General features: G+C 35.4%; 2 protein-coding genes across 13 annotated transcripts; both read left to right on the forward strand.

Moving 5' to 3' along the window:
• Window positions 1–111,388: 111,388 nt before the first annotated feature.
• On the forward strand, window positions 111,389–242,281 carry LOC127106299 (uncharacterized). 12 transcript variants are annotated; one of them, XM_051043604.1, is made up of 20 exons: window positions 132,946–133,046; window positions 158,484–158,621; window positions 186,982–187,395; window positions 188,897–188,983; window positions 189,075–189,279; window positions 189,388–189,520; window positions 189,639–189,731; window positions 189,868–189,943; window positions 190,028–190,093; window positions 190,200–190,252; window positions 190,396–190,562; window positions 190,646–190,859; window positions 190,944–191,001; window positions 191,084–191,140; window positions 191,226–191,474; window positions 191,559–191,623; window positions 191,721–191,777; window positions 191,869–191,962; window positions 192,050–192,190; window positions 192,276–192,716. In XM_051043604.1, exons 2-20 carry the CDS (start codon window positions 158,589–158,591, stop codon window positions 192,420–192,422), a joined length of 2,409 nt encoding a protein of 802 aa, XP_050899561.1. In that variant the 5' UTR covers window positions 132,946–133,046; window positions 158,484–158,588; the 3' UTR covers window positions 192,423–192,716. The 12 variants fall into 12 exon arrangements, with proteins under 12 accessions (XP_050899562.1, XP_050899561.1, XP_050899563.1 ...); XM_051043605.1 differs by lacking the exons at window positions 132,946–133,046; window positions 158,484–158,621 and adding an exon at window positions 111,389–111,468; XM_051043606.1 differs by lacking the exons at window positions 132,946–133,046; window positions 158,484–158,621 and adding an exon at window positions 165,130–165,209.
• LOC127106301 (uncharacterized) lies at window positions 133,035–138,897 on the forward strand. Its single transcript, XM_051043615.1, has 18 exons — window positions 133,035–133,595; window positions 135,079–135,165; window positions 135,257–135,461; window positions 135,570–135,702; window positions 135,821–135,913; window positions 136,050–136,125; window positions 136,210–136,275; window positions 136,382–136,434; window positions 136,578–136,744; window positions 136,827–137,040; window positions 137,125–137,182; window positions 137,265–137,321; window positions 137,407–137,655; window positions 137,740–137,804; window positions 137,902–137,958; window positions 138,050–138,143; window positions 138,231–138,371; window positions 138,457–138,897. Exons 1-18 carry the CDS (start codon window positions 133,149–133,151, stop codon window positions 138,601–138,603), a joined length of 2,409 nt encoding a protein of 802 aa, XP_050899572.1. The 5' UTR covers window positions 133,035–133,148; the 3' UTR covers window positions 138,604–138,897.
• Window positions 242,282–252,757: the final 10,476 nt, after the last annotated feature.

Below are 252,757 nucleotides of genomic sequence, written 5' to 3' on the forward strand. Positions count from 1 at the left end.
TCTGTCATCCATAGACTTCATCCTTTCGTCCATTTCTTTCTGTTTGTCATTCAAAGCTTGTTGAGACGCATCAATCGAAGTAAGATTCTTCTCCAAAAGACCTTGCTTAGGACACGAGGATGTAAGGGAATTTGAAGTGACATACTTCAGATTCTGAATAACTAATGTAATCGATGTATAGAGAGAATCCCACCTAGCAGCATCTGCTATTGGGTCAGAGGAAAAATGCCTCTCATCGATCAGACTCTACATTTTATCTAAGAGAATATTTTTTATTACACCCATGTTGGTTTGGGAAGTTTCTGAAAGGGATGAGGTATTTGAAAGAGAGGGTCCTGGTTCAGAAGCAGAACATGTTTGGTTAAAGGGTTGCGCTGAAAGAGAGAAGACTTGTATGGGAATAACAATGATAAGGTTGATGTCAGGTGAAAATTTTGAGGACTTAAGGTCAAGATGAGATTCAAATCCAGCTGCATCATATTTTGACTCACAATTGGAAGATGTAGCTTTTCCACTAGAAACATCTATGGGCGATTCAAGCATTGTGTTTAGGGGAGATGGTTGTTCAGAAGGCGAGAATTCAACTAGCTGATTTTGAACATCAGAGGGTTCGTGTCGCATCCGCGAAAAACAACCGGCGGGCTAAAACAAAACAACACAGAGCCGCCACCGTGCGTTATTTATCCCAAAAGAGGGAAAGGAAACGCTCGAAGTAAACCTGGGAAAAGCATGGTCTCGCGACCAAAGAGAATGGGATCGGGAGTCGGTTATGCGAAGGGAAGGTATTAGCACCCCTACGCATCCGTCGTACTCGACGGGATCCACGCTCAAAAGATAGGAAAAGGTTGCTAAAACAAACATCACACACACACACTGAAGACAACACAGGTGGAGGAAGAAGGAAAGGGCTCGCTAGGACATCGCGTCCTATGCCTACGTATCTCATCTGGAATGAGAATCAGAGCTACCGTAGTTCGGCTCACGCACGCCGAAACAAAACACACGCAAACAGGCAAACATGGAAACCGAATGCCAATCGCTGGACTTACATCAGACTCCGAACCAAACAAACCCACACTGGAAACCAAATGCCACTTGCTGGACTTATATCGGACTCCAGGCACACAACAAGAGGATACGGAATGCCAATCGCTGGGCTTACATCCATCTCCTAACACACAGGAAGGATAACACACAACAACAAGTTACTAAGGAGTCAGGCACTCGAGCCTAGCAACTGTCAAGCAAACACACACAAAAAGAAAAAAGGTGCCCGGAGAGATCTCGTACGACCTCCTGCCTACGTACCTCATCTGGTATGAGGATCAGGGCAACATAGTTCCCCTTAACAGGGGAGAAACTTTCTCCTAACCAGAGACTGGGAAATGACCAACTAGAAGGGAGACTGACTCGAGCCTAATAGTTATCATGTATTCCACAATGGTCCTAGGTTGAGTTTTCTATCTAACTTGCACAAGTAGCAAGCTAATCCTAAACAGGCAAAGCAAAGCATGCAAGCATAATTAAAACAAAGCAAACATACACAATTAGCACACACTATATACGGACAAAGTGGGCTCACACAAGGGTTAGGCTGCAAAAGCAAACCAACTGTATCAGGTGATGTCAGCTCTTAACCCTAACATTGAGAGTTAGGGTGAAGCAAATGAAATGGGAAGTGAGGGGTGTGCCTCACAGCTCTTATCCCTGGCCAAGGAGAGCTTTAGACAAAGGAAGTGTGGGTTCAGAAAGTGGGAACCCTTCTACACTTATGACTGACTCAACATGGATCTTGGGTTAATATCCACAATGCATCAACACCAGTTGTGTGAGCAAAGGGATGACTCAACTGAATAGCAGGAGATGGATTGCACATCTCTTGTGTCTGCCAATTGCCTTATCCAAGGTCTTTTCCTGCTTGGCACAAAGATAAACATTCACAAGCATTGCCTCTTAAGGAGAACTTCAGACAGGTGCCTGACCAAATAACAGGCCAGGTCTTCCAGACTACATGAAGTTAGTGAGCTCTACCTCAATTGGTTAAGCAACCAAGCAACAGCAAAAGCAAGTTCACAATGAACTATAACAACTAATGCACCTGAAAACAATCTAACTCAGTCAGTACACAGCTCAAACAGTCAAACAGATAGTTACAAGTCAACAGTTAACTGTACACAAGCAATGCATCAAGCAAAGCACAAGCTCAACTCAAATGACTTAGAAGCCACCTACAAAACAAACTCAATGTTAATCAACATCAATCAAATAAGCAACTCAAGCCATGTGAATCAATTCCTTCATAGTCATATGCTTCTTAACCTGCAAACCAAGCTCAAACATGAGAAGCAAACCCCTAGGACCAGGCCTAAGGTCAAAGAGGGAGAAATAATTCCAAACAGAACATGAAAATTGGCAATAATCAAGTTCAATCAATTAAGAACATCATCCAATTGGTCCCATGTTCATATCATACACCAATTTCATTTCACAAAGCATCTAAGGCAAAGTGTGCAATTTCAAAGCTCATTGAACCAAACAGAATGAATCAATCCAAATCCAACCAAAAATAATTCAATAAATCCCAAGAAAAATCATGACTAAACAGCACTTATCACATGATCATCATACCAAATTTCAAGTCATTTGGATAAATGGAAGCATGTCAAATAAAATCCATAAGGCAAGGCAAGGCAAAATAAGCTCAAAGGAAGCACAATTCCATACATCATCTTCACACAAGCCTAAAACAGAGTCCACACATGATAAATGAATCAAACCAAAGCCATGGCAAACTTTAAAGTGTCTATAATCAATCCACAAAATTTCAAGTTCATGTGATACATATCAAGAATTTCACAAATCATCTAAGATCATGACTATCAAAAAGTCCACAAATGGTCAAACAGCAAAGAAAATCTCAAACAAATTGGAAATGCATCCAAAAATTCCATAAACAATCACAACCAATCCTAACATCCAGAAGTATCATCATGAAAAAAATCAGGTTAATTGGCATAGAATTGGCATGGCAAATAAATTCCTCAAGTCAGGCAAGCAATGGTGTGACACAAATTGTCACACCTATATTCAACAGAGCATATCTCATCAACCAAGCATGCTAAAAATACAAACTCAAACCCAAAAGATCAATAAAAGTGTCCAGATTAAGCATGTAAAGTTTCAACTTCATTGGATCAACCATCATCATTTCACAATCAAAATGGCAAGCAAGGTGCAATATATGACATGCAAACATAAACCCTAGCCAAAATAAAAATTCAACCGTGCACAAATTCTGGAAAAATCGTCATTAAGTAGTAGACATCAAGAGGATCATCATGCAAAAAACCTCATGCAATTTGGATTAATAACCATTGACTTATGAAATTTTGAATGGAAGAAAAAAATAAAAAAAATGATGAAAAGGCATGCATGAACATGGTAGCATAACATGAAATAAAATGGAACAAGGCAATTTGGAATGTCCACGCCAGGATTCGAAGGGAGTATGCGTTTGAAATTAAGCGCGCTCACTAATGGCCAGGACACGTGGTCCAATTGCATGGCCAGAAACATGGAATCACATGCAAAGCGCGAAAGCATGGATCAAAGACACTTTCTGGACGCGAAAATTAGGGTTCATACATTGTTCATCATCATTCATACGCTCATGAACAAATCATCACCAAAATTAACAAACCTTATATCATTGAAATCCTCTTCCAACGTACATCACGAATCTAAACTTATTTTAACCTAATTCATCCTAGATTCATAGATTCGAAGCAAAACATATTCACATATGAAACTTCTAATCAATGTAACTTTCTCATTTCTCAACGAAATTCAATGGAACAAAGTGCAAATTGCTCTACATTCCAAGATCTACTAAAAGCACCTAATTATTTCATGAATCATCAAAGTTGAAAACTGACCTCAATTGAATGGCAGAAGTGGAATCGTGCGAATTAAGCCTTGGCAAGGTGAAACAGATGTTCCTCAACTCTCATATGCATGAATGAAGAAAGGTTTGGCTGTTAATCGTGCTTGAGAAGTCCAGAAAATCAAGCTGCCATGGATGATGGTGTGCTTCAACAGTCCTCGAATTAGCTTGAGAATCAATGGATCTTGCTTCAAATAGCTTCAATTGTGCTCGTAGATGAAGATTGGATCAAGAGTGATGCAAGGTTTATGCAGAAAAATGGAGAAAAGTTGAGAGAAAAAGTTGAAGAACTTTTGGATCTAGATCTCAATTTCCAAATTCTGTTATGCTTAGCCCAAAAGCAGTTAGGATTATGGTTATATATGTGTTGTTAAACATGTTCACTAATCATGATTAGGCTAATGCAAAGGTTTAAGTGAAATGCAAGTTTTGGTGCATATTAGCAAATGGCCTTGTACATGTAGTAACCAATGGAACAGTGCAGGGTTTTTGTTCCAATTCAATTGGAAATGTGGTGCAGAGGCAAATGCAAGTGGAATTGAATGAATACAAAGCATAATTTTCAAACTTAACTTTTCCCTCCAATTTTCAAATGGAAAGTCCAATTTTTTTGTGAGCAAAATTCATGGTTTTTGATGCTTGAATTAGATAGCACATGATAAGAGAAGAATGTTGCAAAAAACCCCACTTCATTTGGCCTTTTGGTTCAAAAGTTATGCACTTTTGAAGTTCAAATTTCTTAACCAAGATTGATCCATAACTTGCCAACCACACATGAGAAATTCATGTTCTTGGACTTTTTGGAAAGGTGAGAGCAAGATCTACAACTTTCATGTTGGACAAAATTTCATTTGAAGCATTTTTGGACATGTAATTTTGAGGAGAAAACCTTTCCATTTTTGGCAATTTTGAATTACAAGTCACTTTCTATTTTTGGAAAGTTTTCATCTGACTTTATTTTCTTCAATGTTGATGTTTGAAATGTCAAATGAAACTTGTTTGGACATGAATGAAGTGTCTCTAACCCTCTCCCACCTCCAAATCCATCAGTTGACTTGTGGTTGACTTTTGTTGACTGATAGATGAATTGGCTATGCACAGATGAAATTGAGCCTCAAACTCCTGATGAAATGGCCCAAACATGAAACCCTAGCTTCCACAAGCTCATTATAACCATAGAATGATCCCCATCTCCATGAAGACCTCATCTCCTTTGACAAGCCCTGATTGGCCCAATACAAATGATTAGGGTTGACCAGAGGTCAAAACCCTAATCTCAAGGAAACATGATCAAGAATAACAAAGCTCTTGGTGATGACAAGACCATGATGATGATGATGTGCCATTGCAACCAAGATAATGGTCAATCTCCTTGAGGAACCAATAAAGCCTAATTCGAAGCACAAAACCCTCAGATGATTAGTGATCAATTCAATGAGACCCTCAAGCTTGCATCTTAACCTCTTTATCTTCTGACCAAGACCTAGGAGGATGACTTGCTTAATGTAGCCACATGATATGCAAAGATGCAATGTCTAATGTCCTAAAAAATGATATGCAATATGTTAAGCTAGTCCCAAGAGGGGAGGGCAAATTTTGAGGTGTTACAGCTGCCCCTATTCAATCCACTGTGAACCTGTCGATATGAATAGCCTCGGCTTTCAGATGGTCAGGGTGAAGAGTGATTGAATACCAAGAACAGACGAACAATTTGCACTCTGACGGGAAAATAATTAACCATGTCTGTCAGAATCGGCAAAGAAGCAATCTTAAAAGAAGAACCCGTCTGGTACGGAGAAAGTCGGCCTGAATACCGGAACAAAAATATATGAATACCAAAAGAATGGCCTGAACGCCGAAACAAAGCTGGCATGAACACCACTTGTCAGTCTGAATACTGAGCATCAGAGTATGAGAGTATTGATGTCGGTCTGAACACCGAGAGATTGGCCTGAACACCACCTTGGTCTGAACACCACTTTGGTCTGGATACCATTTCGGTCTGGATACCGGGAAACTGGCCTGAGTGCCACAAGCTGCATCGATCTGAACCTCGGAAGCTCCTTCGATCTAATTATCGGAAAATTGGCCTGACTGCCGCGTCGGTCTGAATACCCGCCTCGGTCTGAACACCGGAAGATTGGCCTGGATGCCATAAGTACTTCAACATGATTTGTTGGAAACTTCTTCGATCTGGAAATCGGAAACTGGCCTGAGCGCCACAAGTTCTTCGTCCTGATTGTTGAGAACTTCTTCGATCTGAAAATCGGTAACTGGCCTGAGCGCCACAAGTTCTTCGTCCTGATTGTTGAGAACTTCTTCGATCTGGAAATCGGAAACTTGGTCTGAGCCCCCATCAACTGGCCTGAGCGCCACTTCGGTCTGGATACCGTCAACTGGCCCGAACGCCAATTCGGTCTGGATACCGGGAAACTCGTTTTGCCCGTCAGCATCGGCAAAGATAACAGTGATACATGAGACGGCACGCGTGCCAATGACCCATGTTGGGATAACAAGCCACGAACCGGCTATTCTCTATTCAATCCTAACCAACGAACGCTTCGCGTTTAGCTGGGGATTATCTCTTTCTCGTTTTTTCTCTTTTTTGAACCCCGAAACTTTTCTGATTATCATTTCCATCTCCGCCTGACAGAAACTCTTCCTCCAATATCGCACTACTGGGGAATACCTTTGGTCCGCAATCATGATGCTAAACTCCTTGGAGTAACACCTTCACCTCTGGACAAAACCACCTCTCAAACAATAACCACGGTCTGAGACTAGCTTATGCTTGCAATAATGATGCATGATATTTTTTCAGCGTAATGCTCCATAACCATGGAAATGCTACGCGATTTATGCAATATGCTATGCTTATCTATATGACGAATGTATAAAAGGTATCCCCCTCAGGGGACTCTCCTGGGGAGCTCGAAGCCCTCTGCTGAGGAACTCGCCAACACTCCGATTCCACCCTGCTGGGGAATAGCGCTGCTGCTGGGAAGAAGGTAACCCCTGCTGGGGAAACCTCCTCTGCACTTGATCCGCTTGGGGCATTGCTGGGGAAAGAACCACCAACGCACTCTGTGGGGAAACAACGGTCTTTGACTTGCTGGGGATATAACTATACCGACCCTGCTAGGGAAACCACCACCCACAGATACCACCGCTGGGAAATAGCAACCTTCGGGCCTGGCTGCTGAGGAAACAACGATCTTTGACTTGCTGGGGATATAACCATACCGACCCTGCTAGGGAAGCCACATACCTGGAATCTGCTGGGGAATTCTAGTCCTCACAACTCTGCTTGGGGAGATGAGGAAACTTTGGTACTGAACACCCGTCAACTCGTCGATCCTGGTATTCACCGTCCAAATCCACTATCAGCTTTCCAATTTTGAGAACTCCCAGACTCGTCTGGACTTTTCTGATTCATCACCTTGTATTCCCAACTGCTCCGTACTCGACGAAGATCGAACTCCTGGGAATTATACAGTCTTTTCAATCTTCCGACTTTGAAGAGTCTTCTTGATTATTATCCAGGATCGTCGTACGTCTTGCCGTCTTCTTTTCACCATTCTTCAATTCATTCGCCCCTGACCGGACTCCGTGGGGATTGTTTTGTCAAAAGCTTCCATATCACAACCTGCAAGTGAGGGAAAAAATATCTAACAGCACCTGCAAAAGAGATCGTTAGATAAAACCGTGCCCCAGGCGTGTCAAGATTTCAACACTTGGGTCACTCAACCTTCTGAATAAGATTTCAAGCCTTCAATCTTATAAGCATGCATTGGAAGGGACCTGTATGTCTTAAAATGCAAAGATTCTTTATCATAATAATTGGATGTTTTTGCAATCAAAGCGGTAATGAAAAACAAAAACAAAATTATTTGACTGAATATGCATTTTATTGATTGAAAAAGTGTGGCTCAAATTGAGCAATACAAAGGAAGCAATTCCTGAAAAGAGGTAATTGCGCATAAAAGAAAAATCTATCCTAATGGCAATGTGAAACCCGTGATCTCATCGAGTTCCAACTCGGTTACACCCCATATGTCCTCAGACTCTCCGTGCTTTCTGCCTTCTGAACAAGACGTTTCCGACTGATCCCCACCGGGTATTATCCACGTGCCTTAACCACAGCGCAAACGATCATGCTAGACGCAGTTGTTCGTTTCAATCCCTCTTTTGCCTGGACCGCCCTTTCGGGTTTTCAGTCCACCGGGATACCCCTTTTTTTTTTTTTTATCCCTAATTTTTGCCCGAACCTTTTCCTTCTGTTTTTTGGTTCGCCGGGATGCCCTTTTTTGCCTGGACTATTTTATTCTTTTCGTCCAGCGGGTCTTTTTATACGAAGTATTTTTTAACTGCGTCCGCATTCACAGGGGATGGAAAATCCTCGCCATCCATGGTTGTCAACAACAAGGCTCCGCCAGAGAAAACCTTCTTGACCACGAATGGACCTTCATAATTAGGTGTCCATTTGCCCCTACGATCGTTTTGAGGAGGAAGGATCCTTTTCAGCACCATATCACCTACGTGATACACACGAGGTCGTACCTTTCGGTCAAAAGCACGCTTCATCCGCTGTTGGTATAACTGCCCATGACAAATGGCTGCCAGCCTCTTTTCTTCAATCAGGCTCAACTCTTCGTACCGGGTCCTTACCCATTCCGCCTCTTGCAATTTGACGTCCATCAGGACTCTCAAAGAGGGAATCTGAACCTCAATCGGTAGCACGACTTCCATTCCATATACCAACGAGAAAGGCGTTGCCCCAGTAGATGTACGCACCGAAGTACGATACCCATGCAATGCAAACGGCAACCTCTCATGCCAATCCTTATAGGTCACAACCATCTTTTGCACAATCTTCTTTATATTCTTATTGGCTGCCTCAACCGCCCCATTCATCTTCGGACGATAAGGAGAAGAATTGTGATGCTCGATCTTGAATTCCCGGCACAGCTCTGCCATCATCTTGTTGTTGAGATTAGAACCATTATCAGTAATGATTCTCTCAGGAACCCCATATCTGCAAATGATGTCTCTCTTGAGAAACCTGGCGACGACTTGCTTTGTCACATTCGTATAAGAGGCTGCTTCCACCCACTTGGTGAAGTAATCAATAGCCACTAATATGAATCTGTGCCCATTCGAAGCCGTAGGCTCAATCTTTCCGATCATATCAATGCCCCACATAGCAAACGGCCATGGAGACGACATTAAACTCAACGGATTTGGAGGCACGTGCACCTTGTCAGCATAAATCTGGCATTTATGACACTTCCGCACGAAATTGAAATATTGGGCCTCCATTGTCATCCAATAATAACCTGCCCTCAGCAGCTTCTTCACCATTGCATTCCCACTGGCATGGGTACCGAACGATCCCTCGTGAACCTCTATCATCAATTGGCTTGCTTCTTTGTCATCAACACATCTGAGCAAAACCCAATCGAAATTCCTCTTGTACAAAACCCCATCCTTATTCAGGTAGAACACCATGGCCAACCTCCGCAGAGTCTTTCGGTCCTTCTTGGATGCTCCCTCAGGATACTCTTGAGTTTCCAGATAGCGCTTGATATCGTAATACCACGGCTTCTCATCATCAGGCGCTGTGTCAACAGCAAACACATAAGCCGGTCTATCCAGACGTCCTACCTCAACACTAGGGAACTGATTCCACCACTGCACCTTAATCAAGGCGGCCAGAGTAGCCAAAGCATCTGCCAAAGGATTCTCTTCTCTCGGCACATGATGCATCTTCACTTTGGTGAAAAACATCAACAATCTCCTCGTATAATCCCGGTATGGAACTAAATGAGATTGATGCGTATACCATTTTCCGTTAACCTGATTCACAACCAAAGCTGAATCTCCATATATGACAAGGTTCTTGATCCTCAAATCAATCGCCTCTTCAATCCCCAATATGCAAGCTTCATATTCAGCCATGTTGTTGGTGCACTCAAATGTTAGTCGGGCAGCAAAAGGAATGTGGGATCCTTTCGGCGTAACCAAAACAGCACCAACACCGCTACCATTCACGTTAACGGCCCCATCAAACATCATAATCCATTCGGATTCAGGGTCAGGCCCCTCCTCCGGGATTGGTTCCTCGCAATCTTTCGATTTGAGAAACATGATGTCCTCATCAGGGAATTCAAACTTCATCGGTTGATAATCCTCAATGGGTTGTTGGGCGAGGTAATCAGACAATACACTCCCCTTGATCGCTTTCTGAGAGGTATACTGTATATCATATTCAGTCAAAATCATTTGCCACCTCGCAACCCGTCCGATCAATGCTGGCTTCTCAAAAATGTACTTGATTGGATCCATCTTGGAAATCAATAAAGTGGTATGAACCAGCATATACTGTCTCAGTCGACGAGCAGCCCAGACCAAAGCACAACAAGTTTTCTCGAGCAGTGAATATCTTGTTTCACAGTCGGTAAACTTTTTGCTAAGGTAGTATATGGCATGCTCTTTTCGACCAGACTCGTCATGCTGCCCCAATACACACCCCATAGACCCCTCGAGGACTGTCAGGTACATAATTAACGGTCGTCCCTCCACAGGAGGCATCAGAATCGGAGGCTCCTGCAAATACTCTTTTATCTTTTCAAATGCCGCTTGGCAATCATCATTCCACCTGACCGTTTGATCCTTTCTTAACAATTTGAATATCGGTTCACACGTGGCTGTTAGATGAGATATGAACCGTGAAATGTAGTTCAATCTACCTAAGAAACCACGAACCTCCTTCTCTGTTCTCGGTTCAGGCATGTCTCTTATTGCTTTTACTTTAGCAGGATCAACCTCGATTCCTTTCTCACTTACAATAAACCCCAGCAATTTACCGGACCGCACCCCGAAAGTGCACTTGTTCGGATTCAACCTCAATCTGAACTGTCTCAGCCGGTCGAACAACTTGGCCAGATCTGCCAAATGCCCCTCTTCTGTTTGGGACTTTGCTATCATGTCATCAACATAACATTCAATTTCATGATGAATCATGTCATGAAACAAAGTCACCATGGCCCTCTGATAAGTAGCGCCGGCGTTCTTGAGACGGAATGGCATCACTTTGTAACAAAAAGTGCCCCACGGTGTAACAAACGTTGTTTTCTCCATATCATCTGGCGACATTTTGATTTGATTATAGCCAGAAAAGCCATCCATGAAGGAAAATACCGAGAATTGAGCTGTATTATCTACCAACACATCAATATGAGGTAATGGAAAATCATCCTTCGGACTAGCTCTGTTCAGATCCCGGTAGTCCACGCACATTCTTACCTTCCCATCTTTCTTCGGCACCGGCACGATGTTTGCGACCCAAGGCGGATAATTAGTGACAGCAAGGAAACCAGCATCCCACTGCTTCTGCACTTCCTCTTTAATTTTCATTGCCATATCAGGTCGAGTTCTGCGCAACTTCTGCTTTACTGGAGGACAATCTGCTCTCAACGGTAGCTTGTGCACAACCATATTGGTATCCAACCCTGGCATATCTTGATAAGACCAGGCAAAGATGTCGACATACTCTCTCAACAAGGCTACCATTCTACTCTTGACACTTCCCTCCAAAGCAGCCCCGATTTTCACCTCTTTCTTGACCTCATCGGTACCCAGATTCACAATTTCAATCTGCTCTTCGTGCGGCTGAATCACCTTCTCCTCTTGTTTCAACAACCTGGCTAATTCCCCTGGCAGTTCACAATCTTCTTCGCCTTCCTCTTCGGCATGATAGATCGGATTATCGAAGTCATATGAGGGTGTAACAGGATTGTTATCAATGAGATCCGGAGAATGATCACATCTGCATGAATGTGGATTCATGCATTGCTTTAGAACCGGAACGAGACAAATTGGAAAGAAAAATGAAAACATTGCCATTTTTATTTTGTTTTATTTTTAAACTTGCAAAAATAAACGAAAAACAGGGAACACCGCTTTTAATTGAAAAACATCCTTTTATTGATGATGCGAATTTGCAAAATTTGAACATGAGGTGGCCCTTACAATGAACCATTACGTGTCGGGCAACACGTATGGCTTCCATGCAAATAAAATTGAAAACAGGAATTATTACTCTTCGAGCAGAGTGACCGTGATGATCTTTTCAGCCTTCCAGTTCTGGATTCCCATCCCTGGTGCGCACGGCTTTATCCACTGATCAAATTCGCAGTCGCTATCAGTTTCATCACCCACCATACAGATGTGATCGGGATCCAGCATTCCAGCACTGGTGAATGTGACGGTCGGACGACGTCCTCTACCTCGTCCAGATGAACCTCTGCCCGGCTGATATCCCACTCCAAAGCGGTCTTTCTAAGCGGAGATGTCCATCATCTTCCCCCAACCAGGAGCCTCTCCATTCTTCACCACCTCAGCGGCCTGCTTGTACGAAGAAATGGACGGTTTCTCCTCTTCTTTTGCAAAAAGAGCATTCTCCACCTTAACGGTTTCAAATGCTTGACTCGGGGTCTCCCATATCTCACCGTCCATCTCCACGTATTTGAATGAGGAAAGGTGGCTGACAAAGATGTCTTCTTCTCCACAGACGGTGACGACCTGTCCTTCCTAGATATATTTCAACTTCTGGTGCAAAGTCGAAGTCACTGCCCCAGCAGCATGGATCCATGGTCGACCCAACAGGCAACTGTATGCCGGCTGAATATCCATGACATAGAAAACAGACTTAAACACCTCAGGGCCTATCTTCACCGGAAGCTCAACCTCTCCGAACACAGCCCGTTTCGAACCATCAAAAGCCCGCACTATCAGGTCAGTAGGCGTCAGGATCAACCCTTCACAATTCAGCTTCGCCAAGGCTTTCTTTGGCAACACATTCAAAGAGGAGCCGGTATCAACCAGCACATGCGAAAGCACAGCCCCTTTACATTCCATTGCAATGTGTAAAGCCCGGTTATGATTTCTTCCATCTACAGTTAGATCCATGTCGGTGAAACCCAGCCCATGGCTGGCATGAACATTAGACACCACCGTCTCCAACTGATTGATAGTTATCTCTTGAGGAACATAGGCTTTCTTCAGGATCTTCATCAAAGCCTCTCTATGCCCCTCAGAGCTTAACAACAACGACAGAATTGAGATTTTGGAAGGAGTCTGCTGCAGATGGTCCACAAGCTTGTACTCAGACTTCTTGATGATTCTTAAGAATTCTTCTGCATCATCATCAAGTTCTTTTTCCGACCCACCAGGCGCCGGTGTCACTACGGGAGTACCCTCATTAATCACTGCTTGTTTTCCTTTTGCCCTGGCTAAAGCCTCGACCTTATCTTTTCTCTTTTTCCCCTTCTCCACCCCTCAAGGCATCAGGAGCAAACAGTCTTCCACTGCGAGTGAAACCACTAGGTCCGGCATTATCCACCTTTGAAATGGTGGTTTCACTTGCAGTCTGATCCTCTACTTTCTCTCCATTGCAGTAAACCTCTCCACCATAATGCCACGGCACGACATCATCTTTGTCATAAGGAATTGGTCCAGGTACCGTGATGGTAACTGGAGCCGCCTCAGCCAGAGTTGACAAATCAACCGGGTCGAAGTAAATCGTTATGGTGGAGACTTCATCTTTCCCCATATCAGCCTTCTCAACCCTAATACTTCCTTCGTCCATCAGCCTCTAGACAGCCTCTCTCAAGAGTATACACCCATCGACAGCAATAGTGCACGCAGCACAACCATCATCATAGCCCGGATAGACCCCATTCAACAACAACTGTCTCTTAACCTCAGCCAGCGGAGTCTTCAACTGATCAACCCTTAACAGCCCAATTCTGTTCTCCTCAGAGATATCATTCACCCCCCTTTGACCATGCGCAGGCATGGGATTAGCATTCACATTGGGAGACGGTGCAAAGTTGATTGCTTTTGAATCCACCAAGTCTTGGACCACATGCTTAAAAGCTTTGCAGTCATCTACAGTATGCCCGGGAGCACCTGAATGGAATTAACATTTTGCATTCTCATCGAAACTGGCTGGCCTCTGATCAGGTCTCAAAGGTGCCAGAGTTCTCAGCTGTACCAACCCCAGATCTTTCAGCTTTTTCAACAAGAAGGAATAAGTCACTGGTGGCCTATCGAACTGTCGGTCATTCATCCTCCCCCTGACTTGATATCCAACCCTCTGTGGCCTCTGCTGAAATGGTTGTCTTTGTTGTTGCGGTTGTTGCTGTTGCTGTTGTTGTTGTGCAGGCTGATTATCAGCAGGAATAGTTACCGCAGCAGTGTGCTGAAAGTAACGATCCCTACTCGGTCCTCTTTGAGTGTATACTGCACTTGTATCACCCTCTTTCTTCCTCTGGCCATTTCCGAAAGGCTTCTTCGATCCTGACGACGAAGCATTACCACCCTGTATCTTTCCGAGCTTCAGCCAACTCTCAATCCTTTCACCAGCCACAACTATGTCTGCGAAGTTGGTGACTGGACAACCGACCATTCTCTCAGCAAAGGCCCCCTGCAGGGTACCCATGAACAAATCAAACATCTCTCTATCCACCAGTGGAGGTTGCACTCTGGCAGCCAGTTCCCTCCATCTTTGCGCGTACTCTTTAAACCCCTCATTTGACTTCTGAGACATACCCTGCAGCTGGGTACGACTGGGAGCCATATCAGCATTGAACTGATACTGTTTAAAGAAGGCATCGCCAAGATCCTGCCAACTCTTGATGTCAGAAGATTTCAGCTTGGTGTACCATTCCAAGGATCCTCCGGACAGACTGTCCTGGAAGAAGTACATCCACAACTTTTGGTCCATAGTGTATGCAGAGATCTTGCGGACAAAGGCCTGAAGGTGAGTCTCCGGGCAGGAACTCCCATTGTATTTATCAAACGCAGGCGCCTTGAACTTCTGTGGGATCACAATCCCCTCAACCAGCCCCATGTTTGACATATTCACGACCCCGGGAGTGGCATAGCTTTCGAGAGCTCTGATCTTTTCCGCCAACAATTGAATTTCTTTATTCGGTGGTTGGGCACCGTATTGCCCAAACGGCTCATTATGCATAGAGAACTGATCAGCTTCCCTGTCTTCCTCTCTGTCATCATCAGCCCCGAAGAATGGCGGGAACAGACTACCTTTCATGTTATGGCCCATCGGACCGGGTTGACCCCCTGTGGCAACACCAAAACCACCAGCATTATTCACCACGCCTACAGTCGTTCTTTTCCCACCTTCCCTCGAACCACCAAGCCCCTGGTTGGAGACACCATCCAGGTTAACACCGCTGTTAGCAGCTGAAGCCCGCTCGAGCTTCTCAACTTTATCAGCCAGTGCTTTCTGACCAACTGCAAACCCTTGCATGATGTTGATCAGCTCATTCATCTTTTCTTTCAGCTCAAGAACATCTGTGTTAGGGAGATCCATCAGTCTGGGAGTGTTGCGTCTGGTAAAATATCTGTGAGGGCGTGTTGAGTGCAAAGGTACAACTCTACGAGCACGAGCAATGATTCCTGAAACAATCAAGCACGTTAGAACTGATACCTGCAAAATAAAAAACAAGTTATTATGATTATGCATGAATGCAGTGTCTATCCACATGAGGAACACTCTGTCTTTCAATCCTGGCTTCATCGAGACATATAATAATCCGGTAGCATTATTCTGATATTCATCACTTGACTTCATCATACAGATCAAAGATATATGATTTAGCAAAATACTACCCCACCATGTGTGTGCTGTGTGAGTGCATACGGGAAAGCAAATAAAGCTTGAAGATAGATAACTGAATGAAAACAACCATGCATATCACAAGTGCACAATAAGCGCCATAGTCATACATCAAAGCTGATACAAATCAAATACAATTCTCCAGAATCAGGAAGGAAATACAAGCAAATGAATTCCGTCAACAGGCCTGACGGTAATCCACACAAATAAGAAAGGTCTAGCCTGATGAAGGTCCCACCGAAGGCCCTATATCATCAACCATCTTCGCAAACTCTGCGGCGAACCTGAGCTCGATGTTCTCTTGCTGTAATCTCCCCACCTCCTACTGGTGAATCTTCATCTGCCTGAAGTAATGATCTCTCTCAGCAATGTAATGATCTCTCTCGGTGGTGATCTTCACATTCTCTATTTCCTTAATCTTCAGCTTCGCCTCCCACTCAGCGATAAGGACTCTGACTCTGGCATCTCTCTGATCTCTCACGATGATTTGCCTCCTCTTCTCATCTTCAATGACCTTTGAGGCTCTGGCTAGCTTCTCTTTAGTGATGTCGTGCTCCCTTGTCGACGACGCTAGGGCTTGGCCGATCTTCCCATAGTAGGCAGTATCCATCTCAAAGCGCTTTGCTTCCATGGCATGTCGCTTATCCTGATCTTCCATCCTTACTTTGATCTCTTGATTAGCCATCTGAATCCGAGCAACACTCATCTCCAATTCAGTCTTCTCCGCTTGTAACTGATCTCTGGCTCTCTTCATCTCGAGGAATTCTTCCATACTGACAGAAGAACACGGACCCTCAATCATAGGACACCAAGGATCACCTCCAGGAAATGGTAGATGTGTGATCTCAATCCTCTTTCGAAGCCAATCATCAAATGGGGGGAAAGACCGACTGTTAACCTTGCCAAAAGGAACTTTGCCCTTCCTCTGAATGTCACGCCACTCATCCAACACTTGCCTCAGCTTGGCCTGATTGCCCTCAATCGGGAAGTAGAAGGACTCATGAATCTCTCGTCCGAGAGGAGGACCCTCCACAGCAAACCCCATCTGTCTCCTGAGAAGCACCGGGTTGTAATTAATGCAACCCTGAACTCCTATAAGAGGTACATTGGGAAGACTCCTACAACTGCACATGAAATCTCGTCCAGCCATACCGTTATGAGTCCAAGCTATATCAGTGGCTCACAAACCCATCAACCTGAGTGACCACTTGACCGTAGGATCAAGAGAAGCAAAAGAACCTCGGGAAGGCAAATACCCCATAAACCACTTGTATAGCAACTGGGCACAACACCGGATCAAACCACCACGCCGCTTCTCGTTCCTGTTATGAACCGAGTAGTAGACATCTCCAATCAGAGTAGGAATGGGATTCCTCTGTATGAACAATCTGATGGCATTATGATCCACAAAGCTCTTCTGATTAGGAAACAGAATGGTCCCATAAATGCTCACAGCAATCAAGGCACAAACGGTCTTCCAATTACCCACAGCAGCATGTTCCTTGGCTTTAGCTTCCAAGAAACTCAAATGAAAACCGGGTAACTTTCCTTTCTCCTTCACACCCCCTTTGGTCGCCTCCGGGCTCAAATAAAGAGCACGAGAAATCTCAAGGATGTCAGGCTCTCCCCTAATGGCACAGAAAGGAATCTGATCTCGGATCTGAATACCCAAGATGCTAGCATAGTCCTCCATCAGAGATCCCAACAAATAGTCCGGGAACACGAAACATCTCAAACCCGGGTCATAGAACTGGAGAAGTGTATGAATGGCGCTCCTGTCACTGTCTGTGAGCCTGAAAACCATCTTCAGAATACCACCGTATGCCTCTCTGAACATCCCCACGTGGTCGGGCGTAATCAACGCTATCATATCCTTCAGCACACTGATCTCTGGATCGAAGAAGCTATAGACAACATCATCTTTCAAACCGGTCCTTATATCTGAGCAAAGAAGTCTCTCAACCAGGATCTCAATCAAAATGTCCCTGCATATGGATAAACATGTGTTAGATGCAGGTAAATGCAAAATGTGATGATGCTGATGAATGAATGCAATGCATAGTCATCTGAACATTTGTTGCTCTGAAACCCCGATCTCTGAACTGATCATAACCATCTGAAGGAATATGTAACCACAAATCCAACTCGGGAGTTCCGAAATAAACAACACTGAAAGATACATCACCATCATCATCAGACAATCTCTGAGTAGATAACCACAACAACCTCTGAATCGGCCCGGGGAATCCTGAAATAAACGGATCCCCCCTGATAAATAACACGGACAGCACTCCGGCGTTTCAGAAATAAATGTCCATAAATCCGACTTATAAATAGAACTCTAATCAACGGAACCAAAAGTCACCATCAAAGTCACCATCCGAACATGCATCTGTAAGAATCACCCTCCCCTCACAGGTGAATTCTAATCAGGTCATCCTAAGGCGGATAATAGTCTCGACAATCGGGCAAAGATACTCAACGGGTTTGCCCTTTCGGGTGTGCCGTTGTAGCTCCCTTAAGATCGTCTAAACCAAAGATCTGGGAATGATCGGTCACCGATGTCAATAGCTCAGATGAAGTAACTCAACCAAAGTGGATACTCCACAAAGGAAAAGCTCCCTCAAAAGAACCTCGTCCGGCTTGTGGTATGTCAAGTCGCCAAGATCATGTTGACCTAACATGAGAGGCAACCTGAGACCACACTAATCCTAGGTGTATACTCGGGCCTGGGTTTTAGCCCCACTCAGAACACCCACCCCAAAACAGAGGAACCACCTGTACAGAGGACAACAACATGATAGTATGATGCATGCAGACATATATGCAAATATATACACAACAGAATAATAAATGCAATAAATAGAGCAACATAAGCAACCTAACCTATCCTAGAACGCTAGGAGAGACTCGCTTAGGGAAGATGGACCAACAATAGGTCGACTTCTAGTCCCCAGCAGAGTCGCCAGCTGTTGCATCCGCGAAAAACAACCAGCGGGCTAAAACAAAACAACACAGAGCCGCCACCGTGCGTTATTTATCCCAAAAGAGGGAAAGGAAACGCTCGAAGTAAACCTGGGAAAAGCATGGTCTCGCGACCAAAGAGAATGGGATCGGGAGTCGGTTATGCGAAGGGAAGGTATTAGCACCCCTACGCATCCGTCGTACTCGATGGGATCCATGCTCAAAAGATAGGAAAAGGTTGCTAAAACAAACATCACACACACAAACACTGAAGACAACACAGGTGGAGGAAGAAGGAAAGGGCTCGCTAGGACATCGCATCCTATGCCTACGTATCTCATCTGGAATGAGAATCAGAGCTACCGTAGTTCGGCTCACGCACGCCGAAACAAAACACACGCAAACAGGCAAACATGGAAACCGAATGCCAATCGCTGGACTTACATCAGACTCCGAACCAAACAAACCCACACTGGAAACCAAATGCCACTTGCTGGACTTATATCGGACCCCAGGCACACAACAAGAGGATACGGAATGCCAATCGCTGGGCTTACATCCATCTCCTAACACACAGGAAGGATAACACACAACAGCAAGTTACTAAGGAGTCAGGCACTCGAGCCTAGCAACTGTCAAGCAAACACACACAAAAAGAAAAAAGGTGCCCGGAGAGATCTCGTACGACCTCCTGCCTACGTACCTCATCTGGTATGAGGATCAGGGCAACGTAGTTCCCCTTAACAGGGGAGAAACTTTCTCCTAACCAGAGACTGGGAAATGACCAACTAGAAGGGAGACTGACTCGAGCCTAATAGTTATCATGTATTCCACAATGGTCCTAGGTTGAGTTTTCTATCTAACTTGCACAAGCAGCAAGCTAATCCTAAACAGGCAAAGCAAAGCATGCAAGCATAATCAAAACAAAGCAAACATACACAATTAGCACACACTATATACGGACAAAGTGGGCTCACACAAGGGTTAGGCTGCAAAAGCAAACCAACTGTATCAGGTGATGTCAGCTCTTAACCCTAACATTGAGAGTTAGGGTGAAGCAGATGAAATGGGAAGTGAGGGGTGTGCCTCACAGCTCTTATCCCTGGCCAAGGAGAGCTTTAGACAAAGGAAGTGTGGGTTCAGAAAGTGGGAACCCTTCTACACTTATGACTGACTCAACATGGATCTTGGGTTAATATCCACAATGCATCAACACTAGTTGTGTGAGCAAAGGGATGACTCAACTGAATAGCAGAAGATGGATTGCACATCTCTTGTGTCTGCCAATTGCCTTATCCAAGGTCTTTTCCTGCTTGGCACAAAGATAAACATTCACAAGCATTGCCTCTTAAGGAGGACTTCAGACAGGTGCCTGACCAAATAACAGGCCAGGTCTTCCAGACTACATGAAGTTAGTGAGCTCTACCTCAATTGGTTAAGCAACCAAGCAACAGCAAAAGCAAGTTCATAATGAACTATAGCAACTAATGTACCTGAAAACAATCTAACTCAGTCAGTACACAGCTCAAACAGTCAAACAGATAGTTACAAGTCAACAGTTAACTGTACACAAGCAATGCATCAAGCAAAGCACAAGCTCAACTCAAATGACTTAGAAGCCACCTACAAAACAAACTCAATGTTAATCAACATCAATCAAATAAGCAACTCAAGCCATGTGAATCAATTCCTTCATAGTCATATGCTTCTTAACCTGCAAACCAAGCTCAAACATGAGAAGCAAACCCCTAGGACCAGGCCTAGGGTCAAAGAGGGAGAAATAATTCCAAACAGAACATGAAAATTGGCAATAATCAAGTTCAATCAATTAAGAACATCATACAATTGGTCCCATGTTCATATCATACACCAATTTCATTTCACAAAGCATCTAAGGCAAAGTGTGCAATTTCAAAGCTCATTGAACCAAACAGAATGAATCAATCCAAATCCAACCAAAAATAATTCAATAAATCCCAAGAAAAATCATGACTAAACCGAACTCATCACATGATCATCATACCAAATTTCAAGTCATTTGGATAAGTGGAAGCATGTCAAATAAAATCCATAAGGCAAGGAAAGGCAAAATAAGCTCAAAGGAAGCACAATTCCATACATCAACTTCACACAAGCCTAAAACAGAGTCCACACATGATAAATGAATCAAACCAAAGCCATGGCAAACTTTAAAGTGTCTAGAATCAATCCACAAAATTTCAAGTTCATGTGATACATATCAAGAATTTCACAAATCATCTAAGATCATGACTATCAAAAAGTCCACAAATGGTCAAACAACAAAGAAAATCTCAAACAAATTGGAAATGCATCCAAAAATTCCATAAAAAATCACAAGCAATACTAACATCATGTTAATTGGCATAGAATTGGCATGGAAAATAAATTCCTCAAGTCAGGCAAGCAATGGTGTGACACAAATTGTCACACCTATATTCAACAGAGCATATCTCATCAACCAAGCATGCTAAAAATACAAACTCAAAGCCAAAAGATCAATAAAAGTGTCCAGATTAAGCATGTAAAGTTTCAACTTCATTGGATCAACCATCATCATTTCACAATCAAAATGGCAAGCAAGGTGCAATATATGACATGCAAACATAAACCCTAGCCAAAATAAAAATTCAACCGTGCACAAATTCTGGAAAAATCGTCATTAAGTAGTAGACATCAAGAGGATCATCATGCAAAAAACCTCATGCAATTTGGATTAATAATCATTGACTTATGAAATTTTGAATGGAAGAAAAAAATAAAAAAAATGATGAAAAGGCATGCATGAACATGGTAGCATAACATGAAATAAAATGGAACAAGGCAATTTGGAATGTCCACGCCAGGATTCGAAGGGAGTATGCGTTTGAAATTAAGCGCGCTCACTAATGGCCAGGACACGTGGTCCAATTGCATGGCCAGAAACATGGAATCACATGCAAAGCGCGAAAACATGGATCAAAGACACTTTCTGGACGCGAAAATTAGGGTTCATACATTGTTCATCATCATTCATACGCTCATGAACAAATCATCACCAAAATTAACAAACCTTATATCATTGAAATCCTCTTCCAACATACATCACGAATCTAAACTTATTTTAAACTAATTCATCCTAGATTCATAGATTCGAAGCAAAACATATTCACATATGAAACTTCTAATCAATGTAACTTTCTCATTTCTCAACGAAATTCAATGGAACAAAGTGCAGATTGCTCTACATTCCAAGATCTACTAAAAGCACCTAATTATTTCATGAATCATCAAAGTCGAAAACTGACCTCAATTGAATGGCAGAAGTGGAATCGTGCGAATTAAGCCTTGGCAAGGTGAAACAGATGTTCCTCAACTCTCATATGCATGAATGAAGAAAGGTTTGGCTGTTAATCGTGCTTGAGAAGTCCAGAAAATCAAGCTGCCATGGATGATGGTGTGCTTCAACAGTCCTCGAATTAGCTTGAGAATCAATGGATCTTGCTTCAAATAGCTTCAATTGTGCTCGTAGATGAAGATTGGATCAAGAGTGATGCAAGGTTTATGCAGAAAAATGGAGAAAAGTTGAGAGAAAAAGTTGAAGAACTTTTGGATCTAGATCTCAATTTCCAAATTCTGTTATGCTTAGCCCAAAAGCAGTTAGGATTATGGTTATATATGTGTTGTTAAACATGTTCACTAATCATGATTAGGCTAATGCAAAGGTTTAAGTGAAATGCAAGTTTTGGTGCATATTAGCAAATGGCCTTGTACATGTAGTAACCAATGGAACAGTGCAGGGTTTTTGTTCCAATTCAATTGGAAATGTGGTGCAGAGGCAAATGCAAGTGGAATTGAATGAATACAAAGCATAATTTTCAAACTTAACTTTTCCCTCCAATTTTCAAATGGAAAGTCCAATTTTTTTGTGAGCAAAATTCATGGTTTTTGATGCTTGAATTGGATAGCACATGATAAGAGAAGAATGTTGCAAAAAACCCCACTTCATTTGGCCTTTTGGTTCAAAAGTTATGCACTTTTGAAGTTCAAATTTCTTGACCAAGATTGATCCATAACTTGCCAACCACACATGAGAAATTCATGTTCTTGGACTTTTTGGAAAGGTGAGAGCAAGATATACAACTTTCATGTTGGACAAAATTTCATTTGAAGCATTTTTGGACATGTAATTTTGAGGAGAAAACCTTTCCATTTTTGGCAATTTTGAATTACAAGTCACTTTCTATTTTTGGAAAGTTTTCATCTGACTTTATTTTCTTCAATGTTGATGTTTGAAATGTCAAATGAAACTTGTTTGGACATGAATGCAGTGTCTCTAACCCTCTCCCACCTCCAAATCCATCAGTTGACTTGTGGTTGACTTTTGTTGACTGATAGATGAATTGGCTATACACAAATGAAATTGAGCCTCAAACTCCTGATGAAATGGCCCAAACATGAAACCCTAGCTTCCACAAGCTCATTATAACCATAGAATGATCCCCATCTCCATGAAGACCTCATCTCCTTTGACAAGCCCTGATTGGCCCAATACAAATGATTAGGGTTGACCAGAGGTCAAAACCCTAATCTCAAGGAAACATGATCAAGCATAACAAAGCTCTTGGTGATGACAAGACCATGATGATGATGATGTGCCATTGCAACCAAGATAATGGTCAATCTCCTTGAGGAACCAATAAACCCTAATTTGAAGCACAAAACCCTCAGATGATTAGTGATCAATTCAATGAGACCCTCAAGCTTGCATCTTAACCTCTTTATCTTCTGACCAAGACCTAGGAGGATGACTTGCTTAATGTAGCAACATGATATGCAAAGATGCAATGTCTAATGTCCTAAAAAATGATATGCAATATGTTAAGCTAGTCCTAAGAGGGGAGGGCAAATTTTGAGGTGTTACAGTTCATTATCAGGGAGTGAAGTGTGTTTAGGTGAGGGTATTGGTGAGTGGGTTGGTGATATGTGGTTAAGGGTGGTTCAATAAAAAACATCTTTAAAGACTAAATTCAGATTAGTACCTATTACACCAGTATTCAGAACCTCTGAAGGAGAAACAATTTCTGAGACACATTCTTAAGGTCAAGATGAGATTCAAATCCAGCTGCATCATATTTTGACTCACAATTGGAAGATGTAGCTTTTCCACTAGAAACATCTATGGGCGGTTCAAGAATTGTGTTTAGGGGAGATGGTTGTTCAGAAGGAGAGAATTCAACTAGCTGATTTTGAACATCAGAGGGTTCATTATCAGGGAGTGAAGTGTGTTTAGGTGAGGGTATTGGTGATATGTGGTTAAGGGTAAGAAACATCTTTAGAGACTAAATTCAGATTAGTACCTATTACACCAATATTCAGAACCTCTGGAGGAGAAACAGTTTCTGAGACACATTCTTCAAAAACAACATACGCTTCAACTCTATTCAAACTAACTATTACCTCAGCAAACCAACTCTTTTCAGCAACAAAGGTTTCTTGATGATTTTCTGACTGATCTAAGATGATAGTGAGAATGACCAAGAGGTGTATCTCAATAGAAAATGGTGTCAAAACCAAGAAAGGGGAATGACCATGAAGGTGTATCCCAAATTGTGGTGTCATAACCAAGAAAGAGGAATGACCATAAAGGTGTATCCCAAATTGTGGTGTCATAACCAAGAAATTGAGAATGACCAAGTGGTGTATTTCAAATGAAAATGATATTGCAATGGTCTTTAAACCAAAAGGATCTGAAAGTTGATCCATAAAAGGGCTAGTTGCAGACTTGACAATGAGTTGACTGAAATTGCAATAAAGTCTAGGAATAAAGGCAAATACTCTGAGCAACTGGGTCATTTGTCCCATACCCAGAGATATTCGAGACAGGTGTAGGGAAGATCCCATCTCATCATTATCTATTGCTTATGGATCATGGCATGCAAGCCTAGTCAAAGACGGATAAGTTGTTGAAACAGGTTACCAAAGATGCTTGTGTGGGGATGAGTCAGATGATTAATTGTTGAGGAAAGATGTAATCCACTGAAGGTCTTGAACTTGTTGGAGGCTAAATGCTCCAAGGTGACAGAGGCAAGTTCCATCAAGTGACCAAGGGACTTATGATTACTTGACAAAGACAAGAGGGAGATGTAATAGATGAAGGAATTTAGTAGATCCAATGTGAATTGGATCAAACCAAATTAGAGGAAAGAATTGATGAACAAACAAAGATGCATGATCATATAAAACTAGCCTAGGGTCTCATTGTTATATAGCCCAAGAGAAATCCATATGGGTGCAAAGTGTATTGTCCTATGTCTCATTGTTAGGTAGCCCAAGATAAAGCCATATGTGCGTAAGAGTGTACTAAACCTAATCAAATGCATGCAAGAGGAGATTAAATCCTAAGTCAAAGTCCAAAGTCCAAAAGGTATTCAATATTCCAGATCAAGCATAGGATTAGGATTAGGTCCAAATTACTTTATCATGTTTTGATTCATCAAGTTTTAACAAGCCAAAAGTCAAACAAGATAAGAGAAACAGATGAATATATATAGATAGAGTATGGAATGATGTGATGATTAATAAGACATAAAATAAAAGAGCATTAAGTAAATGACATAAAATTAAATGACATAAACTTAAATGACTTGAATTAAAGGAAATAATGTAAAGAGCGATGATTAATTTTAGGAGTTAATGGTTAGTCAGTAATGTTGGGATAATTTAGCGCTATGTTAAGCAAACATAAGTAGGCTTATGTAAAAGCCATAGCTATTTGAGATCGGTCAATAACAATGTATGTATCAGACATGTTAAAAAATTAACACTAATTTAATCTCCTACGACATGTAATACAATGATTAAAACAAGAGAGAGAGAGAGAGAGAGAGAGAGAGAGAGATGAATGTAGAGAGAGTGAAAGAGGGAATCAAGTCAATCACATAGGGATCATTTTATCCTCAAATAAGAGGACTCAAAATATGGCGCATCGATGGTTAACCTATCATTGATGCAAATTATTGAAGATGATTCACAATCATCTATCAACAATTTTGGATCAAAGAAGATTGATCAACCTCAAGTCCATCTATCAATGATTTGAGATGAGGAAGAAATCATCAACCAAGCAATCAAACTCAATTCAAAAGATCAAAAATCATCAAAAGAAAATAAAATTCAATTAATAATCATTTAATATTGATTAAATAAAGAAAATAAAAGGGAAAATAGCAGGGGGGTGTCAAAGTATCAAACAAAAGTCCAACAAAAATGTGGAAGGTCAATAAAATTAAGAGTGAATGGACCTCAAAAGTTGGGGTTTAAAATATTTGAAAATGATTAAGATGAAAATGCAAAAAGAAAACTAAATGGAAAGTAAAAGAAAATATGCATTATTTACTCAGAAACTTGAAGAACCCTAGTTCTTCAAAGTAAAATTAAATGGTTAATATTGAAAATAAATGACCTGTATGTTAGGACTTTTGATCAGTGGAACAAGGCAAAGAGTGCGGTAACTTATTTGCTCAAGGTTGTAACTCGTATCTACCTATTTGAATGAAGCTTCAGAAGTCAACAATGGTGGATCTGGTAGCTAGGTTCCAGAAGGATTCAGACCAAAGCAAAGCTTCAAACACCTTCATAGGATGTCGATGAAGGATTATGGGTAAAGAAATGGAAGGAAAAGAGCTTTAAACGAAAAAGAGCTTGACTGGTTATTTGAGGTATCAGGCTTCAATGGTGGCTGGGTTTATTTGGCTTTAAAAGCTTGCAAATGAAGGAAACAACTTCCATTATTTATAGGGAATGTTTTGGGATTAAAATACATGTGAAATTGTCTTGAATTCGTATGAATTGAGTGGGAAATTTTCATATCCAGATCGTGTGAAATTTTGGTACCAAACTCGTGAATTTGGAACTTCTCAAGTTGTTTCAAGTTATGCTCAGATGCGTTTGGTCATGGGTAATTGGTTTGCACGCATGAGAAGTGGTCCTAAGTTGATTTGTGCAAGTTTCAACATTATAGGTCACAAGCCAAAACACAGTTAGGTCACCATGTTCAAGCTTTGGCCAAATCTAATCCACTCGTGTGTTTTGTGTTTTTTTGAGCCAAATGATCACTTCATGGAGTAGAACAAGATGCAAAAATAATAAATCTAAAGGGATCTTTGAGGTTAAAGTCGTGGTCTTGTGAAGTTGAGGTCGTGACCTGGTTTTGTGGGCTAGGCAATTGGTCAAACACTTTGCAGTATGTTTGGTCATTTTGAGGTCCTATGTTCATGATGCCATAACTTTTGATTCCCTTGTGCATTTTGAGCCAAACTTGTCCCAAATTATCTTTGATATAAGATTTAAACAATGCAAAAATAATGGGATCAAAATAATGCTTGGACTGAAAATGGCAAAGGTGGAAAGTAAGGGTCATGGTTAGGTTTTGACCCATTTTGGCAACTTGGTCATTGGTACAAATGAGGTCCTAAATGGATGAATTGATGTTTGACCATTGAATGAAAGTTGTAGAGGATCCCAAAAGGAACACTTGGCTTAAAATATCTTGGAATTTAGATAAAAATTGAAGGAGTTTTAGAGTTTGGACTAAAGGCATGTCATATTTGCAAATTAGGTCAATCCATCTTGCACCCATTTGTGCAAACTTGATATTTTATTGCATTTTAACCCATGATGATGATGATGGAATGAGTATCCCTTGATGAAACCTTGATTAAGGCTTGAATGATATGGAGCATGGCTTGAAGATTGAGGGTTATGGCATGGAGATGTACACATGAAACACCTTTGAATCAACTTGAACCAAACTTGCATTTCCCTTTATCAAAGACACTGGCTTTGCCTTGCTTTCAAACATGATTACCTACTTGAGTAACAAGAGAAAAAAATACCATTTATTCATGAAGTTAGGGTTAGTTTCTCAATTAAAACAAAGTAAAACCCTAGGGTTAAGATATAATACACAAAGTGACCATGCTTGTGATTCCATGACCAAATGCAATGGTCATGCATGATATGACTTGATGTATACAAATGAGGTATGTTAAAATAAAGAAAAAGGGAGGGTAAATTTTGGGGTTTGACACTCATACACTTTTTTTTTTCTGACCTTCTATTAGTTTTACTAAAGTGTTCCTTCGAAATCTTCACAAAATCTTCTAAACTCTCCTCGAGAGAAGGATACCTCTTATACTCGTAAAAAAATTGATTTTGTTGTTTGCTCCTAAATGTATTACTGTAAGTATTTCAGATATAATCACTTCTTTGATAATTTCTCATATAATTCAATTCTTCTCAAAGAAGTTCTTCAAAATTACACTAATTATTTATATGACCACTACTGTAGAAATCACACATAAGATCTTGACATACATTCTGATACAACGCTTGCATTCAATCAAATTTATTTTACATCTTACAACATTTTTTTACGAAGAATCAAACCATAGATTCGCACAATAGTATCTAGTAATGTAAACAATAAAAGCTAAAAATTTAAATGAAAAAAAAAATAAAAATTAACTGAATTCAAATACACCTAATTTAAAATATTTTTGCATATTATTTCCTAGTTGAAGTGATCAACAATCCTTGACAATGACACCATTTTGTTGATGGTAAAAAATGTTTGTTCATCTCAGTATAATGAGAGCATATTGTAATCATATCCATGGGGATTATCGTTAAATTGACAAGATTGAGGTGAGTGTACTTGTTATCAGAAGTATAGTGAAACATATATGTAATAGGGGATGTGCATAGCATAATTCATTAATTTTTTCTAAAAATTGCAAAATACTTATATAAATAAGTTATTTGAATATTTATGAGCAAAACTATTAAGTTCCCTTTGGAATCATTTGTCCCTTTCCTGCGGTCTATCAGTGCTTGACCATTTAATAACTCTCCTTAGTCATGATTGTTTTAAAGTATCTATCAACGATTTAATCTTTGAGTAACCCTTTTCGTTAATGTCATTATTCTAGTGACGCTAATATAACCTCAAAGGTCACTTGGGTAATACTTTTACGATAAACAATGATTAAAATTAAATCACTAAAACAAAAAAAATGATTACATATTAAATTGATAAATTAAATAAATTAGAAAAATAGAAATCAATAAAAATGTTTATAAAGAATTGTAGACAGATAATGCATATCTGGCAATCAGCAAAAGATACAGAGAATAATGCGTCTTTTTTAATTTGAATTATTTAATTCTATTTAAGTCATTCTTTGAATATACAAGTTTGACCGAGATATATTTAGAGGATAAGATTGATATTTAAATATAAATATTTATCATATCATGTCTATCGTATCCTAATCAAAAAACTTTAAAATAAAAAATATTTTATCTAGAAGATAAATTAGAAGATAAATTATACGATAAAACAAGCTAGTTCATAATTCATGACTACCGACTAATATCTGATATCTTATAATCTATAGTTAAAGGGTGATGATTGATAGTTGATAAGTTAATTGAAGTGTTTGATAAAATCAGTGATTCCACTAACGGATTAATATAAATCGACATAATTGTTTGATGTTCTTTATATTTAATATATAATTATTTTATTTTAAATTAAAATAAATCATAAAGGGTAAAAATGTGTTTTAATTAAAATAATAAAGGTAAAAATGGAAGAAAAATAATAAATTATAAACTATAAATTAAAATACTATTTAAAATAGCATTTGGAAAATAAATTATAACCTAATAAAATAAGTGTTCGTAACGAAAAAATCGTTACTAAACAAATTTTTTATTGTCATAAGATATAAAGTATATGTTTATAAGACAAAATTTAATTTAAATTTAAATTTATTTAAAATAAATTATTTATAAAAAAAAAGACATGGCATTCCATGAATAAATGATAGATACGCACCTTACCATACTTCAGGGACAGGGGAATGTTCACCAACAAAATTAAGAAAATTGTTTCAGAATAATGAAAATAAATTATAAAAAATATTACTTATTAAATATAGTAAATGTATTAAAGTTTTCTTATATATTAAACAATTATACCTTTATTATTTTTATAAATATTTATATATTTTGGACCTCTATATATACTTGTGATTCTTGTCAAAAAATATACAAACAAAAACATATTTGTAATAGTTTGGTCAGTTCTGTAATTCAATAGAAGGAATATCTTCTCCTTTTTCAAAGAAACATGTTTGTCCCATTCAGTTCAATTCTTTTGTTCAACCCAATTCTCAATCCCACCCATTTCTTCTCAAACCCTAACTCTTCATCACCATTCATCTAATTTTCCCATCCATAGTGCATGCACTTTGCCAAAAAATAATTCCTGAGCTACTCAGCTTTTGAAACCCCTCATTTTTCATTGATTGAACCATTTCTCACGTATCAATGGCAAAGAGCACTGATTCTGAGAAGTATGTGGTTGTGTCTAAGATCCGTCCGGGTTTTTGGAGTATAGTAATGGAAAACCCTTGATGTAAAAAAGGGTTAAAAAAAGTTCATTTCTCGGATTTAAACATGAAATGGTTTACATCTTTAAAACAAAAATATTTTTGAATGCATCTTGAAGTAGAAAAGAAGATGGAAATTAGATTTAGGGGGTTTGAAATATAGGATAGAGATGAATCAATTAATTAGATATAAAAAAAGACTTTAAAATAAATCTAAAAAATATATTTTTTAAAATATTTTGACAGAATTTAAGTCGTATAATCAACCTCATTTGGTGGAACTTGACTATTATTGTTGTTTGTTTGATTTTTCCATTATGTATCACAATTTTCCATGCATTTTTCATTTTGGAATATAAAAGAAAAACATAGTTCTATTGGATGTGAGCTTTTATGAATTGTTGTACTTATCCATAAGACATAAAGTTCAAATCTCACATAATACAAAATTTCAGAAAATTTACTTGATATTATAAATGAGATAAAATATTTAAATGTGTGAATTATCATTGACGAAAATGTCACGGGGGGATTCATTCTCCTTAATAAATGAGATGCAAAGTTTTGAATTTTATCATTTATTTTATATTATATGAATTTTTAGAATGCTCTATTATTAGTAGTGATTAGAGGTGGTAAAAGAGACTTGCCCGTCTGGCAAGTTTGTTTTGCTCGCACTTTTTTTTAGGACAAGTTAAAATTTTAAACATACATTCTCTAATATTTCTGTTTCATCTTGCTTTTTGTATGCTTTTGCAGACATGATCATTTATATTTTTAGAGTTTAAAGATGCAGTGTTAGTGAGTCTTTTCCGCCCCATCCTCATTTATTTGTAGAGCGGATCAAGATTTTAAGCATGTACCTTCAACTATTTTCGCTCAGTCATATCTCTTTTTTTGCTGCTAATTTTTACATGGTATGCCAAAATGACACGGACATGATCATTTACCATCCCTAATGGTGACTAAAATTTATAGAAATTGGTTGATCATCACACAAGATGGATTATCCCTCTACATTATAACGTTTTTATACCCATAAATTAAAAATTAAACTCTTACCCACTTACTTAAAATATTCAAATATCTTATCACATGAACCAACTCATTGTTAATAATATTGCTTTGACTTATTTTATCTTATTACATGAACCAACTCATTGTTAATAATATTTCTTTGACTTATTTTGATAAAATTTTATTGATCAATATTATTCAATTTATATCCCATAAAGCAATGATATTCAAATATTAAAACGTGATAATGTAACGACCCATACATATATTTCTAGAATAATATGTATGTAGCATTGATTTTTGATAGTGAAAAAAAAAACATAAGCGTCTAGATGATACCATGTCCCATGTATGATACACGCATAGATACTAGTATATGAATAATACATGTGATATTTCAACCTAACTAATGTTTTTGACCAAAGTGCCACATTCCTTAAATGAATTTTCCAAAATGTCATCTACTAAAAAAAATTCCCAAATTCCACTTTTTTTTTTCATCTAGGGGATTTTTTAATTAATTTTTCTGCACCCTCCATCTTGGATGGCAGACGTCGCAAAAGTCTAATTGAGGTCCAACATCTATGATGAAGTCCTTTTTCTTCGATTTTTAATTTCTGAATTTAATTTTAAATAATTAAAATTAATTTTTTAATATTACATATTAAGTAACAAATAATTAATATAATATTAATTTAAATAAATAAATAAATAAAATATATTGTTCTATATTATTTTTAAAAAATTATAAATATTAATTATTAAAGAATATTAAATAATATATATATATTACTATATAATATTTTTTTGTTTGTTCATACTTAAATATATAATATTTTTTTGTCCCATCCAAACAAATTTTAGTCTAGTTTTTTCCCATCTAAATAATTTTATAATATTATTTTTTTCATTCTATTATGTCTTTTATAAATAGAGGTGGCTAAATATAATATAATTATATTTTTCTAGCCACCTCTATTTATAGAAGACCTAATGGAATAAAAAAAATAATATTATAAAATTTTTTAGGCGGTAAAAAACTGTACTAAAAAATTGTTTGGACAGAAAAAAAATTATATATTTAAGTATGAACAAACAAACAATATTATGTAGTAATATATATTCATAATTAATTTTTAATTGATATTTAATATTTTTTTTAAATATTATGTAGCAATATATTTATTAATATTATACTAATTATTATTTGTAATTAATATTTAATATTAAAAAATTAATTTTAATTATTTAAAACTAATTCAGAAATTAAAAATCAAAGAAAAAAAAAGGACTCCATCTTAGATGGCGGATCCCAACTGGGCTTCTAGGGCATCCGCCATCCAAGATGGAGGGTGCAAAAAAATTAATTAAAAAGCCCACTAGATGACAAAAAAATGGCATTTGGGAAAAAAAATTCAGCATATGGCATTTTGGGAAATTCATTTAAGTAATGTGACACTTTGGTCAAAAACTCACCTAACTACATGATCTCAAAATACAGTGAAAACTACAAAACGGAAACATCTTCAATCCTGCATTCAACCATCTTACCCTTGTTTTTCATCTGCCTCAAGCTACCTGCAAATATTTAACAAGAGTGGGATGAGATTACTAAATCTCATTTAGTCTTAAAATGAATCCATTAAGTTCACTCGACTTTACATAGTATATATCACTACTACAAATAAAACATACAACGACGCTCATCTTACCACGAGTCTATAAAGGACCGTGATGACATCTCTCAAATCAGGCGCCCCCATTTTATTTATATATTCATTAAAATCACTTTACATGTTATCACGGTTAGATAGAGCAGCCGTGGTGAAAGGTCATAAAGTTCTTGGTTCGAATCTCAGCGCCAACAAAATTGTGATTTGTTTAGTATTTTAGTGACGCCTTTATTTTATATTTTTAAAATTAAATATAAATGTGATTTCACTATATTTGGTTCTTTCAGCCATGGTTATATATTTTATCATTTTACTTTTTATTTTTACAGTGCCTATTTTTATAAAATTTAATTAATTAAAATCATATAGCATCATCGTTCATTTAAACAACCGTGGTGGAATGTTTTATTCAGAAACAAGAAACACAACTTAGTTTGTCTATTCATATGCCATTTTTTATCGTTAAACCATTGGAAGCCTAACACACAGTGAAACCATTTGACCCCTAACACACTGTCTCCATTAACTAAACGAAACACACGACCATTAGAATCATTCTTGGCTTAACATACAAACCCATCACAATCGTTCTTGGCATAACGTGGAAAAAACATCATCACAAGCGTCTTGGCTTATCTCTATTAACGATACAAAAAACACAAGAAACACACGAAATGAAGATGGAGAATCTTACACGAAATGAAGCATTGTTGGATTTTACGTATTCACCACGTTAACGGTACGTAAACTTTTCACGTTGCATGTAAAGTACAAAACTCATAATTTTAGCTTCTTGTTGTTGTTTTTCTTATTGTTAATGTTGTTTATGTTGTTGATGTTGAATGCTTATATTCTTGTTGTTGACATTTATGTTTATGTTGTTGATATTGAGTGTTTATGTTCTTGTTGTTAATATTTATGTTTATGTTGTTGAAGTTGAATGTTTATGGTTGTTATTATTCTTGAATGCTTGTGTTGTTGTTATTGTTGTTGTTTATGTTGTTGCTACTGAATGTGTATTAGACACATGATTTTTGTTGTTGTTGTTTGTATGTTGTTATTGATGAATGTGTATTACACACATTGTTGTTGCTGTTGTTTATGTTCTTGTTGATGAATATGTATGAGACACCTTTGTTATGTTGTTGTTTATGTGTTGTTGATTTTGGTGAATATGTATGAGGCACATTTGTTATGTTGTTGTTGATGAATGTGTATTAGACATATTATTGTTGTTGTTGTTTATGTTGTTGCTATTCATGAATGTGTATGAGACACCCTTGTTATGGTGTTGATGTTTATATGTTATTATTGATGAATATGTATTACACACATTGTTATTGTTGTTGTTTAAATGTTGTTGATGAATGTGTATTGGACACATTGTTATTGTTGTTTGATGATGGAATTAGTATCCCTTGATGAAACCTTGATTAGGGTTTAAATGATATGGAGCATGGCTTGAAGATTGAGGGTTGTAGCATGGAAATCAACACATGAAACACCTTTGAATCGACTTGAACCAAACATGCATTTCCCTTGATCAAAGACCTTGACTTTGCCTTGCTTCGAAGCATGATTACCTACTTTAGTAATAAGATAAAAACAAGTACCATCTCTTCATGAAGTTAGGTTAGTTTCTTAAGTAAAACAAAGTAAAACCCTAGGGTTAAGATATAATACACAAAGTGGCCATGCTTGTGATTCCATGACCAACTGTAATGGTCATGCATGATATGATTTAGTGTATACAAATGAGATATGTTAAAATCAAATAAAAATGGAGGGTGAATTTTGGGGTTTGACACTCATACACTTTTTCTTTTTTCTGACCTTCTCTTAGTTTTACTAAAATGTTCCTTCGAAATCTTCACAAAATCTTCTAAACTCTCCTCGAGAGAAGGATACCTCTTATACTCGTAAAAAAATTGATTTTGTTGTTTGCTCCTAAATGTATTACTGTAAGTATTTTAGAAATAATCACTTCTTTAATAATTTCTCATATAATTCAATTCTTCTCCAAGAAGTCCTTCAAAATTACACTAATTGTTTATATGACCATTACTGTAGAAATCACACATAAGATCTTGACATACATTCTGATACAGCGCTTGCATTCAATCAAATTTATTTTACATCTTACAACATTTTTTTACGAAGAATCAAACCATAGATTCGCACAATAGTATCTAGTAATGTAAAAAATAAAAGCTAAAAATTAAAATTAAAAAAAAATAAAAATTAACTAAATTCAAATACTCCTAATTTAAAATATTTTTGCATATTATTTCCTAGTTGAAGTGATCAACAATCCTTGACAATGACACCATTTTGTTGATGGTAAAAAATGTTTGTTCATCTCAGTATAATGAGAGCATATTGTAATCATATCCATGGGGATTATCGTTAAATTGACAAGATTGAGGTGAGTGTACTTGTTATCAGAAGTATAGTGAAACATAAATGTAATAGGGGATGTGCATAGCACAATTCATTAATTTTTTCTAAAATTTGCAAAATACTTATATAAATAAGTTATTTGAATATTTATGAGCAAAACTATTAAGTTCCCTTTGGAATCATTTATCCCTTTCCTGCGGTCTATCAGTGCTTGACCATTTAATAACTCTCCTTAGTCATGACTGTTTTAATGTAGTCTTTTCACACACCTTGAGTGGAACAAAAATATTTGGAAACTCATGTTATGTATGATTTTCTATGTTAATTTGATTACTTGTGCTTTAAGTCTTTTGTCAACAAAGATTTGACTTTTCAATTACTCTTGTGTGTTTAGTGTATAATATTTGGAAAACAAATTAAGTGTATTTTATAAAAATGAAAATGGAAAACCCTTGATGTAAAAAAGGGTAGGAAAAAAAGTTCATTTCTTGGATTTAAACATGAAATGGTTTACATCTTTAGAAAAAAAAATTTAATGCATCTTGAAGTAGAAAAGAAGTGGAAATTAGATTTAGGGGGTTTGAAAATTTAAATGCATCTTGAAGTATAAAAAAAAGGCTTTAAAATAAATTTATAAAAAGTTATTTAAAAAATACTTTGACAGAATTTAACTCTTATAATCAACCTCATTTGGTGGAATACAACTTTTATTGTTGTTGTATGTTTGATTTTTCCATTATATATATTTTGGAATATCAAAGAAAAACATAGTTGTATTGGATTGTTGTACTTATCCATAAAATATAAAGTTCAAATCTCACATAATACAAAAATTTAGAAAATTTACTTATATTATAAATGAGATAAAACATTTAAATGTGTGAATTATCATCGACAAAAATGTCATGGGGGGGATTCATTCTCCTTAATAAATGAGATGCAAAGTTTTGATTTTTATCATTTATTTTATATTATATGAATTTTTAGAATGCCCTATTAGTAGTAGTAGTGATTAGAAGTGGCAAAATAGACTTGCCCGGTCAAAAGTTTGTTTTGCTCACACTTTTTTTTGCAGGACGAGTTAAAATTTTAAACATACATCCTCTAATATGTTTGTTTCATCTCGTTTTTTATATGCTTTTGCGGACACGACCATTTATATTTTTAGAGTTTAAAGATGCAGTGCTAATGAGTCTTCTCCGCCCCACACTTATTTGCAGAGCGGACCAAGATTTTAAACATGTACCTTCAACTATTTTCGCTCAATTATATCCCTTTTTTGCTAATTTTTACATGGCATGTCAAAATGAGGCGGACATGTTCATTTACCATCCTTAACAATGACTAAAATTTATAGAGAAATTGGTTGATCATCACACAAGATGGATTATCCCTTTACACTATAACTTTTTCATACCCATAAAACAAAAATTAAATTCTTACCCACTTACTTACAAGATTCAAATATCTTATCACTTGAACCAATTCATTGTTAATAATATTGCTTTGACTTATTTTGATTTATTTTGATAAAATGTTGTTTATCAATATTATTCAATTTATATCACATAAAGCAACCATATTCAAATATTAAAACATGATAATGTAACAACCCATACATATATTTCTAGAATAATATGTATGCAGCATTGATTTTTGATACTGAAAAAAAAAACATAAGCGTCTAGAAGATATCATGTTCCATGTACGATACACGCATAGATACTAGTATATAAATAATACAAGTGATATCTCAACCTAACTAGAGTTTTTGACCAAAGTGCCACATTCCTTAAATGAATTTTCTAAAATGTCATCTAAAAAAAATTCCCAAATTCCACTTTTTTTATCATCTAGGGGATTTTTTAATTAATTTTTCTGCACCCTCCATCTTGGATGGCGGACGTCCCAGAAGTCTAATTGGGGTCCGCCATCTATGATGAAGCCCCTTTTTTTTTTAATTTCTGAATTTAATTTTAAATAATTAAAATTATTTTTTTAATATTAAATATTAAATAAAAATAGTTAATATAATATTAATTTAAATAAATAAATAAAATAAATATATTTTTCTATAATATTTTTAAAAAATATTAAATATTAATTAAAAAGGGTAAAAAAAAAGTTCATTTCTTGGATTTAAACATGAAATGGTTTACATCTTTATAACAAAAATGTTTTTGAATGCATCTTGAAGTAGAAAAGAAGATGGAAATTAGATTTAGGGAGTTTGAAATATAGGATAGAGAGGAATCAAGTAATTAGATATATAAAAAAGACTTTAAAATAAATCTAAAAAATATTTTTATAAAAATATTTTGACAGAATTTAAGTCGTATAATCAACCTCATTTGGTGGAACTTGACTATTATTGTTGTTGTATGTTTGATTTTTCCATTATGTATCACAATTTTCCATGCATTTTTCATTTTGGAATATAAAAGAAAAACATAGTTCTATTGGATGTGAGCTTTTATGAATTGTTGTACTTACCCATAAGACATAAAGTTCAAATCTCACATAATACAAAATTTCAGAAAATTACTTGCACTACGCCAAAAACTGGAATAGACAGCGCACCTTAGAGGGCGCTTTATTACAAAAGCGCTCTCTAAAGTGAAGCGAAAAAATAAGGAGCAATAGACAGCGCACTTTAGAGGGCGCTTTTGTAATAAAGCGCCCTCTAAGGTGAAGCGAAAAAATAAGGAGGAGATAGAGGGACAACAATACATGGCGCTTTTTAGAAAGCGCCCTCTAAGGTTACCCTTAGAGGGCGCTTTTAATAAAGCGCTGTTATAAGTCCATGTGCATTTCCAGTTTATAAAGCGCTTCTAGAAAGCCTTAGAGAGCGCTTCCATAAGCGCCCTCTTAGGCCCCCTTTAGAGGGCGCTTTTTTTCCACAAGCGCCCTCTAAGGTCCCCTTTAGTAAACATTAAAATTATAACATACTGCGCGTTTTGTTATTTCACTCTCTGTTATTTTCGTTCTTTTTCACGTTAGGGTTCTAAGGCGTTCTCCTTCCACCTCTGTTAGATCTACGACGTTTCCTCCTTCTACCAATCAAAGGTACACGATGCATACATTATTACTTGCACTATTGCTTTGTTTTAGCTTTGCCCCATTTCAGTTTTATGTTATTGTTGTCTATGCTACGTTTGTTTCGACCTGTAATGTAACACCCTTCTAAATACCCCAAATTATTTAATTAAAATATTAACATATTAATCAGAGTAATTATGCCCCGAAGGGTGTCACACAATCATTTCACAAAAATCATCAAATTATCCTGTCATGCTCATTTATTTAATCAAAATAAGATTCTTTGCATAATTCGCAGCGGATACAAAATATCAACATTCAAATCATGTATTACATTACATGTAAAGTTAATCAACAACTCAATTCAAACATAGTCAAACATCCCCTCCCGATGTTACATCTACCAGAGCATGACCCACTAAGGACGACACTAGACTCCATAGTACTAGCTTCTACTCAACATCACTGCTCGTTACCTGAAAAAGAGTTGTAAGGGTGAGTTCCTCAATCAATATAATAAGCATTATAGAACAACATGTAATGCCAAGTAATTAACACATTAATTCACCCTAATCAGACTACGCATTCAGCAACAATTCAACATCATACTCAACAGGAGATTCTCAACCATAATCAACATCAACAACACGTCACACAACAATACAACACACAACACACATATGATACTGGAATACATCCATTCATATCATATGCCATACATTCATTATGCAATGAGACTCTATGCATGCGGTACCGACTATGTTGTGAACATATAGTTCAACCTCACCGTCCAAATCCAGGCACGGCTACCAAGCTCACTAGTCCCACTCATTTGAGACATAGTGACTCACTCACTAATTCCTCACCATGGGAATTAGCTACCACCCCAAATGGGCCATGAAATGCACGCTACTCACCTAGCATGCAACAATCAACAACAGTCCAATAATGACTAAACTCACTAATTCCTCACCATGGGAATTAGCTACCACCCGAAGGCCACAATATGCATGCTAATCACCTAGCAATGCAACATCAACAATAATCAAGAATAGACACATGCTCACACTCTAAGCCATAAGATAGTCTATTCACAAATGCATACATTCACAACATCATGTATACCATCACACATTGTCAACACAATTTATCACAAAAGCACATTATATCATGCCACATAATCAAACACAGTATTAGCACACTCTACTAATACCTATGCTACTCAAAACAACGGGAAATGATCCCTATCACATCATACCTCAGCTAAGTCGCATCACTCAGCCTAAACAACCAAAACTGCACAACAACAGTTCAGGAAAATCCCAACTCTGCCCATACGCGTACTGCCCATGCCATACGCGTATTGCCCAAACCTGGCCAACTCCATACGCGTAATGCCCACTCTCTTACGCGTATTGCGCATTTCCTCGCCCAACTCATACGCGTATCACCTGTCTCATACGCGTATGCTACGCGTAACAATCTCCCATTACGCGTACCAACAGAGACCAATTTACGTTCAAAATGTCATCTTTTTCTCCCATACGCGTAAGGCTTCCCCCCATACGCGTACCAACATCTCATACGCGTATTGCCTAGTGCCGTACGCGTATGACCAGAAGCCAGAACTCTCAGATCTGCAATGGCTTTCTCTGCTACGAGATCTATCCAATCCCACCTTCCACAGTCCAATTTTCACACAAAAATCACTCATATCATCTAACACGAATCATTCCCTGTTCTATTTCACAAATCCTAACATCATTACTTACAATTTCTACGAATTCCTTCGATTAAAATCCCAATTTCGTTCATCCCAAAAATTCAGATTTCCAGCATACAACAATCTAATCAGAGGTAAAACAATGGTCTATCACTACCCATGACATATTATCATATAATACCCGTTAACCGATGATAAACCCCCCTTACCTGAGTTAATCCGGCAGCTTCCGAGCTCCAAGCTTCTCCTCTTCTCTTGCTCTGCCTTTTGCCCTTTTCCTCTTTCAGCAGCTTCTCTGAGTTTCCTTTTCACGTGAAACCCTTTTTACCAAAAATGGGACTTTTTATTATTCCAACTTATTTTATTCCAATAAATAATAACCCAATAATTATTATTTCAAAATAATAATAATAATCCAAACTCCCAATTATTCGATTAAATTAATAAATAAAATATTAATTTAAATTAAATAATTATCTTATTTTAATTGGGGTGTTACATGTAAAGTTTCAATATTCATAGTCATTTAAATAGTTTGGGTTTATTAGGCAATTGACGGTTGGTTTTTAAATTGCTGAATTTGATATCGCTATGAATCACATTCAAAGACTGTTGTTAGGGTTCGGTTATGGTTGCATTATAGAGACATTAGAAACCTTTGATTCTAGTAACTTAGCGTACATAGCATAGCTAGTAACTTAAGAAGTTTAGGTATGGATGTTATTTGATAGAGTAAATGGAGACATGAATGCCCTGCACAGAGACTAACTCAATAAAGCGAAATTGTTTTGTCTCATCCCATTTTTGGTTTCTCTTCTGAAATTGTTTTTTGTTTATTCTAATTAGTAATGGATAATACATGGATGTCTTCCAATCGATTGTCGAGAGAGTACGAGAATGGGGTATCAGAATTCGTTAAGTTTGCCGTTGCGCACGCCGAAGACCCCAGTAGAATGATATGTCCTTGCTTGGGTTGTTGTTATGGGAAACAGGTTGACGCAGTTCAGTTGACATCGCATCTAATGAGGCATGGAATTGATCGAAGTTATACATGTTGGAATTTGCATGGTGAGAAAATTAACGAGAATGTTGAACCGGGGGATAGTACTGTAAGAACAAAAATTGTTCTACAACAGATTCCATGATTTTGATGATAACAAAGGATGAAACCAAAAATGGCACCCTAACGAAAAGTTTCTAAGTGTGCAGGGTTCTAAAGAAAGAAGAAACAAATCTGATGATGTCATCAGATGCAAAACAAGATCAGATGCAAAATCTCAAGTATCAGAAGCATCTAAAGTGGAATCTCATTCAAGAAGCTCTGACTCTGGACAAAACTACAAAGTATCAGAAGCATCTGAATATGAAGTAAAGTCTAGAAGCTCTGACTCTGAATTAATGCCTTCTGTAAACTCTGGAAGTTATCAGCGCCATCTGAACTTTCAAGAAATAACATCAGAAGCAAGATTCTCCAGATACACGAAGACTCTAATCAGAATTGTTAATCATGATGAAGTAACGTTTAAGCCAAGTTAAAGTTCTGCAAATGAATTTCCTCAATTAGAAAGAGACGTTAATCTCCACTTCCAAGAGAGAAGATACTAATTGTGGTAAGTAGTCACTTCTAAAAGAAAAAGTCTACTGCAGAAGCTATTAATGGAATGGCGTAACTACATCTCAATATCCAACAGATTCAACGCTACTTCAACTCTACTTCAACTCCTATAAATAGAGAAGAAATCTCATTCAGTAAAAACAAGAAATCACTAGCCAAAACTATACTGAAATCATATCACGCTCAAGAAAAACATCCTTGTTCTTCAAAGATTTTCACTAAGCTTTTGCTTATCAAGTGAAAAATTTGTTCTTAAGTTTGTAATATTTGCTTTCTTAGAAGCACTCTAGATTACACATCTTGTATCTAATTTTTATTTGATTTCCTCAAGTGACTCTTTGCAGTCTGTAGACTTGAGAGGACTAAGAGATTTTCTTCTCTCTTAGGGGTTGTTTGTAATCTTTCAAGATTAGTGGATTAAGTCCTTGTTGAAGGCGAAATCACCTTGGCCGGGTGGACTGGAGTAGCTTTGTGTTATAAGCGAACCAGTATAAAATCATTGTGTGATTTCATTTTGCAAAAAGCGCTTATTTTTCAAACAATTCAAACCCCCCTTTCTTGTTTTTCTCACCTTCAATTGGTATCAGAGCTCCGGCTCTGTTATTGATTTTCTAATCAAACACTTAACCGCGTAGAGACATCCAGTACGAGAAAAACAATGGCCCACTCAAATGAGAAAGATTCTTACAATGCCAAGCCTCCTGTTTTTGATGGAGAAAAGTTTGATTACTGGAAAGATAGAATCGAAAGTTTTTTTCTGGGTTATGATGCTGACCTCTGGGACATTGTCACAGATGGATACAAACCTCCAATCTTAAATGGAGTTGAAGTTCCCAGAAGCAAAATGTTAGAAGATCAGAAACGTGTTTTCAAGAATCACCACAAGGCCAGAACAATACTTCTAAATGCTATATCATACAACGAATACGAAAAGATCACCAACAGAGAGACGGCTAAAGATATACTTGACTCTCTGAAGATGACCCATGAAGGAAACTCCCAAGTCAAGGAGACGAAGGCTCTGGCGCTGATCCAGAAATATGAAGCTTTCAAGATGGAAGATGACGAAGCTATAGAAGCTATGTTTTCCAGATTCCAAACTCTTATTGCAGGTCTTAAAGTGCTAGACAAAGGATACACGACTGCAGATCATGTTAAGAAGATTGTCAGAAGTCTGCCAAAGAAATGGAGACCAATGGTTACTGCTCTGAAGTTATCAAAGGATCTGAACAATATCAGCCTTGAAGAACTTGTTAGTTCTCTCAGAAGCCATGAGATAGAACTAGAGGAGGATGAGCCTCAGAAAAGGAACAAGTCAGTGGCGCTGAAGTCCAGACCTGAAAGACGGAAGTCAGACAGAACCAAAGCCCTTCAAGCAGAAACTGCAGACACTGATGACTCTGAATCTGAAGACTCTGATGATGAAGAAGAACTGTCCTTACTAACCAGAAGAGTTAAGCAACTCTGGAAAAGAAGGAACAACAACAACTTCAGAAGATCAAGACCCAGAGGGGATCGATCAGAGTCAACTTCAAAAGGTAAACCTAATAAAGATATTACCTGTTTTGAATGTAAAGAAACAGGTCATTACAGAAATGAATGCCCCAAGCTGAAGAAAGATAACCCTAGAAAAGAAAGCTTCAAGAAGAATACCTTCAGAACAAAGAAAGGATTAATGGCCACCTGGGACGATAGTGAATCAGGATCATCAGAATCTGACTCTGATGAACAAGCCAACGTAGCATTTATGGCTACCACATCCAGCAGCTCAGATGAAGAATCTGAAGAGGTATTTTCTGAACTTTCTAGATCTGACTTAGAATCATGTTTATCAGAAACTCTTACCTCTCTTCAGAAATTAAAACAAAAATTAAAGACATTAAAGGCCTTCTTAAAGCAAAATCTGAAGTATGTAGTAGACTTGAGACAACAATTCTAGCAAGAGATGATACTATCAGATATCTAATGATAGAAAGAGATGGAGCTAAAACAAAAAGCTTAGAATTGGAAGAAACGTTGTCTCAAGCACCACAAACTTCAAATGAAATTATTTATAAATATGAAGAAGCCTTTCAAAAATTTCTGAAGAATGGGATAGATAGGAGTATTATGGCATCCATGATTTATGGAGTAAGTCAGAATAATAAAAGGGGAATTGGTTATGATTCTGAGAAAGATAAACCCTCTACAAGTGATCAAATTAAATCTCCTTTTTCATACCACTACACACACACACAAGAACACAAATTTAAAAATGCTAGAAGACCCAAAGTTGTGAGAAACTCTGGGAAAACTAATCTAAAAGGACCCAAGAGATTCTGGATACCGAAAGATAAGATTATCTATGTTGCAGATATCCTATGCAGCAAAGTTCAAACACCAGTCATGGTACCTGGACTCTGGATGCTCGCGACATATGACGGGAAGAAAGTCTATGTTCCAAAGCCTGGAACTTAAAGACGCTGGATTTGTAGGCTTCGGAGGAGATCAGAAAGGAAGGATCAGAGGCTCCGGAACTATTGGTAACGGTACTCTTCCCTCTATATCTGATGTTCTTTATGTAGAAGGATTAATGCATAACTTGTTATCCATAAGTCAATTAAGTGATAATGGTTATGATGTAATCTTTAATCAAAAAACGTGTAAAGCCATTAGTCAGAACGATGGCTCTGTCCTTTTCACAGGCAAGAGGAAAAACAACATTTATAAAATAAATCTTTCTGATTTAAAAGATCAAAATGTTAAATGTTTAATGTCAGTTCACGAAGAGCAATGGGTATGGCATAGACGCTTAGGCCACATTAGCATGAGAAAACTTTCTCAGCTAACTAAACTTGAGTTAGTCAGAGGCTTACCTAAACTGAAGTTTTCTTCAGATGCTCTGTGTGAAGCTTGTCAAAAAGGAAAGTTTTCAAAAACATCTTTTAAAAAGAAAAATGTTGTTTCTACCTCTAAGCCTCTGGAGCTTCTTCACATTGACTTATTTGGTCCTGTGAAAACAGCATCAGTCAATGGAAAGAAGTATGGACTAGTAATCGTTGATGATTACAGCCGCTGGACATGGGTAAAATTCCTAAAGCACAAGAGTGAGTCTCACTCTGTATTCACCAGTTTCTGTTCTAAAGTGCAAAAAGAATTTGACTCTAAAATTGTTAGAGTCAGAAGTGATCATGGTGGAGAATTTGAAAATAAAGATTTTGAAGAATTATTTGATTCTAATGGAATATCCCATGATTTCTCCTGCCCTAGAACTCCACAACAAAATGGAGTTGTAGAGAGGAAGAATAGGACACTCCAAGAAATGGCCAGAACCATGATCAATGAAACAAATGTAGCAAAGCACTTTTGGGCAGAAGCTGTAAATACAGCGTGTTACATTCAGAATAGAATCTCTATTAGACCTATTCTGGATAAGACTCCCTATGAACTGTGTAAGGGAAGAAAACCCAACATTTCCTATTTTCATCCTTTTGGATGCATTTGTTTTATATTAAATACTAAAGAACATCTGAACAAGTTTGATTCCAAAGCACAGAAAGGTATTATGTTAGGATACTCAGAACGCTCTAAAGGCTATAGAGTATACAACACAGAAACCAAAATTGTGGAGGAATCAATTCATGTTAGATTTGATGATAAGCTTGACCCTGAAAAGTCAAAGCTAGTTGAAAAGTTTGCAGATTTAGAGATCACTCTGGTAGAATCTGAGAAAACTCCAGAAGCAACTGTCACTCCAGACTCTGAAGAAATTAAATCTCCAGAAATTCCAAGGAAAGTTAAAAGTCGCGTTAACGTATCTGAAGATTTGATCTTGGGAAACAAAGATGAACCTGTTAGAACCAGATCTACCTTCAGAACTTCTGAAGATATTCCTCTGGGACTAGTGTCTCTGATTGAGCCTACGTCCTGTGATGAAGCTCTTCAAGATAACGATTGGGTGGCAGCTATGCAAGAAGAGTTAGATCAATTCTCCAAGAATGATGTCTGGGATCTCGTTCCAAAACCCAGAGGCACTCATATCATTGGAACCAGATGGGTTTTCAGAAACAAACTGAACGAGAAAGGAGAAGTTGTCAGAAACAAAGCACGACTGGTAGCTCAAGGTTATAGTCAACAAGAAGGTATTGATTATAATGAAACTTTTGCTCCAGTCGCGAGGTTAGAATCTATTCGTCTTCTTGTATCTTTTGCTATTAATCATTCTATCAAATTATACCAAATGGATGTCAAGAGTGCATTTCTTAATGGTTATATTTCAGAAGAAGTGTATGTTAATCAACCTCCAGGCTTTGAAAATTCAAACTTTCCAGAACATGTTTTCAAACTTAAGAAATCTTTATATGGACTTAAACAAGCTCCCAGAGCTTGGTATGAACGTCTGAGCAATTTTCTTCTGGAACAAAATTTTATCAGAGGGAAAGTTGATTCTACACTCTTCTGTAAAAACCTTAATAATGATCTCATGATATGCCAAATTTATGTTGATGATATTATTTTTGGTTCTGCTAATATCTCTGTTTGCCAAGAATTTTCTAAGTTAATGCAGGCAGAATTTGAAATGAGTTTAATGCAAGAACTAAAGTTCTTTCTGGGAATTCAAATCAATCAAACCCAGAAGTCACGTACATTTATCAAAGCAAGTACATTAAAGACGTTCTGAAGAAGTTTGATATGACTGAATGCAAATCTGCAAAAACTCCTATGCATCCAACTTGCATTCTGGAGAAGGAAGAGGTAAGCAACAAGGTTTGTCAGAAGCTCTATCGAGGTATGATAGGCTCTCTTCTCTATCTGACTGCTACTCGTCCTGATATTCTCTTCAGCGTCTGTCTTTGTGCCAGATTCCAATCAGATCCTAGAGAATCTCATTTAACAGCTGTTAAGAGAATTCTTAAGTATCTGAAAGGAACTCCTAACCTGGGCCTGATGTATGAGAAAACATCAGAGTATAGGCTTTCTGGTTATTGTGATGCAGATTATGCAGGAGATAGAATAGAACGAAAAAGTACTTCTGGAAATTGCCAGCTTCTGGGAAACAACTTAATCTCCTGGGCTAGCAAAAGACAGTCAACAATTGCTCTATCAACTGCAGAAGCAGAATACATCTCAGCATCACTGTGCACAACTCAGATGCTCTGGATGAAGCATCAGCTAGAAGATCTTCAGATATTTGAGAGTAACATTCCTATCTTTTGTGATAATGCTGCTGCTATTTGTTTAAGTAAGAATCCCATTCTACATTCCAGAGCCAAACACATAGAAATAAAACATCATTTTATTAGAGACTATGTTCAGAAAGGGATAGTAACGCTGAAGTTCATTGATACAGAACATCAATGGGCAGATATCTTTACTAAGCCTCTAGCTGAAGATAGATTTCTTTTTATCTTAGAAAATCTGAACATTAAAAATTGCCCTGAGTAAAATTTGGCTCTGAACATGTAAAATGAGACTCTGATAAAAACAAATACACTTCTGCCTCTGACTCTGATACTTCTACCAAGTTAAGAAGATATCTGAGTTAGAAATCTTCAGAAATCCTTTGGTATTCCTGAAGATCAGATACATCAACACGTGGAGAACATGCGTCTAACCCTGGAACTTCTAGACAGCTGTCAAAAGAAATCAAAGGTCAGAACGCTTGAAATCTCCTCGAGCAGTGTGCTTACTGTTGGGATTAGACATTCATTAATGAGCTGTAATCATTTTTCCCCAAACGTGCTATTTTGGTTTTTGTGCTAACGCTGGTATGTGTGTCGTTTTGCATGTGTTTTTACCCTTAGTATATAAACACTTTCTCTCACTTTTCACACTTATCACTCTCACTCACTCTAAAACCCTAAACCCTTCTCTGAAAGTTCTCTGCAAGTTCTTCATCTTCTTCAATCTCCATCATCTTCATCAACATGGACGCTCAACAACAAGAACTCTTCAACCATTCTCAACAAGTGGAATCTAGTTCCAATCCCCAAACCTCAAACACTCAAACACCCACGGTTATAAGCGTCACCACAACCCCAGTTTATAAAGAACCTCACATTCTTGACCGTGAACAACACATTCATCTTTCAACTCCCTTTGAAGGTTTGGATGTACTGTGTGAATCGCTGGTAGATTTTGAGAACTTGAGAAGAAACGGTGTTGATCTTACTGAAGATCTTCGCAAGCAAGGTTGGGAAAACTACTTCGACAGGCTTTATGGTCCAATCTACCCTCTTCTGGTGAAGGAGTTCTGGAGATGTGCAGATGCTGATGACCAGTTCATTGTTTCTTTTGTTCTGGGAGTGAAGATAGTGATCACAGAAGGATCCATTGCCTCTCTGTTGAATATGGAAAGTAGTGGAGGTAAAAGGATTTACAACATTCCTCCAAGGTCAAAGCGCATCACTGAAGTCATCAACCCTACAATCTTCAAACCTAATGTTGAAGGAAACCCCTCTAAGAACAAGGAGCTTCATCAGAACCTCCGAGTTTGGCTGAAGATCATTCTGGGAACAAGCCATCATCGTCCAGCCTCCAACTCTTCAGATTACATAAATGCAGATCAGAAATGCATTTTGTACTGCATCCAGAAAGGTATCAAGATCAACCTCCCTACTCTTCTCTTCAGATATCTGAGAGATTCAGTCAGAGAAACGAGGAATAATATGAAGCCCAGATCCTACATTCCTCTGGGAAGATTGCTCTCTGATGTCTTCATTGAGCATGGCTTGGTAGATGATCTGGAGAAGACCAGATGTATGGATGATCTGGCAATTGACGTGGGAAAGCCTCTGAATGCCAGAAACCTGAAGAGTATGGGAATCATCAAAGACATTAGAGTCAAGCCCACTATGGATGTGTCCTGGGAATGTCTAAAAGATCAGAGGAAGATGCCTCATGGCCTGGTCAGATTCTTCAAGGATGAGCCCAGAGACGCTGTTGCCCTCTATCTTCATCGTATGCTGGAAGAAGGTGTTGATGTTTCTGATTTCCGCCTTGAAGACTGTCTGGACTCTGTAGAAGATCTTGTCAGATACAAGAGAGGTGTCTCTGAGAAACAGATAGCTGCTGAGGCAAGGAGAGCAAAGAAAGCCAGACTTGGAGAAACTTCTGGCAGCAAAACTTCAGCACCTCTGAATGTCTCTTCTGGTAAGTCTATTCCTCCTGTCTCCTCTGCATCTATAATGGCTTCCTCTAACCCTCTCTCTTCACAACCAATATATACCACCTCTGAAATACCACCCTCAATCACCAGAACCTCCCAACCAACACCAGTTCTAAACATTGCTAGAACCTTCATTCCTCCCTCTCAACCTATACAAACCCACCAAAGCACTTCTTCTTCCTCATCTTCTGAATATGAATCACCCCCTTACCTTTCCCCTTCTTCTGACCAAGAGTTATCTGATCATGAGTCCTCTGATCAAGAACACTCTGACCCTAAGTCCCCAACAATAGCTGAAATTTATGCTAAAAATTTCGCTCCACAACCCACAAGACAATCTGAAGTAACCTCACCACTCCAAACTTCACTTCCACCACAACAAACAACAACTCTCCCCTCTGAAACTCAACCATCTGATCCCATCACCTCTGATATCACCCCACCAAAAATTCCCGCTGTACCTGGACCAGACTCTGACCCATTAGACCTAAACCCACTCTATGCTTCATCCCCCAGTCTTCAACCAGAACCAGATTCTGAATTTCAAGCAGAATCTGAACCTCAACCAGAATCAGAAACTGAACCTCACTCTCTAAATCTCAGCCCTCAAAACTCTCCACCTCATTCACCTGAACCTGAACCTGAACTTACCATACCTACCCTTGAGGAGGCCATTATACAGGTTGCAGAAGCTTCAGTCCAGAAGATCAAGTCTCTGGCTAGAAACTCTGAAGTTAGTGATGATCCTAAATCTGTTAGGACACACTGGAACAGAGTCATTAGTTGGATGACCTCTGAGTCTTATAGGCTGAAGAGTATCTCTGAACAAGTCAGAAATGGCTACATCAGAGACTCTGAGGAAAGACTCCAAGAGAGACTGGCTAGAGAAGCTGAGGCCAGAAGATTAGAGGAGGAAAGATTGGCTAGGGAAGCTGAAGAAGAAGCAAAGAGGTTGGAAGAAGAACGACTGGCAAAGGAAGCAGAACTTCTAAGGATTCGGGAAGCTGAAGCCAAGGCTCAGGCAGATGCAGAAGCCCAAGCTGCTGCTGAAGCTGAAGCTCAGCAGGCTCTGATTCAGGGGGAGTCTTCCTCTGCGATCCCTCTGATTCTTAACACTCTGAAAGAGATAAATCAAGATCAGCAAGAGATAAAAAAAGATCAGAATGAGCTTCGTGCCAGGATGGACAAGCAAGATGCCTTGAATGAAAACATCCAGAACATGTTTGCCATGTTGCTTCAGAGACTTCCTCAACCTCCGAACCCTTAGGCACTTAGGATTTATTTTGTTTGCTTGCCTAGTGTTTTTGCTTCTGTCTTCTTTTTAGCTCTGACATTTTCTTGGATCTGATGTTTTGCATGCTTTTGTGCCTTTGTGCTTCTGTTTAATGAAATGTTTTTCTCTTTATTATTCTTTTTATTTTTTTTTATGCCTTTTTGATTATGCCAAAAAGGGGGAGAAATTATTAAATAGCTCTGATGAAAATTATGTCTAAAACCTTAAGCATTCTGCAACAATTATAGAAATAGTTCTGATAAAAATAGCTCTGATTAATTAATAGCTCTGATTAAATAACTCTAACATTAAATTTAAGAATTTGCAGAAAGTTTCAGAAATCTCATTACTTGAAAAGCTCTGGTAAGAACTTCTGAACTCCCTAGTACTAACTCAGGGGGAGCTTTTGTCTATCTGATCTAATATTTTTCATGTTTCTTCTGATAATTTTATCTGTTTCGTCATCATCAAAAAGGGGGAGATTGTAAGAACAAAAATTGTTCTACAACAGATTCCATGATTTTGATGATAACAAAGGATGAAACCAAAAATGGCACCCTAACGAAAAGTTTCTAAGTGTGCAGGGTTCTAAAGAAAGAAGAAACAAATCTGATGATGTCATCAGATGCAAAACAAGATCAGATGCAAAATCTCAAGTATCAGAAGCATCTAAAGTGGAATCTCATTCAAGAAGCTCTGACTCTGGACAAAACTACAAAGTATCAGAAGCATCTGAATATGAAGTAAAGTCTAGAAGCTCTGACTCTGAATTAATGCCTTCTGTAAACTCTGGAAGTTATCAGCGCCATCTGAACTTTCAAGAAATAACATCAGAAGCAAGATTCTCCAGATACACGAAGACTCTAATCAGAATTGTTAATCATGATGAAGTAACGTTTAAGCCAAGTTAAAGTTCTGCAAATGAATTTCCTCAATTAGAAAGAGACGTTAATCTCCACTTCCAAGAGAGAAGATACTAATTGTGGTAAGTAGTCACTTCTAAAAGAAAAAGTCTACTGCAGAAGCTATTAATGGAATGGCGTAACTACATCTCAATATCCAACAGATTCAACGCTACTTCAACTCTACTTCAACTCCTATAAATAGAGAAGAAATCTCATTCAGTAAAAACAAGAAATCACTAGCCAAAACTATACTGAAATCATATCACGCTCAAGAAAAACATCCTTGTTCTTCAAAGATTTTCACTAAGCTTTTGCTTATCAAGTGAAAAATTTGTTCTTAAGTTTGTAATATTTGCTTTCTTAGAAGCACTCTAGATTACACATCTTGTATCTAATTTTTATTTGATTTCCTCAAGTGACTCTTTGCAGTATGTAGACTTGAGAGGACTAAGAGATTTTCTTCTCTCTTAGGGGTTGTTTGTAATCTTTCAAGATTAGTGGATTAAGTCCTTGTTGAAGGCGAAATCACCTTGGCCGGGTGGACTGGAGTAGCTTTGTGTTATAAGCGAACCAGTATAAAATCATTGTGTGATTTCATTTTGCAAAAAGCGCTTATTTTTCAAACAATTCAAACCCCCCTTTCTTGTTTTTCTCACCTTCAAGTACGACCTATGCCTCAAACTATAGTGGCGCAGATACATACGATTGTGATCGAGTTGAAGAGATTGCAGAAGCACTTGAAGGAGATCTTAAGGATTGTCCCGAAATGTTTGAGAGGTTGGTAAGTGATGCAGAGAAACCTTTGTATGATGGTTGCACTAAATTTACAAGATTGTCTGCGGTATTAAAGTTGTACAACTTAAAGGCGGGCAATGGATGGTAGGATAAAAGTTTCACAGAGTTATTAGCCCTTTTGAAAGATATGCTTCCTGAGGATAATGTTCTTCCCAATCGAACATATGAGACCAAAAAGATGTTGTGCTCTATTGGCATGAGCTATGATAAGATACATGCATGTCCAAACGATTGCGTTTTGTTTCGAAATGAGTATGCATCGTTAAATGAGTGTCCTAAATGCGGTGTCTCGCGATATAAGAACAAGTTGTCTCCAGCAAAAGTCTTGTGGTATTTTCCTGTTATTCCGAGATTTAGACGCATGTTTCATAGTGAAACCGATTCAAGACACTTGACCTGGCATGCAGATGAAAGAATTATAGATGGAAAGTATCGACATCCGGCAGATTCACCACAGTGGTTGAAAATTGATAATGATTATCCTGAATTTGGAGAAGAATCAAGAAACCTTCGCTTGGCATTATCTACTGATGGAATGAACCCACACGGTATCCAGAGTATCTCACACAGTACATGGCCTGTGATTATTATGATTTATAACCTACCTCCATGGCTATGTATGAAGCGTAAGTACATGATGTTGTCTATGTTGATTTCTGGACCTAAACAACCAGGGAATGACATAGACGTGTACTTGAAGCCCTTAATCGAAGATTTAAAGATTTTGTGGGAGACCGGTGTGGAGGTTTATGATGGATATAGGAAAGAAAGTTTCAACTTGAGGGCGATGTTATTTGGCACAATTAATGATTTTCCAGCATACGGAAATCTATCAGGGTATAGCATAAAAGGTCAATGTGCGTGTCCTATTTGTGAAGATAAAACAGATTGGAAGCGCTTGGAGTTTGGTCAGAAGAATGTCTTTCTCGGTCATCGGATTCTTAAATTCAAATCATCACTACCGTGGATGGAGAAAGGCGTTCAATGGAGAGACAGAACAAGGCAGAGCTCCACCTATATTGACGGGTGATCAAATTTTTGAAAAGGTGAAAGATTTGGATACTCAGTTTGGCAAGCCTTTTGCCCAGACACTTGTCAAAAGTGGGTGGAAGAAGAGGTCAGTTTTTTTTGAATTGCCGTATTGGAAGTCCTTGTATGTGAGACATTTTCTTGATGTTATGCATATTGAAAAAAATGTATTTGAAAGTGTTATTGGCACGTTACTCAATATACAAGGAAAGTCTAAGGATGGCCTTAAGGCAAGAAAGGACTTGATAGCGATGGGAATAAGAACTGAATTAGGACCCTTGAAGAAAGGAAAACGAACATATCTACCGCCTGCTGCTTATACTCTATCTAGAAAGGAGAAAAAAACATTGTGTAAGTTTCTAAGTGAAGTTAAAGTTCCAGAAGGGTACTCTTCAAATATTAGAAGACTTGTGTCTATGAAAGACCTCAAGTTAAAGAGTTTAAAGACCCATGATTGCCATGTTATAATGGAACATTTTCTCCCAATAGGTATACGTTCTATTCTTCCAGAAAAAGTAAGAAGCTCTATAACTAAGTTGTGTTCTTTCTTCAAGTCAATTTGCAGTAAGGTGATCAATCCTGCGATCTTACCAATGTTGCAAAAAGAAATCATTATTACTTTGTGTGAGCTTGAAATGTTTTTTCCTCCATCATTTTTTGACATAATGGTACATCTAGTTGTTCATCTTGTGAAAGAGACACAATTGTGTGGACCAGCTTATATGAGATGGATGTACCTTGTTGAACGTTATATGAAAATATTAAAAGGGTACGTGAAGAACCAAAGTCGACCAGAAGGTTGTATGGTTGAAAGATACATTGTTGAAGAAGCGATTGAGTTTTGTACTAAATATTTGTCTAATGTTCAGTCAATCAGACTCCCCAAGTCTCAGCTTGTCGAAAAGAAAGAAGGAAAAAAATATAATTGGAAATAAAATCGTGGCAGTACCAAGGGTCGAACGGGATCAAGTGCATTTGTATGTTCTGCACAATGAGAATGAGGTTGAGCCGTATGTTGAAATTCACAAGGATGTTCTCCGAGGTTTAAATCCCAATAGAAATGAAAATTGGATAGCACGAGAGCACAATCGATGTTTTATACCTTGGTTTAAGGATCATATTTATTCAAAGTATTATTCAGATCTCGCTTCAATAACAGAAAGGTTGAGATGCTTAGCATATGGTCCAAGTTTCCATGTTTTTTCTTATAGCGCATACGCGATTAATGGATACACATTTTATACCAAAGAACAAGATGATAAAAGTACTATGCAGAATAGTGGTGTCACCGTGGTAGCTGAAGCAATGCACATATCAAGTGTGAAGGACTTAAACCCCAAATTTGCAAATCTGTCGTATTTTGGTGTTATCGAGCGCATTTGGGTGTTTGATTATGAGAAGTTTCAGATTCCTATATTTGGTTGCAAGTGGGTTGAAAATAATAACGACATTCGAATGGATAAGTCAGGATTTTTGCAAGTGGATCTTAATAGGGTGGGATACAAAGATGAGTCTTTTATTCTAGCCTCTCAAGCTAGACAAGTGTTCTATGTCAATGATCCGAAAAGTACGAAATGGTCTATAGGTCTTTTTTCCAACAAAGTAATTGATGAAAACACTGGAGATCAAGGTGATATTGATGTTGAGATTGAATCATTTACCAGAAATGATCAAGATGAGAATATTATATCAAATGATTCATATATTAGAAATGATCATAATGAGGGTATTTGGATCAATCCAACCGTCCGTGTTGTTAAGAGACATGTAGAACATATTCCAACCAAGAAAAGAAAGAGAACTTAGTGAAAAAGGTACAGGTCAAATGATTTTAATTGTTTTCTTTATTACAGGTAAAATGACTTTTATGATTTTAATTGTTTTTACATTTGTCATCTGATTTTAATTGTTTTCTTTATTACAGGTAAAATGGCTATTATGAAGTCAATCATTCGTGCAAGGGGCAAGGGATACTTGAAAGTATCAATTGATATTTGTTTAGATGGAGATGTTCCATTGTCGTCAAGCCTCATTCGCGTAGATGATGATGCTGGATATTTGAAAGTATCCCTCTACGACAATGGAACATGTCCATCTAAACAAATATCAATTCTATCTTCAAAAGATAAGGGACCAAAAATATAAGGGGATTATGCAGCAAATCGAGTCAGTTGCATAAAAAAAAAAGGTATAAACACAATTATATGATATTTATGCATAGAAAATGTTAATTCTTGATCTTATACATCACCTAACTAATTTTATGATATTTTAGGTTCATGCTATTGATATTGAACAAAAAGAGGTTGTTGATAAGAAGACTGCTGCTAGCAAAAAAAACATACATCTCAGAGATGCTTTTGCTACTTAGTTTTATTTCTTTTTAAGTTATGAATTGGTTGTATATTTAGAATCTTTAGAAGTTAAACGATTATATATCAGTGGATTGTTGTATATGTATGGATTGTTGTATATAAGGCTTGTTGAATGCAATGTGTGAAAAAGGGCTTCAAATTATACAGTTTTGGGTGTACTGCTTCAATATACAGGTTGTCTAAAATAAATAAAAAAATATAGCGCTTTTTAAAAAAAATAATTTAAATAACCACTCACTTTAGAGGGCGCTTCCCAAAATAAGCGCCCTCTAAACCCTTTAAATTTCCACTTTAGAGGGCGCTTTCCAGTAAAAGCGCCCTCTAAACCCTTAAAAGTTTCCACTTTATAGGGCGCTTTCCAGTAAAAGCGCCCTCTAAACCCTTAAATGTTTCCACTTTAGAGGGCGCTTTCTTTAAAAAGCGCCCTCTAAAGTGGCCCTTAAAGGGCTTAAAGAGCCACTTTAGACAGCGCTTTCACCAGGAAAAAAAACGCTGTCTTTACCTATGCCAGCGCCAGATTAGAGGGCGCTTTAAAGCGCTGTTATAGGCCAAAAAAAGCGCCCTCTTTTCCCTTATTTGGCGTAGTGTTGATATTATAAATGAGATAAAATATTTAAATGTGTGAATTATCATTGACTAAAATGTTACGGGGGAATTCATTCTCCTTAATAAATGAGATGCAAAGTTTTGATTTTTATCATTTATTTTATATTATATGAATTTTTAGAATGCTCTATTATTAGTAGTGATTAGAGGTGGTAAAAGAGACTTGCCTGTTAGGCAAGTTTGTTTTGCTCGCACTTTTTTTAGGACAAGTTAAAATTTTAAACATACATTCTCTAATATGTTTGTTTCATCTTTTTTTTTATGCTTTTGCGGACACGACCATTTATATTTTTAGGGTTTAAAGATGCAGTGTTAGTGAGTCTTTTCCGCCCCATCCTCATTTATTTGTAGAGCAGATCAAGATTTTAAGCATGTACCTTCAACTACTTTCGCTCAATTATATCTCTTTTTTTGCTGCTAATTTTTACATGGTATGCCAAAATGAGGTGGACATGTTCATTTACCTTCCCTAATGATGACTAAAATTTATAGAAATTGGTTGATCATCACGCAAGATGGATTATCCCTCTACATTATAACTTTTTCATACCCATTAATTAAAAATTAAAGTCTTACCCACTTACTTAAAATATTCAAATATCTTATTACATGAACCAACTCATTGTTAATAATATTGCTTTGACTTATTTTATCTTATTACATCAACAAACTCATTGTTAATAATATTGTTTTAACTTATTTTGATAAAAATTTATTTATCAATATTATTCAATTTATATCCCATAAAGCAATGATATTCAAATATTAAAACGTAATAATGTAACAACCCACACATATATTTCTAGATGATACCATGTTCCATGTACGATACACGCATATATACTAGTATATGAATAATACAAGTGATATCTCTACCTAACTAGAGTTTTTGACCAAACTGCCACATTCCTTAAATGAATTTTCCAAAATGTCATCTACTAAAAAAAATCTCAAATCCCACTTTTATTATCATCTAGGGGATTTTTTAATTAATTTTTCTGCACCCTCCATCTTGGATGGCGGACGACCCAGAAGTCCAATTGGGGTCCACTATCTATGATGAAGTCCCTTTTTTTTATTTTTAATTTTTGAATTTAATTTTAAATAATTAAAATTATTTATTTAATATTAAATATTAAATAAAAATAATTAATATAATATTAATTTAAATAAATAAAAAAATATGTATTGTTCTATAATATTTTTTTGTTTGTTCATACTTACATATATAATTTTTTTTCCGTCCAAACAAATTTTTAGTATAGGATTTTCCCGTCTAAATAATTTTATAATATTATTTTTTTATTCTATTAGGTCTTCTATAAATAGAGGTGGCTAAATATAATATAATTATATTTTTCTAGCCACCTCTATTTATAGAAGATGCTAAATATAATATAATTATATTTTTCTAGCCACCTCTATTTATAGAAGACCTAATGGAATAAAAATATAATATTATAAAAATATTTAGACGGTAAAAAACTGTACTAAAAAATTGTTTGGACAAGAAAAAAATGATATATTTAAGTACGAACAAACAAAAAATATTTTGTAGTAATATATATTCAATATTATTTTTTAATTAATATTTAATATTTTTTAAAATATTATGTAGAAATATATTTATTAATATTGTATTAATTATTATTTGTAATTAATATTTAATACTAAAAAATTAATTTTAATTATTTAAAACTAATTCAGAAATTAAAAATCGAAAAAAAAAAAGAACTCCATCTTAGATGGCGGACCCCAACTGGGCTTCTGGGGCATCCGTCATCCAAGATGGAGGGTGCAAAAAAATTAATTAAAAAGCCCACTAGATGACAAAAAAATGGCATTTGGGAAAAAAATTCAGCATATGGCGTTTTACCCTTGTTCAAAAACTCACCTAACTACATGATCTCAAAATACAGTGAAAACTACAAAATGGAAACATCTTCAATCTTGTATTCAACCATCTTACCCTTGTTTTTCGTCTGCCTCAAGCTACCTGAGAATGTTTAACAAGAGTGGGATGAGATTACTAAATCTCATTTAGTCTTAAAATGGATCCATTAAGTTCACTCGACTTTACATAGTATATATCACTACTACAAATAAAGCATACAACGACGCTCATTTTACCACGAGTCTATAAAGGACCGTGATGACACCTCTCAAATCAGGCGCCACCATTTTATTTATTTATTCATTAAAATCAGTTTACATGTTATCATGGTTGGATAGAGCAGTCGTGGTGAAAGCTCCTAAAGTTCTTGGTTCGAATCTCAGCGCCAACAAAATTGTGAATTATTTAATATTTTAGTGACGCCTTTATTCTATATTTTTAAAATTAAATATAAATGTGATTTCACTATAGTTGGTTCTTTCAGCCATGGTGATATATTTTATCATTTTATTTTTTATTTTTACAGTGGCTCTTTTTATAAAATTTAATTAAATAAATCATATGGCATCATCGTTCATTTAAACAACTGTGGTGAAATGTTTTATTCAGAAACAAGAAACACAACTTAGTTTCTCTATTCAGTTGCCATTTTTTATCGTAGAACCATTGGAAGCCTAACATAGAGCGAAACCATTTGAACCCTAACACACTGTCTCCATTAACTAAATGAAACACACGACCATCAAAATCGTTCTTGGCTTAACGTACAAACCCATCACAATCGTTCTTGGCTTAACGTGGAAAAAACGTCATCACAAGCGTTCTTGGCTTAACGTGGAAAAAACGTCATCACAAGCGTTCTTGGCTTATCTCCATTAACGAAACAAAAAACACAAGAAACACACGAAATAAAGATGGAGAATCTTACACGAAATGAAGCATTGTTGGATTTTACGTATTCACCACGTTAACGGTACGTAAACTTTTCACGTTGCATGTACAGTACAAAACTCATAATTTTAGCTTCTTGTTGTTGTTTTTCTTATTGTTAATGTTGTTTATGTTGTTGATGTTGAATGTTTATATTCTTGTTGTTGACATTTATGTATGTTGTAAATGCGCCTAAGAGGGGGGGGGTGAATTAGGTGGTATAAAATTTCTTCGATCTTGTTTCCGGTTCTTGGTTATTTTTCGTTTAAGTGCTGAAAAATAAATTGCGGAAAGTAAAAGGACACCGGAAATTATAGTGGTTCCCTTCACACCCCGAAGGTACTCCACTCCCCTTTCGAATCGAAAGAGATTTCACTATAGTTAGAATTATTGTACAGCCTACTCACACCAATGGTGATGCTTACTATCTAACCTATAGGTAATCAAGTGTATGAAGAACAATCATCTTCAACACTTCACTTGTTTCCAACAATCCTGGACAACAAGGTATGATACAAAAATCTGAACTTAATTAAAAAGTTGATGATGAATCTTGAATATATTAATCACTTGGATTAATCTTCCCCTTTGGATATCAATCACTCAATGTAGTATACAAGTGTTCAAACCAAATGATATGTATTCTTAGCAAGGTATATGAAGGTTTAATGCAAAGAATACTTTTTAAGAAAGTTTTTGGACACTTGATAAAAATCTGAGTTTTTATAAGAATGATTAATTGAAAGTGTTTGCAAGAAAGGAGGTGGTCATAAAAAATGAGTAATGATGTTTATATATTGCTACAAACACCTTTTTGAAAGAGTATGATGAATGAAAGGATGCCATGATTTAAAGGAATGCAAAGAAAACATTTGAATGAAGAAATGCACCAATCTGCCAAAATTCGTCAGTGGTAATCGGTTACTGCTCGGTGGGTAACCGGTTACTTGCTTCCAACGTCCAAAAAAATATTTGAAAAACAACAGTGGTAACCGGTTACTGCTCGGTGGGTAACCGGTTACTGAAGCCCAGTTTTGAAAAATAGAATTTGGCAGAATGTGAAAAATGAAATGCAATACATCCTAATTTTCTATATCAACCAAGATATCATGGAATAAATATTTAAACACTTGTATATCATATTAGTGAAAGTTTTAGATATACCAATGATGATACTTGATCCTTTGAAATGATATACTTCACTTGAATCTTTACTCCACTTCAATTCACTTCAAGTCTTTGACAACTTTTTGATCTTTTCACATGAGAATTGTTGAGAGATGTTGTAATCATCAAAATCATCAAGAAGCCATGACTTCACAATCTCCCCCTTTTTGATGATGACAACTCACTACTTGAAAGTTGATTCTAAACTTGTTTCTCTAATCCAAGGATATCCCCCCCTATGCAAGTGCTCCCCCTTTCTTTTGGAATATGAGCAAAGCTTTGGAAATGTGTATCTTTCCTACAAAATGTTAGAGAAACAAAAACAACAAGCAATTATTCTCCCCCTTTGTCATTAGCAAAAAGTTTGGGAAAAGACTTGATAAAAAACAGTCATACATTCACAAACATAATAAGCATTCATTCACAAAAATGATAACCAAGGTTGTCTTTGTCGTTGTTGAGGACAAAGCACTTACACCCGAAAATATGAAAGAAAGAAATATTTGGTTTTCATCCTTTGAAAAGTTCATAAGGGGTTTTCTTGAGAATAGGCCGAATATTAACACGGTTACTTACAAAACATGTCGTGCTCACCGCATCCGCCCAAAAATACTTAGGAAGATTTGAATCACTTAGCATTGTCCTTGCAAGTTCTATTAATGACCTATTCTTCCTTTCTACGGCACCATTTTGTTGTGGAGTTCTTGGTGCGGAGAAGTGTAACACCCCAAAATTTGCCCTCCTCATTCATGCATTCACTTTTTAGGTCATTTAGCATTTCATGCCATATTGCATCGCGTCAATCAGAATTAGCTCCAAGAAGCTCGGACATCATCCAGGACACTCTGTGAGTTTTATTCAAATGATCAGTCAACGCAAGGAATAGACTTGAGGTACTACCAACAGGGCCAGATAGGGCCTATTCACCGTACAAAACGCCAAGCTGGAAGAAGCGAGAATCTGCTGATGAGCTGTCATGCTCGCTAGGCGAGCAGATGCTTCGCCTAGCGAAGAGCACTGTCATGCTCGCTAGGCGAGTAGATCCTTCGCTAGGCGAAGGGCGCGCATTTCAGAAATATCAGAAAAGTTTTGGGCCTGAGCTGTCCTCATTCAAAGCCCACAAGCTGCGAAATTTGGCCTATAAATACCGGAGTAGTCAATGAAATAAAGCTGAACACTGGCTGAACAGAAAAGACCAGAGACTGGAGAAGGAGACCTAGGAACTACTCTGCAGCAACCTTCAGGCAGCTCTGAGAAGTTCACTCCGCCTCACACGAACCCTAGTACTACTTTGCAGATCCGACCGTACCATTCAATCCTAATCAGTCTCTCTCATCAGGTATGCCTTTGTTCCTACTACTTTACGCCTCGAATTTGAATATTATGAATGTATGAGGTAACATCTGGTTTTACCCATGGGTTTATATTTGTGTATGAATATATGTAACAATACCTTGAATGTTTTAATCATTTTCGTTTATGAGATGGATACCACAGGGTTTCGGATCATAGAGATCGAATTGTTATCAACGAAAAATCCAAAACCCAGAGGCCCTCGCTAGCCGCTTCGCTAGGCGAGCCTGTAGCGAAGCTTCGCTAAGCCTTCGCTAGGCAAAGCAGTCGCGAACGTGACAGTATTCGTTTTTTTTTGTTCTCTTTATTCTAACCTGTCTTGTGTTTCCATGGCACTGTTTTCTCTTGATTTCATCCTACTGCTCTAACCCTTTGTCGAGTTTTGTGAGGGCTCATATGGCTTTTGCAGAGACACTCGTGTGGTTTCCCACTTTATTTGTGGGATACCCCCTGGAGTTTTATTCTGATTATTCGTGTTGACTGATTTCCTTTGACGGTCCAGCTGGAGAGATTTCAGGGTTTCTTGCTCCTTTAACTGCTATAGCTTCGGATCTTTATCCGTGTGGTAATTTTTTCCCTTTCTCGTACTTTATCGCTTTCTTAGCTGGAAGACCTCGATAGGAGGCAATGTTTGAGCCCCTTGGTGGCACTTTACTTTAAGATACATGTTTTGTATGGTGTGATCGTTTCCCCATAGGACGCGAGGCTTCGGATAGTCTCCCGTCTGCGTGCCAATTAAGGTAGCACTGTTCCTTCGCTTAGGACTTCCTTTTTGCATGCGAGTTCCTACAACGCAAACAAACCCTAAAACCCAAAGCAACACGTTTACTCCTTCTACTACAGGCGAGTAAGTCTCCAAAGGTCGAGCATCCGGTAGATTGCGTAGTGACGTTGTTCGCCCAAAACCCAATCCATAAACCCGTAGTTAGCCGAACTACGGCTTGCTCTGATTCTCATTCCAGATGAGATACGTAGGCATAAGACGCGATGTCTTAGCGAGCACAATTACCCCCAACCCATAGGCCAGCCGAGCTACGAAGACTCTGATTCTCATATTTAGATGAGATACGTATGCAGTGGATGCGACATCCACGCGAGTCATTTCTCTTAACCTTTTTAGTAAATAAACACATTAGGTAAACCCACACCCTTTAGACGAAAACCACAAAAGTGGATCCCGTAGAGTACTATGGATGCGTAGGGGTGCTAGTACCTTCCCTTCGCATAACCGACTCCCGAACCCAAGATTTGGTTGCGAGACCCCGTCTTGTCCTTTCCTTTTTCAGGTTTACTTCGAGCGTTTCCTTTCCCTCCTTTGGGATGAATAACGCACGGTGGCGACTCTTCTGTCTTTTTCTTTCGCCGGTTGTTTTTTTCGCGCACTGTATTTTTCAGGTTGCGTCAGCTGGCGACTCTGCTAGGGAAGCTAAGAAGTTGACCTCTTGCTGGTCCACCTTCCCTAAGCGAGTCCCTCCTAGCTTTTGTAGTTTGTTTGTTTATTGGGTGTTCATGCTTTTGTACAGTTATTTATTTACCTGCTTTACCTTATTGCATGGTGTACATATCATTGTTGTATCTGTTGGCTGGCTATGGCTGCTTGGTGATCTTTGTGAGATGAGTTCTATACCCGAACTCGAGTGCACTTAAGATAGGAGAATGGCATAGTCCTGTCAACTTGTGTGGAGTTATTCCTTAGCGAGTTGACTTGCAAGCCCATTCACTTGGTGGAGGTCATGTTGAGATCAATAATGTCACATAAGTAAGTTGTGGTTAGACATTACTTGTTCCAATATAGACCTAAGAAGCCAAGGACCTTAGTTTACCAAACCCATCTTGGCCTATTTGTAGGACGTAGTGCGAAAGTCGTTCAAGTGTAAGATTTGATACGATTGTTACGCGATACTACACTCATAAGAGTCTCCCTTGAGAATATTGTTGGAATACGAGTAGTCGTTCCTCTGATAATATCTGAAAGATGGGATTATGACTATGGGAACCTTTTATAGAACATGTTTGGCAGGTTTAAACCTTAGTACACTCCTTTTGGGTGGTTCTTAACCTAAACTCCATGCTCGTGACTTGCGACAAACCCTTGATTCATGGTTGATCCGATCAGGCATCCTTAATATCAATGAAACTCGGGTGTTGATAAGGTGTAAACCATAATCCACCAAAATGGGTGGTTGATATTAAGGATAACATGACCCATCCCATGACCTTTGTTTGGTGTGCTCTTGATTTCTCTCCAGACAGTGCAACCTGACAGATGTTCAAGCAGATACAGCAATCCTGATTGACATGCCACTGCATTGCATTCACATCATCACATCATTTGCATTCACACCACTTAATACATGTTTACCCTTTTCAAGGGGGTTTAAATCTTCTTCTTGATTCTAGTCGGGGTTTTCTTCTTACACTATTTATCAAATGTGAGACTGGAATCAAGGGGGTAGAATACTTTTGGAATTGATAAACATGTCGTTGCATTTGCATAGTCATCCGCATGTCTTGCATAACAGGTACCGCCACAGTGTACTCAGTTTGTTTGGTGTCCCACTAGCAGGATAGCTGACTCAGGCATTCACCGATACGGTACCCGAAGGAATCAACAAAGAGCGAGGGAGAGCCTACAAGCAGAGCTTCCCGAGATGAAGATTCGCATGAATCAATTCATGGATTTGGTTCAAGGGGTGGCTCAAGGACAGCAGGAGCTTAGATTGTTGGTGCAGAGGGATCCTCCTATTACTCAACCGGAGACGTTGGCTGATCCTCCAGCTGGAGAGGCTAATGGTCCCAATGGACCGGGGCCTATCCCAATCCTACATGTCAACCTAGATCAACAACCCATTCAGGATGGTCAGGATGATCAGTTCCCCTTGCTTCAGGAAGACTTTGGCATGGACCCCATGTTTAGAAGATTGGAAGAGAGGTTGAAAGCAGTGGAAGGACAGAATCTTCTGGGAGTAGATGTTGCTGTCTTAGGGCTGGTCCCAGGTGTGAGAGTGCCACCGAAATTCAAGGTCCCGATATTTGACAAATACCATGGCAGCTCTTGCCCCAAAACTCACGTGCAAGCCTATTTCCGTAAAATGGTTGCATACTCTGATGACGAGAAGCTACTTATGTACTTCTTCCAGGATAGCCTAGCTGGGGCATCCTTGGAATGGTATATGAGGCCGGACAGAGCCCACATCCGTTGCTGGAGGGATTTGGCAGAGGCTTTCGTGAAGCAGTATCAGTATAATGCAGACATGGCTCCGGACAGAACTCAACTTCAGAATCTGTCTCTTAAAAGCAATGAGTGCTTCAGGGAATACGCTCAACGATGGAGGGATATAGCTTCCCGTGTTCAGCCTCCTATGTTGGAAAAGGAAATGGCCAACATGTTCATGAATACGCTGCCTGGACCTTATCTGGAGCGTCTGGTGGGGTGCAATGCTTCCAACTTTGCTGATGTGGTCTCTACTGGAGAAAGGGTGGAGAATTACCTAAAGACCTATAAGAGCCAGAGTGGAGGTGGATCCTCATCAGGGGTGAAGAAGCCGTTCATTCAGGGACAGAAGAGGAGAGAAGGGGATGCAAATGCCATATCTTCTTATCGGAACAGGGATAACCGGAGGAATAACTTTCAGAATTATCATCAGCAACCGTATGTTGCGGCTGTGACCATTCCAGCTGCAGCACCACTACAACAACAACAACCACAACGTCAACCAGCTCAGTATCAACAGCAGCAACAACCGGGTAACAGACCCGCTTATCAACAGAGGCAAAGGATGATGGACCGGCGTTTCGACACCCTTCCAATGTCGTACGCTCAGATGCTTTCTAGTCTTCAACAACTACAACTTGTGCAACTGTGCACTCTGGCTCCTCCTGTTGGTAGACTTCCGGTGGGTTACGACGCCAACGCTAGGTGTAGCTTCCACTCTGGGGCACCTGGCCATAATATTGAGAACTGCAAAGCTTTTAAGCACGTAGTTCAGGACCTCATAGATTCAAAAGCCATCGACCTTGCACCGGCTCCGAATGTCGTTAACAATCCCATGCCCCAGCATGGTGGTGCGAACATTAATATGATAGAAGGAAAAGCCAAGTCCATTCAGGATGTGTTGAAGTTGAAGACTCCATTGTTGGATATCAAAGGATGCTTGCTGAAGGCCGATGTTTTCCCCGGTTGTGGGAGGGGTTGTTTGGATTGTGCCACTCCGAGTGGAGGTTGTTTGAAGCTACAACAGGGTATCCAGGCCTTGCTCGACAAAGGTATCCTCCAGGTTGAAGATTTTTCTGTCCAAGAGTTTGTGGAAGGGGTTGAGAAAGAAGGGTTTGAAGGTGCTGCTGATGAATTCACAAATGTTGTTCCTACTGATTCTGTAATCCATAACGATGTAATTAAACTTGATCCCGATGTTTCGGATGCTTGCATTTCAATGAATAAGATTTCCGAGTACGATTGTGATATTGCTACTATCACTATTTTCTACCCAACTAATCAGATCGGTGTGCCAGAAGCGCAACCCGTGCCACCAGTGCGACGATCTACTATGACCATCACAACCCCTGGTCCTTTACCTTTCACCAGTGAAAGGGCCATTCCGTGGCATTATGGGGGGAATGTATACACGCACGATCATGGGGTGGAACGGCCACTGAGAGTAGACGAAGGTCAGAAGCCTGAACTTGACGGTCCCGCAGTGGACAATATTGGAGGAATCAGGCGATTCACCTGGAGTGGTAGACTATTCTCACCACCGGTTACCCAAGCTGATAATGTTGATGCTGTGGCGAAGACCAAAGGCAAGCAAGTCGTGAATGAGGGTACCTCTGCACCCCAGGGAGGTTCTGAGCCCACTTTTGCAAAGGATGTAGACGAGCTTCTGAGAATCATAAAGAAGAGCGATTACAAGGTAGTCGATCAGTTGATTCAGACTCCGTCCAAGATATCCATTCTCTCACTCCTATTGTGCTCGGAGGCACACAGGGAGGCACTTCTGAAGGTTCTTGATGCTGCCTATGTACCTCAAGAAATCTCGGTAAACCATTTAGAAGGGATCGTCGCCAATGTGCATGCTGGCAACGGGTTGGGTTTCACCGATTCTGACTTGACGCCAGCCGGACGCAATCATAACAAGGCTCTGCACATCTCGATGGGATGCAGAGACACCGTGCTATCGCATGTTCTGGTGGATACAAGCTCCTCTCTCAATGTGCTACCCAAGAGAGCCCTGTCGAAGTTAGAAGCAGAGGGTTTGGTCTTGAAACCTTCGGATCTTATTGTGAGAGCCTTCGATGGTTCTAAGAGATCGGTGTTTGGAGAGGTAGAATTGCCAATTCTGATTGGATCACAAACCTTCAACACTGTCTTCTACGTGATGGATATCAGTCCTTCCTACAGTTGCCTGCTGGGTCGTCCTTGGATCCATAATGCTGGGGCAGTCTCTTCAACTCTACACCAGAAGATTAAGTTTCCGGTCAATGGACGAATTATCACCGTCTGTGGTGAGGAAGACATCCTGGTCAGTAACCTGTCTACATTCAAGTATGTAGAGGTAGAAGGTGAAATTCATGAGACTCTGTGTCAGGCTTTTGAATCAGTTCAAGTCAAGGATGCAGCTCCGGTGGAAGAGGTTAAAGCGGGTGCCTCTATCTCATCCTTTAAGCAGGCACGGGCCGTGGTGGATTCAGGTGTTGCTCCCGGTTGGGGGCGTCTGTTGGAATTACCAGTGAAAGAAGATAGATTCGGGATTGGATATCAGCCAGCTCTGACTTCTACAACACTTCAGGGGCCGATCACTTTCTCCAGTGCTGGCATCGTTCAGTATGGTCAAGTCTCTGCAGTCAACGAAGAAGATGGGGATAGTGATTGTGACATCGACAACTGGGTGCGTCCGAGGATCCCGGGTGAAGTCATCAACAATTGGTCTTCTGAAGAGATTATCCAAGTCACTCTTCTTGAAGAGTAATTTTCTTTGTTTATTCATGCATATCCAAGTCTTACGTTCCGCCCAGGGCGTAATGACTCATTGTAGGGCCCGTCTATGTGACACTTGCATTTTTATCATAAATAAAGGACGTCTTTTTGCATTCAAATATTTCGTCCACTGTCTTTCTATTTTTGCAGTTTTTCAAAATAAAAAAAATGGCAATGTTTTGTTTAGTTTTCACTTCTTGTTCACACTCATAAGCACATACCATCACTCATGCAGATGTACGTCACCGGATCCTATTGATAACGGTTCTGCTACGGCTCGCTTCGACTTTGAAAATCCAATCTTTCAAGCTGAAGAAGAGGATGATGAAGACTGTGAACATCTAAAGAGCTTACCAGGTTATTAAAACAAGAGGAAAGGGTTATTCAACCGCATCGAGAGTCTGTTGAAGTGATTAATCTCGGCACCGAGGACGCCAAGAGAGAAATCAAGATAGGGGCTGTTTTGAGAGATGATGTGAAGAAAGGGCTGATTGAATTGCTGCAAGAATACGTTGACATCTTCGCCTGGTCTTATCAGGACATGCCTGGGCTGGACACAGACATCGTGGTACACCGCTTGCCCCTCAAAGAAGGTTGTCCTCCGGTCAAGCAGAAGCTCAGAAGAACAAGACCAGAGATGGCTGTCAAGATAAGGGAAGAAGTGCAAAAGTAGTTGGATGCAGGGTTTCTAGCAGTCACCAATTATCCGCCATGGGTTGCGAACATCGTCCCAGTACCTAAGAAGGATGGAAAGGTACGGATGTGTGTCGACTACCGAGATCTGAACAGAGCTAGCCCTAAAGATGATTTCCCATTACCTCACATCGACGTTTTGGTAGATAATACAGCTCAGTTCTCGGTATTCTCCTTCGTGGATGGCTTTTCTGGCTATAACCAAATCAAGATGGCACCAGAGGACATGGAAAAGACAACTTTCATAACCCCATGGGGCACCTTCTGCTACAAGGTGATGCCGTTTGGTCTGAAAAATGCCGGAGCAACGTATCAACGAGCTATGGTAACTCTGTTCCATGATATGATTCATCATGAAATCGAGGTTTATGTGGATGATATGATTGCCAAATCTCAGGCAGAAGAAGAACATTTGGTGAATTTGCAGAAACTGTTTGAGCGTTTGAGGAAATTCAAACTGAGACTTAATCCGAACAAATGCACTTTCGGGGTGAGATCGGGAAAACTGTTGGGCTTTATTGTTAGCGGAAAAGGGATTGAGGTGGATCCCGACAAAGTAAAAGCGATACAGGAAATGCCAGAGCCAAGAACAGAGAAGCAAGTCCGTAGTTTCTTAGGGAGGTTGAACTACATTGCAAGGTTCATCTCTCACCTAACAACCACGTGTGAGCCAATTTTCAAATTGCTGAGGAAAGATCAGGCTATCAGGTGGAATGAAGATTGTCAAAGGGCTTTCGAGAAGATAAAAGAGTATCTACAGAAACCTCCGATCCTTATACCTCCAGTTCCTGGGAGACCTCTGATAATGTACCTATCAGTGACTGAGAACTCGATGGGGTGTGTATTGGGACAGCATGATGAGTCTGGTCGAAAAGAGCATGCCATATACTACCTTAGCAAAAAGTTTACCGACTGTGAAGTCAAATATTCGCAGCTTGAGAAAACTTGTTGTGCTTTGGCCTGGGCTGCTCGCCGACTGAGGCAGTATATGTTGAACCATACTACCTTGTTTATTTCTAAGATGGATCCAGTGAAATACATGTTCGAGAAGCCAGCTCTCACCGGACGTGTTGCCCGTTGGCAGATGATTTTAACAGAGTATGATATTCAGTACACGTCACAGAAGGCCATCAAAGGTAGTATTCTGTCAGACTACCTTGCCGAGCAGCCGATTGATGATTATGAGCCGATGAAGTTTGATTTTCCAGATGAAGACATCATGTTCCTCAAGATGAAAGACTGTGAAGAGCCAGTTGTTGAGGAGGGACCTGATCCAAACGAAAAGTGGACTTTGTTGTTTGATGGGGCTGTCAATACTAGAGGAAGTGGAATTGGTGCTGTCATTACAACTCCGAAAGGTGCACACATACCTTTCACCGCTCGTTTGACTTTTGAGTGCACAAATAATGAAGCTGAGTACGAGGCCTGTATTTTGGGTATTGAGCAAGCCATTGATTTGAGAATCAAGACTCTGGACATCTTCGGAGATTCAGCTCTGGTGATCAATCAAGTGAATGGTGATTGGAATACTCTCCAGTCCACTCTGGTCCCTACAGAGACTACACGAGAAGACTGTTGACTTTCTTCACAACAGTAAAATTGTATCATATACCTCGTGATGAGAACCAGATGGCAGACGCACTTGCTACTCTATCCTCCATGATCAAGGTAATTCGTTGGAACCATGCTCCCAGGATCGATGTGATGCGCCTTGACAGGGCCGTGTATGTGTTTGTTGCTGAACTGGTAGTCGATGACAAGCCCTGGTATCACGATATCAAGTGCTTTCTGAAGAATCAAGAGTACCCTGCAGGGGCATCCAACAATGACAGAAAGACTTTGAGAAGATTGGCAGGCAGTTTCCTCTTGAACAAAGACGATGTGCTGTATAAGAGGAACTTCGACATGGTTTTGCTCAGATGCGTGGACAGACACGAGGCGGACATGTTAATGCAGGAAGTTCATGAAGGTTCCTTCGGTACTCACGCCGGCGGACATGCAATGGCTAAGAAATTGTTGAGAGAGGGTTATTATTGGATGACCATGGAGTCAGATTGTTTCAAGTATGCTCGGAAGTGTCATAAATGCCAGATTTATGCTGATAAGGTGCATGTACCTCCGAATCCTCTGAATGTGATGTCTTCGCCGTGGCCGTTCGCTATGTGGGGCATTGACATGATTGGGAAGATTGAGCCGACTGCTTCCAATGGGCATCGCTTCATCCTTGTTGCCATCGACTATTTCACCAAGTGGGTCGAGGCAGCGTCAATTTCACCAGACATGTGGTTGCCCGTTTCATCAAGAAAGAAATCATTTGTCGCTATGGGATTCCCAAAAGAATCATTACTGATAATGGTTCTAATCTCAACAACAAAATGATGAAGGAGTTGTGTCAGAACTTCAACATTCAGCATCACAATTCTTCCCCTTACCGCCCTAAGATGAACGGCGTTGTTGAGGCGGCAAATAAGAACATAAAGAAGATTGTGCAGAAGATGGTCGTCACGTACAGAGATTGGCATGAGATGCTACCCTTCGCCTTGCATGGGTACCGCACTTCAGTACGTACATCGACCGGGGCAACCCCTTACTCCCTTGTGTATGGTATGGAAGCAGTCATACCTGTTGAAGTGGAGATTCCTTCTCTAAGAGTCTTGTTGGATGTCAAGCTAGACGAAGCTGAATGGATTCGGACAAGGTTCAATGAGTTGAGTCTTATCGAATAGAAGCGAATGGCAGCCATTTGTCATGGGCAGTTGTATCAGAGTCGGATGAAGAGAGCCTTTGATCAGAAAGTGCGTCCTCGTTGTTTCCAAGTTGGAGATTTAGTTTTGAAAAGGATCCTTCCTCCTCAGACAGATCACAGGTGCAAGTGGACTCCTAACTATGATGGACCGTATATTGTCACCAAGGTTTTTGATGGTGGGGCCTTAATGCTTGCAACTATGGATGGTGGAAACTTCACTTCCCCTGTGAACTCAGACGCAGTTAAAAAATACTTCGCATAAAATAGACCCGCTGGACAGTAAAAAGAATAGTCCAGGCAAAAAATGGGCATCCCGACGAACCAAGAAAATGAAAAGGTTCGGGCAAAAATTAGGGACAAAAAAAAAAAAGATTGTACACTCGGTAAGTTGAAAACCTGAAAAGGCAACTTAGGCAAAAATGGGTATCCCGGTGGATTGAAAACCCGAAAAGGGCGATCCAGGCAAAAGTTAGGGATTAAGCGAATGACTGCGTTCTGAGTTAGTTCTGAATCTCATCTCATGTCAATGACTGGAAATTTTCGAAAGGTAGGAAACAGTCCAATCACCTTTTCAGAAGGCTGATCATCTGGAGGATCTTGAAGACGGGCAAGTCATAGCAGAATTGGAACCCAATAGAAATCCATTTCATATTGCCATTAGATTAATTTCTGTTTTTATCTTTTGTGCGATTACCTCTTTCCAGGGATTGCTTCCTGATGTAAATGCCTATTTAGAGGCCATTCAATCAATAAAATCATGTTATTCAGTACATCTCTGTTTTCATTTTCATTTTACTGTTTTGTTTGCAAAAATGACGTCCGAATTTTTGATAAACATTGCATCATGACACATAAGGGCTTTACAGGTACATGCTTAATAAACATTTAAAATTGCTGTAAATTTTAAGTGCTTTGGATCGTCTATTCAGAACAGATACCCTCGGGGCATTTCCTTAAAATCCCCTGCAGATGATCGTGAATATCTTCCCCAGTGAGGTCGCCAACAGACGAATCTGGTGTCTTATCCCTGCATAGCTGATCAGAGTGTTGGATTCTTCAATCCCCAGCAGGTTCTCACCACTGTACTTCCCCAAGCGTTTGTTTCAGGACATACACTCCCCAGTAGAGTTGACAGTGCCAGACTATATATCCTCAGCGGAGTTGACAGTGACAGACTGTATCTTCCCAGCAGAAGTGGTTGCTCGTTAGAGTTCGAGGCCAGATCGATAATCCTAATGCCAGATCCATGGTTTCTTTCCTTGAAGCAGAACCTCGGTACCGTATCAGTGTTTGCTTCCCCTGCTGAGTCATCTCTCGCAAATCGTGGTTTCCAGAATCATTGTAGCTTTCCTCAGCAGCAGGCTTCCAATGCCATTCTTTCCCCGATCAGAGTCTCGGTATGGCTAGTCATCTCCCCACAGAGTTCATTGTGGTGTGTATCTCCAGCAGCCTGGCCAGAGCCCAGAGGATGGTAATCATTTCCCCAGCAGATCCCCTTGCCTCAGCTTGGCATTCTACCCAGCATTTTGCATCCCTGCATGTAGAATCATATTACATTGCATTCTTCCAAATCGCGTAGCATTTCCATTTTCATGGAGCATTACGCCATTGAAAGATTCAAACATACGCATGTAAGCATAAAACATTCTCGGTATCCCAAGTGATAAGCTAGAAGTTGTTTCCAGTACTCAGACTGAAGATTGTTCATGACTCACCTTGGTTATCCCCAGCAAGTGTCATTGGCCCATGCGCCGCCTCTATTATCTTTCCCTATTTCTGCCGATGCCGACAGGCATGAAAGTGTTCCGGTATTCAGATCGAAGTGGCATTCAGGCCAGTGTTCCGGTATCCAGACCGAAGTGGCATTCAAGCCAGTGTTCCGATATTCAGATCGAAGTGGCGTTCAGGCCAGTTTCCGGTATTTAGACCGAAGTGGCATTCAGGCCAGTTTTCCGATGTTCAAATCGAAGAAGTTTCCGACGTTCAGGTCGACGCAACTTGTGGCATTCAGGCCAATTTTCCGATGTCCAGATCGAAGAAGTTTCCGACGTTCAGGTCGATGCAACTTGCGGCATTCAGGCCAATTTTCCGATGTCCAGATCGAAGAAGTTTCCGACGTTCAGGTCGATGCAGCTTATGGCATTCAGGCCAGCCTCTCTATGTTCAGACCGATATTAATAATCTCATATCTCCCGATGTTCAGATCGAAGTCATTTCCAGTATTCAGACTGATGAGCGGCATTCAGGCCATGATTATTTCTGTGTTACCATTTATTTTGGTATCCGAGTTAACGTTCTTTTTCGGTATTCAGACTGACTTTCACCGTACCAGACGAATTCTTCTTTCAAGGAATTGTTACTTCACTTCACTTCAGTGCAAATTTTTGGGCTTTTATTGTATTCAATCCCTTGATACCACGAAAGTGTGAAAGCCGCCGCTATCTTCTTTCCAGGTCTCCAGTTGATTGAATAGGGGCAGCTGTAACAACCCAAAATTTGCCCTCCTCATTCATGCATTCACTTTTTAGGTCATTTAGCATTTCATGCCATATTGCATCGCGTCAATCAGAATTAGCTCCAAGAAGCTCGGACATCATCCAGGACACTTTGTGAGTTTTATTCAAATGATAAGTCAACGCAAGGAATAGACTTGAGGTACTACCAACAGGGCCAGATATGGCCTATTCACCGTACAAATCGCCAAGCTGGAAGAAGCGAGAATCTGTTGCTGAGCTGTCATGCTCGCTAGGCGAGCAGATGCTTCGCCTAGCGAAGAGCACTGTCATGCTCGCTAGGCGAGCAGATCCTTCGCTAGGCGAAGGGCGCGCATTTCAGAAATATCAGAAAAGTTTTGGGCCTGAGCTGTTCTCATTCAAAGCCCACAAGCTGCGAAATTTGGCCTATAAATACCGGAGTAGTTAATGAAATAAAGTTGAACACTGGCTGAACAGAAAAGACCAGAGACTGGAGAAGGAGACCTAGGAACTACTCTGCAGCAACCTTCAGGCAGCTCTGAGAAGTTCACTCCGCCTCACACGAACCCTAGTACTACTTTGCAGATCCGGCCGTACCATTCAATCCTAATCAGTCTCTCTCATCAGGTATGCCTTTGTTCCTACTACTTTACGCCTCGAATTTGAATATTATGAATGTATGAGGTAACATCTGGTTTTGCCCATGGGTTTATATTTGTGTATGAATATGTGTAACAATACCTTGAATGTTTTAATCATTTTCGTTTATGAGATGGATACCACAGGGTTTCAGATCATAGAGATCGAATTGTTATCAACGAAAAATCCAAAACCCGCAGGCCCTCGCTAGCCGCTTCGCTAGGCGAGCCTGTAGCGAAGCTTCGCTAAGCCTTCGCTAGGCGAAGCAGTCGCGAACGTGACAGTATTCATTTTTTTTTGTTCTCTTTATTCTAACCTGTCTTGTGTTTCCATGGCATTGTTTTCTCTTGATTTCATCCTGCTGCTCTAACCCTTTGTCGAGTTTTGTGAGGGCTCATATGGCTTTTGCAGAGACACTCGTGTGGTTTCCCACTTTATTTGTGGGATACCCCCTGGAGTTTTATTCTGATTATTCGTGTTGACTGATTTCCTTTGACGGTCCAGCTGGAGAGATTTCAGGGTTTCTTGCTCCTTTAACTGCTATAGCTTCGGATCTTTATCCGTGTGGTAATTTTTTCCCTTTCTCGTACTTTATCGCTTTCTTAGCTGGAAGACCTCGATAGGAGGAAATGTTTAAGCCCCTTGGTGGCACTTTACTTTAAGATACATGTTTTGTGTGGTGTGATCGTTTCCCCATAGGACGCGAGGCTTCGGATAGTCTCCCGTCTGCGTGCCAATTAAGGTAGCACTGTTCCTTCGCTTAGGACTTCCTTTTTGCATGCGCGTTCCTACAACGCAAACAAACCCTAAAACCCAAAGCAACACGTTTACTCCTTCTACTACAGGCGAGTAAGTCTCCAAAGGTCGAGCATCTGGTAGATTGCGTAGTGACGTTGTTCGCCCAAAACCCAATCCATAAACCCGTAGTTAGCCGAACTATGGCTTGCTCTGATTCTCATTCCAGATGAGATACATAGGCATAAGACACGATGTCTTAGCGAGCACAATTACCCCCAACCCATAGGCCAGCCGAGCTACGAAGACTCTGATTCTCATATTCAGATGAGATACGTATGCAGTGGATGCGACATCCGCGCGAGTCATTTCTCTTAACCTTTTTAGTAAATAAACACATTAGGTAAACCCACACCCTTTAGACGAAAACCACAAAAGTGGATCCCGTAGAGTACTATGGATGCGTAGGGGTGCTAGTACCTTTCCTTCGCATAACCGACTCCCGAACCCAAGATTTGGTTGCGAGACCCCGTCTTGTCCTTTCCTTTTTCAGGTTTACTTCGAGCGTTTCCTTTCCCTCCTTTGGGATGAATAACGCACGGTGGCGACTCTTCTGTCTTTTTCTTTCGCCGGTTGTTTTTTTCGCGCACTGTATTTTTCAGGTTGCGTCAAGAAGTTGTGTGAGATTCCATGTTCTTCACAAAATTCTTCAAATGAGGCATTTTGGAATTCTCCACCATGATCGCTTCTAATGGAGATAATTGAAAGAGACTTCTCATTTTGAATTTGCTTGGCATACTTCTTGAATGCTTTGAAGGCATCACTTTTCTGCACTAAAAACAATGTCCAAGTATATCTAGAGAAATCATCAACAATAACTAATGCATAAACGTTACCTCCGAAGCTTTTTGTTCTCGATGGACCAAAGAGATCCATGTGCAACAATTGTAGTGGCCTAGTTGTGGACACCACATTCTTGGAAATGAAAGTTGACTTAGTTTGCTTTCCTTTTTGACAAGCACCACACAACCCATCTTTGATGAATTTGATCTTCGGCAATCCAATGACTAAGTCATGCTTGATCAATTTATTCAAGTGCTCCATATGAATATGAGCAAACCTCTTGTGCCATAACCATGATTCATTGTTGTTTTCCAAGAGACACCTAACATTCAAAGACAAGTTATCTAAAGAGATTTGAAATATATTATTAACTCTTTTACCTTTTAGCATAACTTCATGAGTAACTTCATTTTCAATCAAACATTCATCTTTAGTGAACTTGACTTTGAAACCTCGGTCACACAATTGGGTAATGCTAAGGAGACTATGCTTTAGACCTTCCACAAATAGGACATCTTCTATAGTTGTTGAAGGCGGTGAATGTAACACCCCGATAAAAATAAGATAATTATTTAATTTAAGTTAATATTATATTTATTAATTTAATTAAATAATTGGAATTATTGGATTATTATTATTATTATTGGAATAATAATTATTGGAAAATATATATAAGTTGGAAATAAGAAAAAGAGTCCATTTTTCGTAAAGAAAGGGTTTTACGTGAAAAGCAGAGAAGCGGCTGAAAAGAGGAAAAGGGCAAAGAGACAGAGCAAGAGGAAGAAGGTTGGAGAAGAGAAAAGCTTGGAGCTTAAAGATTTCCGGGTTAATTCAGGTAAGGGGGGTTTATCGTCGATTAATGGGTATTATGGGATAACATGTAATGGGTAGTGATAAACCATTGATTTGACTCTAATTGGAATGATGCATGATGAAATTGTGAAATATTGGATGAACGAAAATTGGATTATAATTGAAGGGAATTCGTAGGAATTAGATGTAAAAATGTTAGAATTTGTGAAATCGAATAGGGTATAATTCGTGTTAGATGATATGAACGATTACTGTGTAAAATTGAATTGTAAGAGGTTGGAATTGGGAGATCTCGTAGCAGAGAAAACCATAGCAGATCTAGAAATCTGGTTTCTGGTCATACGCGTATGGCACTAGGCAATACGCGTATGAGATGGTCTGGTACGCGTATGGCACTAGGCATTACGCGTATGGATGAGGAAGATGATGTTTTGAACGTGGTTTGGTCTCTGTTGGTACGCGTATGGGGGAGTGGTACGCGTAGCATACGCGTATGAGATAGGTGGTACGCGTATGGGATTGGCTGAGAAATGGGCCATACGCGTATGGGACTAGGCAATACGCGTATGGGCAGGATTGTGATTTTCCTGTGCTGTTGTTGTGCAGTTTTGGTTGTTCAGCTGAGTAATGTAATTTAGCTGATGTATGATAGAGTAGGGATCATTTTCCGTTGTTTTGAGTAGTATAGGTATTAGTAGAGTGTGCTAATGCTGTGATTGATTATGTGGTATGACATGATAGGCATAATGTGGTGAATGTATCTATCATGTATGAAATTATGAATGGACTGTTTATGGCTTAGAGTGTGAGCATATGTCCATTGTGGATGATTGTTGATGTTTGCATGACTAAGTGATTTAGCTTGCATATTGTGGCCTTTATGGTGGTAGCTAATTCCCATGGTGAGGAATTAGTGAGTTAGTATTGTGGATTGTTGTTGATGTTTGCATGCTAGGTGATTAGCGTGCATAGCATAGCCTTGGGGTGGTAGCTAATTCCCATGGTGAGGAATTAGTGAGTGAGTCACTAGGTCTCAAATGAGTGGGACTAGTGGGCTTGGTAGCCGTATCTGGATTTGATCGGTGAGGTTGAACTATATGTTCACGAATAGTCGGTACCGCATGCATGGAGTCTCATTGCATAATGTATGTATGGCGTATAATATGAATGGATGTATTCCAATATTATACGTGTGTTTTGTGTTGGTGTTGAGTATGAATTGAGATTATACGTGTGCTTTATGTTGGTGTTGAGTATGATGTTTGAGTTGATGTGCCGTTACTGAATGTGTGTTATGATTAGGGTGATGAAATGTGTTAAATTACTTAACATTGCATGATATTTTATAATGCTTATTATATCGATTGAGGAACTCACCCTTACAACTATTTTTCAGGTAACGAGCAGTGATTGAGTAGGAGCTAGGGCTTGAAGTCTAGTGTAGTTCCTTAGTGGGTCATGCTCTGGTAGATGTAACATCGGGATGGGATGTTTTAAATGTTTTATTGTTGGTTGTGACCCAGTTTACATGTAATAGGCTACATGTTTTGCATGATTGATTTAATCTCTATCCGCTGCGTATTGTGCAAATGCTTTATGTTTTGAATTAATAAAAGAGCATGACAGTTATCATGGTGAATGGTGTGAAATAATTGTGTGACACCCTTAATTGCATAATTACTCTGATTTATATATGTTGTTTTAATTAAATATTTGGGGTATTTTAGAAGGGTGTTACATTAGTGGTATCAAAGCATAGTCGGTCGAGTCGAGTCGTAATTATTCTGTTTCCCCTGTACGGGATAGGTGTTGCATAACCCTATCAGTACTTATTGTTTTATCTTGTTGGGTTCTCAGAATAGAGATGGCTGGAAGAAGTAGAGACGATGCTGCGATTGCTGAGGCTCTGGGTATGCTAGCTGGAGTACTTGGGGGAAATCCGAATGTTGTGGGAATGGGAGCTGCTCGTCAACTGAGTGAGTTCCAGAAGAACAATCCTCCAATGTTCAAGGGAGCATACGATCTAGATGGTGCTCAGAAGTGGTTGAAAGAGATCGAGAGGATCTTCCGAGTGACTGAGTGTGCCGATAACCAGAAGGTCAGGTTCGGTACGCATATGCTGTCAGAGGAAGCAGATGATTGGTGGGTTGCTACCCGCTCTGAGTTGGAAGCTGCTGGGAATGCTGAGATCACTTGGGCTGTGTTCAGAGAGAGATTTCTGAGGAAGTACTTTCCAGAAGATGTCAGAGGAAAGAAAGAGATAGAGTTCTTAGAATTGAAGCAAGGCAACCGGTCTGTTACTGAGTATGCTGCTAAGTTCACAGAGCTGTCGAAGTATTACACTCCCTATGATGAGGCTACTGGAGAATTTTCAAAATGCGTGAGGTTTGAGAACGGGTTACGTCCCGAGATCAAGCAGGCTATTGGGTATCAGCGGATTAGAGTGTTTTCTAATTTGGTCGACTGTTGCAGAATGTTTGAACAGGATACCAAGGCCAGAGCGGAAAGCTATCAGCAGAGGGTTGATAGGAAAGGCAAGAATCAGAATGACCATGGAAAACCGTATGCAGTTGGCAAAGGTTTTCAGAGACAGAGTGGGATGAAGAGGCCTAGTGGGGGAGACTCTAGTGCCCCTGCTAAGTGTTACAGATGTGGTCAGGCTGGACATCATGTCCATGAGTGTACCAGTGCTGCGAGGAAGTGTTTCAAATGTGGCAAAGGTGGTCACTTGGCTGCAGCGTGCCGGTTGAAGGCTGTGACTTGTTTCAACTGTGGAGAGGTGGATCATATCAATCCACAGTGTCCTAAGCCGAAGAAAGAGAATCAGTCGGGAGGCAATGTCTTTGCTTTATCGGGTTCTGAGACTTTTGCAGATGATCGTTTGATCCGAGGTACGTGTTATATTAATGGCTTTCCTCTTGTAGCTATTATTGACACAGGTGCGACTCATTCCTTTATATCTTTGGATTGTGCTGTGAAACTTAAATTAGAGATATCTGAGATGCATGGAAGTATGGTGATTGATACTCCTGCGAAGGGTTCAGTGACTACTACTTCAGTTTATTTAAATTGTCCTTTGAGTATTTTTGGTAGAGACTTTGGGATGGACCTAGTGTGTCTTCCACTTGTGCAGATTGATGTTATTCTGGGTATGAACTGGTTGGTGTTTAACCGAGTCTATATCAATTGTTTTGATAAAACTATGATCTTTCCTGAGATTGAGGAAGGAAAGAGTTTGTTTCTGTCAGCAAGGCAGGTGAATGAGGCAGTAGCAGATGGGGCAGAGTTGTTTATGCTGTTAGCGACTTTGGAGGCTAAAGATAAACTGGTGATTTGCGATCTAGCCGTGGTGTGCGATTTTCCTGATGTGTTTCCGGAAGAAGTGAACGAATTACCGCCAGAGCGTGAAGTTGAGTTCTCGATTGATTTGGTACCTGGTACTAGGCCGGTGTCGATGACTCCGTACCGTATGTCTGCTGTTGAGTTAACTGAATTGAAGAGTCAGTTGGAAGATCTGTTGGATAAGAAATTTATTCGTCCGAGTGTGTCACCGTGGGGTGCACCGGTGTTGTTGGTTAGAAGAAGTTAGTTTTCTTGGTCATGTGATTTCAAGAGGTGGTGTTGCTGTTGATCCTTCTAAGATAGAAGCGGTATCTCAGTGGGAAGCTCCGAAGTCTGTTGCTGAGATTCGAAGTTTCCTTGGTTTGGCTGGTTATTATAGGAAGTTCATTGAGGGATTTTCTAAGTTGGCGTTACCGTTGACGATGTTGACTAGAAAGGGGCAAGCGTTTGTTTGGGACTCAAAATGTGAAGAAGGTTTCCAAGAGTTAAAGAGAAGGTTGACTACTGCTCCTATTCTGATATTACCAAGTCCGTCGGAATTATTTGAGGTTTACTGTGATGCTTCATTATTGGGTTTGGGTGGTGTTTTGATGCAGAATAAGCAGGTTGTAGCTTATGCTTCGAGACAACTGAAGGTTCATGAGAGGAACTATCCGACACACGATTTAGAGTTGGCAGCTGTGGTATTTGTTCTGAAGTTATGGAGGCATTACTTGTACGGGTCAAGATTTGAAGTTTTCAGTGACCATAAAAGTTTAAAGTATTTGTTTGATCAGAAAGAGCTGAATATGAGACAGAGGAGATGGTTAGAGTTTCTGAAGGATTATGACTTTGGTTTGAATTACCATCCGGGTAAAGCAAACGTAGTGGCTGATGCATTGAGTCGGAAATCATTGCATATGTCTATGTTAATGATTAAGGAACTGGATTTAATTGAGCAGTTTAGAGACTTGAGTTTGGTGTGTGAGAGTACTCACAATAGTGTTAAATTGGGAATGTTGAAGTTAACGAGTGGTATTCTGGATGAGATTAGAGAGGGTCAGAAATCCGATGTGCTTTTGGTTGATAAGTTGACTTTAGTAAATCAAGGTCAAAGTGGTGAATTCAGAGTTGATGAGAATGGTGTTTTGAAATTTGGTAATCGGGTGTGTATTCCGGATGTTACCGAACTTAAGAAGAGTATTCTTGAGGAAGGACATCGTAGTGGCCTGAGTATTCATCCTGGAGCTATGAAGATGTATCATGATTTGAAAAAGTTATTTTGGTGGCCGGGAATGAAAAGAGAAATTGCGAGTTTTGTTTATTCTTGTTTGACTTGTCAGAAGTCAAAGATTGAGCATCAGAAGCCGTCTGGGCTAATGCAACCGTTGGCTATTCCAGAGTGGAAGTGAGATAGTATCAGTATGGATTTTGTTTCTGGTTTACCGAGGACGATTAAGAATTTTGAAGCTATTTGGGTGATTGTTGACAGATTGACAAAATCGGCTCATTTCATTCCGATCAGAATGGATTATCCATTAGAGAGATTAGCTGAGTTGTATATTGAGAAGATTGTAAGTTTGCATGGTATTCCGTCGAGTATTGTTTCGGACAGAGATTAGCTGTGTTGAAGATTGTAAGTTTACATCGAAGTTCTGGGAAGGTTTGCAGAGGGCTATGGGAACTAAGCTGAGATTGAGTTCTGCATATCATCCGCAGACTGATGGTCAGACTGAGAGGACGATTCAGTCACTGGAGGATCTTTTGAGGGCTTGTGTTTTGGAAAAAGGAGGTGCTTGGGATTGTTATTTACCTTTGATTGAGTTTACCTACAACAATAGTTTTCATTCGAGCATTGGTATGGCACCGTTTGAAGCTTTGTATGGTAGGAGATGTCGGACGCCTTTATGTTGGTATGAGTCCGGTAAGAGTGTTGTGGTTGGACCGGAGATTGTTCAATAGACTACGGAAAAGATTAAGATGATTCAAGAGAAGATGAGAATTGCTCAGAGTCGTCAGAAGAGTTATCACGACAAGAGAAGGAAGTCACTTGAGTTTCAAGAGGGGGATCATGTGTTTCTCCGTGTTACTCCGATAACTGGAGTTGGTCGAGCTTTGAAGTCGAAGAAGTTGACATCTCGATTTATTGGTCCTTATCAGATTTTGGAGAGGATAGGGGAGGTAGCCTATCGTATCGCTTTACCGCCGTCACTTGCGAATTGCATGAGGTTTTTCATGTGTCTCAGTTGAGGAGGTACATTCCTGATCCGTCGCATGTAGTCCAAATAGATGATGTAAAGGTGAGAGATAACCTGACTGTTGAAACATCACCTATGAGGATCGAGGATCGAGAGTTGAAGCAGTTGCGGGGTAAAGAGATTGCTTTGGTAAAGGTAGCTTGGGGAGGACCAGCAGGTGGCAATGTGACTTGGGAACTTGAGAGTCAGATGAAGGAGTCTTATCCGGAGTTATTCGCTTGAGGTATGTTTTCGAGGACGAAAAGTGGGGGAGAGTTGTAACACCCCGATAAAAATAAGATAATTATTTAATTTAAGTTAATATTATATTTATTAATTTAATTAAATAATTGGAATTATTGGATTATTATTATTGGAATAATAATTATTGGAAAATATATATAAGTTGGAAATAAGAAAAAGAGTCCATTTTTGGTAAAGAAAGGGTTTTACGTGAAAAGCAGAGAAGCGGATGAAAAGAGGAAAAGGGCAAAGAGACAGAGCAAGAGGAAGAAGGTTGGAGAAGAGAAAAGCTTGGAGCTTAAAGATTTCCGGGTTAATTCAGGTAAGGGGGGTTTATCGTCGATTAATGGGTATTATGGGATAACATGTAATGGGTAGTGATAAACCATTGATTTGACTCTAATTGGAATGATGCATGATGAAATTGTGAAATATTGGATGAACGAAAATTGGATTATAATTGAAGGGAATTCGTAGGAATTAGATGTAAAAATGTTAGAATTTGTGAAATCGAATAGGGTATAATTCGTGTTAGATGATATGAACGATTACTGTGTAAAATTGAATTGTAAGAGGTTGGAATTGGGAGATCTCGTAGCAGAGAAAACCATAGCAGATCTGGAAATCTGGTTTCTGGTCATACGCGTATGGCACTAGGCAATACGCGTATGAGATGGTCTGGTACGCGTATGGCACTAGGCATTACGCGTATGGATGAGGAAGATGATGTTTTGAACGTGGTTTGGTCTCTGTTGGTACGCGTATGGGGGAGTGGTACGCGTAGCATACGCGTATGAGATAGGTGGTACGCGTATGGGATTGGCTGAGAAATGGGCCATACGCGTATGGGACTAGGCAATACGCGTATGGGCAGGATTGTGATTTTCCTGTGCTGTTGTTGTGCAGTTTTGGTTGTTCAGCTGAGTAATGTAATTTAGCTGATGTATGATAGAGTAGGGATCATTTTCCATTGTTTTGAGTAGTATAGGTATTAGTAGAGTGTGCTAATGCTGTGATTGATTATGTGGTATGACATGATAGGCATAATGTGGTGAATGTATCTATCATGTATGAAATTATGAATGGACTGTTTATGGCTTAGAGTGTGAGCATATGTCCATTGTGGATGATTGTTGATGTTTGCATGACTAAGTGATTTAGCTTGCATATTGTGGCCTTTATGGTGGTAGCTAATTCCCATGGTGAGGAATTAGTGAGTTAGTATTGTGGATTGTTGTTGATGTTTGCATGCTAGGTGATTAGCGTGCATAGCATAGCCTTGGGGTGGTAGCTAATTCCCATGGTGAGGAATTAGTGAGTGAGTCACTAGGTCTCAAATGAGTGGGACTAGTGGGCTTGGTAGCCGTATCTGGATTTGATCGGTGAGGTTGAACTATATGTTCACGAATAGTCGGTACCGCATGCATGGAGTCTCATTGCATAATGTATGTATGGCGTATAATATGAATGGATGTATTCCAATATTATACGTGTGTTTTGTGTTGGTGTTGAGTATGAATTGAGATTATACGTGTGCTTTATGTTGGTGTTGAGTATGATGTTTGAGTTGATGTGCCGTTACTGAATGTGTGTTATGATTAGGGTGATGAAATGTGTTAAATTACTTAACATTGCATGATATTTTATAATGCTTATTATATCGATTGAGGAACTCACCCTTACAACTATTTTTCAGGTAACGAGCAGTGATTGAGTAGGAGCTAGGGCTTGAAGTCTAGTGTAGTTCCTTAGTGGGTCATGCTCTGGTAGATGTAACATCGGGATGGGATGTTTTAAATGTTCTATTGTTGGTTGTGACCCAGTTTACATGTAATAGGCTACATGTTTTGCATGATTTTTAATCTCTATCCGCTGCGTATTGTGCAAATGCTTTATGTTTTGAATTAATAAAAGAGCATGACAGTTATCATGGTGAATGGTGTGAAATAATTGTGTGACACCCTTAATTGCATAATTACTCTGATTTATATATGTTGTTTTAATTAAATATTTGGGGTATTTTAGAAGGGTGTTACAGTGAACCAATGATGCCTACGCCATGGATTCTTCCTTTGTTGTTGTCACCATAAGTAACATATCCTTTGGCCTTAAGCGTTAGATGTGAAAATTTGTTTAAGTCACCTGTCATGTGCCTTGAACACTCGCTATCAAGATACGATTGATTTGAGGAGGTCTTCAAGCATACCTACAAAAAAGAGTTAAGTTTTATTAGGTACCCAAATTGCTTTGGGTCCTTCATAGTTAGTTCCTTTCTTAACCCATACATAATGGGCTTGAGCAACACTAAAGTTTCTAACATAACATGCATTAGGAGTATGACCTTTAATACCATAATAGAAACATGTAGGCTCAAAGTTGCTTTTATATCTAGGGGAATAAGATTTCTTTTTATAATAAGATTTGTTCCTTTTCCTATTATTATATTGATGAACCACTTTAGGCTTGTTAATTTTATCTAAAGGAATTTGTTCTTTAGATTTTACAAAATGGTCTTGTTAGAAGTTTGTTTAGCAAAATTTGAATAACCTAAACCACTTTTATCATTTGAGTATCTTTGACTACTAAGAACATGTTCCAATCCGATTTGACCTTTTTCGTATCTTTCAATAACTCTCTTCAATTGAACTATTTGAAAAGCAAGTGACTCACATTTAGTGCATGCAAAATTCTTGATTAATTCTTCCTTTTCATCTTTGAGATTATTTTTCATTTTCTCAATATTTTCTTCCAAAGTTGATATTTGATTCTTTTGAGATGAAATGGTTTTGTATAGAATTTTGCATTCACTTAAAAGTTCATCAATTGCTCCTTGAGCATCATTATCAAAAATTGAAAAGTTACTACTAACCTCATCGTCTTCATCGTCGAATGATGTGATGCCATCAATGCTAGATTTGCGCTTTGATCACTATCGGAATCCGATGAAGAACTTTTTGCACCAAAATATTTTCCTAGTCTTTTTACAAGAAGCATAAAGTTTTCGTCCTCTTCGGGATTGTCTTCTTTCTTCACAACTTTGGAATCAACTTTTAAGGCAATGCTCTTGGATTTCGTCTCTTGGACCTCATGTTTCTCCAATAGTCAAAGTTCCGTCTCATATTCTTGAAGCTTTCCGAATAAAGTAGCGGATGTCATTGTTGATAAACTTTTCTTTTCGGAAATCGCCATCACTTTGGGTTGCCATTCTCTTGTTAAAGACCTAAGAACTTTAAGATTAAGTTCATCATTAGTTAGTGTCTTACCAAGTGCTTTCAAGTGATTTGTCAAATGCACAAATCTTTTTTGCAAGTCGAGGATTGATTCTCCCGGTTGCATTCGGAATAACTCGTACTCTTGACTTAACGTGTTCAATCTAGATCTCTTGACTTCGGCCGTTCCTTCGTGAGTTTCTACAAGAGTATCCCATATTTCCTTTGTCGTTGTACATGTTGAGACGCGGAAGAATTCATCCATTCCAAGTGCACTTTGTAAAATATTAATCGCCTTTTTATCATAGAGAACCCTTTTCTTATCATCATCATCCCATGATCCTTGTGGCTTTGTTGAACTAGCACCGTTGACAACCGTTGTAGGAATAAAATGACCATTTTGAACCGCCTCCCATATGTCACTTCCTTGTGCTTCTAAATGTGCCTTCATACGGATTTTCCAAAAGTCGAAATATTGACCGGAAAATAAAGGAGGCTTGTTACTACTACCACCATCTTTAAATACACGATCATTGTTTGCGGAAGCCATCTGAATCTTTAGGAACAAGTTACCTATAACTTGCTCTGATACCAAATGTAAGTTGTAAATGCGCCTAAGTGGGGGGTGAATTAGGTGGTAAAAAAATTTATGTTTATGTTGTTGATATTGAGTGTTTATGTTCTTGTTGTTAATATTTATGTTTATGTTGTTGAAGTTGAATGTTTATGGTTGTTATTGTTCTTGAATGCTTGTGTTGTTGTTATTGTTGTTGTTTATGTTGTTGTTAATGAATGTGTATTAGACACATGGTTTTTGTTGTTGTTGTTTGTATGTTGTTATTGATGAATGTGTATTACACACATTGTTGTTGTTGTTGTTGTTTATGTTCTTGTTGATGAATATGTATGAGACACCTTCGTTATGTTGTTGTTTATATGTTGTTGATTTTGTTGAATATGTATGAGGCAAATTTGTTATGTTGTTGTTGATGAATGTGTATTAGACATATTATTGTTGTTGTTGTTTATGTTGTTGCTATTGATGAATGTGTATGAGACACCCTTGTTATGGTGTTGTTGTTTATATGTTATTATTGATGAATATGTATTACACACATTGTTATTGTTGTTGTTTAAATGTTGTTGATGAATGTGTATTGGACACATTGTTATTGTTGTTTGATGATGGAATTAGTATCCCTTGATGAAACCTTGATTAGGGTTTGAATGATATGGAGCATGGCCTCAAGATTGAGGGTTGTAGCACGAAAATCAACACATGAAACACCTTTGAATCAACTTGAACCAAACTTGCATTTCCCTTGATCAAAGACCTTGACTTTGCCTTGCTTTGAAGCATGATTACCTACTTGAGTAATAAGAGAAAACAAGTACCATCTCTTCATGAAGTTAGGTTAGTTTCTCAAGTAAAACAAAGTAAAACCCTAGGGTTAAGATATAATACACAAAGTGGCCATGCTTGTGATTCCAGGACCAAATGTAATGGTCATGCATGATATGATTTAATGTATACAAATGAAATATGTTAAAATCAAATAAATATGGAGGGTGAATTTTGGGGTTTGACACCCATACACTTTTTTTTTTCTGACCTTCTCTTAGTTTTACTAAAATGTTCCTTCGAAATCTTCACAAAATCTACTAAACTCTCCTCGAGAGAAGGATACCTCTTATACTCGTAAAAAAATTGATTTTGTTGTTTGCTCCTAAATGTATTACTGTAAGTATTTCAGAAATAATCACTTCTTTGATAATTTCTCATATAATTCAATTCTTCTCAAAGAAGTCCTTCAAAATTACACTAATTGTTTATATGACCACTACTGTAGAAATCACACATAAGATCTTGACATACATTCTGATACAACGCTTGCATTCAATCAAATTTATTTTACATCTTACAACATTTTTTTACGAAGAATCAAACCATAGATTCGCACAATAGTATCTAGTAATGTAAACAATAAAAGCTAAAAATTTAAATTAAAAAAAAAATAAAAATTAACTGAATTCAAATACACGTAATTTAAAATATTTTTGCATATTATTTCCTAGTTGAAGTGATCAACAATCCTTGACAATGACACCATTTTGTTGATGGTAAAAAATGTTTGTTCATCTCAGTATAATGAGAGCATATTGTAATCATATCCATGGGGATTATCGTTAAATTGACAAGATTGAGGTGAGTGTACTTGTTATCAGAAGTATAGTGAAACATAAATGTAATAGGGGATGTGCATAGCATAATTCATTAATTTTTTCTAAAAATTGCAAAATACTTATATAAATAAGTTATTTGAATATTTATGAGCAAAACTATTAAGTTCCCTTTGGAATCATTTGTCCCTTTCCTGCGGTCTATCAGTGCTTGACCATTTAATAACTCTCCTTAGTCATGACTGTTTTAATGTAGTCTTTTCACACACCTTGAGTGGAACAAAAATATTTGGAAACTCATGTTATGTATGATTTTCTATGTTAATTTGATTACTTGTGCTTTAAGTCTTTTGTCAACAAAGATTTGACTTTTCAATTACTCTTGTGTGTTTAGTGTATAATATTTGGAAAACAAATTAAGTGTATTTTATAAAAATGAAAATGGAAAACCCTTGATGTAAAAAAGGGTAGGAAAAAAAGTTATTTGAATATTTATGAGCAAAACGATTAAGTTCCCTTTGGAATCATTTGTCCCTTTCCTGCGGTCTATCAGTGCTTGACCATTTAATAACTCTCCTTAGTCATGATTGTTTTAAAGTATCTATCAACGATTTAATCTTTGAGTAACCCTATTCGTTAATGTCATTACTCTAGTGACGCTAATATAACCTCAAAGGTCACTTGGGTAATACTTTTACGATAAACAATGATTAAAATTAAATCACTAAAACAAAAAAAAATTATTACATATTAAATTGATAAATTAAATAAATTAGAAAAATAGAAATCAATAAAAATGTTTATAAAGAATTGCAGACAGATAATGCATATCTGGCAATCAGCAAAAGATACAGAGAATAATGCGTCTTTTTTTAATTTGAATTATTTAATTCTATTTAAGTCATTCTCCGAATCTACAAGTTAGACCGAGATATATTTAGAGGATAAGATTGATATTTAAATATAAGTATTTATCATATCATGTCTATCGTATCCTAATCACAAAACTTTAAAATAAAAAATATTTTATCTAGAAGATAAATTAGAAGATAAATTATACGATAAAACAAGCTAGTTCATAATTCATGACTACCGACTAATATCTGATATCTTATAATCTATAGTTAAAGGGTGATGATTGATAGTTGATAAGTTAATTGAAGTGTTTGATAAAATCAGTGATTCCACTAACGGATTAATATAAAATGACATAATTGTTTGATGTTCTTTATATTTAATATATAATAATAAATTATAAAATATAAAATAAAATACTATTTAAAATAGCGTTTGGAAAATAAATTATAACCTAATAAAATAAGTGTTCGTAACGAAAAAATCGTTACTAAACGAATTTTTTATTGTCATAAGATATAAAGTATATGTTTATAAGACAAAATTTAATTTAAATTTAAATTTATTTAAAATAAATTATTTATAAAAAAAAACACATGGCATTCCATGAATAAATGATAGATACGTACCTAACCATACTTCAGGGACAGGGGAATGTTCACCAACAAATTAAAGAAAATTGTTTCAGAATAATGATAATAAATTATAAAAAATATTACTTATTAAATATAGTAAATGTATTAAAGTTTTCTTATATATTAAACAATTATACCTTTATTATTTTTATAAATATTTATATATTTTGGACCTCTATATATACTTGTGATTCTTGTCAAAAAATATACAAACAAAAACATATTTGTAATAGTTTGGTCAGTTCTGTAATTCAATAGAAGGAATATCTTCTCCTTTTTCAAAGAAACATGTTTGTCCCATTCAGTTCAATTCTTTTGTTCAACCCAATTCTCAATCCCACCCATTTCTTCTCAAACCCTAACTCTTCATCACCATTCATCTAATTTTCCCATCCATAGTGCATGCACTTTGCCACAAAATAATTTCTGAGCTACTCAGCTTTTGAAACCCCTCATTTTTCATTAATTGAACCATTTCTCACGTATCAATGGCAAAGAGCACTGATTCTGAGAAGTATGCGGTTGTGTCTAAGGTCCGTCCGGGTTTTTGGAGTATAGTAATGGAAAACCCTTGATGTAAAAAAGGGTTAAAAAAAGTTCATTTCTTGGATTTAAACATGAAATGGTTTACATCTTTAAAACAAAAATATATTTGAATGCATCTTGAAGTAGAAAAGAAGATGGAAATTAGATTTAGGGAGTTTGAAATATAGGATAGAGATGAATCAATTAATTAGATATAAAAAAAAAGACTTTAAAATAAATCTAAAAAATATATTTTTTAAAATATTTTGATAGAATTTAAGTCGTATAATCAACCTCATTTGGTGGAACTTGACTATTATTGTTGTTGTATGTTTGATTTTTCCATTATGTATCACAATTTTCCATGCATTTTTCATTTTGGAATATAAAAGAAAAACATAGTTCTATTGGATGTGAGCTTTTATGAATTGTTGTACTTATCCATAAGACATAAAGTTCAAATCTCACATAATACAAAATTTCAGAAAATTTACTTGATATTATAAATGAGATAAAATATTTAAATGTGTGAATTATCATTGACGAAAATGTCATGGGGGGATTCATTCTCCTTAATAAATGAGATGCAAAGTTTTGAATTTTATCATTTATTTTATATTATATGAATTTTTAGAATGCTCTATTATTAGTAGTGATTAGAGGTGGTAAAAGAGATTTGCCCGTCTGGCAAGTTTGTTTTGCTCGCACTTTTTTTTAGGACAAGTTAAAATTTTAAACATACATTCTCTAATATTTCTGTTTCATCTTGCCTTTTGTATGCTTTTGCAGACATGATCATTTATATTTTTAGAGTTTAAAGATGCAGTGTTAGTGAGTCTTTTCCGCCCCATCCTCATTTATTTGTAGAGCGGATCAAGATTTTAAGCATGTACCTTCAACTATTTTCGCTCAGTCATATCTCTTTTTTTGCTGCTAATTTTTACATGGTATGCCAAAATGACACGGACATGTTCATTTACCATCCCTAATGGTGACTAAAATTTATAGAAATTGGTTGATCATCACACAAGATGGATGATCCCTCTACATTATAACATTTTTATACCCATAAATTAAAAATTAAACTCTTACCCACTTACTTAAAATATTCAAATATCTTATCACATGAACCAACTCATTTTTAATAATATTGCTTTGACTTATTTTATCTTATTACATGAACCAACTCATTGTTAATAATATTTCTTTGACTTATTTTGATAAAATTTTATTTATCAATATTATTCAATTTATATCCCATAAAGCAATGATATTCAAATATTAAAACATGATAATGTAACAACCCATACATATATTTCTAGAATAATATGTATGTAGCATTGATTTTTGATAGTGAAAAAAAAACATAAGCGTCTAGATGATACCATGTCCCATGTATGATACACGCATAGATACTAGTATATGAATAATACAAGTGATATCTCAACCTAACTAAAGTTTTTGACCAAAGTGCCACATTCCTTGAATGAATTTTCCAAAATGTCATCTACTAAAAAAAAATTCCCAAATCCCACTTTTTTTATCATCTAGGGGATTTTTTAATTAACTTTTCTGCACCCTCCATCTTGGATGGCAGACGTCCCAGAAGTCTAATTGAGGTCCAACATCTATGATGAAGTCCTTTTTTTTGATTTTTAATTTCTGAATTTAATTTTAAATAATTTTTTTTAATATTACATATTAAATAACAAATAATTAATATAATATTAACTTAAATAAATAAATAAATAAAATATATTGTTCTATATTATTTTTAAAAAATTAGAAATATTAATTATAAAAGAATATTAAATATATATATATTACAATATAATATTTTTTTGTTTGTTCATACTTAAATATATATATATTTTTTTTCCCATCCAAACAAATTTTAGTCTAGTTTTTTCCCATCTAAATAATTTTATAATATTATTTTTTTCATTCTATTATGTCTTTTATAAATAGAGGTGGCTAAATATAATATAATTATATTTTTCTAGCCACCTCTATTTATAGAAGACCTAATGGAATAAAAAAAATAATATTATAAAATTTTTTAGGCGGTAAAAAATTGTACTAAAAAATTGTTTGGACAGAAAAAAAATTATATATTTAAGTATGAACAAACAAACAATATTATGTAGTAATATATATTCATAATTAATTTTTAATTGATATTTAATATTTTTTTAAAATATTATGTAGCAATATATTTATTAATATTATACTAATTATTATTTGTAATTAATATTTAATATTAAAAAATTAATTTTAATTATTTAAAACTAATTCAGAAATTAAAAATCAAAGAAAAAAAAAGGACTCCATCTTAGATGGCGGATCCCAACTGGGCTTCTAGGGCATCCGCCATCCAAGATGGAGGGTGCAAAAAAATTAATTAAAAAGCCCACTAGATGACAAAAAAATGGCATTTGGGAAAAAAAATTCAGCATATGGCATTTTGGGAAATTCATTTATGTAATGTGACACTTTGGTCAAAAACTCACCTAACTACATGATCTCAAAATACAGTGAAAACTACAAAACGGAAACATCTTCAATCCTGCATTCAGCCATCTTACCCTTGTTTTTCATCTGCCTCAAGCTACCTGCAAATATTTAACAAGAGTGGGATGAGATTACTAAATCTCATTTAGTCTTAAAATGAATCCATTAAGTTCACTCGACTTTACATAGTATATATCACTACTACAAATAAAACATACAACGATGCTCATTTTACCACGAGTCTATAAAGGACCGTGATGACATCTCTCAAATCAGGCGCCACCATTTTATTTATATATTCATTAAAATCACTTTACATGTTATCACGGTTAGATAGAGCAGCCGTGGTGAAAGCTCCTAAAGTTCTTGGTTTGAATCTCAGCGCCAACAAAATTGTGAATTGTTTAGTATTTTAGTGACGCCTTTATTTTATATTTTTAAAATTAAATATAAATGTGATTTAACTATATTTGGTTCTTTCATCCATGGTGATATATTTTATCATTTTACTTTTTATTTTTACAATGCCTATTTCTATAAAATTTAATTAAATAAATCATATAGCATCATCGTTCATTTAAACAACCGTGGTGAAATGTTTTATTCAGAAACAAGAAACACAACTTAGTTTGTCTATTCATATGCCATTTTTATCGTAAAACCATTGGAAGCCTAACATGTAACACCCCGATAAAATAAGATAATTATTTAAATTGAGTTAATAATATATTTATTAATTTAATTAAATAATTGGAATTATTATTATTATTGGAATAATAATTATTGGAATATTATTGGGATTATTATTATTGGATTATTTTTATTGTTATTATTGGAATAAAAGTAGAAATCAGTAAAAAGGTTCCATTTGGTAAAAAGAGTTGTTTTCACGTGAAAAGGGAAAAGAGGCAGAAAAGGGAAAAAGGGCAAAGAGCCAGAGGACGAAGGTTGAAGGAAGGAAAAGCTTGGAGCTCAGAGATTGCCGGATTTACTCAGGTAAGGGGGGTTTATCATCGATTAATGGGTATTATGGGATAATATGTGATGGGTAGTGAGAAACCATTGATTTGCCTCTGATTGAATGATGTATGATGAATTTGTGAACTTTTGGGATGAACGAAATTGGGATTAAAATTGAAGAAATTCGTAGGGATTAGAGGTAGAAAGGTTAGAAATTTGTGAAATCGAAAGTGTATGATTTGTGTTAGACGAGATGAATGAATTGTGTGTAAAATTTGGACTGTGGAAGGTTGAATTGGATAGATCTCGTAGCAGGAGAAGCCATTGCAGATCTGGAAATTCTGGTTTCTGGTCATACGCGTATGGCACTAGGCAATACGCGTATGATATGGCTGGTACGCGTATGGATGAGGCCTTACGCGTATGAGTGAAAAAGATGATGTTTTGAACGTGAGATTGTCTCTGTTAGTACGCGTATGAGAATGTGGTACGCGTAGTATACGCGTATGGGCGTGGGCAATACGCGTATGGACTTGGTCAGGAATGGGCAATACGCGTATGGGCATAGGCAATACGCGTATGGGCAGACTTGTGGTTTTCTGAACGGTTGTTGTGCAGTTTTTGGTTGTTTAGGCTGAGTGATGTAACTTAGCTGATGTATGACGTAGTGGGGATTATTTCCCGTTGTTTTGAGTAGTATAGGTATTAGTAGAGTGTGCTAATACTGTGTTTGATTATGCGGCATGATATGATATGCTTTTGTGATAAAATGTGTTGATGATGTGTGATGGTATGCATGATGCTGTGAATGTATCAGTTATGTATGCATTTGTGAATAGACTGTTTTATGGCTTAGAGTGTGAGCATATGTCTATTCTTGAGTTGTTGTTGTTGTTGCATTGCTAGGTGATTAGCATGCTTATTGTGGCCCATTTGGGGTGGTAGCTAATTCCCATGGTGAGGAATTAGTGAGTAAATCATTTTGATTGTTGTTGATGTTTGCATGCTAGGTGATTAGCGTGCATAGCATGGCCCATTTGGGGTGGTAGCTAATTCCCATGGTGAGGAATTAGTGAGTGAGTCACTATGTCTCAAATGAGTGGGACTAGTGAGCTTGGTAGCCGTGCCTGGATTTGGACGGTGAGGTTGAACTATATGTTCACAAATAGTCGGTACCGCATGCATGGAGTCTCATTGCATAATATATGTACGGCGTATAATATGAATGGATGTATTCCAATATTATACGTGTTGTTTGTGTTGGTGTTGAGTATTATGTTGAGTTGATGTGCTGTTACTGAATACATGTTTGGATTAGGGTGATGAAGTGTGTTAAATTACTTAACATGACATGATATTTTATAATACTTATTATATTGATTGAGGAACTCACCCTTACAACTGTTTTTCAGGTAGCGAGCAGTGATTGAGTAGGAGCTAGTACTTGGAGTCTAGAGTAGTTCCTTAGTGGGTCATGCTCTGATAGATGTAACATCGGGAAGGGATGTTTTAAATATTTTACTGTTGGTTGTGAACCATTTTACATGTAATGTGTTACATGTTTTGAATGATAATTTGATTTCTATCCGCTGCGTATTATGCAATTGTTTTATTTGATAAATAAATGAGCATGACAGGCTACTTTGATGAATAGTGTGAAATGTTGTGTGACACCCTTGGATGCACAATTACTCTGATTTATATATGTTGTTATTTTAATTAAATATTTGGGGTATTTTAGAAGGGTGTTACATTAGTGGTATCAGAGCATAGTCGGTCGAGTCGAGTCGTAATTATTCTGTTTCCCCTGTACGTGATAGGTGTTGTGTAACCCTATCAGTACTTATTGTTTTATCTTGTTGGGTTCTCAGAATAGAGATGGCTGGAAGAGGTAGAGACGATGTTGCGATTGCTGAGGCTCTGGGTATGCTAGCTGGAGTACTTGGAGGAAATCCGAATGTTGTGGGAATGGGAGCTGCTCGTCAACTGAGTGAGTTCCAGAAGAACAATCCTCCAATGTTCAAGGGAGCATACGATCCAGATGGTGCTCAGAAGTGGTTGAAGGAGATTGAGAGGATCTTCCGAGTGACTGAGTGTGCCGAAAACCAGAAGGTCAGGTTCGGTACGCATATGCTGTCAGAGGAAGCAGATGATTGGTGGGTTGCTACCCGCACTGAGTTGGAATCTGCTGGAAATGCTGAGATCACTTGGGCTGTGTTCAGAGAGAGATTTCTGAGAAAGTATTTTCCAGAGGATGTCAGAGGGAAGAAAGAGATAGAGTTCTTGGAATTAAAGCAGGGTAACAAGTCTGTTACGGAGTATGCTGCTAAGTTCACAGAGCTGTCAAAGTATTATACTCCCTATAATGAGGCTGCTGGAGAATTTTCGAAATGTGTGAAGTTTGAGAACGGGTTGCGTCCTGAGATCAAGCAGGCTATTGGATATCAGCGGATCAGAGTGTTTTCTGACTTGGTTGACTGTTGCAGGATTTTTGAACAGGATTCCAAAGCCAGAGTAGAGAGCTATCAACAGAGAGTTGATAGGAAAGGCAAGAATCAGAATGATCGTGGAAAACCGTATGCAGCTGGCAAAGGTTTCCAGAGACAGAGTGGGATGAAGAGGCCTAGTGGGGGAGACTCCAGTGCCCCTGCTAAGTGTTACAGATGTGGTCAGGCTGGGCATCGTATCCATGAATGTACCAGTAATGAGAAGAAGTGTTTCAAGTGTGGAAAAGGTGGTCATTTGGCTGCAGACTGCCGGTTGAAGATTGTGACTTGTTTCAACTGTGGAGAGTTGGGACATATTAGTCCACAGTGTCCTAAGCCGAAGAAGGAGAACCAGTCGGGAGGCAAGGTCTTTGCTTTATCGGGTTCTGAGACTTCTGCAAATGATCGTTTGATCCGAGGTACATGTTATATTAATGGCTTTCCTCTTGTAGCTATTATTGACACCGGTGCTACTCATTCCTTTATATCTTTGGATTGTGCTGTGAAACTTAAGTTAGAGATATCTGAGATGTATGGTAGTATGGTGATTGATACTCCTGCAAAGGGTTCAGTGACTACTACTTCAGTTTGCTTGGGTTGTCCTTTGAGTATTTTTGGTAGAGATTTTGGGATAGACCTTGTGTGTCTTCCACTAGTGCAGATTGATGTTATCCTGGGCATGAACTGGTTGGTGTTTAACCGAGTTTCTATTAACTGTTTTGATAAGACTGTGATATTTCCTGAGATCGAAGAAGGAAAGAGTTTGTTTCTATCAGCCAGGCAGGTGAATGAGGAAGTAGCAGATGGGGCGGAGTTGTTTATGTTGTTAGCGACTCCGGAGGCTAAAGATAAACTGGTGATTGGCGATCTAGCCGTGGTGTGTGATTTTCCTGATGTGTTTCCGGAAGAGGTGAATGAATTACCACCAGAGCGTGAAGTTGAGTTCTCGATTGATTTGGTACCTGGTACTAGGCCGATATCGATGGCTCCGTACCGTATGTCTGCTGTTGAGTTAACTGAATTGAAGAGTCAGCTGGAAGATCTGTTGGATAAGAAATTTATTCGTCCGAGTGTGTCACCGTGGGGCGCACCAGTGTTATTGGTTAAGAAGAAAGAAGGTACTATGAGGTTGTGTGTGGACTACAGGCAACTGAATAAAGTGACGATCAAGAATCGGTATCCTTTGCCGAGGATTGATGATTTGATGGATCAGTTGGTTGGTGCGAGTGTGTTCAGCAAGATAGATTTGAGATCTGGGTATCATCAGATACGTGTGAAAACTGAGGATATTCAGAAGACTGCTTTCAGAACAAGGTATGGACATTATGAGTATTCTGTAATGCCTTTTGGTGTGACTAATGCGCCTGGAGTATTTATGGAGTATATGAATAGGATTTTCCATCCGTACCTAGATAAGTTTGTTGTGGTGTTTATTGATGACATTTTGGTGTATTCGAAATCTGAAGAAGAGCATGCTGAGCATTTGAGGGTGGTTTTAGAAGTTCTCCGAGAAAAGAAGTTATTTGCTAAACTCTCTAAATGCAAATTTTGGTTAGAAGAGGTTAGTTTTCTTGGTCATGTGATTTCAAGAGGTGGTGTTGCTGTTGATCCTTCTAAGATAGAAGCGGTATCTAAGTGGGAAGCTCCGAAGTCAGTTTCTGAGATAAGGAGTTTTCTTGGACTTGCAGGTTATTATAGGAAGTTCATTGAGGGATTTTCTAAGTTGGCGTTACCGTTGACGATGTTGACTAGAAAGGGGCAAGCGTTTGTTTGGGACTCAAAATGTGAAGAAGGTTTCCAAGAGTTAAAGAGAATGTTGACTACTGCTCCTATTCTGATATTACCGAGTTCGTCGGAATCATTTGAGGTTTACTGTGATGATTCATTGTTGGGCTTGGGTGGTGTGTTGATGCAGAATAAGCAGGTTATAGCTTATGCTTCGAGACAACTGAGAGTTCATGAGAGGAACTACCCGACACATGATTTAGAGTTGGCAGCTGTGGTATTTGTTCTGAAGTTATGGAGGCATTACTTGTACGGGTCAAGATTTGAGGTTTTCAGTGACCATAAAAGTTTAAAGTATTTGTTTGATCAGAAAGAGCTGAATATGAGATAGAGGAGATGGTTAGAATTTCTGAAGGATTATGATTTTGGTTTGAATTACCATCCGGGTAAAGAAAACGTAGTGGCGGATGCATTGAGTCGGAAATCATTGCATATGTCTATGTTAATGGTTAAGGAATTAGATTTGATTGAGCAGTTTAGAGACTTGAGTTTGGTGTGTGAGAGTACTCACAATAGTGTTAAATTGGGAATGTTGAAGTTAACGAGTAATATTTTGGATGAGATTAGAGAGGGTCAGAAATCCGATATGCTTTTGGTTGATAAGTTGACTTTAGTGAATCAAGGTCAAGGTGGTGAATTCAGAGTTGATGAGAGTGGTGTTTTGAAATTTGGTAATCGGGTATGTATTCCGGATGTTACCGAACTTAAGAAAAGTATCCTGGAGGAAGGACATCGTAGTGGCCTGAGTATTCATCCTGGAGCTACGAAGATGTATCATGATTTGAAAAAGTTATTTTGGTGGCCGGGAATGAAAAGAGAAATTGCGAGTTTTGTTTATTCTTGTTTGACTTGTCAGAAGTCAAAGATTGAGCATCAGAAGCCGTCTGGGCTAATGCAACCGTTGGCTATTCCAGAGTGGAAGTGGGATAGTATCAGTATGGATTTTGTGTCTGGTTTGCCGAAGACAAATAAGAATTTTGAAGCTATTTGGGTGATTGTTGACAGATTGACGAAATCGGCTCATTTCATTCCGATCAGAATGGATTATCCGTTAGAGAGATTGGCCGAGTTGTATATTGAGAAGATTGTAAGTTTGCATGGTATTCCGTCTAGTATTGTTTCGGACAGAGATCCTAGATTTACATCGAAGTTCTGGGAAGGTTTGCAGAGGGCTTTGGGAACTAAGCTGAGATTGAGTTCTGCATATCATCCGCAGACTGATGGTCAGACTGAGAGGACGATTCAGTCGCTAGAGGATCTTTTGAGGGCTTGTGTTTTGGAAAAGGGAGGTGCTTGGGATAGTTACTTACCTTTGATTGAGTTTACCTACAACAATAGTTTTCATTCGAGCATTGGTATGGCACCGTTTGAAGCTTTGTATGGTAGGAGATGTCGGACACCGTTATGTTGGTATGAGTCCGGTGAGAGTGCTGTGGTTGGACCGGAGATTGTTCAACAAACTACGGAAAAGATTAAGATGATTCAGGAGAAGATGAGAGTTGCTCAGAGTCGTCAGAAGAGTTATCACGATAAGAGGAGGAAGTCACTTGAGTTCCAAGAGGGAGATCATGTGTTTCTTCGTGTTACTCCGATAACTGGAGTTGGTCGAGCTTTGAAGTCGAAGAAGTTGACACCTCGATTTATTGGTCCTTATCAGATTTTGGAGAGGATAGGGGAGGTAGCCTATCGTATCGCTTTACCGCCGTCACTTGCGAATTTGCATGAGGTTTTTCATGTATCTCAGTTGAGGAGGTACATTCATGATCCGTCGCATGTGGTCCAAGTAGATGATGTCCAGGTGAGAGATAACCTGACTGTTGAAACATCACCTATGAGGATTGAGGATCGAGAGTTGAAGCAGTTGCGGGGTAAAGAGATTGCTTTGGTAAAGGTAGCTTGGGGCGGACCAGCAGGTGGCAATGTGACTTGGGAACTTGAGAGTCAGATGAAAGAGTCCTATCCAGAGTTATTCGCTTGAGGTATGTTTTCGAGGACGAAAACTCTTTTAGTGGGGGAGAGTTGTAACACCCCGATAAAATAAGATAATTATTTAAATTGAGTTAATAATATATTTATTAATTTAATTAAATAATTGGAATTATTATTATTATTGGAATAATAATTATTGGAATATTATTGGGATTATTATTATTGGATTATTTTTATTGTTATTATTGGAATAAAAGTAGAAATCAGTAAAAAGGTTCCATTTGGTAAAAAGAGTTGTTTTCACGTGAAAAGGGAAAAGAGGCAGAAAAGGGGAAAAGGGCAAAGAGCCAGAGGACGAAGGTTGAAGGAAGGAAAAGCTTGGAGCTCAGAGATTGCCGGATTTACTCAGGTAAGGGGGGTTTATCATCGATTAATGGGTATTATGGGATAATATGTGATGGGTAGTGAGAAACCATTGATTTGCCTCTGATTGAATGATGTATGATGAATTTGTGAACTTTTGGGATGAACGAAATTGGGATTAAAATTGAAGAAATTCGTAGGGATTAGAGGTAGAAAGGTTAGAAATTTGTGAAATCGAAAGTGTATGATTCGTGTTAGACGAGATGAATGAATTGTGTGTAAAATTTGGACTGTGGAAGGTTGAATTGGATAGATCTCGTAGCAGGAGAAGCCATTGCAGATCTGGAAATTCTGGTTTCTGGTCATACGCGTATGGCACTAGGCAATACGCGTATGATATGGCTGGTACGCGTATGGATGAGGCCTTACGCGTATGAGTGAAAAAGATGATGTTTTGAACGTGAGATTGTCTCTGTTAGTACGCGTATGAGAATGTGGTACGCGTAGCATACTCGTATGGGCGTGGGCAATACGCGTATGGACTTGGTCAGGAATGGGCAATACGCGTATGGGCATAGGCAATACGCGTATGGGCAGACTTGTGGTTTTCTGAACGGTTGTTGTGCAATTTTTGGTTGTTTAGGCTGAGTGATGTAACTTAGCTGATGTATGACGTAGTGGGGATTATTTCCCGTTGTTTTGAGTAGTATAGGTATTAGTAGAGTGTGCTAATACTGTGTTTGATTATGCGGCATGATATGATATGCTTTTGTGATAAAATGTGTTGATGATGTGTGATGGTATGCATGATGCTGTGAATGTATCAGTTATGTATGCATTTGTGAATAGACTGTTTTATGGCTTAGAGTGTGAGCATATGTCTATTCTTGAGTTGTTGTTGTTGTTGCATTGCTAGGTGATTAGCATGCTTATTGTGGCCCATTTGGGGTGGTAGCTAATTCCCATGGTGAGGAATTAGTGAGTAAATCATTTTGATTGTTGTTGATGTTTGCATGCTAGGTGATTAGCGTGCATAGCATGGCCCATTTGGGGTGGTAGCTAATTCCCATGGTGAGGAATTAGTGAGTGAGTCACTATGTCTCAAATGAGTGGGACTAGTGAGCTTGGTAGCCGTGCCTGGATTTGGACGGTGAGGTTGAACTATATGTTCACAAATAGTCGGTACCGCATGCATGGAGTCTCATTGCATAATATATGTACGGCGTATAATATGAATGGATGTATTCCAATATTATACGTGTTGTTTGTGTTGGTGTTGAGTATTATGTTGAGTTGATGTGCTGTTACTGAATACATGTTTGGATTAGGGTGATGAAGTGTGTTAAATTACTTAACATGACATGATATTTTATAATACTTATTATATTGATTGAGGAACTCACCCTTACAACTGTTTTTCAGGTAGCGAGCAGTGATTGAGTAGGAGCTAGTACTTGGAGTCTAGAGTAGTTCCTTAGTGGGTCATGCTCTGATAGATGTAACATCGGGAAGGGATGTTTTAAATATTTTACTGTTGGTTGTGAACCATTTTACATGTAATGTGTTACATGTTTTGAATGATAATTTGATTTCTATCCGCTGCGTATTATGCAATTGTTTTATTTGATAAATAAATGAGCATGACAGGCTACTTTGATGAATAGTGTGAAATGTTGTGTGACACCCTTGGATGCACAATTACTCTGATTTATATATGTTGTTATTTTAATTAAATATTTGGGGTATTTTAGAAGGGTGTTACATAACACACACTGAAACCATTTGACCCCTAACACACTGTCTCCATTAACTAAACGAAACACACGACCATTAGAATCATTCTTGGCTTAACATACAAACCCATCACAATCGTTCTTGGCTTAACGTGGAAAAAACATCATCACAAGCGTCTTGGCTTATCTCTATTAACGATACAAAAAACACAAGAAACACACGAAATGAAGATGGAGAATCTTACACGAAACGAAGCATTGTTGGATTTTACGTATTCACCACGTTAACGGTACGTAAACTTTTCACGTTGCATGTACAGTACAAAACTCATAATTTTAGCTTCTTGTTGTTGTTTTTCTTATTGTTAATGTTGTTGATGTTGAATGCTTATATTCTTGTTGTTGACATTTATGTTTATGTTGTTGATATTGAGTGTTTATGTTCTTGTTGTTAATATTTATGTTTATGTTGTTGAAGTTGAATGTTTATGGTTGTTATTGTTCTTGAATGCTTGTGTTGTTGTTATTGTTGTTGTTTATGTTGTTGCTACTGAATGTGTATTAGACACATGATTTTTGGTTGTTGTTGTTTGTATGTTGTTATTGATGAATGTGTATTACACACATTGTTGTTGCTGTTGTTTATGTTTTTGTTGATGAATATGTATGAGACACCTTTGTTATGTTGCTGTTTATATGTTGTTGATTTTGGTGAATATGTATGAGGCACATTTGTTATGTTGTTGTTGATGAATGTGTATTAGACATATTATTGTTGTTATTGTTTATGTTGTTGCTATTCATGAATGTGTATGAGACACCCTTGTTATGGTGTTGATGTTTATATGTTATTATTGATGAATATGTATTACACACATTGTTATTGTTGTTGTTTAAATGTTGTTGATGAATGTGTATTGGACACATTGTTATTGTTGTTTGATGATGGAATTAGTATCCCTTGATGAAACCTTGATTAGGGTTTGAATGATATGGAGCATGGCTTGAAGATTGAGGGTTGTAGCATGGAAATCAACACATGAAACACCTTTGAATCGACTTGAACCAAACTTGCATTTCCCTTGATCAAAGACCTTGACTTTGCCTTGCTTCGAAGCATGATTACCTACTTTAGTAATAAGATAAAACAAGTACCATCTCTTCATGAAGTTAGGTTAGTTTCTTAAGTAAAACAAAGTAAAACCCTAGAGTTAAGATATAATACACAAAGTGGCCATGCTTGTGATTCCATGACCAAATGTAATGGTCATGCATGATATGATTTAGTGTATACAAATGAGATATGTTAAAATCAAATAAAAATGGAGGGTGTATTTTGGGGTTTGACACTCATACACTTTTTCTTTTTTCTGACCTTCTCTTAGTTTTACTAAAATGTTCCTTCGAAATCTTCACAAAATCTTCTAAACTCTCCTCGAGAGAAGGATACCTCTTATACTCGTAAAAAAATTGATTTTGTTGTTTGCTCCTAAATGTATTACTGTAAGTATTTCAGAAATAATCACTTCTTTAATAATTTCTCATATAATTCAATTCTTCTCCAAGAAGTCCTTCAAAATTACACTAATTGTTTATATGACCACTACTGTAGAAATCACACATAAGATCTTGACATACATTCTGATACAGCGCTTGCATTCAATCAAATTTATTTTACATCTTACAACATTTTTTTTATGAAGAATCAAACCATAGATTCGCACAATAGTATCTAGTAATGTAAAAAATAAAAGCTAAAAATTAAAATTAAAAAAATAAATAGAAATTAACTAAATTCAAATACTCCTAATTTAAAATATTTTTGCATATTATTTCCTAGTTGAAGTGATCAACCATCCTTGACAATGACACCATTTTGTTGATGGTAAAAAATGTTTGTTCATCTCAGTATAATGAGAGCATATTGTAATCATATCCATGGGGATTATCGTTAAATTGACAAGATTGAGGTGAGTGTACTTGTTATCAGAAGTATAGTGAAACATAAATGTAATAGGGGATGTGCATAGCACAATTCATTAATTTTTTCTAAAATTTGCAAAATACTTATATAAATAAGTTATTTGAATATTTATGAGCAAAACGATTAAGTTCCCTTTGGAATCATTTGTCCCTTTCCTGCGGTCTATCAGTGCTTGACCATTTAATAACTCTCCTTAGTCATGACTGTTTTAATGTAGTCTTTTCACACACCTTGAGTGGAACAAAAATATTTGGAAACTCATGTTATGTATGATTTTCTATCTTAATTTGATTACTTGTGCTTTAAGTCTTTTGTCAACAAAGATTTGACTTTTCAATTACTCTTGTGTGTTTAGTGTATAATATTTGGAAAACAAATTAAGTGTATTTTATAAAAATGGAAATGGAAAACCCTTGATGTAAAAAAGGGTAGGAAAAAAAGTTCATTTCTTGGATTTAAACATGAAATGGTTTACATCTTTAAAAAAAAAAATTTAATGCATCTTGAAGTAGAAAAGAAGTGGAAATTAGATTTAGGGGGTTTGAAATTTTAAATGCATCTTGAAGTATAAAAAAAGGCTTTAAAATAAATCTATAAAAAGTTATTTAAAAAACACTTTGACAGAATTTAACTCTTATAATCAACCTCATTTGGTGGAATACAACTTTTATTGTTGTTGTATGTTTGATTTTTCCATTATATATATTTTGGAATATCAAAGAAAAACATAGTTCTATTGGATTGTTGTACTTATCCATAAAATATAAAGTTCAAATCTCACATAATACAAAAATTTAGAAAATTTACTCATATTATAAATGAGATAAAACATTTAAATGTGTGAATTATCATCGACAAAAATGTCATGGGGGGATTCATTCTCCTTAATAAATGAGATGCAAAGTTTTGTTTTTTATCATTTATTTTATATTATATGAATTTTTAGAATGCCCTATTAGTAGTAGTAGTGATTAGAGGTGGCAAAATAGACTTGCCCGGTCAAAAGTTTGTTTTGCTCACACTTTTTTTTGCAGGACGAGTTAAAATTTTAAACATACATCCTCTAATATGTTTGTTTCATCTCGTTTTTTATATGCTTTTGCGGACACGACCATTTATATTTTTAGAGTTTAAAGATGCAGTGCTAATGAGTCTTATCTGCCCCACACTTATTTGCAGAGCGGACCAAGGTTTTAAACATGTACCTTCAACTATTTTCGCTCAATTATATCCCTTTTTTGCTAATTTTTACATGGCATGTCAAAATGAGGCGGACATGTTCATTTACCATCCTTAACAATGACTAAAATTTATAGAGAAATTGGTTGATCATCACACAAGATGGATTATCCCTTTACACTATAACTTTTTCATACCCATAAAACAAAAATTAAATTCTTACCCACTTACTTACAAGATTCAAATATCTTATCACTTGAACCAATTCATTATTAATAATATTACTTTGACTTATTTTGATTTATTTTGATAAAATGTTGTTTATCAATATTATTCAATTTATATCACATAAAGCAACCATATTCAAATATTAAAACATGATAATGTAACAACCCATACATATATTTCTAGAATAATATGTATGCAGCATTGATTTTTGATACTGAAAAAAAAAACATAAGCCTCTAGATGATATCATGTTCCATGTACGATACACGCATAGATACTAGTATATAAATAATACAAGTGATATCTCAACCTAACTAGAGTTTTTGACCAAAGTGCCACATTCCTTAAATGAATTTTCTAAAATGTCATCTAAAATTTTTTCCCAAATTCCACTTTTTTTATCATATAGGGGATTTTTTAATTAATTTTTCTGCACCCTCCATCTTGGATGGCGGACGTCCCAGAAGTCTAATTGGGGTCCGCCATCTATGATGAAGTCCCTTTTTTTTTAATTTCTGAATTTAATTTTAAATAATTAAAATTATTTTTTTAATATTAAATATTAAATAAAAAATAGTTAATATAATATTAATTTAAATAAATAAATAAAATAAATATATTTTTCTATAATATTTTTAAAAAATATTAAATATTAATTAAAAAGGGTAAAAAAAAAGTTCATTTCTTGGATTTAAACATGAAATGGTTTACATCTTTAAAACAAAAATATTTTTGAATTCATCTTGAAGTAGAAAAGAAGATGGAAATTCGATTTAGGGGGTTTGAAATATAGGATAGAGAGGAATCAATTAATTAGATATAAAAAAGGACTTTAAAATAAATCTAAAAAATATTTTTTTTTTAAATATTTTGATAGAATTTAAGTCGTCTAATCAACCTCATTTGGTGGAACTTGACTATTATTATTGTTGTATGTTTGATTTTTCCATTACGTATCTCAATTTTCCATGCATTTTTCATTTTGGAATATAAAAGAAAAACATAGTTCTATTGGATGTGAGCTTTTATGAATTGTTGTGCTTATCCATAAGACATAAAGTTCAAATCTCACATAATACAAAATTTCAAAAAATTTACTTGATATTATAAATGAGATAAAATATTTAAATATGTGAATTATCATTGACGAAAATGTCATGGGGGGATTCGTTCTCCTTAATAAATGAGATGCAAATTTTTTTTATCATTTATTTTATATTATATGAATTTTTAGAATGCTCTATTATTAGTAGTGATTAGAGGTGGTAAAAGAGACTTGCCCGTCTAGCAAGTTTGTTTTTCTCGCACTTTTTTTTAGGACAAGTTAAAATTTTAAACATACATTCTCTAATATGTTTGTTTCATCTTGTTTTTTGTATGCTTTTGCAGACACGGTCATTTATATTTTAAGAGTTTAAAGACGCAGTGTTAGTGAGTCTTTTCCGCCCCATCCTCATTTATTTGTAGAGCGGATCAAGATTTTAAGCATGTACCTTCAACTATTTTCGCTCAGTCATATCTCTTTTTTTGCTGCTAATTTTTACATGGTATGCCAAAATGAGACGGACATGTTCATTTACCATCCCTAATGGTGACTAAAATTTTTAGAAATTGGTTGATCATCACACAAGATGGATTATCCCTCTACATTATAACTTTTTTATATCCATAAATTAAAAATTAAACTCTTACCCACTTACTTAAAATATTCAAATATCTTATTACATGAACCAACTCATTGTTAATAATATTGCTTTGACATATTTTGATAAAATTTTATTTATCAATATTTTTCAATTTATATCCCATAAAGCAATGATATTCAAATTATAAAATATGATAATGTAACAACCCATACATATATTTCTAGAATAATATATATGTAGCATTGATTTTTGATACTGAAAAAAAAAACATAAGCGTCTAGATGATACCATGTTCCATGTACGATACACGCATAGATACTAGTATATGAATAATACAAGTGATATCTCAACCTAACTAAAGTTTTTGACCAAAGTGCCACATTCCTTAAATGAATTTTCCAAAATGTCATCTACTAAAAAAAAATTCCCAAATCCCACTTTTTTTTATCATCTAGGGGATTTTTTAATTAATTTTTCTGCACCCTCCATCTTGGATGACGGACGTCCCAGAAGTCTAATTGAGGTCCGACATCTATGATGAAGTCCTTTTTTTTTCAATTTTTAATTTCTGAATTTAATTTTAAATAATTAATTTTTTTTAATATTAAATATTAAAAAAATAATTAATATAATATTAATTTAAATAAATAAATAAAATATATTGTTCTATAATATTTTTAAAAAATATTAAATATTAATTATAAAAGAATATTAAATATATATTACTACATAATATTTTTTTGATTGTTCATACTTAAATATATAATATATTTTTTTCACTTCCAAACAAATTTTAGTATAGTTTTTTCCTATCTAAATAATTTTATAATATTATCTATTCATTCTCTTAGGTCTTCTATAAATAGAGGTGGCTAAATATAATATAATTATATTTTTCTAGCCACCTCTATTTTTAGAAGACCTAATGGAATAAAAAAATAATATTATAAATTTCTTTAGGCGGTAAAAAACTGTACTAAAAAATTGTTTGGACAGGAAAAAATTATATATTTAAACACGAACAAACAAACAATATTATGTAGTAATATATATTCAATATTAATTTTTAATTAATATTTAATATTTTTTAAAAATATTATGTAGCAATATATTTACTAATATTATATTAATTATTATTTGTAATTAATATTTAATATTAAAAAATTAATTTTAATTATTTAAAACTAATTCAGAACTTAAAAATCAAAGAAAAAAAAAGGACTCCATCTTAGATGGCGGACTCCAACTGGGCTTCTGGGGCATCCCCCATCCAAGATGGAGAGTGCAAAAAAATTAATTAAAAAGCCCACTAGATGACAAAAAAATGGCATTTGGGACAAAAAAATGCAGCATATGGCATTTTGGGAAATTCATTTAAGGAATGTGACACTTTGGTCAAAAACTCACATAACTACATGATCTCAAAATACAGTGAAAACTACAAAACGGAAACATCTTCAATCCTGCATTCAGTCATCTTACCCTTGTTTTTCATCTGCCTCAAGCTACCGGGAAATATTTAACAAGAGTGGGATGAGATTACTAAATCTCATTTAGTCTTAAAATGAATCCATTAAGTTCACTCGACTTTACATAGTGTATATCACTACTACAAATAAAACATACAACGACGCTCATTTTACCACGAATCTATAAAGGACCGTGATGACATCTCTCAAATCAGGCGCCACCATTTTATTTATTTATTCATTAAACTCACTTTACATGTTATCATAGTTAGATAGAGCAGCCGTGGTGAAAGCTCCTAAAGTTCTTGGTTCGAATCTCAGCACCAACAAAATTGTGATTTGTTTAATATTTTAGTGACACCTTTATTTTATATATTTAAAATTAAATATAAATGTGATTTCACTATATTTGGTTCTTTCAGCCATGGTGATATATTTTATCATTTTATTTTTTACTTTTACAGTGGCTCTTTTTATAAAATTTAATTAAATAAATCATATAACATCATCGTTCATTTAAACAACCGTGGTGAAATATTTTATTCAGAAACAAGAAACACAACTTAGTTTGTCTATTCAGTTGCCATTTTTTATCGTAGAACCATTGGAAGCCTAACACACAATGAAACCATTTGACCCCTAACACACTGTCTCCATTAACTAAACGAAACATACGACCATCGGAATCGTTCTTGGCTTAACGTACAAACCCATCACAATTGTTCTTGGCTTAACATGGAAAAAACGTCATCACACGCGTTCTTGGCTTATCTTCATTAAGAAACAAAAAACACAAGAAACACACGAAATGAAGATGAAGAATCTTACACGAAACGAAGCTTCGTTGGATTTTACGTATTCACCACGTTAACGGTATGAAAACTTTTCACCTTGCATGTACAGTACAAAACTCACAATTTTAGCTTCTTGTTGTTAATGTTGTTTATGTTGTTGATGTTGAATGTTTATGTTCTTGTTGTTGACATTTATTTTTATGTTGTTGATATTGAATTATGTTCTTGTTGTTAATATTTATGTTTATGTTGTTGAAGTTGAATGTTTATGGTTGTTATTGTTCTTGAATGCTTGTGTTGTTGTTTATGTTTTTGTTGATGAATGTGTATTAGACATATGATTTTTGTTGTTGTTTATGTTGTTGCTATTGTTGAATGTGTATGAGATACCCTTGTTATGGTGTTGTTGTTTATATGTTATTATTAATGAATATGTATTACACACATTGTTATTGTTGTTGTTTAAATGTTGTTGATGAATGTGTATTGGACACATTGTTATTGTTGTTTGATGATGGAATTAGTATCCCTTGATGAAACCTGGATTAGGGTTTGAATGATATGGAGCATGGCTTGAAGATTGAGGGTTGTAGCATGGAAATCAACACATGAAACACCTTTGAATCAACTTAAACCAAACTTGCATTTCCCTTTATCAAAGACCTTGACTTTGCCTTGCTTTGAAGCATGATTACCTACTTGAGTAATAAGAGAAAAGAAGTACCATCTCTTCATGAAGTTAGGTTAGTTTCTCAAGTAAAACAAAGTAAAACCCTAGGGTTAAGATATAATACACAAAGTGGCCATGCTTGTGATTCCATGACCAAATGTAATGGTCATGCATGATATGATTTAATGTATACAAATGAAATATGTTAAAATCAAATAAAAATGGAGGGTGAATTTTGGGGTTTGACACTCATACACTTTTTTTTTCTGACCTTCTCTTAGTTTTACTAAAATGTTCCTTCGAAATCTTCACAAAATCTACTAAACTCTCCTCGAGAGAAGGATACCTCTTATACTCGTAAAAAATTTGATTTTGTTGTTTGCTCCTAAATGTATTACTGTAAGTATTTCAGAAATAATCACTTCTTTGATAATTTCTCATATAATTCAATTCTTCTCCAAGAAGTCCTTCAAAATTACACTAATTGTTTATATGACCACTACCGTAGAAATCACACATAAGATCTTAACATACATTCTGATACAGGGCTTGCATTCAATCAAATATATTTTACATCTTAACAGCATTTTTTACGAAGAATCAAACCATAGATTCGCACAATAGTATCTAGTAATGTAAAAAATAAAAGCTGGAAGTTAAAATTAAAATAAAATAAAAATTACCAGAATTCAAATACTCCTAATTTAAAATATTTTTGCATATTATTTCCTAGTTGAAGTGATCAACAATCCTCGACAATGACACTATTTTGTTGGTGGTAAAAAATGTTTGTTTATCTTAGTATAATGAGAGCATATTGTAATCATATCCACGGGGATTATCGTTAAATCGACAAGATTGAGGTGAGTGTACTTGTTATCAGAAGCATAGTGAAACATAAATGTAATAGGGGATGTGCATAGCACGGTTCATTAAGTTTTTCTAAAATATCCAAAATACCTATATAAATTAGTTATTTGATCATCTATGAGCAAAACGATTAAGTTCCCTTTGGAATCATTTGTCCCTTTCCTCCGATCTATCAGTGCTTGACCATTTAATAATCTATCATTAGTCATGACTGTTTTAAAGTATCTATCAACAATTTAATCTTTGAGTAACCCTATTCGTTAATGTCATTATTCTAGTGACGCTAATATAACCTCAAAGGTCACTTGGGTAATACTTTTACGATAAACAATGATCAACATTAAATCACTAAAAAATAAAAAAAATAAAAAATTATTACATATTAAAATGATAAATTAAAAAAGTTATAAAAATAGAAATCAATAAAAACGTTTATAAAGAATTGCAGACAGACAATGCATGTCTGGCAATCAGCAAAAGATACAGAGAATAATGCGTCCTTTTTTAATTTGAATTATTTAATTCTATTTAAGTCATTCTCCGAATATACAAGTTTGACTGAGATATATTTAGAGGATAAGATTGATATTTAAATATAAATATTTATCATATCACGTCTATCGTATCCTAATCACAAAACTTTAAAATCAAAAATATTTTATCTAAAAGATAAATTAGAAGATAAATTATACGATAAAACGGGCTAGTTCATAATTCATGACTACCGACTAATATCTGATATCTTATAATCTATAGTTAATAGATGATGATTGATAGTCGATAAATTAATTGAAGTGTTTGATAAAATTAGTGATTCCACTAACGGATTAATATAAAATGACATAATTGTTTGATATTCTTTATATTTAATATATAATTATTTTATTTTAAACTAAAATAAGTCATAAAGGGTAAAAATGTGTTTTAATTAAAATAATAAAGGTAAAAATGGAAGAAAAATAATAAATTATAAACTATAAATTAAAATACTATTTAAAATAGTGTGTGGAAAATAAATTATAAACTAATAAAATAAGTGTTCGTAACGAAAAAATCGGCACTTAACAATTTTTTTATTGTCATAAGATATAAAGTATATGTTTATAAGTCAAAATTTTATTTAAATTTAAATTTATTTAAAATAAATAATTTATAAAAAAAAAGGACATGGCATTCCATGAATAAATGATAGATATGCACCTAACCATACTTAGGTATACGGGAATGTTCACCAACAAAATAAAGAAAATTGTTTCAGAATAATAAAAATAAATTATAAAAAATATTATTTATAAAATAAAATAAATGTATTAAAGTTTATTTATATATTAGACAATTATACCTTTATTATTTTTATAAATATTTATATATTTTGGACCTCTATATATACTTGTGATTCTTGTCAAAAAATATACAAACAAAAACATATTTGTAATAGTTTGGTTAGTTTCGTAATTCAATAGAAGGAACATCTTCTCCTTCTTCAAAGAAACATGTCTTTCCCATTCAGTTCAATTCTTTTGTTCAACCCAATTCTCAATCCCACCCATTTCTTCTTAAACCCTAACTCTTCATCACCATTCATCTGATTATCCCATCCACAATGCATGCACTTTGCCACAAAATAATTTTTGAGCTACTGGTTACCTTTTTGAAACCCCTCATTTTTCATTGATTGAACCATTTCTCACGTATCAATGGCAAAGAGCACTGATTCTGAGAAGTATGTGGTTGTGTCTAAGGTCCATCCGAGTTTTTTGAGTATAATAATGGAAAATCCTTGAGGTAAAAAAGGGTTAAAAAATTTATTTCTTGGATTTAAACATGAAATAGTTTACATCTTTAAAACAAAAATATTTTTGAATGCATCTTGAAGTAGAAAAGAAGATGGAAATTAGATTTAGGGGGTTTGAAATATAAAATAGACAGGAATCAAGTAATTAGCTATAAAAAAAGACTTTAAAATAAATCTAAAAAATAATGTTTGTAAAATATTTTGACAGAATTTAAGTGGTATAATCAACCTCATTTGGTGGAACTTGACTATTATTGTTGTTGTATGTTTGATTTTTCCATTATGTATCACAATTTACCATGCATTTTTCATTTTGGAATATAAAAGAAAAACATAGTTCTATTGGATGTGCGCTTTTATGAATTGTTGTACTTATCCATAAGATATAAAGTTCAAATCTCACATAATACAAAATTTCAAAAAGTTTACTTGATATTATAAATGAGATAAAATATTTAAATGTGTGAATTATCATTGATGAAAATGTCATGGGGGGATTCATTCTCCTTAATAAATGAGATGCAAAGTTTTGGTTTTATCATTTACTTTATATTATATGAATTTTTAGAATGCTCTATTATTAGTAGTGATTAGAGGTGGTAAAAGAGACTTGCCCGTCAGGCAAGTTTGTTTTGCTCGCACTCTTTTTTTAGGACAAGTTAAAATTTTAAACATACATTCTCTAATCTGTCTGTTTCATCTTGTTTTTTGTATGCTTTTGCGGACACGGCCATTTATATTTTTAGAGTTTAAAGATGCAGTGTTAGTGAGTCTGTTTCGCCCCATCCTTATTTCTTTGTAGAGAGGATCAAGATTTTAAGCATGTACCTTCAATTATTTTCGCTCAATCATATCCCTAATGGTGACTAAAATTAATAGAAATTGGTTGATCATCACAAAAGATGGATTATCCCTCTACATTATAACTTTTTCATGCCCATAAATTAAAAATTAAACTCTTACCCACTTACTTACAATATTCAAATATCTTATTGCATGAACCCACTTATTGTTAATGATATTGCTTTGACTTATTTTATCTTATTACTTGAACCAACTCATTGTTAATAATATTGCTTTGACTTATTTTGATAAAATTTTATTTATCAATATTATTCAATTTATATCCCATAAAGTAATAATATTCAAATATTAAAACGAGATCATGTAACAACCCATCTAGATGATACCATGTTCCATGTACGATACACGCATAGGTACTCGTATATGAATAATATAAGTAATATTTCAACCTAACTAAAGTTTTTTACCAAAGTGCCACATTCCTGAAATAAATTTCCCAAAATGTCATATGCCTGAAAAATAATTCCCCAAATACCACTTTTTTTATCATCTAATGGACTTTTTAATTAATTTTTCTGCATCCTCCATCTTGGATGGCGGACACCCCATAAGTCTAGTTGGGGTCCGTCATCTAAGATGGAGTCCTTTTTTTTCGATTTTTTATTTCTGAATTAGTTTTAAAAAATAATAATTAATATAATATTAATTTTTAAAATTAATATATTGTTACATAATATTTTAAAAAATATTAAATATTAATTAAAAAATAATTTTAAATATATATTACTACACAATATTTTTTTCTATTCGTACTTAAATGTATTATATTTTTTTCCCGCCCAAATAATTTTTAGTACAATTTTTTCCCGTCTAAATAATTTTATAATATTATTGTTTTTCATTCTATTAGGTCTTCTATAAATAGAGGTGGCTAAATATAATATAAATTACATTTTCTATTATATTTAAATGTAATATTAGGTCTTTATAATATTACCTATTTCAGAAAAATGTAATTATATTATATTTAACCACCTCTATTTATAGAAGACCTAATGGTATGAAAAAATAATATTATAAAATTGATTAGGCAAAAAAAACTGTACTAAAAATTTGTTTGGACGGGAAAAAATATATTATACGTTTAAGTACGAACAAAAAAAAAATATTATGTAGTAATATATATTTAATATTATATTTTACCTAATATTTAATATTTTTGTAAATATTATGTAATAATATTTTTATTTTATTTAAAAAAAATTAATATTATATTTTATTTAATATTTAATATTAAAAAAGTAATTTTAATTATTTAAAATTAATTTAGAAATTAAAAATTGAAAGAAAAAAAAAGGGAAAGGGGGGGGGGGGGGGGGGGGGGTGTTCCATCTTAGATGGTGGACCCCAACTGGGCTTCTAGGGCGTCTGCCATCCAAAATGCAAGGTGCATAAAAATTAATTAAAAAGCCCACTAGATGCTAAAAAAATGGCATTTGGGGATTTTTTCAGCAGATGACATTTTGGAAAATTCATTTTAGGAATGTGGCACTTTGGTAAAAAAAACTCACGTAACTACATGATCTCAAAATACAGTGAAAACTACAAAACGAAAACATCTTCAATCCTACATTAAGCCATCTTACCCTTGTTTTTCATCTTCCTCAAGTTACCTGAAAATATTCAACAAGAGTGGGATGAGATTACTAAACCTCATTTAGTCTTAAAATGAATCCATTAAGTCAACTCGACTCTACATAGTGTATACTACAAATAAAACATACAGCGATGCTCATTTTACCACGAGTCTATAAAGGACCGTGATGACATCTCTTAACTCAGACGCCACCATTTTATTTATTTTTTCATTAAAATTAGTTTACATGTTATCACTGTTGGATAGAGAAGCTATGGTGAAAGCTCCTAAAGCTTTTGGATTCGAATCTCAGCGCCAACAAAATTGTGATTTATTTAATATTTTAGTGACGCTTTTATTTTATTTTTTAAAAATTAAATTTAAATGTGATTTCACTATGGTTGGTTCTTCTATCCGTGGTGATATATTTTACCATTTTATTTTTATTTTTACAGTGGCTCCATTTTTTTAATAGTTTTTTTAATCAAAAAATGTTTCAAATATCACTACGGTTATTTAAACCAACTGTTGTGATATATTTTTCATTTTATTTTTAAATGATTAAAAATTGGCTCTTTTATAAAATTTAATTAAATAAATCATATATCATCATGGCTCATTTAAACAACAGTGGTGAAATGTTTTATTCAGAAACAAGAAACACAACTTAATTTGTCTATTCAGTTGCCATTTTTTATCGGAGAACCATTGGAAGCCTAACACATAGCGAAACCATTTGAACCCTAACACACTGTCTCCATTAACTAAAAGAAACACACGACCATCATAATCTCCAACTTCAATCGAGACTGAAAGATCAAGATCAAGAATTCAAGCAATTCAAATCAGTATAAAACAAGACTACTATTCAAGCACTACAAAGGTTAAACTCAACACTTGTTAATCAAGAGCCAAGTTGTGTGCCATGAGTCTTAAGTAATAGAGAAGGAATGGGACTAGAGAATTGCTACCCCCAATCTAAATATCTTTGGGTGTGGGACGAATGACCCGTTTACTCATCGTATTCACCTTTATTCATAGGCTTTAGCACAACTCGATTCAAGTTGATTGATAAGCCTTTCACCATTCTTCAAAGACAACCCTTCATCATGGGAAGCTGCAAGGAAATTCAACTTCAACACTCATCGATTATGATGCAAATCGCACGTCTTGAGCCTTAAGTAATAACGAAGGAATGGGACTGGAGGATTCCTACCCCCATTCTGGATATCTTTGGGTATGGGACGAATGACCTGTTGGTGTAAGCCCTAGAGGCCAATACTTTTGGTACTTGTATCGAATTATTTATTAATAATAAAAGGCATTTTCTTTATTATGGTTGATTAATAAAGTCCCTAGAATAGATAGTCTGTTTAATGTATTAAGTGTGACTTAATCATGAGAACACATTAAACATAAGGGCACTATTCTTAAAGTATCCGTAGTCGAGCTTTAGTGTGAAGTGGGATAACATTAAAGCATTAAGACTATTATGTTTGTAGACTGATGATCGCATCTCATGGATCATGGATAAAGAGTTATCAAGTCTTAAACATACGTATGAATATTAGGAGTAATATTTATACCGGATTGACCCGCTATGAGAATACTATATAGAAAGTTATGCAAAGTGTCATAAGTTATTCTCATGGTGATAATAGTGTATACCACTCTTCGACCTGAAACCACTATGGATCCTAGATGTAGAGTTGAGTGCCTTATTACTGATCCAACGTTATCCGTAACTGGATGACCATAAAGACAGTTGATGAGTACTCCACAAAGCATGCTGAGGGACATGAGTGTCCTAGATGGAATTTGCCAATCCTGCGTAACAGGATAAATGTCTATGGGCCCAATATTGAACTGGACAAGGGTGACACGGTCTATACCTTGTGTTCAATATAGACATAAGGGCAAAGGGGTAATTATACACATAATTATTGTCACAGGAGGTTTTGTCATATCACATGACATTTTCGTGACTTGGGTAGCAGTGATGTGTTGCTAGATACCGCTCACTGTTTATTATGTTAAATGCGTGATTTAATATAATTGCCAACGTCGCGAGAACCTATAGGGTCACACACAAAGGACGGATTGATGAGAGATAGAATAATTAAGGAACATCGTAAGGTACGGTGTACTTAAGCAGAATACGAAATATGGTAAGGTACGAAATACTTAAGTGATTTTGGCATATTATGAGATATAGGCCAAAATGCACTTAAGTGGGCTTTTTGGCTTGAAGCCCACACAAGTGGTTCTATAAATAGAGCTCTTGTGCAGAAGCTTCGTATGGGAATACAACACAACTGAAGAGTTGGAATTTCGTATCTCTCTCTCACTCAAAGCCTTCATTCATAACAGCTAGCACTGCGATTGAAGGAATCCGTTCGTGTGGACTGAGTAGAGACGTTGTCATCGTTCAACGTTCGTGATCGCCCCGTGGATCTGTATCAAAGGTTTTGATCATTATCAGAGATCTGCACCAAAGGTTTGAATCACCACAAGAGGTAACGATTCTATCACTGATCATGCCCATTTAAGGATCACTAAATGGAGAAATTTTTAAATTCCACTGCGCCTTGGATGGCAATTCTCCAACAGTGGTATCAGAGCCACTTACGAAACCATGAATCTGATATCTGTTTTTGTTCTGTAATAATATGATTAAAGACAAAATGAATCAAAGGTTAAATTGATATCGATCAAGTTACATATATGTGATATATGTAACCCTGATGCAAAATACATTATATATGATATAGTGTTCTTGTTTCGTTCATTCAAACCCTCAATGATTGTTTTCCTTTGAGCGATCAATGGTTGTTTGCTGCTTGATCCGACATTAGTATGGTGAAGCAATGACGTGTTGATCAATCATACTGAATTAACAATCGAGATGTGTTTGACGGTCTGAAATTGGTGCATCAGGGTTAGTGACGACACAAGGGTTGTGTTGTCAGAGAGTTATGCGATGTTGACTGCACAAGAGTTGTGCGTTCTAAACACTTTTCCGAACAGTGTTAACCGGTTAACGCGTATGGTTAACCGGTTAACGCAATGCGAAATAAATTTTTTTGAGTTTTCAAACAGTGTTAACCGGTTAACGCTTTTGGTTAACCGGTTAACGCAAGACGAAATTCAGTTTTCTGAGTTTTTCAAACAGTGTTAACCGGTTAACGCATATGGTTAACCGGTTAACGCAAGGCAGAAAAGAATTTTCTAAAAGTTTTCAAACAGTGTTAACCGGTTAACGCATATGGTTAACCGGTTAACGCAAGGAAATTTTCACCCGTTCGGCTAACTCAGTGCTTTAAAAGTGTCAAGTGTTGATACGAAAAGCGACATCGATTTTAAATGAATTGTTCATTGAAATGTGATGATCGGTCGTCGAAATTTAATTTGATTTTAATTAATTAAGGGAATTAATTAATAATAATAATAAAGTGTTTATTATTGCCTTGTGGTGATCGGTTATGGCCTTAGTCTTCCTTTGTTTTGCTTTTGGGTTTTTAAAATACGACCTGCGTGTCGTGCCTCTCTCTTAATCTCCCAAATGTAACTTCTTTTCTCATCTCACTCCCTCGTATGTAAAACGAGTTTCTTTCATGTAATGTAATGATATGAAGAAAGCAAAGAAGTCAGTGCCAAAGGAGGACAACCTTGAAGATCTTGCTTGGAGAAGCTTAGATCGTTATAGATTAGCTTAGGTTCTCTCATTGGCTTGGGAGAACAATTGCGCTAGGGGCCATAACTGTTTTATTTTGTTTGTATGTATGTTGATGCATGTGAGAGACGGTTTATATGATAAACAAGCCGGTGAGATCAGAAAATTGCAATTCCCTCAAAAATTAAATATTAAGTTTATGCTTTCCAAGTTTTAACACTCATCAAGACTAGTAATGGATAATGTAGGTTTCGCCTACGCGAGGTGCATGATCTATATATTAGTAAGGTGCGATGGGATAATTGTAATATCCAACTGTTAAAACAATGGGTCAAACTTAACAAAACAAATTATAATAAGATTATATATATGTTTAGAAGCAAGAGTTGGGAAAATCCATACGATGGATTAGAATAAGGAGTTATTCACCCAACTGAAATTTTCGAGAGTTGTATGAGATACAATTGGAAGGAGTTCCTACCTAAAATAACCTAGTTTTGTGTAATCCGCCTACGCGGACTTAGAACGAAGTGAAATATGGATCTCGACCCACTAGAAAATCTTCCAACGGGATTTTCCGAATCAAATGATGAGGGTCATTTGTTTTGAGTAAAATAGTGGGAGCATATTTAATTAAAGGCCTAATTGAATATGTCAATGATACTTATATTTTCATTAATCCTTATGTAGATTACCATGACAGCAAACACCTCTAACAACATCCTGCGATCAATCCTTGATAAGAAAAAAAATTGTCTGGGACAAATTTTCTGGATTGGCACCGAAACCTGAGGATTGTCCTCAAACATGATAAAAAGCTGTATGTCTTGGAGACACCTGTTCCTGAAGAGGAACCTCCTAGTTCTGCACCTAAGCCAGAAAGAGATGCTTATAAGAAGCATGTCGATGATGCCAATGAAACTGCTTGTCTCATGCTGGCTACCATGAACTCAGAATTGCAAAAGCAACATGAGAACATGTCAGCGTTCGATATGATCGAACACCTGAAGTTGCTCTATCAAGAGCAAGCAAGGCATGAGAGGTTTGAAGTTTCAAAAGCCCTTTTTCAAAGCAAGTTAGCTGAGGGAGCCCCTGTAGGTCCCCATGTACTCAAGATGATTGGGTATGTGGAAAACCTTGAGAGATTGGGTTTTCCCCTCGAAAAGGAACTTGCAACTGATTTGATCTTACAATCGTTGCCAGATAGTTTCGGTCAATTTGTCCTAAATTTCAATATGATTGATATGGACAAATCTCTTCCTGAACTGCTCGCCATGTTAAGAACTGCCGAGCAGAATCTGAAGTCAAAAGGGAAGTCCATTCTGATGATCGGAAATGGAAAGAGACAGAACAAAAGGCCCACTAAGCAGAGTGATAAGGGGAAAGGCAAGGAAGTTGCCAATCCCAGACCCACTGCTGCTTTGAAGCCTAGTGGAGGCATAGCAAAAGAAGGCACCTGCTTCCATTGCGGTAAGACCGGACACTGGAAGAGGAACTGCCCAAAGTACCTGGAAGATAAGAAGAATGGAGTAGAGACTTCAACTTCAGGTATTTTTGTTATTAATTTATCTACTTCTGCATCATTGGTATTAGATACTGGATGCAGTTCTCACATTTGTACAAATGTGCAGGAACTAAAAAGGAGTAGAGATTTGGCAAAAGGTGAAGTCGACCTACGAGTTGGCTATGGAGCAAAGGTTGCTGCTTTAGCCGTAGGAACTTTTGTATTGACTTTACCTAGTGGTTTAATAATTCAGTTAGAGAACTGTTATTATGTACCTGCAATCAGCAGGAATATTATTTCCATTGCTTGTTTGGACAAGTTTGGTTTTTCATTTATAATAAAGAACAATTGTTGCTCAATTTATTTGAATGATATATTCTATGCTACTGCACAAATGAACAATGGACTATATGTCCTTGATCTTGAAATGCCTATTAATAACATTAATACAAAAGGGTGAAACCTAACGAGTTAAAACCAACTAGGTAAGAATATTAAAACTCTTCGATCAGATCAAAGTGATGAGTATTTAATCCTAGAGTTTGATGACCATCTGAAAGAGTGTGGGATCCTATCCCAACTTACTCCTCCTGGAACATCCCAATGGAAGGGTGTATCTGAGAGAAGAAATCGAACCCTGTTGGACATGGTCCGATCCATGATGAGTCACACCAATCTTCCAAACTCCTTTTGAGGACATACACCATTGACATCAGCTTACACACTTAACCGTGTTCCATCCAAAAGGTTGAAAAGACACCATATGAGATATGGAGTGGTAAGAGACCACATATGTCTTACATGAAGATTTGGGGTTGCGAAGTTTATGTGAAACGACAAATTTCAACTAAGCTTGAGCCCAAATCTGACCAATGCTTATTTGTGGGGGTATCCTAAAGAAACAAGAGGATATTATTTCTACAATCCTTTGAGGGCAAAGTGTTTGTCGCTCGAACTTGAGTTTTCCTAGAAAGGGATTTTATTTCCAAAGGAATCAGTGGGAGGAAAGTAGAACTTGAAGAAATTCAAGAATCACAAAGCATCGATACACCTATGGAGGGATTAGAGCAGGAAACACAAGTAGTTGTATAAGAGCAACCTGCTCAAGTAGAACAAGACCAGCGTAGGTCAGGCAGGATACGTCACCTACCTGAGATATATGGATATCTGATCTAGGTGATGTATTACTCATGGGTCAAGATGAGCCTGTGACCTACTCATGAAATCTTCATTTTGATGAAACAGTTAAACCGTATGGATTCATCAAGAACGAAGATGAGCCTTGTGTCTACAAGAAGGTTAGTGGGAGCATGATCATATTCCTGGTATTATATGTAGATGACATATTACTCATTGGAATCGATATCCCTACCCTGCAACAAGTAAAGTCTTGGTTGGGGAAATGCTTTTCTATGAAGGACCTGGATGAAGCAGCCTATCAGAATCTATAGAGATAGATCATGAAATGCTTGGCCTAAGTCAGAGTACATACATAGACAAAGTGCTGAGACACTTTAATATGAATGATTCCAATCTGGTTATGTGTTTTGCTTAAATAGTGGCACTGTGAACTTGAAAAGTTCAACGCAAGATGCAGTTGCTGATTCTACAACTGAGGCCGAGTATATTGCTTCCTTAAGTGCAGCAAAGGAAGCTGTTTGGATCAATAAACTTGGCATAGTCCCTAGCATTGTGGATCCCATTGGTCTCTATTATGATAACAATGGTGTTATCGCACAAGCTAAGGAGCCTAGATCTCACCAACGATCCAAACACATACTTAGGCGTTGTGCGAAAATATGTAAAGTACCTACACTAGACAATATAGCTGACCCACTGACAAAGCCTCTTGCGCAGCAGAAGCATGATGGCCATACTAGATCAATGGGCATACGGGGTATGTCTGATTGGCTCTAGTGCTAGTGGGAGATTGTAGGTGTAAGCCCTAGAGGCCAATACTTTTGGTACTTGTATCGAATTATTTATTAATAATAAAAGGCATTTTCTTTATTATGGTTGATTAATAAAGTCCCTAGAATAGATAGTCCGTTTAATGTATTAAGTGTGACTTAATCATGAGAACACATTAAACATAAGGGCACTATTCTTAAAGTATCCGTAGTCGAGCTTTAGTGTGAAGTGGGATAACATTAAAGCATTAAGACTATTATGTTTGTAGACTGATGATCGCATCTCATGGATCATGGATAAAGAGTTATCAAGTCTTAAACATAGGTATGAATATTAGGAGTAATATTTATACCGGATTGACCCGCTATGAGAATACTATATAGAAAGTTATGCAAAGTGTCATAAGTTATTCTCATGGTGATAATAATGTATACCACTCTTCGACCTGAAACCACTATGGATCCTAGATGTAGAGTTGAGTGCCTTATTACTGATCCAACGTTATCTGTAACTGGATGACCATAAAGACAGTTGATGAGTACTCCACGAAGCATGCTGAGGGACATGAGTGTCCTAGATGGAATTTGCCAATCCTGCGTAACAGGATAAATGTCTATGGGCCCAATATTGAACTGGACAAGGGTGACACGGTCTATACCTTGTGTTCAATATAGACATAAGGGCAAAGGGGTAATTATACACATAATTATTATCACAGGAGATTTTGTCAGATCACATGACATTTTCGTGACTTGGGTAGCAGTGATGTGTTGCTAGATACCGCTCACTGTTTATTATGTTAAATGCGTGATTTAATATAATTGCCAACGTCGCGAGAACCTATAGGGTCACACACAAAGGACGGATTGATGAGAGATAGAATAATTAAGGAACATCGTAAGGTACGGTGTACTTAAGCAGAATACGAAATATGGTAAGGTACCAAATACTTAAGTGATTTTGGCATATTATGAGATATAGGCAAAATGCACTTAAGTGGGCTTTTTGGCTTGAAGCCCACACAAGTGGTTCTATAAATAGAGCTCTTGTGCAGAAGCTTCGTATGGGAATACAACACAACTGAAGAGTTGGAATTTCGTATCTCTCTCTCACTCAAAGCCTTCATTCATAACAGCTAGCACTGCGATTGAAGAAATCCGTTCGTGTGGACTGAGTAGAGACGTTGTCATTGTTCAACGTTCGTGATCGCCCCGTGGATCTGTATCAAAGGTTTTGATCATTATCAGAGTTCTGCACCAAAGGTTTGAATCGCCACAAGAGGTAACGATTCTATCACTGATCATGCCCATTCGTAAGGATCACTAAATGGAGAAATTTTTAAATTCCGCTGCGCCTTGGATGGCAATTCTCCAACATGACCCAGTGCTCATCATATTCACCTCTATTCATTGACTTTAGTGCAATTTAAATCAAATAATTGATAAGTCTCTCTGCACAGATTAAAGATCAGACTTCCACCTTCTAGGGTTTAACTTTCTATCCTTTTGTTCTCCCAGTAAAACAAAAACCATTTTGTAAATAAACTCAGAAACAATTAACCTTACGATTAGGATTGTATGATACGAGCCTTAAGCAATGGATAAGGAATGGGACTGGAGAATTCCTACCCCCATTCTGGATATCTTTGGGTGCGGAACGAATGACCCAGTTGCTCACTGTAGTCATCTTCATTCATAGACTTTAGTACGATTCGAATCATGACTCTCATTTCAGAATAAAAGCAAAATCACCTCATCAAACTCAGTTTTGCCTTTGGGCTTCATTTTTAGTTTAAAACCTTTTCAGAAAGGACGTGTTACTTCTGTTCTACCATGAACGATGCTTAAGCCTCCATGTGCGAGCAAGCAATGTTTAACTGCTAGAGTGCGATCCGAGTGCATCCGTTCTACCATAAACAGGCAGACGCTTAAAGCTCCCATGCTCGAGCATACAAGCCAGTCGATAGTAGAACGTGAACGTTAATACTGTAAGACCCTAATTTTTACCCTAAGATCCCTCATGGCATCACATCATTTGCTCATTGCATTGCCTCAAGGATCATTGCATGTATGGCTCCTTAACCCTAGGGTTGGGACTTGTGAGAGTGGTTTGAGACCACCAAGCATGCTTGTATTGTATATTATTTCTTTCTTATTTTGATTACTAACCAAAATCACAAAAATATGTCACTAACTTTCTTTTGTTTTGAAGCTCAAGTAATCATGAGATCAAATGCTCCTATAAGGCTCCTAAGCTCAATGAAATGGCTAGATGAAGATGAGAACAAGCATGAAAATGGTCCACAAAGTTCCTAATCATCAAATATGTCTCCCAAGTATCTCAATTTTCCAATATGATCAAGATAAACCAAAGGGCTTGAGGATTGTTTCCCAAGGAAACCCTAATTCAACTGTGCATTGAGTGTGCATTGCTCATGAAACAACCTCAAACTATGATAAAATTTAATCAAGGGAAGTTCTTTCATTCATTATTTTATGCATATATGAGCCTATTTGAGTATCCTCAATCATTCATTCATCAATATTTGAGGTTTGGCCTTGAGAAGTTGACCAGTCAAGTCATCTGACTAACCTGAGGATCACTGAGATACAACTTTTGATGTGCTTGTTAAATGAAGATGACCCCAAGATCAAAAATGTTCTTAAGAACTATATGAACAACTTTAATGTTCATCACAAATCCATTTTAAACTTTTAATGTCATCATTCACTTCAAAACATTATAGGTCATTTTGACTGAAACCCTCATTTTGGGTCAACTTCCCAAGGACCTATCTTCTTCATTTTTTATGATTTTGAGGTGAGACCAATTGAATTAGAAATATTAATATGTATAATTCAAATGTTATTTTGGGAAAAATTTCATAATCCTAAAATAAACACATGTGATAATACAAAACATTATAGGTCACTTTGGAACAAAACCATTGACTTTGAAAAATGTCCAACTTCAAATGACCATAACTTTCTCATTAAAAATCCAAATGATTCACATTTTAAGTCCAAATTGATCATATAGAAAATATCTACAACTTTGGTGTTGGAGGTTTTTCCATTTGAGGTTTGCATCATTGAAACATAAGGGCTTGAAGTTGATCACTTTTGGTAAAATTTTCAAAGGAAACCTAGACATGTTTTGTACCTCAAACTTCAAAGCCAGTTTTCATAATTTTCCAAACTCCAAATGGATTTTTTCCCAACATAACTTTTATTCCTTATGTCAAGAGCTTTCCAACCATTACTCACACCATCATGTTTGGATTTTCCATGTGGGACTTTCGAAGAGCTCAATGTTTAGGTTCAAATATGCAATTCACATTGAAACTTCATATGCAAGCAAATGTCAGGCCTTGTGCACATCCAATCCACTCCAAAATGATCTCAACATGCAATTCAATCCAATTCTGGGCCTCACATGCGCCTGTACAGGCCCATGCATGGAGGACCCAATTCTTATGCACACGAGCAAATCACCTCATTGCTTCATCTCCAGCTATAAATAGAGGGCCTTGCTCATTTAAATTTCAACCTCAAGGTGATCTGAAACCTTGCTGAATTGGAAACCCAACCTCACTCAAAGGAATTTCAATTTTTCAATTCTCAATTTCAGACTTGAATTTCAACATCCTTAGTTGATCTTCAAGTCTTAATTCCTTAGCCTTGCATCCTCATTACCTCAAGATCAAGTTGGAATCAAAAGCTTAAAGAGATCGTGTTGTTTAAAGTTGCACTTCAAAGGTATATCACTCAACTGTTTTGATCTGGATCTTGAAATACAATGTGAATTGCTTGAGTTTGAACTGTTTTCTGATGTCCTCGAGCAAGAGGCAGGCCAGTGGTGGTCTTAATTTCATGAATTGAGACATTTCAGTTTGTGCACCTTGATCTTCAAGCTCTGATTTCTCATTAAATAGAAACATGGAGGAAGATCCAAGGTTACAGGGGTGATGTACATCACCCCAGATTCATTTTGGTACCATTGTTTTTCATTTTCATTAAGTTTCAAAAACCTGCGCGTGGTGGCCGGAGTTTGTTCTTTGGCCGGAGAAGATGGTGGTTTCCACCACCATCCCCACGTGGATGCTTCCAGGCCTTCAGATCTCTCTCAAACGTTTTAATCATGGCCGTGTGTTATGTTGACCTGTTTTAAATACATGTGTGGCGCGCTTGACCAAGGCCTATGGTATGACAGTGCTTCTGGACCGCTTGATAACGCCACGTCAATTAATGAGACTCATCCAAGCGCTCCTGATTTTTCCTATTTTCTATTTTCTGTTTTAATTTCTTTTAATTTCTTTTAATTCCTTTTAATTTCAAAAATTCATAACTATTTTATTTGAAGTCACAAAAATATGAGACCAACACCAAAAAATTTCTTGAAAAATCTAGTTTCATATTCTGATTTTTAATTATTTTTGTGACTTCATTTAGTATTCTTTGTGAATTATTTTGTTTTTATTAGTTTTTAATTCATTTTAAATACTTTTTTATATCTGAAAATTTCAAAAATATTTTCTTAACACATATGGATCATGACAAATCAATGAAAAATAGTCTCATCAATTTCTTAATTGATTTGAGATTTATTTGAGATTTTAATTCATTTGTGTTATTTTTCATTGTTTTTAATTGATTTTAAATAGTTTCTGATTTCAAAAATGGTTGAAAAAATTTGTGAAACTTTGTTTGACCATGTTAGACCTATGAGAATTTAATTGGACTTGTTTAAGTTGATTTAATTGAATTTGAGATTTGACCATATTTTGTCCATTTTAATTTTGCATTTATTTTAATTCCAAAAATACCAAAAAAAATATTTGACTTGTTGACTTCTAATCTTCATTTCTCTTCTGTTTACCATTGGTTGATGATGATTTGATTCACATTATACCATTTGTGTTTGACACTTTAGTTCTTTGTCCATTTCATTTCCTCTCCATCTTCTTCTTTTTATTTTGGCCAATGAGTTAATGTCTTATGGTTGGTCTTGACATATGAGAGGCTTAACCTTCTTTGATCTAAATCAAACTCAACTTGATCCAAGATCAAGTGAGTTGCTTTGTGTCCAAGATAGGTTGCTTCTTGGTCAAGCAAAAAACCTAAAGTCCATACAAGGCCTTCCTTCTTTTCTTTTGGCATGGCAAGTTGTAGGAGCTTGGCTTACTAGTCATGATCTCTAACTTGTGTTTATTTGCCTATAGTTTTATTGAACGACCTCAGATAGGTGTGACTACTACATTAGTCCACTTATGATTGCTTAACATAGCGCTAAATTCAGATTAATACCTATTACACCAGTATTCAGAACCTCTGAAGGAGAAATAGTTTTTGAGACATATTCTTCAGAAACAACAGACGCTTCAACTCTATTCAAACCAACTATTACCTTAGCAAATTCCAATACACCAACAATACCAGCCTCTTAATTTTCAGCAACAAAGGTTTCTTGATGATTTTCTGACTGATCTAAGATGATAGTGAGAATGACCAAGAGGTGTATCTCAACAGAAAATGGTGTCAAAACCAAGAAAGGGGAATGACCATGAAGGTGTATCCCAAATTGTGGTGTCATAACCAAGAAAGAGGAATGACCATAAAGGTGTATCCCAAATTGTGGTGTCATAAACAAGAAATTGAGAATGACCAAGAGGTGTATTTCAAATGAAAATGATATTGCAATGGTCTTTAAACCAAAATGATCTGAAAGTTGAGCCATAAAAGGGCTAGTTGCAGACTTGACAATGAGTTGACTGGAATTGCAATAAAGTCTGGGAATAAAGGCAAATACTCTGAGCAACTGGGTCATTTGTCCCGTACCCAGAGATATTCTAGACAGGTGTAGGGAAGATCCCATCTCATCATTATCTATTGCTTATGGCTCATGGCATACAAGCCTAGTCAAAGACGGACAAGTTGTTGAAACAGGTTACCAAAGATGCTTGTGTGGGGATGAGTCAGATGATTGACTGCTGAGGAATGATGTAATCCACTGAGGGTCTTGAACTTGTTGGAGGCTAAATGCTCCAAGGTGACAGAGGCAAGTTCCATCAAGTGACCAAGGGACTTATGATTACTTGACAAAGATAAGAGGGAGATGTAATAGATGAAGGAATTTAGTAGATCCAATGTGAATTGGATCAAACCAAATTAGAGTAAAGAATTGATGAACAAACAAAGATGCATGATCATATAAAACTAGCGTAGGGTCTCATTGTTAGGTAGCCCAAGAGAAATCCATATGGGTGCAAAGTGTATTGTCCTATGTCTCATTGTTAGGTAGCCCAAGATAAATCCATATGTGCGTAAGAGTGTACTAAACCTAATCAAATGCATGCAAGAGGAGACTAAATCCTAAGTCAAAGTCCAAAGTCCAAAAGGTATTCAATATTCCAGGTCAAGCATACGATTAGGATTAGGTCCAAATTACTTTATCATGTTTTTATTCATCAAGTTTTAACAAGCCAAAAGTCAAACAAGATAAGAGAAACAGATGAATATATATATAGATAGAGTATGGAATGATGTGATGATTAATAAGACATAAAATAAAAGAGCATTAAGTAAATGACATAAAATTAAATAACATAAACTTAAATGACTTGAATTAAAGGAAATAATGTAAAGAGCGATGATTAATTTTAGGAGTTAATGGTTAGTCAATAATGTTGGGATAATTTAGCGCTATGTTAAGCAATCGTAAGTAGGCTTATGTAGAAGCCATAGCTATTTGAGATCGGTCAATAACAATGTATGTATTAGACATGTTAAAAAATTAACACTAATTTAATCTCCTACGACATGTAATACAATGATTAAAACAAGAGAGAGAGAGAGAGAGAGAGAGATGAAAGTAGAGAGAGTGAAAGAGGGAATCAAGTCAATCACATAGGAATCATTTTATCCTCAAATAAGAGGACTCAAAATATGGCGCATCGATGGTTAACCTATCATTAATGCAAAGTATTGAAGATGATTCACAATCATCTATCAACAATTTTGGATCAAAGAAGATTGATCAACCTCAAGTCCATCTATCAATGATTTGAGACGAGGAAGAAATCATCAACCAAGCAATCAAACTCAATTCAAAATATCAAAAAATCATCAAAAGAAAATAAAGTTCAATTAATAATCATTTAATATTGATTAAATAAAGAAAATAAAAGGGAAAATATCAGGGGGTGTCAAATTATCAAACAAAAGTCCAAAAAAAATGTGGAAGGTCAATAAAATTAAGAGTGAATGGACCTCAAAAGTTGGGGTTTAAAATATTTGAAAATGATTAAAATGAAAATACAAAAAGAAAACTAAATGGAAAGTAAAAGAAAATATGCATTATTTACTTAGAAACTTGAAGAACCCTAGTTCTTCAAAGTAAATTAAATGGTTAATATTGAAAATAAATGACCAGTATGTTAGGACTTTTGATCAGTGGAACAAGGCAAAGAGTGTGGTAACTTGTTTGCTCAAGGTTGTAACTCGTATCTACCTTTTTGAATGAAGCTTCAGAAGTCAACAATGATGGATTTGGTAGCTAGGTTCCAGAAGGATTCAGACCAAAGCAAAGCTTCAAACACCTTTATAGGATGTCGATGAAGGATTATGGGTAAAGAAATGGAAGGAAAAGAGCTTTAAACGAAAAAGAGCTTGATTGGTTATTTGAGGTATCAGGCTTCAATGGTGGTAGGGTTTCTTTGGATTTAAAAGCTTGCAAATGAAGGCAACAACTTCCATTATTTATAGGGAATGTTTTGGGATTAAAATAAATGTGAAATTGTCTTGAATTCATGTGAATTGAGTGGGAAATTTTCATATCCAGTTAGTGTGAAATTTTGGTACCAAACTCGTGAATTTGGAACTTCTCAAGTTGTTTCAAGTTGTCCTCAGATGCGTTTGGTCATGGGTAATTGGTTTGCACGCATGAGAAGTGGTCCTAAGTTGATTTGTGCAAGTTTCAACATTATAGGTCACAAGCCAAAATAGAGTTAGGTCACCATGTTCAAGCTTTGGCCAAATCTAATCCACTCGCATGTTTTGTGTTTTTTTGAGCCAAATGATCACTTCATGGAGTAGAACAAGATACAAAAAGAATATATATAAATGGACCTTTGAGGTTAAAGTCGTGGTCTTGTGAAGTTGAGGTCGTGACCTGGTTTTGTGGGCTAGGCAATTGGTCAAACACTTTGCAGTATGTTTGGTCATGTTGAGGTCCTATGTTCATGATGCCATAACTTTTGATTCCCTAGTGCATTTTGAGCCAAACTTGGCCCAAATTATCTTTGATATAAGCTTTAAACAATGCAAAAATAATGGGATCAAAATAATGCTTGGACTGAAAATGGCAAAGGTGGAAAGTAAGGGTCATGGTTAGGTTTTGACCCATTTTGGCAACTTGGTCATTGGTACAAATGAGGTCCTAAATGGATGAATTTATGTTTGACCATTGAATGAAAGTTGTAGAGGATCCCAAGAGGAACACTTGGCTTAAAAAATCTTGGCATTTTAATAAAAATTGAAGGAGTTGTAGAGTTTGGACCAAAGGCATGTCATATTTGCAAATTAGGTCAATCCACCTTGCACGCATTTGTCCAAACTTGATGTTTTCTTGCATTTTAAACCATGATGATGATGATGGAATGAGTATCCCTTGATGAAACCTTGATTAGGGCATGAATGATATGGAGCATTGCTTGAAGAGTGAGGGTTGTGGCATGGAGATCAACACATGGAACACCTTTGAATCAACTTGAACCAAACTTGCATTTCCCTTTATCAAAGACATTGGCTTTGCCTTGCTTTCAAACATGAATACCTACTTGAGTAATAAGAGAAAAAAATACCATGTATTCATGAAGTTAGGGTTAGTTTCTCAAGTAAAACAAAGTAAAACCCTAGGGTTAAGATATAATACACAAAGTGACCATGCTTGTGATTCCATGACCAAATGAAATGGTCATGCATGATATGACTTGATGTATACAAATGAGGTATGTTAAAATAAAGAAAAAAGGAGGGTAAATTTTGGGGTTTGACACTCATACACTTTTTCTTTTTTCCGACCTTCTCTTAGTTTTACTAAAACGTTCCTTTGAAAGTTTCACAAAATCTTTTAAACTCTCCTCGAGAGAAGGAGGCCTCTTATACTCGTAAAAAAAATGATTTTGTTGTTTTCTCCTAAATGTATTAGTGTAAGTATTTCAAAAATAATCACCTCTTTGATAATTTCCCATATAATTAAATTCTTCTCCAAGAAGTCCTTCAAAATTACACTAATGGTTTATATGACCACTACCATAGAAATCACGCATAAGATCTTGACATACATTCTGATACAGGGCTTGCATTCAATCAAATTTATTTTACATCTTAAAGCATGTTCTATAAAGAATCAAACCATAGATTCGCACAATAGTATCTAGTAATGTAAAAAATAAAAGCTGAAAATTAAAATTAAAATAAAATAAAAATTAACCGCATTCAAATGCTCCTAATTTAAAATATTTTTGCATATTATTTCCTAGTTGAAGTGATCAACAATCCTCGACAATGACACCATTTTGTTGGTGATAAAAAATGTTTGTTCATCTCAGTATAATGAGAGCATATTGTAATCATATCCACGAGGATTATCGTTAAATTGACAAGACTGAGGTGAGTGTACTTGTTATCAGAAGTATAATGAAAAGTAAATGTAATAGGGGATGTGCATAGTACAATTCACTAAGTTTTTCTAAAAATTCCAAAATACCTATATAAATAAGTTGTTTGAATATCTATGAGCAAAACAATTAAGTTCCCTTTGGAATCATTTGTCCCTTTCATGCGGTCTATCAATGCTTGAATATTTAATAATCTCTCCTTAGTCATGCTTGTTTTAAAGTATCTATCAACTATTTAATCTTTGAGTAACCCTATTCGTTAATGTCATTACTCTAGTGATGCTAATATAACCCAAGGGTCATTGGGGTAATACTTTTACGAAAAAAAATATTTAAAATTAAATCACTAAAACAAAAAAAACTAAAATAAATAAATATTACCTATTAATTTGGTAAATTAAATAAATTATAATAATAGAAATCAATAAAAACGTTTATAAAGAATTGCAGACAGACAATGCATGTCTGGCAATTAGCGAAAGATACAGAGAATAATGCGTCCTTTTTTAATTTGAATTATTTAATTCTATTTAAGTCATTCTCCAAAAATACAAGTTTGACCGAGATATATTTAAAGGATAAGATTGATATTTAAATATAAATATTTATTATATCATGTCTATCGTATCCTAATCACGAAATTTTAAAATAAAAAACATTTTATCTAGAAGATAAATTATACGATAAAACAAGCTAGTTTATAGTTCATGACTAATGACTAATAATTGATATCTTATAATTTATAGTTGATGACTGATAGTTGATAAGTTGATTGAATTTTTTTATAAAATTAGTGATTCCACTCGCTGATTAATGTAAAATGACATAATCATTTGATATTCTTTGTCTTTTAGTTAAAAATGTGTTTTAGTTAAAATAATAAAAATAAAAGTGGAAGAAAAATAATAATTTATAAGCTATAAGTTAAAATACTATTTAGAATAGCGTTTGAAAAATAAGTTATAAGCTAGTAAAATAAGTCTTCGTAATGAAAAAATCGTTACTAAACAGATTTTTTATTGCCATATTATAAAGTATATGTTAAAAAATATGTCTTTATAGACTAAATTTTATTTAAATTTTAGTTTATTTAAAATAAATTATTTATAAAAAAAAGACATAGCATTCCATGAATAAATGATAGATATGCACCTAACCAAACTTTAGGGGTAGGGGAAGGTTCACCAACAAAATAAAGAAAATTGTCTCAGAATAATAATAAAAAATTATTAAAAAAATTATTTATTAAATAAAGTAAATGTATTAAAGTTTTCTTATATATTAAATAATTATACCTTTATTATTTTTATAAATATTTATATATTTTGGAGCTCTATATATCCTTGTGATTCTTGTCAAAAAAAATATACAAACAAAAATATATTTGTAATATATTTGTAGTAGTTTGGTCGGTTCTGTAATTCAATAGAAGGAACATCTTCTCATTCTTCAAAGTAACCTGTCTGTCCCATTCAGTTCAATTCTTTTGATATCTTATAATTTATAGTTGATGACTGATAGTTGATAAGTTAATTGAAGTTTTTGATAAAATTAGTGATTCCACTCGCTGATATTCTTTGTATTTAATACATGATTTTTTATTTTAAATTAAAATAAATCATAAAGGGTAAAAATGTGTTTTAGTTAAAATAATAAAAATAAAAGTGGAAGAAAAATTAAATTATAAGCTATAAGTTAAAATACTATTTAGAATAACGTTTGAAAAATAAGTTATAAGTTAGTAAAATAAGTGTTCGTAATGAAAAAAATGGTTACTAAACAAATTTTTTATTGCCATATTATAAAGTATATGTTCAAAAATATGTCTTTACATACTAAATTTTATTTAAATTTTAGTTTATTTAAAATAAATTATTTATAAAAAAAAGACATAGCATTCCATGAATAAATGATAGATATGCACCTAACCAAACTTTAGGGGTAGGGGAAGGCTCACCAACAAAATAAAGAAAATTGTCTCAGAATAATAAAAAAAAAATATTAAAAAAATTATTTATTAAATAAAGTAAATGTATTAAAGTTTTCTTATATATTAAACAATTATACCTTTATTATTTTTATAAATATTTATATATTTTGGAGCTTTATATATACTTGTGATTCTTGTCAAAAAAAATATACAAACAAAAATATATTTGTATAAGTTTGGTGGGTTCTGTAATTCAATAGAAGGAACATCTTCTCCTTCTTCAAAGTAACCTGTCTGTCCCATTCAGTTCAATTCTTTTGTTCAACCCAATTCTCAATCCCACCAATTTCTTCTCAAACCCTAACTCTTCATCACCATTTTTCCATTAGTGCATGCACTTTGCCACAAAATAATTTCTGAGCTACTCAGCTTTTGAAACCCCTCGTTTTTCATTGATTGAACCATTTCTCACGTATCAATGACAAAGAGCACTGATTCTGAGAAGTATGAGGTTGTGTCTAAGGTCCGTCCGGGTTTTCGGAGAGAGTATCTCAATGCCTGTAAGACTCACTCAGAGATCTGTGGTGGTTCGACATCTCTCAGCCGAACCCGGCCAAGAAAGAACCGGAATGTGGTTCATGTTCCTGAACCTATGAGGACAAGAAATGGTGTGGAAAATATCGGTGTCGCACAGAATGGTGTTTTGAGTGAAGAAGATGCCAGAAGTGAAGTGGAGGATGAAACATTTCAACCTGTTCGTGAAATTGGGGAGACCAGTAGAGATCGCAGACTAAAGGTGTCAACTAAAGTAAATAAGTTCAAACCTGCTTTTTCCAACTCTAAGAAGTTTCCCTCAAAGCTGAAGGACCTGCTAGACTCAGCGGTTCTCGATGGATTGAAGGTTAAATATGTCCGCGGCATCAGGGTAATGTCTTATTAACTTGTTGTATTTTTTTTCTTTCAGTTTTGCAGTTTTGCAATATGGGATAGCCATGGCATTGCAATGGGGTGGATACCGCCTCCCCTAAAAAAAATACACATCCGTTTTCAACGGGATTGGAATTTGTGTTCTTATCCCGCATGGATCTCGTTTCTTCGTCGGGATTGGAAATTGTGTTTTCATCCCGCATGGAAGGATACGGTTTCTCCGCATGGATCTCGTTTCTTCGTCGGGATTGGAAATTGTGTTTTCATCTCGCATGGAAGGATAGGGTTTATCCGCATGGATCTCGTTCTTCATCGGGAATGGAAATTGTGTTTTCATCCCGCATGGAAGGATAGGGTTTCTCCGCATGGATCTCGTTTCTTTGTCGAAATTGGAAATTGTGTTTTCTTCCCGCATGGAAGGATAGAGTTTCTCCGCATGGATCTCGTTTCTTAGTCGGGATTGAAAATTGTGTTTCATCCCGCATGGAAGGGAAGGGTAGGGTTTCTCCACATGGCCGCATGGATCACCTTATTCATCGGGATTGGATCATGTGTCCTCATCCGAATAAGGTTTTTCCGCATGTGTTCTCATTCCGCATGGATCGGGTTTCTCCGCATGGATCCGATTCTTCATTCGGGATTTTTCTCATTCCAAATGAATCGGGTATATATATATATATATATATATATATATATATATATATATATATATATATATATATATATATATATATATAAAGTGTAAATAAGTTTTTCCTCTTATAAGTATTTTTTTTTTCATTTTTAACTGATGTAGAAAAAATATCATCAATCAATGATTCCCAAATATTTTTCATAAATTTTTTATACTCATAGTAAAAATAAGTTAAATGAGATTGTGAATATGTATCGATAGTGATAATGTAAATGTTTTTACACATGTATTTTGAGAATAAACTTTTAAGAATGTCACTTTAAAGTGATTTGATTGGGCGCATATATATATAAAAAATTACATTATTAATTGTGAATAACTATTAATCTCTTTATGGAAAATGAAAATTTATTTCAACATAAATTTTTTGTCAACTTTTAACAACTTTAAATTTGGTTAAGAAAATTATTTGAAAAGTATTGTTTGAAGAAATTATTTATAATAATAGTATACTTTTCAAGGTGTTAATATATATATATATATATATATATATATATATATATATATATATATATATATATATATATATATATATATATATATATATATATATATATATATATATATATATATATATATATATATTACTTGTAAACAATTTTTAATATAAATTATTAAATAAAATAAATAAATTTATACCTATAATAAAATTTTAAAAATAATTTTTAGGTAACAAATAGGTTCATCTTGAACCATGCAGAGTTAAAGCCAGTTTTCGAGCTGTTGTGAACTTCAGTTATGATCCCTTATTAATTTTGGAGGTGTGAATCTGTGTGTACTTTTGTAGGTACGAAAACCTGGAGAAAAAGATTCACCGGGAGTGATCAAAACGACTGGAATCGAATGTTATTGTGATATTTGTAAGGGAGTAGAGGTAAGTGAGTGAAGATACATTAGCAATGTTGCTTTTAAAATCACATGTCTTAGTAATTTTTTACATGTTTGAATTGTTTTGATGAGAGTAGGTTGTGAGCCCGGCTATATTTGAGGTTCATGCTGGAAGTGCAAACAAACGTCCCCCAGAGTATACTTTCCTCGAAAATGGGAATACTGTTCGTTGTGTAATGAACGCATTTTTGAACAGTCCTATAGACAAAATGGAGGATTCTGTTCATGCTGTTCTCGGAAACTTTACTATGCAAAAATCAAAGTTCTGTTTGAACTGTAGAGGTTTGTAATGCAACTCAGGTTTATTTTCCCGCCATCTTTTTGTTGTTTTGCATGGTTTTTGTGGAGAGTTTAACGTTTGATTTTGAAATATATTGTTTACTTTTCAAGATCCCAAGGTTGTGTCGAGACTGTTCTGCATTGCATGCGAGGAGTTGAAGGCATGTCAACCTAGTCCAACTCGTACAACTGAGACTATTATTAGCTGTGTTTCACCACCACCACCGTCACCGGCTATCCCGAGGTATTTTGTTTGTAGACATTTTTTTTATACCTGCATGACATCTAGTTAATCACGTGTAAAAATGTAGTTTATGCAGTTGAACAGATGGTTAATTCAATTCACGGTCTAATTATTTCAGGTCTCCAGAACCAGCTGAGCCTCAAAAGCCATCGTACAAAGGAATGAAGTACAGTGCAGCTAGTGATAAGAGGCATGGAAAAATAACTAGAAAGTGAGTGTGTTTTTGTTTCTCATATCTGAAACATTAATATCAGTTTAAAGTATTCTTTTGTTCATTTATTAACATGCCAAGTTATTGTCTTCTCGTTCATATAACTTTTCTTTATTATGTTTTTAAATTTTCAAAGGGACCAACACCTGCATAAGTTGGTCTTTCAAGCACTGGAACATGGGGCTGATGTGACATACATTGCTCGAGGAGAGGTTGATTTGATAATGACTTGTTCTTACATTACATATTTTCTTTCGACTTCACTTTGCTTAAGAATTTTTTTGTTGTGTTGGTAGAAACTATTGGATGGTAAAATAAACCGTTACAACTCTGCAATTACGTGTAGTTGCTGTGACGATCTGGTACTTTTTCTTATCACGTCGTAAATGTTATCCCCGTCTATCGTCTATCGGCTTCAAGTAAACATCTTACACGTTTTTTCTGAATAAAATATTTGATGACGAGCAGATCAGCCCTTCTACATTTGAAGCACATGCTGGCTGGGCATCCCGACGCAAGCCGTGAGTTTTTCTTTTAACTTGTACTAATAGATGTTGGTTACTATGCGTCACTCTCAGACACTCGTACGACACATGTAGGAAAACTCAGACAAGTGTTTTAATATGGTGTTTTGCGAATCAACTAGTGTTTTTCTTTGTTGCAGTTACCTGCACATATTCGCTGGTGGAGTCTCGCTACATGAGTTGTCCATTTCTCTGTTGAAAAAGCAGAAAATTTCTAGGAGTGCCGACAGTGATGGCCGCTGCAGTATTTGTGAACAAGGAGGACATCTTTTATGCTGTGATGGATGCCCAAGAGCTTTTCACTTGGGTGAAGTTTTGTCTATTTTATGTTGTTATTTGGACAAGAGCGTTAGAATAACAAATTTATAACTTTTTTTTTTCTGTTGCAGAATGTGTGCCTCTTAAATCTGAACCGCGCTGTATTTGGTACTGCAAATATTGTTGTCATAATGTATACCATAACGAAAGACGCGAAGAGCGTAACGCAAATGCTCAGGATGCTGTAAGGGTTGCAGAGATGGCTCCTTTGGAACAGATAGCCCAGAGAGCCCCCCTTACGGTTAATGATACTGAGGCCGTAGAAGGTGGATGTCCACTGTGCAGGTAATTCCGATGTCCAGAACATTTTTCATCTTTATTATTATTGATGTTTTGTTCTTGATCATCGAAGTGTGTTCAACATTCTAGGGAAGATGATTTCCAACTAAAAGGTTTTGGTCCTCGGACAGTAATTATTTGCGACCAGGTATTGCTTCGCGCGAATCATTGTTTTAAGTCTTACATCACTATGTGTTTTGATTAAATTACTGATTGATTTTTCATTGCAGTGTAATAAGGAATATCACGTAGGGTGTTTGAAGGATCATAAGATAGCTGACCTAAAGGTACCAAATGTTGTCTTTTTATTCTGATTTGAGTTTTTTTTTTCCATTACTATATACAATTGTTAATAAGAGTTATTTTTACCAGAAATTACCTAAAGGGGACTGGTTCTGCGGCTCGGAATGTCTTCAAGTTCGGACTGTCTTGCACAATTTAGTGATTCGCGGGGACGTGCCAATTTCAGATTCCCTCCTAAGCTTGATTAAAAAGAAGCATAAAGAAAAAGGTTTAAAAACTAACTACGGTCTTGATGTGAAATGGAGGATTATGAACTGGAAGTTGCTTGCTTCTGAAGAAATTAGGGCATTGCTTTCGAAGGCTGTTTCTATCTTTCATGTGAGTATATAGTTACAGTTTTGTTGTTAATTCGATCCGCTGGATTGCGCGATTTTAGTAATGACTGACATCTGTGCTGTTCAGGAACAATTTGATCCCATAGTGGATGCTGATACAGACATAGATTTCATTCCATCAATGATTTATGGGTAAGCAGCATTTACTTCTTTTTGTACTTTGATTTCCTCTACTGACTCTTCTGAACATGTGAACGCAATTTGCTTCGTTTCGATTGGATTTCCACAGGAGGAGCATCAAGGATCAATATTTTGGTGGAATGTACTGTGCAGTGCTCACTGTCAAGTAATGCCGAGTTTTGAGTAATCTTTTGTTGCTAATTCCATGTTTAGTTTGAAAAATACTTGATTTTGGTTTGTATTTTCTGTTATTACAGCAAAGAGGTTGTAAGCACGGGGGTATTCCGCATGTTCGGGCGAGAAGTGGCGGAGCTTCCCTTAGTTGCAACTAATGCAGCTAGCCAAGGAAAGGTTAATTACTTACTCTATCTTGTGTATTTAAATTCGAGCAATCATTTGAAATATTTTGATATTGATAATGTTCATGTTTTCTTTAAGGGTTACTTCCAAGCCCTGTTTGCCTGCATCGAGGGCTTGCTTGGAGAGTTAAAAATCGAACGGTTATTCTTACCGGCTGCTCATGAAGCTGAGTCGTTATGGACCGGGAAATTCGGGTTTATGGCACTAGACCAGGATGAGGTGAGTAAAATTTTGAAGTTTGCTTTGAAGCATGATTTGTTATTATTATTATTACTTGTTAAACAAGCTATCGTTCTCGTTGCAGACGAATTTCTATACGAGTTTGTACCGCGTGATGATGTTTAATGGGGCAGCGTTACTACAGAAGCCGGTTCCTCGACCCGCCATAACGGAGTATGTAGCAGAAGATCCATTTGAAGCATGTGCGAATATTTGGTGTGCAGAAGAGTAACTGGTCCTGTTGTAGCCAGCATCATGTTTGTTGTAATAGGGAACTTAGAATAAGGGTGTTTTTAGATTTCAGAATAAAGGAAACTAGGACATGGGATTTTCAGAAACTTGCATGTTTTGGTGCTGATTTTATTTACTTGTCATAAAACTTAGTCATTTCATTTTCTTGTTGTTGGTATGAATTTTCTAGGGGTTTCAATAATGTGTCTTTTCACACACCTTGAGTGGAACAAAAATATTTGGAAACTCATGTTATGTATGATTTTCTATGTTAATTTGATTACTTGTGCTTTAAGTCTTTTGTCAACAAAGATTTGACTTTTCAATTACTCGTGTGTTTAGTGTATAATATTTGGAAAACAAATTAGGTGTATTTTATAAAAATGAAAATGGAAAACCCTTGATGTAAAAAAGGTAGGACAAAAAGTTCATTTCTTGGATTTAAGCATGAAATGAAATGGTTTACATCTTTAAAAAAACAATTTAAATGCATCTTGAAGTAGAAAAGAAGTGGAAATTAGATTTAGGAGGTTTGAAAATATAGATAGAAAGACTTGTAAATTCTTTTACGAGGAGGATAGTAGATAAGATAGAGAGAAATGATATAAAAAAAAAGGCTTTAAAATAAATCTTAAAAAAATTATTTAAAAAATATTTTGACAGAATTTAACTCTTATAATCAACCTCATTTGGTGGAATACAACTTTTATTCTTGTTGTATGTTTGATTTTTCCATTATGTATATTTTGGAATATAAAAGAAAAACATAGTTCTATTGGATGTGAGCTTTTATGAATTGTTGTACTTATCCATAAGATATAATGTTCAAATCTCACATAATACAAAAATTTAGGAAATTTACTTATATTATAAATGAGATAAAACATTTAAATGTGTGCATTATCATCGACAAAAATGTCATGGGGGCATTCATTCTCCTTAATAAATGAGATGCAAAGTTTTGATTTTTATCATTTATTTTATATTATATGAATTTTTAGAATGCCCTATTATTAGTAGTAGTGATTAGAGGTAGCAAAATAGACTTGTCCTGTCAGAAGTTTGTTTTGCTCGCACTTTTTTTTGTAGGACGAGTTAAAATTTTAAACATACACCCTCTAATATGTCTGTTTCATCTCGTTTTTTATATGCTTTTGCGAACACGACCATTCATATTTTTAGAGTTTAAAGATGCAGTGCTAGTGAGTCTTCTCCGCCCCACCCTTATTTGCAGAGCGGACCAAGGTTTTAAACATGTACCTTCAACTATTTTCGCTCAATTATATCCCTTTTTTTGCTAATTTTTACATGGCATGCCAAAATAAGGCGGACATGTTCATTTACCATCCTTAACGATGACTAAAATTTATAGAGAAATTGGTTGATCATCACACAAGATGGATTATCCCTTTACACTATAACTTTTTTCATACCCATAAAATAAAAATTAAATTCTTACCCACTTACTTAAAAGATTCAAATATCTTATCACTTGAACCGATTCATTGTTAATAATATTGCTTTGACTTATTTTGACTCAAAATACAGTGAAAACTACAAAACGAAAACATCTTCAATCCCGCATTCAGCCATCTTACCCTTGTTTTTCATCAGCCTCAAGCTACCTGGAAATATTTAACAAGAGTGGGATGAGATTACTAAATCTCAATTAGTCTTAAAATGAATCCATTAAGTTCACTAGACTTTACATAGTATATATCACTACTACAAATAAAACATACAAGGACGCTCATTTTACCACGAGTCTATAAAGGACCGTGATGACATCTCTCAAATCAGGCGCCACCATTTTATTGATACGATTGTTACGCGATACTACACTCATAAGAGTCTCCCTTGAGAATATTGTTGGAATACGAGTAGTCGTTCCTCTGATAATATCTGAAAGATGGGATTATGACTATGGGAACCTTTTGTAGAACATGTTTGGCAGGTTTAAACCTTAGTACACTCCTTTTGGGTGGTTCTTAACCTAAACTCCATGCTCGTGACTTGCGACAAACCCTTGATTCATGGTTGATCCGATCAGGCATCCTTAATATCAATGAAACTCGGGTGTTGATAAGGTGTAAACCATAATCCACCAAAATGGGTGGTTGATATTAAGGATAACATGACCCATCCCATGACCTTTGTTTGGTGTGCTCTTGATTTCTCTCCAGACAGTGCAACCTGACAGATGTTCAAGCAGATACAGCAATCCTGATTGACATGCCACTGCATTGCATTCACATCATCACATCATTTGCATTCACACCACTTAACACATGTTTACCCTTTTCAAGAGGGTTAAATCTTCTTCTTGATTCTAGTCGGGGTTTTCTTCTTACACTGTTTATCAAATGTGAGACTGGAATCAAGGGGGTAGAATACTTTTGGAATTGATAAACATGTCATTGCATTTGCATAGTCATCCGCATGTCTTGCATAACAGGTACCGCCACAGTGTACTCAGTTTGTTTGGTGTCCCACTAGCAGGATAGCTGACTCAGGCATTCACCGATACGGTACCCGAAGGAATCAACAAAGAGCGAGGGAGAGCCTACAAGCAGAGCTCCCCGAGATGAAGATTCGCATGAATCAATTCATGGATTTGGTTCAAGGGGTGGCTCAAGGACAGCAGGAGCTTAGATTGTTGGTGCAGAGGGATCCTTCTATTACTCAACCGGAGACGTTGGCTGATCCTCCAGCTGGAGAGGCTAATGGTCCCAATGGACCGGGGCCTATCCCAATCCTACATGTCAACCTAGATCAACAACCCATTCAGGATGGTCAGGATGATCAGTTCCCCTTGCTTCAGGAAGACTTTGGCATGGACCCCATGTTTAGAAGATTGGAAGAGAGGTTGAAAGCAGTGGAAGGACAGAATCTTCTGGGAGTAGATATTGCTGACTTAGGGCTGGTCCCAGGTGTGAGAGTGCCACCGAAATTCAAGGTCCCGATATTTGACAAATACCATGGCAGCTCTTGCCCCAAAACTCACGTGCAAGCCTATTTCCGTAAAATGGTTGCATACTCTGATGACGAGAAGCTACTTATGTACTTCTTCCAGGATAGCCTAGCTGGGGCATCCTTGGAATGGTATATGAGGCTGGACAGAGCCCACATCCGTTGCTGGAGGGATTTGGCAGAGGCTTTCGTGAAGCAGTATCAGTATAATGCAGACATGGCTCCGGACAGAACTCAACTTCAGAATCTGTCTCTTAAAAGCAATGAGTGCTTCAGGGAATACGCTCAACGATGGAGGGATATAGCTTCCCGTGTTCAGCCTCCTATGTTGGAAAAGGAAATGGCCAACATGTTCATGAATACGCTGCCTGGACCTTATCTAGAGCGTCTGGTGGGGTGCAATGCTTCCAACTTTGCTGATGTGGTCTCTACTGGAGAAAGGATGGAGAATTACCTAAAGACCTATAAGAGCCAGAGTGGAGGTGGATCCTCATCAGGGGTGAAGAAGTCGTTCATTCAGGGACAGAAGAGGAGAGAAGGGGATGCAAATGCCATATCTTCTTATCGGAACAGGGATAACCGGAGGAATAACTTTCAGAATTATCATCAGCAACCGTATGTTGCGGCTGTGACCATTCCAGCTGCAGCACCACTACAACAACAACAACCACAACGTCAACCAGCTCAGTATCAACAGCAGCAACAACCGGGTAACAGACCCGCTTATCAACAGAGGCAAAGGATGATGGACCGGCGTTTCGACACCCTTCCAATGTCGTACGCTCAGATGCTTTCTAGTCTTCAACAACTACAACTTGTGCAACTGCGCACTCTGGCTCCTCCTGTTGGTAGACTTCCGGTGGGTTACGACGCCAACGCTAGGTGTAGCTTCCACTCTGGGGCACCTGGCCATAATATTGAGAACTGCAAAGCTTTTAAGCACGTAGTTCAGGACCTCATAGATTCAAAAGCCATCGACCTTGCACCGGCTCCGAATGTCGTTAACAATCCCATGCCCCAGCATGGTGGTGCGAACGTTAATATGATAGAAGGAAAAGCCAAGTCCATTCAGGATGTGTTGAAGTTGAAGACTCCATTGTTGGATATCAAAGGATGCTTGCTGAAGGCCGATGTTTTCCCCGGTTGTGGGAAGGGTTGTTTGGATTGTGCCACTCCGAGTGGAGGTTGTTTGAAGCTACAGCAGGGTATCCAGGCCTTGCTCGACAAAGGTATCCTCCAGGTTGAAGATTTGTCTGTCCAAGAGTTTGTGGAAGGGGTTGAGAAAGAAGGGTTTGAAGGTGCTGCTGATGAATTCGCAGATGTTGTTCCTACTGATTCTGTAATCCATAACGATGTAATTAAACTTGATCCCGATGTTTCGGATGCTTGCATTTCAATGAATAAGATTTCCGAGTACGACTGTGATATTGCTACTATCACTATTTTCTACCCAACTAATCAGATCGGTGTGCCAGAAGCGCAACCCGTGCCACCAGTGCGACGATCTACTATGACCATCACAACCCCTGGTCCTTTACCTTTCACCAGTGAAAGGGCCATTCCGTGGCATTATGGGGGGAATGTATACACGCACGATCATGGGGTGGAACGGCCACTGAGAGTAGAAGAAGGTCAGAAGCCTGAACTTGACGGTCCCGCAGTGGACAATATTGGAGGAATCAGGCGATTCACCTGGAGTGGTAGACTGTTCTCACCACCGGTTACCCAAGCTGATAATGCTGATGCTGTGGCGAAGACCAAAGGCAAGCATGTCGTGAATGAGGGTACCTCTGCACCCCAGGGAGGTTCTGAGCCCACTTTTGCAAAGGATGTGGACGAGCTTCTGAGAATCATAAAGAAGAGCGATTACAAGGTAGTCGATCAGTTGATTCAGACTCCGTCCAAGATATCCATTCTCTCACTCCTATTGTGCTCGGAGGCACACAGGGAGGCACTTCTGAAGGTTCTTGATGCTGCCTATGTACCTCAAGAAATCTCGGTAAACCATTTAGAAGGGATCGTCGCCAATGTGCATGCCGACAACGGGTTGGGTTTCACCGATTCTGACTTGACGCCAGCCGGACGCAATCATAACAAGGCTCTGCACATCTCGATGAGATGCAGAGACACCGTGCTATCGCATGTTCTGGTGGATACAAGCTCCTCTCTCAATGTGCTACCCAAGAGAGCCCTGTCGAAGTTAGAAGCAGAGGGTTTGGTCTTGAAACCTTCGGATCTTATTGTGAGAGCCTTCGATGGTTCTAAGAGATCGGTGTTTGGAGAGGTAGAATTGCCAATTCTGATTGGATCACAAACCTTCAACACTGTCTTCTACGTGATGGATATCAGTCCTTCCTACAGTTGCCTGCTGGGTCGTCCTTGGATCCATAATGCTGGGGCAGTCTCTTCAACTCTACACCAGAAGATTAAGTTTCCGGTCAACGGACGAATTATCACCGTCTGTGGTGAGGAAGACATCCTGGTCAATAACCTGTCTACATTCAAGTATGTAGAGGTAGAAGGTGAAATTCATGAGACTCTGTGTCAGGCTTTTGAATCAGTTCAAGTCAAGGATGCAGCTCCGGTGGAAGAGGTTAAAGCGGGTGCCTCTATCTCATCCTTTAAGCAGGCACGGGCCGTGGTGGATTCAGGTGTTGCTCCCGGTTGGGGGCGTCTGTTGGAATTACCAGTGAAAGAAGATAGATTCGGGATTGGATATCAGCCAGCTCTGACTTCTACAACACTTCAGGGGCCGATCACTTTCTCCAGTGCTGGCATCGTTCAGTATGGTCAAGTCTCTGCAGTCAACGAAGAAGATGGGGATAGTGATTGTGACATCGACAACTGGGTGCGTCCGAGGATCCCGGGTGAAGTCATCAACAATTGGTCTTCTGAAGAGATTATCCAAGTCACTCTTCTTGAAGAGTAATTTTCTTTGTTTATTCATGCATATCCAAGTCTTACGTTCCGCCCAGGGCGTAATGACTCATTGTAGGGCCCGTCTATGTGACACTTGCATTTTTATCATAAATAAAGGACGTCTTTTTGCATTCAAATATTTCGTCCACTGTCTTTCTATTTTTGCAGTTTTTCAAAATAAAAAAATGGCAATGTTTTGTTTAGTTTTCACTTCTTGTTCACACTCATAAGCACATACCATCACTCATGCAGATGCACATCACCGGATCCTATTGATAACGGTTCTGCTACGGCTCGCTTCGACTTTGAAAATCCAATCTTTCAAGCTGAAGAAGAGGATGATGAAGACTGTGAACATCTGAAGAGCTTACCAGGTTATTAAAACAAGAGGAAAGGGTTATTCAACCGCATCGAGAGTCTGTTGAAGTGATTAATCTCGGCACCGAGGACGCCAAGAGAGAAATCAAGATAGGGGCTGTTTTGAGAGATGATGTGAAGAAAGGGCTGATTGAATTGCTGCAAGAATACGTTGACATCTTCGCCTGGTCTTATCAGGACATGCCTGGGCTGGACACAGACATCGTGGTACACCGCTTGCCCCTCAAAGAAGGTTGTCCTCCGGTCAAGCAGAAGCTCAGAAGAACAAGACCAGAGATGGCTGTCAAGATAAGGGAAGAAGTGCAAAAGCAGTTGGATGCAGGGTTTCTAGCAGTCACCAATTATCCGCCATGGGTTGCGAACATCGTCCCAGTACCTAAGAAGGATGGAAAGGTACGGATGTGTGTCGACTACCGAGATCTGAACAGAGCTAGCCCTAAAGATGATTTCCCATTACCTCACATCGACGTTTTGGTAGATAATACAACTCAGTTCTCGGTATTCTCCTTCGTGGATGGCTTTTCTGGCTATAACCAAATCAAGATGGCACCAGAGGACATGGAAAAGACAACTTTCATAACCCCATGGGGCACCTTCTGCTACAAGGTGATGTCGTTTGGTCTGAAAAATGCCGGAGCAACGTATCAACGAGCTATGGTAACTCTGTTCCATGATATGATTCATCATGAAATCGAGGTTTATATGGATGATATGATTGCCAAATCTCAGGCAGAAGAAGAACATTTGGTGAATTTGCAGAAACTGTTTGAGCGTTTGAGGAAATTCAAACTGAGACTTAATCCGAACAAATGCATTTTCGGGGTGAGATCGGGAAAACTGTTGGGCTTTATTGTTAGCGGAAAAGGGATTGAGGTGGATCCCGACAAAGTAAAAGCGATACAGGAAATGCCAGAGCCAAGAACAGAGAAGCAAGTCCGTAGTTTCTTAGGGAGGTTGAACTACATTGCAAGGTTCATCTCTCACCTAACAACCACGTGTGAGCCAATTTTCAAATTGCTGAGGAAAGATCAGGCTATCAGGTGGAATGAAGATTGTCAAAGGGCTTTCGAGAAGATAAAAGAGTATCTACAGAAACCTCCGATCCTTATACCTCCAGTTCCTGGGAGACCTCTGATAATGTACCTATCAGTGACTGAGAACTCGATGGGGTGTGTATTGGGACAGCATGACGAGTCTGGTCGAAAAGAGCATGCCATATACTACCTTAGCAAAAAGTTTACCGACTGTGAAGTCAAATATTCGCAGCTTGAGAAAACTTGCTGTGCTTTGGCCTGGGCTGCTCGCCGACTGAGGCAGTATATGTTGAACCATACTACCTTGTTGATTTCTAAGATGGATCCAGTGAAATACATATTCGAGAAGCCGGCTCTCACCGGACGTGTTGCCCGTTGGCAGATGATTTTAACAGAGTATGATATTCAGTACACGTCACAGAAGGCCATCAAAGGTAGTATTCTGTCAGACTACCTTGCCGAGCAGCCGATTGATGATTATGAGCCGATGAAGTTTGATTTTCCAGATGAAGACATCATGTTCCTCAAGATGAAAGACTGTGAAGAGCCAGTTGTTGAGGAGGGACCTGATCCAAACGAAAAGTGGACTTTGTTGTTTGATGGGGCTGTCAATACTAGAGGAAGTGGAATTGGTGCTGTCATTACAACTCCGAAAGGTGCCCACATACCTTTCACCGCTCGTTTGACTTTTGAGTGCACAAATAATGAAGCTGAGTACGAGGCCTGTATTTTGGGTATTGAGCAAGCCATTGATTTGAGAATCAAGACTCTGGACATCTTCGGAGATTCAGCTCTGGTGATCAATCAAGTGAATGGTGATTGGAATACTCTCCAGCCCACTCTGGTCCCCTACAGAGACTACACGAGAAGACTGTTGACTTTCTTCACAACAGTAAAATTGTATCATATACCTCATGATGAGAACCAGATGGCAGACGCACTTGCTACTCTATCCTCCATGATCAAGGTAATTCGTTGGAACCATGCTCCCAGGATCGATGTGATGCGCCTTGACAGGGCCGCGTATGTGTTTGCTGCTGAACTGGTAGTCGATGACAAGCCCTGGTATCACGATATCAAGTGCTTTCTGAAGAATCAAGAGTACCCTGCAGGGGCATCCAACAATGACAGAAAGACTTTGAGAAGATTGGCAGGCAGTTTCCTCTTGAACAAAGACGATGTGCTGTATAAGAGGAACTTCAACATGGTTTTGCTCAGATGCGTGGACAGACACGAGGCGGACATGTTAATGCAGGAAGTTCATGAAGGTTCCTTCGGTACTCACGCCGGCGGACATGCAATGGCTAAGAAATTGTTGAGAGCGGGTTATTATTGGATGACCATGGAGTCAGATTGTTTCAAGTATGCTCGGAAGTGTCATAAATGCCAGATTTATGCTGATAAGGTGCATGTACCGCCGAATCCTCTGAATGTGATGTCTTCGCCGTGGCCGTTCGCTATGTGGGGCATTGACATGATTGGGAAGATTGAGCCGACTGCTTCCAATGGGCATCGCTTCATCCTTGTTGCCATCGACTATTTCACCAAGTGGGTCGAGGCAGCGTCAATGTCACCAGACATGTGGTTGCCCGTTTCATCAAGAAAGAAATCATTTGTCGCTATGGGATTCCCGAAAGAATCATTACTGATAATGGTTCTAATCTCAACAACAAAATGATGAAGGAGTTGTGTCAGAACTTCAACATTCAGCATCACAATTCTTCCCCTTACCGCCCTAAGATGAACGGCGCTGTTGAGGCGGCAAATAAGAACATAAAGAAGATTGTGCAGAAGATGGTCGTCACGTACAGAGATTGGCATGAGATGCTACCCTTCGCCTTGCATGGGTACCGCACTTCAGTACGTACATCGACCGGGGCAACCCCTTACTCCCTTCTGTATGGTATGGAAGCAGTCATACCTGTTGAAGTGGAGATTCCTTCTCTAAGAGTCTTGTTGGATGTCAAGCTAGACGAAGCTGAATGGATTCGGACAAGGTTCAATGAGTTGAGTCTTATCGAATAGAAGCGAATGGCAGCCATTTGTCATGGGCAGTTGTATCAGAGTCGGATGAAGAGAGCCTTTGATCAGAAAGTGCGTCCTCGTTGTTTCCAAGTTGGAGATTTAGTTTTGAAAAGGATCCTTCCTCCTCAGACAGATCACAGGGGCAAGTGGACTCCTAACTATGATGGACCGTATATTGTCACCAAGGTTTTTGATGGTGGGGCCTTAATGCTTGCAACTATGGATGGTGGAAACTTCACTTCCCCTGTGAACTCAGACGCAGTTAAAAAATACTTCGCATAAAATAGACCCGCTGGACAGTAAAAAGAATAGTCCAGGCAAAAAATGGGCATCCCGACGAACCAAGAAAATGAAAAGGTTCGGGCAAAAATTAGGGACAAAAAAAAAAAAAGATTGTACACCCGGTAAGTTGAAAACCTGAAAAGGCAACTTAGGCAAAAATGGGTATCCCGGTGGATTGAAAACCCGAAAAGGGCGATCCAGGCAAAAGTTAGGGATTAAGCGAATGACTGCGTTCTTAGTTAGTTCTGAATCTCATCTCATGTCAATGACTGGAAATTTTCGAAAGGTAGGAAACAGTCCAATCACCTTTTCAGAAGGCTGATCATCTGGAGGATCTTGAAGACGGGCAAGTCATAGCAGAATTGGAACCCAATAGAAATCCATTTCATATTGCCATTAGATTAATTTCTGTTTTTATCTTTTGTGCGATTACCTCTTTCCAGGGATTGCTTCCTGATGTAAATGCCTATTTAGAGGCCATTTAATCAATAAAATCATGTTATTCAGTACATCTCTGTTTTCATTTTCATTTTACTGTTTTGTTTGCAAAAATGACGTCCGAATTTTTGATAAACATTGCATCATGACACATAAGGGCTTTACAGGTACATGCTTAATAAACATTTAAAATTGCTGTAAATTTTAAGTGCTTTGGATCGTCTATTCAGAACAGATACCCTCGGGGCATTTCCTTAAAATCCCCTGCAGATGATCGTGAATATCTTCCCCAGTGAGGTCGCCAACAGACGAATCTGGTGTCTTATCCCTGCAGAGCTGATCAGAGTGTTGGATTCTTCAATCCCCAACAGGTTCTCACCACTGTACTTCCCCAAGCGTTTGTTTCAGGACATACACTCCCCAGTAGAGTTGACAGTGCCAGACTATATATCCTCAGCGGAGTTGACAGTGACAGACTGTATCTTCCCAGCAGAAGTGGTTGCTCGTTAGAGTTCGAGGCCAAATCGATAATCCTAATGCCAGATCCATGGTTTCTTTCCTTGAAGCAGAACCTCGGTACCGTATCAGTGTTTGCTTCCCCTGCTGAGTCATCTCTCGCAAATCGTGGTTGCCAGAATCATTGTAGCTTTCCTCAGCAGCAGGCTTCCAATGCCATTCTTTCCCCGATCAGAGTCTCGGTATGGCTAGTCATCTCCCCACAGAGTTCATTGTGGTGTGTATCTCCAGCAGCCTGGCCAGAGCCCAGAGGATGGTAATCATTTCCCCAGCAGATCCCCTTGCCTCAGCTTGGCATTCTACCCAGCATTTTGCATCCCTGCATGTAGAATCATATTACATTGCATTCTTCCAAATCGCGTAGCATTTCCATTTTCATGGAGCATTACGCCATTGAAAGATTCAAACATACGCATGTAAGCATAAAACATTCTCGGTATCCCAAGTGATAAGCTAGAAGTTGTTTCCAGTACTCAGACTGAAGATTGTTCATGACTCACCTTGGTTATCCCCAGCAAGTGTCATTGGCCCATGCGCCGCCTCTATTATCTTTCCCTATTTCTGCCGATGCCGACAAGCATGAAAGTGTTCCGGTATTCAGATCGAAGTGGCATTCAGGCCAGTGTTCCGGTGTCCAGACCGAGTGGCATTCAGGCCAGTGTTCCGATATTCAGATCGAAGTGGCGTTCAGGCCAGTTTCCGGTATTCAGACCGAAGTGGCATTCAGGCCAGTTTTCCGATGTTCAGATCGAAGAAGTTTCCGACGTTCAGGTCGATGCAACTTGTGGCATTCAGGCCAATTTTCCGATGTCCAGATCGAAGAAGTTTCCGACGTTCAGGTCGATGCAACTTGCGGCATTCAGGCCAATTTTCCGATGTCCAGATCGAAGAAGTTTCCGACGTTTAGGTCGATGCAGCTTATGGCATTCAGGCCAGCCTCTCTGTGTTCAGACCGATATTAATAATCTCATATCTCCCGATGTTCAGATCGAAGTCATTTCCAGTATTCAGACTGATGAGCGGCATTCAGGCCATGATTATTTCTGTGTTACCATTTATTTTGGTATCCGAGTTAACGTTCTTTTTCGGTATTCAGACTGACTTTCACCGTACCAGACGGATTCTTCTTTCAAGGAATTGTTACTTCACTTCACTTCAGTGCAAATTTTTGGGCTTTTATTGTATTCAATCCCTTGATACCACGAAAGTGTGAAAGCCGCCGCTATCTTCTTTCCAGGTCTCCAGTTGATTGAATAGGGGCAGCTGTAACACCCCAAAATTTGCCCTCCTCATTCATGCATTCACTTTTTAGGTCATTTAGCATTTCATGCCATATTGCATCGCATCAATCAGAATTAGCTCCAAGAAGCTCGGACATCATCCAGGACACTTTGTGAGTTTTATTCAAATGATCAGTCAACGCAAGGAATAGACTTGAGGTACTACCAACAGGGCCAGATAAGGCCTATTCACCGTACAAATCGCCAAGCTGGAAGAAGTGAGAATCTGCTGCTGAGCTGTCATGCTCGCTAGGCGAGCAGATGCTTCGCCTAGCGAAGAGCACTGTCATGCTCGCTAGGCGAGCAGATCCTTCGCTAGGCGAAGGGCGCGCATTTCAGAAATATCAGAAAAGTTTTGGGCCTAAGCTGTCCTCATTCAAAGCCCACAAGCTGCGAAATTTGGCCTATAAATACCGGAGTAGTCAATGAAATAAAGCTGAACACTGGCTGAACAGAAAAGACCAGAGACTGGAGAAGGAGACCTAGGAACTACTCTGCAGCAACCTTCAGGCAGCTATGAGAAGTTCACTCCGCCTCACACGAACCCTAGTACTACTTTGCAGATCCGGCCGTACCATTCAATCCTAATCAGTCTCTCTCATCAGGTATGCCTTTGTTCCTACTACTTTACGCCTCGAATTTGAATATTATGAATGTATGAGGTAACATCTGGTTTTGCCCATGGGTTTATATTTGTGTATGAATATGTGTAACAATACCTTGAATGTTTTAATCATTTTCGTTTATGATATGGATACCACAGGGTTTCAGATCATAGAGCTCGAATTGTTATCAACGAAAAATCCAAAACCCGCAGGCCCTCGCTAGCCGCTTCGCTAGGCGAGCCTATAGCGAAGCTTCGCTAAGCCTTCGCTAAGCGAAGCAGTCGCGAACATGACAGTATTCGTTTTTTTTTGTTCTCTTTATTCTAACCTGTCTTGTGTTTCCATGGCATTGTTTTCTCTTGATTTCATCCTGCTGCTCTAACCCTTTGTCGAGTTTTGTGAGGGCTCATATGGCTTTTGCAGAGACACTCGCGTGGTTTCCCACTTTATTTGTGGGATACCCCCTGGAGTTTTATTCTGATTATTCGTGTTGACTGATTTCCTTTGACGGTCCAGCTGGAGAGATTTCAGGGTTTCTTGCTCCTTTAACTGTTATAGCTTCGGATCTTTATCCGTGTGGTAATTTTTTTCCCTTTCTCGTACTTTATCACTTTCTTAGCTGGAAGACCTCGATAGGAGGCAATGTTTAAGCCCCTTGGTGGCACTTTACTTTAAGATACATGTTTTGTGTGGTGTGATCGTTTCCCCATAGGATGCGAGGCTTCGAATAGTCTCCCGTCTGCGTGCCAATTAAGGTAGCACTGTTCCTTCGCTTAGGACTTCCTTTTTGCATGCGCGTTCCTACAACGCAAACAAACCCTAAAACCCAAAGCAACACGTTTACTCCTTCTACTACAGGCGAGTAAGTCTCCAAAGGTCGAGCATCCGGTAGATTACGTAGTGACGTTGTTCGCCCAAAACCCAATCCATAAACCCGTAGTTAGCCGAACTACGGCTTGCTCTGATTCTCATTCCAGATGAGATACGTAGGCATAAGACGCGATGTCTTAGCGAGCACAATTACCCCCAACCCATAGGCCAGCCGAGCTACGAAGACTCTGATTCTCATATTCAGATGAGATACGTATGCAGTGGATGCGACATCCGCGCGAGTCATTTCTCTTAACCTTTTTAGTAAATAAACACATTAGGTAAACCCACACCCTTTAGACGAAAACCACAAAAGTGGATCCCGTAGAGTACTATGGATGCGTAGGGGTGCTAGTACCTTTCCTTCGCATAACCGACTCCCGAACCCAAGATTTGGTTGCGAGACCCCGTCTTGTCCTTTCCTTTTTCAGGTTTACTTCGAGCGTTTCCTTTCCCTCCTTTGGGATGAATAACGCACGGTGGCGACTCTTCTGTCTTTTTCTTTCGCCGGTTGTTTTTTTCGCGCACTGTATTTTTCAGGTTGCGTCAAGAAGTTGTGTGAGATTCCATGTTCTTCACAAAATTCTTCAAATGAGGCATTTTGGAATTCTCCACCATGATCGCTTCTAATGGAGATAATTGAAAGAGACTTCTCATTTTGAATTTGCTTGGCATACTTCTTGAATGCTTTGAAGGCATCACTTTTCTGCACTAAAAACAATGTCCAAGTATATCTAGAGAAATCATCAACAATAACTAATGCATAAACGTTACCTCCAAAGCTTTTTGTTCTCGATGGACCAAAGAGATCCATGTGCAACAATTGTAGTGGCCTAGTTGTGGACACCACATTCTTGGAAATGAAAGTTGACTTAGTTTGCTTTCCTTTTTGACAAGCACCACAGAACCCATCTTTGATGAATTTGATCTTCGGCAATCCAATGACTAAGTCATGCTTGATCAATTTATTCAAGTGCTCCATATGAATATGAGCAAACCTCTTGTGCCATAACCATGATTCATTGTTGTTTTCCAAGAGACACCTAACATTCAAAGACAAGTTATCTAAAGAGATTTGAAATATATTATTAACTATTTTACCTTTTAGCATAACTTCATGAGTAACTTCATTTTCAATCAAACATTCATCTTTAGTGAAGTTGACTTTGAAACCTCGGTCACACAATTGGCTAATGCTAAGGAGACTATGCTTTAGACCTTCCACAAATAGGACATCTTCTATAGTTGTTGAAGGCGGTGAACCAATGATGCCTACGCCATGGATTCTTCCTTTGTTGTTGTCACCATAAGTAACATATCCTTTGGCCTTAAGCGTTAGATGTGAAAATTTGTTTAAGTCACCTGTCATGTGCCTTGAACACCCGCTATCAAGATACGATTGATTTGAGGAGGTCTTCAAGCATACCTACAAAAAAGAGTTAAGTTTTATTAGGTACCCAAATTGCTTTGGGTCCTTCATAGTTAGTTCCTTTCTTAACCCATACATAATGGGCTTGAGCAACACTAAAGTTTCTAACATAACATGCATTAGGAGTATGACCTTTAATACCATAATAGAAACATGTAGGCTCAAAGTTGCTTTTATATCTAGGGGAATAAGATTTCTTTTTATAATAAGATTTGTTCCTTTTCCTATTATTATATTGATGAACCACTTTAGGCTTGTTAATTTTATCTAAAGGAATTTGTTCTTTAGATTTTACAAAAATGGTCTTGTTAGAAGTTTGTTTAGCAAAATTTGAATAACCTAAACCACTTTTATCATTTGAGTATCTTTGACTACTAAGAACATGTTCCAATCCGATTTGACCTTTTTCGTATCTTTCAATAACTCTCTTCAATTGAACTATTTGAAAAGCAAGTGACTCACATTTAGTGCATGCAAAATTCTTGATTAATTCTTCCTTTTCATCTTTGAGATTATTTTTCATTTTCTCAATATTTTCTTCCAAAGTTGATATTTGATTCTTTTGAGATGAAATGGTTTTGTATAGAATTTTGCATTCACTTAAAAGTTCATCAATTGCTCCTTGAGCATCATTATCAAAAATTGAAAAGTTACTACTAACCTCATCGTCTTCATCGTCGAATGATGTGATGCCATCAATGCTAGATTTGCGCTTTGATCACTATCGGAATCCGATGAAGAACTTTTTGCACCAAAATATTTTCCTAGTCTTTTTACAAGAAGCATAAAGTTTTCGTCCTCTTCGGGATTGTCTTCTTTCTTCACAACTTTGGAATCAACTTTTAAGGCAATGCTCTTGGATTTCTTCTCTTGGACCTCATGTTTCTCCAATAGTCAAAGTTCCGTCTCATATTCTTGAAGCTTTCCGAATAAAGTAGCGGATGTCATTGTTGATAAACTTTTCTTTTCGGAAATCGCCGTCACTTTGGGTTGCCATTCTCTTGTTAAAGACCTAAGAACTTTAAGATTAAGTTCATCATTAGTTAGTGTCTTACCAAGTGCTTTCAAGTGATTTGTCAAATGCACAAATCTTTTTTGCAAGTCGAGGATTGATTCTCCCGGTTGCATTCAGAATAACTCGTACTCTTGACTTAACGTGTTCAATCTAGATCTCTTGACTTCGGCCGTTCCTTCGTGAGTTTCTACAAGAGTATCCCATATTTCCTTTGTCGTTGTACATGTTGAGACGCGGAAGAATTCATCCATTCCAAGTGCACTTTGTAAAATATTAATCGCCTTTTTATCATAGAGAACCCTTTTCTTATCATCATCATCCCATGATCCTTGTGGCTTTGTTGAACTAGCACCGTTGACAACCGTTGTAGGAATAAAATGACCATTTTGAACCGCCTCCCATATGTCACTTCCTTGTGCTTCTAAATGTGCCTTCATACGGATTTTCCAAAAGTCGAAATATTGACCGGAAAATAAAGGAGGCTTGTTACTACTACCACCATCTTTAAATACACGATCATTGTTTGCGGAAGCCATCTGAATCTTTAGGAACAAGTTACCTATAACTTGCTCTGATACCAAATGTAAGTTGTAAATGCGCCTAAGTGGGGGGTGAATTAGGTGGTAAAAAAATTTATGTTTATGTTGTTGATATTGAGTGTTTATGTTCTTGTTGTTAATATTTATGTTTATGTTGTTGAAGTTGAATGTTTATGGTTGTTATTGTTCTTGAATGCTTGTGTTGTTGTTATTGTTGTTGTTTATGTTGTTGTTAATGAATGTGTATTAGACACATGGTTTTTGTTGTTGTTGTTGTTTGTATGTTATTATTGATGAATGTGTATTACACACATTGTTGTTGTTGTTGTTGTTGTTCTTGTTGATGAATATGTATGAGACACCTTCGTTATGTTGTTGTTTATATGTTGTTGATTTTGTTGAATATGTATGAGGCAAATTTGTTATGTTGTTGTTGATGAATGTGTATTAGACATATTATTGTTGTTGTTGTTTATGTTGTTGCTATTGATGAATGTGTATGAGACACCCTTGTTATGGTGTTGTTGTTTATATGTTATTATTGATGAATATGTATTACACACATTGTTATTGTTGTTGTTTAAATGTTGTTGATGAATGTGTATTGGACACATTGTTATTGTTGTTTGATGATGGAATTAGTATCCCTTGATGAAACCTTGATTAGGGTTTGAATGATATGGAGCATGGCCTCAAGATTGAGGGTTGTAGCACGAAAATCAACACATGAAACACCTTTGAATCAACTTGAACCAAACTTGCATTTCCCTTGATCAAAGACCTTGACTTTGCCTTGCTTTGAAGCATGATTACCTACTTGAGTAATAAGAGAAAACAAGTACCATCTCTTCATGAAGTTAGGTTAGTTTCTCAAGTAAAACAAAGTAAAACCCTAGGGTTAAGATATAATACACAAAGTGGCCATGCTTGTGATTCCAGGACCAAATGTAATGGTCATGCATGATATGATTTAATGTATACAAATGAAATATGTTAAAATCAAATAAAAATGGAGGGTGAATTTTGGGGTTTGACACTCATACACTTTTTTTTTTCTGACCTTCTCTTAGTTTTACTAAAATGTTCCTTCGAAATCTTCACAAAATCTTCTAAACTCTCCTCGAGAGAAGGATACCTGTTATACTCGTAAAAAATTTGATTTTGTTGTTTGCTCCTAAATGTATTATTGTAAGTATTTCAGAAATAATCACTTCTTTGATAATTTCTCATATAATTTAATTCTTCTCAAAAAAGTCCTTCAAAATTACACTAATTGTTTATATGACCACTACTGTAGAAATCACACATAAGATCTTGACATACATTCTAATACAACGCTTGCATTCAATCAAATTTATTTTACATCTTACAACATTTTTTTACGAAGAATCAAACCATAGATTCGCACAATAGTATCTAGTAATGTAAACAATAAAAGCTAAAAATTTAAATTAAAAAAAAATAAAAATTAACTGAATTCAAATACACCTAATTTAAAATATTTTTGCATATTATTTCCTAGTTGAAGTGATCAACAATCCTTGACAATGACACCATTTTGTTGATGGTAAAAAATGTTTGTTCATCTCAGTATAATGAGAGCATATTGTAATCATATCCATGGGGATTATCGTTAAATTGACAAGATTGAGGTGAGTGTACTTGTTATCAGAAGTATAGTGAAACATAAATGTAATAGGGGATGTGCATAGCATAATTCATTAATTTTTTCTAAAAATTGCAAAATACTTATATAAATAAGTTATTTGAATATTTATGAGCAAAACTATTAAGTTCCCTTTGGAATCATTTGTCCCTTTCCTGCGGTCTATCAGTGATTGACCATTTAATAACTCTCCTTAGTCATGACTGTTTTAATGTAGTCTTTTCACACACCTTGAGTGGAACAAAAATATTTGGAAACTCATGTTATGTATGATTTTCTATGTTAATTTGATTATTTGTGCTTTAAGTCTTTTGTCAACAAAGATTTGACTTTTCAATTACTCTTGTGTGTTTAGTGTATAATATTTGGAAAACAAATTAAGTGTATTTTATAAAAATGAAAATGGAAAACCCTTGATGTAAAAAAGGGTAGGAAAAAAGTTATTTGAATATTTATGAGCAAAACGATTAAGTTCCCTTTGGAATCATTTGTCCCTTTCCTGCGGTCTATCAGTGCTTGACCATTTAATAACTCTCCTTAGTCATGATTGTTTTAAAGTATCTATCAACGATTTAATCTTTGAGTAACCCTATTCGTTAATGTCATTACTCTAGTGACGCTAATATAACCTCAAAGGTCACTTGGGTAATACTTTTACGATAAACAATGATTAAAATTAAATCACTAAAACAAAAAAAAATTATTACATATTAAATTGATAAATTAAATAAATTCGAAAAATAGAAATCAATAAAAATGTTTATAAAGAATTGCAGACAGATAATGCATATCTGGCAATCAGCAAAAGATACAGAGAATAATGCGTCTTTTTTTAATTTGAATTATTTAATTCTATTTAAGTCATTCTCCGAATCTACAAGTTAGACCGAGATATATTTAGAGGATAAGATTGATATTTAAATATAAGTATTTATCATATCATGTCTATCGTATCCTAATCACAAAACTTTAAAATAAAAAATATTTTATCTAGAAGATAAATTAGAAGATAAATTATACGATAAAACAAGCTAGTTCATAATTCATGACTACCGACTAATATCTGATATCTTATAATCTATAGTTAAAGGGTGATGATTGATAGTTGATAAGTTAATTGAAGTGTTTGATAAAATCAGTGATTCCACTAACGGATTAATATAAAATGACATAATTGTTTGATGTTCTTTATATTTAATATATAATTATTTTATTTTAAATTAAAATAAATCATAAAGGGTAAAAATGTGTTTTAATTAAAATAATAAAGGTAAAAATGGAAGAAAAATAAAAATTATAAAATATAAAATAAAATACTATTTAAAATAGCGTTTGGAAAATAAATTATAACCTAATAAAATAAGTGTTCGTAACGAAAAAATCGTTACTAAACGAATTTTTTATTGTCATAAGATATAAAGTATATGTTTATAAGACAAAATTTAATTTAAATTTAAATTTATTTAAAATAAATTATTTATAAAAAAAAAGACATGGCATTCCATGAATAAATGATAGATACATACCTAACCATACTTCAGGGACAGGGGAATGTTCACCAACAAATTAAAGAAAATTGTTTCAGAATAATGAAAATAAATTATAAAAAATATTACTTATTAAATATAGTAAATGTATTAAAGTTTTCTTATATATTAAACAATTATACCTTTATTATTTTTATAAATATTTATATATTTTGGACCTCTATATATACTTGTGATTCTTGTCAAAAAATATACAAACAAAAACATATTTGTAATAGTTTGGTCAGTTCTGTAATTCAATAGAAGGAATATCTTCTCCTTTTTCAAAGAAACATGTTTGTCCCATTCAGTTCAATTCTTTTGTTCAACCCAATTCTCAATCCCACCCATTTCTTCTCAAACCCTAACTCTTCATCACCATTCATCTAATTTTCCCATCCATAGTGCATGCACTTTGCCACAAAATAATTTCTGAGCTACTCAGCTTTTGAAACCCCTCATTTTTCATTGATTGAACCATTTCTCACGTATCAATGGCAAAGAGCACTGATTCTGAGAAGTATGCGGTTGTGTCTAAGGTCCGTCCGGGTTTTTGGAGTATAGTAATGGAAAACCCTTGATGTAAAAAAGGGTTAAAAAAAAGATCATTTCTTGGATTTAAACATGAAATGGTTTACATCTTTAAAACAAAAATATTTTTGAATGCATCTTGAAGTAGAAAAGAAGATGGAAATTAGATTTAGGGGGTTTGAAATATAGGATAGAGATGAATCAATTAATTAGATATAAAAAAAAGACTTTAAAATAAATCTAAAAAATATATTTTTTAAAATATTTTGATAGAATTTAAGTCGTATAATCAACCTCATTTGGTGGAACTTGACTATTATTGTTGTTGTATGTTTGATTTTTCCATTATGTATCACAATTTTCCATGCATTTTTCATTTTGGAATATAAAAGAAAAACATAGTTCTATTGGATGTGAGCTTTTATGAATTGTTGTACTTATCCATAAGACATAAAGTTCAAATCTCACATAATACAAAATTTCAGAAAATTTACTTGATATTATAAATGAGATAAAATATTTAAATGTGTGAATTATCATTGACGAAAATGTCATGGGGGGATTCATTCTCCTTAATAAATGAGATGCAAAGTTTTGAATTTTATCATTTATTTTATATTATATGAATTTTTAGAATGCTCTATTATTAGTAGTGATTAGAGGTGGTAAAAGAGATTTGCCCGTCTGGCAAGTTTGTTTTGCTCGCACTTTTTTTTAGGACAAGTTAAAATTTTAAACATACATTCTCTATTATTTCTGTTTCATCTTGCCTTTTGTATGCTTTTGCAGACATGATCATTTATATTTTTAGAGTTTAAAGATGCAGTGTTAGTGAGTCTTTTCCGCCCCATCCTCATTTATTTGTAGAGCGGATCAAGATTTTAAGCATGTACCTTCAACTATTTTCGCTCAGTCATATCTCTTTTTTTGCTGCTAATTTTTACATGGTATGCCAAAATGAGACGGACATGTTCATTTACCATCCCTAATGGTGACTAAATTTTTTAGAAATTGGTTGATCATCACACAAGATGGATTATCCCTCTACATTATAACTTTTTTATATCCATAAATTAAAAATTAAACTCTTACCCACTTACTTAAAATATTCAAATATCTTATTACATGAACCAACTCATTGTTAATAATATTGCTTTGACATATTTTGATAAAATTTTATTTATCAATATTTTTCAATTTATATCCCATAAAGCAATGATATTCAAATTATAAAATATGATAATGTAACAACCCATACATATATTTCTAGAATAATATATATGTAGCATTGATTTTTGGTACTGAAAAAAAAAACATAAGCGTCTAGATGATACCATGTTCCATGTACGATACACGCATAGATACTAGTATATGAATAATACAAGTGATATCTCAACCTAACTAAAGTTTTTGACCAAAGTGCCACATTCCTTAAATGAATTTTCCAAAATGTCATCTACTAAAAAATAATTCCCAAATCCCACTTTTTTTTATCATCTAGGGGATTTTTTAATTAATTTTTCTGCACCCTCCATCTTGGATGACGGACGTCCCAGAAGTCTAATTGAGGTCCGACATCTATGATGAAGTCCTTTTTTTTTTCAATTTTTAATTTCTGAATTTAATTTTAAATAATTAATTTTTTTTAATATTAAATATTAAAAAAATAATTAATATAATATTAATTTAAATAAATAAATAAAATATATTGTTCTATAATATTTTTAAAAAATATTAAATATTAATTATAAAAGAATATTAAATATATATTACTACATAATATTTTTTTGATTGTTCATACTTAAATATATAATATATTTTTTTCACGTCCAAACAAATTTTAGTATAGTTTTTTCCTATCTAAATAATTTTATAATATTATCTATTCATTCTCTTAGGTCTTCTATAAATAGAGGTCGCTAAATATAATATAATTATATTTTTCTAGCCACCTCTATTTTTAGAAGACCTAATGGAATAAAAAAATAATATTATAAATTTCTTTAGGCGGTAAAACACTGTACTAAAAAATTGTTTGGACAGGAAAAAATTATATATTTAAGTACGAACAAACAAACAATATTATGTAGTAATATATATTCAATATTAATTTTTAATTAATATTTAATATTTTTTAAAAATATTATGTAGCAATATATTTACTAATATTATATTAATTATTATTTGTAATTAATATTTAATATTAAAAAATTAATTTTAATTATTTAAAACTAATTCAGAACTTAAAAATCAAAGAAAAAAAAAGGACTCCATCTTAGATGGCGGACTCCAACTGGGCTTCTGGGGCATCCCCCATCCAAGATGGAGAGTGCAAAAAAATTAATTAAAAAGCCCACTAGATGACAAAAAAATGGCATTTGGGACAAAAAAAATCAGCATATGGCATTTTGGGAAATTCATTTAAGGAATGTGACACTTTGGTCAAAAACTCACATAACTACATGATCTCAAAATACAGTGAAAACTACAAAACGGAAACATCTTCAATCCTGCATTCAGTCATCTTACCCTTGTTTTTCATCTGCCTCAAGCTACCGGGAAATATTTAACAAGAGTGGGATGAGATTACTAAATCTCATTTAGTCTTAAAATGAATCCATTAAGTTCACTCGACTTTACATAGTGTATATCACTACTACAAATAAAACATACAACGACACTCATTTTACCACGAATCTATAAAGGACCGTGATGACATCTCTCAAATCAGGCGCCACCATTTTATTTATTTATTCATTAAACTCACTTTACATGTTATCATAGTTAGATAGAGCAGCCGTGGTGAAAGCTCCTAAAGTTCTTGGTTCGAATCTCAGCACCAACAAAATTGTGATTTGTTTAATATTTTAGTGACACCTTTATTTTATATATTTAAAATTAAATATAAATGTGATTTCACTATATTTGGTTCTTTCAGCCATGGTGATATATTTTATCATTTTATTTTTTACTTTTACAGTGGCTCTTTTTATAAAATTTAATTAAATAAATCATATAACATCATCGTTCATTTAAACAACCGTGGTGAAATATTTTATTCAGAAACAAGAAACACAACTTAGTTTGTCTATTCAGTTGCCATTTTTTATCGTAGAACCATTGGAAGCCTAACACACAATGAAACCATTTGACCCCTAACACACTGTCTCCATTAACTAAACGAAACATACGACCATCGGAATCGTTCTTGGCTTAACGTACAAACCCATCACAATTGTTCTTGGCTTAACATGGAAAAAACGTCATCACACGCGTTCTTGGCTTATCTTCATTAAGAAACAAAAAACACAAGAAACACACGAAATGAAGATGAAGAATCTTACACGAAACGAAGCTTCGTTGGATTTTACGTATTCACCACGTTAACGGTATGTAAACTTTTCACCTTGCATGTACAGTACAAAACTCACAATTTTAGCTTCTTGTTGTTAATGTTGTTTATGTTGTTGATGTTGAATGTTTATGTTCTTGTTGTTGACATTTATTTTTATGTTGTTTATATTTAATGTTTATGTTCTTGTTGTTAATATTTATGTTTATGTTGTTGAAGTTGAATGTTTATGGTTGTTATTGTTCTTGAATGCTTGTGCTGTTGTTTATGTTTTTGTTGATGAATGTGTATTAGACATATGATTTTTGTTGTTGTTTATGTTGTTGCTATTGTTGAATGTGTATGAGATACCCTTGTCATGGTGTTGTTGTTTATATGTTATTATTAATGAATATGTATTACACACATTGTTATTGTTGTTGTTTAAATGTTGTTGATGAATGTGTATTGGACACATTGTTATTGTTGTTTGATGATGGAATTAGTATCCCTTGATGAAACCTGGATTAGGGTTTGAATGATATGGAGCATGGCTTGAAGATTGAGGGTTGTAGCATGGAAATCAACACATGAAACACCTTTGAATCAACTTAAACCAAACTTGCATTTCCCTTGATCAAAGACCTTGACTTTGCCTTGCTTTGAAGCATGATTACCTACTTGAGTAATAAGAGAAAAGAAGTACCATCTCTTCATGAAGTTAGGTTAGTTTCTCAAGTAAAACAAAGTAAAACCCTAGGGTTAAGATATAATACACAAAGTGGCCATGCTTGTGATTCCATGACCAAATGTAATGGTCATGCATGATATGATTTAATGTATACAAATGAAATATGTTAAAATCAAATAAAAATGGAGGGTGAATTTTGGGGTTTGACACTCATACACTTTTTTTTTCTGACCTTCTCTTAGTTTTACTAAAATGTTCCTTCGAAATGTTCACAAAATCTACTAAACTCTCCTCGAGAGAAGGATACCTCTTATACTCGTAAAAAAATTGATTTTGTTGTTTGCTCCTAAATGTATTACTGTAAGTATTTCAGAAATAATCACTTCTTTGATAATTTCTCATATAATTCAATTCTTCTCCAAGAAGTCCTTCAAAATTACACTAATTGTTTATATGACCACTACCGTAGAAATCATACATAAGATCTTAACATACATTCTGATACAGGGCTTGCATTCAATCAAATATATTTTACATCTTAACAGCATTTTTTACGAAGAATCAAACCATAGATTCGCACAATAGTATCTAGTAATGTAAAAAATAAAAGCTGGAAGTTAAAATTAAAATAAAATAAAAATTACCAGAATTCAAATACTCCTAATTTAAAATATTTTTGCATATTATTTCCTAGTTGAAGTGATCAACAATCCTCGACAATGACACTATTTTGTTGGTGGTAAAAAATGTTTGTTTATCTTAGTATAATGAGAGCATATTGTAATCATATCCACGGGGATTATCGTTAAATCGACAAGATTGAGGTGAGTGTACTTGTTATCAGAAGCATAGTGAAACATAAATGTAATAGGGGATGTGCATAGCACGGTTCATTAAGTTTTTCTAAAATATCCAAAATACCTATATAAATTAGTTATTTGATCATCTATGAGCAAAACGATTAAGTTCCCTTTGGAATCATTTGTCCCTTTCCTCCGATCTATCAGTGCTTGACCATTTAATAATCTATCATTAGTCATGACTGTTTTAAAGTATCTATCAACAATTTAATCTTTGAGTAACCCTATTCGTTAATGTCATTATTCTAGTGACGCTAATATAACCTCAAAGGTCACTTGGGTAATACTTTTACGATAAACAATGATCAACATTAAATCACTAAAAAATAAAAAAAAATAAAAAAATTATTACATATTAAAATGATAAATTAAAAAAGTTATAAATATAGAAATCAATAAAAACGTTTATAAAGAATTGCAGACAGACAATGCATGTCTGGCAATCAGCAAAAGATACAGAGAATAATGCGTCCTTTTTTAATTTGAATTATTTAATTCTATTTAAGTCATTCTCCGAATATACAAGTTTGACTGAGATATATTTAGAGGATAAGATTGATATTTAAATATAAATATTTATCATATCACGTCTATCGTATCCTAATCACAAAACTTTAAAATCAAAAATATTTTATCTAAAAGATAAATTAGAAGATAAATTATACGATAAAACGGGCTAGTTCATAATTCATGACTACCGACTAATATCTGATATCTTATAATCTATAGTTAATAGATGATGATTGATAGTCGATAAATTAATTGAAGTGTTTGATAAAATTAGTGATTCCACTAACGGATTAATATAAAATGACATAATTGTTTGATATTCTTTATATTTAATATATAATTATTTTATTTTAAACTAAAATAAGTCATAAAGGGTAAAAATGTTTTTAATTAAAATAATAAAGGTAAAAATGGAAGAAAAATAATAAATTATAAACTATAAATTAAAATACTATTTAAAATAGTGTGTGGAAAATAAATTATAAACTAATAAAATAAGTGTTCGTAACGAAAAAATCGGCACTTAACAATTTTTTTATTGTCATAAGATATAAAGTATATGTTTATAAGTCAAAATTTTATTTAAATTTAAATTTATTTAAAATAAATAATTTATAAAAAAAAAGGACATGGCATTCCATGAATAAATGATAGATATGCACCTAACCATACTTAGGTATACGGGAATGTTCACCAACAAAATAAAGAAAATTGTTTCAGAATAATAAAAATAAATTATAAAAAATATTATTTATAAAATAAAATAAATGTATTAAAGTTTATTTATATATTAGACAATTATACCTTTATTATTTTTATAAATATTTATATATTTTGGACCTCTATATATACTTGTGATTCTTGTCAAAAAATATACAAACAAAAACATATTTGTAATAGTTTGGTTAGTTTCGTAATTCAATAGAAGGAACATCTTCTCCTTCTTCAAAGAAACATGTCTTTCCCATTCAGTTCAATTCTTTTGTTCAACCCAATTCTCAATCCCACCCATTTCTTCTTAAACCCTAACTCTTCATCACCATTCATCTGATTATCCCATCCACAATGCATGCACTTTGCCACAAAATAATTTTTGAGCTACTTATTAGCTTTTTGAAACCCCTCATTTTTCATTGATTGAACCATTTCTCACGTATCAATGGCAAAGAGCACTGATTCTGAGAAGTATGTGGTTGTGTCTAAGGTCCATCCGAGTTTTTTGAGTATAATAATGGAAAATCCTTGAGGTAAAAAAGGGTTAAAAAATTTATTTCTTGGATTTAAACATGAAATAGTTTACATCTTTAAAACAAAAATATTTTTGAATGCATCTTGAAGTAGAAAAGAAGATGGAAATTAGATTTAGGGGGTTTGAAATATAAAATAGACAGGAATCAAGTAATTAGCTATAAAAAAAGACTTTAAAATAAATCTAAAAAATAATGTTTGTAAAATATTTTGACAGAATTTAAGTGGTATAATCAACCTCATTTGGTGGAACTTGACTATTATTGTTGTTGTATGTTTGATTTTTCCATTATGTATCACAATTTACCATGCATTTTTCATTTTGGAATATAAAAGAAAAACATAGTTCTATTGGATGTGCGCTTTTATGAATTGTTGTACTTATCCATAAGATATAAAGTTCAAATCTCACATAATACAAAATTTCAAAAAGTTTACTTGATATTATAAATGAGATAAAATATTTAAATGTGTGAATTATCATTGATGAAAATGTCATGGGGGGATTCATTCTCCTTAATAAATGAGATGCAAAGTTTTGGTCTTTATCATTTACTTTATATTATATGAATTTTTAGAATGCTCTATTATTAGTAGTGATTAGAGGTGGTAAAAGAGACTTGCCCGTCAGGCAAGTTTGTTTTGCTCGCACTCTTTTTTTAGGACAAGTTAAAATTTTAAACATACATTCTCTAATCTGTCTGTTTCATCTTGTTTTTTGTATGCTTTTGCGGACACGGCCATTTATATTTTTAGAGTTTAAAGATGCAGTGTTAGTGAGTCTGTTTCGCCCCATCCTTATTTCTTTGTAGAGAGGATCAAGATTTTAAGCATGTACCTTCAATTATTTTCGCTCAATCATATCCCTAATGGTGACTAAAATTAATAGAAATTGGTTGATCATCACAAAAGATGGATTATCCCTCTACATTATAACTTTTTCATGCCCATAAATTAAAAATTAAACTCTTACCCACTTACTTACAATATTCAAATATCTTATTGCATGAACCCACTTATTGTTAATGATATTGCTTTGACTTATTTTATCTTATTACTTGAACCAACTCATTGTTAATAATATTGCTTTGACTTATTTTGATAAAATTTTATTTATCAATATTATTCAATTTATATCCCATAAAGTAATAATATTCAAATATTAAAACGAGATCATGTAACAACCCATCTAGATGATACCATGTTCCATGTACGATACACGCATAGGTACTCGTATATGAATAATATAAGTAATATTTCAACCTAACTAAAGTTTTTTACCAAAGTGCCACATTCCTGAAATAAATTTCCCAAAATGTCATATGCCTGAAAAATAATTCCCCAAATACCACTTTTTTTATCATCTAATGGACTTTTTAATTAATTTTTCTGCATCCTCCATCTTGGATGGCGGACACCCCATAAGTCTAGTTGGGGTCCGTCATCTAAGATGGAGTCCTTTTTTTTCGATTTTTTATTTCTGAATTAGTTTTAAAAAATAATAATTAATATAATATTAATTTTTAAAAATTAATATATTGTTACATAATATTTTTAAAAAATATTAAATATTAATTAAAAAATAATTTTAAATATATATTACTACACAATATTTTTTTCTGTTCGTACTTAAATGTATAATATATTTTTTTCCCGCCCAAATAATTTTTAGTACAATTTTTTCCCGTCTAAATAATTTTATAATATTATTGTTTTTCATTCTATTAGGTCTTCTATAAATAGAGGTGGCTAAATATAATATAAATTACATTTTCTATTATATTTAAATGTAATATTAGGTCTTTATAATATTACCTATTTCAGAAAAATGTAATTATATTATATTTAACCACCTCTATTTATAGAAGACCTAATGGTATGAAAAAATAATATTATAAAATTGATTAGGCAAAAAAAAACTGTACTAAAAATTTGTTTGGACGGGAAAAAATATATTATACGTTTAAGTACGAACAAACAAAAAATATCATGTAGTAATATATATTTAATATTATATTTTACCTAATATTTAATATTTTTGTAAATATTATGTAATAATATTTTTATTTTATTTAAAAAAAATTAATATTATATTAACTATTATATTTTATTTAATATTTAATATTAAAAAAGTAATTTTAATTATTTAAAATTAATTTAGAAATTAAAAATTGAAAGGAAAAAAAAGGGAAAGGGGGGGGGGGGGGGGTGTTCCATCTTAGATGGTGGACCCCAACTGGGCTTCTAGGGCGTCTGCCATCCAAAATGCAAGGTGCATAAAAATTAATTAAAAAGCCCACTAGATGCTAAAAAAATGGCATTTGGGGATTTTTTCAGCAGATGACGTTTTGGAAAATTCATTTTAGGAATGTGGCACTTTGGTAAAAAAAACTCACGTAACTACATGATCTCAAAATACAGTGAAAACTACAAAACGAAAACATCTTCAATCCTACATTAAGCCATCTTACCCTTGTTTTTCATCTTCCTCAAGTTACCTGAAAATATTCAACAAGAGTGGGATGAGATTACTAAACCTCATTTAGTCTTAAAATGAATCCATTAAGTCAACTCGACTCTACATAGTGTATACTACAAATAAAACATACAGCGATGCTCATTTTACCACGAGTCTATAAAGGACCGTGATGACATCTCTTAACTCAGACGCCACCATTTTATTTATTTTTTCATTAAAATTAGTTTACATGTTATCACTGTTGGATAGAGAAGCTATGGTGAAAGCTCCTAAAGCTTTTGGATTCGAATCTCAGCGCCAACAAAATTGTGATTTATTTAATATTTTAGTGACGCTTTTATTTTATTTTTTAAAAATTAAATTTAAATGTGATTTCACTATGGTTGGTTCTTCTATCCGTGGTGATATATTTTACCATTTTATTTTTATTTTTACAGTGGCTCCATTTTTTTAATAGTTTTTTTAATCAAAAAATGTTTCAAATATCACTACGGTTATTTAAACCAACTGTTGTGATATATTTTTCATTTTATTTTTAAATGATTAAAAATTGGCTCTTTTTATAAAATTTAATTAAATAAATCATATATCATCATGGCTCATTTAAACAACAGTGGTGAAATGTTTTATTCAGAAACAAGAAACACAACTTAATTTGTCTATTCAGTTGCCATTTTTTATCGGAGAACCATTGGAAGCCTAACACATAGCGAAACCATTTGAACCCTAACACACTGTCTCCATTAACTAAAAGAAACACACGACCATCATAATCTCCAACTTCAATCGAGACTGAAAGATCAAGATCAAGAATTCAAGCAATTCAAATCAGTATAAAACAAGACTACTATTCAAGCACTACAAAGGTTAAACTCAACACTTGTTAATCAAGAGCCAAGTTGTGTGCCATGAGTCTTAAGTAATAGAGAAGGAATGGGACTAGAGAATTGCTACCCCCAATCTAAATATCTTTGGGTGTGGGACGAATGACCCGTTTACTCATCGTATTCACCTTTATTCATAGGCTTTAGCACAACTCGATTCAAGTTGATTGATAAGCCTTTCACCATTCTTCAAAGACAACCCTTCATCATGGGAAGCTGCAAGGAAATTCAACTTCAACACTCATCGATTATGATGCAAATCGCACGTCTTGAGCCTTAAGTAATAACGAAGGAATGGGACTGGAGGATTCCTACCCCCATTCTGGATATCTTTGGGTATGGGACGAATGACCTGTTGGTGTAAGCCCTAGAGGCCAATACTTTTGGTACTTGTATCGAATTATTTATTAATAATAAAAGGCATTTTCTTTATTATGGTTGATTAATAAAGTCCCTAGAATAGATAGTCTGTTTAATGTATTAAGTGTGACTTAATCATGAGAACACATTAAACATAAGGGCACTATTCTTAAAGTATCCGTAGTCGAGCTTTAGTGTGAAGTGGGATAACATTAAAGCATTAAGACTATTATGTTTGTAGACTGATGATCGCATCTCATGGATCATGGATAAAGAGTTATCAAGTCTTAAACATACGTATGAATATTAGGAGTAATATTTATACCGGATTGACCCGCTATGAGAATACTATATAGAAAGTTATGCAAAGTGTCATAAGTTATTCTCATGGTGATAATAGTGTATACCACTCTTCGACCTGAAACCACTATGGATCCTAGATGTAGAGTTGAGTGCCTTATTACTGATCCAACGTTATCCGTAACTGGATGACCATAAAGACAGTTGATGAGTACTCCACAAAGCATGCTGAGGGACATGAGTGTCCTAGATGGAATTTGCCAATCCTGCGTAACAGGATAAATGTCTATGGGCCCAATATTGAACTGGACAAGGGTGACACGGTCTATACCTTGTGTTCAATATAGACATAAGGGCAAAGGGGTAATTATACACATAATTATTGTCACAGGAGGTTTTGTCATATCACATGACATTTTCGTGACTTGGGTAGCAGTGATGTGTTGCTAGATACCGCTCACTGTTTATTATGTTAAATGCGTGATTTAATATAATTGCCAACGTCGCGAGAACCTATAGGGTCACACACAAAGGACGGATTGATGAGAGATAGAATAATTAAGGAACATCGTAAGGTACGGTGTACTTAAGCAGAATACGAAATATGGTAAGGTACGAAATACTTAAGTGATTTTGGCATATTATGAGATATAGGCCAAAATGCACTTAAGTGGGCTTTTTGGCTTGAAGCCCACACAAGTGGTTCTATAAATAGAGCTCTTGTGCAGAAGCTTCGTATGGGAATACAACACAACTGAAGAGTTGGAATTTCGTATCTCTCTCTCACTCAAAGCCTTCATTCATAACAGCTAGCACTGCGATTGAAGGAATCCGTTCGTGTGGACTGAGTAGAGACGTTGTCATCGTTCAACGTTCGTGATCGCCCCGTGGATCTGTATCAAAGGTTTTGATCATTATCAGAGATCTGCACCAAAGGTTTGAATCACCACAAGAGGTAACGATTCTATCACTGATCATGCCCATTTAAGGATCACTAAATGGAGAAATTTTTAAATTCCACTGCGCCTTGGATGGCAATTCTCCAACAGTGGTATCAGAGCCACTTACGAAACCATGAATCTGATATCTGTTTTTGTTCTGTAATAATATGATTAAAGACAAAATGAATCAAAGGTTAAATTGATATCGATCAAGTTACATATATGTGATATATGTAACCCTGATGCAAAATACATTATATATGATATAGTGTTCTTGTTTCGTTCATTCAAACCCTCAATGATTGTTTTCCTTTGAGCGATCAATGGTTGTTTGCTGCTTGATCCGACATTAGTATGGTGAAGCAATGACGTGTTGATCAATCATACTGAATTAACAATCGAGATGTGTTTGACGGTCTGAAATTGGTGCATCAGGGTTAGTGACGACACAAGGGTTGTGTTGTCAGAGAGTTATGCGTTCTAAACACTTTTCCGAACAGTGTTAACCGGTTAACGCGTATGGTTAACCGGTTAACGCAATGCGAAATAAATTTTTTTGAGTTTTCAAACAGTGTTAACCGGTTAACGCTTTTGGTTAACCGGTTAACGCAAGACGAAATTCAGTTTTCTGAGTTTTTCAAACAGTGTTAACCGGTTAACGCATATGGTTAACCGGTTAACGCAAGGCAGAAAAGAATTTTCTAAAAGTTTTCAAACAGTGTTAACCGGTTAACGCATATGGTTAACCGGTTAACGCAAGGAAATTTTCACCCGTTCGGCTAACTCAGTGCTTTAAAAGTGTCAAGTGTTGATACGAAAAGCGACATCGATTTTAAATGAATTGTTCATTGAAATGTGATGATCGGTCGTCGAAATTTAATTTGATTTTAATTAATTAAGGGAATTAATTAATAATAATAATAAAGTGTTTATTATTGCCTTGTGGTGATCGGTTATGGCCTTAGTCTTCCTTTGTTTTGCTTTTGGGTTTTTAAAATACGACCTGCGTGTCGTGCCTCTCTCTTAATCTCCCAAATGTAACTTCTTTTCTCATCTCACTCCCTCGTATGTAAAACGAGTTTCTTTCATGTAATGTAATGATATGAAGAAAGCAAAGAAGTCAGTGCCAAAGGAGGACAACCTTGAAGATCTTGCTTGGAGAAGCTTAGATCGTTATAGGTTAGCTTAGGTTCTCTCATTGGCTTGGGAGAACAATTGCGCTAGGGGCCATAACTGTTTCATTTTGTTTGTATGTATGTTGATGCATGTGAATGTATGTTGATGCATGTGAGAGACGGTTTATATGATAAGCAAGCCGGTGAGATCAGAAAATTGCAATTCCCTCAAAAATTAAATATTAAGTTTATGCTTTCCAAGTTTTAACACTCATCAAGACTAGTAATGGATAATGTAGGTTTCGCCTACGCGAGGTGCATGATCTATATATTAGTAAGGTGCGATGGGATAATTGTAATATCCAACTGTTAAAACAATGGGTCAAACTTAACAAAACAAATTATAATAAGATTATATATATGTTTAGAAGCAAGAGTTGGGAAAATCCATACGATGGATTAGAATAAGGAGTTATTCACCCAACTGAAATTTTCGAGAGTTGTATGAGATACAATTGGAAGGAGTTCCTACCTAAAATAACCTAGTTTTGTGTAATCCGCCTACGCGGACTTAGAACGAAGTGAAATATGGATCTCGACCCACTAGAAAATCTTCCAACGGGATTTTCCGAATCAAATGATGAGGGTCATTTGTTTTGAGTAAAATAGTGGGAGCATATTTAATTAAAGGCCTAATTGAATATGTCAATGATACTTATATTTTCATTAATCCTTATGTAGATTACCATGACAGCAAACACCTCTAACAACATCCTGCGATCAATCCTTGATAAGAAAAAAAATTGTCTGGGACAAATTTTCTGGATTGGCACCGAAACCTGAGGATTGTCCTCAAACATGATAAAAAGCTGTATGTCTTGGAGACACCTGTTCCTGAAGAGGAACCTCCTAGTTCTGCACCTAAGCCAGAAAGAGATGCTTATAAGAAGCATGTCGATGATGCCAATGAAACTGCTTGTCTCATGCTGGCTACCATGAACTCAGAATTGCAAAAGCAACATGAGAACATGTCAGCGTTCGATATGATCGAACACCTGAAGTTGCTCTATCAAGAGCAAGCAAGGCATGAGAGGTTTGAAGTTTCAAAAGCCCTTTTTCAAAGCAAGTTAGCTGAGGGAGCCCCTGTAGGTCCCCATGTACTCAAGATGATTGGGTATGTGGAAAACCTTGAGAGATTGGGTTTTCCCCTCGAAAAGGAACTTGCAACTGATTTGATCTTACAATCGTTGCCAGATAGTTTCGGTCAATTTGTCCTAAATTTCAATATGATTGATATGGACAAATCTCTTCCTGAACTGCTCGCCATGTTAAGAACTGCCGAGCAGAATCTGAAGTCAAAAGGGAAGTCCATTCTGATGATCGGAAATGGAAAGAGACAGAACAAAAGGCCCACTAAGCAGAGTGATAAGGGGAAAGGCAAGGAAGTTGCCAATCCCAGACCCACTGCTGCTTTGAAGCCTAGTGGAGGCATAGCAAAAGAAGGCACCTGCTTCCATTGCGGTAAGACCGGACACTGGAAGAGGAACTGCCCAAAGTACCTGGAAGATAAGAAGAATGGAGTAGAGACTTCAACTTCAGGTATTTTTGTTATTAATTTATCTACTTCTGCATCATTGGTATTAGATACTGGATGCAGTTCTCACATTTGTACAAATGTGCAGGAACTAAAAAGGAGTAGAGATTTGGCAAAAGGTGAAGTCGACCTACGAGTTGGCTATGGAGCAAAGGTTGCTGCTTTAGCCGTAGGAACTTTTGTATTGACTTTACCTAGTGGTTTAATAATTCAGTTAGAGAACTGTTATTATGTACCTGCAATCAGCAGGAATATTATTTCCATTGCTTGTTTGGACAAGTTTGGTTTTTCATTTATAATAAAGAACAATTGTTGCTCAATTTATTTGAATGATATATTCTATGCTACTGCACAAATGAACAATGGACTATATGTCCTTGATCTTGAAATGCCTATTAATAACATTAATACAAAAGGGTGAAACCTAACGAGTTAAAACCAACTAGGTAAGAATATTAAAACTCTTCGATCAGATCAAAGTGATGAGTATTTAATCCTAGAGTTTGATGACCATCTGAAAGAGTGTGGGATCCTATCCCAACTTACTCCTCCTGGAACATCCCAATGGAAGGGTGTATCTGAGAGAAGAAATCGAACCCTGTTGGACATGGTCCGATCCATGATGAGTCACACCAATCTTCCAAACTCCTTTTGAGGACATACACCATTGACATCAGCTTACACACTTAACCGTGTTCCATCCAAAAGGTTGAAAAGACACCATATGAGATATGGAGTGGTAAGAGACCACATATGTCTTACATGAAGATTTGGGGTTGCGAAGTTTATGTGAAACGACAAATTTCAACTAAGCTTGAGCCCAAATCTGACCAATGCTTATTTGTGGGGGTATCCTAAAGAAACAAGAGGATATTATTTCTACAATCCTTTTGAGGGCAAAGTGTTTGTCGCTCGAACTTGAGTTTTCCTAGAAAGGGATTTTATTTCCAAAGGAATCAGTGGGAGGAAAGTAGAACTTGAAGAAATTCAAGAATCACAAAGCATCGATACACCTATGGAGGGATTAGAGCAGGAAACACAAGTAGTTGTATAAGAGCAACCTGCTCAAGTAGAACAAGACCAGCGTAGGTCAGGCAGGATACGTCACCTACCTGAGATATATGGATATCTGATCTAGGTGATGTATTACTCATGGGTCAAGATGAGCCTGTGACCTACTCATGAAATCTTCATTTTGATGAAACAGTTAAACCGTATGGATTCATCAAGAACGAAGATGAGCCTTGTGTCTACAAGAAGGTTAGTGGGAGCATGATCATATTCCTGGTATTATATGTAGATGACATATTACTCATTGGAATCGATATCCCTACCCTGCAACAAGTAAAGTCTTGGTTGGGGAAATGCTTTTCTATGAAGGACCTGGATGAAGCAGCCTATCAGAATCTATAGAGATAGATCATGAAATGCTTGGCCTAAGTCAGAGTACATACATAGACAAAGTGCTGAGACACTTTAATATGAATGATTCCAATCTGGTTATGTGTTTTGCTTAAATAGTGGCACTGTGAACTTGAAAAGTTCAACGCAAGATGCAGTTGCTGATTCTACAACTGAGGCCGAGTATATTGCTTCCTTAAGTGCAGCAAAGGAAGCTGTTTGGATCAATAAACTTGGCATAGTCCCTAGCATTGTGGATCCCATTGGTCTCTATTATGATAACAATGGTGTTATCGCACAAGCTAAGGAGCCTAGATCTCACCAACGATCCAAACACATACTTAGGCGTTGTGCGAAAATATGTAAAGTACCTACACTAGACAATATAGCTGACCCACTGACAAAGCCTCTTGCGCAGCAGAAGCATGATGGCCATACTAGATCAATGGGCATACGGGGTATGTCTGATTGGCTCTAGTGCTAGTGGGAGATTGTAGGTGTAAGCCCTAGAGGCCAATACTTTTGGTACTTGTATCGAATTATTTATTAATAATAAAAGGCATTTTCTTTATTATGGTTGATTAATAAAGTCCCTAGAATAGATAGTCCGTTTAATGTATTAAGTGTGACTTAATCATGAGAACACATTAAACATAAGGGCACTATTCTTAAAGTATCCGTAGTCGAGCTTTAGTGTGAAGTGGGATAACATTAAAGCATTAAGACTATTATGTTTGTAGACTGATGATCGCATCTCATGGATCATGGATAAAGAGTTATCAAGTCTTAAACATAGGTATGAATATTAGGAGTAATATTTATACCGGATTGACCCGCTATGAGAATACTATATAGAAAGTTATGCAAAGTGTCATAAGTTATTCTCATGGTGATAATAATGTATACCACTCTTCGACCTGAAACCACTATGGATCCTAGATGTAGAGTTGAGTGCCTTATTACTGATCCAACGTTATCTGTAACTGGATGACCATAAAGACAGTTGATGAGTACTCCACGAAGCATGCTGAGGGACATGAGTGTCCTAGATGGAATTTGCCAATCCTGCGTAACAGGATAAATGTCTATGGGCCCAATATTGAACTGGACAAGGGTGACACGGTCTATACCTTGTGTTCAATATAGACATAAGGGCAAAGGGGTAATTATACACATAATTATTATCACAGGAGATTTTGTCAGATCACATGACATTTTCGTGACTTGGGTAGCAGTGATGTGTTGCTAGATACCGCTCACTGTTTATTATGTTAAATGCGTGATTTAATATAATTGCCAACGTCGCGAGAACCTATAGGGTCACACACAAAGGACGGATTGATGAGAGATAGAATAATTAAGGAACATCGTAAGGTACGGTGTACTTAAGCAGAATACGAAATATGGTAAGGTACCAAATACTTAAGTGATTTTGGCATATTATGAGATATAGGCAAAAATGCACTTAAGTGGGCTTTTTGGCTTGAAGCCCACACAAGTGGTTCTATAAATAGAGCTCTTGTGCAGAAGCTTCGTATGGGAATACAACACAACTGAAGAGTTGGAATTTCGTATCTCTCTCTCACTCAAAGCCTTCATTCATAACAGCTAGCACTGCGATTGAAGAAATCCGTTCGTGTGGACTGAGTAGAGACGTTGTCATCGTTCAACGTTCGTGATCGCCCCGTGGATCTGTATCAAAGGTTTTGATCATTATCAGAGTTCTGCACCAAAGGTTTGAATCGCCACAAGAGGTAACGATTCTATCACTGATCATGCCCATTCGTAAGGATCACTAAATGGAGAAATTTTTAAATTCCGCTGCGCCTTGGATGGCAATTCTCCAACATGACCCAGTGCTCATCATATTCACCTCTATTCATTGACTTTAGTGCAATTTAAATCAAATAATTGATAAGTCTCTCTGCACAGATTAAAGATCAAAATAAAGATCAGACTTCCACCTTCTAGGGTTTAACTTTCTATCCTTTTGTTCTCCCAGTAAAACAAAAACCATTTTGTAAATAAACTCAGAAACAATTAACCTTACGATTAGGATTGTATGATACGAGCCTTAAGCAATGGATAAGGAATGGGACTGGAGAATTCCTACCCCCATTCTGGATATCTTTGGGTGCGGGACGAATGACCCAGTTGCTCACTGTAGTCATCTTCATTCATAGACTTTAGTACGATTCGAATCATGACTCTCATTTCAGAATAAAAGCAAAATCACCTCATCAAACTCAGTTTTGCCTTTGGGCTTCATTTTTAGTTTAAAACCTTTTCAGAAAGGACGTGTTACTTCTGTTCTACCATGAACGATGCTTAAGCCTCCATGTGCGAGCAAGCAATGTTTAACTGCTAGAGTGCGATCCGAGTGCATCCGTTCTACCATAAACAGGCAGACGCTTAAAGCTCCCATGCTCGAGCATACAAGCCAGTCGATAGTAGAACGTGAACGTTAATACTGTAAGACCCTAATTTTTACCCTAAGATCCCTCATGGCATCACATCATTTGCTCATTGCATTGCCTCAAGGATCATTGCATGTATGGCTCCTTAACCCTAGGGTTGGGACTTGTGAGAGTGGTTTGAGACCACCAAGCATGCTTGTATTGTATATTATTTCTGTTCTTATTTTGATTACTAACCAAAATCACAAAAATATGTCACTAACTTTCTTTTGTTTTGAAGCTCAAGTAATCATGAGATCAAATGCTCCTATAAGGCTCCTAAGCTCAATGAAATGGCTAGATGAAGATGAGAACAAGCATGAAAATGGTCCACAAAGTTCCTAATCATCAAATATGTCTCCCAAGTATCTCAATTTTCCAATATGATCAAGATAAACCAAAGGGCTTGAGGATTGTTTCCCAAGGAAACCCTAATTCAACTGTGCATTGAGTGTGCATTGCTCATGAAACAACCTCAAACTATGATAAAATTTAATCAAGGGAAGTTCTTTCATTCATTATTTTATGCATATATGAGCCTATTTGAGTATCCTCAATCATTCATTCATCAATATTTGAGGTTTGGCCTTGAGAAGTTGACCAGTCAAGTCATCTGACTAACCTGAGGATCACTGAGATACAACTTTTGATGTGCTTGTTAAATGAAGATGACCCCAAGATCAAAAATGTTCTTAAGAACTATATGAACAACTTTAATGTTATCACAAATCCATTTTAAACTTTTAATGTCATCATTCACTTCAAAACATTATAGGTCATTTTGACTGAAACCCTCATTTTGGGTCAACTTCCCAAGGACCTATCTTCTTCATTTTTTATGATTTTGAGGTGAGACCAATTGAATTAGAAATATTAATATGTATAATTCAAATGTTATTTTGGGAAAAATTTCATAATCCTAAAATAAACACATGTGATAATACAAAACATTATAGGTCACTTTGGAACAAAACCATTGACTTTGAAAAATGTCCAACTTCAAATGACCATAACTTTCTCATTAAAAATCCAAATGATTCACATTTTAAGTCCAAATTGATCATATAGAAAATATCTACAACTTTGGTGTTGGAGGTTTTTCCATTTGAGGTTTGCATCATTGAAACATAAGGGCTTGAAGTTGATCACTTTTGGTAAAATTTTCAAAGGAAACCTAGACATGTTTTGTACCTCAAACTTCAAAGCCAGTTTTCATAATTTTCCAAACTCCAAATGGATTTTTTCCCAACATAACTTTTATTCCTTATGTCAAGAGCTTTCCAACCATTACTCACACCATCATGTTTGGATTTTCCATGTGGGACTTTCGAAGAGCTCAATGTTTAGGTTCAAATATGCAATTCACATTGAAACTTCATATGCAAGCAAATGTCAGGCCTTGTGCACATCCAATCCACTCCAAAATGATCTCAACATGCAATTCAATCCAATTCTGGGCCTCACATGCGCCTGTACAGGCCCATGCATGGAGGACCCAATTCTTATGCACACGAGCAAATCACCTCATTGCTTCATCTCCAGCTATAAATAGAGGGCCTTGCTCATTTAAATTTCAACCTCAAGGTGATCTGAAACCTTGCTGAATTGGAAACCCAACCTCACTCAAAGGAATTTCAATTTTTCAATTCTCAATTTCAGACTTGAATTTCAACATCCTTAGTTGATCTTCAAGTCTTAATTCCTTAGCCTTGCATCCTCATTACCTCAAGATCAAGTTGGAATCAAAAGCTTAAAGAGATCGTGTTGTTTAAAGTTGCACTTCAAAGGTATATCACTCAACTGTTTTGATCTGGATCTTGAAATACAATGTGAATTGCTTGAGTTTGAACTGTTTTCTGATGTCCTCGAGCAAGAGGCAGGCCAGTGGTGGTCTTAATTTCATGAATTGAGACATTTCAGTTTGTGCACCTTGATCTTCAAGCTCTGATTTCTCATTAAATAGAAACATGGAGGAAGATCCAAGGTTACAGGGGTGATGTACATCACCCCAGATTCATTTTGGTACCATTGTTTTTCATTTTCATTAAGTTTCAAAAACCTGCGCGTGGTGGCCGGAGTTTGTTCTTTGGCCGGAGAAGATGGTGGTTTCCACCACCATCCCCACGTGGATGCTTCCAGGCCTTCAGATCTCTCTCAAACGTTTTAATCATGGCCGTGTGTTATGTTGACCTGTTTTAAATACATGTGTGGCGCGCTTGACCAAGGCCTATGGTATGACAGTGCTTCTGGACCGCTTGATAACGCCACGTCAATTAATGAGACTCATCCAAGCGCTCCTGATTTTTCCTATTTTCTATTTTCTGTTTTAATTTCTTTTAATTTCTTTTAATTCCTTTTAATTTCAAAAATTCATAACTATTTTATTTGAAGTCACAAAAATATGAGACCAACACCAAAAAATTTCTTGAAAAATCTAGTTTCATATTCTGATTTTTAATTATTTTTGTGACTTCATTTAGTATTCTTTGTGAATTATTTTGTTTTTATTAGTTTTTAATTCATTTTAAATACTTTTTTATATCTGAAAATTTCAAAAATATTTTCTTAACACATATGGATCATGACAAATCAATGAAAAATAGTCTCATCAATTTCTTAATTGATTTGAGATTTATTTGAGATTTTAATTCATTTGTGTTATTTTTCATTGTTTTTAATTGATTTTAAATAGTTTCTGATTTCAAAAATGGTTGAAAAAATTTGTGAAACTTTGTTTGACCATGTTAGACCTATGAGAATTTAATTGGACTTGTTTAAGTTGATTTAATTGAATTTGAGATTTGACCATATTTTGTCCATTTTAATTTTGCATTTATTTTAATTCCAAAAATACCAAAAAAAATATTTGACTTGTTGACTTCTAATCTTCATTTCTCTTCTGTTTACCATTGGTTGATGATGATTTGATTCACATTATACCATTTGTGTTTGACACTTTAGTTCTTTGTCCATTTCATTTCCTCTCCATCTTCTTCTTTTTATTTTGGCCAATGAGTTAATGTCTTATGGTTGGTCTTGACATATGAGAGGCTTAACCTTCTTTGATCTAAATCAAACTCAACTTGATCCAAGATCAAGTGAGTTGCTTTGTGTCCAAGATAGGTTGCTTCTTGGTCAAGCAAAAAACCTAAAGTCCATACAAGGCCTTCCTTCTTTTCTTTTGGCATGGCAAGTTGTAGGAGCTTGGCTTACTAGTCATGATCTCTAACTTGTGTTTATTTGCCTATAGTTTTATTGAACGACCTCAGATAGGTGTGACTACTACATTAGTCCACTTATGATTGCTTAACATAGCGCTAAATTCAGATTAATACCTATTACACCAGTATTCAGAACCTCTGAAGGAGAAATAGTTTTTGAGACATATTCTTCAGAAACAACAGACGCTTCAACTCTATTCAAACCAACTATTACCTTAGCAAATTCCAATACACCAACAATACCAGCCTCTTAATTTTCAGCAACAAAGGTTTCTTGATGATTTTCTGACTGATCTAAGATGATAGTGAGAATGACCAAGAGGTGTATCTCAACAGAAAATGGTGTCAAAACCAAGAAAGGGGAATGACCATGAAGGTGTATCCCAAATTGTGGTGTCATAACCAAGAAAGAGGAATGACCATAAAGGTGTATCCCAAATTGTGGTGTCATAAACAAGAAATTGAGAATGACCAAGAGGTGTATTTCAAATGAAAATGATATTGCAATGGTCTTTAAACCAAAATGATCTGAAAGTTGAGCCATAAAAGGGCTAGTTGCAGACTTGACAATGAGTTGACTGGAATTGCAATAAAGTCTGGGAATAAAGGCAAATACTCTGAGCAACTGGGTCATTTGTCCCGTACCCAGAGATATTCTAGACAGGTGTAGGGAAGATCCCATCTCATCATTATCTATTGCTTATGGCTCATGGCATACAAGCCTAGTCAAAGACGGACAAGTTGTTGAAACAGGTTACCAAAGATGCTTGTGTGGGGATGAGTCAGATGATTGACTGCTGAGGAATGATGTAATCCACTGAGGGTCTTGAACTTGTTGGAGGCTAAATGCTCCAAGGTGACAGAGGCAAGTTCCATCAAGTGACCAAGGGACTTATGATTACTTGACAAAGATAAGAGGGAGATGTAATAGATGAAGGAATTTAGTAGATCCAATGTGAATTGGATCAAACCAAATTAGAGTAAAGAATTGATGAACAAACAAAGATGCATGATCATATAAAACTAGCGTAGGGTCTCATTGTTAGGTAGCCCAAGAGAAATCCATATGGGTGCAAAGTGTATTGTCCTATGTCTCATTGTTAGGTAGCCCAAGATAAATCCATATGTGCGTAAGAGTGTACTAAACCTAATCAAATGCATGCAAGAGGAGACTAAATCCTAAGTCAAAGTCCAAAGTCCAAAAGGTATTCAATATTCCAGGTCAAGCATACGATTAGGATTAGGTCCAAATTACTTTATCATGTTTTTATTCATCAAGTTTTAACAAGCCAAAAGTCAAACAAGATAAGAGAAACAGATGAATATATATATAGATAGAGTATGGAATGATGTGATGATTAATAAGACATAAAATAAAAGAGCATTAAGTAAATGACATAAAATTAAATGACATAAACTTAAATGACTTGAACTAAAGGAAATAATGTAAAGAGCGATGATTAATTTTAGGAGTTAATGGTTAGTCAATAATGTTGGGATAATTTAGCGCTATGTTAAGCAATCGTAAGTAGGCTTATGTAGAAGCCATAGCTATTTGAGATCGGTCAATAACAATGTATGTATTAGACATGTTAAAAAATTAACACTAATTTAATCTCCTACGACATGTAATACAATGATTAAAACAAGAGAGAGAGAGAGAGAGAGAGAGAGAGAGAGAGAGAGAGAGAGAGAGAGAGAGAGATGAAAGTAGAGAGAGTGAAAGAGGGAATCAAGTCAATCACATAGGAATCATTTTATCCTCAAATAAGAGGACTCAAAATATGGCGCATCGATGGTTAACCTATCATTAATGCAAAGTATTGAAGATGATTCACAATCATCTATCAACAATTTTGGATCAAAGAAGATTGATCAACCTCAAGTCCATCTATCAATGATTTGAGACGAGGAAGAAATCATCAACCAAGCAATCAAACTCAATTCAAAATATCAAAAAATCATCAAAAGAAAATAAAGTTCAATTAATAATCATTTAATATTGATTAAATAAAGAAAATAAAAGGGAAAATATCAGGGGGTGTCAAATTATCAAACAAAAGTCCAAAAAAAATGTGGAAGGTCAATAAAATTAAGAGTGAATGGACCTCAAAAGTTGGGGTTTAAAATATTTGAAAATGATTAAAATGAAAATACAAAAAGAAAACTAAATGGAAAGTAAAAGAAAATATGCATTATTTACTTAGAAACTTGAAGAACCCTAGTTCTTCAAAGTAAAATTAAATGGTTAATATTGAAAATAAATGACCAGTATGTTAGGACTTTTGATCAGTGGAACAAGGCAAAGAGTGTGGTAACTTGTTTGCTCAAGGTTGTAACTCGTATCTACCTTTTTGAATGAAGCTTCAGAAGTCAACAATGATGGATTTGGTAGCTAGGTTCCAGAAGGATTCAGACCAAAGCAAAGCTTCAAACACCTTTATAGGATGTCGATGAAGGATTATGGGTAAAGAAATGGAAGGAAAAGAGCTTTAAACGAAAAAGAGCTTGATTGGTTATTTGAGGTATCAGGCTTCAATGGTGGTAGGGTTTCTTTGGATTTAAAAGCTTGCAAATGAAGGCAACAACTTCCATTATTTATAGGGAATGTTTTGGGATTAAAATAAATGTGAAATTGTCTTGAATTCATGTGAATTGAGTGGGAAATTTTCATATCCAGTTAGTGTGAAATTTTGGTACCAAACTCGTGAATTTGGAACTTCTCAAGTTGTTTCAAGTTGTCCTCAGATGCGTTTGGTCATGGGTAATTGGTTTGCACGCATGAGAAGTGGTCCTAAGTTGATTTGTGCAAGTTTCAACATTATAGGTCACAAGCCAAAATAGAGTTAGGTCACCATGTTCAAGCTTTGGCCAAATCTAATCCACTCGCATGTTTTGTGTTTTTTTGAGCCAAATGATCACTTCATGGAGTAGAACAAGATACAAAAAGAATATATATAAATGGACCTTTGAGGTTAAAGTCGTGGTCTTGTGAAGTTGAGGTCGTGACCTGGTTTTGTGGGCTAGGCAATTGGTCAAACACTTTGCAGTATGTTTGGTCATGTTGAGGTCCTATGTTCATGATGCCATAACTTTTGATTCCCTAGTGCATTTTGAGCCAAACTTGGCCCAAATTATCTTTGATATAAGCTTTAAACAATGCAAAAATAATGGGATCAAAATAATGCTTGGACTGAAAATGGCAAAGGTGGAAAGTAAGGGTCATGGTTAGGTTTTGACCCATTTTGGCAACTTGGTCATTGGTACAAATGAGGTCCTAAATGGATGAATTTATGTTTGACCATTGAATGAAAGTTGTAGAGGATCCCAAGAGGAACACTTGGCTTAAAAAATCTTGGCATTTTAATAAAAATTGAAGGAGTTGTAGAGTTTGGACCAAAGGCATGTCATATTTGCAAATTAGGTCAATCCACCTTGCACGCATTTGTCCAAACTTGATGTTTTCTTGCATTTTAAACCATGATGATGATGATGGAATGAGTATCCCTTGATGAAACCTTGATTAGGGCATGAATGATATGGAGCATTGCTTGAAGAGTGAGGGTTGTGGCATGGAGATCAACACATGGAACACCTTTGAATCAACTTGAACCAAACTTGCATTTCCCTTTATCAAAGACATTGGCTTTGCCTTGCTTTCAAACATGAATACCTACTTGAGTAATAAGAGAAAAAAATACCATGTATTCATGAAGTTAGGGTTAGTTTCTCAAGTAAAACAAAGTAAAACCCTAGGGTTAAGATATAATACACAAAGTGACCATGCTTGTGATTCCATGACCAAATGAAATGGTCATGCATGATATGACTTGATGTATACAAATGAGGTATGTTAAAATAAAGAAAAAAGGAGGGTAAATTTTGGGGTTTGACACTCATACACTTTTTCTTTTTTCCGACCTTCTCTTAGTTTTACTAAAACGTTCCTTTGAAAGTTTCACAAAATCTTTTAAACTCTCCTCGAGAGAAGGAGGCCTCTTATACTCGTAAAAAAAATTGATTTTGTTGTTTTCTCCTAAATGTATTAGTGTAAGTATTTCAAAAATAATCACCTCTTTGATAATTTCCCATATAATTAAATTCTTCTCCAAGAAGTCCTTCAAAATTACACTAATGGTTTATATGACCACTACCATAGAAATCACGCATAAGATCTTGACATACATTCTGATACAGGGCTTGCATTCAATCAAATTTATTTTACATCTTAAAGCATGTTCTATAAAGAATCAAACCATAGATTCGCACAATAGTATCTAGTAATGTAAAAAATAAAAGCTGAAAATTAAAATTAAAATAAAATAAAAATTAACCGCATTCAAATGCTCCTAATTTAAAATATTTTTGCATATTATTTCCTAGTTGAAGTGATCAACAATCCTCGACAATGACACCATTTTGTTGGTGATAAAAAATGTTTGTTCATCTCAGTATAATGAGAGCATATTGTAATCATATCCACGAGGATTATCGTTAAATTGACAAGACTGAGGTGAGTGTACTTGTTATCAGAAGTATAATGAAAAGTAAATGTAATAGGGGATGTGCATAGTACAATTCACTAAGTTTTTCTAAAAATTCCAAAATACCTATATAAATAAGTTGTTTGAATATCTATGAGCAAAACAATTAAGTTCCCTTTGGAATCATTTGTCCCTTTCATGCGGTCTATCAATGCTTGAATATTTAATAATCTCTCCTTAGTCATGCTTGTTTTAAAGTATCTATCAACTATTTAATCTTTGAGTAACCCTATTCGTTAATGTCATTACTCTAGTGATGCTAATATAACCCAAGGGTCATTGGGGTAATACTTTTACGAAAAAAAATATTTAAAATTAAATCACTAAAACAAAAAAAACTAAAATAAATAAATATTACCTATTAATTTGGTAAATTAAATAAATTATAATAATAGAAATCAATAAAAACGTTTATAAAGAATTGCAGACAGACAATGCATGTCTGGCAATTAGCGAAAGATACAGAGAATAATGCGTCCTTTTTTAATTTGAATTATTTAATTCTATTTAAGTCATTCTCCAAAAATACAAGTTTGACCGAGATATATTTAAAGGATAAGATTGATATTTAAATATAAATATTTATTATATCATGTCTATCGTATCCTAATCACGAAATTTTAAAATAAAAAACATTTTATCTAGAAGATAAATTATACGATAAAACAAGCTAGTTTATAGTTCATGACTAATGACTAATAATTGATATCTTATAATTTATAGTTGATGACTGATAGTTGATAAGTTGATTGAATTTTTTTATAAAATTAGTGATTCCACTCGCTGATTAATGTAAAATGACATAATCATTTGATATTCTTTGTCTTTTAGTTAAAAATGTGTTTTAGTTAAAATAATAAAAATAAAAGTGGAAGAAAAATAATAATTTATAAGCTATAAGTTAAAATACTATTTAGAATAGCGTTTGAAAAATAAGTTATAAGCTAGTAAAATAAGTCTTCGTAATGAAAAAATCGTTACTAAACAGATTTTTTATTGCCATATTATAAAGTATATGTTAAAAAATATGTCTTTATAGACTAAATTTTATTTAAATTTTAGTTTATTTAAAATAAATTATTTATAAAAAAAAGACATAGCATTCCATGAATAAATGATAGATATGCACCTAACCAAACTTTAGGGGTAGGGGAAGGTTCACCAACAAAATAAAGAAAATTGTCTCAGAATAATAATAAAAAATTATTAAAAAAATTATTTATTAAATAAAGTAAATGTATTAAAGTTTTCTTATATATTCAATAATTATACTTTTATTATTTTTATAAATATTTATATATTTTGGAGCTCTATATATCCTTGTGATTCTTGTCAAAACAAAATATACAAACAAAAATATATTTGTAATATATTTGTAGTAGATAGGTCGGTTCTGTAATTCAATAGAAGGAACATCTTCTCATTCTTCAAAGTAACCTGTCTGTCCCATTCAGTTCAATTCTTTTGATATCTTATAATTTATAGTTGATGACTGATAGTTGATAAGTTAATTGAAGTTTTTGATAAAATTAGTGATTCCACTCGCTGATATTCTTTGTATTTAATACATGATTTTTTATTTTAAATTAAAATAAATCATAAAGGGTAAAAATGTGTTTTAGTTAAAATAATAAAAATAAAAGTGGAAGAAAAATAATAAATTATAAGCTATAAGTTAAAATACTATTTAGAATAACGTTTGAAAAATAAGTTATAAATTAGTAAAATAAGTGTTCGTAATGAAAAAAATGGTTACTAAACAGATTTTTTATTGCCATATTATAAAGTATATGTTCAAAAATATGTCTTTACAGACTAAATTTTATTTAAATTTTAGTTTATTTAAAATAAATTATTTATAAAAAAAAGACATAGCATTCCATGAATAAATGATAGATATACACCTAACCAAACTTTAGGGGTAGGGGAAGGCTCACCAACAAAATAAAGAAAATTGTCTCAGAATAATAAAAAAAAACTATTAAAAAAATTATTTATTAAATAAAGTAAATGTATTAAAGTTTTCTTATATACTAAACAATTATACCTTTATTATTTTTATAAATATTTATATATTTTGGAGCTCTATATATACTTGTGATTCTTGTCAAAAAAAATATACAAACAAAAATATATTTGTATAAGTTTGGTGGGTTCTGTAATTCAATAGAAGGAACATCTTCTCCTTCTTCAAAGTAACCTGTCTGTCCCATTCAGTTCAATTCTTTTGTTCAACCCAATTCTCAATCCCACCAATTTCTTCTCAAACCCTAACTCTTCATCACCATTTTTCCATTAGTGCATGCACTTTGCCACAAAATAATTTCTGAGCTACTCAGCTTTTGAAACCCCTCGTTTTTCATTGATTGAACCATTTCTCACGTATCAATGACAAAGAGCACTGATTCTGAGAAGTATGAGGTTGTGTCTAAGGTCCGTCCGGGTTTTCGGAGAGAGTATCTCAATGCCTGTAAGACTCACTCAGAGATCTGTGGTGGTTCGACATCTCTCAGCCGAACCCGGCCAAGAAAGAACCGGAATGTGGTTCATGTTCCTGAACCTATGAGGACAAGAAATGGTGTGGAAAATATCGGTGTCGCACAGAATGGTGTTTTGAGTGAAGAAGATGCCAGAAGTGAAGTGGAGGATGAAACATTTCAACCTGTTCGTGAAATTGGGGAGACCAGTAGAGATCGCAGACTAAAGGTGTCAACTAAAGTAAATAAGTTCAAACCTGCTTTTTCCAACTCTAAGAAGTTTCCCTCAAAGCTGAAGGACCTGCTAGACTCAGCGGTTCTCGATGGATTGAAGGTTAAATATGTCCGCGGCATCAGGGTAATGTCTTATTAACTTGTTGTATTTTTTTTCTTTCAGTTTTGCAGTTTTGCAATATGGGATAGCCATGGCATTGCAATGGGGTGGATACCGCCTCCCCTAAAAAAAATACACATCCGTTTTCAACGGGATTGGAATTTGTGTTCTTATCCCGCATGGATCTCGTTTCTTCGTCGGGATTGGAAATTGTGTTTTCATCCCGCATGGAAGGATACGGTTTCTCCGCATGGATCTCGTTTCTTCGTCGGGATTGGAAATTGTGTTTTCATCTCGCATGGAAGGATAGGGTTTATCCGCATGGATCTCGTTCTTCATCGGGAATGGAAATTGTGTTTTCATCCCGCATGGAAGGATAGGGTTTCTCCGCATGGATCTCGTTTCTTTGTCGAAATTGGAAATTGTGTTTTCTTCCCGCATGGAAGGATAGAGTTTCTCCGCATGGATCTCGTTTCTTAGTCGGGATTGAAAATTGTGTTTCATCCCGCATGGAAGGGAAGGGTAGGGTTTCTCCACATGGCCGCATGGATCACCTTATTCATCGGGATTGGATCATGTGTCCTCATCCGAATAAGGTTTTTCCGCATGTGTTCTCATTCCGCATGGATCGGGTTTCTCCGCATGGATCCGATTCTTCATTCGGGATTTTTCTCATTCCAAATGAATCGGGTATATATATATATATATATATATATATATATATATATATATATATATATATATATATATATATATATATATATAATATATATATATATATATATATATATATGTAATATAAGTTTTTCCTCTTATAAGTATTTTTTTTTCATTTTTAACTGATGTAGAAAAAATATCATCAATCAATGATTCCCAAATATTTTTCATAAATTTTTTATACTCATAGTAAAAATAAGTTAAATGAGATTGTGAATATGTATCGATAGTGATAATGTAAATGTTTTTACACATGTATTTTGAGAATAAACTTTTAAGAATGTCACTTTAAAGTGATTTGATTGGGCGCATATATATATAAAAAATTACATTATTAATTGTGAATAACTATTAATCTCTTTATGGAAAATGAAAATTTATTTCAACATAAATTTTTTGTCAACTTTTAACAACTTTAAATTTGGTTAAGAAAATTATTTGAAAAGTATTGTTTGAAGAAATTATTTATAATAATAGTATACTTTTCAAGGGTGTTAATATATATATATATATATATATATATATATATATATATATATATATATATATATATATATATATATATATATATATATATATATATATATATACTATATATATATATATATATATATATATATATATATTATGTAAAATAATATAAAAATAAATAAATTATACCTATAATAAAATTTTAAAAATAATTTTTAGGTAACAAATAGGTTCATCTTGAACCATGCAGAGTTAAAGCCAGTTTTCGAGCTGTTGTGAACTTCAGTTATGATCCCTTATTAATTTTGGAGGTGTGAATCTGTGTGTACTTTTGTAGGTACGAAAACCTGGAGAAAAAGATTCACCGGGAGTGATCAAAACGACTGGAATCGAATGTTATTGTGATATTTGTAAGGGAGTAGAGGTAAGTGAGTGAAGATACATTAGCAATGTTGCTTTTAAAATCACATGTCTTAGTAATTTTTTACATGTTTGAATTGTTTTGATGAGAGTAGGTTGTGAGCCCGGCTATATTTGAGGTTCATGCTGGAAGTGCAAACAAACGTCCCCCAGAGTATACTTTCCTCGAAAATGGGAATACTGTTCGTTGTGTAATGAACGCATTTTTGAACAGTCCTATAGACAAAATGGAGGATTCTGTTCATGCTGTTCTCGGAAACTTTACTATGCAAAAATCAAAGTTCTGTTTGAACTGTAGAGGTTTGTAATGCAACTCAGGTTTATTTTCCCGCCATCTTTTTGTTGTTTTGCATGGTTTTTGTGGAGAGTTTAACGTTTGATTTTGAAATATATTGTTTACTTTTCAAGATCCCAAGGTTGTGTCGAGACTGTTCTGCATTGCATGCGAGGAGTTGAAGGCATGTCAACCTAGTCCAACTCGTACAACTGAGACTATTATTAGCTGTGTTTCACCACCACCACCGTCACCGGCTATCCCGAGGTATTTTGTTTGTAGACATTTTTTTTATACCTGCATGACATCTAGTTAATCACGTGTAAAAATGTAGTTTATGCAGTTGAACAGATGGTTAATTCAATTCACGGTCTAATTATTTCAGGTCTCCAGAACCAGCTGAGCCTCAAAAGCCATCGTACAAAGGAATGAAGTACAGTGCAGCTAGTGATAAGAGGCATGGAAAAATAACTAGAAAGTGAGTGTGTTTTTGTTTCTCATATCTGAAACATTAATATCAGTTTAAAGTATTCTTTTGTTCATTTATTAACATGCCAAGTTATTGTCTTCTCGTTCATATAACTTTTCTTTATTATGTTTTTAAATTTTCAAAGGGACCAACACCTGCATAAGTTGGTCTTTCAAGCACTGGAACATGGGGCTGATGTGACATACATTGCTCGAGGAGAGGTTGATTTGATAATGACTTGTTCTTACATTACATATTTTCTTTCGACTTCACTTTGCTTAAGAATTTTTTTGTTGTGTTGGTAGAAACTATTGGATGGTAAAATAAACCGTTACAACTCTGCAATTACGTGTAGTTGCTGTGACGATCTGGTACTTTTTCTTATCACGTCGTAAATGTTATCCCCGTCTATCGTCTATCGGCTTCAAGTAAACATCTTACACGTTTTTTCTGAATAAAATATTTGATGACGAGCAGATCAGCCCTTCTACATTTGAAGCACATGCTGGCTGGGCATCCCGACGCAAGCCGTGAGTTTTTCTTTTAACTTGTACTAATAGATGTTGGTTACTATGCGTCACTCTCAGACACTCGTACGACACATGTAGGAAAACTCAGACAAGTGTTTTAATATGGTGTTTTGCGAATCAACTAGTGTTTTTCTTTGTTGCAGTTACCTGCACATATTCGCTGGTGGAGTCTCGCTACATGAGTTGTCCATTTCTCTGTTGAAAAAGCAGAAAATTTCTAGGAGTGCCGACAGTGATGGCCGCTGCAGTATTTGTGAACAAGGAGGACATCTTTTATGCTGTGATGGATGCCCAAGAGCTTTTCACTTGGGTGAAGTTTTGTCTATTTTATGTTGTTATTTGGACAAGAGCGTTAGAATAACAAATTTATAACCTTTTTTTTTTCTGTTGCAGAATGTGTGCCTCTTAAATCTGAACCGCGCTGTATTTGGTACTGCAAATATTGTTGTCATAATGTATACCATAACGAAAGACGCGAAGAGCGTAACGCAAATGCTCAGGATGCTGTAAGGGTTGCAGAGATGGCTCCTTTGGAACAGATAGCCCAGAGAGCCCCCCTTACGGTTAATGATACTGAGGCCGTAGAAGGTGGATGTCCACTGTGCAGGTAATTCCGATGTCCAGAACATTTTTCATCTTTATTATTATTGATGTTTTGTTCTTGATCATCGAAGTGTGTTCAACATTCTAGGGAAGATGATTTCCAACTAAAAGGTTTTGGTCCTCGGACAGTAATTATTTGCGACCAGGTATTGCTTCGCGCGAATCATTGTTTTAAGTCTTACATCACTATGTGTTTTGATTAAATTACTGATTGATTTTTCATTGCAGTGTAATAAGGAATATCACGTAGGGTGTTTGAAGGATCATAAGATAGCTGACCTAAAGGTACCAAATGTTGTCTTTTTATTCTGATTTGAGTTTTTTTTTTCCATTACTATATACAATTGTTAATAAGAGTTATTTTTACCAGAAATTACCTAAAGGGGACTGGTTCTGCGGCTCGGAATGTCTTCAAGTTCGGACTGTCTTGCACAATTTAGTGATTCGCGGGGACGTGCCAATTTCAGATTCCCTCCTAAGCTTGATTAAAAAGAAGCATAAAGAAAAAGGTTTAAAAACTAACTACGGTCTTGATGTGAAATGGAGGATTATGAACTGGAAGTTGCTTGCTTCTGAAGAAATTAGGGCATTGCTTTCGAAGGCTGTTTCTATCTTTCATGTGAGTATATAGTTACAGTTTTGTTGTTAATTCGATCCGCTGGATTGCGCGATTTTAGTAATGACTGACATCTGTGCTGTTCAGGAACAATTTGATCCCATAGTGGATGCTGATACAGACATAGATTTCATTCCATCAATGATTTATGGGTAAGCAGCATTTACTTCTTTTTGTACTTTGATTTCCTCTACTGACTCTTCTGAACATGTGAACGCAATTTGCTTCGTTTCGATTGGATTTCCACAGGAGGAGCATCAAGGATCAATATTTTGGTGGAATGTACTGTGCAGTGCTCACTGTCAAGTAATGCCGAGTTTTGAGTAATCTTTTGTTGCTAATTCCATGTTTAGTTTGAAAAATACTTGATTTTGGTTTGTATTTTCTGTTATTACAGCAAAGAGGTTGTAAGCACGGGGGTATTCCGCATGTTCGGGCGAGAAGTGGCGGAGCTTCCCTTAGTTGCAACTAATGCAGCTAGCCAAGGAAAGGTTAATTACTTACTCTATCTTGTGTATTTAAATTCGAGCAATCATTTGAAATATTTTGATATTGATAATGTTCATGTTTTCTTTAAGGGTTACTTCCAAGCCCTGTTTGCCTGCATCGAGGGCTTGCTTGGAGAGTTAAAAATCGAACGGTTATTCTTACCGGCTGCTCATGAAGCTGAGTCGTTATGGACCGGGAAATTCGGGTTTATGGCACTAGACCAGGATGAGGTGAGTAAAATTTTGAAGTTTGCTTTGAAGCATGATTTGTTATTATTATTATTACTTGTTAAACAAGCTATCGTTCTCGTTGCAGACGAATTTCTATACGAGTTTGTACCGCGTGATGATGTTTAATGGGGCAGCGTTACTACAGAAGCCGGTTCCTCGACCCGCCATAACGGAGTATGTAGCAGAAGATCCATTTGAAGCATGTGCAAATATTTGGTGTGCAGAAGAGTAACTGGTCCTGTTGTAGCCAGCATCATGTTTGTTGTAATAGGGAACTTAGAATAAGGGTGTTTTTAGATTTCAGAATAAAGGAAACTAGGACATGGGATTTTCAGAAACTTGCATGTTTTGGTGCTGATTTTATTTACTTGTCATAAAACTTAGTCATTTCATTTTCTTGTTGTTGGTATGAATTTTCTAGGGGTTTCAATAATGTGTCTTTTCACACACCTTGAGTGGAACAAAAATATTTGGAAACTCATGTTATGTATGATTTTCTATGTTAATTTGATTACTTGTGCTTTAAGTCTTTTGTCAACAAAGATTTGACTTTTCAATTACTCTTGTGTGTTTAGTGTATAATATTTGGAAAACAAATTAGGTGTATTTTATAAAAATGAAAATGGAAAACCCTTGATGTAAAAAAGGTAGGACAAAAAGTTCATTTCTTGGATTTAAGCATGAAATGAAATGGTTTACATCTTTAAAAAAACAATTTAAATGCATCTTGAAGTAGAAAAGAAGTGGAAATTAGATTTAGGAGGTTTGAAAATATAGATAGAAAGACTTGTAAATTCTTTTACTAGGAGGATAGTAGATAAGATAGAGAGAAATGATATAAAAAAAAAGGCTTTAAAATAAATCTTAAAAAAATTATTTAAAAAATATTTTGACAGAATTTAACTCTTATAATCAACCTCATTTGGTGGAATACAACTTTTATTCTTGTTGTATGTTTGATTTTTCCATTATGTATATTTTGGAATATAAAAGAAAAACATAGTTCTGTTGGATGTGAGCTTTTATGAATTGTTATACTTATCCATAAGATATAATGTTCAAATCTCACATAATACAAAAATTTAGGAAATTTACTTATATTATAAATGAGATAAAACATTTAAATGTGTGCATTATCATCGACAAAAATGTCATGGGGGCATTCATTCTCCTTAATAAATGAGATGCAAAGTTTTGATTTTTATCATTTATTTTATATTATATGAATTTTTAGAATGCCCTATTATTAGTAGTAGTGATTAGAGGTAGCAAAATAGACTTGTCCTGTCAGAAGTTTGTTTTGCTCGCACTTTTTTTTGTAGGACGAGTTAAAATTTTAAACATACACCCTCTAATATGTCTGTTTCATCTCGTTTTTTATATGCTTTTGCGGACACGACCATTCATATTTTTAGAGTTTAAAGATGCAGTGCTAGTGAGTCTTCTCCGCCCCACCCTTATTTGCAGAGCGGACCAAAGTTTTAAACATGTACCTTCAACTATTTTCGCTCAATTATATCCCTTTTTTTGCTAATTTTTACATGGCATGCCAAAATAAGGCGGACATGTTCATTTACCATCCTTAACGATGACTAAAATTTATAGAGAAATTGGTTGATCATCACACAAGATGGATTATCCCTTTACACTATAACTTTTTTCATACCCATAAAATAAAAATTAAATTCTTACCCACTTACTTAAAAGATTCAAATATCTTATCACTTGAACTGATTCATTGTTAATAATATTGCTTTGACTTATTTTGATAAAATTTTGTTTATCAATATTATTCAATTTATATCACATAAAGCAACGATATTCAAATATTAAAACATGATAATGTCACGACCCATACATATATTTCTAGAATAATATGTATGTAGCATTTAAAACATGATAATGTCACAATCCATACATATATTTCTAGAATAATATGTATGTAGCATTGATTTTTGATACTGAAAAAAAACCGTAAGCGTCTAGATGATATCATGTTCCATGTACGATACACGCATAGATACTAGTATATAAATAATACAAGGGATATCTCAACCTAACTAGAGTTTTTGACCAAAGTGCCACATTTCTTAAATGAAATTTCTAAAATGTCATCTACTAAAAAAAATTCTCAAATCTCACTTTTTTTTATCATCTAGGGGATTTTTTAATTAATTTTTCTGCACCCTCCATCTTGGATGGCGGACGTCCCAGAAGTCTAATTGGAGTCCGCCAGCTATGATGAAGTCCCTTTCTTTTCGATTTTTAATTTCTGAATTTAATTTTAAATAATTAAAATTATTTTTTTAATATTAAATATTAAATAAAAAATAATTAATATAATATTAATTTAAATAAATAAATTAAATAAATATATTTTTCTATAATATTTTTAAAAAACTATTAAATATTAATTAAAAAGGGTAAAAAAAAGTTCATTTCTTGGATTTAAACATGAAATGGTTTACATCTTTAAAACAAAAATGTTTTTGAATGCATCTTGAAGTAGAAAAGAAGATAGAAATTAGATTTAGGGAGTTTGAAATATAGGATAGAGAGGAATCAAGTAATTAGATATAAAAAAGACTTTAAAATAAATCTAAAAAATATTTTTTAAAAAATATTTTGACAGAATTTAAATCGTATAATCAACCTCATTTAGTGGAACTTGACTATTATTGTTGTTGTATGTTTTATTTTTCCATTATGTATCACAATTTTCCATGCATTTTTCATTTTGGAATATAAAAGAAAAACATAGTTCTATTGGATGTGAGCTTTTATGAATTGTTGTACTTATCCATAAGACATAAAGTTCAAATCTCACATAATACAAAATTTCAGAAAATTACTTGATATTATAAATGAGATAAAATATTTAAATGTGTGAATTATCATTGACGAAAATGTCATGGGGGGATTAAATGAGATGCAAAGTTTTGATTTTTATCATTCATTTTATATTATATGAATTTTTAGAATGCTCTATTATTAGTAGTGATTAGAGGTGGTAAAAGAGACTTGCCCGTTAGGCAAGTTTGTTTTGCTCGCATTTTTTTAAGAACAAGTTAAAATTTTAAACATACATTCTCTAATATGTCTGTTTCATCTTGTTTTTTTTTATGCTTTCGCGGACACGACCATTTATATTTTTAGAGTTTAAAGATGCAGTGTTAGTGAGTCTTTTCCGCCCCATCCTCATTTATTTGTAGAGCGGAACAAGATTTTAAGCATGTACCTTCAACTATTTTCGCTCAATTATATCTCTTTTTTTGCTGCTAATTTTTACATGGTATGCCAAAATGAGGCGGACATGTTCATTTACCTTACCTAATGTGACTAAAATTTATAGAAATTGGTTGATCATCACGCAAGATGGATTGTCCCTCTACATTATAACTTTTTCATACCCATAAATTTAAAATTAAAGTCTTACCCACTTACTTAAAATATTCAAATATCTTATTACATGAACCAACTCATTGTTAATAATATTGCTTTGACTTATTTTATCTTATTACATGAACCAACTCATTGTTAATAATATTGTTTTGACTTATTTTGTAAAATTTTATTTATCAATATTATTCAATTTATATCCCATAAAGCAATGATATTCAAATATTAAAATGTAATAATGTAACAACCCATACATATATTTCTAAAATAATATGTATGTAGCATTGGTTTTTGATACTGAAAAAAAAACATAAACGTCTAGATGATACCATGTTCCATGTACGATACACGCATAGATACTAGTATATGAATAATACAAGTGATATCTCTACCTAACTAGAGTTTTTGACCAAAGTGCCACATTCCTTAAATGAATTTTCCAAAATGTCATCTACTAAAAAAAATCTCAAATCCCACTTTTTATATCATCTCAGGGATTTTTTAATTAATTTTTCTGCACCCTCCATCTTGGATGACGGACGACCCAGAAGTCTAATTGGGGTCCGCTATCTATGATGAAGTCCCTTTTTTATTTATTTTTAATTTCTGAATTTAATTTTAAATAATTAAAATTATTTATTTAATATTAAATATTAAATAAAAAATAATAATATAATATTAATTTAAATAAATAAAAAATATATATATTGTTCTATAATATTTTTTTGTTTGTTCATACTTAAATATATAATTTTTTTTCCGTCCAAACAAATTTTTAGTAGAGGATTTTCCCGTCTAAATACTTTTATAATATTATTTTTTTATTCTATTAGGTCTTCTATAAATAGAGGTGGCTAAATTTAATATAATTATATTTTTCTAGCCACCTCTATTTATAGAAGATGTTAAATATAATATAATTATATTTTTTTAGCCACCTCTATTTATAGAAGACCTAATGAAATAAAAATATAATATTATAAAAAAATTTAGACGGTAAAAAACTGTACTAAAAAATTGTTTAGACAAGAAAAAAATTATATATTTAAGTATGAACAAACAAAAAATATTATATAGTAATATATATCAAGATTATTTTTTAATTAATATTTAATATTTTTTTAAAATATTATGTAGCAATATATTTATTAATATTGTATTAATTATTATTTGTAATTAATATTTAATACTAAAAAATTAATTTTAATTATTTAAAACTAATTCAGAAATTAAAAATCGAAGAAAAAAAAAGGACTCCATCTTAGATGGCGGATCCCAACTGGGCTTCTGGGGAATCCGCCATCCAAGATGGAGGGTGCAAAAAAATTAATTAAAAAGCCCACTAGATGACAAAAAAATGGCATTTGGGAAAAAAATCAGCACATGGTGTTTTACCCTTGTTCAAAAACTCACCTAACTACATGATCTCAAAATACAGTGAAAACTACAAAATGGAAACATCTTCAATCTTGTATTCAGCCATCTTACCCTTGTTTTTCATCTGCCTCAAGCTACCTGAGAATGTTTAACAAGAGTGGGATGAGATTACTAAATCTCATTTAGTCTTAAAATGGATCCATTAAGTTCACTCGACTTTACATAGTATATATCACTACTACAAATAAAACATACAACGACGCTCATTTTACCACGAGTCTATAAAGGACCGTGATGACACCTCTCAAATCAGGCGCCACCATTTTATTTATTTATTCATTAAAATCATTTTACATGTTATCACGGTTGGATAGAGCAGTCGTGGTGAAAGCTCCTAAAGTTCTTGGTTCGAATCTCAGCGCCAACAAAATTGTGAATTATTTAATATTTTAGTGACGCCTTTATTTTATATTTTTAAAATTAAATATAAATGTGATTTCACTATAGTTGGTTCTTTCAGCCATGGTGATATATTTTATCATTTTATTTTTTATTTTTACAGTGGCTCTTTTTATAAAATTTAATTAAATAAATCATATGGCATCATTGTTCATTTAAACAACCGTGGTGAAATGTTTTATTCAGAAACAAGAAACACAACTTAGTTTCTCTATTCAGTTGCCATTTTTTATCGTAGAACCATTGGAAGCCTAACACAGAGCGAAACCATTTGAACCCTAACACACTGTCTCCATTAACTAAATGAAACACACGACCATCGAAATCGTTCTTGGCTTAACGTACAAACCCATCACAATCGTTCTTGGCTTAACGTGGAAAAAACGTCATCACAAGCGTTCTTGGCTTAACGTGGAAAAAACGTCATCACAAGCGTTCTTGGCTTATCTCCATTAACGAAACAAAAAACACAAGAAACACACGAAATGAAGATGGAGAATCTTACACGAAACGAAGCATTGTTGGATTTTACGTATTCACCACGTTAATGGTACGTAAACTTTTCACGTTGCATGTACAGTACAAAACTCATAATTTTAGCTTCTTGTTGTTGTTTTTCTTATTGTTAATGTTGTTTATGTTGTTGATGTTGAATGTTTATATTCTTGTTGTTGACATTTATGTAAGTTGTAAATGCGCCTAAGAGGGGGGGGGGAGGGGGTGAATTAGGTGGTATAAAATTTCTTCGATCGTGTTTCCGGTTCTTGGTTATTTTTCGTTTAAGTGCTGAAAAATAAATTGCAGAAAGTAAAAGGACACCGGAAATTATAGTGGTTCCCTTCACACCCCGAAGGTACTCCACTCCCCTTTCGAATCGAAAGAGATTTCACTATAGTTAGAATTATTGTACAGCCTACTCACACCATTGGTGATGCTTACTGTCTAACCTATAGGTAATCAAGTGTATGAAGAACAATCATCTTCAACACTTCACTTGTTTCCTACAATCCTGGACAACAAGGTATGATACAAAAATCTGAACTTAATTAAAAAGTTGATGATGAATCTTGAATATATTAATCACTTGGATTAATCTTCCCCTTTGGATATCAATCACTCAATGTAGTATACAAGTGTTCAAACCAAATGATATGTATTCTTAGCAAGGTATATGAAGGTTTAATGCAAAGAATACTTTTTAAGAATGTTTTTGGACACTTGATAAAAATCTGAGTTTTTATAAGAATGATTAATTGAAAGTGTTTGCAAGAAAGGAGGTGGTCATAAAAAATGAGTAATGATGTTTATATATTGCTAAAAACACCTTTTTGAAAGAGTACGATGAATGAAAGGATGCCATGATTTAAAGGAATGCAAAGAAAACATTTGAATGAAGAAATGCACCAATCTGCCAAAATTCGTCAGTGGTAACCGGTTACTTGCTTCCAACGTCCAAAAAAATATTTGAAAAACAACAGTGGTAACCGGTTACTGCTCGGTGGGTAACCGGTTACTGAAGCCCAGTTTTGAAAAATAGAATTTGGCAGAATGTGAAAAATGAAATGCAATACATCCTAATTTTCTATATCAACCAAGATATCATGGAATAAATATTTGAACACTTGTATATCATATTAGTGAAAGTTTTAGATATACCAATGATGATACTTGATCCTTTGAAGTGATATACTTCACTTGAATCTTTACTCCACTTCAATTCACTTCAAGTCTTTGACTGCTTTTTGATCTTTTCACATGAGAATTGTTGAGAGATGTTGTAATCATCAAAATCATCAAGAAGCCATGACTTCACAATCTCCCCCTTTTTGATGATGACAACTCACTACTTGAAAGTTGATTCTAAACTTGTTTCTCTAATCCAAGGATATCCCCCCCTATGCAAGTGTTCCCCCTTTCTTTTGGAATATGAGCAAAGCTTTGGAAATGTGTATCTTTCCTACAAAATGTTAGAGAAACAAAAACAACAAGCAATTCTTCTCCCCCTTTGTCATTAGCAAAAAGGTTGGGAAAAGACTTGATAAAAAACAGTCATACATTCACAAACATAATAAGCATTCATTCACAAAAATGATAACCAAGGTTGTCTTTGTCGTTGTTGAGGAAAAAGCACTTACACCCGAAAATATGAAAGAAAGAAATATTTGGTTTTCATCCTTTGAAAAGTTCATAAGGGGTTTTCTTGAGAATAGGCCGAATATTAACACGGTTACTTACAAAACATGTCGTGCTCACCGCATCCGCCCAAAAATACTTAGGAAGATTTGAATCATTTAGCATTGTCCTTGCAAGTTCTATTAATGACCTATTCTTCCTTTCTACGGCACCATTTTGTTGTAGAGTTCTTGGTGCGGAGAAATTGTGTGAGATTCCATGTTCTTCACAAAATTCTTCAAATGAGGCATTTTGGAATTCTCCACCATGATCGCTTCTAATGGAGATAATTGAAAGAGACTTCTCATTTTGAATTTGCTTGGCATACTTCTTGAATGCTTTGAAGGCATCACTTTTCTGCACTAAAAACAATGTCCAAGTATATCTAGAGAAATCATCAACAATAACTAATGCATAAACGTTACCTCCGAAGCTTTTTGTTCTCGATGGACCAAAGAGATCCATGTGCAACAATTGTAGTGGCCTAGTTGTGGACACCACATTCTTGGAAATGAAAGTTTACTTAGTTTGCTTTCCTTTTTGACAAGCACCACACAACCCATCTTTGATGAATTTGATCTTCGGCAATCCAATGACTAAGTCATGCTTGATCAATTTATTCAAGTGCTCCATATGAATATGAGCAAACCTCTTGTGCCATAACCATGATTCATTGTTGTTTGCCAAGAGACACCTAACATTCAAAGACAAGTTATCTAAAGAGATTTGAAATATATTATTAACTCTTTTACCTTTTAGCATAACTTCATGAGTAACTTCATTTTCAATCAAACATTCATATTTAGTGAAGTTGACTTTGAAACCTCGGTCATACAATTGGCTAATGCTAAGGAGACTATGCTTTAGACCTTCCACAAATAGGACATCTTCTATAGTTGTTGAAGGCGGTGAACCAATGATGCCTACGCCAAGGATTCTTCCTTTGTTGTTGTCACCATAAGTAACATATCCTTTGGCCTTAAGCGTTAGATGTGAAAATTTGTTTAAGTCACCCGTCATGTGCCTTGAACACCCGCTATCAAGATACGATTGATTTGAGGAGGTCTTCAAGCATACCTACAAAAAAGAGTTAAGTTTTATTAGGTACCCAAATTGCTTTGGGTCCTTCATAGTTAGTTCCTTTCTTAACCCATACATAATGGGCTTGAGCAACACTAAAGTTTCTAACATAACATGCATTAGGAGTATGGCCTTTAATACCATAATAGAAACATGTAGGCTCAAAGTTGCTTTTATATCTAGGGGAATAAGATTTCTTTTTATAATAAGATTTGTTCCTTTTCCTATTATTATATTGATGAACCACTTTAGGCTTGTTAATTTTATCTAAAGGAATTTGTTCTTTAGATTTTACAAAAATGGTCTTGTTAGAAGTTTGTTTAGCAAAATTTGAATAACCTAAACCACTTTTATCATTTGAGTATCTTTGACTACTAAGAACATGTTCCAATCCGATTTGACCTTTTTCGTATCTTTCAATAAATCTCTCCAATTGAACTATTTGAAAAGCAAGTGACTCACATTTAGTGCATGCAAAATTCTTGATTAATTCTTCCTTTTCATGTTTGAGATTATTTTTCATTTTCTCAATATTTTCTTCCAAAGTTGATATTTGATTCTTTTGAGATGAAATGGTTTTGTATAGAATTTTGCATTCACTTAAAAGTTCATCAATTGCTCCTTGAGCATCATTATCAAAAATTGAAAAGTTACTACTAACCTCATCGTCTTCATCGTCGAATGATGTGATGCCATCAATGCTAGATTTGCGCTTTGATCACTATCGGAATCTGATGAAGAACTTTTTGCACCAAAATATTTTCCTAGTCTTTTTACAAGAAGCATAAAGTTTTCGTCCTCTTCGGGATTTTCTTCTTTCTTCACAACTTTGGAATCAACTTTTAAGGCAATGCTCTTGGATTTCTTCTCTTGGACCTCATGTTTCTCCAATAGTCAAAGTTCCATCTCATATTCTTGAAGCTTTCCGAATAAAGTAGCGGATGTCATTGTTGATAAACTTTTCTTTTCGGAAATCGCCGTCACTTTGGGTTGCCATTCTCTTGTTAAAGACCTAAGAACTTTAAGATTAAGTTCATCATTAGTTAGTGTCTTACCAAGTGCTTTCAAGTGATTTGTCAAATGCACGAATCTTTTTTGCAAGTCGAGGATTGATTCTCCCGGTTGCATTCGGAATAACTCGTACTCTTGACTTAACGTGTTCAATCTAGATCTCTTGACTTCGGCCGTTCCTTCGTGAGTTTCTACAAGAGTATCCCATATTTCCTTTGTCGTTGTACATGTTGAGACGCGGAAGAATTCATCCATTCCAAGTGCACTTTGTAAAATATTAATCGCCTTTTTATCATAGAGAACCCTTTTCTTATCATCATCATCCCATGATCCTTGTGGCTTTGTTGAACTAGCACCGTTGACAACCGTTGTAGGAATAAAATGACCATTTTGAACCGCCTCCCATATGTCACTTCCTTGTGCTTCTAAATGTGCCTTCATACGGATTTTCCAAAAGTCGAAATATTGACCGGAAAATAAAGGAGGCTTGTTACTACTACCACCATCTTTAAATACACGATCATTGTTTGCGGAAGCCATCTGAATCTTTAGGAACAAGTTACCTATAACTTGCTCTGATACCAAATGTAAGTTGTAAATGCGCCTAAGTGGGGGGTGAATTAGGTGGTAAAAAATTTATGTTTATGTTGTTGATATTGAGTGTTTATGTTCTTGTTGTTAATATTTATGTTTATGTTGTTGAAGTTGAATGTTTATGGTTGTTATTGTTCTTGAATGCTTGTGTTGTTGTTATTGTTGTTGTTTATGTTGTTGTTAATGAATGTGTATTAGACATATGGTTTTTGTTGTTGTTGTTTGTATGTTGTTATTGATGAATGTGTATTACACACATTGTTGTTGTTGTTGTTTATGTTCTTGTCGATGAATATGTATGAGACACCTTCGTTATGTTGTTGTTTATATGTTGTTGATTTTGTTGAATATGTATGAGGCAAATTTGTTATGTTGTTGTTGATGAATGTGTATTAGACATATTATTGTTGTTGTTGTTTATGTTGTTTCTATTGATGAATGTGTATGAGACACCCTTGTTATGGTGTTGTTGTTTATATGTTATTATTGATGAATATGTATTACACACATTGTTATTGTTGTTGTTTAAATGTTGTTGATGAATGTGTATTGGACACATTGTTATTGTTGTTTGATGATGGAATTAGTATCCCTTGATGAAACCTTGATTAGGGTTTGAATGATATGGAGCATGGCCTCAAGATTGAGGGTTGTAGCACGAAAATCAACACATGAAACACCTTTGAATCAACTTGAACCAAACTTGCATTTCCCTTGATCAAAGACCTTGACTTTGCCTTGCTTTGAAGCATGATTACCTACTTGAGTAATAAGAGAAAACAAGTACCATCTCTTCATGAAGTTAGGTTAGTTTCTCAAGTAAAACAAAGTAAAACCCTAGGGTTAAGATATAATACACAATGTGGCCATGCTTGTGATTCCAGGACCAAATGTAATGGTCATGCATGATATGATTTAATGTATACAAATGAAATATGTTAAAATCAAATAAAAATGGAGGGTGAATTTTGGGGTTTGACACTCATACACTTTTTTTTTCTGACCTTCTCTTAGTTTTACTAAAATGTTCCTTCGAAATCTTCACAAAATCTACTAAACTCTCCTCGAGAGAAGGATACCTCTTATACTCGTAAAAAATTTGATTTTGTTGTTTGCTCCTAAATGTATTACTGTAAGTATTTCAGAAATAATCACTTCTTTGATAATTTCTCATATAATTCAATTCTTCTCCAAGAAGTCCTTCAAAATTACACTAATTGTTTATATGACCACTTCTGTAGAAATCACACATAAGATCTTGACATACATTCCGATACAACGCTTGCATTCAATCAAATTTATTTTACATCTTACAGCATTTTTTATGAAGAATCAAACCATAGATTCACACAATAGTATCTAGTAATGTAAAAAATAAAAGCTAAATATTAAAATTAAAAAAAAAATTAACTGAATTCAAATACTCCTAATTTAAAATGTTTTTGCATATGATTTCCTAGTTGAAGTGATCAACAATCCTTGACAATGACACCATTTTGTTGATGGTAAAAAATGTTTGTTCATCTCAGTATAATGAGAGCATATTGTAATCATATCCACGGGGATTATCGTTAAATTGACAAGATTGAGGTGAGTGTACTCGTTATCAGAAGTATAGTGAAACATAAATGTAATAGGGGATGTGCATAGCACAATTCATTAAGTTTTTCTAAAATTTCCAAAATACTTATATAAATAAGTTATTTGAATATTTATGAGCAAAACGATTAAGTTCCCTTTGGAATCATTTGTCCTTTCCTGCGGTCTATCAATGCTTAACCATTTAATAACTCTCCTTAGTCATGACTGTTTTAAAGTATCTATCAATGATTTAACCTTTGAGTAACCCTATTCGTTAATGTCATTACTCTAGTGACGCGAATATAACCTCCAAGGTCACTTGGGTAATGCTTTTCCGATAAACAATGATTAAAATTAAATCACTAAAACAAAAAAAAAATATTACATATTAAATTGATAAATTAAAAAAATTATAAAAATAGAAATCAATAAAAATGTTTATAAAGAATTGCAGACAGACAATGCATGTCTGGCAATCAGCAAAAGATATAGAGAATAATGCGTCTTATTTTAATTTGAATTATTTAATTCTATTTAAGTCATTCTCCGAATATACAAGTTTGACCGAGATATATTTAGAGGATGAGATTGATATTTCAATATAAATATTTATCATATCATGTATATCGTATCCTAATCACAAAACTTTAAAATAAAAAATATTTTATCAAGAAGATAAATTATACGATCAAATAAGCTAGTTCATAATTCATGACTACCGACTAATATCTGATATCTTATAATCTATAGTTAAAGGGTGATGATTGATAGTTGATAAGTTAATTGAAGTGTTTGATAAAATCAGTGATTCCACTAACGGATTAATATAAAATGACATAATTGTTTGATATTCTTTATATTTAATATATAATTATTTTATTTTAAATTAAAATAAATCATAAAGGGTAAAAATGTGTTTTAATTAAAATAATAAAGGTAAAAATGGAAGAAAATAAATAAATTATAAACTATAAATTAAAATACTATTTAAAATAGCGTTTGTAACGAAAAAATCGTTACTAAACAATTTTTTTATTGTCATAAGATATAAAGTATATGTTTATAAGACAAAATTTTATTTAAATTTAAATTTATTTAAAATAAATTATTTATAAAAAAAATACATGGCATTCCATGAATAAATGATAGATACGTACCTAACCATACTTCAGGGACAGGGGAATGTTCACCAACAAAATAAAGAAAATTGTTTCAGAATAATAAAAATAAATATAAAAAATATTACTTCTTAAATAAAGTAAATGTATTAAAGTTTTCTTATATATTAAACAATTATACCTTTATTATTTTCATAAATATTTATATATTTTGGATCTCTATATATACTTGTGATTCTTGTCACAAAATATACAAACAAAAACATATTTGTAATAGTTTGGTCAGTTCTGTAATTCAATAGAAGGAATATCTTCTCCTTTTTTAAAGAAACATGTTTGTCCCATTCAGTTCAATTCTTTTGTTCAACCCAATTCTCAATCCCACCCATTTCTGCTCAAACCATAACTCTTCATCACCATTCATATAATTTTCCCATCCATAGTGCAAGCACTTTGCCACAAAATAATTTCTGAGCTACTCAACTTTTGAAACCCCTCATTTTTCATTGATTGAACCATTTCTCACGTATCAATGGCAAAGAGCACTGATTCTGAAAAGTATGTGGTTGTGTCTAAGGTCCATCCAGGTTTTTGGAGTATAGTAATGGAAAACCCTTGATGTAAAAAAGGGTTAAAAAAAGTTCATTTCTTGGGGTTAAACATGAAATGGTTTACATCTTTAAAACAAAAATATTTTTGAATGCATCTTGAAGTAGAAAAGAAGATGGAAATTAGATTTAGGGGGTTTGAAATATAGGATAGAGATGAATCAATTAATTAGATATAAAAAAAAGACTTTAAAATAAATCTAAAAAATATTATTTTTAAAATATTTTGACAAAATTTAAGTGGTAAAATCAACCTAATTTGGTGGAACTTGACTATTACTGTTGTTGTATGTTTGATTTTTCCATTATGTATCACAATTTACCATGCATTTTTCATTTTGGAATATAAAAGAAAAACATAGTTCTATTGGATGTGAGCTTTTATGAATTGTTGTACTTATCCATAAGACATTAAGTTCAAATCTCACATAATACAAAATTTCAGAAAATTTACTTTATATTATAAATGAGATAAAATATTTAAATGTGTGAATTATCATTGACGAAAATGTCATGAGGGGATTCATTCTCCTTAACAAATGAGATGCAAAGTTTTGATTTTTATCATTTATTTTATATTATATGAATTTTTAGAATGCTCTATTATTAGTAGTGATTAGAGGTGGTAAAAGAGACTTGCCCGTCTGGCAAGTTTGTTTTGCTCGCACTTTTTTTTAAGACAAGTTAAACTTTTAAACATACATTCTCTAATATATCTGTTTCATCTTGTTTTTTGTATGCTTTTGTGGACACGACCATTTATATTTTTAGATTTAAAGATGCAATGTTGGTGAGTCTTTTCCGCCCCATCCTCATTTATTTGTAGAACAGATCAAGATTTTAAGCATGTACCTTCAACTATTTTTGCTCAGTCATATCTCTTTTTTTGCTGCTAATTTTTACATGGTATGCCAAAATGAGACGGACATGTTCATTTACCATCCCTAATGGTGACTAAAATTTATTGAAATTGGTTGATCATCACACAAGATGGATTATCCCTCTACATTATAACGTTTTTATACCCATAAATTAAAAATTAAACTCTTACCCAGTTACTTAAAATATTCAAATATCTTATCACATGAACCAACTCATTGTTAATAATATTGCTTTTACTTATTTTATCTTATTACATGAACCAACTCATTGTTAATAATATTGCTTTGACTTATTTTATCTTATTACATGAACCAACTCATTGTTAATAATATTGCTTTGACTTATTTTGATAAAATTTTATTTATCAATATTATTCAATTTATATCTCATATAGCAATGATATTCAAATATTAAAACGTGATAATGTAACAACCCATACATATATTTCTAGAATAATATGTATGTAGCATTGATTTTTGATACTGAAAAAAAAACATAAGCGTCTAGATGATACCATGTCCCATGTACGATACACGCATAAATACTAGTATATGAATAATACAAGTGATATCTCAACCTAACTAAAGTTTTTGACCAAAGTGCCACATTCCTTAAATGAATTTTCCAAAATGTCATCTACTAAAAAAAAAATCCCAAATCCCACTTTTTTTTATCATCTAGGAGATTTTTTAATTAATTTTTCTGCACCCTCCATTTTGGATGGCGGAAGTCCCAGAAGTCTAATTGAGGTCCGACATCTATGATGAAGTCCTTTTTTTTCGATTTTTAATTTTTGAATTTAATTTTAAATAATTAAAATTAGTTTTTTTAATATTATATATTAAATAACAAATAATTAATATAATATTAATTTAAATAAATAAATAAAATAAATATATTGTTCTATAATATTTTTAAAAAATATTAAATATTAGCTATAAAATAATATTAAATATATATTACTACATAATATTTTTTTGTTTGTTCATACTTAAATATATAATATATTTTTTTCCCATCCAAACAAATTTTAGTATAGTTTTTTCCCGTCTAAATAATTCTATAATATTATTTTTTTCATTCTATTAGGTCTTCTATAATAGAGGTGGCTAAATATAATATAATTATATTTTTCTAGCCACCTCTATTTATATAAGACCTAATGGAATAAAAAAATAATATTATAAAAAATTTTAGGCGGTAAAAAACTGTACTAAAAAATTGTTTGGATAGGAAAAAAATTATATATTTAAGTACGAACAAACAAACAATACTTTGTAGTAATATATATTCATAATTAATTTTTAATTGATATTTAATATTTTTTAAAAATATTATGTAGCAAAATATTTATTAATATTATATTAATTATTATTTGTAATTAATCTTTAATATTAAAAAATTAATTTTAATTATTTAAATCTAATTCAGAAATTAAAAATCGAAGAAAAAAAAAGGACTCCATCTTAGATGGCGGATCCCAACTGGGCTTCTAGAGCATCCACCATCCAAGATGGAGGGTGCAAAAAAATTAATTAAAAAGCCCACTAGATGACAAAAAAATGGCATTTGGGAAAAAAAATTCAGCATATGGCATTTCGGGAAATTCATTTAAGTAATGTGACACTTTGGTCAAAAACTCACCTAACTACATGTTCTCAAAATACAGTGAAAACTACAAAATGGAAACATCTTCAATCCTGCATTCAGCCATCTTACCCTTGTTTTTCATCTGCCTCAAGCTACCTGGAAATATTTAACAAGAGTGGGATGAGATTACTAAATCTTATTTAGTCTTAAAATGAATCCATTAAGTTCACTCGACTTTACATAGTATATATCACGACTACAAATAAAACATACAACGATGCTCATTTTACCACGAGTCTATAAAGGACCGTGATGACATCTCTCAAATGTGGCGCCACCATTTTATTTATTTATTCATTAAAATAACTTTACATGTTATCACAGTTAGATAGAGCAGCCGTGGTGAAAGCTACTAAAGTTCTTGGTTCGAATCTCAGCGCCAACAAAATTGTGATTTGTTTAATATTTTAGTGACGCCTTTATTTTATATTTTTAAAATTAAATATAAATGTGATTTCACTATATTTGGTTCTTTCAGCCATGGTGATATATTTTATCATTTGACCCCTAACACACTGTCTCCATTAACTAAACGAAACACACGACCATCGGAATCGTTCTTGGCTTAACGTACAAACCCATCACAATCGTTCTTGGCTTAACGTGGAAAAAACGTCATCACAAGCGTTCTTGGCTTATCTCCATTAACGAAACAAAAAACACAAGAAACACACGAAATGAAGATGAAGAATCTTACACAAAAGGAAGCATTATTGGATTTTACGTATTCACCACGTTAACGGTATGTAAACTTTTCACCTTGCATGTACAGTACAAAACTCACAATTTTAGCTTCTTGTTGTTAATGTTGTTTATGCTGTTGATGTTGAATGTTTATGTTCTTGTTGTTGACATTTATGTTTATGTTGTTGATATTGAATGTTTATGTTCGTGTTGTTAATATTTATGTTTATGTTGTTGAAGTTGAATGTTTATGGTTGTTATTGTTCTTGAATGCTTGTGTTGTTGTTTATGTTGTTGTTGATGAATGTGTATTAGACATATGATTTTTGTTGTTGATAAATGTGTATTACACACATTGTTGTTGTTGTTGTTTATGTTCTTGTTGATGAATATGTATGAGACACCTTTGTTATGTTGTTGTTTATATGTTGTTGATTTTGTTGAATATGTATGAGGCACATTTGTTATGTTATTGTTGATGAATATGTATTAGACATATTATTTTTGTTGTTGTTTATGTTGTTGCTATTGTTGAATGTGTATGAGATACCCTTGTTATGGTGTTGTTGTTTATATGTTATTATTGATGAATATGTATTACACACATTGTTATTGTTGTTGTTTAAATGTTGTTGATGAATGTGTATTGGACACATTGTTATTGTTGTTTGACGATGGAAATAGTATCCCTTGATGAAACCTTGATTAGGGTTTGAATGATATGGAGCATGGCTTGAAGATTGAGGGTTGTAGCATGGAAATCAACACATGAAACACCTTTGAATCAACTTAAACCAAACTTGCATTGCCCTTGATCAAAGACCTTGACTTTGCCTTGCTTTGAAGCATGATTACCTACTTGAGTAATAAGAGAAAACAAGTACCGTCTCTTCATGAAGTTAGGTTAGTTTCTCAAGTAAAACAAAGTAAAACCCTAGGGTTAAGATATAATACACAAAGTGGCCATGCTTGTGATTCCATGACCAAATGTAATGGTCATGCATGATATGATTTAATGTATACAAATGAAATATGTTAAACTCAAATAAAATGGAGGGTGAATTTTGGGGTTTGACACTCATAAACTTTTTTTTCTGACCTTCTCTTAGTTTTACTAAAATGTTCCTTCGAAATCTTCACAAAATCTTCTAAACTCTCCTCGAGAGAAGGATGCCTCTTATACTCGTAAAAAATTTGATTTTGTTGTTTGCTCCTAAATGTAGTACTGTAAGTTTTTCAGAAATAATCACTTCTTTGATAATTTCTCATATAATTCAATTCTTTTCCAAGAAGTCCTTCAAAATTACACTAATTGTTTATATGACCACTATTGTAGAAATCACACATAAGATCTTGACATACATTCTGATACAGGGCTTGCATTCAATCAAATTTATTTTACATCTTACAACATTTTTTTACGAAGAATCAAACCATAGATTCGCACAATAGTATCTAGTAATGTAAAAAATAAAATCTAAAAATTAAAATTAAAATAAAATAAAAATTAACTGAATTCAGATACTCCTAATTTAAAATATTTTTGCATATTATTTCCTAGTTGAAGTGATCAACAATCCTTGACAATGACACCATTTTGTTGATGGTAAAAAATATTTGTTCATCTCAATATAATGAGAGCATATTGTAATCATATGCACGGGGATTATCGTTAAATTGACAGGATTGAGGTGAATGTACTTGTTATTGTTGCGGGGTATTCGTTACCATTAGAGATATTGACTAAATCCAAGGTAAATCATACAAGTCGAGTCGCCACCGCACTTCTATTTATCCAAAGGAATGGTTAGAAAGCGAACAAAAACCTAAAAGTTTTAACAAAAACTAGTAAAAGAGAAACAGAGATATGGGTAAGGGGGTTGGTTATGCAATGGGAAGGTGTTAGGCACCCAAAACATCCTAGGTACTCCTAGGGAACCCTTTTCACACTTGTTGCAAAGGTTGTCGTTTTGTGAAAATTTTGTTTGTGCAAACATGATTGAAGAGATGAGAAGAGAATATACAAGTTTATTTACATTTGTGTTTGGATGGATAAACCCATTGCCTACGTACCATCTTAAAAAAGATTAGGATCAAAACCTCGTAGTTCGGGGTAAAAAATCTCAAAATGAGTTGGTGAATTGATTGGTCCAAAAGCCTTAAGGTCTTTTGTTATCAAAGGGAGAAAACTCAACCTAAAACCACAAATCCACCATGTGAGGATAGCTTCAACATGCTAATGAGGGGTTAACCTTATAATAAGCATGGAAGACTCATTGTCCATCACTAAGGATGTAGGTGAGTATTACATCTACCACCAAGATAACTCAAACCTAATAGCTAAAGGTTATGAAAGATTTGATTAAGGAAGTGGCCATTGGAACCACAAAAAAAGACATTTGAATGGGTTATATTTACCAATTAGAAGTATATACAAGAATGGTCAAAGTTGACTCAAAGATTCAATTCAAAATAAGTGTTATGAAAAGAAAGTTTGAAAATCAAAAGCATAAGGCTTAGGTTTCTAATGTTTGAAAACAATGGTTAAATGTTTGCACAAAAGGTTTTGGCTTGGGTTAGAGTGGAGAGAAGAGGAAGAAGGGCTAAGTCTTAAGTAAAGCAAAAAGGTGAGGGATAAAGAAACAAAACCACAATGGAGTTCCTCTCTTGAGATCATATGGATGATCCAAGTAGCTCCCATCCTTTGGAATAAACAATCACATAAACATAAACTCAAGCAATCATCAATCAAAGTGAATTCTGGGAAAGACTCCTCAATGCATCTTGAATCTCTCTCTCTTAGAAGCTCATGGTAATGGTTCCCCAAATAAGCTCAAGTTGGAACTCCTAGCACAAGAAAACACACATCAAAAGGTTCTATAATACAATCTAAGAATAGACAAGAGGGAGTTTAGAATATGGTCCTTTCCATGTTCATCTTCAAGCTTAAGCATTCTAAAGGCTCAATGCCTAGTTGCTCTTTGACTTTTTATAGCACTCTAAAGGCCCAATGCCTAGTTGCTCTTTGACTCCAAGTTTGCATAGGGAAAATCCTAAAGTCTAAGTCCATTTTATCCAATCCTTTGCATTTGGTTCACAACAATCAAGACAAAACACAAACACAATAGTATATATACAATTATGTGCTCAAGTGAGCAAAGGGCAAATGGCATTAACATAAACATGTGCTCAAGTGAGCAAAGGGAAAAGCAAATGGATAAATATGTGCAAGAATAGTAAATTCCATAAAAGTAAAGAGCAAAATGTAAATGTTAATGGTTAAGGGTTAGTGTTAGTAGTTAGCGTGCCATAAGGCAAATTTAGCGCTATGTTAAGCAATCGTAATTGGACTTATGTAGAAGTCACAACTATCTGAGGCCGGTCAATAATAATGTAGGCAACAACACAAGTTAGAAGTCTTGATTAGTGAACCAAGTTCCAACAACTTGCCATGCCAAAAAAGAAAAAGAAAATTGATCTTGTATTGGTTTAAGCCTTTTGCATGATTTAGAAAACAACTTATCCTTAATGCAAAGCCATTCACTTGATCAATTGATCAAGATGAATTAGATTTGAATCAAGGAAGATTAAGTCTCCCTAATCAATGCTAACTTATCAACCTTCAACTCATTGATCAAAAAGAAAGAAGAAGAAGAAGAAGGAGATGAAGAAAGGATAAGGAAATGGAAAGATCAAAATGCGTAAGGTGAAATAAGATGTACCAATCCATATGTATTGACCAAATGACATTGAAAGTCAAAGTCAAACAATGAGAAATCAGAAATGAGATGAAGATTGGAGGTCAAACAATAAGCAAAATATTTTTGGTATTTTCAATATTAAAATAAACTTGAACAAAAGAAAGGTCAAACTTCAAAATCACTTCAAATCAACCTTGAAAGGTCCAAGTGATTTATCCCAAGTTCAACAAGGTCAAACTAAGTTTGACAAAAAATTTCAGTATTTTTAAAAGTCAGAAACTATTTTTAATCAATTGAAAATGAATAAAAATAACCTAATTGAACTAAAATCTCAAATCAATTAAAAAATTGATGAGAATATTTTTCATAGATCCACCATCATTCAAATAGGTTAGGAAAATATTTTTGTATTTTTTGAATATCAAAAACTATTTAAAATGAATTAAAAGTAACCAGAAAAGAGAAAATTCACAAAAAATATCAAATGATGAAATAAAAAATATAAAATCAAAATTAGAAACTAGAAATTATTTGGAGAAGAATGCAATTGGTCCGATATTTTTTGGATTAAAAATGAAGAAGATATTGATTTTTGAAAATAATGGAAATAAAAGAAATTAAATCAAAAAATTGGAAATTCAAAAAAACCAGGAGCGTTAGATCTGAGCTCATTAATTGAGCTAGCAGATCATACGCTCCAGAAGCGCGCTTCCACCATAGGTCCAAGTCCATGCGTAACACAATGAATAAATGAAAGTCATAACAAGCGAAGGCCAGGATTAGATCTGGGAAACTCAATCCAACGATCCAGATTCAAACTGGCAATGGGACGGCCACTGGAGCCACCTTCTTCTCTGGTGAGCATGAAGATTCCGGTGACATTTGCAGGTTTTCAAATCTTCATCATTTTGTATGATCCTTATGTCAAAATAAAGCTGGGGTGATGTACATCACCCTTGTAACCTTGAATCATACTCAAGATTCCTATAGAGTGAGAAATCTGAGATGGAAGATTCAGGTATGAAAAATGCAGTTCAATAAAACACAAAACTGAAGCTACCACTAGCTTGCCTCTCAAGTGAGGACTTCAGAAAACATATTGGCCAGGCAAATAGATCAAAGAGCAGTGAGTTTCGAAGAGAAAACCAGTTGATGATCACCTTTGAATTCTGGAAATTTGAGCTTGCTTCCTTGCTTCCTTTGGCCAAACAAAAGATCAATGGATTATGAGAGAGAGATCTAGGAACTTTAGATCTAGAAATTCAACCTGATTTAGTTGAATTTCAGATCTGAGAAATTGAAGAAAATTGAGAGAGTTCCTTTAGGTGTGGCTCGGTTTTGATTTCTGCAGCAATTCAGGTTGATTCAAGGATGAGATTTGAATGGAATAGAGCTTCTATTTATATAGGGAATGGCAAGGAGAGGGTGATTTAATCCGTTTGCATGAAATTGGACATTCCTTGCATGGGCTTGCATGATCATGCACAAGGCCCAAATTCAATGCCAAATGCAATCTGAAATCATACCAAAGCGAAATGGACGTGTAATCTGAATGGCAAATTGCTTGTGCATGGAATTTTGAGGTGTTATGCATAATTGAACCAAAAGCTTCTCCTCTTCGAAAATACCATTTGCCAAATCCAAACATGAGCATGTAAGTAACGGTTGGAAAGGTTTTGATGTAAGGAACAATTGTTATGTTGGGAAAAAATCCATTTGAAGTGTGGAAATTGGTGAAATTGGAGTTTAAAGTGCAAGGTGCAAAACATGTAAAGGCAAAGTTTCTAAATTTGGCCAATGTTCAAGCTCTTCTGTTTTGATGATGCAAGCCTCATATGAAAAAAACTCCAACATAAAAGTTGTAGATCTCTTCAAGGAAATCAAAATGGACTTACATTTTGCATCATTTGGAGTTTTTATGAAAGAGTTATGGGCACTTGAAGTTCGACTTTTTTGCCTTTCAATGCATTTGGCCCAAAAGGACCTATAATGTCTTCCATTATCACATGTATTTCCTTTGAGATTTTTAAATTTTGTTCAACATAACATTTGAATTAGACATCTTAAGATTTCCAATTCATTTGATCCCACCTCAAAATCATAAAAAATGAATGAGTTATGTCCTTGGGAAGTTGACCCAAAATTAGGGTTTCAGTCAAAATGACCTATAATGTCTTGGAATGGGAGATGACCTTCCAAGCTTCAAATCAATTTTTGATGAACATGAAAGTTGTTCAAATCAATGTTATGATGCCATGAGGGATCTTAGGGTCAAAATTTGGGTCTTACAGTTATCAGAAGTATAGTGAAACATAAATGTAATAGGGGATGTGCATACAACAATTCATTAAGTTTTTCTAAAATTTCCAAAATACCTATATAAATAAGTTATTTGAATATTTATGAGCAAAACGATTAAGTTCACTTTGGAATCATTTGTCCCTTTCCGGCGGTCTATCAGTGCTTGACCATTTAATAACTCTCCTTAGTCATGACTGTTTTAAAGTATCTATCAACGATTTAATCTTTGGGTAACCCTATTGGTTAATGTCATTACTCTAGTGACGCTAATATAACCTCAAAGGTCACTTGGGTAATACTTTTACGATAAACAATGACTAAAATTAAATCACTAAAACAAAAAAAAAATATTACATATTAAATTGATAAATTAAATAAATTATAAAAATAGAAATCAATAAAAATGTTTATAAAAAATTGCAGAAGACAATGCATGTCTGACAATCAGCAAAAGATACAGAGAATAATGCGTCTTTTTTTAATTTGAATTATTTAATTCTATTTAAGTCATTCTCCGAATCTTCAAGTTAGATCGAGATATATTTAGAGGATAAGATTGATATTTAAATATAAATATTTATCATATCATGTCTATCGTATCCTAATCACAAAACTTTAAAATAAAAAATATTTTATCTAGAAGATCAATTAGAAGATAAATTATACGATAAAACAAGCTAGTTCATAATTCATGACTACCGACTAATATCTGATATCTTATAATCTTCAGTTAAAGGGTGATGATTGATAGTTGATAAGTTAATTGAAGTGTTTGATAAAATCAGTGATTCCACTAACGGATTAATATAAAATGACATAATTGTTTGATATTCTTTATATTTAATATATAATTATTTTATTTTAAATTAAATAAATCATAAAGGGTAAAAATGTGTTTTAATTACAATAATAAAGGTAAAAATTAAAGAAAAATAATAAATTATAAACTATAAATGAAAATACTATTTAAAGTAGTGTTTGGGAAATAAATTATAACCTAATAAAATAAATGTTCGTGACGAAAAAATCGTTACTAAACAAATTTATTATTGTCATAAGATATAAAGTATATGTTTATAAGACAAAATTTTATTTAAATTTAAATTTACTTAAAATAAATTAATTATAAAAAAAAAGACATGGCATTCCATGAATAAATGATAGATATGTACCTAACCATACTTCAGGGCTAGGGGAATGTTCACCAACAAAATAAAGAAAATTGTTTCAGAATAATAAAAATAAATTGTAAAAAATATTACTTATTAAATAAAGTAAATGTATTAAAGTTTTCTTATATATTAAACAATTATACCTTTATTATTTTTATAAATGTTTATATATTTTGTACCTCTATATATACTTGTGACTCTTGTCAAAATATATACAAACAAAAACATATTTGTAATAGTTTGGTCAATTATGTAATTCAATAGAAGGAATATCTTCTCCTTTTTCAAAGAAACATGTTTGTCCCATTCAGTTCAGTTCTTTTGTTCAACCCAATTCTCAATCCCACCCATTTCTTCTCAAACCCTAACTCCTCACCACCATTCATCTAATTTTCCCATCCATAGTGCATGCACTTTGCCACAAAATAATTTCTGAGCTACTCAGCTTTTGAAACCCCTCATTTTTCATTGATTGAACCATTTATCACGTATCAATGGCAAAGAGCACTGATTCTGAGAAGTATGTGGTTGTGTCTAAGGTCCATCCGGGTTTTTTGAGTATAGTAATGGAAAACCCTTGATGTAAAAAAGGGTTAAAAAAAGTTCATTTCTTGGATTTAAACATGAAATGGTTTACATCTTTAAAACAAAAATATTTTTGAATGCATCTTGAAGTAGAAAAGAAGATGGAAATTCGATTTAGGGGGTTTGAAATATAGGATAGAGAGGAATCAATTAATTAGATATAAAAAAAGGACTTTAAAATAAATCAAAAAATCATTTTTTTTTAAATATTTTGATAGAATTTAAGTCGTCTAATCAACCTCATTTGGTGGAACTTGACTATTATTATTGTTGTATGTTTGATTTTTCCATCACGTATCTCAATTTTCCATGCATTTTTCATTTTGGAATATAAAAGAAAAACATAGTTCTATTGGATGTGAGCTTTTATGAATTGTTGTGCTTATCCATAAGACATAAAGTTCAAATCTCACATAATACAAAATTTCAAAAAATTTACTTGATATTATAAATGAGATAAAATATTTAAATATGTGAATTATCATTGACGAAAATGTCATGGGGGGATTCATTCTCCTAAATAAATGAGATGCAAATTTTTTTTATCATTTATTTTATATTATATGAATTTTTAGAATGCTCTATTATTAGTAGTGATTAGAGGTGGTAAAAGAGACTTGCCCGTCTAGCAAGTTTGTTTTTCTCGCACTTTTTTTTAGGACAAGTTAAAATTCTAAACATACATTCTCTAATATGTTTGTTTCATCTTGTTTTTTGTATGCTTTTGCAGACACGGTCATTTATATTTTAAGAGTTTAAAGACGCAGTGTTAGTGAGTCTTTTCCGCCCCATCCTCATTTATTTGTAGAGCGGATCAAGATTTTAAGCATGTACCTTCAACTATTTTCGCTCAGTCATATCTCTTTTTTTGTTGCTAATTTTTACATGGTATGCCAAAATGAGACGGACATGTTCATTTACCATCCCTAATGGTGACTAAAATTTTTAGAAATTGGTTGATCATCACACAAGATGGATTATCCCTCTACATTATAACTTTTTTATATCCATAAATTAAAAATTAAACTCTTACCCACTTACTTAAAATATTCAAATATCTTATTACATGAACCAACTCATTGTTAATAATATTGCTTTGACTTATTTTGATAAAATTTTATTTATCAATATTTTTCAATTTATATCCCATAAAGCAATGATATTCAAATCATAAAATATGATAATGTAACAACCCATACATATATTTCTAGAATAATATATATGTAGCATTGATTTTTGATACTGAAAAAAAAACATAAGCGTTTAGATGATACCATGTTCCATGTACGATACACGCATAGATACTAGTATATGAATAATAAAAGTGATATCTCAACCTAACTAAAGTTTTTGACCAAAGTGCCACATTCCTTAAATGAATTTTCCAAAATGTCATCTACTAAATTTTTTTCCTAAATCCCACTTTTTTTTATCATCTAGGGGATTTTTTAATTAATTTTTCTGCATCCTCCATCTTGGATGGCGGACGTCCCAGAAGTCTAATTGAGGTCCGACATCTATGATGAAGTCCTTTTTTTTTCAATTTTTAATTTCTGAATTTAATTTTAAATAATCAATTTTTTTTAATATTAAATATTAAAAAAATAATTAATATATTATTAATATAAATAAATAAATAAAATATATTGTTCTATAATATTTTTAAAAAATATTAAATATTAATTATAAAAGAATATTAAATATATATTACTACATAATATTTTTTTGTTTGTTCATACTTAAATATATAATATATTTTTTTCACGTCCAAACAAATTTTAGTATAGTTTTTTCCTATCTAAATAATTTTATAATATTATCTATTCATTCTCTTAGGTCTTCTATAAATAGAGGTGGCTAAATATAATATAATTATATTTTTCTAGCCACCTCTATTTTTAGAAGACCTAATGGAATAAAAAAATAATATTATAAATTTCTTTAGGCGGTAAAAAACTGTACTAAAAAATTGTTTGGACAGGAAAAAATTATATATTTAAGTACGAACAAACAAACAATATTATGTAGTAATATATATTCAATATTAATTTTTAATTAATATTTAATATTTTTTAAAAATATTATGTAGCAATATATTTGCTAATATTATATTAATTATTATTTGTAATTAATATTTAATATTAAAAAATTAATTTTAATTATTTAAAACTAATTCAGAAATTAAAAATCAAAGAAAAAAAAAGGACTCCATCTTAGATGGCGGACTCCAACTGGGCTTCTGGGGCATCCCCCATCCAAGATGGAGAGTGCAAAAAAATTAATTAAAAAGCCCACTAGATGACAAAAAAATGGCAATTGGGACAAAAAAATTCAGCATATGGCATTTTGGGAAATTCATTTAAGGAATGTGACACTTTGGTCAAAAACACACATAACTACATGATCTCAAAATACAGTGAAAACTACAAAACAGAAACATCTTCAATCCTGCATTCAGTATTCTTACCCTTGTTTTTCATCTGCCTCAAGCTACCGGGAAATATTTAACAAGAGTGGGATGAGATTACTAAATCTCATTTAGTCTTAAAATGAATCCATTAAGTTCACTCGACTTTACATAGTATATATCACTACTACAAATAAAACATACAACGACGCTCATTTTACCACGAATCTATAAAGGACCGTGATGACATCTCTCAAATCAGGCGCCACCATTTTATTTATTTATTCATTAAACTCACTTTACATGTTATCATAGTTAGATAGAGCAGCCGTGGTGAAAGCTCCTAAAGTTCTTGGTTCGAATCTCAGCGCCAACAAAATTGTGATTTGTTTAATATTTTAGTGACACCTTTATTGTATATATTTAAAATTAAATATAAATGTGATTTCACTATATTTGGTTCTTTCAGCCATGGTGATATATTTTATCATTTTATTTTTTATTTTTACAGTGGCTCTTTTTATAAAATTTAATTAAATAAATCATATAACATCATCGTTCATTTAAACAACCGTGGTGAAATGTTTTATTCAGAAACAAGAAACACAACTTAGTTTGTCTATTCAGTTTCCATTTTTTATCGTAGAACCATTGGAAGCCTAACACACAATGAAACCATTTGACCCCTAACACACTGTCTCCATTAACTAAACGAAACATACGACCATCGGAATCGTTCTTGGCTTAACGTACAAACCCATCACAATTGTTCTTGGCTTAACATGGAAAAAACGTCATCACACGCGTTCTTGGCTTATCTTCATTAAGAAACAAAAAACACAAGAAACACACGAAATGAAGATGAAGAATCTTACACGAAACGAAGCATTGTTGGATTTTACGTATTCACCACGTTAACGGTATGTAAACTTTTCACCTTGCATGTACAGTACAAAACTCACAATTTTAGCTTCTTGTTGTTAATGTTGTTTATGTTTTTGATGTTGAATGTTTATGTTCTTGTTGTTGACATTTATTTTTATGTTGCTGATATTGAATGTTTATGTTCTTGTTGTTAATATTTATGTTTATGTTGTTGAAGTTGAATGTTTATGGTTGTTACTGTTCTTGAATGCTTGTGTTGTTGTTTATGTTTTTGTTGATGAATGTGTATTAGACATATGATTTTTGTTGTTGTTTATGTTGTTGCTATTGTTGAATGTGTATGAGATACCCTTGTTATGGTGTTGGATTTTATATGTTATTATTGATGAATATGTATTACACACATTGTTATTGTTGTTGTTTAAATGTTGTTGATGAATGTGTATTGGACACATTGTTATTGTTGTTTGATGATGGAATTAGTATCCCTTGATGAAACCTGGATTAGGGTTTGAATGATATGGAGCATGGCTTGAAGATTGAGGGTTGTAGCATGGAAATCAACACATGAAACACCTTTGAATCAACTTAAACCAAACTTGCATTTCCCTTGATCAAAGACCTTGACTTTGCCTTGCTTTGAAGCATGATTACCTACTTGAGTAATAAGAGAAAAGAAGTACCATCTCTTCATGAAGTTAGGTTAGTTTCTCAAGTAAAACAAAGTAAAACCCTAGGGTTAAGATATAATACACAAAGTGGCCATGCTTGTGATTCCATGACCAAATGTAATGGTCATGCATGATATGATTTAATGTATACAAATGAAATATGTTAAAATCAAATAAAAATGGAGGGTGAGTTTTGGGGTTTGACACTCATACACTTTTTTTTTCTGACCTTCTCTTAGTTTTACTAAAATGTTCCTTCGAAATCTTCACAAAATCTACTAAACTCTCCTCGAGAGAAGGATACCTCTTATACTCGTAAAAAATTTGATTTTGTTGTTTGCTCCTAAATGTATTACTGTAAGTATTTCAGAAATAATCACTTCTTTGATAATTTCTCATATAATTCAATTCTTCTCCAAGAAGTCCTTCAAAATTACACTAATTGTTTATATGACCACTACCGTAGAAATCACACATAAGATCTTGACATACATTCTGATACAGGGCTTGCATTCAATCAAATATATTTTACATCTTACAACATTTTTTTACGAAGAATCAAACCATAGATTCGCACAATAGTATCTAGTAATGTAAAAAATAAAAGCTGGAAGTTAAAATTAAAATAAAATAAAAATTACCAGAATTCAAATACTCCTAATTTAAAATATTTTTGCATATTATTTCCTAGTTGAAGTGATCAACAATCCTCGACAATGACACTATTTTGTTGGTGGTAAAAAATGTTTGTTTATCTTAGTATAATGAGAGCATATTGTAATCATATCCACGGGGATTATCGTTAAATCGACAAGATTGAGGTGAGTGTACTTGTTATCAGAAGCATAGTGAAACATAAATGTAATAGGGGATGTGCATAGCACAGTTCATTAAGTTTTTCTAAAATATCCAAAATACCTATATAAATTAGTTATTTGATCATCTATGAGCAAAACGATTAAGTTCCCTTTGGAATCATTTGTCCCTTTCCTCCGGTCTATCAGTGCTTGACCATTTAATAATCTATCATTAGTCATGACTGTTTTAAAGTATCTATCAACAATTTAATCTTTGAGTAACCCTATTCGTTAATGTCATTATTCTAGTGACGCTAATATAACCTCAAAGGTCACTTGGGTAATACTTTTACGATAAACAATGATTAACATTAAATCACTAAAAAATAAAAAAAAAATAAAAAAAAAATTACATATTAAAATGATAAATTAAATAAATTATAAAAATAGAAATCAATAAAAACGTTTATAAAGAATTGCAGACAGACAATGCATGTCTGGCAATCAGCAAAAGATACAGAGAATAATGCGTCCTTTTTTAATTTGAATTATTTAATTCTATTTAAGTCATTCTCCGAATATACAACTTTGACTGAGATATATTTAGAGGATAAGATTGATATTTAAATATAAATATTTATCATATCACGTCTATCGTATCCTAATCACAAAACTTTAAAATCAAAAATATTTTATCTAAAAGATAAATTAGAAGATAAATTATACGATAAAACGGGCTAGTTCATAATTCATGACTACCGACTAATATCTGATATCTTATAATCTATAGTTAATAGATGATGATTGATAGTTGATAAATTAATTGAAGTGTTTGATAAAATTAGTGATTCCACTAACGGATTAATATAAAATGACATAATTGTTTGATATTCTTTATATTTAATATATAATTATTTTATTTTAAACTAAAATAAGTCATAAAGGGTAAAAATGTGTTTTAATTAAAATAATAAAGGTAGAAATGGAAGAAAAATAATAAATTATAAACTATAAATTAAAATACTATTTAAAATAGTGTTTGGAAAATAAATTATAAACTAATAAAATAAGTGTTCGTAACGAAAAAATCGGCACTTAACAATTTTTTTATTGTCATAAGATATAAAGTATATGTCTATAAGTCAAAATTTTATTTAAATTTAAATTTATTTAAAATAAATAATTTATAAAATAAAAAAGGACATGGCATTCCATGAATAAATGATAGATATGCACCTAACCATACTTAGGTATACGGGAATGTTCACCAACAAAATAAAGAAAATTGTTTCAGAATAATAAAAATAAATTATAAAAAATATTATTTATAAAATAAAATAAATGTATTAAAGTTTATTTATATATTAGACAATTATACCTTTATTATTTTTATAAATATTTATATATTTAGGACCTCTATATATACTTGTGATTCTTGTCAAAAAATATACAAACAAAAACATATTTGTAATAGTTTGGTTAGTTTCGTAATTCAATAGAATGAACATCTTCTCCTTCTTCAAAGAAACATGTTTGTCCCATTCAGTTCAATTCTTTTGTTCAACCCAATTCTCAATCCCACCCATTTCTTCTTAAACCCTAACTCTTCATCACCATTCATCTGATTATCCCATCCACAATGCATGCACTTTGCCACAAAATAATTTTTGAGCTACTCAGCTTTTGAAACCCCTCATTTTTCATTGATTGAACCATTTCTCACGTATCAATGGCAAAGAGCTCTGGTTCTGAGAAGTATGTGGTTGTGTCTAAGGTCCGTCCGAGTTTTTTGAGTATAATAATGGAAAATCCTTGAGGTAAAAAAGGGTTAAAAAATTTATTTCTTGGATTTAAACATGAAATAGTTTACATCTTTAAAACAAAAATATTTTTGAATGCATCTTGAAGTAGAAAAGAAGATGGAAATTAGATTTAGGGGGTTTGAAATATAAAATAGACAGGAATCAAGTAATTAGCTATAAAAAAAGACTTTAAAATAAATCTAAAAAATAATGTTTGTAAAATATTTTGACAGAATTTAAGTCGTATAATCAACCTCATTTGGTGGAACTTGACTATTATTGTTGTTGTATGTTTGATTTTTCCATTATGTATCACAATTTACCATGCATTTTTCATTTTGGAATATAAAAGAAAAACATAGTTCTATTGGATGTGCGCTTTTATGAATTGTTGTACTTATCCATAAGATATAAACTTCAAATCTCACATAATACAAAATTTCAAAAAGTTTACTTGATATTATAAATGAGATAAAATATTTAAATGTGTGAATTATCATTGATGAAAATGTCATGGGGGGATTCATTCTCCTTAATAAATGAGATGCAAAGTTTTGGTTTTTATCATTTACTTTATATTATATGAATTTTTAGAATGCTCTATTATTAGTAGTGATTAGAGGTGGTAAAAGAGACTTGCCCGTCAGGCAAGTTTGTTTTGCTCGCACTCTTTTTTTAGGACAAGTTAAAATTTTAAACATACATTCTCTAATCTGTCTGTTTCATCTTGTTTTTTGTATGCTTTTGCGGACACGGCCATTTATATTTTTAGAGTTTAAAGATGCAGTGTTAGTGAGTCTGTTTCGCCCCATCCTTATTTCTTTGTAGAGAGGATCAAGATTTTAAGCATGTACCTTCAATTATTTTCGCTCAATCATATCTCTTTTTTTGTTGCTAATTTTTACATGGTATGCCAAAAGGAGACGGACATGTTCATTTATCATCCCTAATGGTGACTAAAATTAATAGAAATTGGTTGATCATCACACAAGATGGATTATCCCTCTACATTATAACTTTTTCATGCCCATAAATTAAAAGTTAAACTCTTACCCACTTACTTACAATATTCAAATATCTTATTGCATGAACCCACTTATTGTTAATGATATTGCTTTGACTTATTTTATCTTATTACATGAACCACTCATTGTTAATAATATTGCTTTGACTTATTTTGATAAAAATTTATTTATCAATATTATTCAATTTATATCCCATAAAGTAATAATATTCAAATATTAAAACGAGATCATCTAACAACCCATCTAGATGATACCATGTTCCATGTACGATACACGCATAGGTACTCGTATATGAATAATATAAGTAATATTTCAACCTAACTAAAGTTTTTTACCAAAGTGCCACATTCCTGAAATAAATTTCCCAAAATGTCATACGCCTGAAAAATAATTCCCCAAATACCACTTTTTTTATCATCTAATGGACTTTTTAATTAATTTTTCTGCATCCTCCATCTTGGATGGCGGACACCCCATAAGTCTAGTTGGGGTCCGTCATCTAAGATGGAGTCCTTTTTTTCGATTTTTTATTTCTGAATTAGTTTTAAAAAATAATAATTAATATAATATTAATTTTTAAAAATTAATATATTGTTACATAATATTTTTAAAAAATATTAAATATTAATTAAAAAATAATTTTAAATATATATTACTACACAATATTTTTTTTCTGTTCGTACTTAAATGTATAATATATTTTTTTCCCGCCCAAATAATTTTTAGTACAATTTTTTCCCGTCTAAATAATTTTATAATATTATTGTTTTTCATTCTATTAGGTCTTCTATAAATAGAGGTGGCTAAATATAATATAAATTACATTTTCTATTATATTTAAATGTAATATTAGGTCTTTATAATATTACCTATTTCAGAAAAATGTAATTATATTATATTTAACCACCTCTATTTATAGAAGACCTAATGGTATGAAAAAATAATATTATAAAATTGATTAGGGAAAAAAACTGTACTAAAAATTTGTTTGGACGGGAAAAAATATATTATACGTTTAAGTACGAACAAACAAAAAATATTATGTAGTAATATATATTTAATATTATATTTTACCTAATATTTAATATTTTTGTAAATATTATGTAATAATATTTTTATTTTATTTTAAAAAAATTAATTAATATTATATTAATTATTATATTATATTTAATATTTAATATTAAAAAAGTAATTTTAATTATTTAAAATTAATTTAGAAATTAAAAATTGAAAGAAAAAAAAAAGGGAGGGGGGGGGGGGGGGTGTTCCATCTTAGATGGTGGACCCCAACTGGGCTTCTAGGGCGTCTGCCATCCAAAATGCAAGGTGCATAAAAATTAATTAAAAAGCCCACTAGATGCTAAAAAAAATGGCATTTGGGGATTTTTTCAGCATATGACATTTTGGAAAATTCATTTTAGGAATGTGGCACTTTGGTAAAAAAAACTCACGTAACTACATGATCTCAAAATACAGTGAAAACTACAAAACGAAAACATCTTCAATCCTACATTAAGTCATCTTACCCTTGTTTTTCATCTTCCTCAAGTTACCTGAAAATATTCAACAAGAGTGGGATGAGATTACTAAACCTCATTTAGTCTTAAAATGAATCCATTAAGTCAACTCGACTCTACATAGTGTATACTACAAATAAAACATACAGCGATGCTCATTTTACCACGAGTCTATAAAGGACCGTGATGACATCTCTTAACTCAGACGCCACCATTTTATTTATTTTTTCATTAAAATTAGTTTACATGTTATCACTGTTGGATAGAGAAGCTATGGTGAAAGCTCCTAAAGCTTTTGGATTCGAATCTCAGCGCCAACAAAATTGTGATTTATTTAATATTTTAGTGACGCTTTTATTTTATTTTTTTAAAATTAAATATAAATGTGATTTCACTATGGTTGGTTCTTCCATCTGTGGTGATATATTTTACCATTTTATTTTTATTTTTACAGTGGCTCCATTTTTTTAATAGTTTTTTTAATCAAAAAATGTTTCAAATATCACTACGGTTATTTAAACCAACTGTTGTGATATATTTTTCATTTTATTTTTAAATGATTAAAAATTGGCTCTTTTTATAAAATTTAATTAAATAAATCATATATCATCATGGCTCATTTAAACAACAGTGGTGAAATGTTTTATTCAGAAATAAGAAACACAACTTAGTTTGTCTATTCAGTTGCCATTTTTTATCGGAGAACCATTGGAAGCCTAACACATAGCGAAACCATTTGAACCCTAACACACTGTCTCCATTAACTAAAAGAAACACACGACCATCATAATCTCCAACTTCAATCGAGACTGAAAGATCAAGATCAAGAATTCAAGCAATTCAAATCAGTATAAAACAGGACTACTATTCAAGCACTACAAAGGTTAAACTCAACACTTGTTAATCAAGAGCCAAGTTGTGTGCCATGAGTCTTAAGTAATAGAGAAGGAATGGGACTAGAGAATTCCTACCCCCAATCTAAATATCTTTGGGTGTGGGACGAATGACCCGTTTACTCATCGTATTCACCTTTATTCATAGGCTTTAGCACAACTCGATTCAAGTTGATTGATAAGCCTTTCACCATTCTTCAAAGACAACCCTTCATCATGGGAAGCTGCAAGGAAATTCAACTTCAACACTCATCGATTATGATGCAAATCGCACGTCTTGAGCCTTAAGTAATAACGAAGGAATGGGACTGGAGGATTCCTACCCCCATTCTGGATATCTTTGGGTATGGGACGAATGACCCAGTGCTCATCGTATTCACCTCTATTCATTGACTTTAGTGCAATTTAAATCAAATAATTGATAAGTCTCTCTGCACAGATTAAAGATCAAAACAAAGATCAGACTTCCACCTTCTAGGGTTTAACTTTCTATCCTTTTGTTCTCCCAGTAAAACAAAAACCATTTTGTAAATAAACTCAGAAACAATTAACCTTACGATTAGGATTGTATGATACGAGCCTTAAGCAATGGAGAAGGAATGGGACTGGAGAATTCCTACCCCCATTCTGGATATCTTTGGGTGCGGGACGAATGACCCAGTTGCTCACTATAGTCATCTTCATTCATAGACTTTAGTACGATTCGAATCATGACTCTCATTTCAGAATAAAAGCAAAATCACCTCATCAAACTCAGTTTTGCCTTTGGGCTTCATTTCTAGTTTAAAACCTTTTCAGAAAGGACGTGTTACTTCTGTTCTACAGTGAACGATGCTTAAGCCTCCATGTGCGAGCAAGCAATGTTTAACTGCTAGAGTGCGATCCGAGTGCATCCGTTCTACCATAAACAAGCAGACGCGTAAAGCTCCCATGCTCGAGCATACAAGCCAGTTGATAGTAGAACGTGAACGTTAATACTGTAAGACCCTAATTTTTACCCTAAGATCCCTCATGGCATCACATCATTTTCTCATTGCATTGCCTCAAGGATCATTGCATGTATGGCTCCTTAACCCTAGGGTTGGGACTTGTGAGAGTGGTTTGAGACCACCAAGCATGCTTGTGTTGTATATTATTTCTTTTCTTATTTTGATTACTAACCAAAATCACAAAAATATGTCACTAACTTTCTTTTGTTTTGAAGCTCAAGTAATCATGAGATCACATGCTCCTATAAGGCTCCTAAGCTCAATGAAATGGCTAGATGAAGATGAGAACAAGCATGAAAATGGTCCACAAAGTTCCTAATCATCAAATATGTCTCCCAAGTATCTCAATTTTCCAATATGATCAAGATAAACCAAAGGGCTTGAGGATTGTTTCCCAAGGAAACCCTAATTCAACTGTGCATTGACTGTGCATTGCTCATGAAACAACCTCAAACTATGATAAAATTTAATCAAGGGAAGTTCTTTCATTCATTATTTTATGCATATATGAGCCTATGTGAGTATCCTCAATCATTCATTCATCAATATTTGAGGTTTGGCCTTGAGAAGTTGACCAGTCAAGTCATCTGACTAACCTGAGGATCACTGAGATACAACTTTTGATGTGCTTGTTAAATGAAGATGACCCCGAGATCAAAAATGTTCTTAAGAACTATATGAACAACTTTAATGTTCATCACAAATCCATTTTAAACTTTTAATGTCATCATTCATTTCAAAACATTATAGGTCATTTTGACTGAAACCCTAATTTTGGGTCAACTTCCCAAGGACCTATCTTCTTCATTTTTTATGATTTTGAGGTGAGACCAATTGAATTAGAAATCTTAATATGTATAATTCAAATGTTATTTTGGGAAAAATTTCATAATCATAAAATAAACACATGTGATAATACAAAACATTATAGGTCACTTTGGACCAAAACCATTGAATTTGAAAAATGTCCAACTTCAAATGACCATAACTTTCTCATTAAAAATCCAAATGATTCACATTTTAAGTCCAAATTGATCATCTAGAAAATATCTACAACTTTGGTGTTGGAGGTTTTTCCATTTGAGGTTTGCATCATTGAAACATAAGGGCTTGAAGTTGATCACTTTTGGTAAAATTTTCAAAGGAAACCTAGACATGTTTTGTACCTCAAACTTCAAAGCCAGTTTTCATAATTTTCCAAACTCCAAATGGATTTTTTCCCAACATAACTTTTATTCCTTATGTCAAGAGCTTTCCAACCATTACTCACACCATCATGTTTGGATTTTCCATGTGGGACTTTCGAAGAGCTCAATGTTTAGGTTCAAATATGCAATTCACATTGAAACTTCATATGCAAGCAAATGTCAGGCCTTGTGCACATCCAATCCACTCCAAAATGATCTCAGCATGCAATTCAATCCAATTTTGGGCCTCACATGCGCCTGTACAGGCCCATGCATGGAGGACCCAATTCTTATGCACACGAGCAAATCACCTCATTGCTTCATCTCCAGCTATAAATAGAGGGCCTTGCTCATTTAAATTTCAACCTCAAGGTGATCTGAAACCTTGCTAAATTGGAAACCCAACCTCACTCAAAGGAATTTCAATTTTTCATTTCTCAATTTCAGACTTGAATTTCAACATCCTTAGTTGATCTTCAAGTCTTAATTCCTTAGCCTTGCATCCTCATTACCTCAAGATCAAGTTGGAATCAAAAGCTTAAAGAGATCGTGTTGTTTAAAGCTGCACTTCAAAGGTATATCACTCAACTGTTTTGATCTGGATCTTGAAATACAATGTGAATTGCTTGAGTTTGAACTGTCTTCTGATGTCCTCGAGCAAGAGGCAGGCCAGTGGTGGTCTTAATTTCATGAATTGAGACATTTCAGTTTGTGCACCTTGATCTTCAAGCTCTGATTTCTCATTAAATAGAAACATGGAGGAAGATCCAAGGTTACAGGGGTGATGTACATCACCCCAGTTTCATTTTGGTACCATTGTTTTTCATTTTCATTAAGTTTCAAAAACCTGCGCGTGGTGGCCGGAGTTTGTTCTCTGGCCGGAGAAGATGGTGGTTTCCACCACCATCCCCACGTGGATGCTTCCAGGCCTTCAGATCTCTCTCAAACGTTTTAATCATGGTCGTGTGTTATGTTGACCTGTTTTAAATACATGTGTGGCGCGCTTGACCAAGGCCTATGGTATGACAGTGCTTCTGGACCGCTTGATAACGCCACGTCAATTAATGAGACTCATCCAAGCGCTCCTGATTTTTCCTATTTTCTATTTTCTGTTTTAATTTCTTTTAATTCCTTTTAATTTCAAAAATTCATAACTATTTTATTTGAAGTCACAAAAATATGAGACCAACACCAAAAAATTTCTTGAAAAATCTAGTTTCATATTCTGATTTTTAATTATTTTTGTGACTTCATTTAGTATTCTTTGTGAACTATTTTGTTTTTATTAGTTTTTAATTCATTTTAAATACTTTTTAATATCTGAAAATTTCAAAAATATTTTCTTAACACATATGGATCATGACAAATCAATGAAAAATAGTCTCATCAATTTCTTAATTGATTTGAGATTTATTTGAGATTTTAATTCATTTGTGTTATTTTTCATTGTTTTTAATTGATTTTAAATAGTTTCTAATTTCAAAAATGGTTGAAAAAATTTGTGAAACTTTGTTTGACCATGTTAGACCTATGAGAATTTAATTGGACTTGTTTAAGTTGATTTGAATTGAATTTGAGATTTGACCATATTTTGTCCATTTTAATTTTGCATTTATTTTAATTCCAAAAATACCAAAAAAAATATTTGACTTGTTGACTTCTAATCTTCATTTCTCTTCTGTTTACCATTGGTTGATGATGATTTGATTCACATTATACCATTTGTGTTTGACACTTTAGTTCTTTGTCCATTAATTTCCTCTCCATCTTCTTCTTTTTATTTTGGCCAATGAGTTAATGTCTTATGGTTGGTCTTGACATATGAGAGGCTTAACCTTCTTTGATCTAAATCAAACTCAACTTGATCCAAGATCAAGTGAGTTGCTTTGTGTCCAAGATAGGTTGCTTCTTGGTCAAGCAAAAAACCTAAAGTCCATACAAGGCCTTCCTTCTTTTCTTTTGGCATGGCAAGTTGTAGGAGCTTGGCTTACTAGTCATGATTTCTAACTTGTGTTTATTTGTCTATAGTTTTATTGACCGACCTCAGATAGGTGTGACTACTACATTAGTCCACTTATGATTGCTTAACATAGCGCTAAATTCAGATTAATACCTATTACACCAGTATTCAGAACCTCTGAAGGAGAAATAGTTTTTGAGACATATTCTTCAGAAACAACAGACGCTTCAACTCTATTCAAACCAACTATTACCTTAGCAAATTCCAATACACCAACAATACCAGCCTCTTGATTTTCAGCAACAAAGGTTTCTTGATGATTTTCTGACTGATCTAAGATGATAGTGAGAATGACCAAGAGGTGTATCTCAACAGAAAATGGTGTCAAAACCAAGAAAGGGGAATGACCATGAAGGTGTATCCCAAATTGTGGTGTCATAACCAAGAAAGAGGAATGACCATAAAGGTGTATCCCAAATTGTGGTGTCATAAACAAGAAATTGAGAATGACCAAGAGGTGTATTTCAAATGAAAATGATATTGCAATGGTCTTTAAACCAAAAGGATCTGAAAGTTGAGCCATAAAAGGGCTAGTTGCAGACTTGACAATGAGTTGACTGGAATTGCAATAAAGTCTGGGAATAAAGGCAAATACTCTGAGCAACTGGGTCATTTGTCCCGTACCCAGAGATATTCTAGACAGGTGTAGGGAAGATCCCATCTCATCATTATCTATTGCTTATGGCTCATGGCATGCAAGCCTAGTCAAATACGGACAAGTTGTTGAAACAGGTTACCAAAGATGCTTGTGTGGGGATGAGTCAGATGATTGACTGCTGAGGAATGATGTAATCCACTGAGGGTCTTGAACTTGTTGGAGGCTAAATGCTCCAAGGTGACAAAGGCAAGTTCCATCAAGTGACCAAGGGACTTATGATTACTTGACAAAGATAAGAGGGAGATGTAATAGATGAAGGAATTTAGTAAATCCAATGTGAATTGGATCAAACCAAATTAGAGTAAAGAATTGATGAACAAACAAAGATGCATGATCATATAAAACTAGCGTAGGGTCTCATTGTTAGGTAGCCCAAGAGAAATCCATATGGGTGCAAAGTGTATTGTCCTATGTCTCATTGTTAGGTAGCCCAAGATAAATCCATATGTGCGTAAGAGTGTACTAAACCTAATCAAATGCATGCAAGAGGAGACTAAATCCTAAGTCAAAGTCCAAAGTCCAAAAGGTATTCAATATTCCAGGTCAAGCATACGATTAGGATTAGGTCCAAATTACTTTATCATGTTTTTATTCATCAAGTTTTAACAAGCCAATAGTCAAACAAGATAAGAGAAATAGATGAATATATATATAGATAGAGTATGGAATGATGTGATGATTAATAAGACATAAAATAAAAGAGCATTAAGTAAATGACATAAAATTAAATGACATAAACTTAAATGACTTGAATTAAAGGAAATAATGTAAAGAGCGATGATTAATTTTAGGAGTTAATGGTTAGTCAATAATGGGATAATTTAGCGCTATGTTAAGCAATCGTAAGTAGGCTTATGTAGAAGCCATAGCTATTTGAGATCGGTCAATAACAATGTATGTATTAGACATGTTAAAAAATTAACACTAATTTAATCTCCTATGACATGTAATACAATGATTAAAACAGAGAGAGAGAGAGAGAGAGAGAGAGAGAGAGAGAGAGAGAGAGAGAGAGAGAAAGTAGAGAGAGTGAAAGAGGGAATCAAGTCAATCACATAGGAATCATTTTATCCTCAAATAAGAGGACTCAAAATATGGCGCATCGATGGTTAACCTATCATTAATGCAAAGTATTGAATATGATTCACAATCATCTATCAACAATTTTGGATCAAAGAAGATTGATCAACCTCAAGTCCATCTATCAATGATTTGAGATGAGGAAGAAATCATCAACCAAGCAATCAAACTCAATTCAAAATATCAAAAAATCATCAAAAGAAAATAAAATTCAATTAATAATCATTTAATATTGATTAAAATCAAGAAAATAAAAGGGAAAATATCAGGGGGTGTCAAATTATCAAACAAAAGTCCAAAAAAAATGTGGAAGGTCAATAAAATTAAGAGTGAATGGACCTCAAAAGTTGGGGTTTAAAATATTTGAAAATGATTAAAATGAAAATACAAAAAGAAAACTAAATGGAAAGTAAAAGAAAATATGCATTATTTACTCAGAAACTTGAAGAACCCTAGTTCTTCAAAGTAAAATTAAATGGTTAATATTGAAAATAAATGACCAGTATGTTAGGACTTTTGATCAGTGGAACAAGGCAAAGAGTGTGGTAACTTGTTTGCTCAAGGTTGTAACTCGTATCTACCTTTTTGAATGAAGCTTCAGAAGTCAACAATGATGGATCTGGTATCTAGGTTCCAGAAGGATTCAGACCAAAGCAAAGCTTCAAACACCTTTATAGGGTGTCGATGAAGGATTATGGGTAAAGAAATGGAAGGAAAAGAGCTTTAAACGAAAAAGAGCTTGATTGGTTATTTGAGGTATCAGGCTTCAATGGTGGTAGGGTTTCTTTGGATTTAAAAGCTTGCAAATGAAGGCAACAACTTCCATTATTTATAGGGAATGTTTTGGGATTAAAATAAATGTGAAGTTGTCTTGAATTCATGTGAATTGAGTGGGAAATTTTCATATCCAGTTAGTGTGAAATTTTGGTACCAAACTCGTGAATTTGGAACTTCTCAAGTTGTTTCAAGTTGTCCTCAGATGCGTTTGGTCATGGGTAATTGGTTTGCACGCATGAGAAGTGGTCCTAAGTTGATTTGTGCAAGTTTCAACATTATAGGTCACAAGCCAAAATAGAGTTAGGTCACCATGTTCAAGCTTTGGCCAAATCTAATCCACTCGCATGTTTTGTGTTTTTCTGAGCCAAATGATCACTTCATGGAGTAGAACAAGATACAAAAAGAATATATATAAATGGACCTTTGAGGTTAAAGTCGTGGTCTTGTGAAGTTGAGGTCGTGACCTGGTTTTGTGGGCTAGGCAATTGGTCAAACACTTTGCAGTATGTTTGGTCATGTTGAGGTCCTATGTTCATGATACCATAACTTTTGATTCCCTAGTGCATTTTGAGCCATACTTGTCCCAAATTATCTTTGATATAAGCTTTAAACAATGCAAAAATAATGGGATCAAAATAATGCTTGGACTGAAAAATGGCAAAGGTGGAAAGTAAGGGTCATGGTTAGGTTTTGACCCATTTTGGCAACTTGGTCATTGGTACAAATGAGGTCCTAAATGGATGAATTTATGTTTGACCATTGAATGAAAGTTGTAGAGGATCCCAAGAGGAACACTTGGCTTAAAAAATCTTGGCATTTTAATAAAAATTGAAGGAGTTGTAGAGTTTGGACCAAAGGCATGTCATATTTGCAAATTAGGTCAATCCACCTTGCACGCATTTGTCCAAACTTGATGTTTTCTTGCATTTTAAACCATGATGATGATGATGGAATGAGTATCCCTTGATGAAACCTTGATTAGGGCATGAATGATATGGAGCATTGCTTGAAGAGTGAGGGTTGTGGCATGGAGATCAACACATGGAACACCTTTGAATCAACTTGAACCAAACTTGCATTTCCCTTTATCAAAGACATTGGCTTTGCCTTGCTTTCAAACATGATTACCTACTTGAGTAATAAGAGAAAAAAATACCATGTATTCATGAAGTTAGGGTTAGTTTCTCAAGTAAAACAAAGTAAAACCCTAGGGTTAAGATATAATACACAAAGTGACCATGCTTGTGATTCCATGACCAAATGAAATGGTCATGCATGATATGACTTGATGTATACAAATGAGGTATGTTAAAATAAAGAAAAAGGGAGGGTAAATTTTGGGGTTTGACACTCATACACTTTTTCTTTTTCCGACCTTCTCTTAGTTTTACTAAAACGTTCCTTTGAAAGTTTCACAAAATCTTTTAAACTCTCCTCGAGAGAAGGAGGCCTCTTATACTCGTAAAAAAAATGATTTTGTTGTTTTCTCCTAAATGTATTAGTGTAAGTATTTCAAAAATAATCACCTCTTTGATAATTTCCCATATAATTAAATTCTTCTCCAAGAAGTCCTTCAAAATTACACTAATGGTTTATATGACCACTACCATAGAAATCACGCATAAGATCTTGACATACATTCTGATACAGGGCTTGCATTCAATCAAATTTATTTTACATCTTAAAGCATGTTCTATAAAGAATCAAACCATAGATTCGCACAATAGTATCTAGTAATGTAAAAAATAAAAGCTGAAAATTAAAATTAAAATAAAATAAAAATTAACCGCATTCAAATGCTCCTAATTTAAAATATTTTTGCATATTATTTCCTAGTTGAAGTGATCAACAATCCTCGACAATGACACCATTTTGTTGGTGATAAAAAATGTTTGTTCATCTCAGTATAATGAGAGCATATTGTAATCATATCCACGAGGATTATCGTTAAATCGACAAGACTGAGGTGAGTGTACTTGTTATCAGAAGTATAATGAAAAGTAAATGTAATAGGGGATGTGCATAGTACAATTCACTAAGTTTTTCTAAAAATTCCAAAATACCTATATAAATAAGTTGTTTGAATATCTATGAGCAAAACAATTAAGTTCCCTTTGGAATCATTTGTCCCTTTCATGCGGTCTATCAATGCTTGAATATTTAATAATCTCTCCTTAGTCATGCTTGTTTTAAAGTATCTATCAACGATTTAATCTTTGAGTAACCCTATTCGTTAATGTCATTACTCTAGTGATGCTAATATAACCCAAGGGTCATTGGGGTAATACTTTTACGAAAAAAAATATTTAAAATTAAATCACTAAAACAAAAAAAACTAAAATAAATAAATATTACCTATTAATTTGGTAAATTAAATAAATTATAATAATAGAAATCAATAAAAACGTTTATAAAGAATTGCAGACAGACAATGCATGTTTGGCAATTAGCGAAAGATACAGAGAATAATGCGTCCTTTTTAATTTGAATTATTTAATTCTATTTAAGTCATTCTCCAAAAATACAAGTTTGACCGAGATATATTTAAAGGATAAGATTGATATTTAAATATAAATATTTATTATATCATGTCTATCGTATCCTAATCACGAAATTTTAAAATAAAAAACATTTTATCTAGAAGATAAATTATACGATAAAACAAGCTAGTTTATAGTTCATGACTAATGACTAATAATTGATATCTTATAATTTATAGTTGATGACTGATAGTTGATAAGTTGATTGAATTTTTTTATAAAATTAGTGATTCCACTCGCTGATTAATGTAAAATGACATAATCATTTGATATTCTTTGTCTTTTAGTTAAAAAGAAAATTGTCTCAGAATAATAAAAAAAAAATATTAAAAAAATTATTTATTAAATAAAGTAAATGTATTAAAGTTTTCTTATATATTAAACAATTATACCTTTATTATTTTTATAAATATTTATATATTTTGGAGCTTTATATATACTTGTGATTCTTGTCAAAAAAAATATACAAACAAAAATATATTTGTATAAGTTTGGTGGGTTCTGTAATTCAATAGAAGGAACATCTTCTCCTTCTTCAAAGTAACCTGTCTGTCCCATTCAGTTCAATTCTTTTGTTCAACCCAATTCTCAATCCCACCAATTTCTTCTCAAACCCTAACTCTTCATCACCATTTTTCCATTAGTGCATGCACTTTGCCACAAAATAATTTCTGAGCTACTCAGCTTTTGAAACCCCTCTTTTTCATTGATTGAACCATTTCTCACGTATCAATGACAAAGAGCACTGATTCTGAGAAGTATGAGGTTGTGTCTAAGGTCCGTCCGGGTTTTCGGAGAGAGTATCTCAATGCCTGTAAGACTCACTCAGAGATCTGTGGTGGTTCGACATCTCTCAGCCGAACCCGGCCAAGAAAGAACCGGAATGTGGTTCATGTTCCTGAACCTATGAGGACAAGAAATGGTGTGGAAAATATCGGTGTCGCACAGAATGGTGTTTTGAGTGAAGAAGATGCCAGAAGTGAAGTGGAGGATGAAACATTTCAACCTGTTCGTGAAATTGGGGAGACCAGTAGAGATCGCAGACTAAAGGTGTCAACTAAAGTAAATAAGTTCAAACCTGCTTTTTCCAACTCTAAGAAGTTTCCCTCAAAGCTGAAGGACCTGCTAGACTCAGCGGTTCTCGATGGATTGAAGGTTAAATATGTCCGCGGCATCAGGGTAATGTCTTATTAACTTGTTGTATTTTTTTTCTTTCAGTTTTGCAGTTTTGCAATATGGGATAGCCATGGCATTGCAATGGGGTGGATACCGCCTCCCCTAAAAAAATACACATCCGTTTTCAACGGGATTGGAATTTGTGTTCTTATCCCGCATGGATCTCGTTTCTTCGTCGGGATTGGAAATTGTGTTTTCATCCCGCATGGAAGGATACGGTTTCTCCGCATGGATCTCGTTTCTTCGTCGGGATTGGAAATTGTGTTTTCATCTCGCATGGAAGGATAGGGTTTATCCGCATGGATCTCGTTCTTCATCGGGAATGGAAATTGTGTTTTCATCCCGCATGGAAGGATAGGGTTTCTCCGCATGGATCTCGTTTCTTTGTCGAAATTGGAAATTGTGTTTTCTTCCCGCATGGAAGGATAGAGTTTCTCCGCATGGATCTCGTTTCTTAGTCGGGATTGAAAATTGTGTTTCATCCCGCATGGAAGGGAAGGGTAGGGTTTCTCCACATGGCCGCATGGATCACCTTATTCATCGGGATTGGATCATGTGTCCTCATCCGAATAAGGTTTTCCGCATGTGTTCTCATTCCGCATGGATCGGGTTTCTCCGCATGGATCCGATTCTTCATTCGGGATTTTTCTCATTCCAAATGAATCGGGTATATATATATATATATATATATATATATATAGATATATATATATATATATATATATATATATATATATATATATATATATATATATAAGTGTAAATAAGTTTTCCTCTTATAAGTATTTTTTTTTTCATTTTTAACTGATGTAGAAAAAATATCATCAATCAATGATTCCCAAATATTTTTCATAAATTTTTTATACTCATAGTAAAAATAAGTTAAATGAGATTGTGAATATGTATCGATAGTGATAATGTAAATGTTTTTACACATGTATTTTGAGAATAAACTTTTAAGAATGTCACTTTAAAGTGATTTGATTGGGCGCATATATATATAAAAAATTACATTATTAATTGTGAATAACTATTAATCTCTTTATGGAAAATGAAAATTTATTTCAACATAAATTTTTGTCAACTTTTAACAACTTTAAATTTGGTTAAGAAAATTATTTGAAAAGTATTGTTTGAAGAAATTATTTATAATAATAGTATACTTTTCAAGGGTGTTAATATATATATATATATATATATATATATATATATATATATATATATATATATATATATATATATATATATATATATATATATATATTATATATATATATATATATTATGTAAACAATTTTAATATAAATTATTAAATAAAATAAATAAATTTATACCTATAATAAAATTTTAAAAATAATTTTTAGCTAACAAATAGGTTCATCTTGAATCATGCAGAGTTAAAGCGAGTTTTCGAGCTGTTGTGAACTTCAGTTATGATTCCTTATTAATTTTGGAGGTGTGAATCTGTGTGTACTTTTGTAGGTACGAAAACCTGGAGAAAAAGATTCACCGGGAGTGATCAAAACGACTGGAATCGAATGTTATTGTGATATTTGTAAGGGAGTAGAGGTAAGTGAGTGAAGATACATTAGCAATGTTGCTTTTAAAATCACATGTCTTAGTAATTTTTTACATGTTTGAATTGTTTTGATGAGAGTAGGTTGTGAGCCCGGCTATATTTGAGGTTCATGCTGGAAGTGCAAACAAACGTCCCCCAGAGTATACTTTCCTCGAAAATGGGAATACTGTTCGTTGTGTAATGAACGCATTTTTGAACAGTCCTATAGACAAAATGGAGGATTCTGTTCATGCTGTTCTCGGAAACTTTACTATGCAAAAATCAAAGTTCTGTTTGAACTGTAGAGGTTTGTAATGCAACTCAGGTTTATTTTCCCGCCATCTTTTTGTTGTTTTGCATGGTTTTTGTGGAGAGTTTAACGTTTGATTTTGAAATATATTGTTTACTTTTCAAGATCCCAAGGTTGTGTCGAGACTGTTCTGCATTGCATGCGAGGAGTTGAAGGCATGTCAACCTAGTCCAACTCGTACAACTGAGACTATTATTAGCTGTGTTTCACCACCACCATCGTCACCGGCTATCCCGAGGTATTTTGTTTGTAGACATTTTTTTTATACCTGCATGACATCTAGTTAATCACGTGTAAAAATGTAGTTTATGCAGTTGAACAGATGGTTAATTCAATTCACGGTCTAATTATTTCAGGTTCCAGAACCAGCTGAGCCTCAAAAGCCATCGTACAAAGGAATGAAGTACAGTGCAGCTAGTGATAAGAGGCATGGAAAAATAACTAGAAAGTGAGTGTGTTTTTTTCTCATATCTGAAACATTAATATTAGTTTAAAGTATTCTTTTGTTCATTTATTAACATGCCAAGTTATTGTCTTCTCGTTGATATAACTTTTCTTTATTATGTTTTTAAATTTTCAAAGGGACCAACACCTGCATAAGTTGGTCTTTCAAGCACTGGAACATGGGGCTGATGTGACATACATTGCTCGAGGAGAGGTTGATTTGATAATGACTTGTTCTTACATTACATATTTTCTTTCGACTTCACTTTGCTTAAGAATTTTTTGTTGTGTTGGTAGAAACTATTGGATGGTAAAATAAACCGTTACACCTCTGCAATTATGTGTAGTTGCTGTGACAATCAGGTACTTTTTCTTATCACGTCGTAAATGTTATCCCCGTCTATCGTCTATCGGCTTCAAGTAAACATCTTACACGTTTTTTCTGAATAAAATTTTTGATGATGAGCAGATCAGCCCTTCTACATTTGAAGCACATGCTGGCTGGGCATCCCGACGCAAGCCGTGAGTTTTTCTTTTAACTTGTACTAATAGATGTTGGTTACTATGCGTCACTCTCAGACACTCGTGCGACACGTGTAGGAAAACTCAGACAAGTGTTTTAGTATGGTGTTTTGCGAATCAACCAGTGTTTTTCTTTGTTGCAGTTACCTGCACATATTCGCTGGTGGAGTCTCGCTACATGAGTTGTCCATTTCTCTGTTGAAAAAGCAGAAAATTTCTAGGAGTGCCGACAGTGATGGCCGCTGCAGTATTTGTGAACAAGGAGGACATCTTTTATGCTGTGATGGATGCCCAAGAGCTTTTCACTTGGGTGAAGTTTTGTCTATTTTATGTTGTTATTTGGACAAGAGCGTTAGAATAACAAATTTATAACTTTTTTTTTCTGTTGCAGAATGTGTGCCTCTTAAATCTGAACCGCGCTGTATTTGGTACTGCAAATATTGTTGTCATAATGTATACCATAACGAAAGACGCGAAGAGCGTAACGCAAATGCTCAGGATGCTGTAAGGGTTGCAGAGATGGCTCCTTTGGAACAGATAGCCCAGAGAGCCCCCCTTACGGTTAATGATACTGAGGCCGTAGAAGGTGGATGTCCACTGTGCAGGTAATTCCGATGTCCAGAAATTTTTCATCTTTATTATTATTGATGTTTTGTTCTTGATCATCGAAGTGTGTTCAACATTTTAGGGAAGATGATTTCCAACTAAAAGGTTTTGGTCCTCGGACAGTAATTATTTGCGACCAGGTATTGCTTCGCGCGAATCATTGTTTTAAGTCTTACATCACTATGTGTTTTGATTAAATTACTGATTGATTTTTCATGGCAGTGTAATAAGGAATATCACGTAGGGTGTTTGAAGGATCATAAGATAGCTGACCTAAAGGTACCAAATGTTCTCTTTTTATTCTGATTTGAGTTTTTTTTCATTACTATATACAATTGTTAATAAGAGTTATTTTTACCAGAAATTACCTAAAGGGGACTGGTTCTGCGGCTCGGAATGTCTTCAAGTTCGGACTGTCTTGCACAATTTAGTGATTCGCGGGGACGTGCCAATTTCAGATTCCCTCCTAAGCTTGATTAAAAAGAAGCATAAAGAAAAAGGTTTAAAAACTAACTACGGTCTTGATGTGAAATGGAGGATTATGAACTGGAAGTTGCTTGCTTCTGAAGAAATTAGGGCATTGCTTTCGAAGGCTGTTTCTATCTTTCATGTGAGTATATAGTTACAGTTTCGTTGTTAAATTCGATCCGCTGGATTGCGCGATTTTAGTAATGACTGACATCTGTGCTGTTCAGGAACAATTTGATCCCATAGTGGATGCTGATACAGACATAGATTTCATTCCATCAATGATTTATGGGTAAGCAGCATTTACTTCTTTTTATACTTTGATTTCCTCTACTGACTCTTCTGAACATGTGAACGCAATTTGCTTCGTTTCGATTGGATTTCCACAGGAGGAGCATCAAGGATCAATATTTTGGTGGAATGTACTGTGCAGTGCTCACTGTCAAGTAATGCCGAGTTTTGAGTAATCTTTTGTTGCTAATTCCATGTTTAGTTTGAAAAATACTTGATTTTGGTTTGTATTTTCTGTTATTACAGCAAAGAGGTTGTAAGCACGGGGGTATTCCGCATGTTCGGGCGAGAAGTGGCGGAGCTTCCCTTAGTTGCAACTAATGCAGCTAGCCAAGGAAAGGTTAATTACTTACTCTATCTTGTGTATTTAAATTCGAGCAATCATTTGAAATATTTTGATATTGATAATGTTCATGTTTTCTTTAAGGGTTACTTCCAAGCCCTGTTTGCCTGCATCGAGGGCTTGCTTGGAGAGTTAAAAATCGAACGGTTATTCTTACCGGCTGCTCATGAAGCTGAGTCGTTATGGACCGGGAAATTCGGGTTTATGGCACTAGACCAGGATGAGGTGAGTAAAATTTTGAAGTTTGCTTTGAAGCATGATTTGTTATTATTATTATTACTTGTTAAACAAGCTATCGTTCTCGTTGCAGACGAATTTCTATACGAGTTTGTACCGCGTGATGATGTTTAATGGGGCAGCGTTACTACAGAAGCCGGTTCCTCGACCCGCCATAACGGAGTATGTAGCAGAAGATCCATTTGAAGCATGTGCGAATATTTGGTGTGCAGAAGAGTAACTGGTCCTGTTGTAGCCAGCATCATGTTTGTTGTAATAGGGAACTTAGAATAAGGGTGTTTTTAGATTTCAGAATAAAGGAAACTAGGACATGGGATTTTCAGAAACTTGCATGTTTTGGTGCTGATTTTATTTACTTGTCATAAAACTTAGTCATTTCATTTTCTTGTTGTTGGTATGAATTTTCTAGGGGTTTCAATAATGTGTCTTTTCACACACCTTGAGTGGAACAAAAATATTTGGAAACTCATGTTATGTATGATTTTCTATGTTAATTTGATTACTTGTGCTTTAAGTCTTTTGTCAACAAAGATTTGACTTTTCAATTACTCGTGTGTTTAGTGTATAATATTTGGAAAACAAATTAGGTGTATTTTATAAAAATGAAAATGGAAAACCCTTGATGTAAAAAAGGTAGGACAAAAAGTTCATTTCTTGGATTTAAGCATGAAATGAAATGGTTTACATCTTTAAAAAAACAATTTAAATGCATCTTGAAGTAGAAAAGAAGTGGAAATTAGATTTAGGAGGTTTGAAAATATAGATAGAAAGACTTGTAAATTCTTTTACGAGGAGGATAGTAGATAAGATAGAGAGAAATGATATAAAAAAAAAGGCTTTAAAATAAATCTTAAAAAAATTATTTAAAAATATTTTGACAGAATTTAACTCTTATAATCAACCTCATTTGGTGGAATACAACTTTTATTCTTGTTGTATGTTTGATTTTTCCATTATGTATAGTTTGGAATATAAAAGAAAAACATAGTTCTATTGGATGTGAGCTTTTATGAATTGTTGTACTTATCCATAAGATATAATGTTCAAATCTCACATAATACAAAAATTTAGGAAATTTACTTATATTATAAATGAGATAAAACATTTAAATGTGTGCATTATCATCGACAAAAATGTCATGGGGGCATTCATTCTCCTTAATAAATGAGATGCAAAGTTTTGATTTTTATCATTTATTTTATATTATATGAATTTTTAGAATGCCCTATTATTAGTAGTAGTGATTAGAGGTAGCAAAATAGACTTGTCCTGTCAGAAGTTTGTTTTGCTCGCACTTTTTTTTGTAGGACGAGTTAAAATTTTAAACATACACCCTCTAATATGTCTGTTTCATCTCGTTTTTTATATGCTTTTGCGAACACGACCATTCATATTTTTAGAGTTTAAAGATGCAGTGCTAGTGAGTCTTCTCCGCCCCACCCTTATTTGCAGAGCGGACCAAGGTTTTAAACATGTACCTTCAACTATTTTCGCTCAATTATATCCCTTTTTTTGCTAATTTTTACATGGCATGCCAAAATAAGGCGGACATGTTCATTTACCATCCTTAACGATGACTAAAATTTATAGAGAAATTGGTTGATCATCACACAAGATGGATTATCCCTTTACACTATAACTTTTTTCATACCCATAAAATAAAAATTAAATTCTTACCCACTTACTTAAAAGATTCAAATATCTTATCACTTGAACCGATTCATTGTTAATAATATTGCTTTGACTTATTTTGACTCAAAATACAGTGAAAACTACAAAACGAAAACATCTTCAATCCCGCATTCAGCCATCTTACCCTTGTTTTTCATCAGCCTCAAGCTACCTGGAAATATTTAACAAGAGTGGGATGAGATTACTAAATCTCAATTAGTCTTAAAATGAATCCATTAAGTTCACTAGACTTTACATAGTATATATCACTACTACAAATAAAACATACAAGGACGCTCATTTTACCACGAGTCTATAAAGGACCGTGATGACATCTCTCAAATCAGGCGCCACCATTTTATTGATACGATTGTTACGCGATACTACACTCATAAGAGTCTCCCTTGAGAATATTGTTGGAATACGAGTAGTCGTTCCTCTGATAATATCTGAAAGATGGGATTATGACTATGGGAACCTTTTGTAGAACATGTTTGGCAGGTTTAAACCTTAGTACACTCCTTTTGGGTGGTTCTTAACCTAAACTCCATGCTCGTGACTTGCGACAAACCCTTGATTCATGGTTGATCCGATCAGGCATCCTTAATATCAATGAAACTCGGGTGTTGATAAGGTGTAAACCATAATCCACCAAAATGGGTGGTTGATATTAAGGATAACATGACCCATCCCATGACCTTTGTTTGGTGTGCTCTTGATTTCTCTCCAGACAGTGCAACCTGACAGATGTTCAAGCAGATACAGCAATCCTGATTGACATGCCACTGCATTGCATTCACATCATCACATCATTTGCATTCACACCACTTAACACATGTTTACCCTTTTCAAGAGGGTTAAATCTTCTTCTTGATTCTAGTCGGGGTTTTCTTCTTACACTGTTTATCAAATGTGAGACTGGAATCAAGGGGGTAGAATACTTTTGGAATTGATAAACATGTCATTGCATTTGCATAGTCATCCGCATGTCTTGCATAACAGGTACCGCCACAGTGTACTCAGTTTGTTTGGTGTCCCACTAGCAGGATAGCTGACTCAGGCATTCACCGATACGGTACCCGAAGGAATCAACAAAGAGCGAGGGAGAGCCTACAAGCAGAGCTCCCCGAGATGAAGATTCGCATGAATCAATTCATGGATTTGGTTCAAGGGGTGGCTCAAGGACAGCAGGAGCTTAGATTGTTGGTGCAGAGGGATCCTTCTATTACTCAACCGGAGACGTTGGCTGATCCTCCAGCTGGAGAGGCTAATGGTCCCAATGGACCGGGGCCTATCCCAATCCTACATGTCAACCTAGATCAACAACCCATTCAGGATGGTCAGGATGATCAGTTCCCCTTGCTTCAGGAAGACTTTGGCATGGACCCCATGTTTAGAAGATTGGAAGAGAGGTTGAAAGCAGTGGAAGGACAGAATCTTCTGGGAGTAGATATTGCTGACTTAGGGCTGGTCCCAGGTGTGAGAGTGCCACCGAAATTCAAGGTCCCGATATTTGACAAATACCATGGCAGCTCTTGCCCCAAAACTCACGTGCAAGCCTATTTCCGTAAAATGGTTGCATACTCTGATGACGAGAAGCTACTTATGTACTTCTTCCAGGATAGCCTAGCTGGGGCATCCTTGGAATGGTATATGAGGCTGGACAGAGCCCACATCCGTTGCTGGAGGGATTTGGCAGAGGCTTTCGTGAAGCAGTATCAGTATAATGCAGACATGGCTCCGGACAGAACTCAACTTCAGAATCTGTCTCTTAAAAGCAATGAGTGCTTCAGGGAATACGCTCAACGATGGAGGGATATAGCTTCCCGTGTTCAGCCTCCTATGTTGGAAAAGGAAATGGCCAACATGTTCATGAATACGCTGCCTGGACCTTATCTAGAGCGTCTGGTGGGGTGCAATGCTTCCAACTTTGCTGATGTGGTCTCTACTGGAGAAAGGATGGAGAATTACCTAAAGACCTATAAGAGCCAGAGTGGAGGTGGATCCTCATCAGGGGTGAAGAAGTCGTTCATTCAGGGACAGAAGAGGAGAGAAGGGGATGCAAATGCCATATCTTCTTATCGGAACAGGGATAACCGGAGGAATAACTTTCAGAATTATCATCAGCAACCGTATGTTGCGGCTGTGACCATTCCAGCTGCAGCACCACTACAACAACAACAACCACAACGTCAACCAGCTCAGTATCAACAGCAGCAACAACCGGGTAACAGACCCGCTTATCAACAGAGGCAAAGGATGATGGACCGGCGTTTCGACACCCTTCCAATGTCGTACGCTCAGATGCTTTCTAGTCTTCAACAACTACAACTTGTGCAACTGCGCACTCTGGCTCCTCCTGTTGGTAGACTTCCGGTGGGTTACGACGCCAACGCTAGGTGTAGCTTCCACTCTGGGGCACCTGGCCATAATATTAGAACTGCAAAGCTTTTAAGCACGTAGTTCAGGACCTCATAGATTCAAAAGCCATCGACCTTGCACCGGCTCCGAATGTCGTTAACAATCCCATGCCCCAGCATGGTGGTGCGAACGTTAATATGATAGAAGGAAAAGCCAAGTCCATTCAGGATGTGTTGAAGTTGAAGACTCCATTGTTGGATATCAAAGGATGCTTGCTGAAGGCCGATGTTTTCCCCGGTTGTGGGAAGGGTTGTTTGGATTGTGCCACTCCGAGTGGAGGTTGTTTGAAGCTACAGCAGGGTATCCAGGCCTTGCTCGACAAAGGTATCCTCCAGGTTGAAGATTTGTCTGTCCAAGAGTTTGTGGAAGGGGTTGAGAAAGAAGGGTTTGAAGGTGCTGCTGATGAATTCGCAGATGTTGTTCCTACTGATTCTGTAATCCATAACGATGTAATTAAACTTGATCCCGATGTTTCGGATGCTTGCATTTCAATGAATAAGATTTCCGAGTACGACTGTGATATTGCTACTATCACTATTTTCTACCCAACTAATCAGATCGGTGTGCCAGAAGCGCAACCCGTGCCACCAGTGCGACGATCTACTATGACCATCACAACCCCTGGTCCTTTACCTTTCACCAGTGAAAGGGCCATTCCGTGGCATTATGGGGGGAATGTATACACGCACGATCATGGGGTGGAACGGCCACTGAGAGTAGAAGAAGGTCAGAAGCCTGAACTTGACGGTCCCGCAGTGGACAATATTGGAGGAATCAGGCGATTCACCTGGAGTGGTAGACTGTTCTCACCACCGGTTACCCAAGCTGATAATGCTGATGCTGTGGCGAAGACCAAAGGCAAGCATGTCGTGAATGAGGGTACCTCTGCACCCCAGGGAGGTTCTGAGCCCACTTTTGCAAAGGATGTGGACGAGCTTCTGAGAATCATAAAGAAGAGCGATTACAAGGTAGTCGATCAGTTGATTCAGACTCCGTCCAAGATATCCATTCTCTCACTCCTATTGTGCTCGGAGGCACACAGGGAGGCACTTCTGAAGGTTCTTGATGCTGCCTATGTACCTCAAGAAATCTCGGTAAACCATTTAGAAGGGATCGTCGCCAATGTGCATGCCGACAACGGGTTGGGTTTCACCGATTCTGACTTGACGCCAGCCGGACGCAATCATAACAAGGCTCTGCACATCTCGATGAGATGCAGAGACACCGTGCTATCGCATGTTCTGGTGGATACAAGCTCCTCTCTCAATGTGCTACCCAAGAGAGCCCTGTCGAAGTTAGAAGCAGAGGGTTTGGTCTTGAAACCTTCGGATCTTATTGTGAGAGCCTTCGATGGTTCTAAGAGATCGGTGTTTGGAGAGGTAGAATTGCCAATTCTGATTGGATCACAAACCTTCAACACTGTCTTCTACGTGATGGATATCAGTCCTTCCTACAGTTGCCTGCTGGGTCGTCCTTGGATCCATAATGCTGGGGCAGTCTCTTCAACTCTACACCAGAAGATTAAGTTTCCGGTCAACGGACGAATTATCACCGTCTGTGGTGAGGAAGACATCCTGGTCAATAACCTGTCTACATTCAAGTATGTAGAGGTAGAAGGTGAAATTCATGAGACTCTGTGTCAGGCTTTTGAATCAGTTCAAGTCAAGGATGCAGCTCCGGTGGAAGAGGTTAAAGCGGGTGCCTCTATCTCATCCTTTAAGCAGGCACGGGCCGTGGTGGATTCAGGTGTTGCTCCCGGTTGGGGGCGTCTGTTGGAATTACCAGTGAAAGAAGATAGATTCGGGATTGGATATCAGCCAGCTCTGACTTCTACAACACTTCAGGGGCCGATCACTTTCTCCAGTGCTGGCATCGTTCAGTATGGTCAAGTCTCTGCAGTCAACGAAGAAGATGGGGATAGTGATTGTGACATCGACAACTGGGTGCGTCCGAGGATCCCGGGTGAAGTCATCAACAATTGGTCTTCTGAAGAGATTATCCAAGTCACTCTTCTTGAAGAGTAATTTTCTTTGTTTATTCATGCATATCCAAGTCTTACGTTCCGCCCAGGGCGTAATGACTCATTGTAGGGCCCGTCTATGTGACACTTGCATTTTTATCATAAATAAAGGACGTCTTTTTGCATTCAAATATTTCGTCCACTGTCTTTCTATTTTTGCAGTTTTTCAAAATAAAAAAATGGCAATGTTTTGTTTAGTTTTCACTTCTTGTTCACACTCATAAGCACATACCATCACTCATGCAGATGCACATCACCGGATCCTATTGATAACGGTTCTGCTACGGCTCGCTTCGACTTTGAAAATCCAATCTTTCAAGCTGAAGAAGAGGATGATGAAGACTGTGAACATCTGAAGAGCTTACCAGGTTATTAAAACAAGAGGAAAGGGAAAGGGTTATTCAACCGCATCGAGAGTCTGTTGAAGTGATTAATCTCGGCACCGAGGACGCCAAGAGAGAAATCAAGATAGGGGCTGTTTTGAGAGATGATGTGAAGAAAGGGCTGATTGAATTGCTGCAAGAATACGTTGACATCTTCGCCTGGTCTTATCAGGACATGCCTGGGCTGGACACAGACATCGTGGTACACCGCTTGCCCCTCAAAGAAGGTTGTCCTCCGGTCAAGCAGAAGCTCAGAAGAACAAGACCAGAGATGGCTGTCAAGATAAGGGAAGAAGTGCAAAAGCAGTTGGATGCAGGGTTTCTAGCAGTCACCAATTATCCGCCATGGGTTGCGAACATCGTCCCAGTACCTAAGAAGGATGGAAAGGTACGGATGTGTGTCGACTACCGAGATCTGAACAGAGCTAGCCCTAAAGATGATTTCCCATTACCTCACATCGACGTTTTGGTAGATAATACAACTCAGTTCTCGGTATTCTCCTTCGTGGATGGCTTTTCTGGCTATAACCAAATCAAGATGGCACCAGAGGACATGGAAAAGACAACTTTCATAACCCCATGGGGCACCTTCTGCTACAAGGTGATGTCGTTTGGTCTGAAAAATGCCGGAGCAACGTATCAACGAGCTATGGTAACTCTGTTCCATGATATGATTCATCATGAAATCGAGGTTTATATGGATGATATGATTGCCAAATCTCAGGCAGAAGAAGAACATTTGGTGAATTTGCAGAAACTGTTTGAGCGTTTGAGGAAATTCAAACTGAGACTTAATCCGAACAAATGCATTTTCGGGGTGAGATCGGGAAAACTGTTGGGCTTTATTGTTAGCGGAAAAGGGATTGAGGTGGATCCCGACAAAGTAAAAGCGATACAGGAAATGCCAGAGCCAAGAACAGAGAAGCAAGTCCGTAGTTTCTTAGGGAGGTTGAACTACATTGCAAGGTTCATCTCTCACCTAACAACCACGTGTGAGCCAATTTTCAAATTGCTGAGGAAAGATCAGGCTATCAGGTGGAATGAAGATTGTCAAAGGGCTTTCGAGAAGATAAAAGAGTATCTACAGAAACCTCCGATCCTTATACCTCCAGTTCCTGGGAGACCTCTGATAATGTACCTATCAGTGACTGAGAACTCGATGGGGTGTGTATTGGGACAGCATGACGAGTCTGGTCGAAAAGAGCATGCCATATACTACCTTAGCAAAAAGTTTACCGACTGTGAAGTCAAATATTCGCAGCTTGAGAAAACTTGCTGTGCTTTGGCCTGGGCTGCTCGCCGACTGAGGCAGTATATGTTGAACCATACTACCTTGTTGATTTCTAAGATGGATCCAGTGAAATACATATTCGAGAAGCCGGCTCTCACCGGACGTGTTGCCCGTTGGCAGATGATTTTAACAGAGTATGATATTCAGTACACGTCACAGAAGGCCATCAAAGGTAGTATTCTGTCAGACTACCTTGCCGAGCAGCCGATTGATGATTATGAGCCGATGAAGTTTGATTTTCCAGATGAAGACATCATGTTCCTCAAGATGAAAGACTGTGAAGAGCCAGTTGTTGAGGAGGGACCTGATCCAAACGAAAAGTGGACTTTGTTGTTTGATGGGGCTGTCAATACTAGAGGAAGTGGAATTGGTGCTGTCATTACAACTCCGAAAGGTGCCCACATACCTTTCACCGCTCGTTTGACTTTTGAGTGCACAAATAATGAAGCTGAGTACGAGGCCTGTATTTTGGGTATTGAGCAAGCCATTGATTTGAGAATCAAGACTCTGGACATCTTCGGAGATTCAGCTCTGGTGATCAATCAAGTGAATGGTGATTGGAATACTCTCCAGCCCACTCTGGTCCCCTACAGAGACTACACGAGAAGACTGTTGACTTTCTTCACAACAGTAAAATTGTATCATATACCTCATGATGAGAACCAGATGGCAGACGCACTTGCTACTCTATCCTCCATGATCAAGGTAATTCGTTGGAACCATGCTCCCAGGATCGATGTGATGCGCCTTGACAGGGCCGCGTATGTGTTTGCTGCTGAACTGGTAGTCGATGACAAGCCCTGGTATCACGATATCAAGTGCTTTCTGAAGAATCAAGAGTACCCTGCAGGGGCATCCAACAATGACAGAAAGACTTTGAGAAGATTGGCAGGCAGTTTCCTCTTGAACAAAGACGATGTGCTGTATAAGAGGAACTTCAACATGGTTTTGCTCAGATGCGTGGACAGACACGAGGCGGACATGTTAATGCAGGAAGTTCATGAAGGTTCCTTCGGTACTCACGCCGGCGGACATGCAATGGCTAAGAAATTGTTGAGAGCGGGTTATTATTGGATGACCATGGAGTCAGATTGTTTCAAGTATGCTCGGAAGTGTCATAAATGCCAGATTTATGCTGATAAGGTGCATGTACCGCCGAATCCTCTGAATGTGATGTCTTCGCCGTGGCCGTTCGCTATGTGGGGCATTGACATGATTGGGAAGATTGAGCCGACTGCTTCCAATGGGCATCGCTTCATCCTTGTTGCCATCGACTATTTCACCAAGTGGGTCGAGGCAGCGTCAATGTCACCAGACATGTGGTTGCCCGTTCATCAAGAAAGAAATCATTTGTCGCTATGGGATTCCCGAAAGAATCATTACTGATAATGGTTCTAATCTCAACAACAAAATGATGAAGGAGTTGTGTCAGAACTTCAACATTCAGCATCACAATTCTTCCCCTTACCGCCCTAAGATGAACGGCGCTGTTGAGGCGGCAAATAAGAACATAAAGAAGATTGTGCAGAAGATGGTCGTCACGTACAGAGATTGGCATGAGATGCTACCCTTCGCCTTGCATGGGTACCGCACTTCAGTACGTACATCGACCGGGGCAACCCCTTACTCCCTTCTGTATGGTATGGAAGCAGTCATACCTGTTGAAGTGGAGATTCCTTCTCTAAGAGTCTTGTTGGATGTCAAGCTAGACGAAGCTGAATGGATTCGGACAAGGTTCAATGAGTTGAGTCTTATCGAATAGAAGCGAATGGCAGCCATTTGTCATGGGCAGTTGTATCAGAGTCGGATGAAGAGAGCCTTTGATCAGAAAGTGCGTCCTCGTTGTTTCCAAGTTGGAGATTTAGTTTTGAAAAGGATCCTTCCTCCTCAGACAGATCACAGGGGCAAGTGGACTCCTAACTATGATGGACCGTATATTGTCACCAAGGTTTTTGATGGTGGGGCCTTAATGCTTGCAACTATGGATGGTGGAAACTTCACTTCCCCTGTGAACTCAGACGCAGTTAAAAAATACTTCGCATAAAATAGACCCGCTGGACAGTAAAAAGAATAGTCCAGGCAAAAAATGGGCATCCCGACGAACCAAGAAAATGAAAAGGTTCGGGCAAAAATTAGGGACAAAAAAAAAAAAAAGATTGTACACCCGGTAAGTTGAAAACCTGAAAAGGCAACTTAGGCAAAAATGGGTATCCCGGTGGATTGAAAACCCGAAAAGGGCGATCCAGGCAAAAGTTAGGGATTAAGCGAATGACTGCGTTCTTAGTTAGTTCTGAATCTCATCTCATGTCAATGACTGGAAATTTTCGAAGGTAGGAAACAGTCCAATCACTTTTCAGAAGGCTGATCATGGAGGATCTTGAAGACGGGCAAGTCATAGCAGAATTGGAACCCAATAGAAATCCATTTCATATTGCCATTAGATTAATTTCTGTTTTTATCTTTGTGCGATTACCTCTTTCCAGGGATTGCTTCCTGATGTAAATGCCTATTTAGAGGCCATTTAATCAATAAAATCATGTTATTCAGTACATCTCTGTTTTCATTTTCATTTTACTGTTTTGTTTGCAAAAATGACGTCCGAATTTTTGATAAACATTGCATCATGACACATAAGGGCTTTACAGGTACATGCTTAATAAACATTTAAAATTGCTGTAAATTTAAGTGCTTTGGATCGTCTATTCAGAACAGATACCCTCGGGGCATTTCCTTAAAATCCCCTGCAGATGATCGTGAATATCTCCCCAGTGAGGTCGCCAACAGACGAATCTGGTGTCTTATCCTGCAGAGCTGATCAGAGTGTTGGATTCTTCAATCCCCAACAGGTTCTCACCACTGTACTTCCCCAAGCGTTGTTTCAGGACATACACTCCCCAGTAGAGTTGACAGTGCCAGACTATATATCCTCAGCGGAGTTGACAGTGACAGACTGTATCTTCCCAGCAGAAGTGGTTGCTCGTTAGAGTTCGAGCCAAATCGATAATCCTAATGCCAGATCCATGGGTTCTTTCCTTGAAGCAGAACCTCGGTACCGTATCAGTGTTTGCTTCCCTGCTGAGTCATCTCTCGCAAATCGTGGTTGCAGAAGAATCATTGTAGCTTTCCTCAGCAGCAGGCTTCCAATGCCATTCTTTCCCCGATCAGAGTCTCGGTATGGCTAGTCATCTCCCCAAAGAGTTCATT

The sequence above is a fragment of the Lathyrus oleraceus genome, chromosome 7 (assembly GCF_024323335.1).
Source record: "Lathyrus oleraceus cultivar Zhongwan6 chromosome 7, CAAS_Psat_ZW6_1.0, whole genome shotgun sequence".
Lineage (NCBI taxonomy): Eukaryota > Viridiplantae > Streptophyta > Magnoliopsida > Fabales > Fabaceae > Lathyrus > Lathyrus oleraceus.

Bases quoted from the DNA above. Each gene is read 5' to 3' on its own strand.
- LOC127106299 (XM_051043605.1), top strand. From the start codon at position 111,436: ATGGCAAAGAGCACTGATTCTGAGAAGTATGTG. The intron at 190,860-190,943 runs GTAATTCCGATG...TCAACATTCTAG, and splicing joins GGTGGATGTCCACTGTGCAG to GGAAGATGATTTCCAACTAA. The intron at 191,002-191,083 runs GTATTGCTTCGC...TTTTCATTGCAG, and splicing joins CAGTAATTATTTGCGACCAG to TGTAATAAGGAATATCACGT.
- LOC127106301 (XM_051043615.1), top strand. From the start codon at position 133,149: ATGACAAAGAGCACTGATTCTGAGAAGTATGAGGTTGTGTCTAAGGTC. The intron at 137,183-137,264 runs GTATTGCTTCGC...TTTTCATTGCAG, and splicing joins CAGTAATTATTTGCGACCAG to TGTAATAAGGAATATCACGT. The intron at 137,322-137,406 runs GTACCAAATGTT...TATTTTTACCAG, and splicing joins ATAAGATAGCTGACCTAAAG to AAATTACCTAAAGGGGACTG.